At 50.0% G+C, this 272609-nt stretch overlaps 4 protein-coding genes across 11 annotated transcripts; 3 read left to right on the top strand and 1 right to left on the bottom strand.

The window, feature by feature from the left end:
* Positions 1 to 226: 226 nt before the first annotated feature.
* Positions 227 to 15142, bottom strand: UBALD2 (UBA like domain containing 2). Its single transcript, XM_039502044.1, has 3 exons — positions 14577 to 15142; positions 12834 to 12896; positions 227 to 1858 (listed from the first exon to the last, which is right to left on the bottom strand). The coding sequence occupies exons 1-3, from the start codon at positions 14694 to 14696 to the stop codon at positions 1538 to 1540; spliced, it is 504 nt and encodes a 167-aa protein (XP_039357978.1). The 5' UTR covers positions 14697 to 15142; the 3' UTR covers positions 227 to 1537.
* A 15612-nt stretch (positions 15143 to 30754) lies between these two features.
* On the top strand, positions 30755 to 154182 carry RNF157 (ring finger protein 157). Of its 4 annotated transcripts, none has more exons than XR_005588515.1 (21): positions 30755 to 31270; positions 46854 to 46972; positions 73528 to 73616; positions 76831 to 76977; positions 79414 to 79531; positions 82445 to 82511; positions 84972 to 85015; positions 86237 to 86284; positions 86657 to 86728; positions 88036 to 88195; positions 89418 to 89530; positions 89996 to 90234; positions 129615 to 129723; positions 131337 to 131448; positions 132124 to 132308; positions 133758 to 133823; positions 135194 to 135242; positions 138125 to 138235; positions 143764 to 143929; positions 148003 to 148043; positions 151417 to 151506. XR_005588515.1 is itself a non-coding variant. In XM_039501945.1 (21 exons), the coding sequence occupies exons 1-20, from the start codon at positions 31183 to 31185 to the stop codon at positions 148041 to 148043; spliced, it is 2037 nt and encodes a 678-aa protein (XP_039357879.1). In that variant the 5' UTR covers positions 30755 to 31182; the 3' UTR covers positions 151417 to 151550. The 4 variants fall into 4 exon arrangements, 3 of the variants coding, with proteins under 3 accessions (XP_039357879.1, XP_039357880.1, XP_039357878.1); XM_039501945.1 differs by having other exon boundaries at positions 143764 to 143823; positions 151417 to 151550; XM_039501946.1 differs by lacking the exon at positions 143764 to 143929 and having other exon boundaries at positions 151417 to 151550.
* An 8048-nt stretch (positions 154183 to 162230) lies between these two features.
* Positions 162231 to 169713, top strand: FOXJ1 (forkhead box J1). The gene is made up of 3 exons (XM_039501849.1): positions 162231 to 162365; positions 163538 to 164126; positions 168286 to 169713. The coding sequence occupies exons 2-3, from the start codon at positions 163593 to 163595 to the stop codon at positions 169099 to 169101; spliced, it is 1350 nt and encodes a 449-aa protein (XP_039357783.1). The 5' UTR covers positions 162231 to 162365; positions 163538 to 163592; the 3' UTR covers positions 169102 to 169713.
* A 27331-nt stretch (positions 169714 to 197044) lies between these two features.
* EXOC7 (exocyst complex component 7) lies at positions 197045 to 228720 on the top strand. Of its 5 annotated transcripts, XM_039501333.1 has the most exons (21): positions 197045 to 197246; positions 202773 to 202838; positions 204576 to 204760; positions 205520 to 205625; positions 207326 to 207548; positions 208235 to 208402; positions 209781 to 209792; positions 215163 to 215255; positions 216367 to 216435; positions 217734 to 217879; positions 218015 to 218167; positions 219233 to 219331; positions 220099 to 220161; positions 221156 to 221222; positions 224259 to 224324; positions 225060 to 225180; positions 225687 to 225782; positions 226799 to 226862; positions 227626 to 227667; positions 227805 to 227938; positions 228480 to 228720. In XM_039501333.1, the coding sequence occupies exons 1-21, from the start codon at positions 197187 to 197189 to the stop codon at positions 228580 to 228582; spliced, it is 2136 nt and encodes a 711-aa protein (XP_039357267.1). In that variant the 5' UTR covers positions 197045 to 197186; the 3' UTR covers positions 228583 to 228720. The 5 variants fall into 5 exon arrangements, with proteins under 5 accessions (XP_039357267.1, XP_039357268.1, XP_039357269.1 ...); XM_039501334.1 differs by lacking the exon at positions 216367 to 216435 and having other exon boundaries at positions 197046 to 197246; XM_039501335.1 differs by lacking the exon at positions 215163 to 215255 and having other exon boundaries at positions 197047 to 197246.
* The last annotated feature ends 43889 nt before the right edge of the window (positions 228721 to 272609 follow it).

Consider the following 272609-nt stretch of genomic DNA (forward strand, 5'->3'; position numbering starts at 1 on the left):
GAGGGATGCAGTGCAAAGAGGCACTAGTACGCGTTCAGCCACCCCACGGCCCCTCTACACTGCCCGACTGGTGGGAGTGAGAATCCACAGGAATGGGCGGGCATTGGGGGAAGTGCCCCTTGGCCTTCCTCGTTGCGCCCGGTGTGGAGCTCACCATTACTGGGGCACTGGGTTGTTTTTAGCTACCCGGCAGCAGCGCAGAGAAAAGTCAGGGAGCCGTTAGGTTAAAAAAGTGATTTTTTTTTTTTTAATTTTTAAATTAATAAAAAACCTTCAACCTGTTTAAGCAAGATTCTGATTTGGAAACTAAAACCCCAAAGCCGCAGCCCCTCCCTGTTGCCCTGGCTGGGAGGAGCCCTCGGCCCCTGCTGCCGAGCTGGGAGGGGAAGGATGGTCCTTTACAGTTTGCACAACTGCCCTTCCAGCTCGGCCTCCCCAGGCTGAGCATTGTCTGGTGTGGGAACAGGGCCAGCGCAGGAGGGAGGAGACGACCAACTGTTCCCCAGGGCGAGGGGGGCAAAAGGGTGCATCCCAGGGCCTGGGCACGGTGAGATTTCATTGGCACAAATCCCAGGCTGGTTTGTTTTCGGGGCACATGCGCAGACTTGGATGATTTTCAACAGAGGCCAAAGGAGGACGACTTTACCATGCCCAGCAAGGATGTCCAGGAAATCCAGACCCCCGGCTCCATCCCCCAGTCCTCTCGCTGACCTACAGTGGACTGGTCTACCTAGTATCTCAGAGTCACACTGTCCTTCGGGAGCTTCCGACGCCCGTTCCCCAAGCCTGCCAAAACGCAGCCTGGTGTTACCGAGAGGGGAGAGGTGTCGGCAACGTGCCATGCTCCTGCTGCTCCACGTTGTTCCAGCAGCCATACATCTCCTTCCCCATCATGTTCCTGCAGCACGGGAGTTCCGGGTTCAAAGGGCACGTTCTATCCCCACGCGGGACGCTTTCCCACAGCGGCCACGTTTCAGTGGGTGCGTCTCCCCCTCCTGCCTCACTTTGTAAGAGCAGATTTCAGGCAAGCCACGGGCGCGAGTCGTACAGCCTTCTGTCGGCCAAGCCCGTCTCATCTAGGGGCACCGCAGCAGCAGCAGCCAAAGAATAAGGGATGGGGGCAGTGAAGCCGATGGCAACAGCTTCTGAGCCAGCCCACCTTCTGTTCAAGGGAAGCGCTCAGTGTCGAGCAATGTCCTCTTCACGCAAGCAGCGTCGTGCCCATCCTGCGATTGCCCACCGGGCTGCCAGTCTCTTTCCATTGCTCTCATTCTCTCTGGATTTATATACATTAGATATTTATATATTATATAGTTATATATTAAAAAAAGAGAAGACCAGTTATTGACGCTCCGGAAGGGAAAACCCACATGGGCTGACAACCATCCCAGCAGAGTTACAAAAAGAATTATAAAATATTCCAGTGCCATCTTCGGGAACCCCCTCCCCCACTGCCCTGATCTCCTGCACCTCTTCTCTGTTCTCCCCTCCCCCCAGCCTTGCCCCCCCCCGCCCCCCACTTCAGCGTTATCCAGTCTTATCTCTGCCCATCCATTGCAGCCATAGCTTTCTGCTGGGAGCCTCCTTGCTGAGACCCGGGTGGCCACATGGGCTGCTGATGGTGGAGATGATGGTGGAGGTTGTGGCTGGTTGGAGAGGAGGGTGGCATCCAGGCGGGTTGATGGTTGGGAGGCGAGGAGGCCCAGAAGGGGCTGAAGTTACCCGGTGGAGAGCAGGCCATAGATGTGATGGGGCTGTTGCTGCTCTGTAGGTTCTCTGAGGTCCGCAGCTTAGAAAACATAGCGAGTGCGTCCGGGAAGTTGGGAGGTGTGGCTGGAGTATTGCTAGGTGTGCACATCTGCAGGGCGAGAAAGGACAGAGCATCAGACATGTACATCAGCGACCACCACAACGCCGCGCACCATCTGCTGGAGCTGGAAAGGCAGAACCCGTCATTGTCAGCTGGAAACTACCCGGCTAAAACCATTTCAGTCTCAAGGAGGGACGACACCAGCCCTCTCTCAGCGTCAGCAGAGACGTTTCTCCTGCCATGAAGTTTGGAAGGCCACCTGGGATAGCCACCTGAGCAGCCCTACTGTAGAACTCCCAATCATGGTGGAGCTGAACTGATGTTAGTAATTGACTGTACAGACAGGGCAACAGAGACTGGTTCATTGCCCAAGGCCACAACCAATGCCTGAAGCGTGACTCCCGCTCTATTTCCCTGTTTGCTGGGCTAGAGTGGTCTGATTGTAAGCCTGGGACCCAGGATAGCCTGGGCTCTAATTCCACTGGTGGCACCAACTTGACTTGGCCTTGAAAAAGTTACTTCGCCCCTCTGCACCTCTCCTGGGGAGGGTGTAAAGCCACTGACATCAGAGATGGAGGAAAGCTATTGCTGTAATGGCATCCAGGCCATCCCACCAGGGCCCATTCAGGCTTGTGGCCTTTGTCCTATTCCAGTATCAAAGGAACCCAGCCCTTAGATTCCTCTACCACATCTCGCCACACCACTTGTCCCCATCCCCTGCTGGCCTGGGGCACCTGATGAACCAGACACGACACGTTTGCTAGTCTGCCAGACACCGGCCCCCTACAATACCACTTCTAACCTCCGCAAAGCACGTTCCCACCGCTCTGCGTCGGAAGGAGGCTGCCGTCTTCTGATGAATGCTACCAGTAACGCTCAACTTTTCTGTGACTGAACGGCCTCCCTCAGGGAGCACCGGGGAGGGGGACCCGTGTCCACGCCACAGAGATTTAAGGGATCTCAGTTTGGACCGCCAACGTGATCAGTGACTTTGGGAAGATCTTGGCATTTACCCACCATCCCGCCTCAGAACAGGCTGAAACCAATCCACCCCTCCTCCACCCGCCTCCCAAAGGCACATCTGAATCTCGGCAGTCAGCTCCACCCCTTGTGCTGCTTTTCTGAAATGCAGCACCCAGGATTCTCTCAGCAACCTGCAGCCCCTCCTGGCACGACGGGGAGGCACAGCCTCTTTTCAACATTGGCTAAAAGCTCCAGGGCTTAAGGTGTGTCGGTGCGAGACTCTTCCCCCTTCACCAGCCTTCAGGTGAAATTCACCGAGGCTCTGCCCTGGGTTCAGCCTGTTCTGCTTGCGCTGTGCCTGGCTTTGTTCTGAGGATGGTGCTGGCTCTGTACACACAACTTCACTGCCTGATTCGGTTGCTGCTGTGCATCAAGATCTTAAAGGGGCCTATCAGCTTAAAAAATGTAAAGCTATTTTAAAGGGCTGCGACTGGAATGAAATCTAGTCAGTTCTGAAGGAGATGATTCAGTAGCAATATGGTCGTACCTAGGAACCCGAAGCTCAGGGCCCTGCTACGCTTGGTACTCCGAGTTAGGAGTAGTTTTGGGTGCTCCAGCTGTCCCTGAACAACTCTCCCCCCAGCCAGTCTCTGTGGTCACGGTCACATTTTCCTATTTAAAACCTCTCACAACAGCAAAGGACCCAGACACCCAGGCCAAGAGGGGAAACTGACTAACTGATTTCACAGGGGAAAGGATGAAACTGGCTATATGCAAAGTGCTGCCAAGTGAACAAAGCAGCCAAAAAAGGAATGTTTCAAATAACTGGCCAGTTCCAGTATCCTAGGAGTCACTGTAACAGTGGGTGTAAATAAATAAAAATCCCCAGACAAATCTGATTTGGAGGTTGGGATCCTATTAGCCTAATACTAACGGTGCTTTAAATACTTGAGAGATTTTGAAAGTCTAATTCACTCTTCCCTGGGGGAGAAGGGGAATTTAGTCTTTCAAACATGTGCTGTGACAGTAAAAAAAACAAAACAAAACAAAAAAAACCTAGCCATTTCACTCCCTTTCCATGCACTAGCACACCTATGCCCTGCTTTAATGCAGGGGAATTTTTACTTTAAAAGCTCAACCCCGTGCAACTGACTTTTTAAAGGTCATAGAAACATTTCTAGGTTTTGTTTTGTTTTTAAAAGCCTAACTTTTGGGTCAAATCAATGGAGAATCCCTTTAACTTTTTACAAGAAAAAAACCTAAAAAGAGTCAACCAGAAGGTCCCGAAAAAGGTGACCAACCAGTTCCATGTACCTCTTTGAAAGACTGTCCAAATATTCTGATAAGGTGCCTCCTAGTCTGCCCCTGTGATCTGTTCTGCAAATTGCAGGTACTTTCAAAAGTCATAACTGACATGACAAAATCTAGAACCTCAATTTCCGAATGGGTCTCCACATCCAGGGTTTTATAACAAATCCACATTGTAGTCAGCATAATTTACGAAGCGAACATAACCAAAATAGCCCTATGGTTCCTCCTTGTTCCTTTCCAAGGCAACCAGGCCTGATCCATTACCACTTCTTTTTTTGCAAGGCATCACTATCAGGAGAGAAACTGGATCTACCTGAGTTTCCAGCCTCTGCTCTAAACCCACAGGCTCCCTTTGGGTTAAGTCCAATAGCGTATGTTGCAGATATCAGATCAGTGCCATGTCTGCCTATAGCCAGTGGAGGGGACTGAAGAGGGTGAAAGGAAAATTTCAGCTCTTACAGGAATAAAGGGTCTTGCAAACCACAGCCTCCTCCACCCATCTCTCCAAACAGTTTCCATGGATCTAGTGCAAGGGATCTGATCTCCCTTCTAACCCGTGGCTGGATGGGGGTTCGGCTTTTCCCAATTCACTAGGAGTTAGAGGTTCCAATGGTAAAAAAAAAAAAAAAGTGATTCAGAGGCCATAAAGCAGCCCCTGAACACATGGTAGTGACTGTCTGCCTGATGAGCGGTCTCGGGGGGGTGTGTGTGTGTGGGGGGCAGAGAAGACGTGTGTACATGCAGTGCTACTCCTGCTGCTAAACAAGTGTCCAGATTGCGGGTCCCCTCTCCGGAATCACCAGGGCCTCATGTTAACAATATCCCAGTGACCCAGGGTAGCAACCGAGGCAGGAGCGTTACCACAACAAACAGAACTTGCAGGATGAGCGGCTACCTCTGCCGTCTCACTGAGGACTTTGCTCTGATTGGGTTACTGCAACTCTGCTCCTCAGGCCCAGGCTCTACCCCCCACCCTCAACACCGAGGACACTGGGGGATGGCAAATGCCCTCAGATTTAGCCGCAGCACAATCTGATTGGCTCGGCTTGTCCCACCTTCATAATCTGTGAATCCTTCAGAGGCACAACAGAGGGGTTTGTTTTGGATTTTTTAAAGGCAAAATCAGAGAGGCCCCCCAAGCCCACATCTGACATTTCCACCCACTATAAATAGACCGGGAGAAACAATGTGTACAAAAGGTCAGAATATGCCATTGGTTTGGGAGGGTGAAGGGGAGGAACCTGGCTACTTCAAGACTGCGGAGAAGGGAAGTGCACCCTCTAGGACTGGCAAGCCCCACGCACAATTCAGATACAGCAAAGAGGAAGGAGAAGTCAGACCATTACAGACATCTCAGGGGACAAAGCTGGGGGGGAGGACTGAGTGGCTGTGCAACCGTTTGCAGAAGTGAAGCAATCTTTGTACACCCAGGCCACTGGTGTGGGTGACACCAGAGAGACCGACAGCGAGAGGTCTTTTTGCACCAAAGATTTTACACGATTTAACTTCTTTCCGGTCATCCTTGCAGAATTCTACCAGCCCCCAGCAAACAATGCTGGACAGATGAGGAAGTTCTCCCTCGAGGCCCCTAGCTGCTACTGTAATGCAAATAAACTTCCTCCCATTATAATCCAGGTGAAGGGTGGATGAGTAAATTTTGTGCTGGGGCTAGCGGTCCTCTGCAAGACTGTTCTTGGCTATTTTAGATGATCTCACCTTCCAACTATCACAATTTACCCAGCTCTAAGGGAGTGGGAAAGAAGTGGAGACACACACAGACACTTCAGAGAGGACAAACACAATAGCCACTGTTAAAAGCAACTTATCAGCTTTTTTTTTCATTTCCTGGTAAACCATTCATTCTAATTTTAGTCTCAAGTGCCCTCCTCCCTCCTAGGCCCTCCCCGGGACTCCAGCTTAGTCTTGTGATAGGTCTTTATATTTTTGTAATCAGTGTCACACCCTCTCTGTGGGTGAGAGAGAAAAATCCAACGCTGAAACCAGCCCACGAGAGACGGAGCAAGCTAGCTAAAGCTAGTGCACAGACAGCGTGCAGCACACAGCCTGCGGAGCAGCAGAATGGAAGTAAAAAAAGCATAACTAGCAGAGGCAGAAAAACGGTTAGCCTGGGATGTATTGGGAGCAGGCAGCAGCCTGTATCGTCATCAGGCTCTGAAGTCTGTGGGAGTCAATCAACTTCGAAGCACTTGACTGGAGGCAAAAAAAGCTGATAAGAGGCAGTCCCCTGCTCCAGATGGTTTAGGTAGTAACTAGGCCCTGATTCAGCAAAGACTTAAGCACGTGCTTAACTTTAAGCACATGGGTGAGTGCTTTGCTGAATCAGGGCCTAGATCACTACGTTAACAGAAGGTGGGTGCCTCCTGGTGGGCGGGCTCCCTAGAGAATCGCACGCTTGCACCTAGAGAAAGAGAAGTTAGGAACGCAGCCCACAAAGGCCACACCCTTGTGATTCAAAGGAAAGGTTCAGGAAGTCACTAGTGGAGTCCGTCCCTCCTGCTACAAGAGCAACACACCCAGAGTGGGGAGATTGTCCCAGCTGCTCCCCTCTAGCGGCCCAGGGCAGAACGGCAAGCCTAGAACTTAAGAAATACCGACACTGGCCAAAATAATGAATGGGGGAGGGTGCAGGCATAAGGGAAGGGATTTCAACACACATACACACAGTGACTCACCCTTCCTAACCGCCCCCTTCAACAACAACAAACAAAAGCTGCAGAATTAATACTGTAGCTCAGCAACCGGAAGCAGAGTTGCTAGTTTTAGTCGTGGGCACAATCTCCGAAATCGCTACCTAGCATGAGAATCCATTACCGACCTCCCGGAAAAAATCCCTCTTTAGAAACAGCCTTGTAAGAACAATTCCTAGAGACGCATGTTTTCAAAAGGACAGAAGTTTTGTTGGGTTTTTAGAAAGGACGGAATCTGTGGGTGTCTTCGTCTTAAAGAGAAGCACTGCACCAAAACCTTGTTCACACACAGAAGTTGCACCAGTTTAAAAATTGATTCAGTTGCTCTAGTACAAACCTGCGTGTGGACCCTCTTAACTCGTTTTAGACTTGCTTTATTGCAGCTTGAAGCTCCACTGGTAAAAATTAGGTTTAAACTGAACGAAGAGTGTCCACAAAAGGATCCACATTGGTTTAAGGAAATCAGATCAAACACTTGTGTTCAACTTTGTGAGTAGACCAGGCCTAAGTTAACTTCTAAACATTGTACTTGTTCTTCGTGTATGTTCTTCTCATCCAGAAAGGCAGAGCTGCCACAATCCTCCTGCAGGTCATTGAGGCTTAGGTATAGCTAAGTCCTTTAAAACCGATCCTAATTAAATCCATCTCATATGAAATATTATATCTCAAGTTTCAAAGGAGCCTCTTTCTTTGTACCTTCAAATTTGTGCCTGCAAACAGGCTCTTTCATACAGCTGCCTTGTGTGTTGGGAGGGAATGGAAAGGCAGAATTTTGTAACTGGTACCAATTCTATGGAAGTGAGGTTGCATTAAACCTGATTCACTCCCCCACCATACACAGTTGCCCAAATCAATTTTGGGGGGGGGGGGGGACGGGGGACGGGTGAGGGTGTTCAAGATCTAAGGTGGTTGTTTTGTCTTTTTAAGTGTTTGCCACACAACCTAACGGGGAATATAACTGATTTTCCCAGCCTAGTGATTTCTTATCTAATTAGACTGTGGAACTCATTAGCACTGGATGTCAGCTAAAAACTTATTCATATAAGCACCCAATCTTTTACTCTTGATAATATCCAGAGTTGTTAGAGGTAACGCTAATTCATTTTGGAAGAGACAAAACCGCGTGCTTCAAGGCTTAAGACAATCTCTAATTATTAGGTACTAGACAGAAATCTTTGGTGGAAAGAGTAGGGAACATCTACCTCCTGTGGGATTCTTACACTGGCCTCTGTCACAGCTGGAATACTGAACTAAATGCATCTTGGGTCTGATCCAGTCTATGTAGTGAACACACTAACGGAGAGAGTTTCAGGATTTACGTTCTTTTTCCCACATAACTTTCGTATCTTGTCTTGGTAATTCTTGGTGAGAGCTGGGATTATGCAAAGCACTCCAACAGTGTAGTTTGAAAGTATCCATAAAAACTGTGGCCAAAAGGAATCCAGGTGGGTTTGTCCTCAACTCACCTTAGTTTAATGACAGCAGGCCCAATTCTGCCATGTTACCCATACGGAGTAGTCCCCATGAAGTGACTAGGGCAATGTGTGGAGAAAGGTACTATTCAATACAAGGTGGCAGAATGAGACCCTCAGTTAGGGTGGTACAAATTACTGAACGCAAACCAGGTCATGTGCAAAGTGGCCTGAGTACCTAAATCTTCAAAGAGCAAGGCAGAAGAAACTATCAGTTTCAGGAGAAGTGACAGCCATCAGAAAGCGATCTGCAATACATGGCTACAGGTCAGCAGACGCTCTGATGGTTGCGGGGAGCAATAGGAGAGAAATCACAACTTGCAGGCTCTGGTTACGCTAGTCCTACTCCTCTTCCTCTGTTGAACCCGCAGAGCCTGAGTTTGTTTGTGAATTTCAAGAGACTGTGTAAGGGCCATTTAGAATCATAGAATATCAGGGTTGGAAGGGACCTCAGGAGGTCATCTAGTCCAACCCCCTGCTCAACGCAGGGCCAATCCCTAGACAGATTTTTGCCCCAGATCCCTAAATGGCCCCCTCAAGGATTGAGCTTACAACCCTGGGTTTAGCAGGCCAATACTCAAACCACTGAGCCAGTGGTCCCCAATGCGGTGCCTGGGGCATCTATGTGCGCCCGCATACTGTCCGGCAGATGAGCACCTGCTGAAATGCCAGTGAGAAGCAGCGTCATCCAGGGGTGTTGCCACTGAAATGCTGCTGATTTTCAGTGGCATTTCGGTGATGATGCCTAATGACGTTGCTGCTTCTTGGCAGGATTTCGGCAGATGCTCGTCTGCCGGCCACAGTCCTCGGTGGCTCGTCATCCAGTGCCCGCCAGATGAAAGAGGTTGGGGACCACTGAGCTATCCCTCCCCGGGGCTAGATTCTGATCTCAGCTACACGTGGGGTAGCAGGATCAGTTCCAGCTGATTTCAGCGGAATTACTTCAAGTGTACACCAGAGTAACAGGATGCTGCCCCTCAGACTTCTGCCTGAAAAATGGAGGAAATAAGTGGGTTTGATCCCCAGATTCCCCATGGTCCTTTTCATTCAGACACCGTCAATAACTTGAACTGCCTTTTATCCTTTGGCACTCAGCTGCCCGCAGGACAAGCCCATTCGATATGTTGAATAAATAAGTTAATCTTGTTTGTGCTCAGAAGACACGACCCCATGTGACAGCATGAAAAAACTGGAGGGAGGGGGCCTCTGAGCTGCTGGACCTTTGTGCATTGGCTGGATATTGCATGTTTAACAAGAATGCTGGCCAGAGAAACGCACTCTGTCTGGCGCTGAACCTTCACCCCAGGGGCAGGAGGGAATTTTTTTTTTTTTTTTAAACAAAGTGATTCGAACAAACAAAAAGCAACAAGGACAAATAGGCTCCTCTTTTCTGGCTGATTTGCTTTACGGGACCAGGATATCGCATTTGCTGCTTTACGGACTAACTTCTGTACAGCAAAGCGCAGGGAAAGGTGGGTCTCAAACCTGCCTCATTTGAATCCTTACCAGACCAGACCATGCTTGAGAAAACAGCTGGGACAAGGAAACACAAGGGGGTAGGGGGGAGAATTTTGCTTACATTCTGCAGGCATCTTTTTGCTCCTAGGATTTTTCCCAATGCACCATGGGGTGGGGACAGGAACAGAAAACAGACAGCAGCAGTTGACAGGAGTCAAAGGGGGGGGGGGTGATTGAGGCGTCTTTATGCAGGGACAGAGACCCTCCTTGTTGCAGGCGAGGGCCTGCAGTTTGATCAGCAGGGCTGATTAACTTCCCACCCAGCTTACGTCAATATCAACATCTCCTGTATTTTACGGCAATGAATCAGATCTACTAAAAAGCTGGAGTAGGTTCCGCTGTCAGTTTATGCATCCCTGATTAAAAAAAAAAAAACAAACAACCAATTCAACACCTTAGAGCCACTTTAGAATCTAGACACTCACACTTTAGGGTTCGCCTCTATCCTTCAACGAGTGAAATTTGGCTATTAGACATTTCTGCTCTGGAAACTATATGGAACTTTCAGTTACCAGGTAAAAGGCCCCAGTCTGGCAATGAATTTCAGGCAGCCACACTGCAGCTGAGCTCCCTTGGGGCGATGCCCATGCTGAGCAGTCTGCAGGACTGGGGATTAAAAAGCACCCCATTTGCTACATGACTTTTTCTCCTGTCCACAAAGAATACTGTTGTTTTGTTTTTTTAAACGGATGAAGTTACCCTTGGGTGTCCGAAGAAATTCTTCACTTGGAACATTCACATCCCATTTCAGATAGATGTATTGACAGGATGGAAATAGTGTCATATGAGCGACTTATTTATAAGGTTAATGGCGTGTAAGAATTTGTGATATGGGGAGTATCTCTTATCTAAAGAGAAACAGGTGTATCTGCGAGGTGGTGCATAGCTGCTCACTTTGTGCAATTTTGGTGGGGTTTGCTCATAGTTTTACTTGTAAAATTGTGTTTCAGAACAAATCAAGATACTGGAAAACCTCTCCTCTTAATGTCCATTCTCTCAGTGATCAGAATTGTTCATGGCATTTAAGTTTGAGCAGAAATCTCAAGACGTTAAGGCACAGGGAACAACACACAACAAAAATGCAGCACAAAAGTCAGACCAGTATCTGGGAACGAGAGATGAATAACATTTGGCAAACAGAATGGTCACATTGTGGATCATGACATGTATACCAGTTTCCTGATTAATGTGTAACTGGTTATAAAAAGAGGGAGGGGTGAAGCTAGCCTACCAAGCAGCCAAGATTTCCTTTGCTTGGAAATACTATTAAGCTGCTTTTAGAGAATTCCGTATTTGTAAGCTTGTAACGAAGAGGGTGAACATTGGACAGCACAGAGAGGTTTTAAAGCATTCAGGAATAGGCTCCTCTGCCTTTTTCTTTTGATGAGACAACCTCATAACTGAAGATCTGCTTAGATCTGAGTGTCAAATCGTTTTATGAGTAATGGGACAAGCATGCCAATGTCACTGCTCCTGCATCTGACTAAGTATCAGGGTTCAAAGATTTTTAGAACACCAGAAATGACTGTTCAGTGTTGAATTTTTTAAGTGATTCAGGGTTATCGGCTAAAACGTTGGCCTCCCTTATTTAAAATAAGAGCTTGGAGGTAGATTTCACTTCAGTTCATATTCCAGTTTTGAGGGTTTTAATACTCTTGTGTAAAGCAGCCTGATTAAAACACGTTAAAGCTTCCTGTAGCAACCAAGCAGTAAATGATTCAGCTTGGTAAGGAATCACTCCTGCTGTGAGTTAAGCATTTCAAACAGCTTGAATCACCTCTGCATCTTCAGAGCTTGATCAGGGTTTGTAAACTAGTAACTGCAACCTCTAGCCTGCGTGAAAGCTTGCCCTCAATCAAGCCACCCAAGGACAGTGCCTATGAATTTCCAAGCTAATTTCCAAAACAAGATAGGCCTAACACTAGATTTACCCTAGGAGTAAAGAAACAAAATAAATCTAGTTCCTTTCACAGAGGCTCTCCAGACTAAGTCTCAGGATATCTGACTTCGATGCCCAGCTCAGCCACTAGCTTGCTGCATGACGTTGGGCAAGTAATTTAATCTGTGCCTCAGTTTCCCTTCCCCACACTCAGTCTTGTCTATTTAGACTGAAAGCTCTTCAGGGCAGGGCTGTCTGCACAGCACCTAGCACAACAGGGAACTGTTTCTGCTCCGGCCTCCAGGCCTCCATAATACTGGCAAGAAATTTTGTGCCAGAAAGGGGGGAAAACGTATTAAGTGAGGAAATAAGAGCGTTAATACCAAGTTCCCGAGAGCCATTTTTCTGTTTTATTCCAAATCTTTTACAACTGGCTGCAGGTTTTAACAATGGCAAGTACAGGAAAAGAAAAATCGATGGCTTAGCCTCCATCCACTATTTATCCTCACACACAGCACTGGTTTAGCTTCCTAAAAAAAACTTCCTCTGTTTCGCTAAAGAGATTTGCCCTTAGCCAAGGTCAAGTAAAGTTTTGCTGAAAGTTCTGAGGAAACATTCAAAGGAAAGGGCCTGCCCCCCTTTCCCATCCCAATTCACTTAGATCTTGTACTTGTTACAACGATCTAGATCTATGTGAAGACAAACTATTTCCTGGCAGACATTTTGGCTCTTGTTTACATTTGCAGTCTGTGTATTTCTCTAGTTGCAGACCAATATGGCTGTCACGAGAACGGAGAGTTTTGAATGCACAACCACTTCTGCTTGCAGCCTCGTGTTCCCCTCCCCGGTATCAAAGGTGGCCTCCAAAAATGCAGACGCTGCATGTGCAAAACAGGGAATCCCTCCCCTTGGTTCCATATTTTTATACGGCTTGTCATAAGAAAACTTTAACAGGTAGGGGGTGGTGGCAACTGATGAAGCATTTGTAGCTGCTTTTATGAGGCTCTCCGAGATAAGAAATAACCTTGTCAGATTTCATTTATTCACGAGATTAAGGAATATTTGGAAGGGGGGAGGGAGGAAGAATGCACCATTGTAAATTTCGTTCTAGCCCACAGGAAGTGAAGGTAACATAGGGAACAGCACATGTCTGTGAAGTTTGGGTCACTTACCATTTGATGGTGGTGGTGATTGTTGGGAATGTTAGTTTCTTGAAAAAATGCACTCAAAGCAGTCTGCAAAAAACAACAACAATTAGTTAATTCCAGCAGTCAGACAGAGCAAAGGGGGAAACGCAGACACACAGGACAGGGCAGAGGTTCTCAAACACCTCAGGGGGTCACGAGGTTATTACATGGGGGGGTCACAAGCTGTCAACCGCCACCCCAAACCCTGCTTTGTCTCCAGCATTTATAATGGTGTTAAATATACAAAAGTGTTTTTAATTTATGGGGGAGGGGTCGCACTCAGACTTGCTATGTGAAAGGGGTCACCAGTAAAAAAAAGTTTTGAGAGCCACTGGGATAGGGGGGCTAGTGCTAGTGAAGACCTGGGAAATGTTTTGTTTTATAAAGAAGAAGTGATTGGATCTTGTTTTTCCTCCCTTGAGTATGTTTCAACTGTAAACAAATAATTTAAGGCAACAAACAAACAAACACGATTGATCTAGCTGTTTGCATTTCACAACACAGACCTGGACTGGCTTTGAAATGCTAATTTTCTCCCCTGCAAAAGGAGGAATGAAGCTACAAAGGAATCCAAAACAAGAACACGGCCCCGAGCCCTTCCCCAACTGGACTGATCTCATGCCTGCCTAACCCAGAAACGCAAAACACTGCCAGGCAGGGAAGAATCCGGCCGACGTACCATCAAAGCACGTCAGTCAAATCTGGCCAAGAGACCCCAGGTCGGTTTCGTTGACACGAGTGACAATAAATCAGGACAGGAAAAGGGGCAGTGTCACGAAGTCTCCCCAGGAATGTACACACCAAAAAAGCCTTCGCCCACAGGGCAGCAAGGAACTGACAAAGCCCCACGTGTAATTATTTCCTTTGATGTGAGCCTTTATATATATATATATATATATAGAAAATACACTTGTCACCCGCTTCCTCCCCGTCTTTATCCACGTGAAGGGAGTTAAAGACGTTATCACCTTACATAACAGCCCCCCCCTTTAAAAAAAAAACAACCGAAAAACGGCGACACCACATTTTACTACACAGGCTTCCTCCGTATTCCGCATCCCCGTGTGGGGCTGGGAAGCGGTTCAGCACACAGTGAATCCTCTCCCCAGCTGGAGCAAGCTTCCCCTATGAATTCTCTCCCCCACCAGAGGAATCGGGGGCGAAGAGAGACCAGACCACGTTTCTATGCTTCGTTCCAAGGCCCAGGAGAGCCACAGATTTGGTTACAGCGCGATATATAAATAGGCACCAGGAGATCTGCAAGCCGGTTTCTCCCCCCTCTCCCCTTGGAAATTACATGAATAAAATGTATTCTCCCCTCCTCCCTTCTACCCACAACAGCAGCAACAGACATTACGTGCGAGGCCTCGTGCGTTGCTGGCCCCCGAAGGCACTTGCTGCAATAGGTAATCGTAATGAAGTCCTAGTAAAATGATTGTTTATGTGCAGCTCCCTAGCTTGCCATTCAGCGGCGGCGCCAGGGCCCCGTGTGGCACGGCCGGCCGTGTCCCAGCTCTGTTGTTATTTAAAGCCGCGTACACACACATTCCACCCCCACAACTGTTTCCAAGGCCAACTGTTTTAGCAAAGGGGAGCGATTAGGTGGAGGAAAGGGGTGAATCCGAGGGTCAGAGGGGGACGGAAGGAGGAAAGGCAGGAGGAGCAGCACGCGAGGCCCCCCACGAACCCCGCTCCCCCGTGGGGTGTCGTCCCCCCCAAGCCACGCACCTCGAACTGCCAGTGAGCCGCCTGCAGCAATTGCTTCGCCTGGTCAGCAGCGCAGCCCGCGGCCAGCACGAACTGGTTGATCATGACCTGGTGCCTCAGCTCCTCCATATTCACCGACATGGCGAGAGAAACGAAACCACAACAACGAGGGAATCGGGGCAGAACACACACACGGTGCCGCTGCGGCGTGCGTGTGTGGGGGGAGAAATCCACAAAGGCCCTTCTCTCCTTCTCCTTCTCCACCCCACACTCGGCTCCCCCTGGCCCCTCGGCTCGGCCAAGCCACCCCTGCTTCCCCCCCCGCCTGCTTCAGTCGGCACCGAGCCGGTTATGTTGTGCTCCCCCCTGCCCCAGTCCCTCAGCTCCTCGGCTGCTTGAGCACCACAAACAACAGCAGCAGGGGAGGAGCATGTGGGGAAAGAGGGTGGGGGGAGTCCGGAGGTGTCTCAACGTTCCGTTCCCGGCGTTCCGAGCCCGCTGATTGGCCACCGCCGTGTTCTTCACATGTATGAACGTTCGATTCGAATCTTCCAGCTCCCCAGGCTGTGGCTGTTTCTCTCGCTCCCTTCCCCCCAGCTCATGCTTCATTGGGGGAGAACGAGCCATCGGGCTCTTTCCCCATTGGATGGCTGCTGTGTTTTGGATAGGGAGAGGCCCATCATTGGCCTCTGTCTTTCCAGGGGCGGGGTGAGGTTGTGCTCTAGTGCGAACTGAGCTGGAAAGCCCGGCCGGCTTGTTGATTGGCTGTCACCCCCTTCTGTTTTTCTCTGGTTGAAAAAAAATGTTTGTAAAGCCAAGTTCATTCAGGAGCTTCATTGAACCAACATGCTCAGCTGGAAAAGCAGGACTCGACTGAGCAACAGCAGAAACAGCTCTGACTCATTTCCTTTGAAAGAACTAGTGATCCTGAGAACCAAACTTATCACAATAGAAAGCACATTTGCAACTTCCGATTCTTGCAGTTTATTTAATCCTGGGGGTTGAGGGTTGCTATTTCTTGTTATTTATTTATTTTTTATTAGTTTTGAGACATGGCAAACAACTGCAGCCAATTCCCCCCCAGAAAAGCACAGTTGTTAAAAGCTGCAATGTAACAATTCTGCACTTCTGTAGCACCTCAACCCATAGTGTCCTTTGGGGGCATGGGAAGGATTCAGAATCAGCCCCTTGGATGGATGTGTGTGAGAATCTCACTTCTAGTACAAAGTTAAATCTGGGGTGCAGGGCCCTGTTATCCCACCAGCTGCATATGTGGAATTCCCACTGACTTCAGCCCATAACTGCCGAGTCAATCAGGTCTCTGTGGCATCAAAGCTGGGCTGTGTTCCTAGCTCTGCTACAGGCTCACGGCATGTCCTTGAGCAAGTGACATTGCTGCTCTGTGTTTCAGTTTACCTATCTGCAAAATGCAGTTAATGATACTTCCTTACAGACTTCAAGTTTTTGAAGAGCGCATTGTTGAGTGCCATAGAATTGATGACAAACCAAATACCAACAGAGGGTCTTCATGAGGCATAAATGAATGAAGCTGCACACCGTCCATGTGGGACAGGTAAGTGGCATAGTTGTTTTACAGATGTGGAACTGAGTGAGGTATAGAGAGGTCAAGTAATGTGAGACCACACACAATGTATTGGGAGCGCTAATATTAGGGCTTAGGAATTCCTGACTTCCAGTCCCTTGCTCAGTCCACTAGCCTCTGTTGCTCTGTTGGCTCTCTTGCTGAATTTGTGTGAGGAGAAATTCATTTTTCTTGAATGAGTTTCCCACCGGGACCATCTTTAGGGCAGGCGATCAGGGCAGTCACCCTGCACAGCAACATCTGAGAGTGCACTTGGGTGTTCTGCTCTCTCTCTCTCTCTCACACACACACATATTTTTTTTTTTTCCCCTCAGCTGCTCAGGAAGCACCAGAAACATTTTCTGCCCTGGGTAGCAAAATGCCTAGGGTTGGTCCTGCTTGTCACAGTCAGGTAAAGGTGACCTGCAGAGGTTTTTTACTTGCCAAAATCTGAATTTAGAGCTCCAATTGGTGTTTTTCCAAGAGCGGACAGTGTCAGGCACTTTAAACAGTGTATGAGAGCCACTCACATGGGCAAACGCTGCTTCCAGTTGCATAGAGCAGCCTGCAGGAGTGGATCCATCCAGACATTTATGCTGGGGCAAGAGTGGGATCCAGGTTGCCAGGAGCCTGTGTGGCTCATTGCAAACTGCCTTAAAGGTGAGATTTGGGGAAAGGGTAAGACAAGGGAGGTCTCAGGGCAGACCTGTAGTTCCACGACTGTGCAGATCCATCATGCTTCCCATATTGGCTACTGCATCTGTGGCCAGCTCCATGATCCCAGGGGTGAGAATTCCTCCTACTCCAGCAGAGATCCTCAGCACATTGCCCAATTACCCAGATTCTGTGGTCGGTGAGAGGCTTTGCTTCCTCCTATGCAGCATTAGGTGTTGGTGAGGTGATTGACTTTTGAAGAAGAAACTGACACATCACCAGCTTCCCTCTTCTCATACTTTTAGGCCCCTGCACTCCACCAATTCAATTTCCCGCAAGGGCCCCTCTGTTTCCTTTTCAGGCAAGCACTTCTGTACTTTCACTCTACACCAGCAACATCCTCCCTGCCATGTTACTGCCCTCCCCTTCAGATCCTGCCTTTAACCCCACCTTTCATTACATTCCTTCAAACACGTACCCCCTAGAGGGAACAGCTAAAAAACGGAGCCACCACAATGCACCATGTGACACCTTAGCACCGACCCAAACTTATTTTATGTACTCTCACCCTTTCCCATGCAAGGGCCCCAGGTTTGTCATTTGATCTTAAAGCCTAACTTTGCAGATGCTGGTCCAGCTTTTCAGGTGGTGTAAATCAATTACATCTACTGAGAATCTGGCCCAGAGTCTGTGTGTTACTGCTGTAAGCAATTAAATCAGTCACAGTATTAAGCACTACACTTGGTAGTAAGTGCGTGGGCCTTACGGTCTGATCCAGCACCAGTGGGAGTCCGACTGACTTCAGTGGCAGCAGCACATGGGCCCTGAGCCTGCCAACTACTCCACAGGAGCAGGACCATTCCTCCCAGCTTCTCTGTGGAGCATCAAGCACACCTGTGGAGCTAACATAGGAAAGTTAAGTAAAAGGAGGATTTGATTGTCAAATACACCATTAGTGACAGGTAACTCTAGCTGGAGTTGACATTTAAAACACTAACATTTTAATAAATTGCTGTTTACCTACAAAATTCCTTTCCCTGAATTTCCATCCTTCCCCTGCATGATTTTGCCAGGATCTTTGGCCCAAATTCTCAAAGGTTCTTAGGCGCCTAAGTGCCATTGAGTTCAATGGTTGTTGAGCACTTAAATACCTTTGAGGATCTGGGCCCTTGTGTTTGTGAAAAGGGCCACGTACCAGCTCGTTGTTATTAATACAAGTGTCAAATCTGCCTGCTTCCAGGCCCAACACTTTCAGAGATGTCACAATCCAATTTGTGATATTATAGATCCGTATCATGGAATCACATCTCAGGAATGGCGAAGCCATTGAGCAGAAAGCTGAAATTTACAAATATCTTCCCTGTCAGCAAGGACAGGCAAGGGAAATAGGCAGAGAGGACAGGGAAGTTTAAAGGACACTGGCTGGGCTTATATGTTTTGCTTTCTTCCCCCCCCCCCCACCCCCACAATGTTGTAATACATTTGACTCAGTGTACTAACCAGTGAGAAATTTGAGACAGAAATCTCTTTCCTGATCCAGTCATTCTTGCCTCCACCTCACACGCATTGATTGGTTGTTGTAGGGTTGCTCATCACGGAGTAGCCTGCCTGCTGCTATTGTTTTAAACTTCTTTAAAGCATATAACTAAACAGAGAAACAAGTGTTGTCCAAAGAACTGCCTGGACTTTGCACACAGACACGGTGAAAACAGTTGATTTAAGATGAAAAGAGCCTGCAGAGACTGAGATATTATGGCTGGTGGGAATTGTCATAATCATGAGGAGGACAATATAAATACACAGACAGCTATGTATGGAGTTTACCATGATGTCATCTAGTGGGTGAATTCCATTGGAATATCAGCTCTTGCTCAGGCTGTGGGAGATGATATTCTTTGGAGCAACATTTTGATCCAAATTATCCAGAATTGGCCTTGCCCTACTTTTGCTTTCTGTAATTCGGTAATCCCAGAAGCATGAAAACCCAAACCAAAGGAACTCCACTGACACTCAAAAAATTGTTTCTATACGATCTGGAGTTTCCCGCTTTGCTAACATTTGCTGTGGTTCGAAATGTGGCCATTTCTTCTACATCGTAAAGGTCAGATTCTTGTGAACAAATAGGCATGATTATTCTCTTTGTACAGTGATTCATCCCCTCCCGCGCCTCCCCTCCAAAATATAATGCCTCCTCCTATTCAGATCAGAAACATGCCTCATACTTTCAGTCCCTGAGGCTCTATCCTCCTGTCCAGCACACAACTCCCATTCATGTTGAATGTGAAGAGAAAAAGCTCACATTCCAAATCAATAAAGACCAGCACCAAGCCTATACACCACTCATGGCCCATTGAGATAACAGGCATGGGTGAGGCATAGGACTTTGAGCTGGCCCTTTGAAGAGGGGTGATTGTAATGCAATGGATTGGTTACATTAGTCATCCAATCTGGGAAAAGAAACCAGACCATGTGGCTGATGTAACACAGCACACACATTGGACCAGTAAAACAAAGACAAGAACGGGGCGGCTCTAGGTATTTTGCCGCCCCAAGCACAGCAGGCAGGATGCCTTCGGCAGCTTGCCTGCGGGAGGTCCCTGGTCCCGCGGATTTGGCGTCACGCCTGCAGGAGGTCCGCCGAAGCCGCGGGACCAGTGGACCCTCCCCAGGCATGCGCTTGGCATGCTGGTGCCTGGAGCCGCCCGTGGACAAGAAGTTATTACTGGTTATATCAATTCCCCCAGATAAACAAAAAGCATTGTGGGGATCTAGAAGGTCTGAGGCATATGGCTCTGCCACGTTGGGATATATAGAGAATAATCTGTCCTTTTTTCCTAGTAATTATCATTGGCCAGATTCTCCACTCACTCACATAAGTGTAAATCAGAAGTAACTCTCCTGCAGTCAGTGACCTTATACTGGTGCCAAACTGGTATAAGTGGGAGAAGAACTAGTTCTCTTGTCTTTATATTGTTAACATGAGCTTGTATATTGTCCAAAAATGTTATTAAAACAAAGATGTTTAAAATAAGTATCTCAAAGCAACAGGAGGCATTTCTGGTCAGGTTGTACATCAATATGTATATTGATTTCTAGCTGCCTAGCTAAGGTTTTGGCTGCTGGGTCAGCCTCCCTGGGATAAAACTGTCTCTCAAAGTCATACATATCTGTAGCAGTTCCATCCAGCTGGCCTGTCTCTGGGACAGATTTATTTGAGTTTCTAAATAATGTAAGGAGGTGTGATCCATTCAAACTACAGAATACCTCTCTTAAAGACATTTTGGCTTCCTTACATGCATTACAAATAACGGTACAATCGTCAATCATTCCTTTTCAGAAGTAGCATAAATTTGTTCAGCCAGTGTAAACTGTCCAAACTCTGAAACCAATGGTTGGACTCGACTCAAACCAGCTCTTTCTGCCTTAGGAAAATCATCTGTCATAACTATATAAGGCAAATGTGGGGAATCACAAAGAAAAGCTTATTTTGGGCTACAGCAAGCATTTGCTTTTTACTCACCATCAAAAATATGCATTTATCTTTCACTAGAGATGGACCCAGGGCATGAAGTTCCAGATCTGGACCAGAACTTTCCTCAAGTTCAGTGGTGTTCAGACCTTGGAGGTTCCAGTTCTGATCCTTTATGGAGAGCGGAATAATCCATGCAGTCTGGATCTGAATTTTCTCAAAGTTTGAGGAGGTTTGTGTGGTGTACTGAGGACTGCGTAGGAAATGCAAGCTATCAGTTTAAGAGTGGGGGGCGGGAAGAGGGAAGAGTTCCTGGTCCTGCTTGCAGGCTAGATGGCTCTGTAGGGAAGCATGTGACCTAGAAGGTGCAGCGGTCAGTCTGCACTTCAGACAGACAGCCTAGAGGAAGGTGGGTTGAGTTGTGCCTCCCTGTTTTAGGGAGCAGCCTGCTTTGTCTGTCTCTGTGGTTTTGGTTCTCATGTGTTATTGTTCTGAATTCTAAGAAATAATGCAGTGTTACATTACGACCTTCCAGCAAGAGTATTTTGTTTTCATCTACCTTCTCTCTGTGTATGCCATGAACATAACAGTTTGCATCTGGGGTTCTGGTTCAGGGGCATCGCTGCTTTTAAACAGTTTGAGTAAGACAAAGGCAATTTAGGCAAAATCTTGCAACACATTTCCTGTAGTAACTTGCAAGTGGAAGGAAAGTTCTCACACCTACAACACAAGTTAAGTGTGGCCAGTTCAAGGCGGATGTGACTTTCCATTGGCTCCTAGATAGATACACCTCTACTGGACACAATAAACCTTAGGAACGGTACTGGATTTCCTGCTTGCTGAAAATCCAATTTGCTGTGCCAACTGGTTTGTAGAAGGATATACAAGGCTGCCTTTAACTGTTGTTTATGAGCTGCCTATTTCTTACCTGTAAACTGAGTTTAAATGCTGTTTTTAAAATGTTGTTTATGATCTACCTGTGTTTTACTTGCAAACCAACAGGTCATCTAGGTAGACAAAAAATATCTGAGGGCCTCTTGAAATACCCCATTCACTACATTAATAAAAGCAGCCAGTGTAGTAGTCTGTCCAAAATGAAACACATTCATATAACCCAGTGGTTTTCAAACTGTGGGTCGCGACCCAGTACCGCATTGCAGAATGTAAGGCACTGGGTCATGGCGGCTCTGGTCAGCACCGCTGACTAGGCCGTTAAAAGTCTCGTTGGTGGTATTGCAAAGCTAAGGCAGGCTAGTCCCTACCTGTTCTGACACTGCGCTGCGCCCCAGAAGTGGCCAGCAGCAGGTCCGGCTCCTAGGCAGGGGGGCCCATGGAGCGCTGCACGCTGCCCCCGCCCTGAGCACCGGCTCTGCACTCCCATTGGCTGGGAGCAACTCTGTTGGGTCACAGGCATCAACAATTTTCTTCAACTGGGTCGCCAGAAAAGAAGTTTGAAAACCACTGATATAACCCCTATTTGGATTAAAAAACTGTTTTCAATTGATTCCTGCTTTTGACTGGGAGTGCAGCACACAGCAGCTTTTGAAAATATTTTAGCCCTGTGCAGCCAAACAATTCACCTATCAGTTATTGGGGCAGGGAATACTTGTCTTTAACAGCTCTGTAGAAGGGGCGGGGCGGGGGGGGGGGGGTCAGCCTTCCCCCAGCCAGCCCACCTGCGCTGCTTAGGGCTCCGGCGGCGATTTAAAAAGGCCCAGCGCTCCAGCAGCAATTTAAAAGGGCTCGGGGCTCCGGCCGCTGATGTGGTAGTGGCGGCAGTGGCCAGGAGCCCCAGGGCCTTTTAAATTGCCCGCCCCAGAGCAGCTGCCTCTTTTGCCCCCGCCCCCCCCCATCGGTGACCCGGGGGGGCAAAAGGGGCAATGATGTTAAAGTGGCAGCACTTTAAGGAGGGTCCCTACTGGCAGGGCCGCTGCCGGGGCCAGCAAAAGGGGCAGCAACATCTGTGTACAGGCCGGTACCAACTTCTTACCAGTACATCGTATCAGCCCAAATTCACCTCTGTTTTGAGCCCACATTGAGTTCCCTGTGCATGCAGCAAACCCTGCAATAGGACCGAGGAGCTGTTCAGAGGTTTTTTTCCTTGTACAGGCAAAACGTTGTCTGGCATGTTGGATGAGGCTCAAGTTGTTGGTATAACTAGTCTCGAGTGCGCACCTGGACAGCATTGTACAGCTAGCCTCCGTTTGCTTGACATTGTGTTAGCCAGAACTGACTAAGCGCTCCAGCATGGGCCCAGTCTTTCTCCCGTTAAAGCAGTGGTTGAAGTCCCAGTGGTTTCACTGGATTCAACATCAGACTCCATACATCCTAGGGTTCACTAGGAAAAGATTCCCCAGCTCCACTACATGGCTTAGTCTGTATGGGGGCTGCTTTTGCCTACCACAAGAGGCTCGTTAATCAATTTTGCTTGCTTACTCGCATTCACCATCTCCATTGTTAGGAGAGTGAGGCCAGCAAAATCATCAGACATTAAGTGTTTTGTAGCTCCACTGTCCAAAAGAATGTGAGCTTCTCAGTCAGATTATTGACCCGTTTATTGATCCCTTAAAATCTCAAATCTTCAGTGGCATGAGCAATATTACCGAGGTCAAAAGTGAGTAAAGTTTCCATGGGCAATTTTGATGGAGTGCATAGACTCTAACCTTGGCATGAGCAGGAGGGGATTGATTAACCAATTGTCCTGAATCCAGGGCATTTATTAAGACAGTCATGCAATACCTGCCACGGTGGTGGACGAAAGACCTTCCAGCTGTAATCAATAAGCAGTGGAAGGGCTGGTAATTAAAAGGTAGAGGGAAGTGTAACTATGGGCAGTTTCAGGCAGAGAGAAGACTGGAACTCCAGTCAGTGTGGAGGATGGGGGTAGACTAATCCCAGTCTATAAACTCTTTGTATGCTTAGTGGGTGTTTCATGTACCACAGGCTGGGTAATAACATGAAAGGGCTCCATGCTTATCAGACTAAACTGGCTCTTTATTAAGAGAACTAGTTACAGCAGTGCTGTAACTACAGCGAATGTTCTGGCCATGTGAAGGCAGACAGAGTTCCTGTGCTTCCTGCAATTGGTGCCCCACAGTCCATGCAGGTGGCTACAATGGGCAAGGAAGGGACCATTCAGGGATCTCTGGCTACTTGCTGTTTAGCACAAGGCCTCTATGTTTAATTGACTGTTGGCTGCTTGGTGAAAAGCCTAGAGGAGACTAGAGTGGCCTCTTACTGTACTTCAAACCTCCCCTCCCCTCTGTGTCGTCACTCCCTAGGCCTGGGCGGTAGCTGTGTGATATGTGGCCCCGTGCAATGCCTGAATCTGGAGTGAGAGCCTCGGCTTCTCTTCCCGCAATGGGAGGTGAGATGTAGTTATGAGCAAAGCCTTAGAAACGAGCGGGATTCTGTGAGAAGAGAGAGGGAGCCGGTGAAGGGACTTAGGTAGGCAGTCCAGGAAGAAGATCAAGTGAGCTGCTCCATATTCAGTCGATGGGAGGGGGAGAGGTGGGAAGCTGGGGGGGAAAGGGGAGTTAGAAAGAGGGCGGTTCTGTTGGTGCAGGTTAAAGAGAACCATGGTTCTTGCAGAGAGACAGGAAAGGATGGGGCAGGTTTTAGAAGTGTTATCAGGCAGAATGTGGCAAGATCCTGGATCGGGAGAAAGAAAGGGAGGAGTCAAAGATAACCCATCATCTGAGTGGTGGGGAAGGGACTGGTGTTGTCCCTGGTGAAAGGGGAGAGTGTAAAGAGGAAAAATGAGACAATCTACTTAATCCAGGACCCGTTTAAGGCTGTGGTGTGACGTTCACAAGGAGGTACATTGAAGAGACAGGAAGAGCTGGGGTGGGGAGAGAGATCCAAGAGGCATGGACATGGGGGTGATGAGAGAGACCATCGGAGGTCATGAGGAGAGAGGTGGGGAAGGAGAGGTCCAAGGACAGATCTGTGGGGAAACATCAACACAGAAGGGGATGGGCAGAGGAGCAAGAGGACTTGCTGAAAGAGCAGTCAGGGTGGTAGGTGGAGGCCCAGGAAAGGACAGAGTCATAGAAACTCAATGGCAATTTCAATCAGCACAAGATAAAAAGGAAGGTCATGGGACAGACTCATAGTAGATAGAGATGGAAAAGAGCCATTCAACTAGATAGCTAAGCCCATCCCCCTTGTGAGAGCAGCAAACAGGCTCCTGACACAGGACATGTCAGATCGTGATCTTAGCCAAAAGGCCATCTGGAAAGCTTTATCTCCTACAGGAGAGCGCTTGGGACAGAGACAATGAAGGGAAGGGTGCTCTGGGATAAACTGTCTGCGAAGGTAGCATATGCCAATCACCACTGAAGGGATAGAGAAGGAGCTGACATTGCATTAGATGTAAGGACAAATTCTGATCATCTTACTTCCTGGAGTAGGCCTGTTGACCTCAGCGGAGGCAGCAGAGTCTACTAGACTTGGGAGAGCTGAACTTCTCCCCAGCTTCGGCCAGTCACTGTCTCTCTGTGCCTTGGTTTCCCCATCAGTAAAATGACGGTAATGATATTTCCCTTCCCTTCCTGATCTTTGTGATCTTTGCATGAAAATAACTAAGTATTAATCCATACGGAAGAATCATTTCATTGTCCAGCATGTCTCTCAAACATCAGAATCCCCTTACATTTAATGTTAGTATTGTTTACATTTAAGGGCCTGATTCTCTTCTGGCTAGTCATTGATGCAATGGGGGAATTTTGTGTGTGTGAGGAGTGCAGGACTGGGTGGGTCCTAGGATGACCAGATGTCCTGATTTTATAGGGACAGTCCTGATATTTTGTGGCTTCGTCTTATATAGGTGCCTATTACCCCCCACTCCCATCCCGACTTTTCACACTTGCTGTCTGGTCACCCTAGTGGGTCCTAGCAGCACATTCTGCATTGCCCCTTGAAACTCCATCCTTAGAAATCGCTAAACGATACCAGCCAAACAGTCATTCAAAAGAACAGCCGAGGGTCCTGTCATGCCACTCACTCCAGTGAGGGGTTCTACTTCATACTGATGGCACGATACAGGCCAGCGTTTCCCTACAGCCTTTATCTGCGACTCCTGGCAGGCCGGATGCTGTGCTGTGGTGCCCTCCCGTGTGTCCACTTCATGAGGCCGGAACGGCAGCTGTATCGTTATTAAGCTGGGTGATGTCAGCAACTAATACTCTGCACTTACTGCTGCTTCTCTGCAGTGAATGCAGCTCAGTGAGGGTCAGATCCGATTTTAAAGCAGGAACTCCAGGCACGGGGGATGCAGTGGAGAGTACAGACATGCTAGCAGGATTACAGTTCTTGGCAATCGCCCCCTTTAATGAATTCTCTGGCTTCCTAAGCTACCAGATGAATAGGCTTAGTGCTTCAGCCCTCGGGTCTTGCACAACAGATGCAGAGTCAGTCTAAACACTGCCTGTCTCTCTTCTATTCTCCCTCCCCCTCCCCTCCCCAAGCTGGAGACGTTGAGCCTTGTACATTGGCCCAGCTATATCTGCCTTGACTTTGTTTTGGCTGTCAGTGTTTCGCCTGACGAGATACAGTATTTAAATTCTGCAAGCAACGCTTTGAAAGGGGAAAAAAAGGAAAAAAAAAAAAAGACCTAGACTCAGATCCTCCCGTAGCAATATTCTTGAACAACATTCCTCCACTACGGCACTGCACCATAAAATACTACGCAGCAGTACGACACCGTAAAACACCAACACTGGGCATAATGACTGGTGTTTTATGGCTCTTTGCGGGCGTAACTTTGAATTATTGTCTGCTGTAAAATGCTGCAGTCTGTTTAATGGGATTCATTCTAATGAAATGTGCTGGCTCTTTCTCCCCTGTGCCCACGTTTATACTTCCCTGGGGTTTTCTCTATACAGAAGTGAACATGGAGATGGATCCTGAGCATTGAAATTCAGACCCACCTCTGGCATTTGCACCTGCTAACGCTGAGCGTTGTGCAGATCCAGCGTACTTAGTGCACCCCAGCTGGGAAATTTGCATCCAGGTTTGAATTCTGACCCTCCTCCCCAAAATTCAGGTAGGTCTGGAGACGGAGTTTTGGATCAGACCATCTCTAGCTGCATGGGCCTGATCCCATAAGCTTCTCTGAGCCCTGCACCTTGCGCTGCACAGCTGGACTTCATTGACTTCAGTGGGGCTTGAAAGGCAGGGATCTGCCTATGCAGAACAAATTGTGTTGAAGTCCCATTGAGTTCATTAGTGGTTTGCAGAATATATAGAGCACATAACTTCTGCTATGTTTTCTATCCCCAGCCACAGACTGTATTTCTAGACTGAATGATGTTTACAAAGACTGAGGAATAAACGCAAAGTCCCGGTGAGACAGTGCAGTTTGTTGTGCATCTCTGGCTCCATAACACACTGTCAGTTTAGCCTCACAAAATGTCAGAGGCCTTTGCAGGCAGCAGACTACTAGCAACCTTAAAGGTGTGGTACACAGAAAAGAAACCCGTAAATTATCAATTCGTGCGCCTCCATTTCTTTTGGTGCTGATGTGAATCGCCAATGTTACATTGTCTGTCAATCTTAGTTTTGCTTTTATTCCCTAAAATCTATGAAGTTTTATTCTGGAAAAAACAGATGCAAAATCTGTCTTAAGTTTAACATTTACCTTTAACATGTAATTTGCTCAAACCTAACCTTGGCTGCCAGGTTATAGTTGCTTGGTGACTGCTCAGCCTCAGGACTAGAGCTGGATGAATGGCTGCAAAAGAATTCGAACATACATGTGAAATCTGATTTGTGAATTGATTCATCCGTGCGGTCTCCTTTTCTGCAAACTTTCACAGGCCAGTCTTCTGTTTGCATTAATATTTAAGGGTGAGCTTTTTTGTGGGCATTTGTGCCAGAAATACTTGCCAACCATTTTCTATATAAATGCAATTGCCTGGCGTGTCAAGAGAATAAATGGGATACAAAGACCAATTGTAGTGTTCAGCCACCAGAAATACAGAACACCATGTAACTGAGTGTATCCTCCATCTCTTACAGTTTTTATAAGGGGATCAAGAGAGAGGGTAGCTACCCCATGAAATAATAATATTGGAGCTCAACAGATATGAAAAAAAGGAGGCATGGGGTTGCTGGAAAGTAAAATATAAGCCCTCACCCCTGCTGTAAGGTCTGGGTGGGCAGATTTCCCCGTTGACATCATTGGCACTCCATGCAAGTGCAGGGGGTCTGCTCCCCCAGACCTTCTGCAGGATCAGGACCTAAGAATCAACAGAGATGCAAGAGAGTGTGTCAACATGAGGGAAAGAGGGTGGGTGGAATGGAGAAATTGTTGCTTGTAAAACTAACATGCAAGCTGCAGGGAAAAATAAAGTGAACTAAAATAATATAGAGTGCTCGAAGGGCCAGTCCTGCAATCTGCATGGGAGAAAAACTCTTGTGGCAGTGTCTGATCCCCACACGTGTCTTGCCTCTGCATGAACTGCAGTGTCAGGCATTGAATCAGGGTTGTGAGCACTTGGATGTGACTGCTAGTCTCATTTTTTGGGGGTGTTTTTTTCTTAAAGCTCCAGCTCCTGGAGTCATGTGAACATGTGAGACTCTCAAGTTCCATTAGAAAAGAAGAAAAAGGTAAGTTTCTAACCCCAGAGCTTCAGAAAAAAAGCTAGAAAATGAGTCCTGAGTGTACTACAAAGGTTCAAAAACCAGAAGGCAAATAAAAGGAACCCCAAAGATATTGTTTTTGTAAAATCTCATTATTTTTGAGGGCCTGACTCACGATTTTGCGGTTGGCAATGCTGCGTGTGTTCTTTACAAGAGAATCAAAAGCAATTGTTTGAAGTGAAACACATCCAGCATTTAGTATGTTTAGAACTTTGGGTGTTTACACTAATTTCTTGAGGAAAGAGGAAACAGGAAGTTATAAATGAAAGAAGGGTGGAACCTATGGAGGAGAGAAAAACCATTAGTAGTTTCATTCATCACTGAATATACATCTTAGGGCAACGTGGTCATTCATGTGATTTCATACATGCCTCTCTGATTTAGTATTTGTAGCAACTGTGATATCAACTTAAAGTACATTCATGTGATCCTCCATTAATTTGCATTGCAGGATTGATTAATTTCTAGCATTTTAAAAGAAGTTTCTGTTCTCCAACATTTATATATGAAAATAGGTCAGAACGATGATATTTTAAAAATGGCATTGTATACCCATGGAATCTTGTTCCGGAGCTGATACTCAAGTAGTTTGGGCAAAAGTGTGTTTGTATGTATGGGAACTCCAGGAAGCATTAAGGGAGTATCTGAGGATAAATAATAATAATCTCACATTTATATAATGTCTTTCCGTGGTTTGAGCATTGGCCTGCTAAACCCAGCGTTGTGAGTTCAATCCTTGAGAGGGCCATTTAGGGACCTGTGTCAAAAATCTGTCTGGGGATTGGTCTTTCTTTGAGCAGGGGGTTGGACTAGATGACCTCCTGAGGTCCCTTCCAAACCTGATATTCTATGATTCTATGGAAGTGCTTTACAGCTGCTATATGGAGAGCACCAATGAAATGCAGCCACTTCTGGGGTGGAGCCTGACAATCATTTCACAGTACAATGCAAAACAAGGAAGTAGGTGGGGAAATGAGGTAAAACCTCTACACTTAATAAAAGAGCCACTGGTTTATCACGTCTGTACAGAACAGACAGTGCCTCTGGGTGGGATCTATGAAGGGACTTCGGCATTGCAACACTAAGCGCACGGCAGGGGCGGCTGTAGGATTTCCACCGCCTCAAGCAGGGCGGCACAGCACGGGGGGCGCTCTGGCGGTCGCCGGTCCCGCGGCTCCGGTGGACCTCCTGCACACGTGCCTGCGGAGGGTCCGCTGGTCCCGCGGCTCCGGTGGACCTCCCGCAGGCATGCCTGCGGATGCTCCACCGGAGCTGCGGGACCAGCGGACCTTCCGCAGGCATGCCTGCGGGAGATCCACCGGAGCCACCTGCCGCCCTCCGGCGGGACGCCGCCCCAAGCGCACGCTTGGCGCACTGAGGTCTGGAGCCGGTCCTGGCGCACGGTGCCTAACTTTTAGGGGCGGGAACACATCGTGATCCCCAACGCTGAGCTAGGTGTCTAGGCTCCTTATACAACAAATGAGGAGAAAGGCGCCTTAGAATGGGATCCACAGAAGCCAGCACACTAGGCGAGGAGCCACCTAAGTTCCCAATGGGCGATGCCAATGAGAGCAGTACGTACTAAGCCTTGCCCCTCTCGGAGACAGGCATCTAAACAGAGATGCCTATCCCTGCTAACGATCCACCAATGGGAACTAGCCGCCTGGAGGCAGGCAGCTTGGGGGGAGACCCCTGTTCAAATCCTTTCTACCCCTTTGCCATGAATGAATGCTCTAACCACTGGACTGAACGTTATACCGTGGGGGGCAGCCACTTCTCCTCTGGCAGGATTTTGAAGGGGCCCCGAGCCCATAGGTGACGCCTGAGCATGCCGACTAGATTGGACTCTGCATGCGATTCAGGCAATTGCCTGCCTATCTTCCCCCTGGGGTTAGGCGGAGACAGGTGTCTGGGTGCCTAGAGAGAGGCAGTGCACGGGCCCCCAGGCAGAAATGCAGGTGCTGAGGAACTTTTGCCCTGACTGCTTAGGAGCTGGGTGTTTAGGTGCCTACCGGGTTTGGTGGGAGTCCTCTGGCCAAAACTGGGGCTTAGGCCCCTAAAGCCCAGACTTAGGAGGTGCTGATGTACCTTTGTGGCTCCAGGCCTAGGCTTGAAAGTAGAATCAGCAGGGTACTGGGGCCCTGATCCTGCACCGAGCCCTGCGGGTGGATCCCCAGTGCAGTCCATGGGCAGGGAACAACTGGCTGGGCTGGGGCCCAATGTCTGGTTTTGTGTGTGAAAAAGACACATGTGGCCCATTTAAAGGGAGTTCCAAGACCAGTCTAGTCTGGAAAGGGCCCATCGCCCCGTCTAGCGAGCTCCCAGCCAGGGCAGGGAAGGTGCTGTGAGCAATCGGGGGGCCCCTTTGGTGTCACTGATGGAATCCCTCGGGGTGGGGGTCGGGGGGCGGAGGTCAGACCCGGGTAATAGACTTGTCTAGCGGATCCTTCCAGCCCCTTGCAGAGAGAGAGGGGGGCGGGCAGGGGCCGCAGCCCCACACTGGGGAGAGGCCCCACACCGGCTTCTCCATGCACACAAGGTACCTCCGGCAGGTGGCTTCTGGGTCCAGCTCGCGGCTGCAGGGCCTGCCTCTGAGCAGCTCTCCCCGGGCCACCCCCCGTTCCGCCCCCCGAGCCCAGACCCCGCCCCGCCTGGGGCGTTGCTGCTGCTGCTGCTGCTGCAGCAGCCAGGTGAGCTCGTGCAGCTGCCTGCAGGCGGCTCCTGCCCCCGGGCCCGGCCCGGCCGGTGACAGCTGCCTCCTCCCCGCCTCCATTGGCTGGCGAGCCGCCCTAACGTCAAGGCGGCGCCCAGCCCCCCGTGCAAAGGCTCCGCGCGGCTGCCGGCGCAGGGGGAGAGGATGCTGCTGCGGGCAGGGGCTGCCTCCCGGCTCTCCAGCAGCGGCGGCGGCGGCATCCTCAGCCCTGGCGATGCAGGCACCACCCGCCGCCCCTGGTGAGCCGCAGTGCTCCAGGAGGGGCCCCCGCTAGCCCCTGCCCTGCCCAGCCCAGCCCAGCCCGTGCATTCAGCTCCGGCGAGGAAGGGATGGGCGTGAGGGCAGCTGTTCCTGTCCCCTGCTCAGCAGCAGCAGCAGCAGGAGAGTCAATGCGGCAGCCTCCCCACTGAAGGAGCAGCGGGCAAAGCCAGTGTGGTTAGCTGAGGACAGCGTGAGGCTGCCCCCCTCCTCCTGCTCCTCTCCCGCTTGCATTGCCGGCTCTTGCATTCATCCCGTTAGGAACACCCCCAGCCCAGCCCCTGGATCCCCTCTGCAAGGCTCAGCCATGGGGGCGCTGACCAGCAGGCAGAACGCAGGGGTGGAAGAGGTGGACATCCCTTCTAATTCAGTCTACAGATATCCTCCTAAATCCGGTAAGGCTTAAAGAGCGGGGGACAGATGGGAAGCAATGTGACTGACCTGTGCATGCTCAGGAGCTAACTCCAACCTCAACTAGCGTCGCAATCATTTCATCCCGTGTGGTGAGGGAAAAGGGCTGGTCCGGTCCTTTTGCAGGGTGGGGGGCGATGCAGTAGTTTCTGAAGTTGATCAGTTTTCGTGGAGTTTGTTTCAGGAAGAATGAGCTTCCAGGCAAAGGTTCTCAAAGGTCTGGACTGCCCTAAGTCCTCTTTTCCCTTCCTTGCATGCTGATACTTTGTCAGGCTGCAATATTTTTACATGGGGCCTGAATTATATTGGTGACATTCATAGCACCGTGCTCACTGGTAAAGAAATGACCTTTCTAGTCTATTTGTTTTATTAATTGTATCTAATGTGGATATAGCTATAGGACTAAATCCAGAGACTGAAGTGAGTTTTACTCAGTCCTTGCTGTGGCAAAATTCCCTTTGAAGTCCCTAGTAAAAACTGAATTGGGACCACAGCATCCCACAATGAATTGCTACATACCCATCTTTGTGTGTGCATGCATGGAATACAAATTAACCATAAATGTGGTGGCTTGTGTATGTTCACACAGGTTGGAATGTTTGCCTCGTGTGTTACTTGCATTTTAAAAAATGAAATGCATAAATGCTGGGTTGGGGGCTATACAATTCTGGCCTATTACACAAAGCTGTGTCATCAGCTGTTCTTGCCAGCGTTCTGCATTATTTGTGTGGCACGGAAAAGAACGGGATACGAATATTGCAACGGCGAGGAAAGAACTTTGGGTTCTGATAAGAACTTGAGTAAGTACAGGTTCAGTTCCAGTCTGCCAGCTTAATGATTCTCTTTTAAATAGCAGATTGCATTGATAAATTGTCATTACAAGGTGCAAACAATTGTCTGGCTTTAAAAACTTAGCTGTATCATGTTCCACTTCATTTTTCTTTTGTGTTTTGAAGAATAATTCCCAGGGTGACAATATCACTCAAGGCACTAGGGGCTTGTGCTCTTACAGATACTCACCAGGGCTGCATGTTATTTTTAAAACCATTGTTTAAACTCCCCTCGGGTTCCCTATTGACCAGTCTGAGACCGACCCTTCCTCTGAGGATTTCATGAGTGTGGTTTGCAGTTCTCCTAGCCGGTGAACCTGTGCTTCTGACATGATCATGCAGGCAGGATGCCTGGTCTAGATGAAACCACACAGCATTGAGAGTCAGCAGTTCTGAGTTCTGATCTTGGCTCTTCCTCATGGAAGAGGGAGTGACCTTGAGGAATCACTGACCTCCTTTTTCCCCCTGTATAATGGTAATGCCAATATATATCTTATGAGAGGGTTAATTCAGTAATAAATATAAAAAGTATTGTGATCCTTGGACGGAAGATGTTATGGATGTGCAAAGTATTACATGATGGGGTGCATATTTTAAAGATGTCTTGATCCACCATGCGTTTGTACTTGGTTTGCAAAATGAGCCTTGAGGCACTGAATATTATTAATAGGTTACGGTAAAAGCCAAGGGTCTTCAGTGCTATAAAAAACTATTAGCTAATTACTAGCAAGGACCTTTTTAGAAAGAATTACGCTAACATAGTGTTTCTGTACTGAAAATATGTGCTTGCCTTTGTAATAGCCAGCATAGCTGGAATTGGTCTGCCAAAACATCTGTCTGGTTATTGGCGTTTAACAACTTCATTTCCACTGAACACACTACAAGGTGTATTCTGGTGGGGTCATCATTTTAAACAGGTGATGCCTGCTGGTTTTAGTCTCCTCTTGATGCACACATGGGAGTCGCACATTTTTACAGCAAGGGGAGTTATGCGGAGTCCCTGAGTACTGCAATAGATACTGTGAGCTTGGCATGTGCTGGGACTGCTAGAGATGATTCGCTTTCCACTTTCCCATGAGCCGCTTTAAATGCTGTCATTTTTGTTGTATCCTTTTATTTTGCCTTCCTTAAATGTAACTAAGCTTTGCATCGTGACCTGATGGAAAATCTTTGGGAAATGAGTGACATTTACAGTAGGTATCTAAAGTTCAGAAGGAAAAATGTGAAGAGGAGGAATGATAGCTTTGTAGTTAAGGTATTGGACGAGTACTTGAGAGATGTGGATTTAACTCCCCGTGCTGCCACAGACTCCCTGTGTGACCTTGGGAAAGTCATTTAATCTCTTTGTCACAGATCCCCATCAGGAATGGTGGAAGCTTCCTAAAAGTGTGGGGGGGCACCGGTGCCCAAACCATGACTCCCTGCCCCAGGGACTCTATTCCTGGCTCTGTCATCCCAGGCAAGTCATTTAACCTTTCTGAGCCTCAGTTTCCCTACCTGTGAAATGGGGGTGATAATACTTCCCCCACTTACTTCACCGGGATTTGAGAGGCATAATTCATCAATGTCTGTAAGCTGCTTTGCAGTCCTCAGATGGAAGATGCTGAGGAAGGGCAATGGGTTAGTTTAGTATTACCATGATTTGATGTCCTCAAAATATCAAGGAGTGAATAGACTGAAGGCAGCAGTGCTGGGAGTAGATGTCTTTATCCTGCTCCTCAATAGAGTGACCTCTTCATGAATGAGAAGGACTTACTCATCTTCAGTTCGGTTGCTTGGCTGAGCACCTGCAAAGCTCAGTTCAGCTGCTAGGTGTTTTAGATGATTGGTTGGGTCCAGGTCATCGGTGGAGAAGCCAGGGCTTATAGAGACACTTACAGACGCTGTATCAAATTTGGTACTGGAGCACTCTGTTACCAGGCCAAGTGCAACGTGGTGCAGTAGGGCAGGTTCTAGCACTGTCTGGGTTCCGATAATGTGATTTTTATTAGTGTGTCTGGGGTTCAAAGTTGCGAGGCTGGATCAGGAACTGAAGTAGTAATTCACCAAGTCAGATGTTTACCAGAAGTTGTGTTGGGAGCAAATATCACCATCTGAACCTAAGATGACCGGGGACTAGTGACCAAGAGAGATTACAGTTGTTTTGCTTGTGGTCTTAAGTGGGATTTTCTTTCAATTTTTGCGGGACAGCTGAGTTAGAAGAACAGTTCTGGGTGTGGGTGGGAGAGATGCTTGTGGTGCTGATTTCTACAAGTGTCATGCGTCGCTTGTGTAGTGTGTGAACAGTCTCTGAAATGCAAAAGTTGGGAATGCAAATCTAGAGATGGGTATATTATTAAAAGTAACCTTCTCCAGAGGCGGGGGAACATGATAGCTGTAGCAAAGAGGGTGTGGTGGGGCTCAGCACGTATGCATGGTCCTTGGTTCCCTGCTTCAGAGGTGCGGAGGTTTTGCAGATCCTATTGTTTTCTCATAGATTTAGGGGTTCTGAGCCCAACTGATCAGCATGGGGCTTGTCAGTTGCCCTTTCCCTCACTGCGTAAGTGTCTTATTCTACCCAGCCATAGCTGTTTCTCTGTTGAAAGTCTGAGACGCTGCTTTGGCCAAAGTCATGGTTCTGCTGACTCGGGTGCTTTACTCATGCATGCAAGTCATCAGACACGTGCAGCCATGTTAATGAAATATGGCCATGTCCTCTTGCTTCTCGTTAAGCTGGGTCGGGGCGGTTATGCGAAGAATTGAAATGCACTATTATTCATTGTGTGGAAAAAGGCGACTCCCTTTCTCTGCTCCCAGTTGCATCTAGTTTCCTTTCTACTGGCTGGAAGATGCAAGTAACTCAGCTTGCACCCCAGGTTTAAGGGTGAAATTTACTTCAACTCACTAGTCACACTCTACGCTGGTGAAGCGTGCAGGAAGCCTGGACGGGGTGATGCACCAGGGCTAGATTGTGGTTCTGTAGCTCCTTCTCCGCACTCTGTGGGCTGGAAGAGTGGCTGTAGCTCCTCTTGCATCCCTCACATGAGATGTTTAGAGCCACTGAATAGGGGTAGCTGTGGACACTGTGCCTGTCTCCTCTCATTCACCTCTGCCACATAGATAAACAGGGGGAGCGCCTCCAAAGCATCCATTCATAAATCTCCTGTGCAGCAGCTCTGCTGCCATCTCTTCATGCAGAGCCCCACCATGGGATGTAGCGATGTGGAAGCCAATTTGAAGACTGTATGTACTGGGATAAGTGTATCCAGAACCGTAGTTTACCCAACTGGAAACAAGAGGCAGGTGTTTAACAATGAGGGTTGTGATGAGTTGGCTCACAGAAACCCCCTGGGAGCTGCCACCAGATGTGCCAAGACTACTTCTACCCCTGCCTTCCCTGCCAGCTCGAGGCCCCAGCACCCTGTCTTGCTGAGCAAGACACTCCCGTCTGCTCCAGCAAAGGCCCAGGGTCTGAATTACTTGCCCCAAAGCTGCGGGTTTACCTGAAAGCAGCTCACAGAGATGTTCTTGTCTTTAACACTCAGATGCCCAACTCCCAATGGGGTCTAAACCCAAATGAATCCGTTTAACCCTGTATAAAGCTTATGGAGGGTAAACTCATAAATTGTTCGCCCTCTATAACACTGATAGAGAGAGATGCACAGTTGTTTGCTCCCCCAGGTGTTAATACATACGCCGAGTTAATTAATAAGTAAAAAGTGATTTTATTAAATACAGAAAGGAGGATTTAAGTGGTTCCAAGTAGTAACAGACAGAACAAAGTAAGTCACCAAGCAAAATAAAATAAAACATGCAAAATCTATGTCTAAGCAAACTGAATACAGATAATCTCACCCTCAGAGATGCTTCAGTAAGTTTTTTCCTCAGACTGGACACCTTCCAGGCCTGGGCACAATTCTTTCCCCTGGTACAGCTCTTGTTCCAGCTCAGGTGGTAGCTAGGGGATTCTTCAAGATGGCTCCTCTCCCTCCTTTGTTCTGTTCCACCCCTTTATATATATTTTGCATAAGGCAGGAATCCTTTGTCCCTCTCTGGGTTCCCATCCCCTCCTTCTCAATGGAAAGACACCAGGTTAAAGATGGATTCCAGTTCAGGTGACATGATCACATGTCACTGCAAGACTTCATTGCCCACTTGCCGGCACACACACATACAGGAAGACTTACAAGTAAACCGCAGCCATCTGCAGACAATTGTCCTGGTTAATGGGAGTCAGCAAGATTCCAAGCCACCAGTAATGGCCCACACTTTGCATAATTACAATAGGCCCTCAGAGTTCTATTTCATATTTCTAGTTTCAGATACAAGAGTGGTACATTTATACAACTAGAATGATCACACTGAAGGGTAGGTTTACATTTACCTTCCGGGTTGACGCGGTGAGTTTGACTTCTCGGAGTTCAAACTATCGCGTCTGAACTAGACGCGATAGTTCGAACTCCAGAAGCGCTGCGGTCGACTCCGGTACTCCACCACTGCAAATGGCGGTGGCGGAGTCGACGGGAGAGCTGCGGAGTTCGACCCCGCCGCGTCTGGACGGGTGAGTAGGTCGAACTAGGGTACTTCGAATTCAGCTACGCTATTCACGTAGCTGAATTTGCGTACCCTAGTTCGACCCCCCCCCCTTCTTAGTGTAGACCAGGCCTCAGTAGATTATAAGCTTTGTAGTGAGACCTTTTGCATGAAGCATATTCCAGTTACATTATATTAACTCATTAGCATATTTTTATAAAACCACATAGATTGCAACGTCACAAGGGTAACTAACTGTTGGAACAGATCACCAAGGGTTGTGGCAAATTCCCTATCACCTGGAGTCTTTAAATCAAGTCTGGATGTCTTTCTAATGGATGTGTAGTTCAGCCTCAGGTCGTTTGACTATTAGGGTATGTCTACACCAGGGGTATAACCTATGGCACGCGTGCCGAAGGTGGCACGTGAGCTGATTTTCAGTGGCACTCACACTGCCCGGGTCCTAGCCACTGGTCCGGAGGGCTCTGCATTTTAATTTAATTTTAAAGGAAGCTTCTTAAACATTTTTAAAACCTTATTTACTTTACATACAACAATAGTTTAGTTCTATATTATAGACTTATAAAAAGAGACCTTCTAAAAAGGTTAAAATGTATTACTGGCATGTGAAACCTTAAATTAGAGTGAGTAAATGAAGATTCGGCACAGCACTTCTGAAAGGTTGCCGACCCTTGGTCTACACTGCAGTGAAAGACCCTTGGCTGGCCCGCATCAGTATTGCAGTGTAGATGTGCTCCTGAGGCAGGAATCGCTAGGTGAGACTCTCAGGTCTGTGTTATGTAGGAGCTCAGACTAGATGATCCTAATAAACCCTTCCAGCCTTAAAGTCTGTGAAAGCTGCTACCAGCAGTGCAGAGATCTGAGTTCACATCGGATCTGATAACTGGGCGCTCACTGTCACGCTGGGCCTTATCCATTATGGAATCAGCTTTAGAAACTATTTGTCAAGGAGGCTTGTTTATCTTTACAAGCTGATTTCCCCCACCCAGTGTCCAACCTACTATGGTAAACAAAGGTGGTTTTTATTGAAATGCATAAACTGAATCTTAGGTGCTCTGAGCATACCGGTGGCTCTGACGTGAGGGATCTAATCAACCAGTGACGCCGTGCAAACAAAATACTGGGGTTTGATGCCACGGTTAAGGTGCAGATGTGCTGAGTCATGCTGGCGCGCTGATGGAATTGAGCATTCCATCCAGGTGACAGTCAAAAGAAGAGGAAGTGTCGTGGTATGATCCAGGGGATTAGGTTAGGAGCTGGGGTGCCTGTGCGCTGCTTCTGCCTTTGCCAGTGCCCTTCTGTGTGGCCTTGGCCATGTCATGTAACCTCTCTGTGCCTTTGCTTTGCCTCCCACCCATTGGCTACCTTATCTAGATAGAGGGAAGATCTTCAGGGCAGTAACTGTCTCTCATGCATTGGCACAGCACAATGGGGCCCTGTACTGGGTCGGAGTCCGTAGGTGCTATTGGAATACAAATAATATGAGCAGGTTCCACTGTTTGTATCAGAGGCTGCCATAGGGACTCAAGGACTCCATGGTTTTGGCTTGTGGCTGCCAGTTTGTTTGTTTACAAGAAGACAATCCAGACAGCGTTCTCCTGTTTCAGCTTTGTCCTCCCTGTGCTTTCTCCTGAGGGCTTCTGTCTGGCTTATTGCACTAATCTAAATGAGCCATACTGCTATGGGGGGAGGGAGGGTGGCTTTGAACCACTTCCCACAGTAGGAAATGCAGACGTGCATCAGGCCAGAGGCAGCTGTTGAGACAGAGATGATGCCTCCAAAATCACCTGCATCCACTGCACCTTACAGTGGGGTGCATCAGGTGCTCCTCAGGTTTCTGCCCAGACATGGGGAGGTGGGGGGTAATAGGAGCCTATATAAGAAAAAGACCCAAAAATCAGGACAGTCTCTATAAAATCGGGACATCTGGTCACCCTAGATGGAAGGCTCCTAGTGCATGAACTCCTCCTCCCTCCACCTCTCTTCCTTGCATGCCTGTGCAGGGTTGGGCATGATCTTGCCCTCAGTTTACAGTTAACACACTGCTGACAATCTTCTCTACTGGAAAAGCAGCAGCCATCGGTGCAGGTTGATTACCAACAATGTATGCAGGTGTGTGTGTGCAGGGGCGGGAGGGGCTTGCAGGTGCCTGCAACAGCCTAAATTACTCTGGCTGGGAAATCTCACAGGGACTGAGATTTTTGCAAGCCGTTAACACAGCTGTGGAGAGCAGGTGGCCAGAAGCAGAGGCTTTACTGTACATTTAGAGAAGAATCCCTTATGTGTGTTGTTAGTGACATCTTAGATGATCCAATCCACATTTAAAAAAAAGTAATTGACTTATCCCCATTTATGTTGTTTGCTCCACTTGGATCAGGTTGGATAGTGGCAGTAGCCTGGTCAGTTTCACCTCTTTCTAATCAGTTTCCCTTCAGGGTTGTAATGCACTAGCCCGACCCAGTTGTGTTTGAAGTCCCAATATGATTATTTATGCGACACCAACAGTGTGCTAAGTGCTTCAAGACAAAGTATGAATCGGCCCCCCCAGCACATCCGCCCGTTTTCATTGTTCTTTTGATTTCAAACCCTCTGATCTGCCCTGTAACACTGCCCTGTGGTGCACCTTTCAACTGTAAAGTGGTTTCAGCCTTTTGTTCCTAAGGGATGGGATGTAACTAATGTGTAATCCTGAGTATGAAGTGTAATGAATGGTGTGTATTGCAAGGAATGTGGTATAGCAGATCTGGAGCCGAAATGAAATGCAAAGCTGCAGTCTCAGGTGATTGTCAGCAATAGATTCTAGAAAACCTGCAAAACGGGCTTCAATTGCTTTATGTGCACAGGAGTTCTCAAGGTGAACAGTGCCTATCAGCCCACTGGATGAGGGAGCTGTCTGTGTAGGGTGTCAATTGACTCCTGTTTAAACTGCAGTGTTTTCTATAGAGCTGGATGGGGCATTATCTTTCCCCACCCACCCCCTCCTCCTGAGCAAATTCTTCATGATCAGCAAAATGGAAACAGACCCACAGCGATTAGACAGTTGCAAGAGAGCTTTATTTGTGCACTTCAGTTGATTAGCCCAGCTGCCATTAGCACATTAGCCTTGCATCGCACAGTAACTGGAAAAAGCTGCCTGCTGCTTGTGAGCTCCTTAGCCTTGTGCTTGTCTGTACTCCATGGTGGAGTTCTTTGTCTCGGAGTATACGGTATTGCAGGTGGAACCCTAATTAGATCTCTTCCCGGAACAGGACAAACTCAAGATTCCTTCTCTATAGCAATTCACCTGCTGGGTGTTCGGCACACACACGAAAAGGAGCCCGGTCGCATCAAATATGCATTGTGTACATCTGTGACTTCTCTTACGTGACTACGTTGGCACGGGGGGATGCTGATACACGAGGCTTGTCTTAGTGTACGGGTGACATCGTGATGCCTTGTTCAAACTTCTGTTGCTTTTTTAAAATCGCGCAGTTCGCTTCTGCTGTATTCTTCATTTGTTCCTTGAGGTCTCAGAAGTTTTAAATCTTATTAGAGCCTGGCTCTCCCTCAACAATTTAACCATCCTTGACAGGGTTTTAATTCTCTCGAGGCAGGTGCCGGTTAAAGAATTATAATTAGCCAATAATAGGAAGCTTGTTGCTTGACAGTGGGGACTTCAGACCCCCTCCTCCCCTCTCTTCCCAGCAGTGCCCGGGCAGTGAAAGTGTTTGGCTCAAGGGTTGATCTCTGGGAGAATGTTCAAAGCAAGCTCTTCACCGGAGGTGGGGCAAGGTAGCCTGGTTTGCAAGTTTTCCTGCACCCGGATGTCAGCGTAGAACGAATCTCTGGCCTTGCTGCTCATGGCCTAGGTCCCTGCATGGGTGAGTGACTCAAGGGAGGAAAGGAAAGGAAAGGAAGCAAAGTATTAATACTCCAGACCATGAACTGGTGATGGAGGCAGCAGCATAATGGAAACAACAGTCAGTGTTTTGGGAGTCCGGTGTCATAGTTGACATGTCCCAGCAGCATATAACTACCCTCTGATCCCGTTGGAGCCATTCACTTTGCACTCACTACAGGCTGATCATAGAGACAGCAAACTCCATGCAACAATAGATCTGTTGTTCTCTCCCCGCCCCCCCCTTTTGCACCTAATTGGGAGGGGCGCATTGGACCAGCACAACCCATTTGCTTCCTCCTTCTCCTCTTTCATGTGGATGAGACAGAACTGTCAATTTACCACTTCCCTCTTTAATCTCCTCTGCCATGACTGACGCCGTTGGGCTGGGCCGATGGAAAATTTATAAGGCTTCCTGCTCAATTATTGCTTGAAAAGCAAAGAGTTTTGTAGGTGGGCAGTAGTGGAGTTTTGGTATTGAAAGGAGGGCTCAAGCATAGCTAGCAGCCAAGACATCTTGCTGTTATCCAGGTTACCTGGAGAAAAATCCAAAGGCTCGCACTGCTCCAGAGCTTTCGTTATTTGTGTCCAAATTATCTCATGGTAGCTGGAGTAGAAGATAGACATTTCCCTCCAGTAAGGAGTTGTTTATAGATCTTTTTCCCTCATAACAGAAAAACAAACCAGTCTTGGAAATGCTTGGAAATGATCCTCTTTTAACGATGGTAAAAGGAGGGGTGTTTTCACTCAATTTTGAGCATAATGAAATCTATCTGTCATATACCCACCACTACCACAGCAGATGGTACAGTTATCCTCATCACACCCATATGGAGTAGGTCAATGCTGGTATCTGCATTTTATAGTTGGGAAACTGAGGCACAGCTGATTATAGCTCATCTTAATTAATTAGCCTCTTAGAGTGGGTAGGACAACCCCCACCTTTTCATGTTCTCTGTATGTATATATATCTCCTTGCTATATGTTCCATTCTATGCATCCGATGAAGTGAGCTGTAGCCCACGAAAGCTTATGGTGAAATAAATTTGTTAGTCTCTAAGGTGCCACAAGTCCTCCTGTTCTTTTTGCGGATACAGACTCACATGGCTGCTACTCTGAAATAAGTGCACAAGGTCACACAGGAAATCTGTGGCAGAGATGGGACTTGAACCTGGGTCTCCTGAGTCCCAGGCTAGCACTATAATCACTAGGCAACTCTTCCCCTCAGCCCCTTCTCCTACATCCCCCTTCAACCAATGAGCTGGGGGCAGGCGGGGTAGCAAACCCCAAGGCTCACCTGACTGAGTGGTGTTGCTATTTATTGGTATTGCAGTAGCACCGAGACACGGCAGCTGAGACCAGGGCCTTGATGTGCTAGGTGCTGTACAAGTGCACAGTAAGGGACAGTCCCTGCCCGGCAGAGCTTACAGTCTAACTAGATAAGAGAGACGAAAGGTGTATAACCGCTCTGCCAGGTGGTGTCAGGAGCAGCAAGGGCCTGGTTCACTATCTAGGGGTTCTTCTTCAGATTACAAAACAAAAGCAGCTCAAGCCCCCACCCAGAAACCTGGGAAAACTAAACACCTTCCTTGGGCATCCGTACAAGGCAACATTTCCTCTCTCGCAAGCACTGAGTCTGCGTCTAAAAGGAAGACGGTGTTTATGAAGGGGCGAGGGAATGCAGTGTGAATGTGGGAACATGCAGCCCCAATAGCACACACCATATCCCCATTTCACAGATGAGGAACTGAGGCCCAGGGAGATCATTTGGTTTGCACCAGGTCACACAGGTTATCTGGTGGATCTGGACAGTCCAGAGCTGCTGAGTCCCAGCGGCCACAAGACAACGGAACGGTCCGGACTAATGCGAAAGGTGGAGGGGCTTGGGCCAACAACAGAGGAGGTAGGCGGGACAGTCTCCAAATCCCTCTGATCCCAGGGGAAGGAAAGTCCAAGCCTGCACAGGGAGCTTTTCCAGCATCGTTGCTCCCGTGGGAGAAATGCAGCCGTTGACTCCCCTGCCCACTCCTGTGCCCAGGGCAAATAGGAGCTAGTGCTTGCAGCACTGACTGCCGTGTTGAGCTCCCCTGGGTTCAGATGAGAGCAAGCAGCAGAAAGTGGCTTCCCCCTGATTCCCCTGCCTCTGAGCCCCAGTCCTGCCAAGGGGTTTCCATGGGATTCTGGAGAGATGCTCCCCCATCTACACTAGCTTTTGCTCTCCCTTACCTGCATCGGGGGCCTTGGGCCCTGGCCTTCAACTTCTTTTGACCTTCACCCTGAACTTCAGTCGCTCAGGCAAGCGAGAGGCTGCTGGGCCCTATCTAGAACCAGGCGTTGTCAAGGCGGATGCAGTGCCAGCTTCCTCACGCGGCTCTGTGTGTGCTCTCTATGGAGTGCCATGCACAGGTAAGAGACACCTCCCTTCTGATCTGCAGCACCTGCCCTGCAGAGAGCCCTCTCTCTCCTGTCTGGCTGAATCGTGTGTGGGGAGCGTGCTCACTGAGAAGTAACTGGAGACCATCGTTCTCCCTGTGGTCGAAGTGCTCAGTCCACTGGGGGCCTTTCCACTGGGCGTAGTCGGAAGCGGATCTGGTGCTAGATCAGGATTTGAACCCAGGGCTCCAGGATTGTTGAGCACACACAATAAATGGCGCTGCTGCTTACTGCAGGCTGCCCCCTTTTAAACTTTTTTAGGGGCCTAGGAAACTTCCCTTAGAAGGTTTAATGTGCACTTCTGTGATTTACTCTTCTGCCCAAGTCCCTTAATCTGTCCAAGTGAAGCCATGTGATGTATATCCTCACCTCTCCTCCTCCCCAGACATGTGCCCATATCGGTTTTAGCAAAGGTTGAGGGCAGCTCACTGTTGGGTTCTTTCAGATGGCGGCTTTCTCTCTGTGAAACTATCTTACCTATAAATTATGCACGTGGAAAATGGGGCCAGAAAGCAGCAGGCATCAATAATTGATAGTCGAGCCTTCCTCAACTGTGAGCTACGTCATTGTACCCGCTTAGGTGTCTGGTGGTTTTCTTCTTTTAAATTGCACAGTGTAACTTGTAGCTGCTGCTCGGAATCATGTCAAATGTCACCTCACACTCTCCTACCCCCCAGGAAGGCCCTGATCCACCCTGTATCTGCATGGAGTCCACGGGTGCCAAAGGGTGCAAAGCGCTCAAATGTTAGAATGTTAAAATGAAGGTTAATTAAACACCCGTATTATTATTTGTGATATGGTAGTGCCTAAAGGGGCCAGTTTCAGGTGTGGCCCCCATTGCGTCAACAGTGAGAACCAATCCTTGCACCAAAGTGTTTATAAGTAAGGCTACGTTTTGGTCACAGGGATTTTCAGTAAAAGTCATGGGCAGTAAACAAAAATTCCCGGGCCTGTGACCTGTCCATGACTTTTACAATATATCGCTAAGTAAAACTTGGGCTGGGGGTGCTATGGGGGGCAGTCTGGGGGTGCTGGGGGGGTGGCCCGAGATCCCTGCTGGTCCTGGGGAGGGGTGGGGGGCAGAGGTGGGCAGCGGCCTGTGGCCCAGGGCCCCCATGGGTGCTGGGGGGGAGGAGATTGGCAGGGCTGGCAGGCTCCCGACCCGGCTCCTACCTGCAAGTCCCCTAACCCTAACCTGGCTCCGCAGGTGCAGCTCCCATTGGCCGGGAACCACAGCAGGGGTGGCACTCACGGGCAGCGTGCAGAGCCCCCCCTGCCACCCCTCCTCCTAAGAGCTGTGGGGACATGCCAGTGTAAAGCTGGGAGTTGTAGGCAGTCATTGTTTGAACTGAACAGATATATTGAGACACACAGGGTCTGAGTCTGATCCCACGCCAGTTATTAACTCCATTGGCTGCACCAGAATCGTTCCTGATCTACACCGAGCCAGTGAGAGCAGAAATGGGCCCAGCGTTTTCTGGTGTGTGTCAGTATCTCACTATTCCGGCAGTGTTTACTGGCCCAGCAGCAGAGCTAGACTGACTCAGCTTCTGACCTCCAGCTGCTCCCTTTCCTGTAGTTCCCGGGGCTTTTGGAGACATCCCTGCATTCTGGCATGACAGTGACTGGGTGATGGGGGTGGGGAAGAGGGGCTGCCGCTGCTGTATTCTCTAACAAGCCTAGAAATTAAATCAAGTCTATTACAAGGATTAATGCCTCTTTCTAATCCCCAACGTTGATCTGCTCTCCCTCCATTTGTGAAACTGAAGAATCATTGGAGAACAATCCCCCCTCTTTTTTATCTCTTGCAAGTCAGAGGCTGGCTATCCATTCCTGCTGGCGTGGCTGGGATTAAGGCCAGCTCCTTAAAAGTTGGTTTGACCTTTTACTGTGAAATCTGTGAATTGTTTAGAGAGCGAAGGGGCAGGTGTCAGAGGCCTGGGAAATGTATGTGATGCATTAACTCATGTTGGGGATCTGCCCTCCCCAGGGGCAAGTAGATAGTGTCCATTACCAGGCAGTGTGCAGGCACTGAAGGAAGAATGTGCTAGACATAGGTCATTATTAGAGGTAAACCTTAATTGTACTTTTCACTAAGGTACCTGTACTGATGAAAACTGACCTCAAGATTTGGCCAACAGGCTACGCCCTTATGCAAGCAGCTTCCCATTGTCTCCATTGGGAATTTGCCCGAGAAACAACTCGGGCTCTTCAATCACTTCTGCGCTCTTGAAAATGTTACCCTCAGTAAAATCCGCGTGAGGATTTCCAAGTCTGACCTGTGGCGAGGTTTTCCTTGATAAAAGAGAGCTACTGTGTAATACAATCACTCTAACCAGGTGCAAAGAGACGCAACTCACTAGACCAAAGAGGCGCTTTAAAATCAGGCTAACGATTGGACCAGAAGCTGCCATAATGCTGCTCTGAGGAAGTAGATGGGACCAGAGGGACCAGGTTTTCCATGAGAGAGCCTTAAGTGTGGAGTTCTCTCTTTCATATGATGTAATAATGACTGCTCCCAGGGCTGAACTGGGTCCCCCTTTCAGAGGGCAAACCCAAGGTCTAAGCAAGTCCCCGTGGGCTAAGTAACACCTATGCCTTGTGCTGGCCTGTGGGACAGGGTTAATTTCTTTGCAGAGCATCTGATTCAACCAGTACCGATGCTTTATTTCACGGGCATGTAATGGACATGGTTCTAGATTTGCAAATCCTGATGATTTTTTTTTCCTGTCTTTGTTTGTTTGTCCAATTTCCCTTATTGCGATTTAAATAAATACATTTTATTAAACAAAGCCAAAGGGAGTGGCATTGCAGATCCACTTCCAAGCGATGGCAAAGTCATGTCTATCGCTTTTAAAAACACAAGGGAGCGGGGAAGAGGGGGTTGTTCCGTTGAAATGACCCTTACAAGCTTTGTAGCAATTTGGAAACTGTCTGATTTCCAGTGAAGAACGCAATCCTTTCAGTCTGACTGTGAGCAGTTTAAGGAGGCCCATCCAGGCTGTCGGTGTCTGCTGAAAATAACCCACCTCTTTACCTGATTGGTGATCCTGCTGGGAAAGCCATGTAGTAAGTTTCGCTGACTCCTGGGTGTAGTAGGGTAGGCATCCGGCAGAGAGGAGGAGTGGAGTGCACAGGTCGTGATGGAAAGACCCCCCTAGGAGCAGCTGCACCAGGGGGGAAGCCTTAGGCTGGGGGTTTGCATAGAGTTATTTTGGAAGTGTCGTGGTTAACAAACCAGACTCCAGGATGATTCTGTGCAGTTTTGTTCCGAGTAGGACGGGCTCACTACTTACTGACAGGTCCTTTTGGGGAAGTGTCATTAAAATGGTCGCCTCTGAGCTAGATACGAGGCGCTGCTGACATCAGGACAGGTGTCTCTTAAAAGCTGCCTTAAATTCTCCTCTCTTCCGTGACTCTGTCTAATCACCAAAATACAGTAACAGAACAACTCCCTGGAGTTTCCCTTTCAGACTAGACAGTTAATGCGGACGGTGGTGCTAACCCCAAGCAGAAGGACTGTCTCAGTTACTCAGACAGCGTGAAGAATAGGGCTCCAGTTCTTGAGACCTTGGATCATCCCTCCACAGTGTCGCCGTTTTGAACAGGTCTCTTGTCAGTTACAGCTGGCTTTGGAGGCATCAGCCCCCGGGGGATTCAAATGAAGCACTTCCACAGACAAAGCAAAATCTGAGCGCATTGACTAAACGTGTTTAATTTCAGCGGCAGCTCCGCTGCCATTCTGCCCGCAGGATGCGTCATTGCCCCCAAGTGGTAGCATGTGACTGAATTGGAAATCGCTGGGATCATTCCATTGCTCAGCAGTTTATTGAATTCACTTTCCAGCGCCATTCAGTGCATTTAACAGCTTCTGTTTCTTCTGACCCTTTTTAGGGAGCTACTTTGCCAGCCATTTCATCATGGGAGGTGAGAAGTTCGACTCCACGCACCCGGAGGGCTACCTCTTTGGAGAGAACAGCGACCTGAACTTCCTGGGAAACAGACCTGTAGTGGTAAAGTGAAATTCATTCAGCTGGGTTTGCAGTTAGGGAGGAACCTGATATTGTGAGACACGGGGCTTGAATTGCCAGGTGGACCGAGAAATCTGTTATGTTTGAGTTCTTATCCCACGCCTATTGCCATGGTATCTGGGTCTGAGCTACAAAATTCAGATCCCTGGATACAAGCTTCCCAAAGTTTGTGGGGGTGTTTGGATTAGCCCATTACAGAGAGAGGTGTGGAAGGGACAGCCATGAATTATAGAGGTGGGTGGTTTCAGACCCATCCTTACAATTAGAAGATGTCTGTCTGATGCTCTGCTTTCTGGGTGAGATCCCACTAATTTCAACAGGCCCAGGATTTCGCCTTCTAAATCTGTGGGTGACTCTAGTACTGTACTCACAAAATGGAGATGCCTATAGCACCAGTGGAGGCGGGCAATTGACGAGCTTCTCAAGGCAGCCATTCCAGTGCAGCTCAAAGCGGGTATGCAATGTTCCTTGCCGGCTCTCTTGAGAACACACGCTGCCAGTGGCGCTGAGCTGTGATGCACGCAAATGAGGCCGTCTACCAGAGACTACCCAGCTCACACTCCCTTGTGACGTGAGCTGTTGTTTGAGTCCAGGCATCAAAGACAGGAAAGGCCGGTGCATGCACCCGCTCCACCTACCATAGCTTCCATGGCCTCGTCTTTAATTTCCCTCCTAGTGCATGTGACGAGGCCCAGACTCAGCCAGTCAGCATTCACTGGTTTGTCCAAGGGCCGGGCTGAGGGGCACAGGCTACCCCTGCTGAGGTCTGCACTCTGCACACAGGAGGCTCCATTTCCAAACACCGGGCCCTCACTAGGCCATCTCAGTACTCTAGACGGGTCACCACCTGGATCCATGCATTTTCCGTGATTGCCTGTCCTGTGAGTGTCCATGTGCAGATGCTGGATTTGTGATGTTCTCTCAGGCCCCTGCATTCAAAAATCAGACTCCTAGTGTGTTTGGTGAAGGATATAGGGGAGCATGCCGTACCTCTCTCCACCCCCAGAAGTGTGTGTAAAGCAGACACTCTTTCCCAAGGGCAAGAGTCTGATTGTTGTCACCCAGCATCTTTTGCCGGTAACACCATTCTTCAGTGGCAGCAAAGACACTGATTCTTATAGCTTAATCAGCCCTATTTAGGGTGACCAGACAGCAAGTGTGAAAAATCGGGACAGGGGTGGGGGATGATACGATCCTATATAAGAAAAAGACCCAAAAATCGGGACTGTCCCTATAAAATCGGGACATCTGGTCACCCTAGCCCTATTTACCTAAGTCAAAGGTTCTTAACTCAACCACCCTGCTCTTCCCATACTCTTAACAGGGAGAGGGGTCCTGGCAAAAGGGGTGGCAGCCTGGGGAAAGGTTGAGAACTACTCACACAGGTGTTGAATATAAATACTGAGGTTAGAGACCACACCCACAGCCCAGCTGCCGTTTTGCCCTTGAGCTGCACGCGGTAATTGGCCTTGCGTGTGAATTTTATCATTTGCACGGACACTTGGAAAACTTGGCCCGTGAAAATCCGATTGCAGATTGACTGACAAACTGTTGCCTTTCTGCGTTCCCTTTGTTTTCCTCCTGGAGAAATACTGAAGTATGGGGGGTGGGGTGGCACATAAAGCACCAGCTTGGACCTGCATGTTTAAATGAGGGTTGGCAAGGGTAAAGCCAAAGGATTATTTTATATGAGAACTTTGCTTTGTAATTGCTGAAAAACAAATAGTCTCATCGCTTTTTAACTTCCCAAATTGACTTGGAAATGAGAGAGAAATATTTTCCAACTCTGTGGCTGAAGAGGAAGAATCTTTACCACATTCTACCATATTGACTCTTATCATGGGGGCGTGTTAATTTCAGGCTGTAATATTAATGTGAGTCACCCTTGCTGGGTCCTGTTGCCTTGACGGGATCGTTATTGCTTTAACGATTGGAGTGGAAAGTTCTGCGATCAGAGATTCCATCAGCCCCTTTCTTGCTTTGTGAATTGCCTTCACTTCCTGCCCACCTTTGCCGCGTGATGCGTTTCTGCATGTGACGTAAATTGTGTCAGCGCAGCTTTCCATCTCTGTAACCCGAAAAGGTGGGAGACTTTTTTTTTCCTAAGTCCATGGTACTGATTTTCTTCTTACTTACCCCACTATAACCCCTTTGGCTTCGGTGGCTTTACTCCTGATTTACATGGTAAATGCATAAATGTGCTTGTGTCCTCCAGAAATACTGCATTTAAGTTAGTTCCTGTCTATTTGTGACTTCCCTCAGAGACTTGCAGGTAAAATCCGGATTTTATTAAGGACGTGGAGGTCTGAGCCCTCGACACCATGAACTAGATCTGCTGGAGTTCAAACAGGAATCGCATCAGGGAAGTCCTAAGGCCTCTGTTACACAGGAAGATGATGATCCCGGTGGTCCCTGATGTTGCTCTTCATTTGCATCCCAATACACACACATCTGACTCGTCCCACCTGGCGAATCATTGGAGATTTGCTTTTGCCACCTTGCCTATGTTTGCTCGAAGGGCAAATTACCACAATGCAGCAATGGAAACAGGCAGCTCAGGATGAACATGGAAGCTGTTCTTTTCCTAGCTGCCCCAAACTTGAGATTTTTCGTTGCATGTCATTGTTCCTCATGTTGAGCCCAACCACCTCTTGGGGAGGGGAGGGGAGGGGGTCTAACTCAACCAGTGTAGACTAGGGTTACGTCTCCACTACCCTGGGGATGTGATTCCCCTGCTCGTGTACATGTATCCGCACTAGCACTCCTTGGGCTAGTGGAAGTATAAATAGCAGGGTAGCCACGGTAGCACCGAGAACGGCGACAGAGGCATGGCAGAGCTGTGCTGAGCACCCACACACCGATTTCAGGCAGCTCTGGCCCTCGCCCAGCTCGACTGTACCTCGGCTGCCGCGGCTCCCCTGCTTGCGCTAGCTCGGTGGGAGCTAGTCCGTGTACGCGAGCAGGGGAATCGCACCCCGAGCTGTAGTGTGGACGCAGCCTAAGGTGTGTGGTTTACAATGGGCTATGTTCTGAGACACTGAAACAACCTTTTGTTGGGGCTTCCTGTCAAGTCCCGGGCCTCTCCCAAAAGCCGCATTCCAGGTTGTCAGACCCTTTGCTGCTCGGTTACTAATGAAGCCCTTGGGGGGCTTGTGAGTGCCTAGATTGTGGACGCTAATGAGGCGTGGGGGGAACCCCACACTGCTACCTCAGAGGGGCTCTGTGAGGTAGGAAAGGCCGAAGGAAGGTTGCGGCCCTGCCACCAGGCCCAAGAGTCAGAGGGCAGCGCGCTCTCTCCACACTGCTCGGCTCCAGCAGCAGGCGGGGTAGGGGAGGAGGCAGGGGCACTCTAGCAAGCCGGACAGGGTGAGTGGATGGAGGTAAACAGAAGAAGGGACCTTGCATTAGGCTGGCCATGGGCCTCAGTCAGATTCCCTGGAGGCTCATGTTATCTCCCCCATGGAGCTCTTAGTCCGCATGAAGCGCGGTTGCCTTCCCTCACCCGCCAGCGTTAGAGCCTGAGCATGACCCCAGCACTTCTTCAGCCTGCTCCTGCTGGGGTCCCCTCTGCGCCTGCGGGTGTGCTGTGCAGTCTGCAGGAGAACCCGTCCAAGCAAGCTAGGCTGACCTGGACACCTGGTTTCCCTCTCTCATGCTCTGGGTGTGCAAGGGAGAGAGGATGGCTGTGTGTGAGGGCGGGAGCCTGGTATGCGGGAGATTTGGGATCTGCTCCCAGCATTGCTGTTGGCTCCCTGGGGCAGGTAGCTTAGGGCTTGATTCTGAAAGGGGCTGAGTCCTCTGCCCCTGATCCAGCAGAACTCTTAAGCACGTACCTAATGTCAAGCACAGGGGTTCTTAAAGTCAGGTGTGTGCTTTGGGGCTTTGCAGAATATTTGTGGACTGCAGCACATGCTTAAATGCTGTGCTGAATTGGGGCCTACATGGTGACTTATTAGCATGATCAATGCATTGTTAATGCAGGCCACGGTGCAGAGAATGCAGCTGCTGTTTGCCTGCATGGGAAAGCCGGACCATCTGATGTTGTTGTTGCCTGGTGAGTTTTATGATCCAACAGTTAAGTTTATCCATTGTTTAACTAAGGGGAAAAAAATAGACCTTACCATTCACCATCTTTGAAAGGCCCTGCCTCCCCATGCTCAGAAATGGCAGCGATATTTTGACCTCCATCCTAGCATCGGCCTGTCAAGATGTTAGCTTCTCATTTGATTATTTGTCTTCATTCTATTTAAGGCCATTTAAAGTGATGTATAATATTATCACAACTCATACTACAATAGCCGCTGAGGTCAGGGCCCCATTGTGCTGCTGGGCATGTGAGAAGATAGTTCCTGCCCCGAAGAGTTTGCAATCTAAAGGTCTGATCCTGCATACAGCTGAGACAGACAAAGCGTGGGAGAAAGAACCATCATCCCCATTTTATAGACAGGGAATTCAGGCAGAGGGTAGATCAGGTGACTTGCCCAAGGTCTTAGAGTCTGTGCCAGGGTTGGGAATTGAACCTAGATCTCCCGAGTCCTGGTTCAGTGCCTTAGCCAGGAAACCCTCCTTTCCGTGGCTAGAGTGTTTTATCTAGTAAACTCAGCTTCCCCTTTAAATTACATTTTTTTTTAATCGTTAGTGGATTTTAGTTAATTCCGCAGATGAGTGGCTTCTGGTGGCAGGATATATCCTTTTAATAAAAAGGAGAGCACATATTTTGGTGGGGATAATGTACAGCTGTGTGCAGTATTCGTCCATTCCAGAAATTATTCTTCCAAGTTGCTGGAGGGCTGTTTGCCTTCTGCTCACAAGAGTCCCTCAGTGTGCCGTGTGCTCAGTACGCTCTGTGCAAGTGAATGGGAGACGCTGTGCTAAGACGCTTTCCGTTCAAATAATAGCCAGAATTTATAAAGCCACAAAGTTTCCTCTTTCTGACTGTTTTGAATGCACGAAAATGAAAGGTGGAGCTGAGCCTTGAGCTGTTTGTTTCTTTGTTCCATTGCTTGCACATTCGGTAAGTGGAAGAGAAACTCATGAATGGTGGCCTGCCAGGACTGGTTTGTTGTGGTTGGCTTGCTTGTGAATGCTGGGGAGTAATTCCTTGTTTTTGCTTAAAGAGCGCTGAAGCTTTTGATTTATAAAGATAAACATGCATTTAAAAGACTGTGTGGCCCCTCGCAATTAGAGCTGCAAATGTTTGTGAGATATTTGGGGTTCTTTGCATTGGGAGCCGTATTATTATTATTATTAATTTGTTTGTTTGTTTGTTATTTGTATTATCGTAGCACCCAGGTGCCCTAGTCATAGCCCAGGACCCCACTGTGCTAGGGACTGTACAAATAGGGAGCAAAGAGACAGCCCCAGCCCCAGCAAGCTTACAGTACTGGCTCTTTTCATATAAGCACTCAACAAAATAATTATGGCTTGGAAAGACTTTGCTTGCTTCTTGCCGAATGAACCTATTCGGAGGAGGGAAAGCGCTCCTGTGATGCTGCACTTTGAGGTGTTGGGCTGCCAGTGCCATGCAGCAGCGAGGGAGTTAAGGGCTGCACAAGGATTTAGCTGTCTATTAAAATCAGTGGGAGTCCCACAGCTAAACCCTTCCCCCCAACATAAGAATGAAAATTCAGCCTTAATCCCAGTGTATTTTTTTTCCTCCAGCAATGATTGCGAGCGAGCCTCCTGAGTACAGTAAAAGCCTATAAACTGCCCACCGTGCATGCTTCCTTGTAGCAGAGACCCTGACATCAGATAGCCTTTACAGCATCTGAGAGGGTAAACAAACAGCTTGGAAAGAATTAATGCCGCATTTCCAACTGAAGAAACGACATCGTTTGCTCTTAATTAACGATGGGCCTGAGCTGCAGAATGTTGCTCTAGAGCCGCGTTTCTTCAAGGTTTCACGTGATTGGAGCTGGGGTTTTGGTTTGGCTCATTCTCGAGCTACAAGCTAGTCACCAAGTTTGACGTTCGGTGTGAACTTCCGTGAGGTGGTGTGGGATGTTTGGGTCCGTGAATTTGATTCGTTCCGCTCTTAGGGTCAGAGAGTTCTTCTGCAGGGCTTTCTCAGCGTACAGAGTATTGACTCCCCAAACTCTTTACAGAGCTCTCCTGAGTGAATAGTTACAGCCTCTGAGCAGGAGGAGAAGGAAAAGAGATGCTCTGAGATGGGATTTGGAAATAAAATGGAGCAATACAGGAAGGCACTTCCTGGTAGCAGGCGATTCAGAGAAGAAGGCTCCTGCACTGAGTGTCTGTCTACACAGCAAAAGCTGTGTCTGAGCTAGCCTGAATCCAGCTAGCGCGGGTAATAGTAGCAACTCAACTATTGCAGCGTGAGCTTAAGAATAGGCTGGCAAGCCAAGTATCTACCCAGGTCTATGCTGGGCTTGTGCTGCCTGTGCTGAGCTGTCTTCGTTGCTGCTGTTACCTGCGCTAGCTGGATTCAAGCTAGCTCCGACAGGCTAGCCCATGCTCAGCGTTTGCTGTGTAGGCGGACCCAGAGCATGGGGAGACTGGGTGGTGGGACTGGGAGAGAAGCGAGGCATGTGAGAGGCAGGCCTCGTGGATGGGTTTTGGAGACCTGGGTTTGATTCTGTGTCTCCGCCACAAACTTCCAGTGTAACCTTGGCAAGTCATTTAATCCCCCATCTGCACCATGGGGTCAATAATATTTCCCTAGGGGCGTCGGTAATTGGGAGGCTCGTGGAGGTTAGAGACAGCTAGGACTGAACAAGGGTTTTAAAAACAGGGAGGGTGGTTTTGAACTGGATCCTGAAATGAATGGGGGGGGTGGCTTCGCAGAGTTCCTTTGTCCATGAAACCCGCAGTCCATCCAATGACCACAAGGACTGTTGCTTGTTCGGTTCACTATGATGACGTGCGCCCAATGATATTGCTGACCATCATGGAGCAGCCCTGCCATTTTGCCATTGAATGTGCTCCACGCCACCCAAGAAAGCCAGGTGTGGGGTGCATTCCTGCAGCCTTCCCCTTAAGGCTTTACAAATACCTTCCCTGGACTGGCTTACAGTAGAAATCCAGACATCACCTCCCCACCGGTGTCCTGGCAGCACTGTGGCAGATGTGGCTGATACCTAAATCCCGATCTATGCGAATTGGATTTAGGATTCAGGTTTGGACCAGCAGAAGCCAAAGTGTTAAGCAGTATCTGTTGGACGCTCATGAACTCTTTCCAATACAGACAAGATAAATAGCTCATCCCTAACATGGAAGCAGGAAGGAGGCTAACAAAGAAGCCTGACAACTTGATGCAGAATAGTCTAGACAAGCTTTTGCTCCCCCTGCCGCTTTCTTTCCTTTGGTTCTGTGTGTCTGGATTTATTTATTTAAAAAACAGCCATGAAATGTCTGGGATCCTCTCGGAAACTGGAGTTTGCTGCGTTGCCGGTGAGTGCAGCAGAGTGTTAAATGTCAGCCGCCGTTGGGAGCCTGCCGGACTTGGGAGACATTCATTGTGGGCAGTGTTGCGGGGCGGGAGAGGTTGTTGTGTGGTTTACAGAGGGAGTAAACCAAAAGTGAGTTGTCACGCTGGCCTACAGTGGGAGGAGAGGAGGACACAGAAGAATCTCTAGGTCAGATGTTAGTGGGGACAAACCAATGTCAGGGGATGAAATTGGGGGACAGTAGTTCTTTAAATGGTCTGTGAACATACTTGGTGTTCTTGGAGAGATACCCAGGGCCATAACAAATGCTGACCTTGTGCACTGTGTGGAGGCATTGGCTTTGACTGTGGCCCTATAGACTTTAGTGTAGGGTCAGGAGGGGGAGACATCGGTGGTGGGAAGCCAGGTGTGGATACGTGCGCAGACCCAGCCACCACCACGCTGTCGACCAGATGAACCCTCTGAAGCCAGCAGCCTTGCCAAGGTTGATGTTGGCCCAAGGGGTTGGGGTGGGGAAAGGTGACAAGCTCAGTGGGCTCTCTGCTGCCATCCTTATTGCCCCTCTGCGGAATACAGTGGAGTTACCACAGGGCTCAACCTGGCCCATGAGCCAGAGAGAGAGGTGGATAGGGAAGGAGGTGCCTTATCGGCAGCCTGCTGAGACTTTAAGGCCAGAAAGGACCATCATGATCATCTAGTCCAGTGGTTCTCAACACAGCTGCGGCCCATGTGACACCCTCAGGCAGTACAGGCGAGTCTCATCTTACGCTGGGGTTATGTTCCACTGTCAGCGCGTAAAGTGAAAATCGCGTATAGTCAAAATTACACTGAGTGTAATGGCGGGCAGAATCACCCACACTACAGGTACAGTATTTCAATGATTTTTCTCTCTCTTTTTTTTTTTTTGCCGACTGTGCAAAGCTGAATTTGCGCATGTTAAATGCGCATGTTAAATGCATGTAAGATGAGACACGCCTGTATAATATATTGTGTGGATGCGGCCCACGTAACACACAGCGCACTGCGTGTGCAGCCCACACTTGTAAATAGGTTGAGAACCTGCAAGTGACCCATTTCCCATGCTGCAGAGGAAGGCGAAAAACCCCAAGATCTTTGCCAATCTGACCAGCAGCGCCGCCAGCTTTTTTGCCGTCCTAGACGGCAGAAAGTCCCGCCCCTGACAGAGGCAGCAGAAGGTCCCACCCCCGAAATGCTGTCCCCGACAGAGGTGGCGGAAGGTCCCACCCCAAAATGCTGCCCCCGACAGAGGCAGCGGAAGGTGCGGTTGCCGCCCCCAAATGTTAGTGTGGTCACCTAATGGGTTGTGCCGGCCCTGATCTGACCCCATGTAGTTGGTGCTTCGCTAGTCTTATCGTTCACCAATAGGGTGATAAGGAAGTTGAGGTCAGTGGATGAGGTCTTACTGTAATTAACTATAGTCTAAGAAAGCGCCGAACTGGAAATCTAAGGAGGCAGAGATCACATGTGCAAAATAGGAAATATATTGTTAATGGAGATGTGCAACCTTTTTGCAGTATAACTGAGACCAGTCAGAATGTGTGTGTCTCTACGTTTCACTGCAGAATCAGAAACAGGTCTATTTTTGCACACGCAAAACATTTATTGAAGGTTTTGTAGGATTTTTCTTTGACGGTCGCCTGTTTCGGGAGGCTATTTCTGGGACCAAAAAATAAAATAAAAATAGGCAAAGCTTTGAGTGAAGTTGTGCTCTTGTTCGCAGAAGTGGCTTTGAAAATAATAATTTAAAAAACCCTTTGAAAAGATGCAAATATTTGACATGCAAATGTAGGGTGCAAAATTTCATGAAAAGTCCAGCTGTTCTGGGTGTGAAACTGCGAACACTTTCGCAAAGCAACTCGTCCACAAAACTTCCTCATTTCATCCACTCCAAAGTGCTAGCATCCTTCCCGTTCTGAAGAATGCCTCTGAAACTCACAGTTGCTGGACAAATCACTGTCCAGTTCTCTTTAGCATTGGCCCTTCAGCTGGGAGAATGGCGACTCTGTCTCACAATACATAGGAGAGAACAATATAACTTGCAGAGATGGGCCCAAACCAAAGCCCGCTCCAGATCTGAACTTTGCTGCCACCTGTCTCCTACAATGGGTTGACCTGAACACCCCTGAAATCACAGAGATTTCACACCCAGAGCTGAATTTTGTGGCTCAGGTCCTGCTCTGTTGAGATGGGACTTTAACTCTTTATCACGGCTCTGTCTATTCTGCATGTTCCCAATGTATGCAAGGGTATGTCTACGCTGCAATCAGAGGTGTGACTGTGGCACGTGTAGAGACACCTGATCTAGCTGTGATCTAGTTGGCTTGAATGACAGCAATGAAGCTGTGGCAGCACGGGCTAGCTACTCAAATATATATACCCAGGATCCCTTGTAGAGCCCATGCACAAGGGCTTGTACATCCCATCATACCCACAGCTCACAGCTATTGTAATTCGAGTCAGCTTGGGTATGTCTACACATGCTGCAGTCGCATCTTCAGTTGCAGTGGAAATGTGCCAATGCTAGAAAACAACATCACAGCAGCTTTCTCTCGCTCTAATTCTGTACGTGACGTTGGGTCCCATTTTCTCCTTTTTGTGATGTGGACTGTGCGAGGCTGCACTGGCCCAATAGCGCGTGATGACTCCTTGACCGGAGACGGAAGCTAATGGAGACTGGAAATGTGCTTCATCACTGGGAGAATGCAGCTCTCGCTTTCTCTCTGCATTGAAGACGTAAAGAAAATCCTGGGCCGGCTGCCATGCGCCAGGCATTGCTTTACCATTTGTGTTCACGCATGCCCTCTGTTTATGTACTTGCTAATCAGACCATTTTTGCCAGCAGGAAATTCGGGCCAGATAATTGCTCACTCGCCTACAAAAAAAAAAGCCCACTTGGTGTCATTTGTCAGCGCCTCGCTCGTTGCAGCGTTTTGCCTCGGCGCTGCCCGAGGGTTTCAAGTGGTCGGCTTTCTCTTCTCAATGGCTCTGCATGGGTCCCATCAGCAGCGCTAACCATCCAAGCTTTGTCCTTCCAGCTGTGTGTGGCGTGGCAAGTTGTCACCTGTCTCTGTGCCCAGGTTTTCTGCGTGGCAATACGAGCAGCTCTTCCCAGGGATTTTTAATGTTTGCTGGGTCTTATCTCACGGCCATCCACTTTGAATCCAGTGCACGAAATCCTGCAGATCACTGTTCTACCTGCAGATCGGATAGTCTTGGACTAAGCACCCTCCTCTGAACAGAATATGCCCACTCTGTATATGGTCCAATTCTCCCCCATTTCTAGGAGTTTGGCTTTTTTTGGTAACTCATCTGACACCACTAGACAAAACTCAGCCTAAGTTTTCCTTGCAAGGTTGGCTGATCGTAGATTTTTTGATGCATGGCCTCTCTGTCCAAAACCTTAGCTCCTACCTAGAGAGAGATGCCAACCCTCTCATGTCCTGACTGCGGTTAACAAGATTCATCAGCGAATGATTCAGCAGGGAAGAGGTTGGATAGAGCCTGGACTGGGATTTGGGAGACCTGCGTTTGATCTCTGGCTCTGCCACAGACTCCCTGCGGAACTTCTGGCAAGTCAGTTCATCCAGCTGGTGCCTCAGTTCTTCATCTGTAAAATGGGAATAACATGTCCTTCTCACACAGGGTGGTGTGAGAATAAAATCCATGCATGACTTGGAGACTCTGGGACACTACAGTGATGCCGGCATTCCAGGTCCCTGGCTAGATAGCAGTAATTCTTTGCAGGGCCCTCTGCACCAACATCAGGATGGCTCTGGAGAGCAGCATTGCGCCCCTAAGCAGAGTCATAGATTCTAAGGCCAGAAGGGACCACTGAGATCATCTAGGCTGAGCTGTACAGCACAGGCCAGAGAACTTCCCCCAAATTCCTGGAGCGTGTCTTTTAGCAAAACATCCAGTCTTGATTTAAAAATTGTCAGGGATGGAGAATCCACCCCCACCCTTGGTAAATTGGTCCAGTGGTTAATTACTCTCACTGTTAAAACATTTATGCCTCACTTCCCGTCTGAACGTGCTTTGTGTCAACTTGTGTTAGACCCGTTTCTGCTGGATTGAAGAGCCCATTGTTAAATATTTGTTCCGTGTGTAGGTGTTATGGCCTGTACTCAAGTCACCCCGGAACCTGCTCTTTGTTAAGCTGACTAGCGTGACTCGTGAGCGGTAGGGTCTGTCTGCATAGCAAAAGCTGGGCAAGCACTAGCCTGACCCAGTGAGCTTGAATCCGGCTAGTAGTGAAGACAGCGCAGCATGGGCAGTACCAGCCCAGCACAGGCTCTGGCTACGTAATGTCCTCCGCACTCCAGCCTGCACTGCCGTGTCTTCTCTGCTGTCATTACCCAGCTGTGCACAGCTGTGCTGTGTCGACAGACCGTCTGCCAGCCTGTTACACTTGGGCTACTACAGAATTTGCCTTTTGGTGGCTCGCTGGGCTACTGTGGCTGTCTTCCTCTAACAGGGCAAGTTAGGTACATTTCTGGCCAGGTGATCAAAAGATGCTGTTTCTTGTTATTAAGGAGACTTGGTACGAGTGAGGTGGAGGTAGGGTGACCAGACAGCAAATGTGAAAAATCAGGACGGGGGGGTAATAGGTCTGAGTGTCTCCTGACAAGTGCTGAGTGCCCTCCATTCCCACTGGTGTCTGTGGATGCTAGAAGTCTGCAGCCATTGCGTCCCCACCTGTGTCCTTGCAGGGCTGTGGCTGCTTGTACGTGGGCAAAGACCTGGTCTTTCCTGCTGGGGTGAATTTAGCCCTTTCCTTCTGCTTTTCCATATCCCCATGGCAAATTTGTGCAACAGGCCCCTGAATGCTTCTTGCTGGGATGGGAGATCAATACCAATTTCCAGTGCTTGGTCCATGCCACAGACTGTAGCGTGTAATAAACACGGGCCGTTTGGGGGAGGGCAGAAAGGGCTGTAGAGATGCTGTTACAGTCTGTCAGCGCAGAAGTAGGTGCTGGGCTGTAACTGAAGTCTGTCTGGCCAGATTCTGCTGTTACGTGGGTGTAGGTCAGAGTAATAACTGCACTGACTTCAGAGCTGTAGCAGCTTCTGGCTCTGTGTGTCTCGACAAGTGGACTTTTCTTCCTCCTTCTGTAGGATCTGACTGCCATCCGGGCTGCAAGAGGGACTGTCCTTTCTGTTTGTATGGGACGCGGCTATTCCGAGGTGTAAGGGGACGGGTCTTCAGAACAGGGCAGTAATCATACAGTGGCGGGACTGGAGCTGTGGGGTAGGGGTGGGATCGGGGGTGTCAGTGAAGACTCCTTTGTGCTCAGGCAGGGACAGTCTTACCTTTGATATAAAATCACTCCCTGGGATTACCCAGGGCTTAGAGCAGTGCTTGGGAGCAGTACAGGACCCCGTATGGCTGCAGACTGGCAATTTATGGCACTGTACAGCTTCTCCAGGCTCCTTAGCTACACGGTTTCAAGGCACGAAGTCCTGGACTCTGTGTGAATGGATCTGGGCTCCTGGGTTACATGGACACCAGCTCAGGAAGCCTCGTTCGTTAGGGAAGTGAGAAGCGCTGTCTCCTTCCCTGTCTCTTCACTTGTCCTAAAATGTCTGTGCCAGGTCCAGTGTAGAATGAACATGGAAGCTCTGATGGCCACTTCCATGGCTACATACTCTGCCCTTTTCGAGTTCTCTCTGGATTTCTTGCATGAAGAAGGTGGATATTTACTCCCAAGCTTGCCCACTCTGCAGTGTTGCCAACTATTTGGTGCTTTTCTTAAAGGTCCAGCTGCAGGAGTCAGGTAAGAATTTCAGCTTTCATTTAAAACAAAACAAAACCCCGAAAGCGTCTGGCCCTCCTGCCATCAGAGAAAGGTGTGACAATGAAGTGGATATGCCCTAATGGGTCAGAAACCAAATGGCAATAAAAAGGACCCACATTTTATTTTTAAAAAGTCTCATGAATTTTTTTAGTTATCTTAAGTTTTTTTCAGTGCATGCGTTTTGTCAATACTGTGTATGCAGCATGGATCTTATCCTGTTTTGGGGTCTCATTCTGGGAGGGTTTTTTTAGATTTGCACTGTTCAAATGCAACTGGGCTTGTATCAGGGACTGGATTTCAGTAGGCTGTCTCCTTCCAGCTACAGAATACACACCAACCTCCTTTACTACATTCTCAGAAAGACAGGGGTTGGGGATGCTCCAAACTCCCACAAGCTCTGTGGATTTTTCCAGAATCCAAACCCTGATCCAAATTTTCTCAGTCCCCTCTGGGTACAATGGGTCAAAACCAAATCTCCTGCTCTAAATTCCCCTGAATTTGGTGTGGGGAGCTTTAGAATCTGAACATCGATCCAGACTTTGTAGCCTGGTTGGGCCCATCTCTGATGGCTACCAACTCAGTGTCTGTGTGTGTCTGTTTGAATGCGACCCCATCCTCCAGAGTTGGCGTGTTCGCAGCACACCTCGGCAGGCATGCAGGGCCTCTTTCAAGTCAATGAAGCGAGGGGCTGAATCCAGCCCTGTGGCCTGGAATCATTCATCATGGCTCAGTTTTTCTGCTGTCCGGTTGAGGGAGATGTTCCATGTAGGCTGCAAATTCTAATTGGCGCCCCAAGCAGTCATGCCGCCCGCAGGCGCGGGGGCGCAGCGGACCTCTGGCGCGGGCATGACGAGGGTCCGCGGTCGCTGCTGCTCGCGCGGCCGCGCGCGCGCGGCCGCGGTTCGCTGGTTCGCGGAGCTGGCAGTCATGCCTGGTCCTGCGGGAGGAGCAGCAGCAGGCGCCGCCCGCCAACATGCCGCAGTCATGCCTGGTCCGTCCGGTCGTCCCCCCCCTCCTCCGCTCCTCCGCGGCGGCCGCTGCGGCAGGTCCGCCCGCCCCAGCCCCCTGCCCCCAAGCGCCCCCAGGGGTGTGTGCCCGCTGGGCTCTAGAGCCGCCCCTGGTTCCATGTATCATGTCCTGAGAGAGGCTGAGCATGCACAATTCCCACTGAAATGAAGGGGATGGGGGTGGTTAAGCACTGACATTGGCCCCCGTTAAACATCCTCAGCAGTAAAATAGATTGGGAGAGATGCACAGAATAGGTGTGTTCATGTGAGTGATTGTCTCTGAAGAATAGGCTCATCTTCTATAAAGATGTTTCAACAGCTCCTTAAATGCCTGACTGCTCCTGCAGGAAGCTCCTGTGGATTTCGGGGGCTACTATACCCCCTCCGGTCAAAAGCTTCCCTGCCAGTGAAGCTAATTACTAACGAATCTGAGGGGCAAAGAAACTGTGTGTGACAAAGGCCCTGCTGAGACCAGCCCAGGGAACTGCATTAGCAGCCACCCTGGAGGAAAGGTGACTCTCCAGAGACCCGCTAACCTGCTCCTCCGATCCAGACACACCTGTATGTTGGAGGAGCTTGGATCCAGAGCTGCTTTCTGGGGCTTGTGTCTGATTCTACAGCTAATAGGCCCTGGCATTATTTGAGTAACTATATCAGGCTGATGTGGCAGCTCTTATTTGTTTAGAAAGGTGTCTTGACGGCATTAGAAATGTAACAGGCTCTGTCAGGTGTTGGTGAATCGGTTGTTACGAAAGGCAAGCTGTACAAAGTAGGGAATGCAGACCACCCAACGCAATTGGAGTTACTCTAGGATATGGGCCATGATCACGTTGCACCAGGCAGGTTTTGCTGAAGTGCCTACCCTGAACCAGGGCTCGAGAGGAGTTTCCTCAACGACTGCTCATGAAGGCGTTGAAACCAGTGTACAACCCCAGTCACATGCTTGTTTCCCGTCCTGATCCCCCACGTGCTTGTTACGAGAAGGCTGTATTTAGCTACCATGTCCTCAGAGTAAAACTGACAACTTCTTCCAGACTCTGAAAGTTCACACAGCTTTGTCTAGCGCTGGGTTGGCTTTTCAGATGTTACAAACGTTGATGTTTGTCTCTAAAGTTGCAGCGCTGTTATTTCGATGTGCTGACTAATTATGATACCACATAACCAAACTGATTAAATAACCAGAGCTGCCTGCTGGTAGGACATGAGCTCCAATAGATTGGTGAGCACAGGGAGAAATGCTCTTTATCGAAAAGGTCCCCTCTCTCATTTGAAAAAAGAAATTGCTTTGTGTAGCAAATCCATGGTAATTCATGCATCTGACGCATCTCATGTGTCTGACGAAGTGTATATTCACCCATGAAAGCTCATGCTCCAATACATCTGTTAGTCTTTAAGGTGCCACAGGACACTTTGTTGCTTTTTACAAACACGGCTACCCATCTGATACATGGTAATTCAGGTATTCTCTGTTGCCCTGTGCTGCATCTCATGACCACTTGCAACTTCATAGTGATGCAAGGGGTAGAACGGCAGTCCCACTCCCAAAGGACAGGCCCTTTCCCCTTGAGCTGAAGGATCTCCTTCATTAGCTCTTAGCAGTATAGGGCCTGTGAAACACAGTCAAGTGATTCTGATAAGGGCTTGTCAAAAATCTTCCTTGAAATTGTTTTTATTTTTTTTGTATGGAAACTTGGGTTTTGACTGAACACATTTTTCTGTGTGACAAGTGGCTGCTCTCTGGAAAATGTTGATATTCTGGTTTTTGATATTTCTCTGAAAAATCCAGGATTTTCTGGGGAAAACATTGACAAATGATCAAAATCTCCTGGAGGAAACTCCACTACTTTCCAACCGGGTCTGGCTCAGCTTCTATCCGATGCTAGACAGTCCCAGTAGCTAGTTCAGTGGCTGTTAGCTTACACTGCATACGGCCTGTTAAAAAAATTGATCATTATTAGAGCTGGCCAGAAAATTTTGGACAGAACAGTTTTCCGTCAGAAAATGAAGTGTCATCAGAATGTTGGGAGCCGTGCTGGTAATTGTGGGATAGCTACTCGGAGGTCTGCGTGGCCGCAGTACATAGAACATTAGCATAGATGCAGAGTACAAACTGCATTAGAAATAGCATGCCCAGTTCGGCCATACTAGGCTGACCTGCACCAGTACTGTCCCATTGGTTCACTCACCAGTAGTTCACTTCTCTAGTCTAGATGCAGCTAATCTCCTGATTCCCGGACCTGTGCTTTAACCACTCTAAACAATGCTGCTTCTGACATGGAATGAAATGGATTTCTGTTGCTTTAGACACCCACTGCTGCTTTGAGAGATCACTTAGTGTGCTTCAGCTGTAGCGTGGCTTCGGCGCAGCTCTCAGGGTTTCCTTGAAGCTGAGCCGTGAGAGAATTAAACAGCTGTCCAACATCGCTGTTAAATTAACTGCAGAGCGCTCTTTCCATCTAGGGTGCCCACAGATGTTTATATTAATAGCCGGGAAGTCAGGGGCAGCAATCATGCGGCACAAATTTCTCTCTTCTCTAGCGTTTTGTTCCAGATGAAATTAGCAATACTGCAGGGTTTCCATTTAGTTCTCATGACTCATTAAAAAGCTCATTACCTTGAAGTTAATGACTCAGCAACCTTTTGCCTCCTTAAGGCTGTGTGTGTAGGGAGGGTGGGGGTGGTGGAATGTGAAGATGTCTGAGATTCCAAAAAAAAAAAAAGATTTACTGACTTTGTCATTGGCTGAGAGCCTTGCAGTCTCATTGGCTCATGGGCTGTCTGTGCTAAGGAGTGCCTGAGTTTTGACACTTTATCGCCTCAGAGGAGATCTGAAGTCTCCACTTTCCTATGATCAGCAAAATAGAACAGGCTAACAGAAAACAGTTCTCTAATACTAACAATCACCCCAGCCTCTAGATATAGCTGCATTAGCACAGAGCTGATTTAATGCAACAGACTAAAGGACGATTCTGCCTTGTTACTGTGGTGACAATCGGGAAACTCATGGAGATCAGTGATGTTACATTGGTGGGAATCTTTTGTAAGTGTGGCCAGAAGCAGTCCCAGATGGTATTGAGATTGTGGAGTTATGTAGGCTGTGAAACTGTAGTACTTTTGTATACTGCACCTTCAGATTTTGGTGTAAGCCATCTTGTTCTGGAGTTGCTGTAGCATGTTAGAGGAGATGCACACGCTATGCTCTCTCGCATGATGCCTCTATGGCTGTTCTTCTTTGGTGCAGGTTTAATCAAATTAGACCTGAATAAAGACTGGGAGTGGATGGGTCACTACAGAAACTAATTTCCCTCTGCTGATACTCACACCTTCTTGTCAACTGTTAGAAATGGGCCACCTTGATTGCATTGGCCTCATTAGCACTACAGAAGTGATTTCCCTCCACCCCCCTTGGTATTCACCCCTTCTTGTCAACTGTTGAGAATAGGCCACTTCCAGTTTAATTGAATTGGTTCATTAGCACTGGACCCCTCACTTAGTAAGGCAACGCCCATCTTTTCATGTGCTGTTTTATTTATACCTGCCTACTGTATTTTCCACTCCATGCATCTGATGAAGTGGGTTTTAGCCCATGAAAGCTTATGCCCAAATAAATTTGTTAGTCTCCAAGGCGCCACAAGGACTCCTTGTTGTTTTTTCAAAGAGTAGTTATCAATAGTTTGCTGTCAAACTGGGCGGGTGTATCTAGTGTTGTCCCACAGGGATAAGTCCTGGGTCTGCTACTATTCAGTATCTTTATCCAAGGCTTGGATAATGGAGTGGGGAGTATGCTTATAAAATGTGCAGATGATACCAAGCTATAAGGGGGTGCAAGCACTTTGGAGGACAGGATTAAAATGCAAAATGACATTTCCAAATTGGAGAATTGGTCTGAATTCAACAAGATGAAATTCAATAAAGATAAGTACAAAGTGTGTGTGTGTAGGAAGGAGAAATCAAATGCACAATTACAAAATGGGAAGTGAGTGGCTAAGTGGTAGCACTGCTGAAAAGGATCTGGGTGTTATAGTGGATCACACTGAATATGCGTGAACAATGTGATGCAGTTGCAAAAAAAGGCTAATATCATTCTGGGGTGTGTTAACTGGAGTGTTGCAATTGTGCTGCTGTCCTGGGCACTGGTGAGGCCTCAGCTGGAGACCTCTGTCCAGTTCTGGGCACCACGCTTTGGGACAGATGTAGACAAATTGGAGAGAATCCAGAGAAGAGCAACAGAAATGATAAAAGATTTAGAAAACCTGAGCTATGAGGAAAAGTTTAAAAAAAAACTGGGCATGGTTAATCTTGAGGAGAGATGAGTGAGGTGAGGACTTTGATAACAACCTTCAAGTATGTTAAGGGCTGTTATGAAGAGGACAGGGATCAGTTGTTCTCCATGTCTGCTGAATATAGGACAAGGAGTCATGGGTTTAATCTGCAGCAAGGGAGGTCTAGGTTAGATATTAGGAAAAACGTTCTAACTCTAAGGGAAGTTAAGCTCTGGAACAGGCTTCAAAGAGATGCTGTGGAATCCCCCTCATTGGAGGCTTTTAAGAACAGGTTGGACAAACACCTGTCAGGGATGGTCTAGGTTTAGCACAGGGGGTGACTTCCCAAGGTCCATTCCAGCCCCATATTTCTTTGATTGCATGGCCAAATTTGGAACCCCTCCACCCAGGAGGTGAAAGGAGCATAGCTGGACCTGAGACCTCCATTTAGACACCCCCCCTTCATTGGATTACAGCTCTGGAGGATTCCAGGGCATGATGGATCCTTTGTTAGCAGGGAATAGTTTTGAATGAAAAAAACATTTTTTGCGGGGCAGAGGGCTTGTTTTGGTTCTGATTTGCCATTTCCCAGCCTTGAACCTGTCCCATTAAATGAAGCAAGAATTGGGTTTTTGGCCAAGCCTGGCTCCTCATTCATGTAGAACAGCAGCCTGCTATCCCAGCAAGGTTTGCCAAACAGGTCTAATGTCCCTTCTAAGGCCGCCCCGTTAGAGCTTCATGGCTTCAATCAAATTCTGCAGCAGAAATCTTCTGTCCTCTTGGACTTGCTGTAGAGGGTCAGAGCTCTTTAGTCAATTAAACCGAGTGGAAGAAGGTGGAAGGTGACTTCAGCTGGAATTACGCCTGCTTCCAGCATAGCTGGATCTGTCCAATTACCCCGTCCCAGTTATAAAAGGCATCATGCCCGATTGCCGCTGTTGTGCGGCTGGTTTAAGGTAACAGTGCAGTTTCACCACTCGGTGGCGCCAAAACGTTTCAAATAAGGAGGCTGTTTGCATTGTCTGCGGGACAGTGGCCTGTGCACTGGGAGTGTTACTCAGGGTTGGCGTTTGAAGATCGTGCCCTGCTGATTCCATTCGTAACTTTAAACGTTCCCGGGTGGTAGCAAGTCTGTGCAGAGGAAAAGCTTTTGCGGCTCTCGGGCTTGGGATCCCACAGCTCTCTGGGAGTTTTGCCCGATTCCCACTGACTGACTTGCACTGAGAGTTGGGTGCCAACAAATGTACACTTGGAAAAGTCTCCCTGGAGTTCACAGTCTGGCACTCGCTGTTTGGAACTGGCAGTAAGTGGTTTTTGAGAAGAATTAAACTAATCCAACTGGAAGCTCTCTGGGGCGGGGACTCTCTCTTGTGTGTGCAATACCCTGCACTGTGGAGCACTCCTCCCTTATGGGGGCCTCTGAGCTCTGCCACAATAGAGCAGCAATTAGCAAAGAACGGCAACTCTATCCACGTGTGTTCACTCCCACGTGTGTTTTCCCAAGCGTGCGCGTACCCTGAATAGAGCACTTCTATTGCGGTGCAGGGAGCATCAGGCCCAGCTGGCATGTTCAGCAGCTTCATCCGTGCGTGTCTGCGGCAGGTACCTGCCTGCTGTTGAGTGGTGCAGTCGCTGATGGAAGCTGAAAGGTGAATGTGGCGTGCGGTCTCCGGTTTCCTTTTGAACAGCCTCACAGTCGGAACAAACAAAGCTTTGTAAAAGCCACTCGCAATGGGAGCCGGCATTGTCTGTCTTCTAGAACAAAGAAGAGTGCGTGTGAGAGAGATCAACTAACAGTGCAAATCTTTGAACTATCTGGGGGCTGATTCGGCTCTCCCTTACCCCAGTTTAACAGTGGAGTTGCACCTGATTTACACCAGCAGATGTGATCAGAATGGGCCCTGTTTTTTTTCAAAGATTTCTTTTTTTAAGCCATGAACTTAAATAAACTCAGAGCAACTGTCTGCGATGCTTTCAAAACCACCAAGAGCATCCCTGAGTCAAACTGTTCTGTTTGTGACTCCCGCCAGCGTTGGTCTATGGTGTTTCGATGCATATCTGAGTCTGCAGCCATAGATCTGTCTTCGCTGGAGAGAAAAGGATACATTGGAAACACCAAAAGAGCAAACGCAGGCTCTGTTAGCACCTAGGAAATGAGATTGGAATGTCACAGCTGCATGGCTCGCCCATGCATGGAGGAGCTGCTAACTGGCAGCTGCCCTTGCTATGGGCAAAGCCTGGCTTTGCTCCCCCACAGGATACTAAATGAGTGTAAATTACACTCCTAGGGTGCCTTCACTGTGTGCCAGGGTGGTGCAGCTTACACGGCTTTGCCCCCTTGATCTGTTTTCTGATTACACTTCTTTGCTGGCCTGGGTAGGAGAAGCTGTGGGAAGATTGTGCGGGGCTGCGCAGGGGTGGGTGGCCACTCAGGATGGTGCAGCATGTGCCCAACTCTGCATCCAGCAAGTCCTGCAGAGGGGCCGGGCAATGGCCTCGTGTAACCCTTGCACCTTTCGCGGCTTGCGTGTGCCCCAAGGGGGGTGAGGAGGAGCAGACCTCACAGGGGAGTGCATGGCAGAGCTGCCTGAGGAGCAATGCAATCCGCTGCCAAGACTCTAGCATCTTGGAGCCCGTCAGCATCTGGCATCGTTTCCACCTTAGTGGCTGCTCCCTGGTGATCTCAGACCTAAAGGCTCTGCCCTGCCCCTGTGAACGGCAGCCAGCCTGAGCACTCAGCTCATGCGCTCAAGGTCACCTTGACGCACGGCTGCGATGCCTGCCATCCCCCAGGCATTGATCCTGTGTGACTCCAGGATGCCGCGGCTCTGGCCCTTCCTGAGTCAGACGCCCTCCCGAGGTGGGAGAGTACTCTGTCAGCGCCTTTCAGTGCGACTCACGAAAATACCGTTTCTTCCTGTCTATCTCGGGAGCGCAGCTGGTTAAATGGGCAAATTTATATTCATTCCATAGCAGCCAGGCAGAGACTGAGCTCTGCCCCCATGATCCTCATCGGAGAGTGTGTTCTGCAGCATCAGCAGTCTAAAAATACCCACCATTAGCATGCCGGACACATTAGAGTCCGGCAAAGGGCTGGCGGGGAGGAGAGCTGGGGGAATCTCAAAGGTGCTTTATCTCCCCATCGAAAGGAGCTGGAAATCAAAGGCAGAAACCAGCCCACTTCATGGAACCTTACGACCAAACCACCTGACTGGTTTGCTTGTAAAATTTCAATGTCACGGTTCCCACGGGAGCCATGACCAGCTGCGCCATGCATGGGAAGCACCCCAGGGCTGCTCTTTGGTGGGATCGCGGCCCTCCATGAACACGTTGCCGAGGAGTGGGAGATGTTAGGGGCGGGATGGATTGTTGGGTCGTTCTGATTGCTCCATCCCAGCCGTCGCAGGTTCGTGCTGTGCGGCAATGGCTGGTTCCCGTGACGTCAGTTCGGAGCTGCAGTTCTGAAGTCAGTGGAATTAGGGCCAAGCCCTGATCCAGGTGGAATCCGAACTGCTGCTGAACTCACAGGGGCCAGGATTTATGCCAGGGTAACTGAGGTCAGAGGCTGGCGCAGTGTGCATATCCCTGGGTGACCTTGGGACGGAGACGTCATTTCATTCCCTGCGCGTACTTCCGAGCTGTAAAGCACCGCGGGCCTGATCCAAAGCCCAGCCTCCCCTTGACTTCCGTGGGCTTTGAATCTGGCCCCCTGGCTACCTCTGGCTTGTGTCCCAGCCCGGCAGCCCTCGCTCCCACGGATTGTGCTCTCTATGGGGAGCAGGTTAATTTCACCGGGAGTGGCGAGTTCCTGGCACTGCTTTGGGCCAGACCCTGTGGCGGGGATTTTCCCAGGCTGTAGCCAATGGGATTTGGGTGCATCACTCCCTGGGATTCCTTGCAAGTCTAATCTGTATTAATAGCAAGGAATAATGACCGCACTAAGCCCACCCAGACAGCTCCCCACTGTGCATGCCCCGCATGCTGGAGTAAAACCTGCCTGACTTCTGTACTCCTCAGCCCAAACACAGCAAAGCAAGTATCCCTCCCCGAGGCCAGTGATACCCACAGGCCCCTTTCAGAGTCCTCCAACCACATCGGAAATGTTTGCCAAAGCCTGGACAGCACGTGAATCCCTCCTACCAGATAGTTCAGGCTCCTGACTGGAATGCTACCAGGCACTCCATTCCCATAAGAACGGCCATACTGGGTCAGACCAAACGTCCATAGAATCATAGAATCTCAGGGTTGGAAGGGACCTCAGGAGGTCATCTAGTCCAACCCCCTGCTCAAAGCAGGACCAAACCCAACTAAATCATCCCATCCAGGCCTTTGTCAAGCCTGACCTTAAAAACCTCTAAGGAAGGAGATTCCACTACCTCCCTAGGTAACCCATTCCAGTTCTTCACCACCCTACTAGTGAAAAAGTTTTTCCTAATGTCCAACCTAAACCTCCCCCTCTGCAACTTGAGACCATTACTCCTTGTTCTGTCATCTTCTACCACTGAGAACAGTCTAGATCCATCCTCTTTGGAACCCCCTTTCAGGTAGTTGAAAGCAGCTATCAAATCCCCCCTCATTTCTTCTCTTCTGCAGACTAAACAATCCCAGTTCCATCAGCCTCTCCTCATAAGTCATGTGCTCCAGCCCCCTAATCATTTTTGTTGCCCTCCGCTGGACTCTCTCCAATTTGTCCACATCCTTCTTGTAGTGTGGGGCCCAAAACTGGACACAGTACTCCAAATGAGGCCTCACCAGTGCTGAGTAGAGGGGAATGATCACATCCCTCGATCTGCTGGAAATGCCCCTACTTATACAACCCAAAATGCCATTAGCCTTCTTGGCAACAAGGGCACACTGTTGACTCATATTCAGCTTTTCGTCCACCGTAACCCCTAGGTCCTTTTCTGCAGAACTGCTGCCCAGCCATTGGGTCCCTAGTCTGTAGCAGTGCATGGGATTCTTCCGTCCTAAGTGCAGGACTCTGCACTTGTCCTTGTTGAACCTCATCATATTTCTTTTGGCCCAATCCTCTAATTTGTCTAGGTCCCTCTGTATCCTATCCCTACCCTCCAGCGTATCAACCACTCCTCCCAGTTTAGAGTCATCTACAAACTTGCTAAGGGTGCAGTCCACACCATCCTCCAGATCGTTAATGAAGATATTGAATAAAACCGGCCCCAGCACCAACCCTTGGGGCACTCCACTTGATACCGGCTGCCAGCTAGACATGGAACCATTGATCACTACCCATTGAGCCCAACCATCTAGCCAGTTTTCTATCCATCTAGCCCAGTGTCCTGTCTTCTGACAGTGGCCAATGCCAGGTGCCCCAGAGGGACTGAACAGAACAGGTAATGATCAAGTGATCCATCCCCTGTCGCCCATTCCCAGCTTCTGGCAAACAGAGGCTAGGGACACCATCCCTGCCCATCCTGGCTAATAGCCAATGATGGACCTATCCTCCATGAACTTATCTAGTTCTTTTTTTTTTTAACCCTGTTATAGTCTTGGCCTTCACAACATCGGGCAGAGAACAAGCCTGGGAAATTCCAACCCAAAGGGGGATTTTTCTGGAATTCTGTAAGTGTCCGAATAGAGCCGCAGCGTCTTCTCAGCGATACCTCTCAGCAGAGAGCTCCAGTCGCCCTGCTGGCTGGGAGAAACTTCCCAACCAGCCAAAGACAAATAGGCCATTATCGGATGCCCACAGGTGCAGTGGCATTGGATTGTTAGCCCTTAATATCACTTTCAGGAGAGAGAACTCTGGCTGGATTCTGATCTGTTACACCCATGTCAATCTGGAGTAACCCACTGACTTCTAGCCACAAGATGATGTTGGCAATGCAGCCTTGAAGCCCTCAGTTGGTGAGAACGTGTTAGGGCAGGTTGAGTGGTGATGGAAGTCTCGCTCCCCCTCTACTCTCCTGGGCCTCGCAGATGGTCAGGGTTCTGTTCTCCCAGGCCAGGCAGGCTGCCTGGAGGAAAGGCCATCCCTCCTCCTGGTCTGGCTGGGCTGGTGTGAAAGGAGAACGTGCACGTGCATTGCAAGGAATTTGGTAGCTTCAATCAAAAACTTTAACCAAAGCCACCCTACAACTTGGTACCGACGCCCAGAGTGGGACAGGCTCTATCAGCACTAGGTGGGCGGAGCAGCGTGTGGGAACCATGCACGCTGCCCCTGTGCATTCAGTCCAGCTCTGGTCTGTGTTGTCAGTCACTTACTGTCATGAGCATGGGGAAAAATTAACCTGATTTGTATAAACAAGCCCAGGCTCGGCCTTGCAGAGCCTGGGGGGCTGAGTGCTGCTGCGCAGATCCGGGTGTCGCATCAGGCGAGCGCACTGCTGCTGCAGGCGTTTTGGAGAGGTCTGGCCCGCAGGGACCTTACCTCCCTCTGTCCAGCCACAGGAAACGAGCAGCCTTGTCTGTTCTGCGGCGGACGCTCGGAGGATGACCTGATGCAGACTGGATCCTGCTGGGATCCATACCCAGGACTTTGTCCTCAGAGTAGCTGGACCCAGGGCTTCCGGAAGTGTTCCGGGTGCTCAGCGCCTCTCCGGGTGAGACCCTAGGTGTGAATGCTGGGGACTTGTGCACCCAAATTCCCCATCTCTGTGGCTGCTCCCTAAAAGGGCCTCAGGAGCTCAGTTGTTGGCACCCTTGGTATCAGGCCGACTCCGAGGATGTTTTGGGTGAAAGTCCTGTGCCAAGGTGATGGGAAACTGCACTGTCCCCAGTGCCAAAGGTTCAGTGGGAACACAGGGCAGTGTTCAGGATCAGGCCTGGGAAGAGACTAAGGCAGCTGCTGGAGCCACCAGCATAAGGATGCGCTCCCCGTGCAGTGGCGTGAGTTGAGGACGTGCCCTGTGCTTCACCGTGGGCACAAATGGGATCCTTTCTCTGCGCTAGACTGGAGACACAGCGGGGACCTAGGCCCATATGAGACATTGCTAGGCTCCTCCATAGGCAGTGCTGTGCAGCGGGGAATAGCCCTGTGCACCATCTCTTCCTGAGCAACAGCCCGTCACGGTGCCGGCACAGACTTCGGCTTCTGACCTGCTCTGCCTTTCCCAGCAGGGAACCTCGATCCCTGGGCCGGGCGTCGTACTTACCTTGAAACCTGCGCATCTCCGAAAAGCAGCCCGGGGGAGAGTTACTGAGCCAGGGCTCCGATCCTGCAAGGCGCTGAGCACCTGCCATCCTCGAGGAAGTCAGGGAATTGAGGGTGCTCTGCGCCAGGCAGGATCAGACTCCCTGGGCCAGATCCTCAGCTGGGGCAACTCACTCTAGTTCCCTTGACATCAGTGGAGCCATGGCAATTGATTGGGTCCCCACTTTGCACAGGCTGAGTGGCATGGAGCTAGTATTGGATCCCTGCTCGGCACAGCGTGGGAGGAGTCTGGGGGTTGTATTCCCATTTAACATGGTGGGGGGACATTTCGGGGTCATATTGGGTCACTGCTTTGCTTGGGGTCAGAGAGTGGGTCGTTCTGGGTCCCGTTCATCCGCAGCTTTCTGTGGGACGTTCTGGCCTGCAGGGAGGAGTGCTGTTGGTGCTGGCAATCTCGTCAGTGGTCTTGTGCTCGGTGGTGCTGTTCTTATAGGCCCGTCCCCTGGAGACAGGGGGTTGCTGTGAATCTCGGCTTCTGGGTAGAAGTGACAAAGCAGGTGTCTGGGTCTTGTGGCTAGGGCGAAAACTGGAAAACGTGACCCTAGAAGTCTCAGCAACCGAAAAGCAAGCAGAAAGCCCCAGCACGTGTTACTGTTCTTGTACAAATCTCATGGCGCCTAAGCCGATCTCATGACTGGCAGAGGAGGGGTACAAATTCTGATTGTTGCAGCTGGCGTTGGCCATATGGGGAAAGGGGCTCTGTCCGGTTGCAGAGATGAGGTCTTTATGGCCTCTGACTTGGCACATGCACTTACTCCTGACCAGGGGGTGGGATCCAGGCCTGCTGCAGGCTGAATGATTTCGCCTTAGGTGATGCCTCGGCCCCTGGTGCTACAAAAATCAGCTGTTTCAATGTTCTCTCTTTTTCACCCTAGTTTCCTTACGCCGCCCCACCCCCGCAGGAGCCAGTGAAGACACTCAGGAGTTTAATCAACATCCGCAAGGACACTCTGCGTCTAGTCAAGTAAGTCCCCGTTTGCAGCGGTGGGAGTTTGCATGGTCTGTCTGGGAACCCTGCTGCAGCTTGCAGCATCCCAGTGGCTTAACCAGTTAGGTGCCTGCATCAGCTGAGCAGTAATGTTCCGAACCACCGCCAGAGGGACCTCTACACCTACCCGCATGTCTGGGTTAAAGCAAGGTGCATGGCTCTGGGCTGGCTGGGAGGGGATTTGGGATTGTGAGGAAGGGATCTAGCGGGAGTGGGCCCTGAATGGAAGGAATAAGGGGTGCCCAGAATCCCGACTACACCTGGTTGGTGAGGGGAAGCTCACGAGTAGATGCTGGAGTGGAGGAGTCATGGTGTGCTGAGAGCAACCCATCAGCCGGCATACCAAGAGGACTAAGCATGATTATAGTGAAGCCACTGAGGATGAATGGTGGTGCCACGAGGTGGCATCCCGCGGAGAAGCCTCGCCCCCACTCTGGTTATTGGACAGATGGCTCGCCTCGGATTTTCACCTTCCTAGTTGATCTGCAGGGTCATTAGAGGTGACAGCAGGAGCCAGGCCAAGCTAATCCCTCTCCCACTGCCAGGGCAGGAACCAGCATGCAGCAGCACAGAGTTCAGGCCTGGTGGGGAGAAGTGACCCAGGGGGCCGTGACGGGGGTGCTGGGTGGGCAGTGGGGCGGCCAGTGCTGCCTGTGCCCTTGCTACTGTTCCCACCAGGCCGGGAATTTGGGGGCGGTCTAAGCAGGACCAGGGCTGCCCAGAGGTTTCAGGGGGCCTGGGGCAAAGCAATTTCAGGGGCCCCTTCCATAAAAAAAAGTTGCAATACTATAGAATACTGTATTCTTGTGGGGGCCCCTGCGGGACCCAGGGCCTGGGGCAAATTGCCCCACTTGCCCCCCCCCCACCCCCACCGCCCGGGCGGCCCTGAGCAGGACAGTCCTGCAAAACCCTTGACTGTCGGGAGGTACGAACCTGTGACGACTTAAAAGCTGAGTGGAGATGGGCTAAAGGTGGAACCGACACTTCACGGCACCAGCTTTTTGTCTCTTCCAAACTTTTGTTTTCCTCTTGCATCCTCCAAATTCCCAGCGCACACAAGTCACTTGTGCAGATCGCTAACCTGCTGGGCAAACAAAGGGAGTTCTGGAACATTCTGTATCCTGTCCATCGTGTCCCTGACCTCGGCTGGGTTACGTGGACTTTACTGCTGCCTTTGCAGTTATTTTTCCAAATGGCTTTATTAGAAGGAAGGGCAGGAATGTGGTCAAGTGATTAAAGCAGAGGAGAAGGAGTGAGACTTGGGTTCTGGGCTCACCTCTGCCACTGACTCATTGCATGACCTTGGGCAAGTCATTTCTCCTGTTTTGCCCCTCGGCTTTGCTCTGTGTTCATTGGGGGTGATGATATTTATCTACCAGACCGGGGCATGGAGAGGCTTTGGTCTATCAGCGCTTGGCAGGTGCTTCGAGAGCTGAGAATGGAAGGTGCTAGAAAAGGCTCCGAGGGGTGGCTGAAGTGTGTTGATTGCATCTCAGAGCGATGGCAGAGTTAATAGTCGTACATCTCAGGTTTTATAGAGCGGCATCTGGGAAAATGGGGCACCTCCGACTTGGCCTCAGTTGCTCCCCCCGGAGGCTAAACTGCAAATCTCAACTAAAGAATGTTGGAAGCTCTTTGTACAGTGCGGAGTGTGGCACAGAACTGGGCTCTAAGTGCCGTCCAGATCTAGAGTGTACTGCTTCCCTCCTGCTGGGCGCATTTGCCTATTCATCTGTGGATTGCCTCCTGCGCTGCTGCCTATTACACCTCTGGCTGGCCCAGCCCCTGGAATAACTTTCTCCCAGCAGCACACACGCCCAGGCATGGAGGCAGAGCCATTCAGAAGGAACAGAGGCTGAGCTTGCTCTTTGAATGCAAATGTGGGTTTTGTTGCAGTGAACAGGGATCTGGGGCAAAAATTGGTCCTGCTAGTGAAGGCAGGGGGCTGGACTCAATGACCTTTCAAGGTCCCTTCCAGTTCTAGGAGATTGGTATAACAACGCCAGGGTTTATAGCACAGGCTCCAGAGAGCGCGCACAATCCCCGAGGAGGGGAAACAGACCAGACAATCCAGTGAGTCGTTACTTTGCCCTTTCATCCCAAACAGTGCAACACAAGCTTTCTCCTCGTGACGCTGGGCCAGGGGGTGGTCTCATTTACACTGATGTACATCTGGAGTGACTCTGATGGTAATGGTGTTACTTCAGGTTTACATTTGAGTCACCCTCCAATCGGAGCATTGCCCGTGGCACCTTTTATCTGACTGTCTTAGATAAAATGGATTTAGCCTCTCGATGCCATTGGGAGCTTGGGCAGGGCTGTTACCCTTGTTGTAACATGGGGATCTGAGGCATGGAGAGGTTACAAAAATTGCCCCAGGTCACACAGGAAGTAAGTGGGGGAGTTGAATTCAGGTTTCTGGACCACTTTGCCATCCATCCATCGTCCTCTATTGTCCTCTGTACTGACCAGAATGGAAAGGCCAGGCCAGACTCCAGCTTTCATTAATGAGGAGTCGCCCTTCCTTACCCCTAGGGCCTGAGCCTCCTTTCTACCAGGAGCCAAGCCCTTCCCTCTGTCAGGTCACTCTTTGCTAAAGCTGCTGATCCGCTGGCCTGGGTCTCCTACAAATTGCCCAGTATGACTTGAAAGACTCCAGCTGTTTGCTTTCTATGGGGCTTCTATACACGGCCCTTGGATCCAGCCCAAAGCTCAGAAAAGCCTCGGATTTGAAACTGACTTTCCCCCCACCCCCAAAAAAAGCTTCTTGCCCTCGCTTGCTGGGCAGTGTCAGGCCTCGCACTGGATGAGGCATGGGGGCACGGGACGGAAGCGGATTCTTGTTGTCGGGTGGTTGGATTTATACAATCTCTGGCAGTAACATTGTTACACAACACCGGGGACCACTTCATCCCCCTGGCAGCCTTTTAGTTGCTGGTGTCTACCCTTAGATCATAGAATCATAGGGTTGGAAGTCTTGGACATGGTTGGGGTTTGTTGTCCGGCCAGTGCTGGTCCTTGGATGCAGCTCACTGTGGCTCCGTCACATATTGGCTTTTCCAGAGGGAAGGGGATGGAATCTCTCATTTTTCCCCAGAGTAGTTACGTTGTGCTCCAGAGCCTTTCACGGGGGGCGTTTAAGGGGCTTCTGGATCCAGGGTAAGTTCTGTCTCCCTCTGTGATTTGCCAGGTGCACGGAAGAAGTGAAGACCCCTGGTGAGGAAGTCAGCAAAGCCAAGGTCCGCTACAATGTGGAGTTCACCTTTGACACTGACACACGAGTGGCCATCACCATTTATTACCAGGCTACCGAAGAATTCCAGAACGGAGTAGCCAGGTGAGAAGAATGCAGGAGGTTCCGGGGGAGGCATTTCCTCCATAAACCAGGGGGGCTGAGGAGAGGGGCTTTCCCCCAGCCCTTGGCTAGCACGGCTTCCCGTAGAGCCAGGCCGGAGCACAGCTCTCCCTGTGTTACTGCCCGGGAGGACTGTCGCTCCAGGGAGCGAGAAGTCCAGTCCAGTTCAGTTTTGCTGCTGTTGAAGATTAGAGGTGGGCTCCCCACACTCCTCAGCCCAGGTGCCAAGGCCTGTTCCAGACCATGGCCTCCCCCAGGAATCCTGGCCAGCCCAGTGCCCCCTGAATGAGTTGAGAGTCCTAGACTGCTGGAGTCTCATCCCGTCCCGCCCTCCCAGCTCTTGTCGCCTCCACCTCTGTGCGGAGGGCACCCAAGAAAAGGGAGGATGGGCTCAGAGATGTTCCTTTGCTGGGCTTCCCCTTGCACAAGGCTGAGGTGTGCTAAGCAGGTGGCCCATGGGCGCCAACTTATATGGGCTCGTGGGGCTAAAGCCCCAGGAATATTGACAATCAGGGGCTCTGCTCCACCAATATTTGGAGCTAGGTTTCTCCCCTGCTTGGAGCGCAGGGGAGTCAGAGGGCTCTGGGCTGCCTGCAACCGCGGGGAGCCCAGAGCCCTTTGAATCCCAGCCCCTGGCCGCTGATTGCCCCCTCCCCAGACCCCTGTCCCAACTGCCCCCCAGGACCCCCACCCCCTATCTAAGCACTACTGGTCCTTGTCCCCCGATTACCCCCTCCCAAGACCCCTGCCCCTAACTGCCCCTTGGGACCCCAGCCCCTATCTAAGCCTCCCTTCTCCTTGTCCCCAACTGCCCCCTCCTGAGACCCCACCCCACTTCCCCCCAGGACCCCACCCCCTACCTGTCCCCTGATAAACCTCCTGGACTCCCATGCCTATCCAATTGCTGCCTGTCCCCTGACTGCCCCTCCGAACCTCTGCCCCATCCAACCCCACCTGCTCCTTGTCCCTTGACTGCCCCCCGGAATCCCCTACCTCTTCTCCAACCCCCAAACCGCTTACTGTGCCACTCAGACCAGTGTGTCTGGCTCCGTGCAGCTCCAGATAGTTGCTGCCATGCTCCCCCATGGAGCCCACAGCCCTCTCCCACCCCCAGCACCTGCCTTCCAGATTTGAACACCTCAAAATTCAGGAGTGCTCAAGCTCGGTTTGGGCAGCTTTTACTTCATTTCTCCCAAATCAGTTTCCCCTGCAAGGTGCCAACTGAAGGTGTTGGAGAACAGAGAGATCGGGTGGCCTCCTAATGCCTGGAAAAGAGACAAAGGCCAGAGGAGGGAGTATCAGTGCCTGTGCGGACTTCTGGGAAGTGCACGGTGTGGAAGGGGATGCTGTGATGCTTTGGAACAACTCCCTACAAAGCCAGTCAGGACTCTGGGGGAGCCTCCTCTCTCTGAGCAGACTGTCTCCAGGGCAAGAAGCTTACACCTTCCTGGGTCTGACCTCGGAGCATTCAGCATGCCCTTCCACATCATGCACTTTCCACAGCGAGTCTGCCCAGGCGGGTCCTGGGGCAACCAGAGGTCCCTGCACCCCAGCTCCGCAGTCAGATGTGACTCTCAGCCAGACAGTAAAACAGAAGGTTTATTAGATGATGGGAACACAGTTTAAACAGAGCTTGTTGGTACAGAAAACAGAACCCCTCTGTCAGGTCCATCTTGGGGGGTGGGGAGCCCAGAACCAAGTTCTGGGTCTCTCCCCATTTCCCCAGCCAGCTCCAAACTGACACTCCCTCCTCTGGCCTCTGTGTCTCTTCCGGACAAGGAGGCCACCTGATCTTTGTCCCCAACACCTTCAGTTGGCATCTTGCAGGGGAAACTGAGGCACCCACACAGTATTCAGAGAAAATATTAAGAATATTCCCACTTCATCACAACAGGTGCAACAAAATATAATACTGTATATTGAAGTAGACAAGTGCTGCTTCTGACTTTCCACTTTTAATTGACCCTTGTAATCTTGTGGCACTGACGCGTTGTAGCTTCATTTTATATCGGCTTACAGGGCAGGAGTGGGGGGGCACCACCATTTTGGGCCCCACCAAAAATTATACAAACCTGCCGCCTATGAGGTGGCCCCCTGTAGGACCGTTAGACCTTGATGGAGTGTCTCCAATCTTGCCAAGGAGAGTGGCCACATGTTGATCTCTCCCCATCCTGGATGGCTGTTGGGACATCAAAACATGCCTGAAATAGCTTTGGCCCTCAGAGGGCTACCAGCCTTCAGCCACCCTGGATAGGGAGTGATGGGACCAAACCCAGGTTTCTCACAGAAGACCTGGGAGGAGGCGGCTCCTGTCTCCGCTCTTCGGGAGCGCTCCTCGCTGGGGTGAGCCGGTGCACTGCGGAACGGATAGCGGGAATGCAAAGCCTGGGCAGTAACTCTGTCGCATCTGATTGGCAGCTACCTCCCCAAAGACACCAGCTTGCAGTCAGAGACGGTCCATTACAAACGAGGGGTGTGTCAGCAGTTCTGCGTCCCCTCCCACACCGTTGATCCTTCCGAATGGGCAGAAGAGGAGGTAAGCCAGCCCGGCAAGAAGCCACAACACGGTGGCTTGTAAGCTCTTCTCGGTCAGCCACACTCGCTGAGATCTGGGCTGCCCTGTGGGTAACTCCCACCTGTTGGTATGTGCTCTGTGGTTTGGAACAGCTCCTGGGCCGTGGCAGCAGAGTGCACGCAGCTGAGTGGGACGTGGGTGGCAGTGGCATGTTGGGAGCCAGCACTCTCATCACTACAGTAAAGAGAGGAGGAAGCTGGAAAGCAAGTCACAAAAGTCTGAGGGACCAGTGCTAGTGATGAACCAGTGACGGGGAATCACTGAACAATAGCATTGATTTAAAATACACAAGCTAAAGCAGGGTAATGTGGAGCCCTTCAAAGCTGCTGAACCCTGGGGAGGTAAGGAGAGCGTTCTCCAAAGCTGTAGAGCTGCATGGTTCCCTCCATTAGAGTCTGAAACTGGGGTCATGTGTCCTTTGTTTTCAGCATGGATATAATCTGGTTTTGTAGAGAGAGATGCATCCCCTCTTGAGCTGCAGAGGTATCAAAGTGCCTTGCAGCCATATAGTCGTCCTTCTGCTGCTTTTGTGGCACCTCCACTACTGGAGGATTGCAACCATGGTAGCCCGTTCTGAACAATCCTCTGCCAATCTCTTTGCAGATGGGTAGTCCTTTCGATCCTCTCAGGATACCACATCGTCCAGCCAAGGTCATCTTTTTTTCTTCCTCAAATTCTTCTGCCAGCGACTTTCCCTGCTGGTGCCCGCAAACGCATGTTGCCTGCTAAATCTCTTAAAATGTGCCCTGCAAATCAAATGTTTCTTTTCATAAGATCTCTAGCTAGTATTTGCTGAGTTCCAAGCATCTCCAATACTTTTTGTTGGTTACGTGGTCTATTGGTGATGTTTTCAAAATTCTATAATACCAGGATTGGAAGGATTGTAGTTTCTTTCTTATCAGTTGTTTGGATGTCCATGTTTCACAGCCATAATTTAACGCATCAAATGTAAATTAAGAGTCAGAATTCAGTCTTCAGGTTTATGTCCCTTCTCATCTTGTTTATTCTTCCAGAATGCCTCTTTCACTCTTGCTATTCTGGTGCTGAGTTCAGTATCCAGTCTTCTATCTTCTGTAATGATGGTTCTTAAGTAGCAATAATTTCTCACTTGCTGTAAAACTGTGTCGTTCACTGGTGTCATGCATGTTTTCCCAGGATCCTTGCATACAGCCCTAGTTTTTTGTCTTTTTTCCATGTTCAACTCTAGATCATAATCTTTGTCATCTTCATATATAATTGACACTAATTTCATCAAACTTTCTTCTGAATCAACAGCAGTGTGTCGTCTGCATAGCAAATACTATTTACCTATTTTCCTTCTCTTTCTTGGATTAATTTAATCAAACACTCACTATAAATGTTGAGTCAAGGTGATATAACAACCTTGTCTTCCTCCTCTCTTGATCTCTATTCGATTTTCATTTTCATCTCCCATTATAATTGCTTTCTGATTCCCGTATCATTGTTTTATTACTTGGAGTTCATATCTGTCAGTCCCCACAAATCTTCATATGTTGAGCAATTTGTAGTGGTAGGTGCTGTCACATGCTTTTTGGAAGTCAATGAAACAAGTGTACTGTTTTCCCAATTTCAGCCAGTCTTTCTAATGTCAGCTTCATGTCCCTAATAGTGTTCATCGTGCTTTTTCCACATTTGAAGCCGTTATTTCTTTCACTTATTTCCTCATCAATCTTTCCTTGTATTTGGCCTTCAACAACTCACAAAAGTATCTTAGAGGCATGAGACAGTAGGCTGACTGTTCTGTAGGCTTTACAATCTATGGTGGCAGCCTTTGGGGGGATTTGGATACACAGTGATGTTGTTGTGAAGACTTCTGGCAATTCTGCCTGACACATTCCTCCTTACCTCTGACAGGGCTTTCAAGCCTTTGTCCCCGATGCTTTTTAACAATTCAGCCAATATTCCGTCACAGCCTCATGCTTTTCCACATGCTGCCATGATTTCTTCATCCACTATTGGCAGATAGTTGTAGTCAGATCTAACAGGGAAGAGGCCTGGGCCAAAATGCAGAGGTAATGAGCAAGGGTCAGCCAACAAGATTTCAAGAAACCTTGTGCCATCGAGGGGTGGGAAACAACCCACTCTTTACTGTATGAAGCTCAAAACACAGAGTAAAAAAAACAGGGGACCATTAACAATACACGGAACTGAAAAAGACCCTGAAAACATTCCAAGCATCAGCAACTGTACCTCACAGAGGAGAGAGCAGAATTAGCTCTGCGGGTGGAATCCTGTCTTTTTCACCCTAGAGAAAGAGTCAGTGACTGGTGCTGTATGACTAAGAGAGGCTTTTTAATTCCTTCGCTCTTACGCACCAGAAAAGTAGCATGGTCTGGTACGTTCTGTTCATGGTCCTTCTTAGAATATGGGGGGGGGAGGGACTTTGGTGATGGGGTTAACTAAACTGGTTTGCATGGTTAAGCAGTGACAGATTTGTAATTGCATAGAGCTACTGAGTAAACTTCAGCGCTTTACATGAAACTGAGGGTCATTCACATCCTGGGGCCTGGGATATACCAAAATGTAATTGCACCATAGCAGCCTGAGAGCTGTGAGGAGCTGAGAGCAGTGAAGTGCTTATTTCTGTGCGTCCGTGTCTTACACCTTCACTGCAGAGAAACGTCCCTGGGCACTTCTTAAGGATGTGTTCGCTGTAATGGATCAGATCCCTAGCTGGTGTAAATCAACATAGGACCATTTGCATCACTGGGCTGGCTCCCACAACAGGTGTCAATTGGTATAGCTCCATTGAAGTCAGTGGAGTTGCATTGATTTATACCAGCTGAGAATCTGGCTCAGTGACTCTTCCTGCAATAGTAACACGTTTCCTTCTCTCTCTCCCTCTCTTTACAGCTGGGCTTTGACCTGGACCGAGAGGTGTATCCCATGGTGGTGTATGCAGTCGTGGACGAGGGAGATGGTAGGAACAGACCCTTGGGATTGCAGGGCTTCATTTCCCGAAGTCCGCAGCGAGGTGGATGAGCCTTAAGGCTCTGGTGCCCTGCGCGACTTGCCCTGCAGATGGTGTTTGTGTTCTTACAATGCAGCCTCCGTTTGCGCAGTGAACTTTCAGCGTCTGTGTGTTGCTCCAGTCCCCTGTGCTGGTACAAGACAGCCCAGATGGCCTGATAAATGGATTTACTTTGCTCTTGCTGGAGAGAGAAAACAAAGGCTCATTATTGATTCCTCAGCAGCAGTTTTTCAGCCTTATCCTCGAGGCCTTTGAGATTATCAGCTCTTTGGGGCAGGGCCTGTCCTTTATACCATGTTTGTACAGCACCTAGCACAATGGGCCCGGCCTGGTCAGGCTCTTTTAATTATCACAGAAATGTAAACATTAAATAATAACAAAAGGCCATATCCAGCCGGACGTACAGCCGAGGGCATGGATGCTGCAGCACGGCACATCCTGCAGCCGCTTCATTTAAACTGAGAAAGAGAGGGGTTTGTAATGAACGATCTCTCCTGGCCAGGAGCCCTCAAGCCTTTGAGGCTGATATTCGGTTCAGGGCTCAGGACCCCGCTGAGCGCTCTGTGCGAGGGCCCAATGCACAGCTCACTGAAGTCAATGGAGCCAGTGGGCTTTGGTCAGGCCCTTGGGGAAGGAAAGCGAGTCCTGAGAACTCCATAGCGGGCCTGACCCTGTGTGGCACTGAGTGTCCTCTGCCCTCGCTGGAATCCAGGGCGCGCAGCACCCTGCAGGATCAGGCCCTGTATGGAGACGGCTGGGGGTGTGGTAGATGTAGACCCTCCCCAGGCCCCGTCTTGCTGAGTTTAAGTGGCACTGGGGGCTGTCAGGGAATTAATTCTGAATCCCAGGAAATGCATTTCCCCTGCACTCCAGCTGGGGCCCCCTCCGCGGGCCCTATAAATATTTGTCCTCTGCTTTGGTGAAGGTCACTCAGTGAGGTGGTTACACTTCCTCTAGCCCAGACAAGGAGCCCGGGCAGGGCTCAGCTTTCCCTTGGGGAAGTGGGTGGTTCCTGGCTTATAACAGCAGCAGCGCTCAGCGGGAGCCCAGGCCAGGCCTCCACCAGGAACTCTGCCTGGGGGCTCTTGGTCGGAGCCCCACTTCTATGGGTGCAGGGTGACCAGACAGCAAATGTGAAAAATGGAGACAGGGGGTGGGGGGTAATAGGAGCCTATCTAAGAAAAAGCCCCCAAAATCAGGACTGTCCCTATAAAATCGGGACATCTGGTCACCCTACTTGGGTGCCGATTATCTGACATGAGCCTTTCCCCTTAGCCCACTGGAGTCTCTCCAGACTCAGGAATTGGCTGACATGTACCCAGGCTTCCAGAGCTGCCTTGTTAAAAGCCCTTGTCCTGCCCCTGGGGAGTACGGAGCAGCGTGCGGAGTGAGGGACGCTCTCAGAGGCAATGGAAGACGCATCCTTTTGTAACCCCCACGTTCCTGTCCCTTGTGAGCCCTCCAGTGTGCAGCATGAAAAGATTTGGCCTGTCTCAGAGACCGTTCTTGCCCAGGGGCCAATATGGTCTAGGGGGAGTCAGCGTGGATTAGGGGACTGGATTCTAATTCTTGCTCTGCCGCTGAGCCGCTGGGGGTCAGTCACTCGGCTTCTTCATGCCTCCGTTTCCCCCTCACGCAGTAGGGATACCGTCCCCCAGGGGAGCTAGGAGGATTCGCCAGTTGAAGTCTGTACAGCGCTTTAAAATGTTACAGACCAGTTGTTCCTGTTTTCTGGATGATCCTGGGTCAGAGAGGTGGGAAATAGGCTGGTTCTAATAAGGTCACAGGGCAAATTCACTGCAGTCAGTGAAGTTACCCCAAAGAGGAGTTTGGCCCCGGCATTCCCAGTTCATTCCCTTTACATCCTTGTGCCTTCACATTGCAGCTTTGCAACAGCGTCACGGTTCCTTGGGGACGAGCCAGGCTTTGCGGCAGTCGTCTCAGTCCCATATGGGCCTTGGGTGTTACGCCCTAGCCCTGATCTGCTGGGCAGAGGCAGCACATTGCAGCTCGTACTGTGCGTCCACGGAGCCATTTCCCTCCAACCCTCCACGTAACAGCTGCGCCTTCAACGGGTGGCTGGGGAGAGGGACTAGGAGCTTAGCTCACATACATGCTAACCCATAGCAGTCCCCTGCCTCCAGTCTGTAGGAGTTAGAGAGAAGAGACTGAGCGGTTCCTCCTGCCTGACCATGGGTTGTGCAGGGATAACGTGTCATCTTCCCTGTATCCAAACATGGCACCTCTGCTTTTCCCATTGCAGTGCCCAGCAGGCAGTGCTCCTGCCCCAGATCAGCTGGATGTGGTGTTCCGTTTCCCACTCCTGCAATGGGTGCTGGGGCAGTGACCTGGATTCCCAGCTGCAGGGCATCCTTTTTACCTCTCAACCCTGCCCCTTTTGTCTTGCAGAGCACCTTGGCCACTGCCACGTACTGCTAGCGACGTTTGAGAAGGTGAGTGTTGAGTCACCGTCAGGTCCATGTACCGTACAGTCTGGCTTTCCTGTCCAGTGGAGTGGGCCGTTTAACCCCTTTCCTCCCAGCATGGATGGGACAGCAGGACCCACAGGACAAACTGCCACAAGTGGAATTAAAAGACAGACACCTAACTCTGGGTTTAAGCCCCTAGGGCAAAAAATGATCTAACTTTTGAGGTGTCGAGCCTGATATCCAGGCTGCTTATTTATTATTTTCCTGAATATTGATTTGAGAGCTTAACTTTAGACCCTCAAGTTGGAAAGTTTTGATCACAATGCCTGATCCATTGAAACAGCACTGGAGGGGCCTTTGTGTTGCATATTCCTGTGGTACGTTTCTAACTTTACTGTAGATTGATAAACTGGTGTTTGCATACGTGGAGAAAAGATCTTGATATAAGATCAGCTGGTTAATGGAGAATCTGTTGGCCGTCTACATGGCTAGGCTTGGCTGAATTTGGTTTTTATTTTGTTATCCTTTTGACAGATAATGATGTTTATTTTTAAGCATTTATTTCAATTTTTATCAAAGTAAATTCTCACAGTTATGCATAATTAGGGGGTTTAATCATTTTTCTCTATTTATCCAAATTTTCACGATTGTGGGAAGTTATCGGGAGGGGGGGCAGACAATGGGCTGACTCAGACAATCGTTATTTAATTACGGTGGACGTTGAGATTCAAAAAGTTCAAGCTTTACAACCATTAAAACACAAATGATCAGCATCACATGTCCAAATAGACAAAGTAAATAGCCTTAAGTCAACCTCTAAGAAGGTCTTAAGCAGCATTTTTCTTATTTTGCTTCTCTGTACATTTCTAGTATTATCAATGGCAATAGCTCAGTGGTTTGAGCAATGGCTCAATTTAGGGTTGTGAGTTCAATCCTTGAGGGGACCATTTAGGGATCTGGGGCAAAAATCTGTCTGGGGATTGGTCCTGCTCTGAGCAGGGGGTTGGACTAGATGACCTCCTGAGGTCCCTTCCAACCCTGATATTCTATGAGTCTATGGTTTTTTCATCAGTTTGCATGTGCATGTGTGAAATTGACATTTACTGATAACAATCAAATCCTGCCAAGCCTAGCTACAGGTGTCACAATATACAGCATGAGATAAATACACCACAGCTCCCTTCCCTCCCTCTAGTGTCTATGGTTGCTTTGCATTAACTTGGAGTACAATTTCCTTGTTTGCAGCATGCAGATGGTAGCTTTTGTGTGAAACCCCTGAAGCAGAAACAAGTGGTGAGTGTATGTGGGGTTGGGGCTGGCTAGCACTGGCCTGGTCCTGGGGGCTGAGGGGCAGTTGTTCCTTGCTGGTGGGCTGGCCTGGATGGGAGCTTGAATCCAGGAAGGACTGCGGGTCTGTTAGAATCACTGATGCGATGACACCCCCTTCGCAGTGGGGGTGGGGTGGGCTGGCATACATAGAGACAGCCTGTACCCAGCGTAGGGCACTGGGGGTGAGGTCATGGGGAGGGGGTCCCTCCTCACATGATGGGGAACGGGAAGGCGTAGAAAGAGGCCGTCCCAAGGCGAGTATCTGAAATGAGCTGGCGAGGCGGCACCAGCATAACTGCATCGCTCATGTGACTTCCCCGTCTCTGTGGGTTCCAGGTGGATGGAGTTAGCTACCTCCTTCAGGAGATCTACGGGATCGAGAACAAATACAATACACAGGACTCCAAGGTAAGGATGTGTCCCCCGGGGGTGGGAGGTGCAGGTCCTGGGAAAGGGGGGTGCCCTGCTTAGTGGCTGTTCTCTTTGGAGCACACATCTCTCCTCTTCCACTTTAACTTAACGCAGTGACTGTTCAGCACTCTCAGGAATCGGGAGTTTATAGAACAGTGCATTGGCCTTGGCCCAGCGCTGCTGTTGCTCCACAATGGTACGCTCCAGCTAGCCCTGCTATCCCAGTCTTGGGTTCCCCACGCAGTGTGACCAGTGCCCCTCAGGCCTGGCCAGCAGTGCCTGCGTCAATCCCAGGCGTATCCCGTCTTCGCAGTCACCCTCCTCTTGCTCTGGTGCAATCCTGGACCCACCTTAATGCCTTTTCCACCCAATAAGCACTAGGGGGAGATCTCCAAGCTCGTGTTCAATAAGGATTTGAACCAAGGCCCTTGGAGGTAAAAAGCCCAAGGTCCTCTTTTCCATGGGCCTTCCTGTTAAATTGTCTCTCCACATAGGGCTGCAGTGACTCTCTGGGGTGAATCCTTGCCTGTCAAGGGCCCTAGCTGCTATGGAGCTGGTGCAATCCTGGATTGGTGGGAGCTGCATGGGGAAGCCCCAGGCATAACTCCTCAGGGCTCCCTGCGTGTTTGGGTAGCAGTGGGTTAAGGGCTGAGGTGGGCCAGTTGATCCAGGCCCGCCCCCAGCGTGCGTGGGGCGGGCGCCGCGGCCCCGGCCGGGGGGGCGGCAGGCTGGGGGGCCGGCCGCAGTCATGCGCGCGAGGTCGGGTCGCCGCCGACCGCGACTGGCCGGCTGAGCTGGAGGGGTACTGGGCGCGGGGCTCGGCTGGACCTCTCCGGACTGCAGGCCGCAGGCTCGCTGGCAGAGCGGGCTCGCCTCTGTGGCTGCTCCGCGGGCATGGGCGCTGGCGGGGCGGCTGGGCTGGCGGCGCTGGACCTCTCGCAGGCATGCCTGCGCAGCTAAGCCGCGGACCGGACGCCGCCCCCCCCGCGCGCAGCCGCGGGCAGCCCAGCCGAGCGCCCAGCGACGACTCTCTCCGCCCGCATGCCCGCAGGAGGTCTGCTGCCCCTCGGACGGGGCGCGCGCGCATGACTGCTTGGGGCGGCCAAAAAGGTAGAGCCGCCCCTGAGTTGATCCACCACTCTGCAGATCTGTGAGCCATTGACCTCTGCCGAACAGGAGCTGCCAGGCTTGCTGCAGGCTCCCACTGCAATAGCAGCCGCTCCAAGGGCAAGGCTTTCTCCCACTGCAGAGACCCCCTGTGCCAAGCCCTGCTGGAGAGGCTCATTCTCTCTCTTCCTGCCCAGGTGGCTGAGGACGAGGTGAGCGATAACAGCGCAGAGTGCGTGGTCTGCCTCTCGGATGTGCGGGACACTCTGATTCTACCCTGCCGCCATCTTTGCCTCTGTAACACTTGTGCGGACACCCTGCGTTACCAAGCCAACAACTGCCCCATCTGCAGGCTGCGTAAGGCTCAGGGCTCTTTTCAGATCCCGGGGTGGAAGAGGACTGATTCCTAAGGGGGAGGATTGAGAGGGGGCATTGTCCCAAGTTGTTTTACTCTTTAGCTTGGGAAGATCTGTCTTGCACATTTTACACATGGAGTTCAAGCAAGACAAAACTCTAAGGGTATGTCTATACTGCCTGCCCGGGTCGGCGGGTAGCGTTCAACTTCCCGGAGTTCGACATATCGCGTCTCATCTAGACGCGATATGTCGAACTCCGAACGCGCTCCCGTCGACTCCGGAACTCCACCACCGCGAACGGCGGTGGCAGAGTCGACGGGGGAGCCGCGGACTTCGATCCCGCGGCGTCTGGACGGGTGAGTAGTTCGAACTAAGGTAGTTCGAGTTCAGCTACGCTATTCACGTAGCTGAACTTGCGTACCTTAGTTCGACCCCCCCACCCCCTAGTGTAGACCAGGCCTTAGCTTCACCCAAACTGCTCATGTGATGACTCTGTGCAAGGAGCTGAGATTGGCTGGCACTGGCCTTTTCCTAGGGAATAAGAGTTGGCTGGCCTGGAATAAGGGCTTGAATCTAGGAAGGACTGAGGGTCTATTAGAATCGCTAGTGCATTGACAGATATCGTCATCTGCCTGGTGTTAGAGGTAGCTCCATGCAAAACCCTTTTCTATCATTTTTACAGCACTGTTCTGAATTTCATTTCAAGAAATTTTGCACCTGCATTGTTTGTGGGTTTTTGGTTTTTATGTTTTTCGAAATTTTGTGAACTGAGGTTTTGGCATTGATAAAAAAAAATACCCAAATTCAACTTTTTTTTTTTTTTTTTTTTTTGTGTGTGTGTGCAAATTCTGGGGCAAAAATCTTTGTCTGACCGAAACTTCCGAGTTTGGAATTTTGAAAATGTTAGTGTCTCCTGCTTGAAAATAGGTCCGCCCTGAGTGATGAACAAGTCATTTTTTTCTCCCACCAAAAACAGCTGAATTTTTAAGGTGGAAAAACCTGAAATTTTGCAGGTTTTACACAAAATGTGTGACATTTCAACAAAATGCAAAACCTCCGGTTCCATCCAGACGATTTTGTATGGCCTTCACTAGCGTGGAATAGAAGAAAGAAAACAGCTCATATGAAAACAAGCGACATTCTCCGGGGGCGGTTGGGTCTCCCGCTTGTTAAATTAGAAATGAACTTTCTGTATCCTCCCCTCCCCTCCCCGCACTGTTCAGCATTCCGAGCCTTGCTCCAGATCCGAGCAATGAGGAAAAAACTTGGCCCTCTCTCTCCAACCAGCTTCAGCCCAATCATCGCCTCCCAAACGTCCGATTCTGAGGAGCACTCGGTGAGTATTGACCAGAGGAGCCAACCCATCAGCCCTCATGTGCGTAGTCCTGACCCCGCTGTTACTCCCCACGGTGTATAGTCACTGGGATGCAAAACAGCTTGCAGGCTTCTAAACAAAGGCTAACCCAGGAAGGGGAATTCCTTCCACTTTCAAGCCTGATTTTGTGGGAGTGCTGAACTCGCACAACATCCAGGAACAAGGTGCATTGGCAAAGCTGAGGTGGGGCGCAGGGCTAGCGTAATGGGGGGCTGAGGGGTGCGGTAGAAGCTTGCACAGCCCTTGCCTGCTCTCTGCCTCCCTCCAAGTGGTGGTCTCAGGCCCTTGCGTTCCTGGCCACCAAGTTTCATATCTATAGGCCGCCGCTTTGGAATGAATTGCCCTGCCCGGAGCGGAGGGGGCAGTTGTGTTGTGAAACCTGGGCTGTGGTATGCTCATTCCCAGGCCTGTCTCTGCTCCCTGTAGTCTTCTGAGAACATCCCTCCTGGTTACGAGGTAGTGTCTCTCCTGGAAGCTCTCAACGGGCCTCTCACTCCGTCCCCGGGCGCCCTTCCGCTGCACGGGCTTGGGGACAGCCACGGGACAGGGATGCTGCCGTCGTATGGCAGCGACGGCCACCTGCCTCCCATCAGGACGCTCTCTCCCCTCGACCGCTTGTCGGACTGCGGCAGCCAAGGGCTCAAACTCAAGAAGAGCCTGTCAAAGTAAGTCACTCACTGCCTTTACCTTCGGCACGTTACTGGACGCTCTTGCAGCCGGAGGGAGAGGGATTCTGGCCTAAGCTTCCTCGTAGGGTCCTGTCCCCAGCCTTTGGTTTCCAAAACACCGGAGGGCAGAGCAGGCAGGGCCGGCTTTAGGAAGTGCGGGGCCCAATTCAAACAGTTTGGACGGGGCCCTGGCATGGATGACTTAAAAAAAAAAAAAACACGTAAAAAAAACATGTGGGGCTTGTATTCACGGGGTGGTGCTCTGAGTCTTTGGCGGCACTTCGGCGGTGGGTCCTTCACTCGCTCCAGGTCTTCAGTGGCACTGAAGGACCCACTGCCGAAGTGTCGCCGAAGACCCAAAGTAAGCGAAGGACCAGCAACTGAAGTGCCGTCGAAGACATGGAGAGAGTGAATGACCCGCCGCTGAAGTGGCGCTGAAGACCCAAAGGGCCGCCAGGTGAGTAAAAATTTAAAAAGCGCCTCTAGCCAGAGAAGGGATTCTCATTGGGCGCGGGGACCTCTTAGGCACGGGGCCCGATTCGGGGGAATTGGTGGAATAGGCCTAAAGCCGGCCCTGCCTAAGGGTAGGGCACTTGGAGCTAGGGTTAGGGTTCCCATGACCAAAGCTTACCGCACTAGGGTTAGGGTTCCTATGGGTACGGCTTCCCGCCCTAGGGTTAGGGTTCCTATGGGTAGGGCACTTGTAGCTAGGGTTAGGGTTCCTATGGGTAGGGCACTTGGAGCTAGGGTTAGGGTTCCTATGGGTAGGGTTTCCAGCCCTAGGGTTAGGGTTCCTATGGGTAGGGCACTTGGAGCTAAGGTTAGGGTTCCTATGGGTAGGGCACTTGGAGCTAGCGTCAGGGTTCCTGAGGGTACGGCACTTGGAGGTAGGGTTACGGTTCCTATGGGTAGGGCTTCCCGCCCTAGGAGTAGGGTTCCTAAGGGTAAGGCATTTGGAGCTAGGGTTAGGGTTCCTATGGATAGGGTACTTGGAGCTAGGGTTAGGGTTCCTATGGGTAGGGCACTTGGAGCTAGGGTTAGGATTCCTATGGGTAGGGCTTCCCGCCGTAGGGTTAGGGTTCCTATGGGTAGGGCACCTGGAGCTAGGGTTAGGATTCCTATGGGTAGGGCTTCCCACCCTAGGGTTAGGGTTCCCAAGGGTAGGGCACTTGGAGCTAGGGTTAGGGTTCCTAAGGGTAGGGCACTTGGAGCTAGGGTAAGGGTTCCTATGGGTAGGGCTTCCCACCCTAGGGTTAGGGTTCCCAAGGGTAGGGCACTTGGAGCTAGGGTTAGGGTTCCTAAGGGTAGGGCACTTGGAGCTAGGGTTAGGGTTCCTAAGGGTAGGGCACTTGGAGCTAGGGTTAGGGTTCCTAAGGGTAGGGCACTTGGAGCTAGGGTTAGGGTTCCTATGGGTAGGGCACTTGGAGCTAGGGATAGGGTTCCTATGGGTAGGGCACTTGGAGCTAGGGTTAGGGTTCCTATGGGTAGGGCTTCCCACCCTAGGGTTAGGGTTTCCAAGGATAGGGCACTTGGAGCTAGGGTTAGGGTTCCTATGGGTAGGACACTTGGAGCTAGGGTTAGGGTTCCTATGGGTAGGGCACTTGGAGCTAGGGTTAGGGTTCCTATGGGTAGGGCACTTGGAGCTAGGGTTAGGGTTCCTGTGGGTAGGGCTTCCCGACGTAGGGTTAGGGTTCCTAAGGGTAGGGCACTTGAAGCTAGAGTTAGGGTTCCTAAGGGTAGGGCACTTGGAGCTAGGGTTAGGGTTCCTATGGGTAGGGCTTCCCGCCCTAGGGTTAGGGTTCCTATGGGTAGGGCACTTGGAGCTAGGGTTAGGGTTCCTATGGGTAGGGCACTTGGAGCTAGGGTTAGGGTTCCTATGGGTAGGGCTTCCCACCCTAGGGTTAGGGTTCCCAAGGCTAGGGCTCTTGGAGCTAGGGTTAGGGTTCCTTAGGGTAGGGCACTTGGAGCTAGGGTTAGGTTCCTATGGGTAGGGCGCCCCGCCCTAGGGTTAGGTTTCCTATGGGTAGGGCTTCCCGCCCTAGGGTTAGGGTTCCCAAGGGTAGGGCACTTGCAGCTAGGGTAAGGGTTCCTTAGGGTAGGGCCCTTGGAGCTAGGGTTAGGGTTCCTATGGGTAGGATTTCCCGCCCTAGGGTTAGGGTTCCTATGGGTAGGGCGCCCCGCCCTAGGGTTAGGTTTCCTATGGGTAGGGCTTCCCACCCTAGGGTTAGGGTTCCCAAGGGTAGGGCACTTGGAGCTAGGGTTAGGGTTCCTATGGGTAGGGCTTCCCTCCGTAGCGTTAGGGTTCCTAAGGGTAGGGCACTTGGAGCTAGGGTAAGGGTTCCTTAGGGTAGGGCACTTGGAGCTAGGGTTAGGGTTCCTATGCGTAGGGCGCCCTGCCCTAGGGTTAGGGTTCCTATGGGTAGGGCTTCCCACCCTAGGGTTAGGGTTCCCAAGGGTAGGGCCCTTGGAGCTAGGGTTAGGGTTCCTATGGGTAGGGCCCTTGGAGCTAGGGTTAGGGTACCTATGGGTAGGGCACTTGGAGCTAGGGTTAGGGTTCCTATGGGTAGGGCTTCCCGCCGTAGGGTTAGGGTTCCTAAGGGTAGGACACTTGGAGCTAGGGTTGGGTTCCTTAGGTTAGGGCTCTTGGAGCTAGGGTTAGCGTTCCTTAGGGTAGGGCCCTTGGAGCTAGGGTTAGGGTTCCTATGGGTAGGACACTTGGAGCTAGGGTTAGGGTTCCTATGGGTAGGGCACTTGGAGCTAGGGTTAGGGTTCCTATGGGTAGGGCACTTGGAGCTAGGGTTAGGGTTCCTATGGGTAGGGCTTCCCGCCCTAGGGTTAGGGTTCCTAAGGGTAGGGCACTTGGAGCTAGGGTTAGGGTTCCTATGGATACGGCTTCCTGCCCTAGGGTTAGGGTTCGTATGGGTAGGGCACTTGGAGCTAGGGTTAGGGTTCCTATGGGTAGGGCACTTGGAGCTAGGGTTAGGGTTCCTATGGGTAGGGCTTCCCACCCTAGGGTTAGGGCTCCCAAGGGTAGGGCTCTTGGAGCTAGGGTTAGGGTTCCTTAGGGTAGGGCACTTGGAGCTAGGGTTAGGGTTCCTATGCGTAGGGTGCCCCGCCCTAGGGTTAGGGTTCCTATGGGTAGGGCCCTTGGAGCTAGGGTTCGGGTTCCTATGGGTAGGGCCCTTGGAGCTAGGGTTAGGGTTTCTATGGGTGTGGCACTTGGAGCTAGGGTAAGGGTTCCTATGGGTAGGGCACTTGGAGCTAGGGTTAGGGTTCCTATGGGTAGGGCACTTGGAGCTACGGTTAGGGTTCCTATGGGTAGGGCTTCCCACCCTAGGGTTAGGGTTCCCAAGTGTAGGGCACTTGGAGCTAGGGTTAGGGTTCCTTAGGGTAGGGCCCTTGGAGCTAGGGTTAGGGTTCCTATGGGTAGGGCCCTTGGAGCTACGGTTAGGGTACCTATGGGTAGGGCATTTGGATCTAGGTTTAGGGTTCCTATGGGTAGGGCTTCCTGCCCTAGGGTTAGGGTTCCTATGGGTAGGGCACTTGGAGCTAGGGTTAGGGTTCCTATGGGTAGGGCACTTGGAGCTAGGGTTAGGGTTCCAATGGGTAGGATTTCGCGCCCTAGGGTTAGGGTTCCTATGGGTAGGGCGCCCCGCCCTAGGGTTAGGTTTCCTATGGGTAGGGCTTCCCACCCTAGGGTTAGGGTTCCCAAGGGTAGGGCACTTGGAGCTAGGGTTAGGGTTCCTATGGGTAGGGCACTTGGAGCTAGGGATAGGGTTCCTATGGGTAGGGCACTTGGAGCTAGGGTTAGGGTTCCTATGGGTAGGGCTTCCCACCCTAGGGTTAGGGTTTGCAAGGATAGGGCACTTGGAGCTAGGGTTAGGGTTCCTATGGGTAGGACACTTGGAGCTAGGGTTAGGGTTCCTATGGGTAGGGCACTTGGAGCTAGGGTTAGGGTTCCTATGGGTAGGGCACTTGGAGCTAGGGTTAGGGTTCCTATGGGTAGGGCACTTGGAGCTAGGGTTAGGGTTCCTATGGGTAGGGCTTCCCGCCGTAGGGTTAGGGTTCCTAAGGGTAGGGCACTTGGAGCTAGAGTTAGGGTTCCTAAGGGTAGGGCACTTGGAGCTAGGGTTAGGGTTCCTATGGGTACGGCTTCCTGCCCTAGGGTTAGGGTTCGTATGGGTAGGGCACTTGGAGCTAGGGTTAGGGTTCCTATGGGTAGGGCCCTTGGAGCTAGGGTTAGGGTTCCTATGGGTAGGGCTTCCCACCCTAGGGTTAGGGTTCCCAAGGGTAGGGCTCTTGGAGCTAGGGTTAGGGTTCCTTAGGGTAGGGCACTTGGAGCTAGGGTTAGGGTTCCTATGCGTAGGGTGCCCCGCCCTAGGGTTAGGGTTCCTATGGGTAGGGCCCTTGGAGCTAGGGTTAGGGTTCCTATGGGTAGGGCCCTTGGAGCTAGGGTTAGGGTTCCTTAGGGTAGGGCCCTTGGAGCTAGGGTTAGGGTTCCTATGGGTAGGGCCCTTGGAGCTAGGGTTAGGGTTCCTATGGGTAGGGCCCTTGGAGCTAGGGTTAGGGTTCCTATGGGTAGGGCACTTTGAGCTAGGGTTAGGGTTCCCAAGAGTAGGGCACTTGGAGATAGGGTTAGGGTTCCTATGCATAGGGTGCCCGCCTAGGGTTAGGGTTCCTATGGGTAGGGCCCTTGGAGCTAGGGTTAGGGTTCCTATGGGTAGGGCCCTTGGAGCTAGGGTTAGGGTTCCTTAGGGTAGGGCCCTTGGAGCTAGGGTTAGGGTTCCTATGGGTAGGGCCCTTGGAGCTAGGGTTAGGGTTCCTATGGGTAGGGCCCTTGGAGCTAGGGTTAGGGTTCCTATGGGTAGGATTTCCCGCCCTAGGGTTAGGGTTCCTATGGGTAGGGCACTTGGAGCTAGGGTTAGGGTTCCAATGGGTAGGATTTCCCGCCCTAGGGTTAGGGTTCCTATGGGTAGGGCGCCCCGCCCTAGGGTTAGGTTTCCTATGGGTAGGGATTCCCACCCTAGGGTTAGGGTTCCCAAGGGTAGGGCACTTAGAGCTAGGGTTAGGGTTCCTATGGGTAGGGCACTTGGAGCTAGGGTAAGGGTTCCTTAGGGTAGGGCACTTGGAGCTAGGGTTAGGGTTCCTATGCGTAGGGCGCCCTGCCCTAGGGTTAGGGTTCCTATGGGTAGGGCTTCCCACCCTAGGGTTAGGGTTCCCAAGGGTAGGGCCCTTGGAGCTAGGGTTAGGGTTCCTATGGGTAGGGCCCTTGGAGCTAGGGTTAGGGTACCTATGGGTAGGGCTTCCAGCCGTAGGGTTAGGGTTCCTAAGGGTAGGACACTTGGAGCTAGGGTTAGGGTTCCTATGGGTAGGGCACTTGGAGCTAGGGTTAGGGTTCATAAGTGTAGGACACTTGGAGCTAGGGTTACGGTTCCTATGGGTAGGGCACTTGGAGCTAGGGTTAGGGTTCCTATGGGTAGGGCACTTCGAGCTACGGTTGGGTTCCTATGGGTACGGCTTCCTGCCCTAGGGTTAGGGTTCGTATGGGTAGGGCACTTGGAGTTAGGGTTAGGGTTCCTATGGGTAGGGCTTCCCACCCTAGGGTTAGGGTTCCCAAGTGTAGGGCTCTTGGAGCTAGGGTTAGGGTTCCTTAGGTTAGGGCACTTGGAGCTAGGGTTAGGGTTCCTTAGGGTAGGGCTCTTGGAGCTAGGGTTAGGGTTCCTTAGGGTAGGGCCCTTGGAGCTAGGGTTAGGGTTCCTATGGGTAGGGCCCTTGGAGCTAGGGTTAGGGTTCCTATGGGTAGGGCCCTTGGAGCTAGGGTTAGGGTTCCTATGGGTAGGGCACTTGGAGCTAGGGTTAGGGTTCCCAAGAGTAGGGCACTTGGAGTTAGGGTTAGGGTTCCTATGCATAGGGTGCCCCGCCCTAGGGTTAGGATTCCTATGGGTAGGGCCCTTGGAGCTAGGGTTAGGGTTCCTATGGGTAGGGCCCTTGGAGCTAGGGTTAGGGTTCCTATGGGTGTGGCACTTGGAGCTAGGGTAATGGTTCCTATGGGTAGCACACTTGGAGCTAGGGTTAGGGTTCCTATGGGTAGGACACTTGGAGCTAGGGTTAGGGTTCCTATGGGTAGGACACTTGGAGCTAGGATTAGGGTTCCCAAGAGTAGGGCACTTGGAGTTAGGGTTAGGGTTCCTATGGGTAGGGCTTCCCAGCCTAGGGTTAGGGTTCCCAAGGGTAGGACTCTTGGAGCTAGGGTAATGGTTCCTATGGGTAGGGCACTTGGAGCTAGGGTTAGGGTTCCTATGGGTAGGGCACTTGGAGCTACGGTTAGGGTTCCTATGGGTAGGGCTTCCCACCCTAGGGTTAGGGTTCCCAAGTGTAGGGCACTTGGAGCTAGGGTTAGGGTTCCTATGGGTGGGGCCTTGGAGCTAGGGTTAGGGTTCCTATGGGTAGGGCCCTTGGAGCTACGGTTAGGGTACCTATGGGTAGGGCATTTGCATCTAGGGTTAGGGTTCCTATGGGTAGGGCTTCCTGCACTAGGGTTAGGGTTACTATGGGTAGGGCACCCCGCCCTAGGATTAGGGTTCCTATGCGTAGGGCACTTGGAGCTAGGGTTAGGGTTCCAATGGGTAGGATTTCCTGCCCAAGGGTTAGGGTTCCCAAGGGTAGGGCTCTTGGAGCTAGGGTTAGGGTTCCTTAGGGTAGGGCACTTGGAGCTAGGGTTAGGGTTCCTATGCGTAGGGTGCCCCGCCCTAGGGTTAGGGTTCCTATGGGTAGGGCCCTTGGAGCTAGGGTTAGGGTTCCTATGGGTAGGGCCCTTGGAGCTAGGGTTAGGGTTCCTTAGGGTAGGGCCCTTGGAGCTAGGGTTAGGGTTCCTTAGGGTAGGGCCCTTGGAGCTAGGGTTAGGGTTCCTATGGGTAGGGCCCTTGGAGCTAGGGTTAGGGTTCCTATGGGTAGGGCACTTGGAGCTAGGGTTAGGGTTCCCAAGAGTAGGGCACTTGGAGTTAGGGTTAGGGTTCCTATGCATAGGGTGCCCCGCCCTAGGGTTAGGGTTCCTATGGGTAGGGCCCTTGGAGCTAGGGTTAGGGTTCCTATGGGTAGGGCCCTTGGAGCTAGGGTTAGGGTTCCTTAGGGTAGGGCCCTTGGAGCTAGGGTTAGGGTTCCTTAGGGTAGGGCCCTTGGAGCTAGGGTTAGGGTTCCTATGGGTAGGGCCCTTGGAGCTAGGGTTAGGGTTCCTATGGGTAGGGCCCTTGGAGCTAGGGTTAGGGTTCCTATGGGTAGGGCTTCCTGCCCTAGGGTTAGGGTTCCTATGGGTAGGGCACTTGGAGCTAGGGTTAGGGTTCCAATGGGTAGGATTTCCCGCCCTAGGGTTAGGGTTCCTATGGGTAGGGTGCCCCGCGCTAGGGTTAGGTTTCCTATGGGTAGGGATTCCCACCCTAGGGTTAGGGTTCCCAAGGGTAGGGCACTTAGAGCTAGGGTTAGGGTTCCTATGGGTAGGGCACTTGGAGCTAGGGTAAGGGTTCCTTAGGGTAGGGCACTTGGAGCTAGGGTTAGGGTTCCTATGCGTAGGGCGCCCTGCCCTAGGGTTAGGGTTCCTATGGGTAGGGCTTCCCACCCTAGGGTTAGGGTTCCCAAGGGTAGGGCCCTTGGAGCTAGGGTTAGGGTTCCTATGGGTAGGGCCCTTGGAGCTAGGGTTAGGGTACCTATGGGTAGGGCACTTGGAGCTAGGGTTAGGGTTCCTAAGGGTAGGACACTTGGAGCTAGGGTTAGGGTTCCTATGGGTAGGGCACTTGGAGCTAGGGTTAGGGTTCCTAAGTGTAGGACACTTGGAGCTAGGGTTAGGGTTCCTATGGGTAGGGCACTTGGAGCTAGGGTTAGGGTTCCTATGGGTAGGGCACTTGGAGCTACGGTTAGGGTTCCTATGGGTACGGCTTCCTGCCCTAGGGTTAGGGTTCGTATGGGTAGGGCACTTGGAGTTAGGGTTAGGGTTCCTATGGGTAGGGCTTCCCACCCTAGGGTTAGGGTTCCCAAGTGTAGGGCTCTTGGAGCTAGGGTTAGGGTTCCTTAGGTTAGGGCTCTTGGAGCTAGGGTTAGGGTTCCTTAGGGTAGGGCTCTTGGAGCTAGGGTTAGGGTTCCTTAGGGTAGGGCCCTTGGAGCTAGGGTTAGGGTTCCTTAGGGTAGGGCCCTTGGAGCTAGGGTTAGGGTTCCTATGGGTAGGGCCCTTGGAGCTAGGGTTAGGGTTCCTATGGGTAGGGCACTTGGAGCTAGGGTTAGGGTTCCCAAGAGTAGGGCACTTGGAGTTAGGGTTAGGGTTCCTATGCGTAGGGTGCCCCGCCCTAGGGTTAGGATTCCTATGGGTAGGGCCCTTGGAGCTAGGGTTAGGGTTCCTATGGGTAGGGCCCTTGGAGCTAGGGTTAGGGTTCCTATGGGTGTGGCACTTGGAGCTAGGGTAAGGGTTCCTATGGGTAGCTCACGGGGAGCTAGGGTTAGGGTTCCTATGGGTAGGACACTTGGAGCTAGGGTTAGGGTTCCTATGGGTAGGACACTTGGAGCTAGGATTAGGGTTCCCAAGAGTAGGGCACTTGGAGTTAGGGTTAGGGTTCCTATGGGTAGGGCTTCCCAGCCTAGGGTTAGGGTTCCCAAGGGTAGGACTCTTGGAGCTAGGGTAATGGTTCCTATGGGTAGGGCACTTGGAGCTAGGGTTAGGGTTCCTATGGGTAGGGCACTTGGAGCTACGGTTAGGGTTCCTATGGGTAGGGCTTCCCACCCTAGGGTTAGGGTTCCCAAGTGTAGGGCACTTGGAGCTAGGGTTAGGGTTCCTATGGGTAGGGCCCTTGGAGCTAGGGTTAGGGTACCTATGGGTAGGGCATTTGCATCTAGGGTTAGGGTTCCTATGGGTAGGGCTTCCTGCACTAGGGTTAGGGTTACTATGGGTAGGGCACCCCGCCCTAGGATTAGGGTTCCTATGCGTAGGGCACTTGGAGCTAGGGTTAGGGTTCCAATGGGTAGGATTTCCCGCCCTAGGGTTAGGGTTCCTATGGGTAGGGCGCCCCGCCCTAGGGTTAGGTTTCCTATGGGTAGGGCTTCCCACCCTAGGGTTAGGGTTCCCAAGGGTAGGGCACTTAGAGCTAGGGTTAGGGTTCCTATGGGTAGGGCACTTGGAGCTAGGGTTAGGGTTCCTATGGGTAGGGCTTCCCTCCGTAGCGTTAGGGTTCCTAAGGGTAGGGCACTTGGAGCTAGGGTTAGGGTTCCTATGGGTAGGGCACTTGGAGCTAGGGTAAGGGTTCCTATGGGTAGGGCACTTGGAGCTAGGGTTAGGGTTCCCAAGGGTAGGGCACTTGGAGTTAGGGTTAGGGTTCCTATGGGTAGGGCTTCCCACCCTAGGGTTAGGGTTCCCAAGGGTAGGGCTCTTGGAGCTAGGGTTAGGGTTCCTATGGGTAGGGCTCTTGGAGATAGGGTTAGGGTTCCTATGGGTAGGGCTTCCCGCCGTAGGGTTAGGGTTCCTAAGGGTAGGACACTTGGAGCTAGGGTTAGGGTTCCTATGGGTAGGACACTTGGAGCTAGGGTTAGGGTTCCTATGGGTAGGGCACTTGGAGCTAGGGTTAGGGTTCCTATGGGTAGTGCACTTGGAGCTACGGTTAGGGTTCCTATGGGTACGGCTTCCTGCCCTAGGGTTAGGGTTCGTATGGGTAGGGCACTTGGAGTTAGGGTTAGGGTTCCTATGGGTAGGGCTTCCCACCCTAGGATTAGGGTTCCCAAGTGTAGGGCTCTTGGAGCTAGGGTTAGGGTTCCTTAGGTTAGGGCTCTTGGAGCTAGGGTTAGGGTTCCTTAGGTTAGGGCTCTTGGAGCTAGGGTTAGGGTTCCTTAGGGTAGGGCCCTTGGAGCTAGGGTTATGGTTCCTATGGGTAGGGCACTTGGAGCTAGGGTTAGGGTTCCTATGGGTAGGGCTTCCCACCCTAGGGTTAGGGTTTCCAAGGATAGGGCACTTGGAGCTAGGGTTAGGGTTCCTATGGGTAGGACACTTGGAGCTAGGGTTAGGGTTCCTATGGGTAGGGCACTTGGAGCTAGGGTTAGGGTTCCTATGGGTAGGGCACTTGGAGCTAGGGTTAGGGTTCCTGTGGGTAGGGCTTCCCGACGTAGGGTTAGGGTTCCTAAGGGTAGGGCACTTGGAGCTAGAGTTAGGGTTCCTAAGGGTAGGGCACTTGGAGCTAGGGTTAGGGTTCCTATGGGTACGGCTTCCTGCCCTAGGGTTAGGGTTCGTATGGGTAGGGCACTTGGAGCTAGGGTTAGGGTTCCTATGGGTAGGGCACTTGGAGCTAGGGTTAGGGTTCCCAAGGGTAGGGCACTTGGAGTTAGGGTTAGGGTTCCTATGGGTAGGGCTTCCCACCCTAGGGTTAGGGTTCCCAAGGGTAGGGCTCTTGGAGCTAGGGTTAGGGTTCCTTAGGGTAGGGCACTTGGAGCTAGGGTTAGGGTTCCTATGCGTAGGGTGCCCCGCCCTAGGGTTAGGGTTCCTATGGGTAGGGCCCTTGGAGCTAGGGTTAGGGTTCCTATGGGTAGGGCCCTTGGAGCTAGGGTTAGGGTTCCTATGGGTGTGGCACTTGGAGCTAGGGTAAGGGTTCCTATGGGTAGGGCACTTGGAGCTAGGGTTAGGGTTCCTATGGGTAGGGCACTTGGAGCTACGGTTAGGGTTCCTATGGGTAGGGCACTTGGAGCTAGGGTTAGGGTTCCTATGGGTAGGGCACTTGGAGCTACGGTTAGGGTTCCTATGGGTAGGGCTTCCCACCCTAGGGTTAGGGTTCCCAAGTGTAGGGCACTTGGAGCTAGGGTTAGGGTTCCTTAGGGTAGGGCCCTTGGAGCTAGGGTTAGGGTTCCTATGGGTAGGGCCCTTGGAGCTACGGTTAGGGTACCTATGGGTAGTGCATTTGGATCTAGGGTTAGGGTTCCTATGGGTAGGGCTTCCTGCCCTAGGGTTAGGGTTCCTATGGGTAGGGCTTCCTGCCCTAGGGTTAGGGTTCCTATGGGTAGGGCACCCCGCCCTAGGATTAGGGTTCCTATGCGTAGGGCACTTGGAGCTAGGGTTAGGGTTCCAATGGGTAGGATTTCGCGCCCTAGGGTTAGGGTTCCTATGGGTAGGGCGCCCCGCCCTAGGGTTAGGTTTCCTATGGGTAGGGCTTCCCACCCTAGGGTTAGGGTTCCCAAGGGTAGGGCACTTGGAGCTAGGGTTAGGGTTCCTAAGGGTAGGGCACTTGGAGCTAGGGTTAGGGTTCCTATGGGTACGGCTTCCTGCCCTAGGGTTAGGGTTCGTATGGGTAGGGCACTTGGAGCTAGGGTTAGGGTTCCTATCGGTAGGGCACTTGGAGCTAGGGTTAGGGTTCCCAAGGGTAGGGCACTTGGAGTTAGGGTTAGGGTTCCTATGGGTAGGGCTTCCCACCCTAGGGTTAGGGTTCCCAAGGGTAGGGCTCTTGGAGCTAGGGTTAGGGTTCCTTAGGGTAGGGCACTTGGAGCTAGGGTTAGGGTTCCTATGGGTAGGGCCCTTGGAGCTAGGGTTAGGGTTCCTATGGGTAGGGCACTTGGAGCTAGGGTTAGGGTTCCTATGGGTAGGACACTTGGAGCTAGGGTTAGGGTTCCTATGGGTAGGGGACTTGGAGCTAGGGTTAGGGTTCCTATGGGTAGGGCACTTGGAGCTAGGGTTAGGGTTCCTATGGGTAGGGCACTTGGAGCTAGGGTTAGGGTTCCTATGGGTAGGGCTTCTTGCCCTAGGGTTAGGGTTCCTAAGCGTAGGGCACTTGGAGCTAGGGTTAGGGTTCCTATGGGTAGGGCACTTGGAGCTAGGGTTAGGGTTCCCAAGGGTAGGGCACTTGGAGCTAGGGTTAGGGTTCCTTAGGGTAGGGCACTTGGAGCTAGGGTTAGGGTTCCTATGCGTAGGGTGCCCCGCCCTAGGGTTAGGGTTCCTATGGGTAGGGCCCTTGGAGCTAGGGTTAGGGTTCCTATGGGTAGGGCACTTGGAGCTAGGGTTAGGGTTCCTATGGGTGTGGCACTTGGAGCTAGGGTTAGGGTTCCTATGGGTAGGACACTTGGAGCTAGGGTTAGGGTTCCTATGGGTAGGGCACTTGGAGCTATGGTTAGGGTTCATATGGGTAGGGTATCCTGCCCTAGGGTTAGGGTTCCTATGGGTAGGGCACTTGGAGCTAGGGTTAGGGTTCCTTAGGGTAGGGCCCTTGGAGCTAGGGTTAGGGTTCCTATGGGTAGGGCCCTAGGGTTAGGTTCCTATGGGTAGGGCCGATGCAGCTAGGGTTAGGGTTCCTATGGGTAGGGCACTTGGAGCTAGGGTTAGGGTTCCTATGGGTAGGGCCCTTGGAGCTAGGGTTAGGGTTCCTATGGGTAGGGCACTTGGAGCTAGGGTTAGGGTTCCTATGGGTCGGGCTGGGGGCGGTAGGGTTAGGGTTCCTATGGGTGGGGCACATGGAGCTAGGGTTAGGGTTCCTATGGGTAGGGCATTTGGAGCTAGGGTTAGGGTTCCTATGGGTAGGGCTCTAGGAGCAAGGATTAGGGATCCTATGGGTAGGGCTTCCCGCCCTAGGGTTAGGGTTCCTATGGGTAGGGCACTTGGAGCTAGGGTTAGGGTTCCTATGGGTAGGGCACTTGGAGCTAGGGTTAGGGTTCCTATGGGTAGGGCACTTGGAGCTAGGGTTAGGGTTCCTATGTGTAGGGCTTCCACCCTAGGGTTAGGGTTCCTAGGGGTAGGGCACTTGGAGCTAGGGTTAAGGTTCCTAAACGTAGGGCACTTGGAGCTAGGGTTATGGTTCCTATGGGTAGGTCACCTTGATCTAGGGTTAGGGTTCCTATTGGTAGGGCTTCGCACCCTAAGGTTAGGGTTCCTAACGGTAGGGTACTTGGAGCTAGGGTTAGGGTTCCCAAGGGTAGGGCCCTTGGAGCTAGGGTTAGGGTTCCTATGGGTAGGGCACTTGGAACTAGGGTTAGGGTTCCTATGGGTAGGGCACTTGGAGCTAGGGTTAGGGTTCCTATGGGTAGGGCACTTGGAGCTAGGGTTAGGGTTCCTATGGGTAGGGCACTTGGAGCTAGGGTTAGGGTTCCTATGGGTAGGGATTCCAGCCGTAGGGTTAGGGTTCCTATGGGTAGGGCACGTGGAGCTAGGGTTAGTCTTCCTATGAGTAGGGCACGTGGAGCTAGGGTTAGGGTTCCTATGGGTTGGGCTTTTTGCCCTAGGGTTAGGGTTCCTATGGGCAGGGCACTTGGAGCTAGGGTTAGTGTTGCTAAGGGTAGGGGACTTGGAGCTAGGGTTAGGGTTCCTCTGGGTAGGGCACTTGGAGCTAGGGTTAGGGTTCCTATGGGTAGGGCTGAAGGACCTAGTGTTAGGGTTCCTATGGTTATGGCACTTGGAGCTAGGGTTAGTGTTCCTACCGGTAGGGCACTTGGAGCTAGGGTTAGGGTTCCTATGGGTAGGGCACTTGGAGCTAGGGTTAGGGTTCCTATGGGTAGGACACTTGGAGCTAGGGTTAGGGTTCCTATGGGTAGGGCACTTGGAGCTAGGGTTAGGGTTCCTATGGGTAGGGCACATGGAGCTAGGGTTAGGGTTCCTATGGGTAGGGCCCTTGGAGCTAGGGTTAGGTTCCTATGGGTAGGGCTTGGAGCTAGGGTTAGGGTTCCTTAGGTCAGGGCACTTGGAGCTAGGGTTAGGGTTCCTATGGGTAGGGCCCTTGGAGCTAGGGTTAGGGTTCCTATAGGTAGGTCACTTGGAGCCAGGGTTAGGGTTCCTATGGGTAGGGCTTTCTGCCCTAGGGTTAGGGTTCCTATGGGTAGGGCACCCCTCCCTAGGGTTAGGGTTCCTATGGGTAGGGCACTTGGAGCTAGGGTTAGGGTTCCTATGGGTAGGGCACTTGGAGCTAGGGTTAGGGTTCCTATGGGTAGGGCACTTGGAGCTAAGGTTAGGGTTCCTATGGGTAGGGCTTCCCACCCTAGGGTTAGGGTTCCTAAGGGTAGGGCACTTGGAGCTAGGGTTAGGGTTCCTATGGGTAGGGCACTTGGAGCTAGGGTTAGGGTTCCTATGGGTAGGGCACTTGGAGCTAGGGTTAGGGTTCCTATGGGTAGGGCACTTGGAGCTAGGGTTAGGGTTCCTATGGGTAGGGCTTCCCGCCCTAGGGTTAGGGTTCCTAAGCGTAGGGCACTTGGAGCTAGGGTTAGGGTTCCTATGGGTAGGGCACTTGGAGCTAGGGTTAGGGTTCCTATGGGTAGGGCACTTGGAGCTAGGGTTAGGGTTCCTAAGGACAGGGCACTTGGAGCTAGGGTTAGGGTTCCTATGGGTAGCGCACTTGGAGCTAGGGTTAGGGTTCCTATGGGTAGGGCCCTTGGAGCTAGGGTTAGGGTTCCTATGGGTAGGGCACTTGGAGCTAGGGTTAGGGTTCCTATGGGTAGGGCACTTGGAGCTAGGGTTAGGGTTCCTATGGGTAGGGCACTTGGAGCTAGGGTTAGGGTTCCTATGGGTAGGGCACTTGGAGCTAGGGTTAGGGTTCCTATGGGTAGGGCATTTGGAGCTAGGGTTAGGGTTTCTATGGGTAGGGCATTTGGAGCTAGGGTTAGGGTTCATATGGGTAGGGCTTCTTGCCTAGGTTAGGGTTCCTAAGGGTAGGGCACTTGGAGCTAGGGTTAGGGTTCCTATGGGTAGGGCACTTGGAGCTAGGGTTAGGGTTCCTATGGGTAGGGCACTTGGAGCTAGGGTTAGGGTTCCTATGGGTAGGGCACTTGGAGCTAGGGTTAGGGTTCCTATGGGTAGGGCACTTGGAGCTAGGTTAGGGGTCCTATGGGTAGGGCTTCCCGTCCTAGGGTTAGGGTTCCTATGGGGAGGGCTCTTGGAGCTAGGGTTAGGGTTCCTATGGGTAGGGCACTTGGAGCTAGGGTTAGGGTTCCTATGGGTAGGGCACTTGGAGCTAGGGTTAGGGTTCCTATGGGTAGGGCCCTTGGAGCTAGGGTTAGGGTTCCTATGGGTAGGGGACTTGGAGCTAGGGTTAGGGTTCCTATGGGTAGGGCACTTGGAGCTAGGGTTAGGGTTCCTATGGGTAGGGCACTTGGAGCTAGGGTTAGGGTTCCTTAGGGTAGGGCACTTGGAGCTAGGGTTAGGGTTCCTATGGGTAGGGCCCTTGGAGCTAGGGTTAGGGTTCCTATGGGTAGGGCACTTGGAGCTAGGGTTAGGGTTCCTATGGGTAGGGCACTTGCAGCTAGGCTTAGCGTTCCCAGGGGTAGGGCTTCACACCCTAGGGTTAGTGTTCCCAAGGGTAGGGCTCTTGGAGCTAGGGTTAGGGTTCCTGAGTGTAGGGCACTTGGAGCTAGGGTTAGAGTTCCTATGGGTAGGGCCCTTGGAGCTAGGGTTAGGTTCCTATGGGTAGGGCACTTGGAGCTAGGGTTAGGGTTCCTATGGGTAGGGCTTCCTGCCCTAGGGTTAGGTTCCTATTGGTAGTGCACTTGGATCTAGGGTTAGGGTTCCTATGGGTAGGGCACTTGGAGCTAGGGTTAGGGTTCCTATGGGTAGGGCACTTGGAGCCCTAGGTTAGGTTTCCTATGGGTAGGGCACTTGGAGCTAGGGTAAGGGTTCCAATGGGTAGGGAACTTCGAGCTAGGGTTAGGTCTACCATGAGTAGGGCACTTGGAGCTAGGGTTACGGTTCCTATGGGTAGGGCACTTGGAGCTAGGGTTAGGGTTCCTATGGGTAGGGCACTTGGAGCTAGGGTTAGGGTTCCTATGGGTAGGGCACTTGGAGCTAGGGTTAGGGTTCCTATGGGTAGGGCACTTGGAGCTAGGTTAGGTTCCTATGGGTAGGGACCTTGGAGCTAGGGTTAGGGTTCCTATGGGTAGGGCCCTTGGAGCTAGGGTTAGGGTTCCTATGGGTAGGGCACTTGGAGCTAGGGATAGGGTTCCTAAGGCTAGGGCGCTAGGAGCTAGGTTAGGGTTCCTATGGGTAGGGCTTCCCACCCTAGGGTTAGGGTTCCCCAGGGTAGGGCACTTGGAGCTAGGGTTAGGGTTCCTATGGGTAGGGCACTTGGAGCTAGGGTTAGGGTTCCTATGGGTAGGGCACTTGGAGCTAGGGTTAGGGTTCCTATGGGTAGGGCACTTGGAGCTAGGGTTAGGGTTCCTATGGGTAGGGCACTTGGAGCTAGGGTTAGGGTTCCTATGGGTAGGGCACTTGGAGCTAGGGTTAGGGTTCCTGTGCGTAGGGCACTTGGAGCTAGGGTTCTGGTTACTATGGGTAGGGCACTTGGAGCTAGGGTTCGGGTTCCAATAGGTAGGGCACTTGGATTTCGGGTGAGGGATCCTATCGGTAGGGATTCCTGCCATAGGGTGTAGGGTTCGTATGGGTAGGGCACTTGGAGCTAGGGTTAGGGTTCCTGAGGGTACGGCTTCCTGCCCTAGGGTTAGGGTTCGTATGGGTAGGGCACTTCGAGTTAGGGTTAGTGTTCCTTAGGTTAGGGCTCTTGGAGCTAGGGTTAGGGTTCCTTAGGGTAGGGCCCTTGGAGCTAGGGTTTGGGTTCCTATGGGTAGGGCTTCCCACCCTAGGGTTAGGGTTTCCAAGGATAGGGCACTTGGAGCTAGGGTTAGGGTTCCTATGGGTAGGACACTTGGAGCTAGGGTTAGGGTTCCTATGGGTAGGGCACTTGGAGCTAGGGTTAGGGTTCCTATGGGTAGGGCACTTGGAGCTAGGGTTAGGGTTCCTCTGGGTAGGGCACTTGGAGCTAGGGTTAGGGTTCCTATGGGTAGGGCACTTGGAGCTACGGTTAGGGTTCCCAAGGGTAGGGCACTTGGAGCTAGGGTTAGGGTTCCTATGCGTAGGGTGTCCCACCCTAGGGTTAGGATTCCTATGGGTAGGGCCCTTGGAGCTAGGGTTAGGGTTCCTGTGGGTAGGGCACTTGGAGCTAGGGTTAGGGTTCCTATGCGTAGGGTGCCCCGCCCTAGGGTTAGGGTTTCTATGGGTAGGGCCCTTGGAGCTAGGGTTAGGGTTCCTATGGGTAGGGCTTCCTGCCCTAGGGTTAGGGTTCCTATGGGTAGGGCACTTGGAGCTAGGGTTAGGGTTCCTATGGGTAGGGCACTTGGAGCTAGGGTTAGGGTTCCTATGGGTAGGGCACTTGGAGCTAGGGTTAGGGTTCCTATGGGTAGGGCTTCCCGCCGTAGGGTTAGGGTTCCTAAGGGTAGGGCACTTGGAGCTAGGGTTAGGGTTCCTATGGGTAGGGCACTTGGAGCTAGGGTTAGGGTTCCTATGGGTAGGGCTTCCTGCCCTAGGGTTAGGGTTCCTATGGGTAGGGCACTTGGAGCTAGGGTTAGGGTTCCTATGGGTAGGGCTTCCCACCCTAGGGTTAGGGTTCCTAAGGGTAGGGCACTTGGAGCTAGGGTTAGGGTTCCTAAGGGTAGGGCACTTGGAGCTAGGGTTAGGGTTCCTATGGGTAGGGCACTTGGAGCTAGGGTTAGGGTTCCTATGGGTAGGGCTTCCCGACCTAGGGTTAGGGTTCCTAAGGGTAGGGCACTTGGAGCTAGGGTTAGGGTTCCTATGGGTAGGGCACTTGGAGCTAGGGTTAGGGTTCCTATGGGTAGGGCGCCACACCCTAGGGTTAGGGTTCCTATGGGTAGGGCACTTGGAGCTAGGGTTAGGGTTCCTATGGGTAGGGCACTTGGAGCTAGGGTTAGGGTTCCTATGGGTAGGGCACTTGGAGCTAGGGTTAGGGTTCCTATGGGTAGGGCACTTGGAGCTAGGGTTAGGGTTCCTATGGGTAGGGCACTTCGAGCCTGGGTTAGGGCTTTCCGCCCATGGGTTAGGGTTCCTAAGGGAAGGGAAGTTGAATCTAGGGTTAGGGTTCCTAAAGGTAAAGCACCTGGAACTGCGGTTAGGGTTCCTAGGGGTACGGAACTTGGAGCTATGGTTAGGATTCCTAAGGGTAAAGCACCTGGAACTGGGGTTAGGGTTCCTATTGGTAGGGTTCTTGGAGCTAGGGTTAGGGTTCCTATGGGTAGGGCTTCCCACCCTAGGGTTAGGGTTCCTATGGGTAGGGCACTTGGAGCTAGGGTTAGGGTTCCTATGGGTAGGGCACTTGGAGCTAGGGTTAGGGTTCCTATGGGTAGGACCCTTGGAGATAGGGTTAGGGTTCCTATGGGTAGGGCCCTTGGAGGTAGGGTTAGGGTTCCTATGGGTAGGGCTTCCCACCCTAGGGTTAGGGTTCCCAAGGGTAGGGCACTTGGAGCTAGGGTTAGGGTTCCTAAGGGTAGGGCACTTGGAGCTAGGGTTAGGGTTCCTATGGGTAGGGCGCCCTGCCCTAGGGTTAGGGTTCCTGTGGGTAGGGCTTCCCGCCCTAGGGTTAGGGTTCCCATGAGTAGGGAGCTTGGAGATAGGGTTAGGGTTCCTATGGGTAGTGCAATGGGAGCTAGGGTTAGGGTTCCTATGGGTAGGGCACTTGGAGCTAGGGTTAGGGTTCCTATGGGTAGGGCACTTGGAGCTAGGGTTAGGGTTCCTATGGGTAGGGCACTTGGAGCTAGGGTTAGGGTTCCTATGGGTAGGGCTTCCTGCCCTAGGGTTAGGGTTCCTATGGGTAGGGCACTTGGAGCTAGGGTTAGGGTTCCTATGGGTAGGGCACTTGGAGCTAGGGTTAGGGTTCCTATGGGTAGGGCACTTGGAGCTAGGGTTAGGGTTCCTATGGGTAGGGCTCTTGGAGCTAGGGTTAGGGTTCCTATGGGTAGGGCACTTGGAGCTAGGGTTAGGGTTCCTATGGGTAGGGCACTTGGAGCTAGGGTTAGGGTTCCTATGGGTAGGGCACTTGGAGCTAGGGTTAGGGTTCCTATGGGTAGGGCACTTGGAGCTAGGGTTAGGGTTCCTATGGGTAGGGCACTTGGAGCTAGGGTTAGGGTTCCTATGGGTAGGGCTTCCCACCCTAGGGTTAGGGTTCCCAAGGGTAGGGCACTTGGAGCTAGGGTTAGGGTTCCTATGGGTAGGGCACTTGGAGCTAGGGTTAGGGTTCCTATGGGTAGGGCACTTGGAGCTAGGGTTAGGGTTCCTATGGGTAGGGCACTTGGAGCTAGGGTTAGGGTTCCTATGGGTAGGGCACTTGGAGCTAGGGTTAGGGTTCCTATGGGTAGGGCACTTGGAGCTAGGGTTAGGGTTCCTTAGGTTAGTGCTCTTGGAGCTAGGGTTAGGGTTCCTTAGGGTAGGGCACTTGGAGCTAGGGTTAGGGTTCCTATGGGTAGGGCCCTTGGAGCTAGGGTTAGGGTTCCTATGGGTAGGGCACTTGGAGCTAGGGTTAGGGTTCCTATGGGTAGGGCCCTTGGAGCTAGGGTTAGGGTTCCTATGGGTAGGGCTTCCCGAGCTAGGGTTAGGGTTCCTATGGGTAGGGCACTTGGAGCTAGGGTTAGGGTTCCTATGGGTAGGGCACTTGGAGCTAGGGTTAGGGTTCCTATGGGTAGGGCTTCCTGCCCTAGGGTTAGGGTTCCTATGGGTAGGGCACTTGGAGCTAGGGTTAGGGTTCCTATGGGTAGGGCTTCCCACCTAGGGTTAGGGTTCCCAAGTGGGTAGGGCACTTGGAGCTAGGGTTAGGGTTCCTTAGGGTAGGGCACCTGGAGCTAGGGTTAGGGTTCCTAAGGGTAGGGCCCTTGGAGCTAGGGTTAGGGTTCCTATGGGTAGGGCCCTTGGAGCTAGGGTTAGGGTTCCTAAGGGTAGGGCACTTGGAGCTAGGGTTAGGGTTCCTATGGGTAGGGCACTTGGAGCTAGGGTTAGGGTTCCTATGGGTAGGGCACTTGGAGCTAGGGTTAGGGTTCCTATGGGTAGGGCACTTGGAGCTAGGGTTAGGGTTCCTATGGGTAGGGCACTTGGAGCTAGGGTTAGGGTTCCTATGGGTAGGGCCCTTGGAGCTAGGGTTAGGGTTCCTATGGGTAGGGCACTTGGAGCTAGGGTTAGGGTTCCTATGGGTAGGGCACTTGGAGCTAGGGTTAGGGTTCCTATGGGTAGGGCACTTGGAGCTAGGGTTAGGGTTCCTATGGGTAGGGCACTTGGAGCTAGGGTTAGGGTTCCTATGGGTAGGGCACTTGGAGCTAGGGTTAGGGTTCCTATGGGTAGGGCTTCCCGCCCTAGGGTTAGGGTTCCTATGGGTAGGGCTTCCCACCCTAGGGTTAGGGTTCCCAAGGGTAGGGCACTTGGAGCTAGGGTTAGGGTTCCTATGGGTAGGGCACTTGGAGCTAGGGTTAGGGTTCCTATGGGTAGGGCACTTGGAGCTAGGGTTAGGGTTCCTATGGGTAGGGCACTTGGAGCTAGGGTTAGGGTTCCTATGGGTAGGGCACTTGGAGCTAGGGTTAGGGTTCCCATGGGTAGGGCACTTGGAGCTAGGGTTAGGGTTCCTTAGGGTAGGGCACTTGGAGCTAGGGTAAGGGTTCCTATGGGTAGGGTGCCAGGAGTTAGGGTTAGGATTCCTATGGGTAGGGCCCTTGGAGCTAGGGTTAGGGTTCCTGTGGGTAGGGCACTTGGAGCTAGGGTTAGGGTTCCTATGGGTAGGGCTTCCCACCCTAGGGTTAGGGTTCCCAAGGGTAGGGCTCTTGGAGCTAGGGTTAGGGTTCCTTAGGGTAGGGCACTTGGAGCTAGGGTTAGGGTTCCTATGGGTAGGGCTTCCCGCCCTAGGGTTAGGGTTCCTATGGGTAGGGCACTTGGAGCTAGGGTTAGGGTTCCTATGGGTAGGGCCCTTGGAGCTAGGGTTAGGGTTCCTATGGGTAGGGCACTTGGAGCTAGGGTTAGGGTTCCTATGGGTAGGGCACTTGGAGCTAGGGTTAGGGTTCCTATGGGTAGGGCACTTGGAGCTAGGGTTAGGGTTCCTATGGGTAGGGCTTCCCACCCTAGGGTTAGGGTTCCCAAGTGTAGGGCACTTGGAGCTAGGGTTAGGGTTCCTTAGGGTAGGGCCCTTGGAGCTAGGGTTAGGGTTCCTATGGGTAGGGCCCTTGGAGCTAGGGTTAGGGTACCTATGGGTAGGGCACTTGGAGCTAGGGTTAGGGTTCCTATGGGTAGGGCTTCCTGCCCTAGGGTTAGGGTTCCTATGGGTAGGGCACCCCGCCCTAGGATTAGGGTTCCTATGCGTAGGGCACTTGGAGCTAGGGTTAGGGTTCCAATGGGTAGGATTTCCCGCCCTAGGGTTAGGGTTCCTATGGGTAGGGCGCCCCGCCCTAGGGTTAGGTTTCCTATGGGTAGGGCTTCCCACCCTAGGGTTAGGGTTCCCAAGGGTAGGGCACTTAGAGCTAGGGTTAGGGTTCCTATGGGTAGGGCACTTGGAGCTAGGGTTAGGGTTCCTATGGGTAGGGCTTCCCTCCGTAGCGTTAGGGTTCCTAAGGGTAGGGCACTTGGAGCTAGGGTTAGGGTTCCTATGGGTAGGGCACTTGGAGCTAGGGTTAGGGTTCCTATGGGTAGGGCACTTGGAGCTAGGGTTAGGGTTCCCAAGGGTAGGGCACTTGGAGTTAGGGTTAGGGTTCCTATGGGTAGGGACCTTGGAGCTAGTGTTAGGGTTCCTATGGGTAGGGCCCTTGGAGCTAGGGTTAGGGTTCCTTAGGGTAGGGCACTTGGAGCTAGGGTTAGGGTTCCTATGGGTAGGGCGCCCCGCCCTAGGGTTAGGGTTCCTATGGGTAGGGCTTCCCACCCTAGGGTTAGGGTTCCCAAGGGTAGGGCACTTGGAGCTAGGGTTAGGGTTCCTATGGGTAGGGCTCTTGGAGCTAGGGTTAGGGTACCTATGGGTAGGGCACTTGGAACTAGGGTTAGGGTTCCTATGGGTAGGGCTTCCCGCCGTAGGGTTAGGGTTCCTAAGGGTAGGGCACTTGGAGCTAGGGTTAGGGTTCCTATGGGTAGGGCACTTGGAGCTAGGGTTAGGGTTCCTAAGTGTAGGGCACTTGGAGCTAGGGTTAGGGTTCCTATGGGTAGGGCACTTGGAGCTAGGGTTAGGGTTCCTATGGGTAGGGCACTTGGAGCTAGGGTTAGGGTTCCTATGGGTAGGGCTTCCCGCCCTAGGGTTAGGGTTCGTATGGGTAGGGCACTTGGAGCTAGGGTTAGGGTTCCTATGGGTAGGGGCTTCCACCCTAGGGTTAGGGTTCCTATGTGGGGCTCTTGGAGCTAGGGTTAGGGTTCCTTAGGGTAGGGCACTTGGAGCTAGGGTTAGGGTTCCTATGGGTAGGGCACTTGGAGCTAGGGTTAGGGTTCCTATGGGTAGGGCTTCCCACCCTAGGGTTAGGGTTCCTATGGGTAGGGCACTTGGAGCTAGGGTTAGGGTTCCTATGGGTAGGGCACTTGGAGCTAGGGTTAGGGTTCCTATGGGTAGGGCACTTGGAGCTAGGGTTAGGGTTCCTATGGGTAGGGCACTTGGAGCTAGGGTTAGGGTTCCTATGGGTAGGGCACTTGGAGCTAGGGTTAGGGTTCCCAAGGGTAGGGCACTTGGAGTTAGGGTTAGGGTTCCTATGGGTAGGGCTTCCCACCCTAGGGTTAGGGTTCCCAAGGGTAGGGCTCTTGGAGCTAGGGTTAGGGTTCCTTAGGGTAGGGCACTTGGAGCTAGGGTTAGGGTTCCTATGGGTAGGGCACTTGGAGCTAGGGTTAGGGTTCCTATGGGTAGGGCCCTTGGAGCTAGGGTTAGGGTTCCTATGGGTGTGGCACTTGGAGCTAGGGTTAGGGTTCCTATGGGTAGGGCACTTGGAGCTAGGGTTAGGGTTCCTATGGGTAGGGCACTTGGAGCTAGGGTTAGGGTTCCTATGGGTAGGGCACTTGGAGCTACGGTTAGGGTTCCTATGGGTAGGGCTTCCCACCCTAGGGTTAGGGTTCCCATGGGTAGGGCACTTGGAGCTAGGGTTAGGGTTCCTATGGGTAGGGCACTTGGAGCTAGGGTTAGGGTTCCTATGGGTAGGGCTTCCCGCCGTAGGGTTAGGGTTCCTATGGGTAGGGCACTTGGAGCTAGGGTTAGGGTTCCTATGGGTGGGGCACTTGGAGCTAGGTTAGGTTCCATGGGTAGGGGAGCTAGGGTTAGGGTTCCTATGGGTAGGGCACTTGGAGCTAGGGTTAGGGTTCCTATGGGTAGGGCTCGACGCGCTAGGGTTAGGGTTCCTAAGGGTAGGGCACTTGGAGCTAGGGTTAGGGTTCCTATGGGTAGGGCACTTGGAGCTAGGGTTAGGGTTCCTATGGGTAGGGCACTTGGAGCTAGGGTTAGGGTTCCTATGGGTAGGGCACTTGGAGCTAGGGTTAGGGTTCCTATGGGTAGGGCACTTGGACCTAGTGTTAGGGTTCCTATGGGTAGGCATTCCTGCCCTAGGGTTAGGGTTCCTATGGGTAAGGCACTTGGAGCTAGGGTTAGGGTTCCTATGGGTAGGGCTTCCCGCTGTAGAGTTAGAGTTCCTAAGTCTAGGGCACTTGGAGCTAGGATTAGGGTTCCTATTGGTAGGGCACTTGGAGCTAGGGTTAGGGTTCCTATGGGTAGGGCACTTGGAGCTAGGGTTAGGGTTCCTAGGGGTAGGGCTTCCCGGCGTAGGGTTAGGGTTCCTATGTGTAGGGCACTTGGAGCTAGGGTTAGGGTTCCTATGGGCAGGGCACTTGGAGCTAGGGTTACGGTTCCTATGCGTAGGGCACTTGGAGCTAGGGTTAGGGTTCCTAAGTGTAGGGCACTTGGAGCTAGGATTAGGGTTCCTATGGATAGGGGTTCCCGCCCTAGGGTTAGGGTTCACAAGGGTAGGGCACTTGGAGCTAGGGTTAGGGTTCCTTAGGGTAGGGCACTTGGAGCTAGGGTTAGGGTTCCTATGGGTAGGGCTTCCTGCCCTAGGGTTAGGGTTCCTATGGGTAGGGCACTTGGAGCTAGGGTTAGGGTTCCTATGGGTAGGGCACTTGGAGCTAGGGTTAGGGTTCCTATGGGTAGGGCACTTGGAGCTAGTGTTAGGGTTCCTGTGGGTAGGACACTTCGAGCTAGGGTTAGGGTTCCTGTGGGTAGGACACTTGCCCTAGGTTAGGGTTCCTATGGGTAGGGCTTCCACCCTAGGGTTAGGGTTCCCAAGGGTAGGGCACTTAGAGCTAGGGTTAGGGTGCCTATGGGTAGGGCACTTGGAGCTAGGGTTAGGGTTCCTTAGGGTAGGGCACTTGGAGCTAGGGTTAGGGTTCCTATGGGTAGGGCACTTGGAGCTAGGGTTAGGGTTCCTAAGGGTAGGGCACTTGGAGCTAGGGTTAGGGTTCCTATGGGTAGGGTACTCTGCCCTAGGGTTAGGGTTCCTATGGGTAGGGCACTTGGAGCTAGGGTTAGGGTTCCTATGGGTAGGGCTTCCCACCCTCGGGTTAAGGTTCCTAAGGGTAGGGCACTTGGAGCTAGGGTTAGGGTTCCTATGGGTAGGGCACTTGGAGCTAGGGTTAGGGTTCCTATGGGTAGGGCCCTTGGAGCTAGGGTTAGGGTTCCTATGGGTAGTGCTTCGCTCGCTAGGGTTAGGGTTCACAAGGGTAGGGCACTTGGAGCTAGGGTTAGGGTTCCTATGGGTAGGACACTTGGAGCTAGGGTTAGGGTTCCTATGGGTAGGGCACTTGGAGCTAGGGTTAGGGTTCCTATGGGTAGGGCACTTGGAGCTAGGGTTAGGGTTCCTATGGGTAGGGCACTTGGAGCTAGGGTTAGGGTTCCTATGGGTAGGGCTTCCCAACCTAGGGTTAGGGTTCCTAAGGGTAGGGCACTTGGAGCTAGGGTTAGGGTTCCTATGGGTAGGGCACTTGGAGCTAGGGTTAGGGTTCCTATGGGTACGGCTTCCTGCCCTAGGGTTAGGGTTCGTATGGGTAGGGCACTTGGAGCTAGGGTTAGGGTTCCCAAGGGTAGGGCACTTGGAGTTAGGGTTAGGGTTCCTATGGGTAGGGCTTCCCACCCTAGGGTTAGGGTTCCCAAGGGTAGGGCTCTTGGAGCTAGGGTTAGGGTTCCTTAGGGTAGGGCACTTGGAGCTAGGGTTAGGGTTCCTATGCGTAGGGTGCCCCGCCCTAGGGTTAGGGTTCCTATGGGTAGGGCACTTAGAGCTATGGTTTGTGTTCCTATGGGTAGGGCTCTTTGAGCTAGGGTTAGGGTTCCTATGGGTAGGGCACTTGGAGCTAGGGTTAGGGTTCCTATGGGTAGGGCACTTGGAGCTAGGGTTAGGGTTCCTATGGGTAGGGCACTTGGAGCTACGGTTAGGGTTCCTATGGGTAGGGCTTCCCACCCTAGGGTTAGGGTTCCCAAGTGTAGGGCACTTAGAGCTAGGTTAGGGTTTCCTATAGGTAGGGCCCTTGGAGCTAGGGTTAGGGTTGCTATGGGTAGGGCACTTGGAGCTAGGGTTAGGGTTCCTATGGGTTAGGGTTTCTAAATGTAGGGCACTTGGAGTTAGGGTTAGGGTTCTAAGGGTAGGGTGCTTGGAGCTATGGTTAGGGTTCCTATGCTTAGGGCACTTGGAGCTAGGGTTAGGGTTCCTATGGGTAGAGCTTTCCGCCCTTAGGTTAGGGTTCCTATGGGTAGGGCACTTGGAGCTAGGGTTAGGGTTCCTATGGGTAGGGCACTTGGAGCTAGGGTTAGGGTTCCTATGGGTAGGGCGCCCCGCCCTAGGATTAGGGTTGCTATGGGTAGGGCTTCCCACCCTAGGATTAGGGTTGCTATGGGTAGGGCACTTGGAGCTAGGATTAGCATTCCTATAGGTAGGGCACTTGGAGCTAGGGTTTGGGTTCCTATGGGTAGGTCTTCTGGAGCTAGGGTTAGGGTTCCTATGGGTAGGGCACTTGGAGCTAGGGTTAGGGTTCCTATGGGTAGGGCTTCATGCCATAGGTTAGGGTTCCTATGGGTAGGGCACTTGGAGCTAGGGTTAGGGTTCCTATGGGTAGGGCCTTGGAGCTAGGGTTAGGGTTCCTATGCGCAGGGCCTTGGAGCTAGGGTTAGGGTTCCTATGGGTAGGGCCCTTGGAGCTAGGGTTAGGGTTCCTATGGGTAGGGCACTTGGAGCTAGGGTTAGGGTTCCTATGGGTAGGGCACTTGGAGCTAGGGTTAGGGTTCCTATGGGTAGGGCACTTGGAGCTAGGGTTAGGGTTCCTATGGGTAGGGCTTCGCGCCCTAGGGTTAGGGTTCCTATGGGTAGGGCACTTGGAGCTAGGGTTAGGGTTCCTATGGGTACGGCTTCCTGCCCTAGGGTTAGGGTTCCTATGGGTAGGGCACTTGGAGCTAGGGTTAGGGTTCCTATGGGTAGGGCACTTGGAGCTAGGGTTAGGGTTCCCAAGGGTAGGGCACTTGGAGTTAGGGTTAGGGTTCCTATGGGTAGGGCACTTGGAGCTAGGGTTAGGGTTCCTAAGGGTAGGGCACTTGGAGCTAGGGTTAGGGTTCCTATGGGTAGGGCACTTGGAGCTAGGGTTAGGGTTCCTATGGGTAGGGCACTTGGAGCTAGGGTTAGGGTTCCTATGGGTAGGGCACTTGGAGCTAGGGTTAGGGTTCCTATGGGTAGGGCACTTGGAGCTAGGGTTAGGGTTCCTATGGGTAGGGCACTTGGAGCTAGGGTTAGGGTTCCTATGGGTAGGGCTTCCCACCCTAGGGTTAGGGTTCCCAAGGGTAGGGCTCTTGGAGCTAGGGTTAGGGTTCCTATTGGTAGTACACTTGGAGCTAGGGTTAGGGTTCCTATGGGTAGGGCTTCCTGCCCTAGTGTTAGGGTTCCTATGGGTAGGGCACTTGGAGCTGGGGTTAGGGTTCCTATGGGTAGGGCACTTGCAGCTAGGGTTAGGGTTCCTATGGGTAGGGCATTTGGAGCTAGGGTTAGGGTTCCTATAGGTAGAGCTTCCCCCCTAGGTTTAGGGTTCCTATGAGTAGGGCACTTGGAGCTAGGGTTAGGGTTCCTATGGGTAGGGCATTTGGAGCTAGGGTTAGTTTTCCTAAGGGTAGGGCACTTGGAGCTAGGGTTAGGGTTCCTATGGGTACGGCTTTCTGCCCTAGGGTTAGGGTTCCTATGGGTAGGGCACTTGGAGCTAGGGTTAGGGTTCCTATGGGTAGGGCACTTGGAGCTAGGGTTAGGGTTCCTATGGGTAGGGCACTTGGAGTTAGGGTTAGGGTTCCTATGGGTAGGGCTTCCCGACCTAGGGTTAGGGTTCCTATGGCTAGGGCACTTGGAGCTAGGGTTAGGGTTCCTATGGGTAGGGCACTTGGAGCTAGGGTTAGGGTTCCTATGGGTAGGGCCCTTGGAGCTAGGGTTAGGGTTCCTATGGGTAGGGCACTTGGAGCTAGGGTTAGGGTTCCTATGGGTAGGGCCCTTGGAGCTAGGGTTAGGGTTCCTATGGGTAGGGCACTTGGAGCTAGGGTTAGGGTTCCTATGGGTAGGGCACTTGGAGCTAGGGTTAGGGTTCCTATGGGTAGGGCACTTGGAGCTAGGGTTAGGTTCCTATGGGTAGGGCACTTGGAGCTAGGGTTAGGGTTCCTATGGGTAGGGCACTTGGAGCTAGGGTTAGGTTCCTATGGGTAGGGCACTTGGAGCTAGGGTTAGGGTTCCTATGGGTAGGGCACTTGGAGCTAGGTTAGGGTTCCTATGGGTAGGGCTTCCTGGAGCTAGGGTTAGGGTTCCTATGGGTAGGGCACTTGAGCTAGGGTTAGGTTCCTATGGGTAGGGCTTCTTGGAGCTAGGGTTAGGGTTCCTATGGGTAGGGCACTTGGAGCTAGGGTTAGGGTTCCTATGGGTAGGGCAACATGAGCTAGGGTTAGGGTTCCTAAGGGTAGGGCGCTAGGAGCTAGGGTTAGGGTTCCTAGGGGTAGGGCTTGGAGCTAGGGTTAGGGTTCCTAAGGGTAGGGCACTTGAGCTAGGGTTAGGGTTCCTATGGGTAGGGCACTTGGAGCTAGGGTTAGGGTTCCTATGGGTAGGGCACTTGGAGCTAGGGTTAGGGTTCCTATGGGTAGGGCACTTGGAGCTAGGGTTAGGGTTCCTATGGGTAGGGCACTTGGAGCTAGGGTTAGGGTTCCTATGGGTAGGGCACTTGGAGCTAGGGTTAGGGTTCCTATGGGTAGGGCTTCCCACCCTAGGGTTAGGGTTCCGAAGGGTAGGGCACTTGGAGCTAGGGTTAGGGTTCCTATGGGTAGGGCACTTGGAGCTAGGGTTAGGGTTCCTATGGGTAGGGCACTTGGAGCTAGGGTTAGGGTTCCTATGGGTAGGGCACTTGGAGCTAGGGTTAGGGTTCCTATGGGTAGGGCTTCCTGCCCTAGGGTTAGGGTTCCTATGGGTAGGGCACTTGGAGCTAGGGTTAGGGTTCCTATGGGTAGGGCACTTGGAGCTAGGGTTAGGGTTCCTATGGGTAGGGCTTCCTGCCCTAGGGTTAGGGTTTCTGTTGGTAGGACACTTGGAGCTAGGGTTAGGGTTCCTATGGAGAGGGCACTTGGAACTGGGGTTAAGGTTCCTAAGGGTAGGGAACTTGGAGCTGGGGTTAGGGTTCATATGGGTAGGGCACTTGGAGCTAGGGTTAGGGTTCCTATGGGTAGGGCACTTGGAGCTAGGGTTAGGGTTCCTATGGGTAGGGCTTCTGGAGCTAGGGTTAGGGTTCCTATGGGTAGGGCACTTGGAGCTAGGGTTAGGGTTCCTATGGGTAGGGCACTTGGAGCTAGGGTTAGGGTTCCTATGGGTAGGGCTTCCTGCCCTAGGTTTAGGGTTCCTATGGGTAGGGCACTTGGAGCTAGGGTTAGGGTTCCTATGGGTAGGGCACTTGGAGTTAGGGTTAGGGTTCCTATGGGTAGGGCTTCCCACCCTAGGGTTAGGGTTCCCAAGTGTAGGGCTCTTGGAGCTAGGGTTAGGGTTCCTATGGGTAGGGCACTTGGAGCTAGGGTTAGGGTTCCTATGGGTAGGGCACCTGGAGCTAGGGTTAGGGTTCCTATGGGTAGGGCACTTGGAGCTAGGGTTAGGGTTCCTATGGGTAGGGCACTTGGAGCTAGGGTTAGGGTTCCTATGGGTAGGGCACTTGGAGCTAGGGTTAGGGTTCCTATGGGTAGGGCACTTGGAGCTAGGGTTAGGGTTCCTATGGGTAGGGCACTTGGAGCTAGGGTTAGGGTTCCTATGGGTAGGGCACTTGGAGCTAGGGTTAGGGTTCCTATGGGTAGGGCACTTGGAGCTAGGGTTAGGGTTCCTGTGGGTAGGGCACTTGGAGCTAGGGTTAGGTTCCTATGGGTAGGGCACTTGGAGCTAGGGTTAGGGTTCCTATGGGTAGGGCACTTGGAGCTAGGGTTAGGGTTCCTATGGGTAGGGCACTTGGAGCTAGGGTTAGGGTTCCTATGGGTACGGCACTTGGAGCTAGGGTTAGGGTTCCTATGGGTAGGGCTTCCCCCCCTAGGGTTAGGGTTCCTATGGGTAGGGCTCTTGGAGCTAGGGTTAGGGTTCCTATGGGTAGGGCACTTGGAGCTAGGGTTAGGGTTCCTATGCGTAGGGTGCCCCGCCCTAGGGTTAGGGTTCCTATGGGTAGGGCCTAAGGAGCTAGGGTTATGGTTCCAAGGGTAGGGCACTTGGATCTAGGGTTAGGGTTCCTATGGGTAGGGCTTTCGGAGCTAGGGTTAGGGTTCCTATGGGTAGGGCACTTGGAGCTAGGGTTAGGGTTCCTATGGGTAGGGCACTTGGAGCTAGGGTTAGGGTTCCTATGGGTAGGGCACTTGGAGCTAGGGTTAGGGTTCCTATGGGTAGGGCTTCCCACCCTAGGGTTAGGGTTCCCATGGGTAGGGCTCTTGGAGCTAGGGTTAGGGTTCCTTAGGGTAGGGCACTTGGAGCTAGGGTTAGGGTTCCTTAGGGTAGGGCCCTTGGAGCTAGGGTTAGGGTTCCTATGGGTAGGGCACTTGGAGCTAGGGTTAGGGTTCCTATGGGTAGGGCACTTGGAGCTAGGGTTAGGGTTCCTATGGGTAGGGCACTTGGAGCTAGGGTTAGGGTTCCTATGGGTAGGGCACTTGGAGCTAGGGTTAGGGTTCCTATGGGTAGGGCTTCCCGCCCTAGGGTTAGGGTTCCTATGGGTAGGGCACTTGGAGCTAGGGTTAGGGTTCCTATGGGTAGGGCTTCCTGCCCTAGGGTTAGGGTTCCTATGGGTAGGGCACTTGGAGCTAGGGTTAGGGTTCCTATGGGTAGGGCACTTGGAGCTAGGGTTAGGGTTCCTATGGGTAGGGCTTCCCACCCTAGGGTTAGGGTTCCCAAGGGTAGGGCACTTGGAGCTAGGGTTAGGGTTCCTATGGGTAGGGCACTTGGAGCTAGGGTTAGGGTTCCTATGGGTAGGGCTCTTGGAGCTAGGGTTAGGGTTCCTATGGGTAGGGCACTTGGAGCTAGGGTTAGGGTTCCTATGGGTAGGGCACTTGGAGCTAGGGTTAGGGTTCCTATGGGTAGGGCACTTGGAGCTAGGGTCACGGTTCCCATGGGTAGGGCATTTGGAATTGGGGTAGGGTTCATATGGGTAGGGCTTCCCACCCTAGGGTTAGGGCTTCTATGGTTAGGGCACTTGGAGCTAGGGTTAGGGTTCCTATGGGTAGGGCACTTGGAGCTAGGGTTAGGGTTCCTATGGGTAGGGCACTTGGAGCTAGGGTTAGGGTTCCTATGGGTAGGGCACTTGGAGCTAGGGTTAGGGTTCCTATGGGTAGGGCTTAGGGACCTAGGGTTAGGGTTCCTATGGGTAGGGCACTTGGAGCTAGGGTTAGGGTTCCTATGGGTAGGGCACTTGGAGCTAGGGTTAGGGTTCCCAAGGGTAGGGCACTTGGAGTTAGGGTTAGGGTTCCTATGGGTAGGGCTTCCCACCCTAGGGTTAGGGTTCCCAAGGGTAGGGCTCTTGGAGCTAGGGTTAGGGTTCCTTAGGGTAGGGCACGTGGAGCTAGGGTTAGGGTTCCTATGGGTAGGGCACTTGGAGCTAGGGTTAGGGTTCCTATGGGTAGGGCACTTGGAGCTAGGGTTAGGGTTCCTATGGGTAGGGCACTTGGAGCTAGGGTTAGGGTTCCTATGGGTAGGGCACTTGGAGCTAGGGTTAGGGTTCCTATGGGTAGGGCTTCCTGCCCTAGGGTTAGGGTTCCTATGGGTAGGGCACCCCGCCCTAGGGTTAGGGTTCCTATGGGTAGGGCACTTGGAGCTAGGGTTAGGGTTCCAATGGGTAGGATTTCCCCCCCTAGGGTTAGGGTTCCTATGGGTAGGGCGCCCCGCCCTAGGGTTAGGTTTCCTATGGGTAGGGGACTTGGACCTAGGGTTAGGGTTCCTATGGGTAGGGGACTTGGAGCTAGGGTTAGGGTTCCCAAGGGTAGGGCACTTGGAGCTAGGGTTAGGGTTCCTATGGGTAGGGCCCTTGGAGCTAGGGTTAGGGTACCTATGGGTAGGGCACTTGGAGCTAGGGTTAGGGTTCCTATGGGTAGGGCTTCCCGCCGTAGGGTTAGGGTTCCTAAGGGTAGGACACTTGGAGCTAGGGTTAGGGTTCCTATGGGTAGGGCACTTGGAGCTAGGGTTAGGGTTCCTATGGGTAGGACACTTGGAGCTAGGGTTAGGGTTCCTATGGGTAGGGCACTTGGAGCTACGGTTAGGGTTCCTATGGGTACGGCTTCCTGCCCTAGGGTTAGGGTTCGTATGGGTAGGGCACTTGGAGTTAGGGTTAGGGTTCCTATGGGTAGGGCTTCCCACCCTAGGGTTAGGGTTCCCAAGTGTAGGGCTCTTGGAGCTAGGGTTAGGGTTCCTTAGGTTAGGGCTCTTGGAGCTAGGGTTAGGGTTCCTTAGGGTAGGGCCCTTGGAGCTAGGGTTAGGGTTCCTATGGGTAGGACACTTGGAGCTAGGGTTAGGGTTCCTATGGGTAGGACACTTGGAGCTAGGGTTAGGGTTCCTATGGGTAGGGGACTTGGAGCTAGGGTTAGGGTTCCTATGGGTAGGGCACTTGGAGCTAGGGTTAGGGTTCCTATGGGTAGGGCTTCCCGCCGTAGGGTTAGGGTTCCTAAGGGTAGGGCACTTGGAGCTAGGGTTAGGGTTCCTATGGGTACGGCTTCCTGCCCTAGGGTTAGGGTTCGTATGGGTAGGGCACTTGGAGCTAGGGTTAGGGTTCCTATGGGTAGGGCACTTGGAGCTAGGGTTAGGGTTCCCAAGGGTAGGGCACTTGGAGTTAGGGTTAGGGTTCCTATGGGTAGGGCTTCCCACCCTAGGGTTAGGGTTCCCAAGGGTAGGGCTCTTGGAGCTAGGGTTAGGGTTCCTTAGGGTAGGGCACTTGGAGCTAGGGTTAGGGTTCCTATGCGTAGGGTGCCCCGCCCTAGGGTTAGGGTTCCTATGGGTAGGGCCCTTGGAGCTAGGGTTAGGGTTCCTATGGGTAGGGCCCTTGGAGCTAGGGTTAGGGTTCCTATGGGTGTGGCACTTGGAGCTAGGGTAAGGGTTCCTATGGGTAGGGCACTTGGAGCTAGGGTTAGGGTTCCTATGGGTAGGGCTTCCCACCCTAGGGTTAGGGTTCCCAAGTGTAGGGCACTTGGAGCTAGGGTTAGGGTTCCTTAGGGTAGGGCCCTTGGAGCTAGGGTTAGGGTTCCTATGGGTAGGGCCCTTGGAGCTACGGTTAGGGTACCTATGGGTAGGGCATTTGGATCTAGGGTTAGGGTTCCTATGGGTAGGGCTTCCTGCCCTAGGGTTAGGGTTCCTATGGGTAGGGCACCCCGCCCTAGGATTAGGGTTCCTATGCGTAGGGCACTTGGAGCTAGGGTTAGGGTTCCAATGGGTAGGATTTCCCGCCCTAGGGTTAGGGTTCCTATGGGTAGGGCGCCCCGCCCTAGGGTTAGGTTTCCTATGGGTAGGGCTTCCCACCCTAGGGTTAGGGTTCCCAAGGGTAGGGCACTTAGAGCTAGGGTTAGGGTTCCTATGGGTAGGGCACTTGGAGCTAGGGTTAGGGTTCCTATGGGTAGGGCACTTGGAGCTAGGGTTAGGGTTCCTATGGGTAGGGCACTTGGAGCCAGGGTTAGGGTTCCTATGGGTAGGGCACTTGGAGCTAGGGTTAGGGTTCCTATGGGTAGGGCTTCCCACCCTAGGGTTAGGGTTCCCAAGGGTAGGGCTCTTGGAGCTAGGGTTAGGGTTCCTATGGGTAGGGCCCTTGGAGCTAGGGTTAGGGTTCCTATGGGTAGGGCCCTTGGAGCTAGGGTTAGGGTTCCTATGGGTAGGGCCCTTGGAGCTAGGGTTAGGGTTCCTTAGGGTAGGGCACTTGGAGCTAGGGTTAGGGTTCCTATGCGTAGGGCGCCCCGCCCTAGGGTTAGGGTTCCTATGGGTAGGGCTTCCCACCCTAGGGTTAGGGTTCCCAAGGGTAGGGCCCTTGGAGCTAGGGTTAGGGTTCCTATGGGTAGGGCACTTGGAGCTAGGGTTAGGGTTCCTATGGGTAGGGCTTCCCGCCGTAGGGTTAGGGTTCCTAAGGGTAGGACACTTGGAGCTAGGGTTAGGGTTCCTATGGGTAGGGCACTTGGAGCTAGGGTTAGGGTTCCTAAGTGTAGGACACTTGGAGCTAGGGTTAGGGTTCCTATGGGTAGGGCACTTGGAGCTAGGGTTAGGGTTCCTATGGGTAGTGCACTTGGAGCTACGGTTAGGGTTCCTATGGGTACGGCTTCCTGCCCTAGGGTTAGGGTTCGTATGGGTAGGGCACTTGGAGTTAGGGTTAGGGTTCCTATGGGTAGGGCTTCCCACCCTAGGGTTAGGGTTCCCAAGTGTAGGGCTCTTGGAGCTAGGGTTAGGGTTCCTTAGGTTAGGGCCCTTGGAGCTAGGGTTAGGGTTCCTATGGGTAGGACACTTGGAGCTAGGGTTAGGGTTCCTATGGGTAGGGCACTTGGAGCTAGGGTTAGGGTTCCTATGGGTAGGGCACTTGGAGCTAGGGTTAGGGTTCCTATGGGTAGGGCACTTGGAGCTAGGGTTAGGGTTCCTATGGGTAGGGCTTCCCGCCGTAGGGTTAGGGTTCCTAAGGGTAGGGCACTTTGAGCTAGGGATTGGGTTCCTATGGGTTCGGGTTCCTGCCCTAGGGTTAGGGTTCGTATGGGTAGGGCACTTGGAGCTAGGGTTAGGGTTCCTATGGGTAGGGCACTTGGAGCTAGGGTTAGGGTTAGGGTTCCCAAGGGTAGGGCACTTGGAGTTAGGGTTAGGGTTCCTATGGGTAGGGCTTCCCACCGTAGGGTTAGGGTTCCCAAGGGTAGGGCTTTTGGAGCTAGGGTTAGGGTTCCTTAGGGTAGGGCACTTGGAGCTAGGGTTAGGGTTCCTATGGGTAGGGCACTTGGAGCTAGGGTTAGGGTTCCTATGGGTAGGGCCCTTGGAGCTAGGGTTAGGGTTCCTATGGGTAGGGCTTCCCGCCGTAGGGTTAGGGTTCCTAAGGGTAGGGCACTTGGAGCTAGGGTTAGGGTTCCTATGGGTAGGGCACTTGGAGCTAGGGTTAGGGTTCCCAAGGGTAGGGCACTTGGAGCTAGGGTTAGGGTTCCTATGGGTAGGGCACTTGGAGCTAGGGTTAGGGTTCCTATGGGTAGGGCTTCCCACGCTAGGGTTAGGGTTCCTATGGGTAGGGCACTTGGAGCTAGGGTTAGGGATCCTATGGGTAGGGCTTCCCGCCCTAGGGTTAGGGTTCCTATGGGTAGGGCACTTGGAGCTAGGATTAGGGTTCCTATGGGTTGGGATCTTGGATCTAGGGTTAGGGTTCCTATGGGTTGGGCTCTTGGAGCTAGGGTTAGGGTTTCTAAGGGTAGGGCGCCCAGCCTTAGGTTTAGGGTTCCTATGGGTTGGGCTCTTGGAGCTAGGGTTAGGGTTCCTTAGGGTAGGGCACTTGGAGCTAGGGTTAGGGTTCCTATGGGTAGGGCTAAACGACCTAGGGTTAGGGTTCCTATGGGTAGGGCACTTGGAGCTAGGGTTAGGGTTCCTATGGGTAGGGCACTTGGAGCTAGGGTTAGGGTTCCTATGGGTAGGGCACTTGGAGCTAGGGTTAGGGTTCCCAAGGGTAGGGCACTTGGAGTTAGTTTTAGGGTTCCTATGGGTAGGGCTTCCCACCCTAGGGTTAGGGTTCCCAAGGGTAGGGCTCTTGGAGCTAGGGTTAGGGTTCCTATGGGTAGGGCCCTTGGAGCTAGGGTTAGGGTTCCTATGGGTAGGGCCCTTGGAGCTAGGGTTAGGGTTCCTTAGGGTAGGGCACTTGGAGCTAGGGTTAGGGTTCCTATGCGTAGGGCGCCCCGCCCTAGGGTTAGGGTTCCTATGGGTATGACTTCCCACTCTAGGGTTAGGGTTCCCAAGGGTAGGGCCATTGGAGCTAGGGTTAGGGTTCCTATGGGTAGGGCCCTTGGAGCTAGGGTTAGGGTACCTATGGGTAGGGCACTTGGAGCTAGGGTTAGGGTTCCTATGGGTAGGGCTTCCCGCCGTAGGGTTAGGGTTCCTAAGGGTAGGACACTTGGAGCTAGGGTTAGGGTTCCTAAGTGTAGGGCCCTTGGAGCTAGGGTTAGGGTTCCTATGGGTAGGGCACTTGGAGCTAGGGTTAGGGTTCCTATGGGTAGTGCACTTGGAGCTACGGTTAGGGTTCCTATGGGTACGGCTTCCTGCCCTGGGGTTAGGGTTCGTATGGGTAGGACACTTGGAGTTAGGGTTAGGGTTCCTATGGGTAGGGCTTCCCACCCTAGGGTTAGGGTTCCCAAGTGTAGGGCTCTTGGAGCTAGGGTTAGGGTTCCTTAGGTTAGGGCTCTTGGAGCTCGGGTTAGGATTCCTTAGGGTAGGGCCCTTGGAGCTAGGGTTAGGGTTCCTATGGGTAGGACACTTGGAGCTAGGGTTAGGGTTCCTATGGGTAGGGCACTTGGAGCTAGGGTTAGGGTTCCTATGGGTAGGGCACTTGGAGCTAGGGTTAGGGTTCCTATGGGTAGGGCACTTGGAGCTAGGGTTAGGGTTCCTATGGGTAGGGCACTTGGAGCTAGGGTTAGGGTTCCCAAGGGTAGGGCTTCCCACCCTCGGGTTAGGGTTCCCAAGGGTAGGGCTCTTGGAGCTAGGGTTAGGGTTCCTTAGGGTAGGGCACTTGGAGCTAGGGTTAGGGTTCCTATTGGTAGGGCTTCCCGCCGTAGGGTTAGGGTTCCTAAGGGTAGGGCACTTGGAGCTAGGGTTAGGGTTCCTATGGGTTCGGCTTCCTGCCCTAGGGTTAGGGTTCGTATGGGTAGGGCACTTGGAGCTAGGGTTAGGGTTCCTATGGGTAGGGCTTCCCACCCTAGGGTTAGGGTTCCCAAGGGTAGGGCTCTTGGAGCTAGGGTTAGGGTTCCTATGGGTAGGGCACTTGGAACTAGGGTTAGGGTTCCTATTGGTAGGGCTTCCCGCCCTATCGTTAGGCTTCCTGTGGGTAGGGCAGTTGGAGCTAGGGTTATGGTTCCTACGGGTTCGGCAGTTGGAGCCATGGTTAGGGTTCCTATGGGTAGGGCACTTGGAACTATGGTTTGGGTTTCTATGGGTAGGGCACTTGGAGCTAGGGTTAGGGTTCCTATGGGTAGGGCACTTGGAGCTAGGGTTAGGGTTCCTATGGGTAGGGCACTTGGAGCTAGGGTTAGGGTTCCTATGGGTAGGGCACTTGGAGCTAGGGTTAGGGTTCCTATTGGTAGGGCTTCCCGCCGTAGGGTTAGGGTTCCTAAGGGTAGGGCACTTGGAGCTAGGGTTAGGGTTCCTATGGGTACGGCTTCCTGCCCTAGGGTTAGGGTTCGTATGGGTAGGGCACTTGGAGCTAGGGTTAGGGTTCCTATGGGTAGGGCACTTGGAGCTAGGGTTAGGGTTCCTATGGGTAGGGCTTCCCACCCTAGGGTTAGGGTTCCCAAGGGTAGGGCTCTTGGAGCTAGGGTTAGGGTTCCTTAGGGTAGGGCACTTGGAGCTAGGGTTAGGGTTCCTATGCGTAGGGTGCCCCGCCCTAGGGTTAGGGTTCCTATGGGTAGGGCCCTTGGAGCTAGGGTTAGGGTTCCTATGGGTAGGGCCCTTGGAGCTAGGGTTAGGGTTCCTATGGGTGTGGCACTTGGAGCTAGGGTTAGGGTTCCCAAGGGTAGGGCTCTTGGAGCTAGGGTTAGGGTTCCTATGGGTAGGGCTCTTGGAGCTAGGGTTAGGGTTCCTATGGGTAGGGCACTTGGAGCTAGGGTTAGGGTTCCTATGGGTAGGGCCCTTGGAGCTAGGGTTAGGGTTCCTTAGGGTAGGGCACTTGGAGCTAGGGTTAGGGTTCCTATGCGTAGGGCGCCCCGCCCTAGGGTTAGGGTTCCTATGGGTAGGGCTTCCCACCCTAGGGTTAGGGTTCCCAAGGGTAGGGCTTCCCACTCTACGGTTAGGGTTCCCAAGGGTAGGGCCCTTGGAGCTAGGGTTAGGGTTCCTATGGGTAGGGCCCTTGGAGCATGGGTTAGGGTTCCTATGGGTAGGGCTTCCCGCCGTAGGGTTAGGGTTCCTAAGGGTAGGGCACTTGGAGCTAGGGATAGGGTTCCTAAGTGTAGGATACTTGGAGCTAGGGTTAGGGTTCCTATGGGTAGGGCACTTGGAGCTAGGGTTAGGGTTCCTATGGGTAGGGCACTTGGAGCTAGGGTTAGGGATCGTATGGGTAGGACTGCCCGCCCTAGGGTTAGGGTTCCTATGGGTAGGGCACTTGGAGCTGCGGTTAGGGTTCCTATGGGTAGGGCTTCCCACCCTAGGGTTAGGGTTCCTATGGGTAGGGTTCTTGGAGCTAGGGTTAGGGTTCCTTAGGTTAGGGCTCTTGGAGCTAGGGTTAGGGTTCCTTAGGGTAGGGCCCTTGGAGCTAGGGTTAGGGTTCCTTAGGGTAGGGCCCTTGGAGCTAGGGTTAGGGTACCTATGGGTAGGGCTCTTGGAGCTACGGTTAGGGTTCCTATGGGTAGGGCTTCCTGCCCTAGGGTTAGGGTTCCTATGGGGAGGGCACCCCGCTCTAGGGTTAGGGTTCCTATGCGTAGGGCACTTGGAGCTAGGGTTCGCGTTCCAATGGGTAGGATACTTGGAGCTAGGGTTAGGGTTCCTATGGGTAGGGCGCCCCGCCCTAGGGTTAGGTTTTCTATGGGTAGGGATTCCCTCTCTAGGGTTAGGGTTCGTATGGGTAGGGCTTCCCACCCTAGGGTTAGGGTTCCCAAGGGTAGGGCACTTGGAGCTAGGGTTAGGGTTCCTATGCGTAGGGCGCCCCGCCCTAGGGTTAGGGTTAGGGTACCTATGGGTAGGGCACTTGGAGCTAGGGTTAGGGTTCCTATGGGTAGGGCTTCCTGCCCTAGGGTTAGGGTTCCTATGGGTAGGGCACCCCGTCCTAGGGTTAGGGTTCCTATGCGTAGGGCACTTGGAGCTAGGGTTAGGGTTCCAATGGGTAGGATATCCTGCCCTAGGGTTAGGGTTCCTATGGGTAGGGCGCCCCGCCCTAGGGTTAGGTTTCCTATGGGTAGGGATTCCCTCTCTAGGGTTAGAATTCCTATGGGTAGGGCACTGGGAGGTTGGGTTAGGGTTCCTATAGGTAGGGCTTCCCGCCGTAGGGTTAGGGTTCTTATGGGTAGGGCACTTGGAGCTAGGGTTAGGGTTCCTATGCGTAGGGCGCCCCGCCCTAGGGTTAGGGTTCCTATTGGTAGGGGTTCCCACCCTAGAGTTAGGGTTCCTAAGGCCAGCAGGGATGGCAAGATTTGACCCATAGCCAGTAAAGGCATGCGCTTCTGAATGGCCTCTTCCAGCTCCCTTTGCTGCCAATGGGAATCCTTCCATTGAATTCAGCGGCCTCTGTATCAGGCCCCGGGAGCTCACCCTGAGGGGTCCTATCTGCCGTGTGCTTCTTCCCTAATGGTGTGGTCCTGCCTAGCATGCTGGAGGAGAAACATCCTCTTCCCCCGTCCCCTCAGTGCTGCCTCACTGGCCAGTTGCATCCCGATTCTCCAGGGGACCATTGGCACTTGGCAGAAATGCTGTGGCGGAGACTTGCAGAAGAAGGATGAATGTGCCAATGCCAAGGAACCCCAAGTGTTGGCTAAGGGTTGGGTCCTGTTGGATGTCGAACACCCTCAGATCCTATTTGGGTTCAGCACCCCAGTGACATCCATGGAACAGCTCTGGATTTATCCTGGCATAACTGGGGAGAGATTTTTGGTCCAGCAAGCAGAACAGATGGGAGGAGGACCCTGTACAGAGAACAGGGTGAAGGAAAAGATGCTTGTTTCACTGATCCATATAAATACCACTTTTTACCTTGCCGTTCTGTCTGTCATAAAGGTGCCCCAGAGACCTGACATGGGTCTGGGCTACAAAGGGTTAACCCCCCTGCCACATGACTGCAGCTACAACTGTTACACCCTCCATTGGCCCGCTCCTGGAGCACTGGCTTCCTGTGGAAGGCTGCAGACAGTTGCAGTGACAGCATGGGTTGTGCTAGTGAAATCACTGATGCAATTGTAAGTTAACAGGATGCTCCTTTCCCCTCCTTGCTAGGTCAGTTTCCCAGACTTCCTCAGTCCTGCACGAAGAAGATGATGAGAAGTCCTGCAGTGAATCGGAAATCAGGATTTCCAGGAGGAAGTCTCCTCATCAGCATGAGGAGGTGATTGTTTAACAGTGTTCTGGTCCAGCCGCCTGCTCAGCAAAGAGACCCATGGAACTGGCATTCTGGAGTTCCTTGTTTGTTTTGTTCCGCAGTCATTCTGTATAAAATGAGTGGAACTCCTTGCCTGAGGAGGTTGTGAAGGCTAGGACTATAACAGGGTTTAAAAGAGAACTGAATACATTCATGGAGGTTAAGTCCATTAATGGCTATTAGCCAGGATGGGTAAGGAATGGTGTCCCTAGCCTCTGTTTGTCGGAGGGTGGAGATGGATGGCAGAAGAGAGATCACTTGATCATTACGTGTTAGGTCCACTCCCTCTGGGGCTCCTGGCATTGACTACTGTTGGAAGACAGGATGCTGGGCTGGATGGACATTTGGTCTGACCCAGTATGGCCATTCTTATGTTCTTATGAGTCCAGTTTGCAAGCAAAGCAAAGCTGTGTTGTTGTTTTTGTTTTTTTTTTAAACTGGCAACCCTACAAACTCAGCCTGGGATCTAAGAGTCAAGCTGGGCTCTTTCTTTCTTGTGTATCATCACCAGCAATGAAGATTCTTCAGCCAAGTGCTGTCTTCTCTGAATTACCCCTGTGTAGCCCTATTGTCCTCTGGGCTTGCACAGATTTAACTGGGGGCATAATCTGAGGAGGCTGGGGATGCGCAGGTGACCTTGGAATCGGAGTGCAGTTAATATTTCTGATACAACCAGAGACAGGAAAGGATCCTGCTGGTTGTCCCAGAGCTGTGTTTGTTCTGCTGGGCTGATGGCAGTAAATATAGCAGAGACTAAGTAGATTGGACTCTGAATGCCCTCTCAGGGCAGATCTATTAAATACATAGGTGCTATTTTTACACAGTCATTTTCTGGGTAGAGTCATTAATTAGCCTCTCATTCACAGCCCCTGCTATCTAACACTTTGCAGGTTGAGTCAGACCCCCATGATACCCATGTGCTGTGGGTCCATATTAGCCCCCTTGTCTAGATGGGTAACAGGTAAAGTAAAGTCATAGAGTGCAAGTCAGTGGGAGGGCTGGGAATATCACTCGAGAGCTCCTGTCTCTCAGCCTGGCTCTGTGACCGATAGGTTGTGCAAAGATCAGTAGTGGAGTCTGTTGGTGATCAATCAGTCTGTCGTACATGGCCCGAAAGCCTCCGGCTCACTCATTGGTGGGTTCCCGCTCTCCAGTGCATTCGACAAGATGTCCACATCAGTCCATTATCAGAATCTCTTAGCAGTTTGATGGCTAATGTGAAAGGAGTTGGTGAGTTTTAGCCCTAATGTACAGGGGGTCCATGCTGCAAACAAACACCCTGATAATTGTCTTTCTTGTTGGCAACCTCATCACAAGGCCAAAGGTGGAATGAGCACCAAGAGTTAAAAACCCTTCTCCCCCCTAGAGGTGGCCCTTGGAGAACAGGCATGTTAGTGGGACACTGTGAAGATACCTGCTCTATTTATTGTCCTGAAGCTTCAAAGACTTTAATCTCCAGGGCTACCAATTCAGAAACTGCCAGGAGCCCTAAATGGCTTGAAAATACCAAACTACAATAAATTGCTTCATCTGCAGGGACCTGTCGTCCTCTTACTCTGGTGTGTTTGCTCTCCTTCCAGGAATGTGGTGTGACACCAGAGAGTGAAAACCTCACCTTGTCCTCCTCAGGAGCAATAGATCAGTCTTCATGCACAGGAACCCCTCTCTCCTCCACCATCTCCTCCCCAGAAGGTACGGTAGGAGAAGAGGGACAAGCAGCATTTCAGTGGTCACTTGGCTTCCTGATGGTTGCGTTATGCAACGCCATAGGAGCACATGGCACTTTGCATTTGAGGAAGAGAGGACAAAGACCTTGTCTCAAGATGCTTCCAAGGGTCTGATCCTGCTTGGGAGTAATGTGTGAATTAGGTGAACAGGATTTGAGCTGGCTTGTTAATATCTTAATGGTCAAACCCCATTATCTGTAGATTTCAGAGACGTTAAGGCCAGAAAGGGGCCATTGTGATCACCTAGTCTGACCTCCTACATGACATGGCTGGAGATCCTCACCTAGTGATGCCTGCGTCCAGCCCCGAAGCTGTAGGCTAGATGCAGGCATTGCATGCAGCAGTAGCTTATTCCCATTGGAGCAGTTAAGAAGCCCCCCATAAAGACAAGCAGTTTCTTTGTCAAGTGTTCAAATGGCAGTTAGCGACTGCAGTCTCCAGGCCACAGGACGTGGAGGCAAGGACCCAGCTTAAAGGTGCCAGTACCAGGGTTCGGAGAAGGAGAGCGTGCAAAATCGACACCCATCATCGTAGAATCAGTCTTGCAAACTGTTTCCTTTGCAGTCAGACCTGCATAGCCACAGCTGCTCTGCCCTCTCTAATGCTGCCCTGCGTTCTCCACGCTTCCCTTTCTCCCTAGATCCTGGCAGCAGCAGCCTGGCCCAGTCCATCATGTCCATGGCCTCCTCCCAAAGTCAGCACTCCCAGATCAGCACTGACACCATGTCTTCCATGTCTGGCTCCTATGTCGCTCCGGGCACAGAGGAAGAGGGGGACACGCTCCCATCCCCTGCTGCTGCCAGTGGGATTCCTTCAGAAGGAGAGGTAAGTATAATGGACCTACAAGCATTTCATGCATTGGGGGATAAGCTGATCACCATCGCAAGAAATGTACCTCTGTGTGGACTAGTATTATACAATGCCATTGATTATTTGCGGGTAGGGCTGTATGTATGCTGGGGAGCAATGATTTGCCAGGGGGAGGGGAGTTTGTATTCACGGGGGTAGTTTACATCTTCATGTGAAGCATCCAGCCTTGGCAGGCTACCAGATTAGGTGAACCAGCTGTGTGGGAGCCTAGTGATTTCTTTGTTCATATGGAATAACACCAGAGACTCTCTTACTTGTTTTCACTGCACTTCTGCTTTAAGATCTGGGGTCAAGTTTTCAAAATGCTCAAGTGCCTTAGTGCCTTTTGTGACTAATGACTAGTCAATAGGGACTCAGGCCCTTTGAAAGTCAAAGCAACTTAGACTGCTAAGTGCCTAAGTCCTTTTGAAAATGGGAGTTAGGCTCCTAAGTCATGTAAGCACATTGGAAAATTTGACCTCAAGCTATTAACCCAACTCTGGTCTGACTGCCCTTCTAGACCAGCACTCCGGTCACTAGAGGGTTCATGTCTTTGGAACGCATGTGCAGTGAATGATGCACCCGTTTGTCATTTCAATTTGGAGCAGCTAAAGTTTTAGTCATTTTCTAAAACCTTTTGCTTTCAAACAATAGAAAGAAAACTTTCTGGTAGAGGAGCCCTGAGGCCTTTCTCCCTTCCTTTCCCTTCCTCCTTGCTCCTCCCACTTTCCTTTGTAACTGTTAGATCCATTTCAAAAGCATGTGTCAGAGAAAACACTGTAGAAAAGAACTGGCTTTTGGAACCAGCATGGTCCAGTGGGGTAGGGCACTGGGTGGGGAGTCAGGAGACGGAGCATCTATTCCTGACTCTGCTACAGATTTGCTGTACAGCCTTGGGCAAGTCAGTGCACCTCTGAGTCGCTCCTGTATATCTGCTGAGACTGTCAGCTCTTCAGCACTGGGACTGTCTCCGTGTATGTCTGCACAGTGCCTAGCACAATGAGGCCCTGATCTCAGTTAAGGCCTCTAAGTGCTACTGTCATACACATAACTTCAGCTTTTTGGTTGCCAGGGGGGTTATCCTAAACAGCAGCTTGACAAAATCACTGTCAAAACTATAATTTTGAAGCCCTATATATTGAACTCAGAAATATTTTTTTGGCTCAAGGGACATGGGTTGGAATCTTCCTTGAAAAACATTTTTTTAGCTCAATTGTGCAGCACTAAATAGAGAGAGTAAGTCAGCTAATGAGCCTTCCTCTGTCTGGGTGAGCCTTCGCGGTTCTGAAAGACAGCGCTGGGGTCTATTATCCCAGCTGCCTAAGGGCAGCCCCGATGATGGAGAATGTTAGCTGCGTATTGCATTGATTCATGGATGCACCATCCAAGCAGAATTGTCTGATTTCTCTTGTCCTCCTTTTTCAGTCAACCCCTGTGGAATCTCCGGATAGGAATTTTGTCAGTATCCCTGCGGAGGAGCAAGACTCAGAGGTAAAAACCTATGTTCAAAAGGAAGGACCTTGTCACCAGCCTTTCCTAATGATCAGTGAGCTACGTAATACACTGGATGCATGTGTGTGATCACACCGGTTGCTAGCAGCTGGTCCCAGGGCAGTGCTTAATTTGTACCAGGGCTGAACCCTGGCACCTCGGGGCTTGCCAGGTCAGCTGTGAAAGTAAAAAATTTGGCACCTCTTTCGGTACAAATTAAGACCTGCCACGGCGAGTATAAGACCTTGTGACTTACCTGACGGGACTATTCCTTAGCTCAAGCTTTAGAGGCATGTGCTTTTGTGCCAAAAGTCCTGGGTAGAGCTGTGTGAATAATGAATTATTTTGTTTGGTTTGCTGGCAACTCAGAATTTGAAGGGGAAAAAAAAGCATTTCGGGTCAAACCAAAAATGAAACTTTTGGCACATCAAAGAGTTTTAAAAAAATCCATTTCTGGTCCAACAAAACGTTCCATTCAGCCTGACGTGAAAGGCTTTCGTTTCAGTTTTGAGCATTTTTAAGCTTTTAAAAAATTTTTAAAAATAGAATTAAAGGAAAATTTAAAACAAGCGCTTCAGACTGAAAAACTGAAAGCAAACGTTTCGATTTTTTTTTTTTTTAGAATTTCTTCTCGCTCTTTTTCAATGGAAAGAAATTGTCAAAATTTGCAGAATGTTTCGGTGTTGCAGAATCTGCCTTTTTCACTGCCCCCGCCCCCCCAAAAAAGTTTTAGTCAAACAAGTGCACCCAGCACTAACCCTGGGTTCTGTCTTGGCTGATGACTCATGGTGGCTCTGTGTAGGTGGCCTGAATATAATTACACTCGGTGTCCTTCCTTGGTTGGAGAAACTGGAGTGTCAAGCTCTTGAGGGGTGGGGGGAGAACTGAGATGAGTGAGAACTGCCACTAGGAGAGTTTTGTCGTAGCATCGTGAGGTGAGGAGATGCACCATCCCCGGCAGGACTGGCCATAGCTGTGGGAGGGGCAGATCCTCTGGCAGTGATGCAGTTTATCCCTGGGACCAGCTCAGAGGATGAATATTCACTAAGGCATGCAGGACTTTGCCTGGGTTCTGCGGAGTCTGAGCCACATTCACTCTGGCCCGAGTGGGCGGAGCCCGGCCGAGTCCCTTGGCACAGCACCAAGCAGGTATCCTGAGTGCCGCCAGGAAAGTCAGAGTGAAAGGTGTGTGAGTCTGGCTACGGGTGCCTGGGGGAGCTAGGGAAATGCAGGGGGATGGAGGGCAGCATGGGTTCGTGGCCAGCCTGCCTGTGGAGAGGAGGCTGGCAGTGTTGGAAGGACTCAGCTCCGTGTTCTTGGACAGAGAGTCCTCTGCTGTTCACGTTCACTGCATGTCTTCTGTGTCGCAGGGAAACGATGTCATGGAGGAAGAGGACGGATCTCCCACCCAGGAAGATGGTAATGGAGGTGGATCATTACTCCCCTCTCTGCTAGTTTTCATTCTGTTTCACCGGCAGGCAGCAGAGCGTATGCTCAGGGCATCGTGCCTAGTCAGAGAAGGGGAGCCAGCCTTCCCAGGAACGCTATCCTGCCCAATTATTGTGGGGGGAATAGGAGAGGGGGCGTCTTCTCTTCCATAACAATGAACTGGGCTCAGGGTGGAGGGGTAATGGGGAAAATGAGAGGGTGGGAGTTTTGGCGGAGGGCGGGTGGGAGAAGGAGACTCTCTGTGGCTTTGCAGTACGTTGGGGAGGCACAGACGTGGTTCTGTTTGCACAGTAAGTGGTGTGTAGACAGTACAGTTTGCAGTGTCCTGGGATCCCCCTTCTTCTCCCTTTCTCCTCTCCCTGGCTGGTTATCTGAGCTGCAGCTCAGGCCTTTAGCGGGCAGCAGAAACTAGAGATGGGCCCAGGCTGAAGAGAAGATTGTGAACATCCCAGAGATGAAGGGGTTTCTGCTCTGGGGGGTTGGTTCAGGTCCTCTGGAGAAGAAGCCAAAGTGTTCTCAGTGACGGATTATCTTCTCCACTGAGCAGCTGAGAAATAGTCATGTTTAGGATAAGCCATTAACAGAGGAGAGAAAAGCACGGGCGGAGCAGAGAGGGGAAACCCTGCAGGTTTTTCTCCCACTCCTCCTCTTCCCAATTCTGCCCGTTTGCCAGGCAGCACCAGCTCTAATGACAAGGACAGCGGCCTATCAGAAAGGAGAAATCTAGCGGATAAGGTGGAGTTTCACAAACGCTGCCATGTTAATTGGAGCCCAGCTCAGCTAGTGCCCAGGAATCCGCGACACAGCTTGAGAAGCAGAAAACAGTGGGGTGTGCTTGGGTGGCTCAGAAGGAAGCTGTACTTTAGGGACTGCTGCAACGGGGCCCTTTTCCTTTCTGCGCCCGGCCCAACTGCATCTAGAACCCTGCGCAGAACCTTTCTGGGCAAAATCTACCCCCCATCCAGAGCACCAGCAGGATGCATAGGCACCAGCGGGGCTTTCAAAATGAGTAGGGCCAGCATCATGTTAACTCTCTGCCCAGGGGTGAATTTAGCTCTACCAGTGAAAAGCTAACAGGGCGAAACTCACCAGTGGCTTAAGCAAATGCAACGTCATTTGCTTCGTTGGAATTCCACCCACTTAGGCCAGTGGGGAATTAACCCCAATGTCTCTTGCAACACCTGTATCCCCTTTAAGCAGCCCCTGCTGCAAGGAACATGTTGATAGCTGAAGCATTCGGAGCTGATATGTGCTGGAGGGATCAAAGAGGCCCGGTGTCATGGATCCACGCAATCAGAGCTACGCCCCCAGCTCTGGAACGAACCCCTTTGATGTGCTAGGCCCTCAAGGGGTCTCACTCTTCCTTAGGCTTGGACATGCAACCTCCTAAAACCGAGCCTCTGGAGGTTTCAGCAATGCTGCTTCGTACCCTGAGCTGTGCCTAGCAAGTCCAGCTCAGACAGACTCCTGGTAGAGACTTGTCTGGACTAATGCACCTCCCCAGTATTTGCAGTGACACGCAAGCAGCATAAGATTTGAGAGTCACCTGGACCATAGCAATGGGAGCCCTTAGGTTAGCACAGAGAAATAAAGGCTCATTCTGGTCAACCCAGAGCAATTCCCCTTTCCATGTCTGGTTAGACATGAAGCCAGAAATAAATCCCCAACCCACCTTGAAAAAGCAGTTCTCTCCCCCTGCCAAGTATGGCATTTCCCATGCAAAAGTAACAGAGCACAGACTCTGCTGTTTTGTTTCTTTACAGTAGAATCTTGCTAATTAGCCCTGATGACTGGGGGACTCGTTCCAAAGTGACTGAAATTTGACGACTAGCAAATCAACAAAAACGTACTTAAAATAATCATCCTCAAGACTGCAGCGGTGTGAAATGTCTTTTGTTCATTCATGTTAACCCTTGCAGTTCACTTTATTACTAATCCGGCTTCATTCTGCACCAGTGGATAAATCAGCCGTGAACATTTTGCAGCTCAGGCACAAATGATCTGATGCCATTCTTGCTGAGGAACTGATCTCGTGCCCAAATCATTGGAGATATTCCCATTGATTTCCCTGGGCACTGGATCACACAGTATTCCAAGGCAAAAGTCTTTGGGCAAAGGGAGGTGGATTTACTAGTGTAAATTGGGAGTTTTTCTTTGGCAGTCAGTTGACTTACCCATGTGTAAAATGGGTGTGAGAGGAGAAACAGACACAGATCTACCCTTTATCTGGCTGATAAGAGCACCATCAGAGAAAGATGGAGTAAGATTTTGCAAAGCCTGACCGTTGTGTATTTTGTAAATTAGGTGTGGTTGACAGTTAACTCTGTGCTGAAAGCGGGGAGAGGTTGCCAGCAGTTTGTATTTTGGGGGGGGTGGCAGTGGTTATCTCCGCCGATTAGCACGGTGAGATTCGACTGTGTTAGTTTTTATTTTGCAGACACACATCCCCATATTCAGAAATGCATCAGATACAGACCAGAGCATGGACAGGGAGTAATCTTACTAGCTGCTTTCTTTAGCTTTTCTTAGCTACTCTCTTCTCTGCCTTTTCACCTGCATAATTACTGCTCTTACAGATGTTTCTGTTAAGTATCCTCCTGGATTCCGCAGCCCTCCTTGGTGACATCAGTTGTCATGGCACGAGAAAGGAGGCGGCTGGGGAAACGGAGCAGGATGGCTTGAAACAAACGCACGCACACGGATCGGAGTCCTTATTGTCCACTCTCTACCCATGTAGTTCTCGTTGTTATTTTTAGAGCGATGCGATTACATTTGATTTCCGTCTCTCGTCCTTTATTTTACGAGGAGGGGGGGACCCAATTGCCTCTCTAACTGCGTTAACTCCGTTACAGGCCAGAGGACAGGTGCTTTCCTAGGTATGGAGTGTGACAATAACAATGACATTGACATCGCGAGCGTGAAAGCGCTGGACAATAAGCTGTGCTCTGAGGCCTGCTTCCCTGGTGAGTGGCAGTCGGCTGAACATGAACTTTGGTGGTGGGGGGGGAGGGGACAGCATTTCCACTCTCCCTCTCTCTCACTCCCCACTCCTGTCCTGCTGCAACAGGCGTGCGTGCGTGTGTGTGTGTGTGTGTGTGTGTGTGTCGCTAGACAGCCGGGAGCAGTAGATCATCTGGAAACAGGCTGAAGATGTTCCATTGTAGTGCCCATCTTCTTATGAGCATAGTCCTGGATCAGGCCACTGGGGCAGGGAAGGACTGCAGGTCTGCTACTCCCACTCGAGTCGTCACGGAAGGCTGTGAAATGAATCCTTTGCCTCTATTGGCCAGAGTGTCCAGTAGGTCCCGGCCATCTGTTGCTTACTGGGTGAGCCCTGAAGCCAAACGAGCCCCACTTCTTTTCAAACCATGCAGCACTCAGGTGAGAGGGTGGGACAGGGAGCTGGGGCCTGTAGCCCAAACCGTATTTTGTAGCCAGACAGGGCTGGGCCAAGGGAGAAGATCAGTGATCTCCCCTTTCCTGACTGCTCCCAAACCTGCTGTTCTGGGCCTCTAAGGAAAAGGGTCCAAAAGGGACCATAGGACAGACCTCTTAGGAGGCCAAGATGGGGGAGGTCCTGCGAGAAGCTTCTCCCCATTTTGTCAGTGCTCGCTGAGCGTGAGTGAGGAATGATGCTGGCTCGGTGGGGGTTTCTACCTGCCTAGGCTAATTTATGGAGGAGGGTTGTTGGATGATCATCATTTGTTTATTTACTGGCCAGCGTCTGCCTTTGGGTCCCACCTTCCCAGTGAAGAGCCCCCATGTTGCAACATTCAGTTATGCACCTTCGCCTGCAGTGCAGTGAAAACCGGCTTTGGTCTGCTTATGCGGACAGGAGCCAGGCTTTATCCACGGTCCTGAATCCTGCTGAAGCCCCACCAGGTGGGAACGTGGTTTGCTGCACGGCCAAACTGGGTCTCAACTGGGACGGGGGCTACTGTGTTGTTTCTGGTTCTTCTTCCAACACAGTGGCTTTTTGTAGGCTGCATTTTAGTCACAGCAGCGGCGGGTCTGCTGGTTAGATGTCGGAATGTGTGCTGCTTGTAAGCAGAAAATAGATTGTTTTAGTAACACAGGCCTTGATTGGCTGCTGGGGTAAATTGGAGTAGTTCTGTCAGCTTCAGTGGAGCCACACTGATTTGTACCAGCAGCCGATCTGGCTCATAGTCTGTGACATCCAGTAGCCTTCAGACTTGGCAAAAGAACAGCACAAAATTCCATCAGGCCCTCTTCTTCCTTCCAAATCAAGAACCAGCCATGCCACTGGTCAGTTGCTTCCAGGCATCCTGTAGACCTGTTCTGATCTAAACACCAGTGCTTCAGAAAGTGCCATCCACAAAGCGGGTGACTAGTGGGGTAGCAAATGAATGGGTGTAAACAGGCTAGTTATTGCTGGTTTTACTATTCCTCCAGTGCGGCTCCCAAAAGACCCATCTCTCCTCCCCACTTCTTAACTCTTTCTCTCTCCATTTCTTCCTGCCACATTTTTTTACTAACTACGGGTCCGTCTCTCCTGTATTTGTCTCTTGAGTTTGTTTTCACTGGACTCCATCTGTGTGAAAGTTCATGTTCACTCTGTCCCAACACAGTTTTCTCAATCCATGCTTCTGTCCTTCCCACGCCCAGGGTTGCTCAACGGTCACAAATTTATTGGGAGTCCCTGAATGAATCTGGATGGGAGTAGGCGTGGGGATAAAGAATCACAGTTCAGAGCTGCTGTGGGATCTTTCCTACGGGTCAGGGTTGCTTTCTTAAGTGTCATGGGGGCAAGATTGAGTTGTCAGTTCAGTGTCAGGGAAAGGGAAAAGAGTAAGAGCATTTGATTCCAGCAGGATCCACTGGGCAGGAAATAGAAGTGGCCAGCTTCTTTGTTTGATTGGTTGAACTGCTTTGTGATACACCAGTACATCTGACGACATCAGTAAATTTGTGGACAAGCTGAATGCAACCCTGCCTATCCCTCCCATACACCCCTTCCCCAGATCTATAAATCAGGGGGCTCTCTGACGGCTGTAGACCTGACATATTTGGAGAAATCTCCAAGGACCTAGTTTTATTAGCTGTTGTGGGCGGGGGAATCCTTCACCCCACCCAAAAAACGCTGGTGCTTCCTCCTCTGCCGCCTCCTCTCCCGTTGCAGCCATCCTATTTCTGTTACAATTTATTCCACTTGGGGAAATGCAGCCAAGAGGTCGAGACAATACAGTGTCCTGCCATAGAACAGAGCCTGCAAAAAAGGCGGCAGATTGTGCATTCAAATGCCTTTCTCCAGGGCTGGCAGCTGGTTTAAAGCTTCCACATGCAGGAGTGGTGGGAATGGTTGGACCAAATCAGACACCCGGCTCCTTCCCTGTATGCTCTGATCTGGTAAGAAGGGACTCTTACCAGAGCCAGGAGCATCCTACCTGAATGTCTTTGGAAGGTGGTGTTTTAAACTACGCTCCTGTGGTTGTTACCTTTTCTAATCCGTGGTTTTGCTAATGAAGCAGCCATGTTGTGGAAGATAAGGAAGGCTGAATAAATACTCAGGACCAAATTCTGCCATATTCCACTGCTGTGAATCCAGAGCAACCACATTGCGTTCAGTAGTGTTACTGCCATGGTTTGCATCCACGTAACCGAGAGCAGAATCTGGTTCTACAGAGCGTAGCTCCTGCTGTGTTGAATGGTACATGGAGAAGGCCAAATCTAAGGCGCTCTTGTGGAATAAATTGGGCACTGAGTACGCGGCCGAGAGACGTGGTGTCCATCCACCAGCCTGCATGGCTGTCTGCTGGCTTTGCTGCTTGTGAGCCCCTTGCAGAGCTCTCTCCTGCCTTGAGCGTAGGGCAGGGCATGGATCTCCTAGCCCTGCTCAGGGCGCTCTGCATCTCTGCTTGAATCCATCTCCTGCTTCAAAGCAGACAGCACTACTCACCTGGGGGAGACGGGGAATGCATACGTGAATCACAACGGAGCACAACACCTTAAGGTTGCCTGTCCACAGATACGCGCGGTCCCAGCCTCCTCACACGGTCCTGCCCGGTGTCTGTGGATCAACTAGGGGCAGAGGCTCTGTGCATGTGCTGAGCCTGAGGTTCCTCTTTTCAACTTGTTCTCCAGTCTCTGACCAACATCTCTCCTTTTCCCCTTCCCCAGAGTGACTCCTATCCTACTCTGTAGAGCTCTTCATGAAAGCTAGCTGGCTTAATGGGGCTGGGTTTTCATTTTACTCCAGGATCCAGTCCTTGATTCTCCCCCTACCTCCTTAGTTCAGAGTTTATTCTATGGGTTTCCTTCCTACAGTGTTTCTTTGGTGAAAAGTTGACTCAGATAACAGATGCTGAGGGTAGGTAGCATGGATAGAAACACAGAGATTCTAGAGATAGATAGAGGAGGTGCAGATGGAAGGGAAGTCAGTCCAGAGAGAATTGGGCTTATTTAGTCTGCAGAAAAGAAGAGTGAGGGAGGGATTTAATAGCAGCCTTCATCTACCTGAAGGGGGGTTCCAAAGAGGATGGAGCTCAGCTGCTTTCAGTGGTGGCAGATGACAGAACAAGGAGCAATGGTCTCAAGTAGCTGTGCGGGAGGTCTAGGTTGGATATTAGGAAAAACTATTTCACTAGGAGGGTGGTGAAGCACTGGAATGGGTTACCTAGGGAGGGGGTGGAATCTCCATCCTTAGAGGTTTTTAAGGCCCAGCTTGATAAAGCCCTGGCTGGGATGATCTAGTTGGGGTTGGTCCTGCTTTGAGCAGCGGGTTGGACTAAATGACCTCCTGAGGGCTCTTCCAACCCTAATCTTCTATGATTCTATGAGAGGAAGTTATGTGATGAATCATGAGGTGAGTGATCCCTGATGAAACAGATGATTCATATTGGATCAGGCCTTAGATCTGCTGACTCCGATTGATTCCAGTGGACATCGGTTCTGGCCTTTATTGAATAGGTTATTGAGTCATCAGAGAAAAGGAGCAACTCTTTGCAGTACAGTACAGGCACGCACAGGCCAGATCCTCAGCTGGTGTACAGGCTCCACTGAAGTCAGTTTCCCACCAGCTGAGGATCTGCCCCACATATATTCATGTGTCGAGCTTGATGCACAAAAAGAGGTGGAGGCAATGAGAAAAATGTCCTGTTTCTTTATCAGTTTCAGTATCTATTTTATAATACCCCTTCTGCTGTGGGGTTCGCTCTGCCGCACCCATCCCAACCCCGGACTGTCTTCTTTCTGCCTTATGCGCCACCAGCAGCAAGAGCCTGGTGTGCATTTAATCTCAATGAATTACCTAGTCCAACTTAATTTGCTTTGAAACAAAACTGACCTTGAAGACAGCTACATTTTTTGGAAAGAGATGTGTTTTCTGAGGTTTGCATGCCCCACATCCACCTAAAAATTGAGATAATGGATGCAGAAAGCAGCATGCACAGCAAGAAGCAGCCAGCTATTCAGAACAGGGTAAATCTGAGCTTCTTTCCTGCAGATTCAATGCACCCAGCTGCTGTCATAATGTGCACGTCCATGCGACAATTTCAGGAAAATTATGTGGGCAGCTCTGATTGCATCCAGGTTACTGGAGGCAATTGAAAGCCGTGACCACACTACTGTTGAACTGTGTAAGGCTTTGTTTGTCACAATCATGGGGTTTGTGACAAAACCCTTGCCCCTTGTGGTGTTTTCACAAGGCGTTGTGGTCTTTCCACCTCCAGGCGGCGCGTGGCTGAGCAACATTCGGTCAGTTCTCAGCAATGTGAATCTGTAAACATCCAGTGTTGTGCAGCATCCAAGAATGACCTGGATTTTTAAATGGTGGAATTTTATTTTTTATTGAAAGATAAAGAATTTTGCCCAAAAGAGAGCTGAGCCAGGGCTCCCCTCCCTGTGTTTTCTGTAATTTGGGGTGTGGGAGTTGGAGGGAGGCTGCCATGTTAAACCAATGACTTTTTTTCAATGATAAATGGCCAGCCTTGGAAATGATACGTGAAAGCAGAGACCCTTTTTTAAATATAAGGAGATATACTATCTCATAGAGCTGGATGGGACCTTGAAAGGTCATTGAGTCCGGCCCCCTGCCTTCACTATCAGGGCCAAGTACTGATTTTGCCCCAGATCCCTAAATGGCCCCCTCAAGGACTGAATTCACAACCCTGGGTTTAGCAGGCCAATGCTCAAACCACTGAGCTATCCCTTCCCCCATACTTGATCCTTGATCACTCGTTTCACTGCTGTGGATGTCTTTTTAGAGGAGAATTAGGTAGGAGCATCCTTGGAAAGCTCACAAGGCAGCATCCCTCAGGGAGACTTGATACAGCACAGGAGGGTCTCGGTTACGCTGCCGGCCTCCCAGCGGGGACGAGGTTTAAATAAACCTGACAGGCTAGTCTGACTCTTCAGCAGATTTAAAGTCAGGCCAGGGCCCTTGTTGTAATTTATGTAAATTACTAGAAGCATAAGCATTTTTGCAGCAGGCTTATTTCAAATGGCTGACTTCTATTCTGGATGCTTTTCCAAGAGTCCATCATTATGGATCCGATCAAAAGACCATTGAAGCAAGAGAAAGATGGAGGAAAGGGTAGGTCGTCAACTGAGCAGGGAAGGAGAACTAATAACCGATGACATCAAAAAGGCGGAGGTGTTTAATGCCTGTTTTGCTTCAGTCTTCACTACAAAGGTTAATGGTGAGCAGATATCCAGTGTAATTAATATTAACCACAAGGGGGTAGGAATGCAAGCCAAAGCAGGGAGAGAGCAGGCTAAAGAAAATGCAGATAAGTTAGATGTATTCAAGACAGCAGGGCCTGATGAAATTCATCCTAGGGTTCTTAAGTTAGTAGCTGGAGCAATCTTGGAAGCATTTGGTTGAGGTCCCAGCCAGCGCTACATTTCTATGATTCTGTGAAGTCGGGGTGGAGTCGGGGGAGTGTGTGTAATTGATACCATGTTTCTCTGTATCAAGTCTCCCTGTGGAATGCCACCTTGTGATCTTTGGAGGACTCTCCTCGCTAATCCAGTTCTATAAAAAGAGCCATCTTAGTGATGCAATGTCTAGCTCCTAATGGATTTTCTCATCTTGTTAATTTCCCGTCACCTCTGGGACATAGAGATTTATTTGTGTAGCTCTGTAGCTCAACCTCGAAACGAAAATCAGTTAACATTAGAAATATAGAATTCCACAAAACGGCAAATAATCTTTGATGCAAAAATGCCAGAGCATTGTAAAGTGAGTGTAAACAGTGTGACGTAAAGGGGCATTAGTGTAAATCAGAATTGGGCCCTTAATGTCAATTAGCAAAAGATAACTCTGCTATTGGGGAATGATTTGAAGGTACTGTATTACTGACCAAAGCCAGCAGGCAGTTTAAATGGACACACTTTGCAATATACTGTGTACACCAGGGATCGGCAACCTTTGGCACGTGGCTCTCACTTGCCGTGGCTCTCTGCTCCAGGCGAATGGGAGCAGCAGGACATGGCGGCCAGCACATCCCTCAGCCTGCGCCGCTTCCCACAACTCCCATTGACCTGGGAAGGCAAACCACAGCCAGTGGGAGCCATGATCGGCCGAACCTGTGGACGCGGCAGGTAAACAAACCAGCCCGGCCCACCAGGGGGCTTATTTTGGCGAGCCGCGTGCCAAAGGCTGCCGATCCCTGGTGTACATCTCAGTTAAATTGGGACCTTATTTTGCAGTGTAGGTGTCCAGAGATAGCAACCTTTATTAAGGGCTTACATTTTCCAAGTTGCTGATCAAGGGCAGCCTCCATTTACTGCACTGGGAAGAAACTGTGAGTGCCTCAACCCCTTTGAGTAATGCATCCTTTATTTAGCTCGGAAGCCTGGTAAATTTTGGCCGTTGGGCCCAGTTCTGAACTCCTGTCAGTATAGATCAGATGTGACTCCTCTGAAATCAATGGGAATACACCCACGTCAAACTGCACTGATGTGAATTCAGAGTCAAGGTCATACTGTTTCATTTTGATTGTTGTTTACTTTCAGAGTAATTCACTCCACTAGGTACACAGCACAGCCCTCCACAGAAAGCTGCCTGGTGGTAGCACACTCTGTTTACATGATGCTTATGTAAATTTACTTTCTGTCATAACACTTCTTTCAGCAAAGCATAGCTACATTAAAGGCCAAGAGTGTGTGCTTAGTAAATTGCCCAGTATTAGCTTTGGACATTGCAATATAAAATGAGCATCCAGCAGATCTCATATGGACAACTATCTCTTGGGTAAACAAGGCAGAGGTATTCTCTTCCTCTCCGGAAATATGTAATATTGCAGCTCACTGTTTTAAAAGCTGATCTGTTTGATCCCAAGTATCAGAGGGGTAGCCGTGTTACTCTGGATCTGTAAAAGCAGCAAAGAGTCCTGCGGCACCTTATAGACTAACAGACATTTTGCAGCATGAGCTTTCATGGGTGAATACCCACTTCGTCGGATGCAAGAGATCCATTTCGTATTCACCCACGAAAGCTCATGCTGCAAAACGTCTGTTAGTCTATAAGGTGCCACAGGATTCTTTGCTGTTTGATCCCAGTCATAGCTGACATAATATATTAAATCAATGTCTTTGTTTAAAAATAATAATAATAATCTATTACAAACTCAGTTCCAAACAAACAGGCTTTTACCCAACTTGAGTTCTAGCTTTGTCTTTTTTGTTTACCAGGGCTGCTCCCTGTGTGGAACACTATATAGCACAGAGACATCTAGTGGCTGAATAATATACTCTAAGTAAGCAATTCACTGATAAGGAAAAGGGATCCTTGTGTAAGTGCTTCTAGCACAGGGGTGGGCAAACTACGGCCTGCAGGATTGCCACCTCCGCACCGCTCCCAGAAGCGGATGGCACCACATCCCTGCAGCCCCTGGGGGAGGGGGCGGGCCGAGAGCTCCACGCGCTGCCCTTGCCTGTGGGTACCTCCCCCAAAGCTCCCATTTGCCAGGAATGGGGAACCATGACCAATGGGAGCTTTGGGGGAGGTACCCACAGGCACGCAGAGCCCTCTGCTCCCCCTCCCCTGAGGCTGCAGGGACATGGTGCCGGCCACTTCCCAGAGCGGCGCGGGGCCAGGGCAGGCAGGCAGGGAGTGGTGCCGGGCTGGATCCCTCACCCTGAACCCTTCCTGCACCCCAACTCCCTTCCCCGAGCCCCCTGCCGCACCCCGCACCCCTCCCTGCACCACTGCCTTGAGTCCTCTCCTGCATTCTGCACCCCCTCCTGCACCCCAACCCCCTTCCCTGAGCCTCCTCATACTCCCCACACCCCTCCTCTGCGCCAGCCCCTTGCCCTGAGTCCCCTCCTGCACACCACACTCCCTCACGCACCCCAACCCACTGCCCCAGCCCTACATTCATGGCCCTGCAAGCAATTTCCCCACCCCAATGTGGCCCTCAGGCCAAAATGATTGCCCACCCGTGTTCTAGCATGTGGTCCTACTTCTATTTAAGTCAGTAGCAATAGGATCAGGCCCATCGTTTCTCAAGCACTTTGGGGTCTGTGGTGTAATACATATACTATAATACACTGTACAAACAAGCGTTTAACTACTTAGTGCCCAAGGAGAAAATGGCCCCGAGGCACTTCACAAACAAAGGTTTTCCCAACAGTGGATTTTCCCAGAGTAATTCCAGTGGCAGAGGACACATGAGAGGGTTCCTGGGTATGTATTGTCAGAGTTCCATGGGAGTTGGGTGCTGATCTCCCACTCAAATTCTGCAGGATTTGAGCTCCTACCCACGTTAGGTCCTTTGAAAACACCAGCCTAAACCCTAAACACCAGCCTATGAGATACCTTGGAGCACTGGATCCCTACACTTTGCAGGCATCCCCCACAGAAAGTCTGTGGAGTGTGAACTCCATGGGGCTAACCTTGTTCTCACTTACGCTGGGTTAAATCAGGAATATCACTGTTAACATCACTGGAGATAAATTGGTGCAAAACCAGGGCAGGTGCGGTCAGAATCAGGCCCACTGGGTTGGGTGGCAGGAATGTTCGGGGTGCAGCTGCACCCAAACACTCCCAAACCAGAAGTGAGCCCAAGCGGTGTGATCTTTTTTCACAAGGACACATTTGGTTCTTTCTCTTTGGCAGTCGGGGACAGATGTAAGGGAGCCATGCGGATCCCGGGGGATGGACAGGAGTTTGGGAGGAAGAACTCCCAGGGGGGAAGTCTGTCTCTCTCGTTATAAAAGAAGCCTGGCTCGTAGATGTGAGCTGTCCAGGACGTGTCCTCAAGACTTGTCTTTTGCGGGTGTCTCTTCCATTAGATTTAACCGTGCACTCCTGTCTGTGGTAATCGGTGGAGAACTCCACCGTAAACCTGCTCGTTCATATGCTGTGAACATGCCATTCAGCTTGTAGAGTCGAGTGGTAGTGCCGTGCTAGAACATGTGGCTTTGATGGGCTTTGTTTCCCAACCCAGCAGTGTTAATGGCATGAGGTGGGAATACAGTGCCCCTTGGGTGCCACTTCTATCCCTTCCGCACAGTAGGGAGCCAGGGTGGGTTCCTTCCATTTCTCCCAGCACGGCCAACTCAGATGGTCTCTAAGGAACATCGTCCGAGCTGGAGCACGGTGCCAGAGCCTTGTGTTAACCCAGCCGGGGCGTGGCGGGGTTTGCATGGAGAACCTCCTGCAGTAATACAAAGATCACAGGGTAACGAACCTCCTGTGTATTGCTCTTTCTGTTTTGTGCGTGTGTCTTTTGTTCACCATTTGCTTTTGGTCTTTTCTGCTGAACAGCCGCGGTTCCGGAGTCCTGCCCTATAAACATTGACGAATAGGTATGAGATACGCAAAGTCTGAACAACCCTCGCTCTCCTTTTACTGTTTGATTTTTTTTTATTGTTTTTTAGACTTCTCTTGATGAGCAAAATTGCCCCCAGGCCACGATTAATGGGGAAAAAAATCTGGCCCTGCCCCTGTATGCCTTGATGGTGAGGGCGTCCCCTTGAGAACATGAGGGGATTTCCAAACCCGATGAGCCTGGATCGCCATTGCTCTGCACCTGGGGTCGTCACTGACACCAATGCACAGTGGGTGTCAAACACTCCTGGAGCAGAACGTTTCACCCACGGGGCACTGGCATAATGGATGCCACAAAGTGCAGGACAATGGAGAACGGGGCCTGCTGCTTGTATTCAGCGCGAAAGACCAGTCGTATGTTGGGGGGCTTATTCTGAAGCTGGGCTGCTCTCCTCCGGCCCCCACCACTGGCTGTGGTTTAAAAACAAACAGTGAAGGCTTTGGTGAGTTCTGCTGGCGTGTGCTACCCATCCACGTGCAAAGGGGAAAAAGCCACTCCCAGCGCAGTTCATGTGCCCCTGGCAAAAAACCAACCAACCCAAAATACCCTGGGGTGGTTTGTAGGGGAATAAATTACCCCTCCATGGTGTAATGGAATATTGCTTTCGATGGGGAGGGCAGGTTCTGGTTCGTGTTGGAGTTAATCAGGCAAAATGGTTTCTCCCTGGAGAAATCTTCCAAATCATAGCCCCAGCCATGCCAAACGGAGTAACTAGCCCAACAGGGGACGTGTCTCTGTTAACATTAACCTCTGATTTTATAATTTACTTTGCAGTGAGGCCTGAAGACCACTAGTGTGCTGGGTGCTGTATGTACACACAGTGAGAGACGGTCCCTGCCCCCAACTACCTGACCACTAAATAGACAAGACGCACAAAGGGAGCATTGTTATTTTCCGCCATTCACAGATGAGGAGCTGAGAGCTGGGGCCCAGAGGACTAGGCCTGAGCCGGCGCTATTGAAGTCTAAGGGTTCAGTGAGAGCAGTGACTTGCCCAAGGTCACACAGGGAGTCAGTAGCAGAGTCAGGACTGAATCCAGGTCTTCTGATTCCCAGTCCAGGGCTATCTCCCATTGAAATCAATTGGTGATAGGGACTTAAATCCCTTTAACAATCTGGCCTGAAATCCCTGTACATTGCTTTGAAAACCTAGGGTTGTAGCTCTGAACAGAGCCCTCCTACCCCCCATCCAACATCCCCATTTTATAGCCTGAGAATCCTGTTGACCTCTTTGTGTGCATTAGCAGTTAAGGTCTTCAGCCTCCCCTAACCTGCTGGATTTGACTGATTTCTGTTGACTTTATGCCGTGAGAAAGTACATGTCAAGTCAGTGACCTTTAATCCTGAAAAAATCCCATGTGTACCTAGAGCAGTGATAGGCGGCCTTTGGCTCTGGCCCCCTGTGTGGCACTGAGAGGAGCATCTTATGCCAGTGGCAGATTAACAAATTTGCTGCCCCTAGGCCCTCAAAAAATTGCCCCCCACATCAGCTCACCTCCGCTCCCCCACGGCAAGCCTGGGAGGGAGGGGGGAGAAGGGGAGCTGTGGCGCGCTCGGGGGGATGGAGGAGGTGGAGCGATGGTGAGCTGGGGCAGGGGACAGAGAGCGGTTCCCTGCCCCCCACCCGCCAAGAGTTACTCCCCGCGCCCGCCGGCCCCAGGTCACCTCCGCTATCCCCCGAGTGCGCCGCTACTCGCTTCTCCCTCCCAGCGCTTGCATGCAGCAAGCCTGGGAGGGGGGGAGAAGGGGAGTTAGGGCGCACTCGGGAGCAGTTCCTGCCTCCCCCCCCCCGGGTTACTCCGCGCGCCTGCGGGTCCCAGCTCAGCTCTGCTCCGCCTCCTCCGTGTGCTGCTACTGGCTTCTCCCTCCCTCCTAGCGCTTTCGCGCAGCAAGCCTGGGAGGGAGGTGAAAGGAGGGAAGTGCGGCGGGCCTGGGGGAGGAGGCGGGCCGGGGATTTGGGGAAGGGGCGGAGTTGGGGAGGGGGCATGAGCAAATTTGCCGCCCCTGCAAATTTGCTACCCTAGGTCTAGGCGATAATACGCCGCTGTCTTGTGCCCTACCTAGTCTTGGGCAGGTGGCCCAAGGCCTCTCCATAATGCGCGCACACTGGTGGGGGAAATGCTAAACCCTGGGATCCCTTTCCATCTTCCCAGCAGCCAGGAAGGAAGGGGCAAGCAGCTGATAGACCAAATTCATCCCTAATGTAATTCCATGGCAGTCAGTGGAGCTACACTCCAGATTTGCAGGGACCTTGCTGACAGCCAGAAAACAATCCCAGGTGCCATCCTGCCGCTGCATCTCCATGGTAGCTTTCAGTGGTGGCATCAGGCTGGGGTTGTGGTGGCCCCACAATGTGACGTACACATTGCCCTTCCAGGATGTCACGCCAGGATTAGTTTTGTGCCTCTGCAAGGCCTGCTGCTGCTGAAGTGGATTTCCAGGTTTCAGGGGGGGAGAGGTGGGAGAACCCCCCTCTTCTGGGATGTTTCTTCCTTCTGTCAGCAAATAAACAAACTGAGGGTGGTGCCATTTTGATTCTGGAGCAAAACCCTCCAAGGCTTGGGAACCTTGATGTAAACTCACGGGAGTTAGTCGCCTCGGTTAGCATTGTGCTGTAGGCAGGCTAAGCACCATAAATTTCCCGGGCAAAAGTGTAATGCCTTTGGCCTAAATTAACACAGACACGCTTCCTGCACTAAGCAAAAATCCCAGCTCAGCACGGCGGTTATGTTTTTAGTTTATCCACAGCCGCAGGCTCTGTTTGGAAGCCAGGTAATTAAGACATACAATGGATTGTTGTTGCCATTGTACATTTTGATTGAAGCGAGCACTCGTGTATCCCAGTCATTTCCACAGCAAAGAGCCTTTGAGCCGTTACAGGGCGATCTTTGTCCTGTGCAACCAGCGCCGCTTTGAGGCGGCAGTTTTCCGTCTGGTGGAAGCCAGTTAGAGTGAAATCATTTTTCCCAGCACGGGTTGTAAAATGAGGTTCTCCTCTAGCTGTAATCCCCACTGGTTGTTTGCAAAGCGCTGAAGCAATGTGGGACTCATTGGAGCGCCGCTGTCTGTGAACTCGCACATTACCTGAAATTCTGCCACTGGCCATGAACTCCTAGAAGTTTGGATAAAATGGGGCCCAGTGAGGAGACCAGCCCGCTGCAATGTTGCAAAAAAGAGTCCAAAACCCAGCTGTTCCTCAGCTCCGTGCAGCTGTCCCATCTTCCTTCAACTATAGGAATTCCACTCTGTGCCCAGATTTAAAATCTCAAGTGGTATCTCTGAGGTCCCCTGCTCTCTGCTGGCAGTGGGCACCCGCTGTGCAGTGTGTAATCACTGTCTTCTCTTCTCCAGGCATCAAGGGCTCAGATGACAACGCCCTGACCCGCAGGCCTGCCCAGAGGCACCGTCTGTCTTCCAGCAACATCAGCCTGGAAGAGGAGGAAGATATGCAGTGCATGGTGGGCCCGCTGGCTGTCTGAAGAGACTCCACCCTCTCTGGGACTGCATGCTCATTCCAGCATCACACTGGAGGGAGGGCAAAGCCCCCCCCATCCACCACACTTCCCCAGCACTAAAGAAACGCAGAGCAGCAGCTCTGTGGGCATTAACACCTCAAATCCAGCCGATGTAGCGATACTGATTTTTACACAATTGAACCTGGACGTCTCATTGCTCCTCTCTGTGGACCCTTTCCCGATATTTATGCTAAGACAAACTGGGCTCACCGTAATCACAGCAGAAGGGGGTTTGTTTGAATTAAGGAAGAGTGTGAAGCTTTCCAGTCTCCTCCTGACATCTGCCCACGTGCTGAAGCCAAGGGCTACACCCACGCACTCCTGGCCCCTTCAGTGTGGTGACCAGAGAATAGGGGAGGAAAGAGGTGATGTTTTGCACCCTTCCTCCACTCCTGCCTCTTCTCTCCAGTCTGCGCTGATAGTTTGAGCCTCTAGCTTCTTAGCTGGGCCCCAGGGCAGTGCTGAAAGGTCTGCGTGCGTGATGCCGCAGGAGATGTTCCAGGGCGGGAGGTCTGCATGACATCGAGGGCCTCCCTCCGGGGAAGTGGGGGAGGGGAACGAGCATTCCTCTCCGGGTTGGAGAGGCGGGCGCCGTCTGCACTTGGTGGTTGGTTAAGAGAGGAGCATGACTGGGAGCAAGCCTAGCTGCCCATAGGCAGGCTCTCCCTCCCGTGTCCATGTGCATGTAGAGGCACTCACAATTAGCTCACATCCATCTACCTCGCAAGCGTGCAGTATCCACCTCGCTCGCTCAGCTGCACGCACGTTGCTGGTGTAAGTTTCCCCAAGGCTGAGCCACGTAAGGCTAAATCCCGATCTCATCAAAGTCAATGGGAACGTGGCCATTGCCTTCGGTGAGACCAGGATTCAGCTGCCCGTGCTCGTGATGAGCCTCTGAGGGGCAGGCTCACACACACCCATGGGGCCATCTGTGCTGGTGCATGCAAGCAGGTGAGCTTACAAATGAGGGCTGGCATACCTGAGTAGGTGCACTTAAGCGTGCAAAAGACCGTGCATATGTAGGCTTATAGAATCATAGAATATCAGGGTTGGAAGGGACCTCAGGAGGTCATCTACACTCCAACCCCCTGCTCAAAGCAGGACCAATCCCCAACTATTTTTTTCCCTAGATCCCTAAATGGCCCCCTCAAGGATTGAACTCACAACCCTGGGTTTAGCAGGCCAATGCTCAAACCCTTATGTACATGGCAGCGTGCATGGACCCTGAAGCACGTATGTGCATGAGGTTGTGAGTGCATATTCACGTTTGCCTAGCCCTCCCTTGCCCTGCCAGGTGGTGATGTTTTTACCCTGACACTGACGCGTCAGAGTCAAGCCTCCAAATTCATGCTTTAAATGCGGCTGATTTCACACCTTCAAAATATCCCTTCGGTCCCCCTTACCCTCCTCCCTCTGCCATCCTGTGGCTCCAGGCCTTTCTTCCTTCCACAAAACCAACCCAAGCAATAACCCAGCTCCCCAGCTCTGAGCCGTGACTCAGCAAGACATCAGAGGAAGGGCAATTATTGGCCTGGAGGTGGGGGCTCGCTTCTTAATCTTCAGCCCTTGCTTCTGTCTGGTATTTAACTAGAGGATCTGGGGCAGGGAAATGGTAACCTAGTTCCCTACAATGAAAGCCACGGCAGGGGCCCAACAGCCAGCTTCTCGGAGACGGTGAAGGGACTTTTCCACCTCGTCCTCCAAACTGCCGCCATGCTGGCTCCATTCGTCTCAGCTGGAGGGGGCTCAGCGCCTGCCGATGCCCCTCTCTCCGGAACAATTGCAGGGAAAAACTCAGTCCCTTTCTTTGTTCCTTCTCTCTAAAGCACCTTGCCGAGAGCATCGGCAGACAAGGACATGTGCACTGCGTGGCCCCCCGATCTCCCACCGCCGGTACCGTTCCTCCCACTCCCCCGCCACTTTTCACTCCTCGGTTTTCCTTTCGATTTCTGGGGGTACTGGCCTGACCTGTTAGTCTTGGAGCAGCGTGGCCCAGAGAGGGGGGGTCCTTTAAGAATGCAGGATAAGGTGGAGCAAAGTGTAGCAGACCCCCAAGCAGGCTGTGGCGTGAAGTGATCTGGCTGTAACCATTCAGCTTGCCCTTGGGACAGAGGGGGAAGGCCTGGGCTTCTCCCGCAGTTACCAAGGGGCCCTTTGAGAAGCCCGAGGGCAGGTGCAGATGGGATGCCAGGAATCATCTGAGTCTTTGTTATATTCCCTACCTGAAATACTCCTCAATAAAACAACTGCAGCAATTGACAGTAGTAGTAGTAGTAGTCGGAGCTTTTTGGGAGTTGGAGCCTTTTGGCCCATTGCTGTAGAATACAAGAGACAGATGAAGCAATGGCAGACGGACCCCCCTCCCCCCGTCTTCTTCCCTTCGCTCTGTTTTCTCCATGCTACAGCTGGGTGTCCAGTGCGGGCTGAGCGTGATGGACCCCCCCCTTTCTGGGGCCTCGGCTCTTTCCTGCAGGAGGAGGAAGGCGGTCAGACCCGAGGTCATGCATGTCTGTGATTCTCACTGTGCAGAGCCCAGAGTGATCCTTGGAGCAGAACGCGGGTGGCACGATCCCACTCTGCAACTGCAGAGCGATTCTATTCCTGCGGCTGCATGCACCAGGATGGGGGGGATGTACACCCCTGTACAGGGCCGCCCAGAGGATTCAGGGGGCCTGGGGCAAAGCAATTTCAGGGGCCCCGTCCATAAAAAAAAGTTGCAATACTATAGAATGCTATATTCTCCTGGGGGCCCCTGCGGGTCCTGGGGCAAATTGCCCCACTTGCCCCCCTGGGGCAGCCCTGCCCCTGGTTGCACACTGGTGCACTTGGCAAAGGCCGTGATGCAATACGTACTTATTGCTGCATGGTTCTAACCGTGAATAAACCTGTTTCTATGGGAGGTGCAGCCACTAGCTGGAATTGTGGGTTGTGTTTGCACAGGGAATGGGGTCAATTTTCTTTACAGTTTTCTGGTCCATTTTTACCTTTTCTAAGGCGCCAGGCCAGGGCTCAGCCAGTGCTACTGATGCTTCCTCTGTGCAAAGTGCTCTTATCCCTTTTAGGCTCTTGAAATGTGCTGAACAGCTGCAAGTTCCACTGAAGCCAATGGGGGCTGCAGGTGTTTGGAATCTGGCCCTTAGAAACAGCTTCCATGTTGCATTTCTGTGGCAGAATTTCCCCTTGTCGTGAGTGACCAGCTAAGGGGATTGAGGAGGGGAGGGGATCACCAGTCTCTCCAAAGGCTAAAGATTCTGCCCGACAGGAGCACCCCAAAGCACACAAATTGTAACTTGTAGTGCCGGGCAGCCTGTCCCATCGGTGCAGGTTAAGGCCAAAGCTGACCAGCTGCAGGGTAATATGGTAAACTCAGTTTCTGTTCCTCTCTCAGGAAAGATCCCATTGTGGGAACTATGGCTTTGGGTTGGAATTTTAAAAACCAAGTGGATCTCTAGGTCTGTTGAGGGCAGCCCTGGGGCTCCTGGCAAGTTGCCATGGTGGCCCTCTCTCACCTGGCCAGTTTCTGCCCTGCCCCACGTGCTCCAACTTTTGCATCAGGCTCTAGGGCAGATTTCCTGTTCTCACCAGTGAGATGACATTTCAGCCTCTCCTTGGTGGAGACTCACTGGAGCCCAGTCTGAGCAGCCATACCGGAGCTGGGTGCTGGCTGGAAATCAAGAGTCTTATCATTGAGAAGATGGTAAAGGCCAGGCCTGGCTCGGTTGTAACATTGACAAGGTGACCTAGTCAGGGGTTTTCCACTTTATCTGCTCTAGGACTCTCAGGTCTCCTGCCTCCCGCTGCTGGTGTGTGTCCCAGAGAGACTGGGGAGGGGTTACCAGGCCACATTCCTTGGCTGCAGCATTCTCTCTAGGCAGTGCATGGAGCAGGTTTTGTTTATTCTGCTCTGCCAGTCAGAACTGAAGTGCTGCGTAGTAATTACAGTATAAGGGGAGGGCAGGAGGGTCCAGGTCATATTAGCTGGTTAGATAATTGAGGCATATTCCACCCTTGTTTACACCAGTGGAGTAACTCCAGATTTGCCCTGGTTGAACGGAGAGCATCCTATGGCCCACTGGATAATGAAGCATTTTGTTGCTGGGAGGAAAAGCCAGCCCGTTGAGGGGAACCTGGGGGTTTCTGCTTCCCAGCATCCCTGCATTATACGCTAGCACCAGGGTAAGTGGAAGGATAACGATGAACGTTAGATGCAAACCTAGGATGGCTACATTACACGCTTACCAAGGCTTTCTCTCGCCTGGCTTAAAAGGGGACATAAAGAGCTCTTGGGGCCTGTTTCACCAGTGGCATGGAGAGTGGGAGTCCTGGTGCATTGCAGAGGCAGTTCTCCTGGACTGGGAAGGAATGAAGGTGTCTTTGCTCTTTGCCTTTTCTGACAACCAAGTTCTGGAAGCGAGTGTCTATTAAGTTTAACAGAGACCTTTAAACCAGCTGAGCCTGTCTGAGCCGCACAAGGAGCTGCAGAACAGCAGCGAAGGAACAGGGAAAGGGAGCACCGCATAAGGTACTCACATGAAGTGACTGCTAAAGCTGGTAGTACAGGGTGATTCCCAATTTCACCTTTAGCTCACTGCTATAAACTGAACATGTGAATGAATCTGGGTGGCCAGGTGGGCTGATGTATTGTAGCAACCTTCCCCCATGAGAGACGTGGGTTCACATTCAGTTTGGCAGCATTATGGTAATTCCTACTGTCTACCTGATGGGCATTTGGTGCTCAGGAGAAGCCCAGCTGAGATCCTTTGGAAGAGCCATTTGGGTGATCAGCATTACCATGGAGCGGTTTGCAGGCAAGCGTCAGGCAGGCTGGCAGAGCTTTCCAGGGGAAGCTTACATGACCCCTTGTCACATGTGAAGAGACACTCATCCCAGCCATTTCTAGTGGAGTGATTCTCCAGCTGTGGGCCATGACCCACCAGTGATAGGGGGAATCAAAGAACAAAACATTTTGAGCTGCCAGCAATGGGCGACTGAGGGGTTTGGAGGAGACCTGGGGATGGGGCATCTAACTCTTAGAGTACTTAAGAAATGGGGAAAGTTGAGCCTTAGCTCAACCCCTTGGGATGCGCAGCACTGTCTTGATAGTGCTTGTGTCTCCAGAAGCAAGGTCCTAGTGCTACCAGCCATTCACAGATGCACTTGCCAGCCCTCTTCGCTCGCTGCTCAGTCTAATTAACCTAGATCGTCATCTGTCGTGAACTTGAGAAGAAAGGAAGCCAGTGCCAAATCTTGCTTCAAGCATGTTCTTGGTGGTTAAAAGTATGTTTAATGAAAGGTTATCGTGCATCTGTTAAGGGCCAAAAATCTTCTCTCCGTGACACTGAAGGAAATTCAGAATAACTTTACTGACGTCAGTTGAGTTCTCCAGATTTACAGGGGTGCAGTTGAAAACAGGCTTGGGCCCTTGTATCTTAGCCAGGTCGCCAGCCAGACAAAACCTGCACAAGCCAATTTTGCAAGCACCTTTCTGTGTGTGGGCAAAGACGTTTAGCATTATAAAGACACATGCAGCATGAGGGAGCACGAATGGGGATATTTTGCTCGCCCTTTTCTTAGCTGTGACGATCAGAAAGGTCAGATAAGGAAGAAGCTCCTTTCCCTGTAAGCTCTGAATGGTTTCTCTTCCTAGCGATGAAAATGGATCTAGAGGTTTTGGTTGGAGCATCTGGTACAATGCTGTTCAGCAAGGCAGAATGCAGCTGATCCATGATGACTCAGCTGCTGGGTCTACCTACAGGGCTGGGTCACTGACAGAATGTAGTGATCACTTACAATCAGCAGGTGGCACGCATTAGTCAGAAACATGGCCGAGGATTAGTCAAAGGATGAAGGGCCCCCGCATCCTTGCACAAGGGATCGAAATTATTCTCCATTATTCACTTCTCCCTGACCCAGAGGAGATGCAAAAAAAGGAGTTTTACAAAGGGCGGGGGAAGAGCAAAAAAGACGTGGAGAGCCCACAACGAAGGCTGTGATCAACTCGAAGTAAAGTACGACTGATGAAAGAAAACGAATGGAATGATTCTGTGCGCCTAGGACAGGGGGAGTTTGATGCTGATGAGTAATTACTACACCATACTTTGCATGTCTATGGCACCATCCATCGATGGATTGCAAAGCACTGTACAGGAACTGATGGATGTTACTTAGATTGTAAGCTCTTTGGGGCAGTGCCCCCCCTGGGTGGGTGTGTTTGTACAGCACCTAGCACAACGGGGCCCTGGCCCATAACTGGATGCCTAGAGATTACTGCAATACAAATAAATAAATGATGCTCATCCCAATATCCCTTTGAAATAGGTCTGTATTATTATCCCACTCGTGGGGAAACTGAGGCACAGAGTGAGTAAGTGACTTGCTCATTGGTCACCCAGGAAACCTGTGGTAGATGAAAGACTAGCGACTAGATCCCTTCGAGTCCCAGTCTTGCCCTGTTGCTTGGATGCTGTATCACGGGGCGGGGGGGGGGGAGGGAGGGAGTGAGCTAATCACTGTGGCATCAACATGGTGTCTCCTTTTAAAGCTGGGCCTTTTATGTTAAAAGGGAAACGCTGATTATCATGCCCCACAGGAATGGGTTTCCTCTCTATTGATCTCAGAGACTGGGGAACCATCACATCAGGGCCAAATCTGGAGAGACGGGCTCATGATTTAACTTACTTCAACTCAGGCGAGTTCCCATTAACTTCAGGGGAAGCTTCCCCTCCGTGGGGATGGAGCCGATGCAGGGTAAGGACGACAGGATTTCCCCTGTAAGGACTGGCTGGGAATCCCCGGGAAGCAAGGCTGTCCTTACTCAGGGCTTGTCTTCACCTACAGTGCTGCCGAGGCACAACGGCAATGCTTTAATAGAGATGCTACTATGCTTGGCATAATTAATGCGCCTCTCGGAGGAGCAGTAGCTCTGTTGGTGGGAGGGGCTCTCCAGATGACCTAGTGCTGTCTACGCGGGGCATTAGGTGGCTATAACTACATTGCTCAGGGGAGTGGATTTTTCACACCGCTGAGGGACATAGTGATACTGATGTATGTTTGTAATGTAGACCTAGCCTAACAAACCCACCTGGTGTCTGGCGGTTTAAGGGCCTCCCTGATTCCTAGTGAAGAAGCACAAGGAATTAGGGTTCTTTATGGGGGAGCAGGTACATTCTGAGTGGCACCCAGGGGTGTTGTGCTGGGAGCACAAAGGAGCATGGAGAAAAGCAACATCTTATTTAAGGAAGGCCCAGTATCATACCCCCTCCTGGGTAGTTCTGCGAGCTCTAATGCACCCCGACGCCCTGCTTGCTGACCACGAGGCAGTTGCTGTGGTGAAGCTCTCAGGTTGTCTCTGATGGAGCCAGGAAGGAAAATCATTTTCTGTAGGATTTGCATTAAGTACAAAGCAGCCACTCACAACAGGCTCTCTCCTGGTCCATGTGCTGCCCACCCTGCTGTCAGAGACACATTCCCTGGGTGGCACAGGACACTTCAGCTGGTTATTGTTAAAACCTCAGAGTCTGATTTTGCTTAAGCACACAAACCTCCATTCCAAACTGCGTACGAACTTGAAAACGTTTAGCAGGGCGCCTTGGCTGTCCATGTGCTTGGTAACTGTCTAGATGCCACGAGAAAGGACTGGGGCTTTGTGGGAGCTCCCAAAATCGACTCAGTAATGCTTCATTGATCACTTCTGTACTGCCTGCCTGTGTCTGCATTCACTTCCCCCCCACACACACCTTCCCACCAGTAGGAGCACTAGTGTAGACAGGGCTGCAGGTTCTAATCCCTGTCTCGTCTAACCCTGCTCGCAGGGCCGGCTCCAGGCACCAGCATAGCAAGCAGGTGCCTGGGGCAGCCAATGAAGAAAGGGGCGGAACGTGTGGCCGTTCGGTGGCAATTTGGCAGCGGGGCCGTCACTCCCTCTTGGAGCAAAGGACCTGCCGCCGAATTGCAGCTGTAGAAGAAGCGGCGGTAGAGCTGCTGCCGATTGCGAACAAGGCTTTTTTTTTTTTTGCGACACATGGGTCGGCAAAAACGCTGGAGCCGGCCCTGCCTGCTCAGAGCAGCTCTAAGGTGACACGGAGGTTAGAACACCTGCAGCTGCTAGTGCTTTGTTCACACTAGAGCGCCCCCTTTTGCTAGCATTAGTAAAGCTGGATCAGCGGGTGCAAAGGTGGGAAATTTTAGGGAGTGCAGGAATGGAGAAAACAGAAAAGTTCTAAGAGCATCCGCACGAGGTGTTGGAATCTCCATCACTGGAAGTTTGTAAGAGCAGGTTAGACAAACACCTGTCAGGAAAGGCCTAGATAATACTTCGTCCTGCCATGAGTGCCGGGGACAGGACAAGATGACCTCTCGAGGGCCCTTCCAGTCCTGTGATTCTATGAGCATCGGCATAACACCCAAAGCCTCGCCCCAGCAATGCATGTCTTGTGCTCACTGGAAAACCTGGGCTGGATTCTCTGCTGGGTCGCCTCCCCTTTGGTTGGTCCAGAGTCCTGGGTATGAATATGGAGGGGATGGTCTTAGGCTATTGCAAGGTGCTCTTTCAAACATGCTCCTTAGCTGCCGCTCCCAGGTTGTTCACAGGCTGCTTTGGAGGCCTGGGGCACCAGAGCTGTTATCCCACAGGGATACTTTATTTGGAGAATCAAAGGATGAAAGTAAATTTACGTTATCCTGATTTTCCTGCTTTATTTTTCGCACTGGGGCAGCACCTTAGGTGCCCCAGGGGCAACCCCCCGCCCATGGCCTGCATGGTATATTGCAACCTGCACTGTTTGCTTGTGGGCAGGGTGGGTCAAGACCCCTCTGTGCCAGATCTGCAGATGGTGTGAGTCTGTTACAGCCCCAGCAGAGCAGCAGCACATGCTTTTAGCTGCGTCAGCCAAGATAGCAGCCGTCACATTTGTATAGGAATGTGTTGAGCCCAATCCATCCCTGGTGTGACTCTGTGGCACGTGGCTGACGAGGATGCACTGTATGATGCTGTTGTATGGCAGTCGCTATGCAAACCCCAGTGGTACAGTATTGGGGTGGTTGTTCTCCTGTTTCAGGAAGAGATCAGAAGCTGCTGATGACTATCACGTGGCAAGGAGTGGCCGGCAAATATCAGCACTGACCAGCCTGCATCTCCGCAGTAATTCAGTGAACTTCCTTGACATGGCTCAGGAGCTGAAGGAAAACCAGGGCTACACAGTCTCAGCTCTTCCCTCCCCTTCCAGTCCTTCACCGGGTGGGGCCGGAGGGGAGTTTTGTTTATCCCTTTTGCTTCCCCCATGGTGCAGCCCAGTTGCAGCGCTGAGATGACTGATTAACAGGGATTTGGGCTGCCAGGAGCACGTGTGGCCATGTGGCCGTCCCATTGGAGGGTGGGCCCAGATGCAGAGCTGAGGGCCAGCAACCCTTGCATCCTAAACTCCATCTCAGAGCTCCAGCTAACCTGGGGCAGTGCTGGGCTTCGGGCAGCGTCTCCCACTGACCCATGTTGGCTGTCCCGGGGAGTGTGCTGTGGAGGGCAGTCTGCTTTTCTCTCTTGAGCGGGAGTTATTTTTCATTAAGGACTCTTAGAATAACTGGCTTGTGGGGGCAGAGGGGCAGGGAGTCATTATAGGGGAATGTGACTGTAACCGTCTTAATTAAACCACGGCAGAACCCAGCAGTCTCTTTGATTGAGGGGTCTGTCAGCCTCTCACCCCCTTTCAGTTTTCCGCCTGAGCTAATGACTTCAGGTTACACACAGAGGTCACAGCTTCATAGATCCCAGGCAGGTAAGTGGAAGAGGGGCCCATTTCCTCCCAGATGCCAACTCCACTGACTGCAACAGGGCTGCCGCAGGGGTGAATTGGGCCTCCGAATGCTTAGCAGCATGAAAGGCTTGCTATTAATTCCTCCTACAGCAAAGAGAGAGCCTCGGGAAGAGGGGGACCTCTGTGCAGGAATGCTGCCTCCCCCTCCTCATCCTCTCCTAGCAGCAGACAGGGTAGGCAATTGGAAAGAAGCCCCCTTCCCTGGGCAGCAAGAAGGGGCTGGTAAATGGAGTTTAACTGGGCAGAGGGAATCCCGAAATTTGTCCCAAGGGAGTGGAGAGCCGAGGGTTTAAACCATTCCCTTCTTTTCAGGGCATCGATCATTCTGGTTGTCAAGTTTTTGGCCACAGTTTCTTTAGCATCCCAATGAATAATAGGCATCTGTGAGCTATTTCAACTGGACTTTAATTTGTCTTAATGAAACTCAGGGCAGTCGTCCCACCTGGCCCCTCTTTTGCTGCTACCGCGTAAATCAATGGCCGGCGACCCCCCACATACCAGCTCCATCCCCTTCGAAATCAAACCGGGCCCAGTCTTAGCTGGGGCTTGAGATGGGTGCTCTTCCCTAGCCTCCAGATGTTAAACATTCCGATCCGCCAACAACAACTTACTAGGGAAAGGGGGAGAGGAAAGAGGGGGAAGAAGAAAGAAAAAAAGTTTGTGCAAAGTGGCAGAACTGCAGATGAAACTGGCAAGTGACTGAGCTCTCCATGGAGATCAATGGGCCAATGGCAAGGATGGAAGCTGTTTATAGGGGAGGAGCGTCTCCATAGCATCCAGCGAAGCCTTTTTGAGCAGCTACTTAATGACAGTCATTCTGCTGCTTACAAATCACTGCAGCTCTGCCATAAAGGAGCTCTGGCACCGCTTTGGGTAATAATTTATCCAAGGGGGGAAAAGTAGAAATTCCCTTTTTTCCAGAACATTCCTGCTGAGCTGTGAACTTTGGAAACCGTGGGACTTTGATAAGGATCAGGTAAGGACCCCAGAAATATTTAGAGAGCTCGTTTTTGTGGCAAATGCATTTAGCTTTGTTTCTGCAGCCCAGGACATTGGAACGTGCAGATAGTTTTTTCTGCTGCTGAAGGTGTCATACCGGCTAACCTAATCAAGGCCGTAAGTAAGAGAATTTCTTTGAAAGTTAATGTGTAACTACGCCATAGTTTGGGGTTTTTTACTTGCAGGTGCATTTAGACAGAGCATTTCTTTTTCCCACTGCACAGAAGTATTCTAGAATTTTCATGGGTTGGGGCAGTAACACCTCTGATTTTTGCTCAGTTTTGCACCTTTTGTGTGTTAACGAGAGGGTGGATCTGTTGCAAATCGTCACTTGCTGGGAGTTCCTGGATTGTTACTTTTTTTTTTTTTTTTTAATTTTGAATCTCCAGCATTTTATCTTAGTTATTTAACAGCTACATTAGCCAAAGAAGACACCAGCAGAATTTACCATTACACCTGGCTGTTAGCTTGGCACATAAGAGATGCTACACACCTCTTTGGCCTGAAATAACATTTGTATTCTAATTGTGACTGCATTTCTCTTTGGAAGAAATACACAGTTATGACTGCCAAAGCAGTCAAAGGGATTTAGCTGCATCTTCCATTAACATGAATAGATGCTATACCTCTAAATCCCCTGGGTTGCTATAACTATCTTTATACACCTGTTGTTTTCAAAGATGGCAGGGCCCTGCATAAAGGAAAAAAAGGAAATGGAAATGGAAATTAGTAATCTAGGAAATACTCAGGGCACTTTGACAAATGCAGGAGGCTATTATTTTGGTTTGTCGCCCATGGAATTAAAGTCCACCAAGCAAAGTGTTAGCACCCAGAAGGAGGAACAAGTCTCTGGTTTGGTGTAATGCTCCCATGGTAATTCTAATACAGTGTCAATAGCATCAAAGCTGCTTGGATTCTGGTGATTCAGAAGATAGCGTGCTGTAAATGGCACAAGTGAACTCCATCTGCCTTGTGTGGGAGGCTGGATGGAGACTCAGCCATCCCTGGTGTGACTTTGGTGTCATCTGCAGTGGCACACCAGGGATAAATGGAGCCAGGCTCTTGGTGAGCATCAGGTTGAAAACCTGTTGACTATTGTGAGTTGCCTGTTTGTCAGGGATCTTGAATCTTTTCATGTTGTTCTTGCAGGATTGCCCCTTTCCCCCCTCCCTTCCCCCACCTCGGTTCACCCCACACCTCCTGAATGTTGGACCTGCCCATTCTGGCCTCCCCAGACATGGCTGACAGCTGGTTGAACCTGCAGTCAGAGGAAGAAAGAGGGCAGGAAAGCAGCATGGGGGACTCTGCCAACCTGGATGACAGCCTGACCAGCCTACAGTGGCTGCAAGAGTTTTCCATCATCAATGCCAACGTGGGCAAGTCTTCCTCTTCTCCCAGCAGCTTGGACCCTCACGGCTACCACAAGATTCCTGGGTCTGCTGCTCCTTGCTCCCCCTTGGCTGCTGACCCAGCTTGCATTGGGATGCCCCACACCCCCGGCAAACCCATTTCATCTTCCACCTCCAGGACTACTCACCTGGGGATGGGCATGCAGGCCCAGCCCTTGGAAGACATAGATTACAAGACCAACCCCCATGTGAAGCCCCCTTACTCCTATGCAACGCTCATCTGCATGGCCATGGAAGCCAGCAAGAAAACCAAAATCACCCTTTCGGCCATCTACAAATGGATTACGGACAACTTCTGCTACTTCAGACACGCTGACCCCACCTGGCAGGTAGGGATCCCAAAGAGCCACCATCCCTCCCTCTCTGCATCTGTCCCTAAAGATAGGCATGTGCTGGTGGGGCTGGGGTGGACTTGCCCTAGCTGGTCACACACTGCAGTAATGGTGCCAGTAGAAGAACTTGGGCAAATAGATGAAGTCAGGTATTCCTCAAGAGCGCCGGCTCCAAATTGGCCCAGAGCAGTACAAGAAAGAGCAATGCAGACTGTGTTCCAACATTGTTCATCTAGCATCCATTCCACATGTGTTTAAAGGCACATCAGGAGCTGTGCTGCCAATTCTAAATGGTTCTGCAGAAGTGGGAGTCTTCTGTTGAAATATTAACATTGGCAGCAGACCTTCTCATGAAGGCACTCATGGCAGCAGTTCTTTCTTTTTTTCTTTCTTTCTTCAGGATGCAATGAATGACTTTTGGTGTGTTTCCTGCCCGGGTCTTTTGCCTTGAGTGAACATTCTGTAGCACACAGAAGCTGCGGTAAATGAGACCATAGCCCAGTATAAACAGGAATTTACCCTTGTAAAAGTTAGCCATTATCTGTCACTCCTCCAGTGCTGGACAGAGACTGAGACTGGCGACAAAAGCACAAATTCTCCTCTGTTACATCAGCACACTTCAGCGGTGCTGCACCAGTGTAATGGAGAAGAGAATTTGGCTGAGAGAGCACAGAAGAGAGAGGAGAGGGACAGGGGGAAAGAAAAAGACAGCGGAGAAGAGGGGATGAGATTGGGGAACAATGACAAAGGGAGGATGGGAAAACAGGGAGAACGAGCTGAAGGGAGATTGTATCTGAGGTGTTTAAGTTCTATATCAGGATCAGAGACCGCAGGGAGGCTCCCCTATTCCAGAGATTAGAAACCCAACAGTGCCTTGAAAGGCGGCTTTGACCAGGCGAGCTATTGGCCGCAGTGAGATGGCCATTATCCCGCGACAGGCCACTGCCATTTTGATGATACTGAAAGGTACAAATTCTGCTGTAAGTGGTTGAAACTCCTCCCTGCCGCTTGACGGCGCTCCCATTGGGAGCATCTCCATCCCTGAGCACCACCTCCTTGTTCTCTTCAGACGTACGAGCTGGCAGCCCTAAAACTGAGGACTCGTTTCTTCAGTCCCCTGGTGGATTAGTGAATTCATCAGATCTCTGAGCCAGCAATTTCTACAGCCACAAAGGAAAAGATCTAGGGGAAGGGTTAATACCTTCATGCAGAAAATCCCTGATCAGCAGTGTTTAGAGCCGCAAACACTGTTCCTTTCCAACGTATAGCACAATGGAAAAGCTGTGTCCCCTTTCAGTACAGAGCCTCGTATCCTTCAGGGGCTTGTGGCATGAGGAAAAGGAAAGGTTTCATCACTGTGATGAGAGCCCTGAGCCTCAGTGTTCCTTTGTCTTCCCTTCCTTCTGCCAATGGAAAAACATGTCCAGGGCCAGCTTCCTTTGCCTTCTGTTCGAAGGAAAAACAACTTCCCTAGATTGCTGGAGATCCTCATAACAAAGATAATGATAAGTAACACCCTGCACTCCTTTCAAGACTGAACCCTGCCCTAAACTGGCTGCAGCCTGGGAGTTAACCTGAAGATGTTCCCCAAGCTGGTGGGGGGAATCACCGGACCAGGTTCATCTCTGGTCACAAAGCCACCTTAGGCCCCCTAGGGAACATATTCACCACAAGGACTTCCCCACCTACACGGGCTCCATGCCCTCCCCTCCCTGGAACTCCTGGCACAGGAGGCGTTCCAAGGGTGCGTCATGGGTAGGAGGAGGCGTGGCCAGGCTGTTCCCACACCCTGGTTAATCCCAGGCTGCTGCAAGGGCCATATTGGCCATGGCAGGCAGGGTGCCAGTGGAGTGTTGCCCTCGCCTGCGCTAGAGACTGAGCTGGTTCTGGCAACCCCAGGATAGGAGAGGTTCAAGCGTCTGTTGGAGCCTACATTGGGCTCTTCAGCAGCACAGGAGTAAATCAGGCCCATCAAACCCAGGTTCTCATGGCAGTGGGCACTGGCCAACCACAGATGAAAAGGCTGCAAAATCCAGTTTCCACGGTTCAGCTGCCTGCTTACCCCGTTAACGTGCCAGCTCCTTCTGGCTGTCGACCGTCCTTTTAAGAACTTGGAGAACAAGGAGACCAGACCTGCCCTGCTCAGGACTTAACTCCAGAATTGTTCTGAGTTTAAACAAAATCAGTCTGACAAAACAAGGAGTTGCACCCAGGTGGAGGTTAGCTAAGCCTGGCAGCAGCCATGGGACCATGCCTAGATCAACCAGTGCCCACTGCCTCCCATTCAACCTCACTCGCTGTACACTGGGGTGAATCCTGGACATCTCCAACCCCCAACTTGTGCTTGTGATAGCGCCCCAATTTCCATTCCGGGCTGGCCCATGTACCGCCAAATGGGAGAGGGCAGCAGTGACTGGTTCTGCTCTCACTTACTCCATAAATTGGGAGCAGTTCCATTGGAGCCGGCAGGGTCACACTCAGGGTATGAGTGCTGGCCGAGTAGGGCAGAGTACAGTCACAAAGGCTGCGAACACCAGCGATTGAGGGAAACTCACCTCGATAAAGAACAGCCACAAATAAGCGTTCTTGTCAGTTTACATCCCCTAGAATTAGCAAGTCAGCGTTCTTGGGCCCTGGGGAATATACAAGAGGAGGCAAGTGGAAGTATTTTGACTTCTCCTCCGAATTCTGGATAATTACCATATTTTCAATTAAATGGGTTTATTAAAAAAAAATTCTCAATCCCTCTCTGCAAAGATGCAGGTGGTTAGCTTGCTTGTTGCAGGGAGGAATGATAAATATGCTAACTGGCTGGGTAATAATCAACTGCAGGCAAGCCAGGCTGAATGAAATTTGGGGGTGGGGGTGGAGAATTTGGCCTGGAATTCTCTGACCTTTGTAAAATTTCATTAAACAGTAAATTCTGAATCCCTGGAGTCTGGAATGTTTGCTGGATTCCCCCCTCCACCCCCCCGACCCTTCTTTCCTATTCTCCCACCGTAGCTGTGTTCTCATCCCTCTACCCCAATTCCTGTAAGTGGAGACAGACTCAAAAGGTCATGCCACCCATACGCAGGGGGAGATGGATAGATTCCTGTGGGAGCTGCATGCTTTGGAGAGGAGCCAACTTGCCCAGGGAGTTTCAGCCTGGAGGAGGGGTGTTGGTTTTTTGTAGTTTGTAAGGGCTCCAGGCATTCAAGCTTTGTTTTTGCTATCCGGCAATACAGATTATGGATGAATAAGCATAAAGATATCCAGGCAACATTTTAAAAAAAAAAAAAGCCCTTCACCATATCCAATCTCTTTACACCCTCTTGGCTTTGTATAGTGTAACACAGCGTTATTTACCCAATAACTGAGTTTCCTTTCTGATTATGCACATCACTCTAGACATTCATGTTTTTCAGAGCAGCTCGACGGGAAGCAGAAAGTTCCTTTTCTTTTTTGCAGCTGTTTTGATTTGTGTTTAGGAAGATACAGACAGTGATTTCATACCAAGCTTTCCTAAGCCTTGCGGACAAATTCAGCAACGGTGCTCGAAACGGGAGCAATTAATGGGGGGTGCAAATCCAATGTAAATAGGTGTCCATGGCCAAGACCAACCCCATGTGCAGTCGGTTCCTAGTCAGAGTAGAGCTAATCAGCACGTGGGCCTGTGCATTGAGGGGCATTTCTGAGGAAGGGAGCATGCAAGCCTAAGTGGGATCTGGGTGCCGTGATGACACCTGAGGAGTAGGGTATCTACACTTGGCTATTTTTGCCAATTCATTTCCCACTGTTGCTAACACTGGCACAGCTCACACCCCATCCCGCCTTTCCATGGGACTGATCCAAATTCAAGAGAAAAGACTCCTGTTGAATTTAGTGGGCTCTGGATCAGGCCCCTTGGCTCTGTCTATTTTGGATCGGTTTGGAATGGAGGTGGCTGCCTTCCCTTTGGCACTCGCACGGCTGGCCAAGGAGGTTTCTGCTCTGCCACACAACTCAGGATTTGGCCTGGGATGTGTTTTCCTGTTGCAGCCCTCTCTGTCTCCTGATTGTTGGAAGCTCCCTGATGGGCTTTTGTATCTTCACCCCACTGGAGGGGTTTATGTTTTGTAATGGATCATTTACAAAGTTGCACATGTCCAACCTTGCTGTTTTCTTTTGGGTTTAGAATTCCATCCGGCACAACCTATCCTTGAACAAGTGCTTCATCAAGGTGCCGCGAGAGAAGGACGAGCCAGGAAAAGGTGGATTCTGGAAGATCGACCCTCAGTATGCAGACAGGCTTATGAATGGGGCCTTCAAGAAACGCAGGATGCCCCCTGTGCAGATCCACCCGGCCTTCACCAGCAGAGTCCAACAAGAAGCTGGGACTGCTGCCAACCAGGCAGCATCCTCTTGGTCCAACGACAGTGTCCTGAATGTCAACATGGAGTCACAGCAGCTGCTCAAAGAGTTTGAGGAAGTCACGAGTGACCAGAATTGGAACCCAGTGGATGGGAAAATGGGCCATAAACGTAAGCAGCCATTGCCCAAACGGATGCACAAGACAGCTCGTCTCTCTAGCTCCCCCTTGCTCACCCAGGAAGAACAGACAGAGCTTGGCTCATTGAAAGGTGACTTTGACTGGGAAGCTATCTTTGACACCACCTTGAATGGTGACTTCTCCACTTTTGAGGATCTGGAGCTCACACCTCCTATTAGCCCAATAACCAGAGATGTGGACTTGACGGTGCATGGAAGACACATTGACTGTCCACAGGAATGGTGCCCAGTTGGGCAAGATCAGGTCCTAACAGAATCCAACCAGAACAACTTAGACTTCGATGAAACCTTCATGGCCACTTCTTTCCTTCAGCATCCCTGGGATGAAGAGAGAAACGATTATCTCTCAAATTCGGTCAACATGGACCAGTTGTTTGAACTCAACGACTCTTCTTTGCCCACAGACATGAGTGACTGGAGCAGTATGGGATCTTTTTTATAAGAGGCTGCTGATGGTTAGAAGGATCAAGTCAAACCCAGGTAGACTTTATCTATTCGCAAGATACTCCCATTGCTGCTGGAGATTACAAGGGACAAGATCTCTAGAAACGGGGACATACACGTTGACTTTTATCAGCTGCAAAGTATGGTTATTCACAGAAACTCCAGAAGAAACCCAGAAGATTTGGCTGGATATATCTGTAAGCAACACATCAGGAGAAGTCTCTGCCTCTTGGGTTTCCCTAAGAGAAGAAATAACTACTTATTTTGGAACTCTGGTTTTTTAAAGAAATGTAGATTATCCTATGTTTTGTGGGAATGGAAGAAGCATATGTTCCCTCTAGGAAAAAAGGAGAACAGTTGCTAAGTTACATGCAAGAGCTGAGATTTCCTGATGACTTTGGACATTGTAGACGATGTGCAATTTCCTTCTCCTTCTTCTCCCTCTCTCTCTCTTATTTTTTTTTCTGTCCAGGGATATTCCCAGGTATAACATGAGATAATTAAGTAGCAAGTAAATAAAAGTCCCTTCTGGGTTCTATAAGTTCAACCTCCCTCCTGAATTGGGGCTAGGGAAGAAGACGAGATCTGTAAAATCAGATGCAAATCAGCAAGTCGGCCTCTTCAGATGTTTTTGTATAGTCTATTATATATAAATATATATCTATTCAAAGAAACCTATATTTTTAGCACAATCAGTAGAATATCTTTTGGATGGGATGGCAGTGGAAATGAGTTTTTTTTCTGTGCTGTATAAAGACTAATGTTAATTGTTCTGCAAATTAAAAATGAAGCGTGTCAAATGTTTATTGTAACAAAATATGCAAAGGAAAATTCCTACATCAGAAGCAATGAATTTCTTTAAGGACCGAGAAAAGGATGAAGACAGGAGGGAAGGAGAAGAGACTTGACTTTCTCCAGATTGTGCTCTTACTTATTTTTGTATCCTGAACTCCTTGCCTCGAGTCATGAGCGACTGTATTTGCTGTAAGGCCTAGAATGGTGTCACTGTGAACCTGCTACATTTCTGAATGATTGACAAAACAATGTTCTATTTTCTGATCAGAAACTGTGAACCGAAAGCATCCTCTTCATCAGCCTGTACATCAGGCTCTGAACAGCCTTTGCGACGATCCAGGAGACAAATCAAGGGATGGGTGATTAAGGACCAAGCCTCCTTCTCCCTCAGTGAGACAGCTGTGATCAAACGTTGCTTTCTTTTGGAATTGTCATACTGGGGTTTCCCATGCAGGGGGATGCTCACCAGCTCTTGGTGATTTTGTATTTTATTTAAACGAATGTTCTTGTATGGGACTAACGAAAAATGAAATCTGGATCCGGGGCTCAGTCAGGGAGTAAGAGGCCAAAGACTGTGTGTGCAACAAACATTAGTTATGAACAAAAGCAGAGTTTAGAATCCCTTCTCTGCCTTACCTAATGTGTCCCCTTTATTCTGCTCCTCTCCTAAAGTAATAATCAGTCTGACCACTCACCGTCTCCAACCTGCTGCGCAAAGGTTAACCAGTTAATGCTCACAGCACCCCTGCAAGGTAAGTATTATTATCCCCATTTTACAGATGGGAGTAACAAGGCAGGGATCAATTAACTGATTTGCCCAAGGCCTAACAGCACAGTCTCACTCCCAGTCCTGTGACCATACTGCCTCTTAAAGGTGTGAAGGGGATGCCGGCAGGCTAAAGGTTTCTCCAAAGCAGGTAGAAAATATCATGGTGTTTTTGAGTGCCTGGAAAGGCAGACCAAGGAGAGGCCAAGTGCCTGACTCCTTTCTCAAGACGTTTAACAACCCGGGACCAGAGCCTCAGCTGGTGAAAATTGCTGTAGCTCCACTGACTTCAACAGAGCTATGCTGATTTACCTGCCGAAGATCTGCCCCTAATTGGTTTGCTAATGGGAGTGTTGACAGGTATCTGTGAAATATGCATAGGCAGCAAAGAAATATTCCGGTAGTTAAAAATAAAAAAGTCTTGCTCAAACTTGAATTCAAGCTCTAGAGAATCAGATTTTAAGCCTCTCTGTTGGTACAGGCAATATAGTTAATGTAACGTAGCTGCTAGTTAGCAGAAAGATGAGGTTACTTTGGAGTGTGTTAGACTTGTTGAAAAACATAAAACTATAAACTTTTTTTGTTTGTTTGTTTAGAAACTATAGTAAGAATTTAGGAACCTTGATGTGAGCAAACTAACTTAGCTGGAGTCTAGTTGTCGTTTAAAAAAAAATAGCCTGATTTAATGCTGGAAAAGACAACCCTTGTATTAACTAATGAATTAACTTGCATTCAAGGTCACAGAGGTCAGAAATGCAATGCATCGCGTCTGGGTTTTCAGGTACACAGGGCTAGAGCCTCAGCTGGTGCAAATTGGCCCAGCTCCATTGAGGTCAATGGAGCGACTCATGCTTACAGCAGCAAAGGATGTTGACCCATTGATCTCCATAAAGGTGGCTGCTGGAGTGGGGTGGAACTCTTAAGGTGTGTCTACACTTCAAAAAAAAGACCTGTGGCATGGGCCAGGTCCACTGGCTTGGGCTCAGGTTGCAGGGCTAAATATTGCAGCAGGAGCCCGGACTCTGAAACCCCATGAGGCTCCAGCCCAAGCCTGAACATCCACACTGCAATTTTTAGCCTGACAGCAAGAGGCCTGCAAGCCCAACTCGATTCACCTGGGCTCTGAGACTCATTGGCATGAGATTTTTCTTGCAGTGTAGATGTAACCTTAGGGTCCATGGTTTAGACAGTGCTCCCCTGGATCTGGCGGACAATCAAAAGATACAAGCGGCAATGACTGCCAAATAGCTCCAGAGGGTCGGTCCCATTAGTCCTCTATAAAATGAGGAAGTAGGGTTGGAATTTAAACCATCTCACCTACTCAGTGAACAACCTCCAAAAAACCTCTGCAAAAACTAATGGGGGTGCCCTCCACCAGCCGGCACTGCTTCGAGAGCTGGCTGCATTTCCACCCGGTGAGATATGGCTGCCTGGCTTTCATCTCCATTCCAAGACTACCGGTGATCAGACTGGGCCTAGTCCAGGGTTTTGTTTCTTTTTTGTAATGCTTCATATTTTTTTGTTTCTTTCTCCTGTTTTGGGGCCCGTTTCACACAGATGCTGGAAGAACTACAACGATACGTGTGCAATTTAACCTTTTTCATGGAAAGCTATTTACAATTAAAAAACATGTTAAATGAAAAACTGGTTTTGCCTCCTTGTTTCCCTAAAGCTCTGATCTTGAGTCTCTTTCTGGCTAGTACATATATGCCCCCTCCATTTACCATGGCAGCCAAACCCCTCACAATATAGTTAATGCATTTATCCTCACCGCACTCCTGTGAGGTTGGCCAGTGCGGTTGTCGTCATTGTATAGATGGGGAACGGTGGCACAGACAGGCTAAGTAACTTGCCCAAGGTAAGACCGAATGTCTGTAGTGGAATAGGGACTTCAACTCTGGTTCTCCAAGTCCAGAGAGTGCCCTAACCGCTGGACCATCTTTCTTCTCTTTTCATGGAAGTATAAGATTTTTAGGGATGGGACAAGGACATCAATCTGAGGGGCCAAGATGTAAAATGCAATATTATTATTATTTCTACTACAGTAACTAGGGGTCACAGAACGTAGAGGGGTCACCCAATGAAATGAATAGACAGCAGGTTGAAAACAAACAAAAGAAAGTATTTTTCACACAACGCACAGTCAACTTGTGGAACTCCTTGCCAGAGGATGTGAAGGCCAAGACCATAACAGGGTTCAAAAAAGAACTAGATAAGTTCATGGAGGACAGGTCCATCAATGGCTATTAGCCAGGATGGGCAGGGATGGTGTCCCTAGTCTCTGTTTCCCAGGAGCTGGGAATGGGCGATGGGATGGATCACTTGATGATTACCTGTTCTGTTCATTCCCTCTGGGGCACCTGGCATTGGCCACTGTCAGAAGACAGGGTACTGGGCTAGATGGACCTTTGGTCTGACCCAATATGGCCGTTTTTATGTTCTTAACGCCTAAGGCCTCTCATGGGTTGAGAAGAAAAGCTTGAAAACATGACCTAAGTGTGCCTGAATCTGCAGAGATCCTGCAGTAGTAGCTCTGTGGAGTGTGAACTGCCTCATTCATCTTAATGGGGTGTTAACACCAAGATTTATTGGGCTGGGAGGCCTGGCCGACACTAACCCCAGCAGAAGTAAGTGAGAGAGAGAGAGAGAGAGAGAGAGAGAGAGAGAGAGTGTGTGTGTGTGTGTGGGTGTGTGTGTGTGTGTGTGTGTGTGTGTGTGTGTGTGTGTGTGTGTGTGTGTGCATGCAAGGGCCACCAAAAGTGCCACCGGCTCAGCCCACCCAACCAGGTATGCCTCCGTTACTAGGATAAGTCCTGGGAGATGCCCCTGCTACTGCACCTGTCTGAGAGTGGGGAGAGGGGACCCCGTCAGGGAGCAGAAACTCCTGGGAGGGAAAGTGGGGCCCCATGCCACTGCTTCAACCTCTCTGGTATGGGTAAGGGGCCCTCATGTCACTCAAAGTGAGGAGATGGGGCCACAGCATGGGGTGGAGCCAAAAGAGGTCCTGTGCCTTGGTGGGTCTAGGCCCCTGTATTGCCTTAATCTGTCTGTACAGTATCCACACACAGTCAGAATCAGCGCGGAAGGCGTTACCATCTAACTACTAGACAAAAGGAGGATTATTCTCCTCAATTTACAGCTGGGGAACTGCAGCACAGAGAGGTGAAGTAACATGCCCAAGATGATAAAGGGAGTCTGTGGCAGAGCTAGCATCTGACCCCAAATCTCCTGAGTCCTAGGCACATGTCTGTCTTAGCCCCCAAGAGCACCCTTCCGCCCCACCCATTCCTCTTCTCCTGATAGGACCCGTGCTCCTGCTAATGTCCAAGGCCATCAGGGTTGCCTGTAATTAGAGGTTCTGCAAACCCACGTATGAGATGTCTGGGTTTCATTGCTCCAAGGGGAAACATTTTCACCCACTCTGGTCTAGGAACTTTCACTCCAGGGGAGAGCAGAAGAGGCAACTTTCCAAATACAAAGCGCTAGGGCCCAAAGTCTTTACACAAGCAAACTTCCATTGAGCCAACTCCTGAGGTCTTTTCACTCAGTCCTTCCTCTGTTGGAACATCCACTGACCTCAAAGAGACTTTCACCTGAGTGACTGGCCCACATTTTGCACACACACATTTTTGAGACACCCATGATGCCCAGCACTGGAAACTAATCTCTCAATGGGCAGCTCATTGAGGGACTCACCCAGCTGGCTGGAAGTACCATATACACCTTTGTCTTTTAATACTCTAATGGAGAAGAAGGACCAGAGATGGTAGCCAGGAGCTCTGGCCCACCAGGAATATGTTAAAGATGTCCATGGAGCAGCAGGATGGCCCAGTTTTGGGAGCTGTAATGATGTTTTTCCATCTAGACTTCTTACAGTAGAGAGATGTGTGGCTGGTTATTGGCAGGGGAATTGTGAGACACTTGGGAGTAATATGACTAAAAACACTTCTAACAAACAATAGTTCAGACCAGAAGATATTACATGTCCTTAGTGAGTTCAAATGGTCTCCTCTAGGTCCCATAGCTGCCACCAGGGAGGAGCCATTCAGCTTAATACTAGGGGCTCTCGCTGAGTTTTGCCCTGACCCCACATTGTTTTGCCAGGGTAGAGAAAGGAGCATTTAGCGCCCCCACGTCCTCAAAAATTAACTGGATGCAAGTGGGGTTCAGGGGTGAGGCGCTGGTCCCCTCGAAAGCAACTGGATCCGCAGAAGGCCGTTCTAAGGGCAGTTGTGGTGGAAAACGCTTCCTGTCGCTCAAAGCCAGCCAGCCCTTCAGAGCAAAAGAAAAGCCCCTGCAACCCAGGGAAGGAGGCCATGAGCTGGGGAGGGTGGGGGAACCGCACAAAAGAGACGGTAACAGATGAAACCACTTGAGGTTAATTACGTTGAGAAGCAATTGGCTCCACAAGGATGTTGGAGGCAGGGGGGAAAAAACTTGAAAGGCTGGGGAGGGTGAACTCTTCATGACCTCAGAGGTGTGCAGAGGCAGGTTATGGGGCACTCAGCCCACACATGGTGGGGATGGTGAGGGGCAGAGGACGGGGACAACAGTGGGTGAGGGAGCACAGCCAGCCACAGAGAGCAAAGGGACATGGATGATTTTGCACAGAATGTTTTCAGTATCATTTCAATTTGACCTGGCCCCATTGGCTGCTGCCTGATCCCCAGGGCCTGATGGCCCCATGGGGTTGCTGTCTGATGGCTTGGCTCAAGGTAAGATTTTTTTTTTTTTTTACTAGCTGCCCTCTAGGTTGGGTCAACTGAGGGCAACTCTTTTAGTCTCAGCCCTGGCTAAGGCGTCCCTGAAGAGCAGTGGGAATTAGAGCCAGGAGGAGAGCGACACAAGCCCTGCTTGTGGAGAACGAGCGCCTTCGTTTAAAAACAAGGCTGATCAGCCGCCTCGGCCCACAGGCGAGGCCCAGAAAGCAGCAGAGACGGTGAAGAGGGAAGGATGAAGCCAAGCTGCTCAGCACTGCCGTGCAGGTAGCCCAGGGCTAGGTCTCTAGTCTTGGGCTGGTGAGGCCTGGGAGCACTGGAGGCGCGTCCAGTTGCTCAGCCTTACACTACAGTCCTGAGGGGCTCCAAAGGGAGCCAGTGCCGTGCGCCTAGAACGGAAGGCAGGCGTTTGAACAGAGGAGCCTTGAGAACAGGGGTACAAAAGCAGGTCGAGGAGACAGGAAAGGGCGCCTCTGTGCCCTGACAGAGATGGGGGACCTTCCCCACCCCCAGAATACACTGAAAGTCCAAAGTCAAGGGCAAAGGCAATATACTTTAACATCGAAGGATCCAAAAATGTTTTCCAAACAGCCTGGGATGGCAAGCACAGCCTGGCCTGTGTAATAAACAGCCAGTGTCTCTTTAAACCTGCCTTTAAAAATCTGTGTTCCTGGTCCTTTAAAAAAAAAAAATCTATTGGGTGCATAGATGGAGGGTAAAGGCCCTTGACCAGAAAGGTTGTGGATTAGTTCCTTCTGCCACTACCCGCTTGATCTTTGGCACTAACTCTCTCTGCAGAGCCAGTGCATTGGCACCACCCATAATGCACCTGCACCAGCTACAGTCCCAGCACCACCAATCCCTGCACCAGGGCCCTGTAGAAAGATAGCAGCTTCTACTACCAGCAGCACTCCTCCCAGCGGGAAGGGTGGAGCCTCCTCACCATTGACAGCAGCTGGTCCCCCAAGCAGCAGAATCAAAACTAGCATCCAAGGTAGGTGTCCTGGCGGGGGAGATAAAGGCTGTGCATGTGTTGGACGCTGGTGAGAGGGCACTGGAGGAGAGAAGGCGCAGAAGGTCTTTAATCTGGTCTGGAGGGAGCGCAAGGCAATGGGTCACACACCAGATGACTTAAGCCACCATAGCTCGCCCCTCTGTTCATCTCAAATGGCCCTGAAGCATGGATCCTAGAAGGGATCTTGAGAGGTCATCAAGTCCAGCCCCTGTGCTAAGGCAGGACCAAATAAACCTAGACCAGGCCTGATAGGTAACTCCACACATGGGAATCCCACTGAAATGCAGCCACCTCTGGGGTGGGGGGAAGCTGCTAACTGGAACACAGTGGCAAAAGCGGGAGTTTGGCCAAGCCATAGCCATATTCTTAAGAAAAGAGCAATGAGGATTATAATGTTCATGCAAAGCAGACAGAAGCTTGGTTTATAACTCTTGGTTCGATCGCAAGTGAGATTTGGTGGGTTTTTTTCCTTAAAGTCCCAAACTGCTGGAGTCCTGTTATTATGTAGGAATCTCAACTTTCTTTCTAGTTGGTTTGTTTTTCACAGTGAGTTTCTAGTTCTTGTCATGAGAAAAGGTTGAAAGCATGACCCTCAAAGGGTTAAAACCCAGAAGGCAAATAAAAAGATCCCAGCTTTGACTGTTTCTTAATATCTCGTGAGTTTGGGGGAGGGGAGTGACTTCTGATTTTTTGACTGCTCAGTGTCAGCCATGCTGTTAGAAGCAGGGCCATGTGAAGCAGCCCTTTTTAGCTTTGCAAGAGGCAAGCTGCTTGCTTTTGTTCAACCCCCCCTTGAAACAGATGAGCATTTTGCATGGATGTGGGAAATGTAAAGGGATGACAAACATAATGCCCCAATAGGAGATGTGGACCTTTAAAGGGGGAGAGATAGGGGGAGCACCAAGCAAGATCTGAAACCACCACATTTAGTTCAGCCGTGAAACCAACAAAACAAACTTCCAAGCAAAATTTTTTCAATGGTTTGTTTTTTTTTTTACAGCAGCCAGAAGATGTATGACTAATGTGTGTGTAGGGGGAGGCCTCGGCAGACGGGGACAATACTGTAGTAACCAGGGAGAGGGGAGGGCTTGGAGGTCTTTTCTTCCATCAAAGCTTGGAGCTTTCTTCCAGCCAAGGAGATTGAGAGAAAGAATGCAAGACAATAAACTTTCTCCCTGGGTTGTAAACTTTGCCCTCCAATGCAGGCTAAAGAGACTGGGCTGCCTTTTACAAAGCGCTGTGTGTACTCAGTGAGAAAGGGAGCGAGAGAGAAAGGAAGGTCAAGGCCCCTTCAGAGCCTGGCCTGTCCAGGCTTGCCTGGGAGAGCGTGATTTTTCAAACACTGCAGCTTGCAGCCTGGCCTCTTTCTCTCCCATAGATCCCACTGCTTCAATCCGTTCCCGGGGCTGTGGCGCGTTTTCCCCCCTCCCCACCCCACCCCTGCTCCTCTCCACCCCCACTCACACACAAATGCTACAGTGAATTGCAAAACTAACTAGCCAAATGGGAAAGTGGGGGAGTGTTTTTGTTTATTTAGCCAGGCGGGCTCCCAGTGAGGCTTAGGCCATCTCTGCAGGAGCTAAAAGGCTGTTTGCCAGTTTGACTGGCGGCTGCCCACGCCAATACACTTGCAAAGAAAAATGCAGCACACGTCCTGATGGCAGCAACACCATCTAGCATATCCTACAGGTGCTGCCTGGACCAGGGCCGGACCTGGACTCCCCCCTTAGCCTTCTCTGCCCAGAGTCCTGCTGAAATCAACGGTGTTACGCCATGTTTGGTTCAATGACTCTTCTACTGTTCTCTCTTCTCAGACTTTTACAGCCCCCTGGTATCTGGTCACCTGCCTTTCCACCTCCTCCCTCTCTCTCTTCTTATGTCTCTCCTTTACCAGCTTTCTTGTGTTTCTCTTCTCTTTCTCCTTCCTTTTACCCCTCTCGCCAGGTAGCAGTGTGGAGACAAGGAGTTCTGTGCCTCTGTGACATCCCCTGAGAGCCAAGGGGTTTGGGAGGGCAAACTCCCTGCCTCTTCACTGGGGAAAAACCCCACACCCACAATGGGAGAATTAAGAGGAGACTTTGCAGAGTCAGGGACTTCCCATCCCCCTGCATGGGTTGGTCTTGTGTGGTGGAACATGGGCCCTGTCCCTATGGGAACTAGGAAAACCTCTTTATGCAGAGATAATGAAGGCCTCATGAAGGCAGCATTCGACGTGTGTTAGTACAATAAGGACTTTAACGGTTACAAATATTAGTGGCTGCGGAGTACGTACACAGGTTGGGGTGACCTGGTCTCCTTCCATCCTGGGTATTATGATGCTACTACAAATATAATCGACTGGCTTGCTAGATTAGTATACTGAACCCAGACGCAGCTGTGTAGCTTCAGCTGAAGTAAATAGGAACGGTGCATGTATCAACAGACATGGACTCCAGGGCCTGATTCTGTGCCCTGAACTGGATATTGTCAATTTCACCAGTGCAAAGTGGGTGTGAAATGCAATCCTTCCGATGGGGGGAAGTGTATTAATTACATCCTGTGTGCACTCGCTTTGTCCAGGTGCAGTTGGCCACTCAAGAGAACCAGATCTGCAGTCTTTGCTTCCACTGCACTGTCTTTCCATAACATGTCCTATTCTATTACTGCCAATTATTCCCTGCTCAGGGAATGCCACGAATGTAAATAGCCACTTAGTCGTTGGGGCAGAGTTAGACAGATCCGTGGTTAGAACACGGGCGCGGATCTCTGCCTGAGCACCTGGCTGTCACTGGTGGATCTCATCAGCAATAGCAACAGCAGAAAATGTAAGAACTGTCGAGTCCAGACATAGCCATGGGTGTTGGGTGGAGTTATTTCAGTCCACTGAACCATCTTCCATGGTTCCTATGGTTTTGCTGAAAAGATTTAAAAGAAAGCTCCTGCCTGCTCTGTAAGAGATGGGGGATTAGCCGGATTCCTGGGTTGTCATGCTCCTAGCTAAATCCCCACTGCACTTCAGTTGGAGATGGTACATTTCCTCCTATCCTGTAGTGTTGCTGTGGACTCTGAGGCCCTGATCCAGAAAAAACACTTAAACGCATGCCTCACTTTAAGCCCACGAATAGCCATTTGGAATTCTGCTTAAAGTGACTCAAGAGCTGAAGAGTTTTGCTAGACTGAGGCCTACAAATATATAAATAAAAAACTGCCACGCTCCATCCTAGAGGTGGCTGCATTTCAGGGATGCAGGAAGCGATCCTGCTTTGTGAGTGTGCGGAAGGGAAGCTGGGCAAAGCCGGTAAGCCTTTATTCCGGCCAAACGTCTCTGAAATCAGGGAGCCAAATACAGGTGATCAGCACCTGTGACTCCTGCAGGAACCAGTGGATGCCTTGGCTGGGTAAGGAGCTTCAGGGATTACCTCAGAGTTTATGCAAAGTTTGTGGAGTGTCTCGGGATGAAAGGATCCAGGCATCAATGCCAGCCATTAGGATCATCACAATCATTCCTTTATTATTTATTTCCCATATTCCCCCCAGATGTCCCTTCATCTATCATCCTTTCTTAATGGGCAAACAACACCACCTCAAACCAATCTCCCGTTCACAGAGGGAACACATACACATAAGCCCTTCTTTTCTCTCCTTTTCTTGCCTTCTCTTTCTTTCTCTTCCATTGAGCGGGGGGGCTGGCACAGAGCCAACCTGGCAACAACCTGCTTTCACTTGCTAATCATTCTAAATATTGAAAATCAACGCTCAGAATAAACAGCTCAGAGATTGGGGCTGTCTCTGGTCTGTTTGGAAATGCTAATCTACCCAGCTTTTGTTTTCCTTGTGTAGATTTGATGCCTTGTGTTCTGAGGAGGTCACAGCTGATGGGCCCCCACCCCGTCCCCTTATTTTTTCTCATCATGAAAATTCAGCCAGTTTTAACATACTAGACTGGGAGGGGAGGGGGGCAGGATATAAAAGGAGGGAAGGGAATGAACACGCTTTGCATAGCAATGAACGAACCTCCAAAGTTTGGGAATTCAGGTTCCCAAATAAGCATCCAGAAGTTCAAATGCTTTATCCAAAAGTCCCCGTGTCTGCGGAATTGGCCAAGAAATTTCATGGGAAGATTTCTGGTGAAGTTTCCGGCATTTCCGCTTTGAATGGCAAGTCCCACAGGTAGTTCAGGTCCAGGGCTGAGATTTGAACTGCTCCGAAGTTAGAGAGCATCTGGGTGCAGGACACCTACCGGAAGAGAGAGAACTCACCCAAGGCTTGGACGAGGGCAGCTGTCCCAAGTTCAACCCAGAAGTGAGGCTGATCTCAGGAGGCTAGAATAGATCATCGTCATGGTCCCTCTGGCCTTAGACTCTTTCAGTCTAGGTATGAAGGAGGAAGCACCCTGAGGAGCTGCCAGTATTTTACCCTCCTCAGTCACTGAGGGCATTGGACCAAGCAGCTCAAGATGACATTTCAGAGCTAGCTACTCTGTCTCCCCAGGAGGGTTTTGCCATCGTCTCTCAGATGGAGACTTGGCCACAGTTGTCCATGGTTGTGTCACCTTCCAGGTCAGACGACTGGTAACTTGCTCGATCTGAGGTTGGATGCAGCTACTAGAGAGAGGCTGAAGGGGTCCAGCGGGCAGCAGCTACCCTTGTTTGCAGCAAAGAGTGCTGTTAACACAGCACAGCTAGGCTTCGCAAATGCTACTGGCTCCCTGTTTGCTTCATAGGTCTGGGGCCGGGTTATTGGTTAAGCCTAACCTGCACGCGGTGTAGGAACAGAGGTGGGGGAGGAAGCGGGGAAGACGGTTGAAGCCTAGAGCCCTTTCCATGACCAAAATAGCATAAAGGAAAAGCAAGCCCACAAGGCACTTCACTTGCAGGACCATTCTACCCCCGCTAATCACCCAAGACAACCGCACTCCTCCGGGGTGAGAGACTAGGAGTAAGGGGGGCAGCTAAGTGCTTGAAAATCTGATCTCTAAAATAGGAGGGTGGGACATTTTCCCTTCCTGCCCCTACCTCCCCTCCCTGCTGCTCACAATGAGCTAGGTGAGGTGAGTGTCATTATCCCCACAAAAGAGCTGGGGAAACTGAGGCACAAGGCAGGGCAGTGACTTGCCCAAGGTCTGGAATGGACCCAGAGCTCTTGAAATATCTACACTTCAAATGCAGTGACAGATTAAGGTGCAGCCCCCACTGATCCCCCCCATCCCCACTTTTTTTCTAGCTGCACCCCTCCCTGCTAGTCCTGTAGCCTCCACCTCCTCTTCTGCTCGTGTCCTGTTTTCCAGTCCCCTAATTGTGAATCTATTTCCCAGCATCACCCACTGTCTCCCTTCAGGGAGTGTTTTGGGGGCTCTGGCTTTTTCGCTGAGCCTGGCTGTGTTTCTGCGACAGTGGTTTGAGATGGGCAGACAAGGAGGCTCTTCCCCATCCTCGTGCCATGATGGCACCTATGCCAGCCGCAGCGTCTGTGTGTGTGTCCTACCAAGCACAGAGCCCCAGGGACCCCATCTACTCCACGGCTGTTATTATTACCTTTCCCTTCTCTCCCTCCCTGGAGAGGCCAGAGAGGTAAACAAATATAAACAACATCCATGGCACCCAGCCGTTACAGGCTGACGTTCCTCTCAGCTGCAGCAGGGAATGCGAGACAATGGGCCGGCAGGTCGGGGCATGCCCGTGAAAAGAGAAAGGAGCTTGAAGAATTAGGCCAGCATTGACCCGAACCAACAGGTGCAACCAGCCCCTTTCAGCTCTGCCTTGGACAATGTGTAAAGGCTGTCAGGAGAAGATTGCTGTGAATTCCAACCCCCCTCCTCCAGCCCCCTAACCCAGGCCCAGGTAGTTCGCATTCTTCCTGCAAACCGCAAACTCAGGAAGGTGGGGAGCTGCGGGCTAAAAGGCCTGATGTGGGGTGGGGGGAAGAAGGAGGAGGAAGGAGTGGCCTTGCAGAAAAGAAAATGCCACCCATGACTCTGCAAAGCCAGCAAGTGTTGGGCCTTTTGGTACCTAGAAAGGGGGTTTAAGCCCTCACTGCTGATGCTATGCATGTGTGTCCTGAATAAGTCACTTTGCCTTGTGTATCCATTCAATAGATGGGAGAGGGGGAAATCTATTGAAAGAGCAGCTCAGGTCAGAGAAGTGCCCCTGGTACCTTCTTATGAAACAGATCCAGTATTGACAACCCCCTAGTGTTCAAATATCAGGAGCCTGGGCTCCAAAAATCACGAGACTGCCTTAAAAATCATGAGATTTTTTTTAACAATAAATTTTGGATTCTTTTTATTTACTTCTGGGTTTTGAGCTGTTAGGGCAGGGGTGGCCAACCTGAGCCTGAGAAGGAGCCAGTGTACATTGCCAATGTACGTTTCCAAAGAGCCAAAGTAATACATCAGCAGCCCCCCATCAGTTCCCCTGCCCCCGCTCCCAGGGCCTCCCACCCACTGGCAGCCCTGCCGATCAGCGCCTCCCTCTCCCTACCTGACCTCCCGATCAGCTGTTTCGTGGCATGCAGGAGGCTCGGGGGTGGGGGGAGGAGGAGCGAGGGCACGGCAAACTCGGGGAGGGGAGGGGAAGGGCTGGAGTGGAGGCAGAACCTGTGGCAAAGCCAGAGGTTGAGCAGTGAGCACCCCCCGACACATTGGAAAGTTGGCACCTGTAGCTCCAGCCCCGGAGTTGGTGCCTATACAAGGAGCCGCATATTAACTTCTGAAGAGCTCCATGTGGCTTCGGAGCCACAGGTTGGCCACCCCTGCTTTAGGGGGTTACATTTTCAAGCCTTTCTCTGCAGCCACGAGGGCTAGGGGCTTAACGTTTAAAAAGTGAAAGCTGAGATTCTCATGTAGTTACTTGTGTCCGGGAGCTGGGCCTTTAAGAAAAACATCAGCCACCACAAGAGTTGGCAATTCTGCAGGATCTACTTCCTGTGGGCCTGCTTCTCCACTGGTGTGCGCCTTGAGTAGGCACCTTCAACAGGGCTAACTCTGGGCCCAGGTGTACATGGCTACGCAAGGTTCAGAGCAGTGGAGAATCAGGCCCAGGGTGGATTCAAAGGAGAATCAGGTTCAACCCCCCTTTGCAGTTGGGGTAAGATTGGTTCCAAACCTGAACTTTGCAGCTGGCTGCTGTTCTTTGAAATGATCCAAGCCAACCACCCTGAACTCTGGGAAACTTTAGACCTGCTTCTAATTCATAGTCCCGGCTGCTTTCCTTCCTTATGAAAATAGGTTTCTGCTGGGTTTTACACCTGTTCGTCTTGCAGAGAATGAGCTGGATTCTATTTTGGCTTGTGCATCACCATCAACAGAGGAGTCCGCTCTCTTTGGATGGAGAACATTCCTGGTGTGGTGCACAAGCTACAACAACCCAGCTTGACTTCCATGTCCTGTGGGGAGTTTGCAGGGCTAGTAGTTAGAAGAAAACGTTGTTGTGGTTGTAAACTGAGCACATTGCCCCTGGAAACCATTGAGACATAATGAACATAGACCTCCCGATGCTGTTTATACATGGTCACTTTTCAGAATGGAATGGAGCTCTCAGGGCTCTGGTGCATCCCTCTTGTAGGATAAGGAATGAGTTTGAAACCATGGGACAGAACCCCCTCCAGAGTCGTAAGGGTCTAAATGACCATGGCCACTAGTGACTGCTTTTTGAACCCAGCCCACCAGAATGAGCGCTTCCTCACCGTGATGGTGTCGGTGTGTCACCGTGCAAGCTCATGTCACAACTCAGTGATGATCATACATAGCATTTATATACCATTCTTCATGCCATTGATTCCAGATTTCATATGTTAGTACTAGAACGGCAGGAGTTGGTCTTCTTACCTGTATTTTACAAGTGGGGAATGCTAAATATCATGCCCAAGAACCCACAGCCAAGCCATGAATAGATCCCAGTCTCCTGGTGCCTGACCCTCTGGACCATGACAAGCTAACCTGGTTTGGTTTGAGGCCCCAGGCTCAGTTTGAGTGCCCCACACAACCAGCTAGCCCCAGGCCAAAATGGCAGTAATGAAGTGAGACCCCACTACTGTATTTGGAGACATCCAGCCTCAGCAGGAAAAGTGCTCCTCGTGGCTGGATCTGCTATGTCGTTCTGTACTCGAACATCAAAATGCTGTAGCCCCCCCCTGAGCCTGGGACCTTGCATATGAGCCTGGTTTTACAAATATTCCCAGCCCATGACTTTTCCCTGAGTTCTGATTGAACCTGTTTTGGCCTAGGCAGGGCCATATTCAGAGGTGGGAGCGGTAAGGAGGCAGTGTCAACATGGTGATTACAAAAGCCTGTGTCCTAGCCACACCGGCACTTACACTGTAGTTAACACCCATGGCACTGCACCATTGGGGAATTACAGCTGGTTGCTTGTGCAGAAGCAATCTCTGGGTGTGTGCGCCCCTCTGCTTGTGCATGGGAGCAAAGAGATCTGTTCGTGTGGGTGTGCGCACACTCTTTTGTAGACTAGAAGGATGGCGTGGGGGAGGACGCGAGAGGCGGACACTGATGAATTGGCCGGAGGAATCTGAGAGGTGACCCCCATGGCCACATGTGTGCTGTGTTTGCGGGAGGTAATGGTTTGCTCCAGCAGCATTTGGTATGAGACACATTAACAGGGAGGAATGTATAAATATCCAAAGGTCACTGAGCTCCGCTAGGTGGAACGTGATTTGCAGTTACGTTAAAGGAGCCTGCCATAACACTCAGCCCCTATGGTAAGGGGCGCGATAGGAAACCCCGGGAGAGAGAAAAAGGAGGAGATTCCGGCCCCCAGGAGTCAATGGCAAAACTTCACTAGGGCCAGAATTTCACCCAGAGCCAGAGCATGCTCAAAAGCCAGGAGCTCCTGTGTGACAGAGGCAAATCCAAGCACTGCCTGCCTGCAATATAGAGACAGGATAAAACTGTAGCCCATATTTTCTGCCTTATTCTGCTGTTCCTTGAAATTGGACCCTACTCCACTTGGCATCAGTGAGAGTCACATGGTTACATCCTTGCATATTGCTTCCAAAATGCACCCTGCATGGGACCTGCTCTTCTCTTTGCCTCTAAGGCACCATGCACAGCCAGGGTGCTTTTTAAAAACACAAGGCAATAGATCACCGTTGCTCAGGTGCTTTAGCACTATGATTGAACTGGAGTAAAAACGGAAGCTCTGGCAGCTCTAGGAGCCTGATTCTCAGTGACAGGCTTTAAGGAACCTTTACGCTGCCAACCTTACGGTCACTGTAAGCACCTTTGCGCTGCCAGGATGATGCAAAGGGGCTTTAATATAACTGACAATCATGCCCTAGAAGTTTATGGGGTTGATTTCAACCTGTGAAACCCCAAATGGCTGGATCTTGGCTGCCTCTCTCCCTTTCTGACTCATGGGCCTGCTCCGTGCACAAGAATTGCACTGATCTGTTGCTAAATTGATGTAGTTAAATTGATGCCACCCCATTGGGTGGGCCCTCTTAACTCAGCAGGTATCGATTTAGGTTGCAATTTGTGTGTGAGGTCAGGCCTCAGTCTCTGGAACTAGTAACAACAAAAAACAAACGAGCAGATAAAAACAAAGGGCAAGTGTTAGAGGAGGCTCTAGTGGACATGGGAAATAATAATCCTTTTCCTCCAGAGATCTCTCACATCTACAGGAGAGGAAATTGAGGCACAGAAAGATGAAGTGACTTGCCCGGGGTCATACAATAAGTCAGTGGCATTGACTGGAATAGAACCTAGGACTCCTGATTCCCCCTCTAGTTCTATATCTACTGGTGCCTGTTGCCTCATCAATGCAATGAGATGTGTGCACCAGCCACAGGACAGGGAATGTGGCAGACAAGTCAGTGGTTACGATGAAGCTGAGGAATGAGAAGAGCTGGCAGTCTGGACCCCACTCTGCAGAGCAGTTTATTTTAAAACTGCAGACACTAGGAAAATAAACACCAATCTCTATGGCTGTCTGAAATTTGCTTTCCCTTACTGTGATGCCAAAGTCTGCTTGATCTACAGATATCAGGGTTGGAAAGGTCATCCTGGACTACCTCTCCCACCCTCTGGGTCACTGCAGGATCGGACATAGATTTGCACAGTGATGGACATTGTGATTCAGCATCTCACCTAACATAAAATTCAGGCAGCACCATGTGCGGTAGCTACTCTGCACGCGGGACCGGATCCTGCCCTCACCCACACTCATGCAACCAGTGATATCAGACTCTCTCTTTCAAGTCTGGTGGGGAATTTCCTTCCATAGCATTTTGGATCGGAGACCTACAGACCTTTCTTGGCTTGTGCACACGGGATTTGGGGCAGTTATTAGCATCTCATTCTTCTCTTGTATAGGATGGCTTCTTGGTGGTCCTAGGAACCCTGGCAGAAACCCGCCTCTAAGGAGAAAGGCGAGTGGGGGAGGGGTTATTTCTAGCCCCCCAAATCCCTTCATCTCTGCCTGCTGATGGAATCTGCCTGTGCCCCTGGACCTTAGACAGCATAGCTGGAGGATTCAGAGTTGCAGGGGGCCGAACACTAAGTAAACACTGTAAAGCGGAGGCTAGTTAATCCTGATCATTCATTTACAAATAGTCATTTAGGGACCACTATGCAGGCAGCTAGCAGTGCAGAGGGAAGGCTTTCCCAGCAGGACAATAATTCCTTGGGCAAATAAAGCCTGGGGAGGGAGACCACAGCTTGTGCCTGTAATGCACTAGTTGGGGTTCATTCTGGGATATCAGCCTGGGATCTTCCTCAGGGGCCAGCCAAGAGTATTTTGTCATAGGGAGCTAATCCACATACAGGGCCCCATCCTGCCACTGCTGGAGTTTTGCCATTGACTTCAATGAGCACAGGAGCGGGGCCTTGAATGATGGATTTTCAGCTTCTCCTGAGGGATCCCATTGCTAACCAGTCACTCAGAACCCATGGTACTGATGGTAACACTCCGGCTAAATAGGTTGTGTTCCCCTCTAGTGCCTGATCCACAAAGAGGATAACTGCCTACTACTACTGCCATGAAGTCACTCTGTCTCCGTGATGGAGACCTGTGTGTTTCAGCTGAAGGTCTGGGCTTCTATCTCCACTGGATGCCCATGGTGAGGGAATTGTTACACCAAGAAATTGTAGAATTTAACTGCCTGGAGCCAGTGTGCCAAACCCTGCTCTCTAGTCCACCCTTGCTCATATGGGAGACTAATAGCTATTGCAAATCCCATGCTTAGGGAGCACTGAGGGTCTTCAGTCTGAACCATGCTGGAAGAAAAGGTCCCAGCCAAATTTTAAAGAGTAGGAAAGTGAGTTCATTGCAAGTGCTCTGATCACTGGCCATGGCCTCTCTCAGTAGCTTGTTGCTCATTAGTTCAAGACCAGGTTAGTAGTATCCAAACCTCACTACCTTCTCAGTCATATTCGGGTTCCCATGTCAATGAGTTTGTGGTCTCAGTTCATTTCCCAGGAGATCATAGAACCTCAGGAGGTCATCTAGGCCAACCCCCTGCTCAAAGCAGGACCAATCCCCAGTTTTTTGTTGTTGTTGTTTTTAAACCCCTGTTTAAATGGCCCCTTCGAGGATTGGGCTCACAACTTTGGGTTTAGCAGGCTAATGCTCAAACTACTGAGCTACCCCATCACCACAGGACTGAAGCACTGTGGTGCTGTGGCAACTGCACCACCCTCTTGCCCAGAGTTCAGTGGGAGATGGGGCAGTGGGAAGCTCGCACCGCTGCCTATGCTGTGCTTGCTCTGTGCATTCTCCAGGGCTGCCTACCTAGCAAATCTCACCAGCACTAGACGTATTTATACGCTGCCAGCGAGACTGAAGAGAAAGACTGTACAGAGCTTAAGTCTGGGGGAAACTATTTAGCGGGTGAGCCAGCAGCCATTACAGATTGAGCTCCTGGACTTTGTGATTGCTCCCAGGCCAAGGCTGCTCTCTCATTGTCCCATCATGGTGCTGCCCTGGGACACCACCTCTGCACCTGTCTTTTGTAATTCTGCTCCTCCCTTACGTCTGCTCTATCCAGGGCCTGACGTCTCTTACTGCTTCTGTCCCTAATTCTTGTCAACGGGGGCCAGTGGGGAGGGGACTTTTGATCCTAGCTACAGCATTTGGAGCAGGGAGTGGAGGAGAAGTGGACTTGGCCATCTCTTGATCCTTCATCCATTGTCTTCTGTCTGCTTTGGACCAGGCCCTTAGAGCCCCTGGGTAAGTCTATGCTGGAACCGGACGGTGTAATTTCCAGCTCGAGCAGATATACCTGCGCTAGCTCTGATCGCACTAGCACACTACAAGTAGAGTGTAGCTGCAGCGGCACAAGCAGCAGGACAGGCTGGCACCCTGAGTACGTACCTAGTTTCTTGTTGGGATAATACTCCGGACACTAGCTCCTCTCCCCTCTCACTCCACCCTGGCTACACTTCTATTTATAACACAGTAGCTTGAACAGAGCTAGCGCAGGTATGTCTATTCGAGCTGGAAATTACACCTCCAGCTCCAGGGTAGAAGTGCCCTGAGTGAGACAGGTCTGAACCCCGAATTGGTGAGCACCTGCAACTCCCATGTGTGGGGCTCAGCACCTTGAGGAGGTTATGGGTGCCTGGCCTTGCCTGAATATAGCTTCAAGATTCCAGTGAGATGTTGTTATAAACAACAATCCCAGACGGGACTTTAACAGGAAGGATGGTTCCCTTCTAACACTTGCACCTCCAAATTAATGGACGCACTCCCGCATGCACTCTGTCTCACTCCCATACACACACCTGTATGCTCGCTCTCTCTCTCTCTCTCTCTCTCTCTCTCACACACACACACACACACACACACACACACACACACACACTTTAACCCTGTCGGCAAGTGAAATCTGGATGACCCAATGAAATGGATAATAGACTCTGTCTCTGTGGGTAAGACAGGGGGGTGGGGGGACGGGCATGGGGAGGCAGTGGTTGGTGGCATTGGGGAGGTTGTTCCCACGCGTTCTATCATTCTAGGGCATCAGGAGGTCACACAGGAAGGGGAGGAGGAATCTGAGATGGGGGCGCGCTCCCAGTGTGGGACGTCCCTTCAAGCGATAATGAAGGTTTTGTAATTTTATGTTAATCCTGGCTGCTCTGGACTCTGTTCTCTCTCTCTTCTCCCACAGCAAATGCAAAAACCTTTTGTAGACTTCTCGGTGCTGTAATCTTTCCCCGTTGTAACATACTGGGAAACCTGGAATCTCAGCACTCAAAAAAGCATTGTCAAATTTCACATATATCTTTCTATCTATCCACACGTGCTCCTTTGCAGTCACAGCATGCTTACATTGCTGTGTGTGTAGGACCTACAGGAACTGCAGCACTTTTTGTAGCATATTTAATTTTGCAGTAAAGAAGTAATCAGTTTTAAGCAAGAATCCTTCCATGATATTAGGAAGACATTTAACCATAATATAAGGGTAGGAAACCATTCACTTCTGGAGCTACGAATACTTGGTGTGTTTTGCCAGATTCTGATCAAAGTTATATTCTTTGCGTAGCAGCCCTTTGGAACGTGAGAGGGAGCACTGGAAATCTGGCTTCCGTTCCCAGCTCTCCCACTGAGTTACTGTGCGGCTTTAGGCAAATTACTTCATTGCTCCATGCCTCAGTTTCTCTATCTGTAAACTGGGCTAGCGATACCTTCCTGTGAGTCGGAATTCATAAATGCCTGCAAAGTGCCATCAGATCCTTGGATGGAAAATGCTAGAGAAGTGCAAAATATTATAATTTCTTCCTGCCTCCCTGTGCCTATGACACTTGCTATTGTAACCTACCTTTTAAAAGTTGTATCTAAGCTATGGGGCCCTTTAAGTAGCCTGACAGGGGTAACTGTTTTGAACCGGACAGCATGATCAGAGCTACCGAGCCCTGATCTGACCACAGCATCCCAGGCAGTGACGTTTTCAGCATATCAATTCTATCTTTGTTCAACACGCCCTGCAAACAAAATCGTTACTCTTGCGCAATGGGTGCCCTGGCCAAACGATACCGAGGAACAGATTCTCATTCAGAACCATTTTCTCTGTTTACTTCCTCCTGTTTCCCAATGCTGCCGCTTCGGCCGTGCGTGCGCACGGTCACCTGTCTTGCTGCTCTGAAGTGACACTGGAAAGCTCTGTTCCCTGCACCGCAATCAAGCAACCACAGAGGCCCCACAGTATTATTATTCAGCTTAATTGGACTAGTCTGCCCCGACTCCTGCAATAACAAGGAGGGCTGCTCTTTCCCTCTCCCCCTCCTGCTGCCTGGTAATAAGGAGGCTTCCCCGATGACTTGGCATTCTGCTGAAGCCCCCTTGCTGACATGCCCTGGCCAGTTCTGAATCAACGTGTCTCCTACTTTCATTCACTCTGCAGAAAGGTTCCTCTCAAGTCAGTATCAGTTGCTCTACCGAACTGGAAGAGGTGCCTGGGGGAGTCCTGCCCCCTGCAAAACTGCAGGACAATTTTCATGGAGACAAAAGTAGTCTACATACTGCAGCTTGTTATTGAGAAAATCCTTGGTGGAAAACGTCATTAGGATGCATGTGATCAATCTTGCACTGAAGATGGGAGTGGGTTCTAAGGATGTTCCCAGACTAGAATGCCACAGCTGTTTGACCCACAGAGGGACTGGAAATCTTCCCAGAGCAGGCACTGGTACTTCCTGCTTCCCATTGGTGGCCCAGGGTACCTGTGTGGTCATGTAGGGTACTTAGGGTGACCAGACAGCAAATGTGAAAAATCAGGATGGGAGTGGGGGGTAATAGGAGCCTATATAAGAAAAAGACCCAAAAATCAGGACTGTCCCTTTAAAATCAGGACATCTGGTCACCCTAAGGGTACTGCTCATACAGAGACCACAAGTCCAGCCCCCAAACAGTTACCCGCTCCAGTAGAAGAGGCTGCCAACCCCCTCAGGCCTCTAAGTGGACCCAGGGGCTGTGCAGAAAGGCCATTGCTGGCTCATTGCCACACACTGATATGTGGATCAAGCCCCTTGACCTCTAGACCACTCTAGGGCATATCCTGCAATGCCCCCTCTGGTCATGGAAGATCTGTGGCTTCTCCATGACTCTTAGAGGGGCCAGCATGGGGGCACTCAATTTCCGCTGACTCTCCACCCCTGACCTCCTATTCCTACAAGCAACTGCAGTTTCGTTGCTGGGGCACCAGCAAGAATTTGGCCTTTATAGTGTTTCCTCCTCCTTTAAGATTCAAGAAACATGTAGGCCTTACTCACTCCTCCCCCTCCCATTTCCCCAGAGTTCTCGCCCTGCATGTCTCTCCTCTGGAGACAATGGATCCAAAACAGGCTCAGCCTCATAACTGTGTTCCCGGCCTTCCACCTCCTTCCCCTTGGCCAAGCGGGTAGAAGCTTGTGGTCAAGAAGTTTCCCTCCCTTGGGTGGTTTGGCAGGTTGGTCCACGCAAGAGGTTGGAGAACAAAGCTGAGGAGAGGCAGAGAAAAGGGGACAGGCCACGGCAACAGGAGGCCTTTGCTCTTCTCCCTTTTTGGAATCCTTGCCTGCCAGTCGGACTCAGCCCTGCCACTGGCTGGAGAACAGCAGAAGCTAAATACTCAATGGGGCCTGGAGACTGAACACCCCTCTCAGACCAGGGGGACCCACAGGGTCAGGAATGCACAGGTGTTAAAGAAAGGGGGTGCAGTGGGAGTACAGCTCCCATTCCTCATCTGAAAGCCCTGGTTTGGGGGAGCGGTGCATCCACACAGCTCCCCCTCCTCCTTGGCTGGTACAGGGAGAGCTTCCCTGCTTGTCTCTCCTTTAATCAGGCCAGCATGGGGGAAGCTGGCGCTGCTGCTGCTGCTGCCCTGCCTGTTTTGTGGAGACGAGAGTTCCTTCTCCAGGTCTGTCCGGCGGGCCCCTTTCACCAGCACAAAATCCAGACACAGCACTTAATCTGCCTGTATGTGCCAGGTGCAATAGGAGTTATTGTCACTTTGCTGGGACCCACATGCACCCAGGGGGTTCAGTCCTCACGGGCCCTGCAGTCCTTGCTCTCCCTGCTGAGTCGGACAACAATTGACAGTAGTTTGGTTTGAGGGGGGGTCACCCCTGCACCAGGGAACAGGACTGAGACTCGTTTCACGTAGGCCACAGAACAGCCATCGAAGGTGACAGCTTTCAGTCATTACCAGTGTGGGACGGACTGAATCTGGAGGCCTGGAGATGAAATCCCCTGAGCCACCCAGTGCCCCAGCCTTCATATTGTAATTTCACATTTTTTAGAAATAACTGGTGTTTTTACTAACTCCTTAGCTGTTCCTTCTTCAATGAAAGCATGTTTTACCAGCACTCTGTGTTTGATCTGAAGTCTTATCTCTGATGTGGCGCTATATCTGTGATTTGTGTTTGGGCTGGTGATTTAGCGATGATTTGTGATTATCTGGTCATTGTACGTTTATTGATTACGCTTGCCTGATTATGTGCCCGATTGATTATTGGCAGGTGCTTCCTAGGGGCTTTGTGAAAACAAGATCAGCTCAGAAGCTCCAAACCCTCCATCCCAAACTCTCCAACACAAATTCAATTCCTTCCTACAATGAAAACAGCAAGCTTGCCTGGTAAGGAGGCCACGAGCAGGGGGCAGGGTCGACTCCTGAGAAATGGCCTATGTCACTCTCTCTGGCATCTGACCCCAGCTTCACCTCTTTCCCTTAATAGGCCAAGTAATTCCATAGGGAGTGAACAGAGCCTTTTCACTGGCCTTTCAGGACAGACATAAAGCTCTGCTCATAAGATCCTCAAACAAAAGGCTGATGTCAAGGGGGCCACAGTCTAGCCAGCACCTCTAGCATCCAAGTCCCTTAGTGGAGGGCAATGGGGAGGCGGTGGGACAGTGGGAAGGGAGCAAACATACAGTAATATCATTGCACGGTGCAGAAAAAGGATGGAACTTCGAAAGCTCTCATCAGTAGCCCTTTCAGCTTGTTCTTTCCTTTGAACAGCACTGCAAGATTTGACATAAAGGATGCTGCTTATGCAGCCAGAGCGGCAGAAGGGCTGTTATCGACAGCAGCCATTTGGGGGGAAAGGAACTGATCTGACATCTCTGTGTTGTGTGTTCCTGTTAATGTCTCAAATATCCGTAGGATAAAGCTTGTCGGAGGAGCAATATGAGGCAGCTGAAACGTGATGCGGGTACCAAACCACGCGGGGGGGCTGGAGAAAGGGTCTTTTCCCTACACACGTAGGGGAAGTCTCCAAACTAGGAGCCTCAGCAGAGCCTGCACACCATGTCTGCATGGTCACAGCCGGGTAATTTCACAGGCAAAACACACTGTTGTACACATCCCATTCAGTGATGCGGGTGCACAAACACAGCTGTCTGCAGCAAGATAAGGTGCTCTGTAATACATGCTGAAGTTGTTGCTGAACAAAGACAGCCCCTGGTTTACTTTCAGCTCCATCCAAAACATCGGGGCGGGGAAATCAATGTTTGCCAACTGAAGGAAAAAGGCAAGGGGACTTTTCCCTTCTCCCTCAAGATTCTAAAAGGGTTTTACTAGCTGCAAATAAAATAAAAAAGCAAACAACCAAAAACGACTGGACGGTGTCCTGATGAAAGAGCAACGCCCCATAAACGGCAACATTCTTGGTTGCTGGGAGCAGTATGAGGGCAGCAAGTGAGTCTGGTGCCAACAGTGTGGCATCATCTGTGCAAATAAATCTAACTCCTCTACTCTGCTCCCTGTGGAGCACAGAAGATGGATGCTCATAGGGGCAAGATGCCCTTTCTGCTTGGGAGGTAATGCTTTCTAATGGTTGGAGCTGGGAGGCATTAAATGGAAGTCAGGACTCCTGGGTACCGTCCTCATCTCTGCAACTGACTTGCTATGTGACCTTGGGCAAGTCACTTAATCTTTCTCTGGCTCTGTTTTTCCTGTAAAATGGGGATAATAATTCCTACCCTCCGGGGACCTGTGATACTCTGTGATTTATTTGTAAAGCATTTTGAGATGCTGTGAAGGGCAAAATATTATTTTTTATTTTTTTACAATGTTGTATTGCCTAGAAGCCTCCCCTAAGTCATAGCCCCATTGTGCTAGGTGCTGTATAAACAAATAGTAAATTACAGTCCCTGCTCCAAAGAACTGTTGTTCTGATTTAATAACAGAAAACACTTCAGACTTCCTTCTAATCATTACAATACAGCTCCCTTCCCCAGTAATGGATTCAGGGAAACTGGGTAGTCCATGATGTGCTGATTCATTTATCAGGGACCAACGTGGGGAAATTCCCCTCTTTATGCTATGTTTCTAGCTGTCAATGATTTCCCAGCCAGGTAATGTAGTTCCCACTTCCCTGTATATTAGCATTATTGTTTGCTAAATAGCTTACGATATGCTATTTACCTTGATCTGTGGCATTAAGACCTTTCCCTCCACCCCCAAAGGAATGTCTCAGATAAATTACATTTGGCACATGTTGCACATGAGGCGTGAAGGGTGTTGGAGGATTGGCTTGGCTTGGACGAGTTGCCTAAAACAATATTCCCCCTATGGCTGCTCTGGTTAATAGTTGGAAAGTCCTGTCTTGTTTCTTTGGTTCCAGGCTAGCCCTAGAGACTCTACTGCAGGGGTTCACAAACTTCATTGCACCGCGACCCCCTTCTGACAACAACAATTACTACATGACCCCAGGAGCAGGGAGCCAAAGCCGGTGCCTCACTGCCCTAAAGGGGTGGGGGCAAAGCCAAAGCCTAAGGCTGCAGCCTCAGGGAGGGGGCCTGTAACCTGAGCCCCGCTACCCAAGGCTGAAGCACTCAGGCTTTGGCCCTGGGTGGCGGGGCTCAGGCTTTGGCCTGGGCAGTGAGGCTGGGGCTCGGGTTTCGGCCCTGGCCCCAGCAAGTCTAATACCAGCCCCATTAAAATGGGGTCACGATGACCCACTTTGTGGTCCCGACCCACAGTTTGAGAACCACTGCTCTACTGTACAACTCCCCCTTTTTCTCAAAAGGAGGAAAGCTGGTGCTTGGGGACATCTGGTGGATGTGCTGCATTTTACATGTCATTCTCAGACTAATGGTTCTGGGAATTCATTGCATGTTGCTGATCTTTTGTACCACTGAAATTGCTCTTCTCATTTTCACAGTGCCAGGAGTTGATGTGTATTTCTTGTGTGGCTTTCAGTTTGGAAGGCTCTGAAGGAATCACGACCTGCTGCTAGAGGTCCATGAGATGCTCTTGGGAGATGCTCTCTACCTGTCCTTATATGTGTACTTTCGCTAGGTTCTTTTTCACCCTTCCTCACCATAGTATCTTCTGAGCGTCTCTGTATCAGGCAAGCCACTCAGAGAGGAGATTTATCAAGAGGAGAAAGGTGAGTGTGCTGATGCTAACTCCCAAAATGAGAGAGACTGTCTAGGGACTTACTCTCATCTCCATGTGGAGGGAGTACAGTGTGTAGCCCCCATAAATTGGCATTGTGTGCCTCCGTGGCAGTAGCCAAGCACTGAGGGGGAAATCCTGACCCCTGGCCTTTAGCTAGGGTGACCGTCCAGATGTCACGACTTTTTGGGTCTTTTTCTTATATGGTCTCCTATTACCCTCCACCCCCCATCCTGATTTTTCACACTTGCTGTCTGGTCACCCTACCTTTGCTGCCCATTTTGTAGCTGCAGTGCCACAGACAACTCACACACGGTGATATTAATAATACAGCTTTGCACTTTGATGGCGCTTTCCATCCATGTTTTTTTGAGAATTAAAGAGTATTAATGAATCTTTGTGACATGTCTGTGAGGGTGGTATTATACCCACTTTGCAACAGGGTAAACTGAAGAACAAAGTGAGAGGTTGGGTAAACAGAGCCAAAAGCAGATCAAGTGATTGTGCCCGAATAAGTAGCAGAACTAGAAAAAGAAACCAGGAGCCCTAACTCCCAGATCTAGGGTGACCAGACAGCAAGTGTAAAAAATCAGGATGGGGGTGGGGGGTAATTGGTGCCTATATAAGAAAAAGCCCCCAAAATCGGGACACCTGGTCACCCTACCCAGATCCCTGCTATAATCACTAGTGAACATTTCTTCTCCTTACTTTCAACTGGTATTTTAAAAGGGAAGGTTGCTGGATCCTAAAATGTCTTAATAGTCACATAACTGAACTGAAGAGAATGTTAATTGTGTAACCGATGGGGGCACAATCTTTTAAAAATGGGCACTGGCTTTTGAGATCTCTGCAGGATCTTTTGAGCCTGATCCCCCCACTCCATTACTGTGGGGAAACTGCACTGGAAGAGTTAAACTGGTGCTATGGAGTGGAGAATATAGGTGCAGCAGAGTGATCTACCCCAGCCAGTCACGCTGTTAGCAGGAGGCGGACCGATATGGTTCAGGGGGTATAATAACAAACATGCTGTATTCAATATGTGCCTCCTCCTAATTCCTACCCGTCACTAGTGATACACCCACCCCCCAGCACTAAATATGCCAAGGGAGACCCAGTGCCACTCCCAACATGGCGATCTTCGAAAAGTCATACCACTGCCTGCCACTCTTAATATGGCTCCTATTGGAGGAGCGCATGCGTATTGCTGCTCGGGAGCGGCCGCTGCTGTAGGGTCCTCCAGATGCGCATGCGTACTGATGCCCACCACACTCAAGATGGCTGCCTGTGGAAGGGCGCCGGCGCATCACCGTCTGCCACGCTCAACATGGCGGCTTGGTGCTGACGGCAGTGGGCGTGAGGCGGAAGCGTGGGGCGGGGAAGCCGACAGCGGCGGGCGCGGCCGGGTTCGGGGGTACTTGGCAGGCCGGTGCCCCTTGGCTGTTCCCAGCAGGCCCGCGGCAGCCCCGGCGCCAGGGCGGGGCAGGATGATCCCTCCGGAGGAGGCCTCCGCCCGCAGGAGGGAGATAGAGGACAAGCTCAAGCAGGTAGAGGGGGCTGGGCCCGTCCCGGGGAGTCCCGGGCACCCCCACCTCACTCCCCGGCAAGCCCGCAGGGGTCCGGCTCTCTGTGGGCCGCCACACGTACCCCGGACAGCTCCACCCCCACCCTGAGACACCTCCTGACATACCCCCCCATCCTCCACCCCCCAAAACTCCTCGCCTCTGGATTGCTCCAGCCCCTGAGAGACACCCCCTGAATAGCCCCCCTTGAAAGATTCCTCCTTTAGAGCTTGACACACACCCCGGGCAGCTCCAAGCACCCACCCCACCCCCTCCTGGGTAGGGTGACCAGATGTCCTGATTTTATAGGGACAGTCCCGATATTTGGGGCTTTTTCTTATATAGGCTCCTATTACCCCCACCCCCCCCCATCTCGATTTTTCACACTTGCTGTCTGGTGACCCTACTCCCGGGCGGCACTGCCCCGTCTCGGACACCTCAACCCACTGCGACCGACCGGCGCTAGAGAGACTCTCCCCAGAACCCACCCACACCTTAGACACCGCGGCCCGCCCTGGACAGCTCCGCTCCCTAGGAACAGCTCCTCCCTCTAAAGAGACCTTTCCCTACCTTGCCATCTGAGATCCTCCTTCTCTACACAGCTCCATTTCCCCTGGAATTGGCCCCCTCTAAGAGACCCACCCCAGAACTTTCCCCAGTCTTGGGGCTCAGGGGACCCTCGTTGGAGCCAGATTCCTCCCTGGCCTGCTCCACTTCTCTGGAACTGAGACCACTAGATAGACCTCCCTGCTCCCATAGAACCAGACTAGACAGCTCTACTCCTGTGATACCCCCTCTCCAGAGAGATTCTCCCCCACTTTGGGCTCTGAATGACCCCTGTGAGAATTGTCCTTTCTCTGGAGACTAACCTATCCCTAGAGTGATTCCAGCACTCCACAGGCTCTGGGAATGCTTCCTGTGCAAAGAGAAGACCCATTTCTTATGACTTCTTGCATTTCCCTCATCCTGGAAGATGACAATTGACAGTTCAGGTTCCTTCTTGTTCCCCAGCCTTGTTTGCACACACAACTTGCAGCGGTTTAATTAAGATCAGTTAAACCAGGGATAGTCAATAGGTGGGCCTGGGGCCGAACCTGGACTGCCAGATGCTTTTGAACGAACCACAAAATTTTGTTGTTTACTTTATTATCCTTATTGTTGTTGTTTTCGCTGGAGTCTGGACGTGGACTATACCTTGACCAAGAAATTTGGACCTTGACAAACAAAGAATTGATTACTCTGGAGTTAAACCAGTTTAGTTAAATTGGTGCAAACCCCTGTGTGGGCAGAATTTTATCAGATTAAAAATGGTTTAATTTGTGTCTGTTGCCTAAATTTACAGGCACAAGCTAATTTGATAAGCCATGTCTACACTGCAAACTTTGGTTGACACAAGTTACGTCAGCATAAAGCCACCACAGTTAGTATATCTTTCGTGTGCATTCATACTTGGTTCCTGGTGTCATCACTGCACATACTCACCCGAGAGTGCTTGGGTCAATGCACAATGTGGTGCACCATGGACAGGTATCCCAATATGCAACTTGCCATCAGGGCCGGCTCCAGGAACCAGCCCAGCAAGCAGCTGCTTGGGGCGGCCAACGGTGAGGGGCGGCACGTCCGGGTCTTCGGTGGAAATTTGGCGGCTGGTCCTTCACTCCAAGGCCTGGTCTACACTTGGGGGAGGGGGGGGGGTGTCGAACTAAGGTATGCAACTTCAGCTGTGCGAATAGCGTAGCTGAAGTCGAACTACCTTAGTTCGAACTACTTACCCATCCTCACGGCGCGGGATTGACGTCCGCGGCTCCCCCGTCGACTCCGCCACTGCCGTTCGCGGTGGTGGAGTTCCGGAGTCGACAGGAGCGCGTTCGGAGTTCGATATATCGTGTCTAGATGAGACGCGATATATCGAACTCCGAGAAGTCGATTGCTACCCGCCGATCTGGGCGGGTAGTATGGACGCACCCCAAGAGGGAGTGAGGGACTTGCCACCTAAGACTGAAGCTGCAGCGGTAGAGCTGCAGATCGCGATTGCTGCTTTTTTTTTTTTCTCTTTTCTTTTTGCTGCTTGGGGCGGCAAAAACCCTGGAGCCGGCCCTGCTTGACATCATCCAGCTTGTTGTCTTTTGTGAAATGGTGGCAATACATCCTGGGACAGAAATGAGTCATGCAGAGGTGGCCGGGAACAAGGGGTCAAGTTTCTATCAAGCAACTTTCTCCATCCCATAATGCCATCCATATCCCATAATTTTCAAGCTTTTTAAAAAAATCCCACAAACCCATGCGGCACTTCTCACTGTCCATCATCGCTGATGGAAGCATGGAGCCCATGCAGCTCTGCGCTGTTGTTGTGAGCTTGCAAACCCAGGATGAACGATCCTCCAGTATTTGCAGAGCTTCAGGAAGAACCACAGCAATGGGGGGCATGACAGTTTGGTGGAGATCAAATTGCTGTGGAATATATTGAACATTCATTCAAAGTTGTCAGCGGTGGCCACGAAGCAGCTGCAGACAATGGAGCGCCGCTTCTGAGCCTGAAAAACGAGCACTGACTGGTGGGAGCTCATGGTAATGCAGGTTTGGGATGATGAGCAGTGCCTGCAGAACTTTCGGATCCAAAAGGCCACATTTCTGGATCTGTGTGCCAAGCTTACCCCTGCTCTCCAGCGCAGGGACACTTGAATGAGAGCTACACTAAGGGCTAGTCTACACTTACCAGCCGGGTCGACGCGGTGAGTTCGACTTCTCGGAGTTCGAACTATCGCGTCTAATCTGGACGCAATAGTTCGAACTCCGGAAGCGCCGCGGTCGACTCCGGTACTCCACCACTGCAAACGGCGGTGGCGGAGTCGACCTTGGAGCCGCGGACTTTGATTCCGCGGCGTCTGGACAGGTGAGTAGTTCGAACTAGGGTACTTCGAATTCAGCTACGCTATTCACGTAGCTGAATTTGCGTACCCTAGTTCAACCCCACTTCTTAGTGTGGACCAGCCCTAACAGTGGAGAAGTGAGTGGTGATTGTTTTGTAGAAGCTTGCAATGCCGGATGGCTACCAGTCAGTGGGAAATTGTTTTGGATCTGGAAAAATCCACAGCAGGGGCTGTTGTCATGCAACTGTGCACTGTCATTAATAGTCTCCTGCTACTCAATGTGCAGGACATAGATGGATTTTCAGCAATGAGATTCCTGGACAGCAGTGGGCAATAGACAGCATGCATGTCCCTATCTTGGCACCAGCTCACCTTGCCACAGAGTAACTCAACAAAAGCATTATGCAGGCATTGGTGGATCATCAGGGACACTTCACCACCATCAGTGTTGGCTGGTCAGGGAAGGTGCTTGATGCTCGCATCTTTAAGAACACAGGACTATTCAGAAAGCTGCAGGCAGGGACATTCTTTCCTGGCTGGCAGATTACCATTGGCAATGTTGAAATGCCAATAGTGATCTTGGGGTCGCAGCCTTTGCCTTGCTCCCTTAACTCATGGAGCCATACACCAGCCACTTTGACAGCACCAGCAAAAGATTCAGCTGCTGACACAGCAGGTGTAGAATGACTGTTGAATGTGATTAAAGGTATGCTGATGTTGTTTACTGACAAGATTGGATCTCAGTGAGTAAAATATCCCAATGGTTGTATCTGCTTGTTTGTGGCCTGTTGTGTGTAGCAAAGAGGGAAATGTTGCCACTGAGGTGGAGATAAACTCTGCATGCCACTGTTCTGAGTAGCCAGACACAACTACAGATAGAAAAGCTCAGTGCAGAGCTATGTGGGTGAGGGAGGCCTTGTAAAGAGCAGTCAGCAACAGTAGTGCGGTGTGGTGCCTGCATGCTGCAATGGTGCCTGCCAAAGTCACTGCGGACTGGCATGGGAAAGCACCCTACCGTGGAGGAAGAAAGATGGCTGCCATCCCTTGAAACATTAGGAAGAGGATTGCAGAGAACCTCCATGAAAGTTTCATCAAGATCACTCCGCAGGATTCAAGGGACATCCCTGTGTACATGAACAAACTGCTTCTCAGGCCCCCGCTCCCAACCCAAGAGGGGAATGAAAAGCAAATTACAACTTGATCTCTATTGAACTGCTACCTCTTCTAGTACAAGTAAATTAATGAAAAGTTGCTACCTGTGTCCTGCTACACTGGGGTCAGGCACCATCTGTTCATTGAAAGATTGTAATGGAAAATGCATTTACACACGCGAGGTTTATTCCCCTGCATTGGGCTTGTCCAGGCTTGGCTGCCAGGACTAACTAGTCTACAGTGAAGTTTTGAATGGCTCCTGGCTTGCAGCATAGCTGGACCACCAGGTCACATGTCCCCCATCCTCTTCCTCCTCCTCTTTGCTGGTCATGGTAGGGGTTTGTGCCTCAAGCTCCACTGAGGTATCCGTGGTGCTCTGCAAGGTGCTGGTGGGTCTCTGCTAAGTATGGCTGTAGCTCATTGTAAAAGCGGCAGGTGTGCAGCTTGGCACCAGATCCAGTGTTGGCCTTCTTGGCCGTTTTGTATGCCTGCCTCAGTTCCTTTGTTTTCATGCAGCACAGCTGCTGACCCCTGTCATACCCCTTCACCTGTATCCCCAGTGTCCACGTTTCTATGGCTGCTCCATAGCTGTGCCTTCACAGCCTCTTCTCCCCACCGGCCCAGGAGATCCAGGACATCCTGTCTGCTCCCGGCAGGAGTGTGTCAGGAGCGTGTAGCTGGCACGTTCACTTGGGCAGTTGCACACAACAAGGGAGAGCTGCTAGGTGTGCTTGTCAAGCTGGGAGTTCAGGGAAAGGCATTTTGAAAATACGTGGAGAGGGGTTAATGTGGGCATTCTGGGTCTCTATGGCCCCTGTGCAGTAGAGTTCACAATTGTGACTTGAGCGGTCAATATCAAGCATTGTGGGAAGCTGCTGGAGGACTGTTAGGATCGATATAGATCACGCAGTGTTTACGCTCGTACTGTCGACCACAGTACATTGACCATGGCTCAGTGCCATTCAGGGAGGTGGTGTTTATTGCTTCGTCATAATGGGGAGCTTACATTGGTGGGAGACAAATTTGAGTGTAGTCACATGCATAACGAGGTCGATGCAAGGTGACTCTTAGCCTAAATTTGTAGTGTAGGCCAGGCTTAAGAATATTTAAATTGACTTAAAAGTGTTTGCTACACCGAGTTAATTGATTTTAAACAAATTAAAATCTATAGTTAAACTGGTGCTACTTTGTATGTAGATTATCAGTTGATTCTCACCCACTAGCACCATTTTGTTGGGTTTAAGTTCATAACACCAGAGAGAAATGTCTAAATCCAGGATGCCTCTTTATTGAAATAAAAAAAATTTATATCATGTTAAGTTTTCTGTTCTAATTAAAGGCATGTGTTTTTTAAACTCAACCTAAATTACTTGCCATTTTCTTTAACAGGAGTTAAAAATACACAGAAGTATTCTTTGACACTTTTGGGTAAGGTTTGAAATTCACCTATCATGCAGAACTGATGAATTCTACTTTATTCCAATGACAGGAAGAAGAAACACTGTCCTTTATAAGAGAGAGCCTTGAAAAAAGTGATCAGCTCACAAAAAACATGGTAAGTAGAGTCCTGTAAATTAAGTTAAAAAGTTAGGATATGCTTTGCTTGGTCTCTGATTCTGTTGCTTTTTCTGCTGAGAGTTTCTTTGGAAGCTCTGGTTGTGTCAGTTTGAGGAACTTGTGGGTTCAATCGGTACTTTCCTCAAGATATCTAATCTGAAGGAAGAGGAAAGGTTATGAAGTGTGTTGGGGCACAAGCTTGTCAGTTCTGGAAACATGGGTTCAAATGATCCTTCAATCTGATCTAATCTATCTAGGTTTATATATGGCTCTCCTCATCTCAGTATTTAACTGCCTCCCAAGTATGTACCATCAGAAATAAACTCTCTCCTGCCAGCAGGGAAAACAGCTAATGTTCTGTATGTCAGGGCTGAGGGGTGACGAGCTATTGAAAAGCTAAGTTGAAAAGATGAGTTTTGCACTTATTTCTGAAAAGGCAATGTACTCAGTGATCTTTCTGAACTCATCTGGTAGTGAGTTCTGGAGGCTAGGTCCAGCTCCTCTCTGAAAGATCTGTCTCCTAAGCTCCCAAGCCTTCCCCTGTTGGTTGACAGTTATGTAGTGCCAGTGGAATGTAGCTGATGTTAATAATCCTGGCTGTGGAGGGAGAGGTGATTGATCTATCGCATCAGAACATAGGCCCAGAATTGAATTTGGTATGAATTAGGGAGCCCGTGCACAGGGAGGAGCCATTGATGTGCTCATGGGCAACTGTGTTGCTTAACAGGTGGGCTGCTGCATTCTGTGCCTAATGAATTCACCACCACCACCACCACTCCTTATTCCTACTTTTGAATTTCAGTAATTGAGTCTGGATCACTGTAGCCAGATCTGAGTCTAACTGGATGGAATACAGATGGATTTGGTTTTTGTTTTGGTTTGGGTGGTGGCGTTTTTTTTGCTGTTTCAAGGAGTCCAAAATGACCCTAACATTGTAAACCTCTGTGATGATCTGATGGCAGGAGTCTTTGACAGAGGGGGTGATATAGAGGAGGTGAGTTCGTAACATACTTTTCCTGCCAGTATCCCCTCTGTCTTGCCTAAGTTTTGGCTTCAGCTGCTCTTTGCCCAGGAACTGAACTCAGCTAGATATTGGGAAGGCTGAGAGATCGTGCTGAACCAAGACAAGACAGAGGTGATCTTGGCAGAAAGAAGGAAGGGCTTTGACGAACTTTGTTCCTCCATAACATCCCCTTTTGCTCAGGCCACCTGCCCGCCAATTCAGTAGGTTGCAAAGTTGGAGTTTCTTGGCAACCAAATAGCCATGGCAGAGCAGGGCTATGAACATCAGTCAAATGGTTTCTTCATTGTAAAAATTCCTTCACATGTACTCAGTGCAATCGAGCAAAGCATTCGGTAGGCTCTGCTTCAGCCTTTTCCCTGACCTAAGCACCTACAGTTTGTCTCCTTTTGGATAGGTTTCCCAGGCTGTCAAATAATAGCTCTTCCATAGCACCTTCCGTGCGATGATTTGGGTACTATGCAAATGTTAATTAAACATCACCATATACTTATGCGGTGGGTAAGTATTACTTCCATTTACACATTGGAAAGCTGAAGCTTGGGGGAGTTAAGTGACCTGCCCAAGGAGACAAGCAAGCCAGTGGCAGAGCCAGGAATAGAAGCTGGGAGTCAGGATTCCTAGTACCCTGCTCTAACCACTAGCCCACAAATACAGTTGTATTTTATGTGGAAGGAAAAACTCCATGCTGTTTGATCCTTTTCGGGGGTTTAGGTTTCCATCCTCTCCTCCTTTGAGAGCCGTTTGATGAAGCTGGAGAACTCCATCATCCCTGTGCATAAGCAGACAGAGAATCTACAACGTCTGCAGGAGAATGTTGAGAAGACCCTGTCCTGTCTGGATCATGTCATTAGTTATTACCATGTGGCTAAGGACACAGAGAAGATCATAAAGGAAGGGTGAGTCAAGTAGCAGGACCCTACTTTCCTCTACTGGATCTCTTTCTCCCATGGCTGTTTTGAATAGGGGCAGTTGATTGGGCAGGTCTCCACAAAAATCTTGTTGTTGTTCTTTGTATTTTTTACATACCTATGTGCTTACCCCAAAGGAAACTCAGCCTGAACTTTTAGCATTACCTCTAAGGGTAAAATCCTGCTCTCATGTCTACACTGGGGTCCTCTTACATATTCTGCCCCCGATCCCTGTGTGGGGCTCCCATCCATTGTGTTCATTCCTTTCTTCCCATTTTCCAAATTTTCTAGAGGCACTTTGCTTCCTTGTAGTTGCCTCCATCTTTCCAGCCAACGTGGACTGGATGGGCATCCTTTTATGGAGCTAGTGTTGCTTGCACTTGGGTTGCCCAGAGGGGTTACTGTGGTGCTATATGAAATGCTCCCACCGCACCAAGGGCTGAGTGTGCTGGTGGAAATACTGAGGAAGCAATTGCTGGCTTGGGAAGTGAGAGGCTGCGGACTGACTCCAGTCTCATAGCACTGTGGAATACTGTAATGGGCTGCTGGTTTTGCTTGAATCGGGTCTTTTTAAAGCAAGCCTTTCCAAGTTGCTTAGTGAATTCGGGTGGTGATGAGTGGAGGCAGTTGTAAAATTCCCTTTAACCTCTGACTGAAGAATGAGGAGTTGAGGTCTTCACTGGTTTTGTTCCAACCGGCGTTGAGGTTTTTGGTGTCTTTCTCATGTGTGCGCTATTTCCATTGCAGCCCTACGGGGAGACTAGAGGAGTATTTGGGCTGCATGGCCAGAATCCAGAAAGCTGTGGAATATTTCCAGGACAACAATCCTGACAGCCCAGAACTGAACCGGGTGGTATGTAGTGTGCTTGAAAACCAGGGGCATTGTGTGGGCATCTGCTTCTCTGACATCTGCAGCATATTGGCAGGTAGTGGCAAAGTGAAGTTTGTTTGTAGGAATGTTCTCCTAGGATCCCGATTAGATTTGTTAGCAAGGATAATGCTTTATCTCCTGACTGTTGGCTTTCGTAGGATTCTGTACCAGTAAGACCTACAGTAGCTGAAAGCATGTACCTTGCATGCGCCTAAATTATTTCTTACTCCTAGCAAAGATAGAAAATGTCTATAATCCACCGCCCAGGATTTGCTATGCTCATTCCCTGGATCATTATGAAACACTGCTAGTGTGAGGTAATAGTCCAGTAGCCTATGAATCCCTAGGATAAGAAACAAACATTCATGCACTTCGAAAACAGAGCTCTGAGCTTTGCTAAATAGTATAGGTTAGGGTTTGCAAAGGTGCCCAAGGGAGTTAGGTGCTTTGAATTTAATAGGATTTGGGTGCCTAACTCCCTTTGGGTTTCTAGAAATCCTGGTGATACTGAAAGGATGGATAGGCCAGTGGTTAGGCTGGGATTTGGGAGACTCAGGTTCAGTTCCCTGCTCTGCCACAGACTCCCTGTGTGACCCTGAGCAAGTCACTTATCTTCTCTGTGCCTCCATTTCCATCTCTACAGTGAGGATAATAGCACTGCCCTGCCTCCCGGGGGGTTGTGAGGATAAATACATGAGATTATGAAGCATTCATATACTACAGTAATGGAGGTCATATAAGTACCTAAAATAGATCAAATACTGTATCAACTCTAAAATTAATCCCATATGCTCATTGCCATCTTGAATTCTTTCACCACCACCTATGATCCCTTCCCCACTCTGTGCCGCCACTTAAATTCTGGCATTATTTTAGCAGCTGCTGTCACAAGAACAGTTAGAGCTAGAAGGCTTAACTATCTGAAAGCAGCTTGAAATTCCAGCCTTCACGTGGCATGAAGCATTAATTGCTAACTAACATTTTGAGATCTCAGCTGCTAAAACTGTCCCATTTGAAGCATTGTGGGGGAAACTAGAAAGGAATCAGAACAATTCATAAGATTTTCCTTTTTTTTAACTTAGTTTCTGTTAAGCTACCTGGGCTATGGACGCTTTGGTGAGGCAGTACTTTCAGAACCAGTTATTCCAAGCACTAATGCTGGACCATTGGTCAGAAAGAAGGGATGGAAATTGTATGCTCACTGCAGTCTTCTATGCATTATCCACGCTGCAGTCTTCAACTTGTCTCTTTAAATGTCACTTTCCTCTTCTCTTTCAAGACCTCCTATTATAGATACCATTGGCCAGATCTGCTGTTACCCCAGTGTAAACCTGGAGTAATTGCATTGAACTGGATTTACAGCAGTGTAACTGAGAGCAGAATGTGATCCCATCTTTCCAGATCATTGTGAGTGCTTAGAACTCCCTCTGAATAGCTATTGCCTTTCCCTTAGCAGTAGAGAGGTTGCTGCTGAGCAGCACAAAACTTCATCCCCTGCAGAGTAATTCCTTGACTTTGTTTTTCCCAATTCCTTACTTTTTAAAACTCTCTTGGCAATAGGCCAAGCAGATGTCAGTGGTACACAGTATTTAGGAACGCTAGAGATTAGGTGATGTTTAAAGATATTGGGAGAGGTTGCGGAAACACCTTTGTTTCTCCTGTCTCTGCTCTCTCTCTCCCAGAAATCCCTGTTTGAGAGGGGGAAGGAATCTCTGGAGTCAGAATTCCGCAGTCTGATGACGCGACACACCAAGCCAGTTCCTCCGATCCTCATCCTGGATCTGATCAGCGGGGAGGAGGAGATTGATACGCAGGAAGATATGATTTTGGAACACCTCCCTGAGAGTGTCTTGCAAGACACTGTTCGTATCTCCCTTTGGCTGGTGGAGTATGGAAGAAACCAAGGTAAACTAAAACGAACCCCTCAGTGAGCCAATCTCTGAGACAAACATCATGTATCACATATTTGCTCATCTTGATGACTCCAGTGGTCTCCATCAACCATGTTATTGCACATTGCTGAGAGCAAAACCTGTCTGCTGAGGGCTGTCTGTGTCACTGTGGAACTCCGCCAGTAAGCTAGCTCTCCTCTCAGCAGTCAGGTCTGTTTTCAGGGTAGTTCTGCAGCTAACCAGCCAAGAGATCTCATTGCCTTTGGAAACTGACAAAGAATGGTAGCAAAGCAAAACTTCTGACTATCTGTCAAAGGCATTTCTAGGTGAGTAGTGTAAATCAGATTCCTTGTAACAACCCATTTTATCATTCTTTTTAAATCCTATTTCTCTGTAGTGCTTATAATAACCCTTTGGAAGTCGTTTAACCCTTCTGTGCTCAGTTTCCCCCTCTGATAAATAGAAAGAATAGCAAATGATACTCCCTGCCCCAAAGAGTTTACAATGTAGGATCAAATTTCTTTAAAGCAAAAGATCCCTAGGACAGATCTATAGGCAGGAACGTGGGACCCCAGTCAAAGCAGGTTAGCCTCTTTTGTGCAGAGTCTGTTTTCAGGAAAGGTCCAGCAACAGCATCCTCATTGTGCAAACAATCCCTTGAGTTTGGTTATCAGTCATACCTTTGTCTTGTCTCCTTAGACTTTATGAATGTTTACTACCAAATCCGCTCCAGCCAGCTCGACCGCTCCATCAAAGGTCTGAAGGAGCATTTCCGTAAGAACAGCTCCTCCACAGGCATCCCGTACTCCCCCGCCATTCAGAACAAGAGGAAGGACACACCGACCAAAAAGCCCATCAAGAGACCAGGTTAGTTCCAGAATTTAAGGATCAATGTCCTGCCCTGATGCTAAAGAACGTCCGCCGGGCATGTTGTTCCACTTGTTTGTAGTGGGTGTCTCTCTCACTGACCAGAGTGTTCCTTTGTGCCTCTCCAGCTCATGGGGTAGCATCTAGTCATAAAAGTTGTTCTGAAGGTAGCAGGGTGGATCAGAGTTGAATGGCAAACACCTTTTTGCTTATCAGAGACTTTCACATTGAATTAAGCTCCTAGATTATAGACCCTCTTTCATCTCTTACTTTGTTGGCTCATCCAGTCCATATTTCAGGTGACATTTTTTAAAAACTCCCTTGTATGAAGAGAGATTGCAAAGATTGGGATTGTTTACCTTAGAAAGGAGACAGACAGGAGGGGACACAAGTCAATAAAATAGTGAATGATGTAGAGAGGCAGATTGAGAATTTCTGTTCTCTCTCTCTCAAAACATGAGAGAAAAGGGACATTCTATAAAGTTAGAAAGTGGGAAATTCAAAACAGACAAAATGACTGTTTAACACCACATGTAATTAAACTGTGGAGCTCACCGCCACAGGAAGTCATTTTGAATCTTGCTAAATTCTTAGTCTCAAAGGGTTTGGTCATGTATATTGATATTGTACCTATCCAGAGTTGTCATAATTAATAACAATTTTGGAAACTTTGTGGTTCTGTTCCTGTCAATCTTTAACTATTAGAGATTGAAAAGAGACCTGCATGGATGGCAGATTCTCTCACATCTGCCTAGTGTGGTGTTCTTAGACCTTTCTTTGAACATCTGGTTCTGGCCACTGTCAGATGGGATGTTGTACTAGATGGACAGGAGGCCTGATCTAGTCTGGGAAGTCCTATGATCCTAAAACTGTGTCTGAGCAAAGAGGCCAAAGATTTAGCAAGCTGTGGAAACTGAACTGCCCATTTCCCCCCAGAGATGGAGACTCCAGGTCATGGTTATGGCATATCTGTGGGGAAAGCTTCCCCCGCCGCTGTCCCTGTTTTGTGGAGTGAGAACTTTACTCTCCAGGGCTGGCTGGCTGGCTGACATTTTCAGCAGCACTAAAAAAGAATCACATACAAATTCAGAATGAATATCAGATCCTCTGTTAGGATCTACTTTCAATATATCACTCACAAGGCTCTGGCACATCTGGTCCAATCTACTTAATATGCAGTTTGTTAGTTTGTGCAGAAGAAATAATTTCAAATGTAGCTATTTCTAGTATGGATCCCAGATATTTGCTCTTCCTATATGCAAAAAAATTGGAGAGGAGAGGAAGGAGTGGGAATTGGTGGAGGGCCCAGAGAGGAGGAAGGAAAGTATACATTTTAATTGTGTTGTCTTTATTTTTATAATCCTTATGTGAATGGCAGTCTTCATTCCAGGTAAACTGTGTTTTTGTGTGTCTCCTCTGCAGCTTGCCAGGTCCCTCTTTACCTCCTAGTCAGTCCTCTTCCTGCTAATAGCAAAGGCTGTGGCTGGGATATTTAAAGAGAAAATCTGCTAGTGAAGACCTTTAAAACTGGTGACCACATAACTAGGTATTAAAAGGTGCACCCCCACATTCAGTACCATGCATCAGAGCTGTTCCTGAAAGCTGACAGTTCAGAAAGCTATGAAGACATGGCAGGTTTTGGCAGGACTTTTTTATAACCAGCTACAGTGAACCTGAGTTTCAGACAGAACTCTTCCTGTCACCAGCGAGCCACCTGGAGAGGTGTGAATTTCCATTCTTACTACTAGCGGTACTGCTGAGTTTTGCAGGATGGAGTTGATCATGTGAACTCTGTCCAGAAAGATGATGGCTGTGGGTGTAGATAGTTTTGCTAAGAGGAGTCAGTGTTTTTCCATATTTAATCCAGCCCAAATTCTTAAACATAACAACACTTGATTCTGTGTTCTGCATCCCTGATGGGAGCACCTGCTCTATCAAATAATTACAATAAGGAACGCAGACTTTTTCTGGTTATTTAGCACTTCTGTGCCAGACAGCTGCAGCTAGACAGGCAAAAAAGACTTAGGCCTGGAGCCTTAGGGAGTGTAAAGCGGCTTACCTTCATTGAAGTCAGTGTAGTTGCGCTGATCTACATTTAGGATCTGCCCCCCAATCTTCAATACCGTCTGATCTTGAAACTATACAGGAAAAGATTCCTGGATTAGAGAGATTGTCGTCGTGGAATGTTGCTAAACTAACACCGTCAGCAAATGTGTTTCAGACCCACGTTATAATGGAGGCTTTCCCTTATACCTCAACAGCTCTCTTTCCATCGCTGAATATTTTGTCATTCTCCCACTGTGAAGATCATTTTAAAAATAACTAGTGATTTCTATGTGCCTCAGTTTTTAGGTGCACAACTTGAGACACATTAAGGGGCTTGTTTTTTCAGAAAGTGCTGAACACCCACCTTCTGAAAACCAGGTCCAAAAGGTCTCCTTTTGGGCACCCACAACCACTAGTCACTTTGGAAATTTTGGCCTAGATCTGTGTTTAGCCAGAGAGTTTGTAAGATGAGCCAAGCAGTGGCTGTGTTTGTATTTGTGTTTCTGGGTTACAGAAACAAACTCGGAAGATGAGCAAATGGAGATGACATTACATGTGTCAAATAGAGATCCAGTAAAGTGATTATTTAGGGTACTGTGAGTCTCAAGAAATAATAGTAGCTAATTCGTGTCTTCCATATTCTCAGACAAGGACAGAGTCTCTCTGTGAACCAGGCTCAAGTTCTTACTGGCTTATCCATCTCCAAATACACCAGTCATGTGTTGTAACTCCATAGTTACTCAGAAACAAGATCTTTTTCCTAGCCTTTCCTATTGCCTCTCCTGGCATTGGCCTGCCTTATTTCCCACAGGCCCATCAGCTTTCAGGGACGGCTCTGGAGGTGAAAATCTAACAGATCTCCAAATCAGAACTGTGGCACTCCATAACAAAATTCTTCTATTGGGGTTTAATTGCCCCTTATTTTAATCTTCATAATTCTAAAATTTGGGCAAGGAAATCACTGTGTTTTCTATGCCATTGATTCAGTGATCAAAGCGAACTCCAGATCAAATCTCAGACAGCATTAAGAGGAGGATATCTGGTAGTTCAAGCATGTAGGTTAAGAATTCCCCAGTCCTAATGGAAGAATATCCCAGCACAGACCCTGATACACACTTTAATCTGTTGCAAAGAATAAATCACTAAAATAAATCTGTGCTACAGCCCTTTCAAATGCTAAGCAAAGTCTAAGGGTGCTAGTGTCTGTGAAAACGATGGCAAGGTATGAGAGGCATGGCCGCAAGCCAGAGAACCCACCAGGATTAAGCTGGGTTCTGGGGAGCTTATTATCAGTACCTGTTCATTGTGTCAATGCAGTCTTGTATCACCATCACCATTTCTTTTACAGTTGTACCACATACTTCTTCAGCACCCTCCTGAGGTCACATCACATACTTGTAAGGCCTTCATATCCTCCAGGGAGGATCCTTTTCACAGCTGTGTGTTAGACAAAATGAGCAAGGTTTCTAAAGCTTTGGAGTGAAATTTCAGCAATTCATTGAAATGCATTCCAGCATCCTTCATCGTGAGACGGAGACGCTCTTAAAGCTAACCTGAAATGAGTGGAACTTGTACAACATGTTTCATTGTAGGCATAATGCTTTACAGCCCTTTTAAAACGCTGATCACTTCCAACTCCGAAATTTTAGCACTGCATTGAAGAGGATGAGGGTAGTTGGGGTTCCAAGGGGGTATTTGCTCTAAAATTGCTACAGCACAGTGAGAAAAATCCTCCTGTTCTGAATATCATTCTTAAAACATCTGCCACTCTGCTGGCAAGAAGCTTTTAAAAAGCTGCCGTTTTTGTGTGGTACACCAAACCCCACTGTGTTAACTGCTATTCTAGAGCCAGCAGGAGGTGCTAGAGTGTTCATAGACCCGTAAGTCCAATAGATACCATTATGATCATCGTGTCTGACCCTCTCCATACAAAGGCCATCAAATTTCACCCACTCTCCTACAGACACCTGCTGTCAGTTCACAAGGAAATAGGGAGCAGAGCTACCTTCTGTTGCATTAGAAAACTGCTTAGAGGATGGAAAACTGCCATACTGGAAAGGACAGCAGAGCAGTCTGAGAACTTGCACCTTATATTTGACCTAGTGGGAGAGAGAGACTCATTAATTTTCTGGAGGTAACTTTGACAGTTCTCCAGGAGCGTATTGGCCTTTTCCCATAAGCATCAGCTTATGCTCATATCCATTAATTTCTTTCTGTTCCAGTTTACCTAGCGGTTGGGGAGGTGGTACCATGGGGAAGACAATATAATCTTTGAGCAGCAGAATGAATAGCCTGTTTCTATGTCCCCAGTTAGATCCCTGCTCAGCTCTTGAATTTGATGCCTTCATTAGTAACTACTGCACTATCCCATTTGATTTGAAAACTGCCTAATTAGAGGAAATAATCATGGAACAAAGGCATTTGGCTTCCAATAGAATCCATTAAGGCCCATTGTGATACAAAGTACCAGGGATGCGGCAGCATTGAAATAATCACACAAACACTTGCTATGTCTGAATGTAAATGCATGTGATTGTTCTTGTGCAAATGAGAAAATGCACTACTGACAGCGCAGCTCTTATCTGAGGCAAGCATGTCAAGAGGTTGTGGGCGGTGCCCCTAGGACTAGCTATTCCTACTGATGTGTGCTGCATGCATGCTAAATGAATTCTTACTGACAACATGACGGATCAGCAGGAGTGAGATCTGCAATTTACATTTGACTCCAATTTACAATATGGGGGGAGGGTTGCACGAATACTTACAAAACCGAGACCACCAGAAATGTTTCCAGGAATCGTACACATTTTAGTGCCATTGGAAACAATAAAATAAGTTCTGTTGTAAGTAAAATTTCTGAAAGGGCTTGTAACAAATTGGAGGCATTGGTATGAAAAGAACTCATGTGTTTTAAAACTGCCCCAGATGAATCAGATAGCATTTGGGTAGAGGATTACATCAAAACAAATACTGCAGAGGCCTGTGGAATAAATGATATCAATATAGGAAGTGGACATGACTCTTCCCAAGCCTTTAGAATGTGTAGAAATAAGAAAATTACCATCACGTGAATTTGTTCTATTGAGATTTTTTTAAATAAGTGGTTAAGACCATTTTGTAAATTGGTGGGATGAATCAGAAAAAGAAAATGTTGCAAGTGAGGTGTTTTTTACTCAAGGGTTAATGTTTTAGAATTGGGGCGTGAACTTAACACACCTTGGGTCTTCAACCCACTCCCATCATGCCCAATTTGGGACCCTGATCTTCTCAAAGACATTTTACCTCCTGTGTCTCCCAGTTATCCACACCTGTATAAATCTTCCCTTGAGCACTGGGTAAGGGGAGAGGGAAGCTACCACTATCCTTTGGTGGAACAGCTAGCACCCTGTCATGCTCTCCTATAGTTTAAACTTTGGCAGGTGATTAGGATAAGACTTCTCACTTTTCAGACACTGTAAACCAGTTCTCTTAACACTGATCTCCAGACTAGCTACTAGCACCTGTGATGTGGCAGCCAGAGTTGCTGCTGGAAGTTAGGGGTTGGTGCATGTTACGATCTTTTTAAATCAGAAGTGCAATTTTTGCTTTGTATTTTGGCTATGTTTTGATTTTTAGTTAATTTATTTGCATTTCATGTTAACCCTCCAGAGAGCTGCTTATACCTTTCCAAAATTTTCAGTTCCACATTCATGCAGCAATGTGACAACAGCATCTGCCTTGGGGTGTGCGTGCGTGTGTGTGTGTTTGTGTCTGTGGGGTTTTCTGTTAATGTTCATATCAGGAGCTAAAACTAACCTTTCCATATGTAAGCAGTGCTTAGTTTACACTTGCCACTTTAATGCTTTCTGTTTTGTGCTTGCAGCGCTTCCTAGCCATGGGGGTCCAGCACCGGCTATTGTTTAATGCTGTCTGTTGTATTTTTTTAATATTAATTGTCTTTTTCTGTGGCTTAATTGATTTGCTCCCTCAAAAGAATAGTGTCCTAGTGATTGACTTCACCCTGCCCCCTTTAACGCTAGAACTAGGGAAGGGGGGATGAGCAGATTCTGTGCCCTAATCATTCTTTGGCTATTGATGCCTGATGCTGTCATTATTAGCCCTGTACTGCAAGACATTCTCCTTCACCTCCGCTGTTAGAATCCTCATTGATCCACACTGAGCATGCTCATAAAACACCTCCCAGGGTGGGCATATCTTTCTGTAGCATTAATTGCCTGGTCAGGTTTCTTGGTGTGTAGTAAAGGTCACTGGATGCCCTTGGTTTGAGGGGGACTCTTGGTGGATAATATGAAGGCTTGGACTGATCGTGAGTACCTGCTTTCACACAGCAGGGAATTATCGTCTTAAGCATTCTATGCCCAAGTTCGATCAAAGTGTCCCTGGAAGGATGCTTCCTGACCGCCTTTCTCAGCAGATTTGACCTTCTCCCACACCCCCAGTACCCTGAGGCATGTCGAAGCTGATTCCGCAATGCTTAGTTTGAGTTCTGCCTTCTCTAGTAAGAAGGAAGCCACAGATTTGGATAGGCCATTGAACTGGCACGTCTGGAACCCAGTTTGGGGTTCGAGTGTGTGTACTGAGCATGCTCACTGTTGCCCATTATAATCTCACTGGGTTGCAATGACTAGCACTGGTGGAGGGCTGGTGGTGGGTTTTTTTTCCTCACTCATTTCCTAGGTCTTCTTGTCTCTTCTCTTTGTGGCTCTGGTGACAGGCACGATCCGGAAGGCTCAGAACCTTCTGAAACAGTATTCTCAGCATGGTCTAGATGGGAAAAAGGGGGCCTCTAACCTCATTCCTATGGAAGGTAATCACATCTCTCACTTCTTCACCCTTGGATCTTTACTATATACCAGATCTACTTCCCCAGGCAGGGCGTCCATTAGCCCAGAGCCCCACTGTGTGGATAGTGTTAGCCTTTATCCTATGGGGATCATGGGGTAATTTGACAAAGGAGCTACACTGATTGAAAAGTCTTAATTTGTGTAGGACTCAAAAGGTGGTAGAAGATAAAGGAATGGAGCATTAAACCAGGGTAGCAAGCCATTCTTCAGCTGCCTCTGTAATGTCACAGGCCAGCTGATCTTGGAAAAGTCGATCCGTTATACAGTCGGCTGGCTAAGGGAAGCTCTGCTCTGCCTTAGTGACATCCTCCTTGGTGTTTCTGTCTTTGTTTCACTTTGCCTGAACTTTAAGAAGGCTTCAGATTGGTAGTGGCCCTTCCAACCCTGATAAGAATGTGTCAGACCAGCACCGGCCCAAAATTCAATTTGCCGTCCTCCTCCTCCTCACAGAGGTATGCACAAAAGGCAGCAACAAGCAAGTTTGCCCCTGCATCCTGAAATGTCATCCCTGGCTCCGCTGTCTGCTTGGGGACTTGAACAAGATGGGCAAGCAGAGAGATCACTTGCTTTAAAATATCTTTGGGATCTTTCGATTCCTGTAAAGATAAAGAGATCAGCTTGAAGGAAATGATTGCAACTTCATCTGCATATAGATATTTTTCACCTATATTTTAGTTCACGCAACTGTAAAGGGGACCTCAGGAACTACAATTACCCTTTCAAAAACACTTCCCAAATACTGTCTGAGTTCTGGCTCTTAACAGCCGATGTACAGATTGGATTCCCCATGCCCACTGGCCCAGGTAGAGCTTGTGCCGAGAGGTGTGAATGGCATCTTGGGCTTGGCAAATAGCATGTCTGGTTCACACTTCCCATCAGGCTTCAAAGGGCTACTCCTGCTATGGTGCCCAGAGAGGGGACGTGGGTGGGCTTTCCAGGACAGCATGTGTGTATAGATTTCTGACAGACGGAATAACCAAAGCTTGAAGTGGCTTCCGGCCTGCGTGAGCATCCATGCTGTACCCACCCTGGATAAACTGAGCCTTCTGTTTGTGCCGGCTGACATCTCACTAGGTCATGAGCATGATTTACGAGTTAAGCACCTTTCCGATACCCTGAACGACAAGCATGGGCCAGCTGCTGGTAAGTACTGCGGCGTAACAACAAGCTGGCTAATGTCCCTTCTTTTCAGCATGTTTCGCAGAGTCTCTTAGCCAGTGACTTTCCTTCCACGTGGGCAGTCGTGGAGCAGGGGCCATCTCTGGTTATAAAGCTTTTGCTCTTGTCCGTTCAAGAGATCTTGTTCCTGCTAGGCATGCATGCCCTACTCTCTAAAGCAGGAGGGCCCAAACTTTGCCCAATCAAAGATTATCAGCAGTCTGGAGGGCTGTTCCTGTCTCAAAGAAAATGGAACAGATTGCAGCTACCGGCTTCCTCAGTACTAAGAAGGAGCCAACAGACTACAGTTCCTAGCATGCAATACTCCATTTTGGTCCTTTCTCGTCTGTAGACCACAATTTTAGAATTGTGTGTCATGTTTGTGCCAGACTTTGAGCATCCCTGTTACAGGCTGACCTAAGGGACTTCCATCAGTATGATGGTGTGACTGTATTTCTATCACAAGGTGCAGATATTGGGTAGGAAAGGAGCTGTATATAGTGTCTGGCAGAAGCCAACCCCTCCCCAGTTTTCTTGCTGTGTAGCAGTTACAGGTAGACTCCTCAAATAGCAGATGATTTAAGAGTTCCTGGCTGGCCTGTGTGCACATCCAGCCCCATGTGGCAAATCTCATGCATAACCACTCTGACATTCCAGGAGCACAGGATTTAAATGTCCTCCTGCAATCTAGTACTGAGCTGCTCTCCGTGGGGAGCAGATGTCTTCCAGGGAAGCGTTGCGTTCCCAGAAATGCTGATTCAGAATGGCAGTAGTTCATCAGCGTGAGGGGTGGAAACCATTTAAACTAACTAAAAATAAAAGCAGAGAAGGTGTTGAATAATTCACTTCAGCCCTCTCATCCCTTCCCAGTCTTAGAACAGCTTGTTCCTATCCCTAATAAATGTAGTCACAAGCCTGCAGTCCTGGTAGCAAATCTCTCCAATACGAGCTTTGTTGTGGTGCTGGAGAGAGCAAGTGGCACCCCTGCACCCCATTTTCCATAGCTTGAGACCTCCATGCACACTCATTACTGGGTGTGTGCAACTTTCAGGAGCAAATCTTATGGGGCAGAATCTGTGGCACAGTCTTGGGATCTGTGCTCAGTCTGGTCACATTTTCACTTTAAAATCATGTGCAGTACCTGAACTGTCTGCTCCAGAGGAAACCCAAAGATCTGTGTGTAAACCAGGGTCTTGGAATGAGAAATGTCATTGGTGGGGTCAATATGGCCCTGGAGGGATCAGTACAGTCCTGGCTCTCATAAACTTGTGCTGTTCCCACAGGGAGGGATGACATGTTGGACATCGAGATTGATGCGTACATTCACTGCGTTAGCGCCTTTGTGAAACTGGCCCAGAGTGAGTACCAGCTCCTGACAGAAATCATCCCAGAGCACCACCAGAAGAAGACCTTCGACTCCCTCATTCAGGTCCCTTAAGCTCAATATCTTGGTTTGATTTGTATTGTTGGGTTTGCAAAACCGTTCCCTGCCTACTTCCCCCCATTCATCTAGTGCTTCCTGAGTGGAAGACACATCCCCCTATTTCTGGTGGTTGTCTTGTAGGAGTCTCTGGATAACCTGATGATAGAGGGGGATAACATTGTCTCGGCAGCGCGGAAGGCCATCATTCGGCATGACTATTCAGCTGTGCTCACCATCTTCCCCATCCTCAGACACCTGAAGCAGACAAAGCCAGAGTTCGATCAAGTCTTGCAGGTAAGCGGTGACAGGAGAAGGTAAATAAAAATAAATAAAAGGTTCTGCAACTTTGTCTGTAGTGTTTCTTAAGTGACTTTTACAATAGCCAAAAATATTAAAAATCCTAGAACAGAACCCAACTAGCCATGTGGTTGTGCCACTCGCTAACATGCAGTAGACCCAGCTTGGAGTCCCAGTGTCTCGTTCCCTGAGCCAGCAAAGACTGGGAATGATGCAGAGGCAGTTTCCCCTCTCCCTGTTGAAAGGAGAATTGTGCATCACTTAGTAACAGTTCTTGCCAGTTAAAGTAGTAATTTGGAGCTCAGATTCTAGGTGACGGGCTATGTCTAGGTTCTTGGACCACACCTGAGGTCATTAATCTTCAGTACCATTGAATCTAGTTAAGAATGTGCTCTTAAGGAAGTCTTCTCATGTCATCTGAAAGGCTAGTTGTTCTGAGGAGGGGCCTAGCAGACGATGGTGTTAAATAGAGGTTCTTTTAGGTCAGAGGTTGGTGGATTAAGCTCACTTGTAACTGCTATAAATGGGTTTAAAAACTCCACTGTGCCACTTGGCTGCAAAAAGGCTCTCCAGGCGCCAATCACTATGTCCAGCTTTGGTGAGGCTCCTTATCATTGCATTGGGTTCAGCTGTTTGATTGCCCCCTCTCTCCTGCTGGTCAGTTTGAGCAAAGAGTCACTCTTTTTTTTTTTTCTTCAAAGGACCCCACCCCCCCAACCCCCTCAGTTCCTGCATAGTTGGAGATTGGTGGCCACAATGTGCAGCCTCATGGCTGCAAATATTTCAAGAGGGGAAATAAATAACTTATAAAATGGGGATTCAGCTCTAGGGTCATTTGGGACTTTCCCCTCTGCTAACAGCTGAACCAATCAGTGGCATTTCTGATGACAATCTACGGTTTACTAGACTGTAAATATTCTCCCAGCGAAGTCCCACCGCTAAGGGAATTGGGACTGAGAGATGCCCTGAGGAATGATGGGAAGGTCAGATGGTGGGTGAAAGGGGAGGTAGTGACAGCCATCTTCACTGAGACCTCTTACGCCATGCACTGGGTCATTCCAGGGCACTGCAGCCAGCACAAAGAACAAGCTTCCAGGGCTGATCACCTCCATGGAAACCACAGGTGCAAAAGCGCTGGAGGACTTTGCAGACAACATTAAGGTAACTTCCGCTCCACTGGTCTCTTCTTCAGTAACCTAAGAGAGTCACCAGGCTGAACTGTGGAAATATTATGTTAATGAACAATGACTGAGTTCAGCTTCCTGTTTCTTCTGCGAGATGGCAACCTTACCAACATCTACAGTAATGCAGGAGCTGCATATCTTCATTGCCTTTAGGTATCATTTGCAAAAGAAATGCAGAGTGCTGACTTGTTAGAGCAAGGAGGAATAGACTTTTCTATCCCTTGTTTTAAAATGTATTTATAATTAAGGCTGCATGTAATGCAGTTCTCTGTTTAATGTCCCTAATGCACAGTACTGCAAATCATATAACAGGGAGAGCCAAGACTGCGCATACATTTTGAAAATGATCTGAGTTTTTTAACTTAAAGAAGGAAATGTGTGAGTTAAATTTACGTGCCTCAGATTTTGAAACTGTCTCCAGCTAAAGGGAGAGTTCTCGCTAAATCAATCCGTTAACATTGGTGAACCGAACTTATGATGACCATAAGATAGTCTTTAATGAATCCATATGTTTCGGTCCAAGCAGGTTGTGCTTTTAAGCCGTCTTTTTCTGCCTTTGCTATGGACTGCTTTGAAGTTGTAGCCTTTGGTCACCAGTAGATGGGGTTGTGAGCATTAGGGTGAGGACAGTATTGAGGAAGCTTGGAAAAACAACCTTGTCAATAAACTTGCCTGAAAAGCAATGTTTGTTTTTTTCACTTTCATTAACCATTTTATCTGTATCTTTCTCTCTTCCCTTGTAAGAATGATCCGGACAAGGAGTATAACATGCCGAAAGACGGGACAGTTCATGAACTCACCAGCAATGTATGTGGCAATGATTTGAAACATCCCTTTGTAAAATCCACTCCTCTCTTCCTGCTAACATCAGTCCCCCAGAGACCAGTATCTCTGTTTCAACAGGAGCAGCAGGGGAATTGCAAGTGTTTAAAATAGGATGCCTTTGATATCAGTAGAGGAATTACTTGGCTTCCATTAAGAGATTAAGTTTCATGGTTTCCAGATTCCTGCATTGGTTTCTTCCCCAGGGCATTAGGATAGTGTATGGGATGTGAGGGCCTGGGGGCTGCAGTTAAAGGTTTCTATGTGTCCCATCAAACCTGGGGGATCTGAACATAAGATGCAGTACTTGGACACTGCACAGATGTAACACATACTTAGCCAACAGCCTGGAAAATGCCTCTTTTTATTGCTAAGCAGGGTGGTAACTGTCAGTCTGTGGATGGGAGACTTCCAGGAAAAACAGAACTGCAGGATATAATGTTGGTGATTCAGTAGGTAGTGTTCTTCCCTGGCGGCCTTTACAGAACCAGCGTGGGGTTAGAGGGCTCTGTGCTGCTGCTAGAGATGCCGTGAAACAAACTCCCTGACCTCTTTTACATGTTAATTATCAAATGGTAATTCTTGGAAAGGGAGGTCAACTTCAGTGGCTTGGCCAAACTCCAGCTGTAGCTACATCCTTGTGCCAAAATTCCCCCTTCACTTACTATTAAATACGCTCTTCCTCTTCACTTCCAGTCCTAAACTGTGGTGTAGCTGTGTACTGTTAAACAGGTGCTGTCTTCCACCCTGGAGATGACTGCATTTCAGGTGATCTTTGTACAGTTGGTACTGGTGTAGGTTTATAAAGTGCTTTGAGATCCGATAAATGCCACTTTAAATGACTGTACTGTTGTTTCTTGCAGGTTTGTGGCTGACGTTATGTGGGCGAGGGCATCTTTGTTGTGTTTAATAATGGAGGATAAGAAACCCAATGTGAATTACATTTGACTTTTCCTCTCTATTCCCCTCTCCCTTGAAGGCCATTCTCTTCCTGCAGCAGTTGCTGGATTTCCAGGAGACGGCAGGCGCCATGCTGGCATCCCAAGGTACATGCATGGGACTCCCTGGCCGCAGGGGTGACTTTCCCACAATGTCTGAGCCATTTTCCTTAAGGTTAAACCTCCTTAACAAGAACTCTCATTAGCATGCCAGCTTCCCCTCTGCCATATTGTGTGATCTGTCATGACAAAAAGATGGCTGCCTGGAGATCTCAAGGGGATCTGCAGTTGATTCCCTTTTTGCCTTCCAGATGTGCTGCCGTCATGCACAGCTGGATAACCTTTACTCTCTAGCTATGAAGTGAGATAGAGTAAGATGGCTAACAAATGGCCTGTCCTATAAAGATTAGGCAAGGCAGATCAGTTTAGATCTAATCTCTAGAGTGAATAATAGAACATTAGTTGTTCCAGCTGAGTTCCTGGTAATGAGGTTTGACTATGAGGAATCGCATTTTACCTGCCATGTTCACATTATGCCCCCTCATGCAGTCATCTCTCATTAACAGCAGTCAGAATATTCACATCAGTGGCTAACCCATCTCCGCATCTATCTCCTCAGCATACCACCATGTCCTCCTCCACTCTAACACCTGCTGTCTTTCCCTGCTAAACTATCTGCATGGCAAAAGACATCTGTGGAGTTAACTCTTTCATTGACCAAAGAGATGGTGCAAATTCAATTTTCTTGTATGTTTCCTAAAAGGTGAGGTTCATGTTATTTACTAAAGGAAGGGAAAGTGCAGCTGTATCACAGGGAAGACAATTGTAGTAGGAGAAATACAGAAAGCTTACAATGGCCTTTAGTGTGGTTCATATACTGAAATGCCTGGGAAACCATCAGACTGAAGCTCATTCAATTTTTAAATATAATTAATTGTCCCATCAGGTGTAGAAAGATGGTGGTGGAAGTCAGCAGGAAAAAAATGCTGCTTCAGTGAGTTTATTCAGTAAAATGACAGGTCAGAATAATTACAGACCTTTGCAGTCTTCCAGATCTGATAACTCAGCTTTGCATCTGGTGCCTCAGAATTGCCTGTGAGCTAAATCGTGACCAAAGTATTATAGCCCATCCTCTCTCCTCCAAGATCCCAGTGTCAGAAGCACTCCCCTCCCTTTGCCCATAGTGTTCTCATGCAGCACCAGCAATACGAGGGAATTCTATCATTGAATCAAAGAAATTAGCCCTGCTGCCTTAGGTAGGCTAGCCCAGCACAGGGTACCTAACCCTGCCGGTGCAGAGTTGTTCAGAGTGACCACCCTCTTAATTCTCTCTGAAGTGATTGGCTGGCGTTTGCTCTGGTGAAATGTTTCACTCAAACACAAACGTTTTCACCCGAGAACGAATAAGTGTGGTGAACACCAACACCAGCTCTGCCTGCAGTGAACAATATCCAGGCAGACTCTGTCTCCTCCAGAGGTGCCACTTATATCCTAGAAAGAGTATGTAGTTTGCAGTAAGGGAGGGGGCCAGAGCCACTCAGGTCTATTCAGCAGTACCCAGTTTGCTTGGGGGACCAATCCCCCTGAAATAAGTGACTTTAATTGGAGTTTGGTCAGGCCCATGGTTATAGTTTTTATCCTCTGAGTGACGACAGTGTTACATTACATCTTGCCTTGCGCTAGTGCAAAATCTACGTTTCCTCCTTAATCTCCAGCCCCATTTCTGTGGTTTTGAAGGAGTGACTCCTGCCTGCTCTACCTTTAGCTCTGTGGCTGCTCTGTGTTAATATCTGCTTTGTTCTTCTTGAAGGGATGGTGGTCTCTAACCTGTCTTTTTGCACTTTGCATTTCTTTCTCTCTCCTCCCTCCCCTTTTCTCTCTGCTCTGCCTTAAACTTTGTAGTTCTTGGGGACACATACAATATTCCTTTAGATCCCAGAGGTAAGCAGAGTGTGTACGTCACCCACTCGACCTGTGTTATCACCTTTGACTATTTCTATCGATAGCTAATGATTAAAAAGCAGTTGTCTTTTAAAAAATAAATAACCCAGATGCTCCCTGACTCCGTGGGAGAGGGGAGTCAGTGTTGTATTACAGTGAACATGTGGATGTAGCTGCTAATTTGCAGGGAGGATGCCATGTTAGTTAAAATGGGATAAAGTCTGTATCATTGCACTGAATTCTCTCTCTCATGCTGATGGGGACAGGCTTCTCCAGGGGGAGTTAGCCCAGTTGGTCTGTCATACTGTCCTGTGCGGACCCAGCTCTTTTTTTGACAACTGTCCAGACTCCTCACGGCAGCAAAGACCCTCTTTGCTTCACTGGTGGCGCCAACAGACCAAGCTCCAAAAGCAGTTTGGGATTTTGTAACAAACTCAAAAGGCTCCCAACCTTTCAAGCAAACTTGGTCTGGCTTACAGCCATGCATAATTCTATGGGCCAAGTTTTCCGACAGTGGCCTCTGTTGGATTCTGCTCACGCACTATGTTTCCTGACCGTGTGGCCCACAGAAGAATATTTGTGTGTATGCTTTTAAAACATTTGCATGGGCAGGCAATAGAATTTACACAAGCCAAACCCATCACCTGTGTGGGTGGGGTATGGTACTTGAACAGCCTTTGTGCAGAGCCCGGGCAAGCTGTTATCAGCGAGGGGGGTGTTAGCTGAAACTTTCCAGAGTGGGGCTGCTTGTTTGGATTAATGTTGCAGGTACGGTACAATAAGTGCTTGCTATTAACAAAAATAACTTCTCTGTTCCTTGGTTGAGAACATCTAGTGCTAAAAAAAGAGCTTTTATTACCTTCAGTTGCTCAATTTCTGATTAATAGGGTGTCTTCTATATCTAAATTCCTATTCTCTTAATCTTAAAAGGATAGTAAAGAAGGAATAAGTCTGTCCTGTACCATGGCTTTCTAGCAGTTGGTGCAAATACTGGGGTCAAACTGAGTGCAGTCTGTCCCTTCTTGTTCTGAATAATCTGATGCGTATCTGGGTTGAGGAGGGAGAGTAATTTTCATTGACAACTTGAGTCTGGCATTGTAATTCCATAGCAACAATAAAATGGCTTGTTTCAGTAGAGGCAGACTAACCAAACCAGGCACCGTGGGTGGCATGTTAACTGGGTTAAGGTTCTTTTCCTTACAGAGACCAGCAGTTCAGCTAGCAGCTACAGTTCTGAATTTAGCAGACGACTGCTCAGCACCTACATCTGTGAGTACCATGCACAGCTCTCCTTCAATTCCTTTCTCCACGCCCCTGCTGGTGCTCCGCGAGGCATGTTCTCCGGTGCAGTGTTTGGACTCTTCCGATGGGTGGTGCAGCTAGGGCTGTTAAAGTTATTTGACTGGTAATTCTGGCCTGGGACCAAAGAGCCAGACTATTACTGAATTCACCATGCAGCAGCCACTCCGATGGGGCATGTCAGCATTAAACTTGGTTGATGTCAGAAGAGAGCTCCTGGGCCAAATTTAGCCCTGGCATGAGCAGATGGAACACTCATTAACTTCAATGGGAGCACTGGCTGCTGATGTGAGGGCCAAATTTGGTCCTCTGCTGCTAATGGAATCCGTGATGGCACACAATACGTGGAGATGCCACTGTAGGAAATGGTGCAGCAGGGGTACGACTCTTGTGGAGCTCTCAGCTGCTCCTTGATGGAAATGGTTGCATGAATAGTAGGAATTGTGTGCTGGAACATCAGACAAGATAGATATGCAAAATGCACCAAATTGCATGCCTAATGTGTGTGCACGGTTATGATTATGTGCACAAATTGTTAAGCAGATTTGCATGTAGTAGATGTATGCTCAGTTGTGCACCTAAAGCATTTGCAAATTGAGCCCTGTATGTTATCTTCTGTACTAACGAGGCATTTGTGGGCCATCATCTTCCGCCGTCTTGATTAAAAACCCTTTGTCCTCTATTAATGTGTTTTTTCTCATTAAGGCAAAGTCTTGGGCAACTTGCAACTAAACCTTCTCAGTAAATCCAAGGTTTATGAGGACCCAGCTTTGAGTGCCATCTTCCTGCACAACAACTACAATTACATCCTTAAATCCCTTGAAAAGTAAGTGCATCTCTGGCCAAATCCCTGTGCATTCCAGACAGACCGAATTTCACTGCTGTGGGGGCTTTAGGTTGTGAGTGTGATTTTTTTCCCCTCCCCCCCCCAACTTCTTTTTTTTAACTCCAATATGTTGAATCCCTTTCCTCACTGGTTTGTCTTCTCTGGTATTTTTCCCCCTTTGAAACTGCCCTTTGAAGTCTTTCTTACATTGCAGAAAAGAGAGGAAAAGAAGAGCAGCAGACAGGCCTTTGAGTGCCTCAGATTCTTTCATCTTCTCTGCAGTTAAGAATCCAGCACTGGAAAGCATCCAGCTTGGAGCAGTTTCTGTGTCCTGGCTTGTGTGTTCTGACTGCTGTCACTCCAAAATGGGGGATTGTTAATTTAAAAAGGGCCAAGGGGCCTTGCTAATGAAGGTTTGAAACCCCACCACCCAATTAGCAACAGCGGGTTGGCAGGAGATGAGCTGGTTTGTGGGTGTTTGATAAGCTCTTCTCTCCTTCTACCAGGTCTGAGCTAATCCAGTTGGTGGCCGTGACTCAGAAAACAGTAGAGAGGTCTTACAGGGAGCTCATTGAGCAACAGATCCAGACCTACCAGCGCAGGTAAGGAGGCACCATCTTTTCTTAGCCCTCATTATGGCTTGAGAGACCGTCTACTTTCTGCATAGACCTTAATGTCCAGTCCTAACTGCGTGGTGGGAGAGAACCGTATAAAAGGGAACCGCAAACATGATTTGAAAGTTTAACATAGTATGGGACGTGTTCATCATGGAATGACATCTGGATATGTCATGTGGAAACTGCCACTTTCTAGCCCTAAGGAGAGTATGTACTAGCTTTCTGTGAGATTCCTTGCTGGATAACTCACTGTCTACAGATGATAAGGGATAGCTAATAAGACAGAAAATATCATAATGCCTCTATATAAATCCATGGTATGTTCACATTTTGAATACTGCATGCAGATCTGGTCACCTCATCTCAAAAAATATCTTAAAATTGGAAAGGTAAAGAGAAGGGCAACAAAAATTATTCGGAGTGTGGAACAGCTCCACGTGAGGAGAGATTAAAGAGACTGGGACTTTGCAGCTTGGAAAAGAGATGACTAAAATGGCATATGATACAGGTCTATAAAATCTTAACAGATGTGGAGAAAGTGAATAAGGAAGTGTTGCTTACTCATTCTCATAACCCAAGTACCAGGGGTCGCTCAATGAAATGAATAGACAGCAAGTTTAAAACAAACAAAAAAGGAAGCACTTCTTCACATGCTGCACAGTCAACTTGCGGAACTCATTGCTCGGGGATGTTATGAAGGCCAAAACTATAACAGGGCTCAAAAAAGAACTAGATACGTTCATGGAGGATAGATGCATCAATGGCTATTAGCCACGTTGAGCAGGGATGCAACCCCATGCTCTGGGTGTCCCTAGCCTCTGTTTGCCAGAAGCTGGGGGTAGATCACTCAGTGATTGCCTGTTCATTCCCTCTGAGGCACCTGGCGCATTGGCCACTGTCAGAACACAGGATACTGGGCTAGATGGACCATTGGTTTGACCCAGAATGTCTGTTTGTATGTTCTTATGTCTATAATGCATCCCCTCTTATGTCAATTGCAGCTGGTTAAAAGTAACAGAATACATCTCGGAGAGAAACTTGCCTGTTTTTCAATCAGGAGTCAAGGTGAGGTGATAGATAAATTTCATATAACGGAAATCAGACAAAGCTTTATCTGCTACACATAGATATATACTTTTTAAATCCAGGGAGAACTTCTCCGGAAAGCAGTAATACTACAGGAAGGCAGAGTTACATTGTGGAGAGTACACTGGGAATCAGGCTTGGGGTCATTTTCTCCTGTCACAGATTTACTGTGTGACCGTAGTCAAATCCCTTCACTGCTCAGTGCCTCAGTGTCTCTCTCTTAAACTGGGGCAGATGATACTACTTCACCTTGTACAACTCCTGAGAGCCTAGCACAAAAGCTGCTCTACATGCACAGTAATACCTGTCCTGGCCCCAAATTTCCCTAGTTAAATAATCTTTAGATGAGTGACATTCATTGAAAGTGGGATTCTCTCCTCCCCACCATGTTCCCGTTCCTGAGTCCTAGCTAAAGCATGTAAGACAAACTTCCACAAGAGAGTTGGTGTGGGGAGAGGGAGCCAGTGAACAATAATAAAGATGGCACCACGTGAGTGGTGGGATTGTAAGAGCCTTTCAGAATAAATCCTTTGGTTTTTTTCTCCTGAAGCCTGGTCAGTCCAGGTGGAGAGCTCATGTCTGTTAATGGAGTGGGATCCTGCATATAATGTGCTTCCTGGAAATGCTTGGGGCTCAGCGCTGATCTGAACATTCCCATAAGAGAAACAGGAATTTAGAGAGTGAGCAGCAGTGACATTTATACTGGGAGGGGGAAATAACATCTCTTCTTCTCTCCTCGCAGCTCAAGGATAAGGAGAGGCAGATGATAAAGGAGCGTTTTAAGGTAAGAAGCCTTTGGTGGGCAGGAGAACTTTCCCTGGCTCAATGTTAACCCTGAGCTGTGCTTCCCTGGCCCAGTGCGCCATGTGAAACTTGGACACAAATGTGTCTCTAACCGTTTTCTCCTGTTTTAATGGAAAGGGTTTCAATGATGGCCTGGAGGAGCTGTGTAAAATCCAGAAGGCCTGGGCCATCCCTGACATGGAGCAGAGGGACAAAATCCGCAAGGCCCAAAAAAACATTGTGAAAGACACCTACAGTGCCTTCTTACGCAGGTGACAACTCTTCTACAGGAGCAGTGTCCTCTGTCCTGGTTCTTCTGGGGATATGCTGAGTTCTCTTGGGCCGAGAGCAGACCAAAACTGAGGCAGTTTGCTGCAGTCTGGCTTTCCAAAGCCATCCTCAGCTCTGTATAATATGCCCTTGAGATTCTGAAAGCTGAGGTAGGCTGATATGATTCTTCTCAGTTAGTTAGATCGTGGCATTCATGAATGGCTTCTAAATGCAAGACAACGGGTGGCCACGTCCTAGCTATGCAAAGCTAGGCTCCATTGAGAAATCTCTTGATATCAATGGAAACCCAGGAATACCCATTTGAACCAACCCTGCTAGAATGGTATTCTGGCCGTGAAGAGTTCTACCCAAGTGTCTCTCCCGCTCTCAAACAGAAGATGTGGGAGCTGGAATGTTGTTTCACTGGGAGGGGGGCAGAAGCAGAGCAGCATCTGATGGTAGTGAAAAGGGAAGTCCCAGGCACCGTGGCTTTGTGCAGTATCTGCTGTGTCACACCAGGGTTGTTTTGTTTGCCCTCGGCAGGTATGGCAATGTGTCCTTCACCAAGAACCTAGAGAAGTACATCAAATATCGAGACGACCAGGTGGGCGAGATGATTGAGAAGCTGTTTGACACATCAGCATGAACCACTGACTATCTGGTATGCTCCCGTCTGCAAGTCAGCGCTTTCCCGGTCCCCTCCAGGCTTCCTTCCCTGCCCCATTCTGGTGGGCTGGTGTTATACTTGTATTTATCGGATTTATAAACATGTGAAAACACTCTATCCTGTCTGCCTTTGCCTTTTTAAAGTGCATCACAGAGGAAGTTTTTAGATGACAGATGAAATACTACAGAGTGGTTTCTGTTATGCTCATGTGTCTCCAGATGGAGACATCCTTAGTGGAGAGGCACGATGTGTGAGCTCTGTAAATACTTATCTCCTCAGGCTGAAATCCTTGGTCCTGGTGGAGAGTACATGCTGCATATATAGGTTTGTCTGCCTCCGTAATGCAACTTTGATGTGCTAAGAGAAGTGTTCATAGTATCTCGGTTCCCCCTGAGGGATTCTTTTAGATGTCTAAGGATTTTCCCATCACTGCACTAAAGTCCATAAGGTGCAGACGACATAGATTAGTCACTGACGATTGGAGAGTGTTCCTTTTAGAGCCGGGCAGTGTTTCTCTTTCATTGGTAAGCCAGTCACTGCTATGTGAGTAGTGAGCCTTGTGCTATAGGATAAGGACTATAGAGAGTTTGGAGATTATAATGGCATTTGTTTTATAGTGGAAAAAATTGCAAACTTCTGCTGTATATGTTGAGTCTCTTTCTAGAAGTCTGTGACATAGCTCTGTGAAATGGAAAGATTCAGATCAGGGGGAAAAAGGCTTAGTGGGCTTTAATCTGCATGTGTACATTAATTTACAGTGGTATTGCCAAAAGGTACTGGATTGAAATCCTCCGTTTACCAAACGGTTACAAGTAGGGACATGTGCTGATCCCCACAAACCCTCTCCTCAGCCCACCTGGACCTGGAGTATTTTACCTACTAGAAAGTCTCTTTGCCCATTTTGCCCTGGTTACTGCCGAGATTGTCAGCTTTGTTTGTAGTGTGATTTAAAGATCAGGCAACTGGACCATGACAGCAACCAGGCTCTCCGTTCATAGGTCACCCAGTAGCCATCAGCTTGCAACAAATTTCAGTTTTGACTGACCAGGTCTGGATTTGAATTGGGCTGCCCAGGTTCTGCCCATCACCAGTTCCTTGAGCCATCCAACCCTTATTTATTTTAGTTACTCTAATAAACGGAATTGCCTGTGTCATCTTTGATGACAAGATTAACACAACTTCCCCTTCAACTGTCCTCCCTTTAGCAAGGCCAGTTGTACCAACAGGAGGTTGTGCAGAAAGCTACAGTGCCCTGTTCATGCTCTGTAACCAGAGAGTTCCATGAGATGAAAAGACGCGCAGGTGCCTGCACCTGGCTTAGCTCGTTTCCTTTTTGGTTTCACGTATTGCTGAGAGCGAGGTCTTTACTGAATAAGCCATAGTGAGTGGGCAGGGGAGGAACCAGCCCAACTTACTGTGCACTGGTTGAGCTTCTGAGGACCCCGACTTTTGGACTTGCAGCCCCAACCCCCTGGTCCAGTGGAACCAGCACCGGCATTGTCCAGTTTTAAGAAATGCCTGATTGCATCTGATGTGAAAGGAGTGCAGCGGGGGCTGTTAGAGATGATCCCTGCCTTGTATTGTTTGTGGTGTGCTGGTGTGAGATTGCACTCCTGCTGCAGCCACACGGCAACAAGTAGTGTAGCCCTGGAGCCTATCCCAGAGAATCAGAGCAAAATAGAAATAAACCCTGGGCCTTCTCTTTGCAGTGAGCCGCAGTGTGTGTGTGTCAGCTTCTGAGAACTTAGGCTGGGCTTTTCAAAGGGGCCTAAGAAAATCAGGCCCCCAATTCCCATTGAAAGTCTATGGGAGTTGGGCACCAAACTCCATTTTATTCTCCTCAAGTTCCCTGCTCCCAGAATCACTGGAGTCCGTCACCTACTGTACAAGAGCTCGGGATGAGCAATCAGGCATGGCTTTGCCTTTCTCTTAGTGAATTTTTATTCTTAGCCTGTCTTTAGCATAGTAAAACTGTAGTGAAAAGTGTGGTGGGTGGGATGGGGAAGGAATGAACCCCTCCTGGGTTTCTGTGGAGTATGTTGTTCCCACATCACGTCTTTCCCCTTTCTTTCCATATCTCCTGGCCTGTTCTGATCCAGCATGTCTTGTTTCTGGAAAAGCTGGTTGCATCCCCTTCCCATAGTGAGAGGCTGAAATGCTAGACATGAAAATGGAGCCAGTGGGTATTTGATCTACCAGTGATGGGTTAGTCTGCCTCTGAATGATTCTCATGTGCCCTGCTGCAATTGCTGGACATCCTCCTCCTCCTCCTCCAACCAGGTCCTATAAAAGTATCCTGATGTGCATGTACAGTAACTTCTCGTTTAACGTTGTCGTTTGTTCCTGAAAAATGTGACTTTAAGCAAAACAATGTTAAGCGACTCCAATTTCCCTATTAGAATTAATGTAAATGTGGGTGGGGGGGGTTAGGTTCCAGGGAAATTTTTTTCACCAGAAAAAAGACTATATATATATATATACACACACACCCAGTATAAGTTTTTTAAACAATTTAATACTGTGCACAGCACTGATGATTGTGACGCTTGGTTGAGGTGGTGAAGGCAGAGGGTGGAGGCAGGTGGGATATTTCCCAGGGAATGCCTTGCTGCTAAATGATGAACTAGCACTCGGCTGAGCTCTCAAGGGTTAACACATTGTTAATGTAGCCTCACACTCTACAAGGCAGCACGAATGGAGGGAGGGGAGTGTGTGTGTGTGAGAGAGAGGGGTAATGCGCATCTCTCTATAAGTACATTGCCTTGTTAAGTAGATCAGCAAGTTGAGACAGCAGCTGCTCCCAGGAAGCTCCCTCCGTCCTGAGCCTTGTCGTGTCGTCCCCCCGCACCATGGAGATGGGGTGAACGAGGTGCAGGGGGGAGGGGGACACCTTGACATTAGTCCCCCTCTTCCTCCCCCCCCCCCCCCCGAGCAAACAGGAGGCTCCCGGGAGCAGCTCCAAGGCAGAGGGGAGGAGCAGCTCACCACAGTGGTGGGAGGGAGAGCTGAACTGCTGGCAATTGATAGCCTGCTGCCACACAGGGAACTTAGGGGAGCTGATGGGGGGAGGGTTGCCAGCCCACCCCTGGTTCCAAGCCCCCACCAGCTAGCTCCAATGGGCTGCTCTTTCTGCAAGCAGTGGACAAAGCAGGCGGCTGCCAAACGACATTATAAGGGAGCAACTCTAAACAAGCATGGTCTCTAATTGATCAGCAACATAACAACGTTAACCAGGCCGACATTAAGTGAGGAGTTACTGTAGTTGTACTTGAGTCTTAACTTTACCATCTTATATTGCACCTGCTGCCCTCCTCTCTAACTCCCCTGCTTACTGTGCTACAGGATGTCCTTGATTATTTGCCCATGATAACGTTTTACTTAGAGGGTTTCCATACAGTTGACAACATTTGCAGTACCCAGTGCTTAATAGTTTCATTATTCAACCAGACCCATGTTTACAAGAACTAATATATATCAATGCCTAATTAAGTAGCTCAGCAGCGGAAGTGTCGTTGTGCGAGTGCCCAGAACAATGCAAACAATGCATTGGTAATTGTTGAGGGTGGGGAGTGAAATTGGAACTAGGTATGAAATGGGGAGCGAGAACAATAAAGGGAACAAAGGAGGATTATAGAACACTGGGAGCGCTGTGTTTTAACCCCTTCTTTGCTGCCATCTGTATGCCAGCAGCACTCTTTTTTTTTGGTGTCCTGCAAAAGTGTTAGATGTACCCAGTACAACCATCGGCTCTGGAAAGGCAGGTTTCATAGATGGGTCCTGTACTGGGACATGCTCAATACTGGTAGTGGTGGTGTTACCCACAGACCCTAACCAGTAGTGGGGGCCCTCTGTGTTACTCAGTGTTCACAAAGTAAGAGAGAGTCCCTGTCCCAAAGAGGCTAGAGTCTAAATAGATAAGACAGAGTGGAAAAGTCAAGAAAGGCACAGAGAGGTGAAGTGTCTTGGCGAAGGTCACACAGCAAGTTGGTGTCAGAGCCAGGATTAGAACCCAGGTCTCATAACTCTCAGACCAATGCCCTCTGGTGTTAATGTCCATATGTGGTGCACACCTTCCAAACCACTGGAAAATGCTCTTTGAGGTTAGATGCTTTTAACCATTGCTTCCTGAATAGCGCTAACTAGTTCTGTTCGTGATACCATGGAAATTTCAGCAGAGTCAGAATTCTATCAGCACAATATTGCTGCAAAACATTTATTTAAAAGACTAGATTATAAATAACTGGCAAATTAGCTCTAGATGGAAATAATGGCTTTAAAATGCTCTGAAGCCCTGGTAAGAAGGATAGTGGAAAGGAATTATACTACTGCATACATAGTGCATTTCATCTGGAAATCAGTGCTTTACAAAGGAGGGTGAATATAATCCCATTCCATATGTGGAGAAACTAAGGCCTAGAAAAGTGAAATCATTTACCCAGGGTCACTATACAGGCCAGAGGCAAAGCTGGGACTAAGACACAGGTTTACCTAATTCCCAGCCCAGAACACAATCTACTGAACCGTGATTGTATTGGCACAAAGGAAATGATGGCTGATAGCCTACAAATCTTCTAGAAAAGACCCACATCCCCTCTCACTCCTGTGCGCTCGTGTGTTTAGCTTTGAGGAGCATGAATCATCTAAAACCACGAATTGAGAACATTTGAATGAGCATCACATGTGCTTCCACCTGCTGCTCTGAAAGAAACTAAATATAAAATGCTACCAGGAACTGATCAGAGCTGGTAACCTTGTGTGGGTGCCAGGGGGACTTTGACCTGGGTTGCAGCAGTTTGTTGTATAATTCAGTAACATCCTCCTCCTTGTCCACGTTTGCCTCGGAATTGGGAAACTGCTCCAGGTGGCTGACCTGACTCGCACTTCCAAAGGAACCCATGGGGCAATACATAGGACATGGAGCATGATGATATGGGCTAAGTAAATGAAAAAGAAGAGCCTCTCTCCAGCAGCTGAAGCGTCCCTTCTGAGAGCTCTCCCCTTTTCCCTCCTGGTAGCTGCAGGTTGAAGAAGAGCAGTGATAATTTGTGCAGTGCTGGGTGTGATGCTTCACAAAGAGCACATCTGCCTCAAGGAGCACTTCAGTCGCACTAGGATGAGGGTCTGCCCCAAGGAGCACTTCAGTTACACTAGGATGAGGGTGGTGCAGGAAACAGTTCAAAAGCAAACAGCTAAAAACCACAATCCTGGAAGGTCACTACTGAAAGGCTCTGCCGAGGAAGAGGGCTTTAAGGAGGAACTGTCTCTAATTCTGGGGTGGTTTTGTTAGAGGGAAAAACCGCCTCTTGGGACTATGTTGAGAACTCTCAGCTCATTGCATGGGTGATCTGCACTGCAGATTAGAGTGGAGTTTTCTACATGAGAAAGGCTAATGCATTTATCACTCAACTCCCTGCCCACTTGCTGCAGAGATGGGATTGTTCACTACTCCGGGCTCCCCTACGTGCTGCTCCTACTTTTTAACCCTGGATCTTTCTTGTTTTGATGTTGTTGGCACTGATTTTTGACTGATTTGGACAGGGCTGAGAAAATTCTACCCCAAAATCTGCACCTCACCCAGGGACGGAGGTCCTCTGCCACCACTCTAGTCACCAGGACTGTCTCAACTGTGCTGATGATTAGTAACCCCAGCAGACCACTGAAGTAATAAACAGAGGGGTGGGGGGGAGAGAGACATCATCACAAATGTTAGCCGCTCTGTTGACCTCATGCTCAAGAATTCCAAGTCTTAAGAAGAAATCATTTTGTTTTAAGAAGGGGGCCTACTCTATTCTTGGGGGGACAACTCTGTTCCCTGTTCTCGAATCGTATTCAAGTGAGCAGAAGGGAGTATTTGGACCAAATCCTTTGTTGACCAAATTAAACCAAAGCCCCATGGCGCTCTGCAGCCAGGCTAAAGGCAACATGGAAATGACTGTTTTGCAAAGTTTTAGCTAAGTACATTGGAGGGACAGTTACCAGAGAAGGAATGGACTTCATCAAGGTTTCTGGCACTGACTCTTGTAAACAGAATAATTTGAGAAAACAGCTCTTGCAAACAGAATTATTAACCAGCTTTTTGCAAACTACCAGAAAATAGATGCATTCGGCTCTCACAATCTATTAATCAAAAAATGGAATTTGCAGTAGGTACAAGTGTGATTTTAAAATGATGATCTGTTACCAAAATAGGAAAGTATCTAATAGTAAATAAGAGTATAGTACTCTGTGTTTGGAGTGTTTTATATCCTGCTAAATGTAGAACTCTAAAACTCAACTACAGTTAGGTGCTTGTAACTCTTGCTCTGTGTACTGCAGAGAAATACAACAAGGCTTATGAAGTACATTCCACCCACCAGCCTTTCAGTATTAGGTGATGCTTGGCTGCTGCAGATCTTCTGTCTTGCAGGTATATATGGAGCCAGATAAGAGAGAGTCTATAAGGTTTATAGCATTGGCCAATATCGTATATAATATCACAGTGCTTTTATATAATGATGATTATTCATGTTAAGCTCTTCCAAATTGTTTTTTACTTATGGTAAGCTGGGAGATGTGTCTATTGGAATCTCACTGTTGGGTATAGAGACATTCCAGAGAAAAAGGACAAGACAAACAATTTTAGTGATGTTTCGTTAACATGCCCTTGTACCAAGCCATACCTGATGCAGGGTCACTCTAAAGCTTTGCTGACTTTTATCAAAACAAGATAATAATTGAGTTACTGCAAGGTTTGTGGGGCAAGCCTAGCAACAAGGTTCCAAAAACATGTAGAAGACGATGTATATACAAATAATATGTCAAGGTTAAAGTAATACAAAGAAATGGTGAAACCCTCATCTGTTATAAACAACCCTAAACTGAGACAGTTGAACTGGTGCACAGCTGTTTCCCGGACGAGCTGGTAATGTATTGGCCTTTCCTTTCTGACATCTCTCGTTGTTGAATTAAATCGAACCTGTAACACCCTAGAGTAAGTACAGTGCCTTCACTGGGCTTGCTCCAGGGATGAATTTGGCTTGATGTGCTCAACCTAGCAATGTGATGTGTCCTCTGTATTGGTGTGCGCCAGTCTGAGGAGTGGGCAAAGGGGGGAATTACTAGCTGCCATAATACATGGTTTCCCCGTTAGCTCTGGATCGGGCTGCGGTGTCTTTGCCTCCTGACTAGGTTGTCATGATTCACTTGGCCCTCCAGGGTTGCTGGACCAGAGCTTGAGTCCTGCTGTAAGTTGGTCATATGAGAGGTGGCAGAGAGCAAGCAGGGCTGTGGGAGAGAACCCACAGCCTTTGAAGACTGGTGCTGTACTCTGATTTCTCTTCAGCTAGTGGGGGGGGGGGGATTCAATCTCTTCACTTGTAGGCCCACATGTAACCTGTCAGCAGCTGCTGGCTGCCCATACTTACTAAGGAGAGGGTTGCAGGAGAAAGACCCTGGCAGGGAACTGACCAGAGAGGAGTGGAATACCAAGTACGCCAGCAGCAGGGTGACCGTATAAGAGAGCCTGTCTCGGATGGGGAGGAAGAACCCACAAATGTCAGCTAAGACGAGTGTAACACTGGGCACGATCAGAGACAGGATGAGGAGTATGGCTGTGTTTTGTATCTTCAGCTAGGAAAGAACCAAGAGGAATAAGGTGGGCATTTGTCAGGAGCCATGGGTAGATGGAGAAATGGGGTGGACCAGCCCACCTTCCAGTAGTACGAGCACTAACAGTGGGTGGACTTGTTTGAGTCCACTCCAACGTTAGGGAGTGGAGAGTTGAACCTGCCTTGAATGCTACTAGCCTTGTGCTCTGGGGAGAGGCGAGCAGAGAGGAGTGGGGGTAAAACCATGGTAAAAGATTTCTAATGGAGAAATAAATGCCCCAGCCCAATCCCCCACGCTTGGTTAGTTGAGTTGGTGGGGGTTAATTCTCAACCAGGTTTTCTACCCCGAGGGAAGTGTGAAGTGTGCGTTACCAATGGAAATTGCCCTGGACAAAAAGTAAAACCTGGGTTTAAGTTACAGGAAACCAAACGTTGCAAACTCACAAAACAGTCTGGGACATTCACAGAACTTGGAATACCATAAACTGTTACCAAACTGAGAGCTCAATAACCAGTAATTTGGCATTACTCTGTCCGCATCTTGCCATTCACTTGGTTCCCTTGGGTTTAGCTCCTTTGACCCGAACTAGCTTCTAAAGCTAACACTAAAGTCAGCCATGTTTGGAACTGATCACTTTCTGTCCACAGATATAGCTCAGATCCCTGTAGTACCTGAGAACCTCACATTAACAAATTCTTCCTGGGGCGTAGAGACGTTTTGCTCCCACTTCTCAGGTGGAGAACATGAGCACAGAGAGGTTGTCGCTTGTCCAAGTAACACATGGGAAGTCTGTGGTAGATCTGGAAATGGACCCCAGATCTCCTGAGTCCCACTCCAGTGCCATAACCACACAGCCAGTCTTCCTCTCTCTGGGGATAGAGCTGCAGGTGCTAGGAGATGAGGTAGGGAGTGGAGCAGCCAATAAAGGGATGTCGGGGAGGGACTGAGTGGAATGGCCAGTGCAGGGAGGTGGGGAGGAATCCAGCACCGAAACGGCCAGTGTGGGGAGGAGGGGTGTGTATCCAGGACCGAGTGATGGGGGGAGTCCAGGACTCTGTGACTGCAATGCCAGTAAAAACAGGAGCTAAAACACTGTAGAACTGCTCTCCTCAGACCTCCACTTCTACTCCTAATTTCTCAGAGCTGGAAGTTCAGTGCTTGAACTGGAAAAATAAATGTGCTGGTATCCCACTGCCCACACCAACGGCCAATCAGCCTGAAATCTGCACATCATTGCTGCTGCTGCTGCTGCTGTCTGTGTGCCAGGAAAGGATTCCTGAAGCCTGGGTCCTTTAACCAGCCTCCCCGTGCCCACTCAGCTGATTCTAGGGTGGGCTCCTGCAGGGGAGGTTTTCAGTTCACGCCTTCGTGGATGAACAGAACGGGGTTTTTCTATTCCTTGTTTCCCCTTGCTCTCACGACAGCTGGAACATAACTGAAGTGCCGGGGCTGTGTATCTGCTGATATGGCAGGCTCTGGAACTGACCCATTTGGGCTCAGTTCAAGTACCCAGAAGCCATTATTGTCTTGGCACTGTCTGTGAAATGAGTTGGTGATTCTAAGCAGCCACATCTTGGCAATCTTTGCAGAGAGCCCAAAGGCTTGCCAAAGCCATGGAGACAGAACAATCTCCTCCAGTCTGAGTGGTTCCTGCCCGCCCTAGTTGCAACACGTGGCCGTGAACGCTGCCATGTCCCATGCATAATGAATTCAGTCTCCAATCCAGCACCCTTCACTTTCACTTCCGTGTCCTTTATTATTTTTTTTAATTAAAACGTTGTTTGCTGAGACCCCTTGGCTCTGCCCTTTGTAGAGGTGAGTGCAAATCTGCCTCGTGAGATTACAGTGAATGTGAGCCTTGACTTCCAGATGAGATTCTCGGTGGCTTGACTCAAGAGAGTGTTGTCTGTGCAGGAGCTGGGCTCGGCAGCTCATGCTCACCTGACTGTGTTGCTTGTGGAGATGAAGCTTAGATGACAGCTGGTGACATCGCAGGACTAGTAAGAGATTGTAGTTGCAGTTACTGTCAATGCGCAGAGGGACATAAAAATGCACTTTCCCGTCATTTTGGAGCATCACATGGGGGGATTTAATCTTCCATGCCATATCTAACCTTCAGCAGAGACACAACGACCCAGAGTCACACTTCTGCTTCGTGGCTACATAACTGCATCCCGTGAAAGAGGGAGTGTGGCTGGAAGAAAGGGGAGCAAGTGCTTTTCATCTCCAGCTCGCCTGATGGCCAGTCCAGATCTTCCGGTCCTGCAGCATGTTGGCTGCAAGCAGCTGAGGGGGAAACAGGGCAGGGACCACAGGCTGTGTGGGGTTATGCAGATTACTGCACATGCTCCCTGCTGCGTCTGCTTTTGTTCTTCCAGATTCTGCAACGAGTGTGTGGTGAGTGCGTGTGGAAGGGGAGGGGAGGTTCTTGTGAGCACCCGCTAGTGAAATCGTTCTTGTCCTACGACAGCTGATGGTCATACCACGACTGAGGAATTCAGAGGAATCGATGTCTGTAAGTGGCAAGGGCCAAGAGGTTCCTGGATGAGGCTTCTATGATTTTCTTGGGTGCCCTGGCTGCCAGAGTCCATCCCACCAATGGGCATTGGTCAAGCCTTCTTGGCCCTGTAGCTGGCCAAGATCAAGGGAAGCCATCTAGGCATTCTGCACTATGGTGTGGGACACACAGTGTAGCCTCCGCTTGTGTCCTCTTCTCCACTCCTGTGATGCTAAGCACCCCTGTATTCACACCCTACACGCTGTTGGAATAATCTTGGTACAAAATATGCCTTGTGAGGTATCATTTGAAAATGAATAACTCACTGATTGTTAATATTCTTGTGTGATGGAAGTACGCGATGTGCATTGTTATGAATATAGGCTGCAGTTATGATTAAAGTGTGTTTAAACCAGGCATGCCATAGGGAGTTGGAAAACAGGTCTGCCCAGGTCTTGAATACAAATGACACAGGGTTGAGCAGAGACAATGGGCTTGCAATTTACATGTGCAGTAAACAGAATTATTAAAGCTCCCAAGATGGTTGGGGGTCAGCACATCTGGACCAGCTTGGTCGTCAGGCGAAGACAAGGAAGGCACGTTGGCATGGCAGATAAAGCTAACAAGCAGGGGGAGCGACAGAATGGCTGTACCCAGCAGGAGAGAGGGGCTTGGTCTGGGTTTCACTTTTCAGAAGAATCTAGTTCAAAGGCTTACTGGGCTATAAAGACAGGGAGGCTAAGCCTCAAATAATAAGCAGTTGAATCAACCAATTGAATGCAATAGTAGTGCACTAGGTAAGGTTTTTTATGAATGCCTGTAACATGCTGGTGATCGATATTGTAAAATGCCTGTATGAGTGCTATAGGAGGAATTATGAATACTCATTCATAGCATGTTTTAAAGAGTGTGGCTGAACAAAAGAAGGAATAGTTCCCGCCCAGACACAGGAAGGGGGGCGGAGCTATTTACCTGTCTCCTGTGTAAATTAAGCATGATAGAATCAAAACAATGGAAGCCCCATTTATGTATAGGAGATGGGAAGGCCACAGGAAGGGAAGAACAGCATGAGGTCATCTTGTCTGTTGAAACAAGGTCATTGAACTTTGAAAGCCATAAGCAAGGACAGAGGCCATCTTTGGCATCCATCGCTAGACAAGAGGCCAGAACTGGGGCAAGCTGAGAAAAATGGGTCCTTCAACCTCGGGGAGGGGGGCTTGAAGTCTCTGGAAGTGAGGAACCTGATGAGGGAAAGATTGTCGTCTTAGGTGAACAAGGCAAGCCAGCACCTTGGACTTTCAGTCAGAACCTTCCATCGGGGAAAGTCAGCCAAAGAAAAATGACTGGTGAGAGAAACCATTTTGAACCATCTTGCTAAATTAAGTTTTAGACCTTTAGCACACAGACGGCAGCAGCGGCAGTGATGTGCAGATTTCAGGCTGATTGGCCCTTGGTGTGGGCAGTGGGATACCACTGTCAGCAGCTCCCGGGGAGTGGAGTTTGAAGAGATGAGGCCTGGCAGCCGGTCAGCTGTGTGAGGCCAAAGAAAAGGTACTGGAGGGGTATTAACTTAGGAACCCTTCTGCTGGAGATGTGCCAACACAAAGTGGGATGGGTACCAGCTGGGGGGCTAGCTAGTTCCCCAAGCTGACAAGCCAGTCTTGTTGTTTCGGGGGGTGGGGGAGGCTTGGGGGTGCAGCTATCCCTGTGTCTCTGCCTACTCTCTCCTAGTGCACCCAGGCTGCCGAGGGCAGGGTTTCACCCACGGGGTCAAACCCATCTGACCCCTGCACCATGGAGAGTCCCTGGCTAGGCACCATACTCAGCATGGGCCACATGCCAATGAGCTTACTGAAACCAAGCTGGCATTTTGTCCCCACGTAGGAGGGAGTGGAGTTCCTGTCCGGGGGAAGGGCAGAACCCTGCTTTGTGAAGGAGACTCAAGGAGGGCAGGGGTTGAGCGAAAAGAGTTGCTGGCCCCTGTAGTGCCCCACAGGGAGATCTTTCCCTTAAGAAATCTGCTGCCCATCAGCCTTCTCAGTGTCTTACTCTCTCATGCTCTGGTGTTTCGGAGCTGGGAAAATGCCACCACATGCAGCCTGCTGATTGCTGAACGACCAGGAGGTGGGTGAAACCGTGGGGTAAAGCGAGCGAAGTCTTTAGGAATTTGCAGGAAACTCTGTTTATTGGACCCCTTGGAGCCACATGTTTGTCAAGAGGCTGCCGTGTTTCAGTTCCCAGCCGTGTCCCGGACATCTGCCACCGCCCAGCAGAGGTCACAGGGGGACTTCAGTCTCAGGGGGTTCTCAGCATTTCCATATGTTGAGGAATTGGAGGTGCACCACGGAGAGGGGCTCGGCAGAGGCTGGTAAGGTGCTAGTTTGTGTCTGGCTGGAGGATCTGCACTGGGGGTTTAATGGGCCATTCTCAGATGGTTCGGCACTTGGACTGGGGTTACCCAAGGATGTTTTCTACCTGAGCTCCCTCTTTGCCCCCAGTCATTGTGTCTCGGGTCCGCCTCTGGACGGTTGTGTTTCTCAGCGGACTTAGTGACCGATAGGGATATGGTTATTACGCCTTTGCCATCAGAAGGGCCGTTCAGCACACGGGGAGGCTCAGGTGTGTCTGGCAATGGAGGTGTTAGCTCTAGAACGTAGCAGAGAGAGGACGAGGAGTGTTTTATCCCAGCCTGACTGGCAGGAAAAGGCCAGGCTGTTACACTGTGGACAGCGCCTGCATGTCAAGCCTGGGTCACGCTGGCCTTCTATTATTAGGACGATTAGAGCTCAGAACACTTGGTGCCATTTGCAGACAGGCAGGAACATCCAGGGCAAAAACCGCACTATTAACCAGGCCTGCGTGCAGCCGGCTAGCTCACAGGAACCCGAACGGCTGCGGACCAGGCAGAAACCGTGGCTAAATCAGTGACTCCCAAATGAGGTCTTGTCTCATCTGAGCCAGACCCAAGTCGGGAGCAGCGCTTGGGGCACTGGCTCCCAAACTTAATCGGCTTTAGTGGGGGGATCAAGATCATGAGAGCAGCCCGGGAAGGTGAAGTCTGTGAGTGTGGCTTGGGATTCAACTGTACAAGATCTCCCCTGGCCTGCTGGCTCCCCACTGCCCCTGGAGTAGTTCGTGAGGTACGATTTGTTTTCTATTGCTCAGCACCTGGTAATGTTCGATTCGAGAGGAACTCACATCCATTTTCTCTCCGATCCCTTTTTGCTGAGCAGTCACTGCTCTGCACCATTAGGGAAACAGCAGAGCTGTTATGCCAATTATTGTACATCAGCCCTCCCGCTTGGACTGCTGCTGCTTTCATTTGTTCAGTGCTTCTCTTCTTTGTTTTGCATGGCGCGGTGCTTGTGCCTAATGTATTGTTCTCAGGGGTGTTATTGCAGGCACTGGCTCTGTACAAAGGGCCTTGTTGATGCCTGGGTTGGATGGCTGCTGTTTGCATTGAGTGGCTGCAAATAAGCAATGCTGTGTCCCTTGGTGCTCTTTTCCTTAGAGACTAATGTGCAGTTCCAGGTATAGAAATCAATTTTCCAGGACTCCAGTGGCCGAGGCTTCGCTAAAGGCCAGAACCAAAGGTGCTGTGTAAATTGCCCCAATATGTGCTGAGAGCAAAGGAGTCAGCTGGTGTAACTGAGGCACTGAGCAGCTAGAAGAAAGTGCAAGTTACTGCAGCTGGGGTGTGTGTGCTGCTTTAACCGATACGTTGTTAGATGCTTTTCTGGCTTCCTTTCTCTCCCCTGCTCCCTCAGCATGCGCGATACAACAGCTCAGACCCCCGCAGACTGGACGGGCCAGATTCCAAGATGGTGTGTCATGGGCGGGGCCTGTTCCACGTGGCTACGAGCTAGGTGCTCAGAGGGGGCCTGTTGGGGGTCACATCTATGTCAGAGGGCCAGAAGAAGGTGTAAGTCGCATCAGGTTAGGTGCCCTTAGCCTCCGCTCTGAATTCAGTTTGCATAGCCCAATCCTGCTCTTACTCACTACCGTGAAGTTGAAGGTACTCAGCACCCTGCAGGCTTCGGTCTTGCATTCAGCCCTGCCTGCCATGGCAAGACCAAAATGTGTTGACAAAGTGAACTTCTGTGTCTCTCTCCTCTCTGCACAAATGGGCAGCAAAGGTCATCTTCCCTGGCCAATGGTAACTAACCCTGAGGGTCTGATGGATGGGTAGAGAGCTCCTGAGTCAGGGGGTGCGAGCTGGATTCTCCTCGGGGGTAAGACGTTATTGTCTCTTTGACACAGCTTTCCTGGAGTTCCCCCATCAGCCACATGGGCAAACTCTAACTGTATCTCTTTAAAACAACTCACCAATCAGGGCTTGCGGAGAGGGCCGTGAAAGTTTGCTTCCTCTGACAATGCCGAGGTGGGAAGGAGTCTCTGAAGGTCGCCGGCCGTTCCCGTTGAGCTGATCATTTTAATGCCGATGAGATTTAATTGTATTGTTAATGGTGTGTCACGACATTGGCTAGGCATCGCATTCGTTATTTACATCTAAAGTCAATAACTTGAAGCTTGTTCCTACCCGCAGAGAGATTTTTTGTGTGCGGACTCCTCAGGGAAGGTGCTCCGAGACCATGCTCATGGGCCACTTTGTAAAGCCCTGGAAATATGGGTGGAATGTAGTTGATCTCACGTGACGCTGATCCCATAACAGGCGCCGTCTTCTAGAAAGCAAGGTCATTAAAAAGACAGCCAGGAACAGGGTTTCCTGTTTGCAGTAGCAAGAGGGGAAGACATTAGGCTCTGTTCAATCACGGTCACTTTAAAAACCTGCTCTGGCAGTTGCCTAGTAAACAGCCCCTATTTCACTGAGCTTCATTACCTGTATCCTATGAGAGGAAGAATGTGCTGTAAACTGATGTGGACCCCCTGAGAGCTAGAAGTGGATATAGTGCCACGCCTGCTTTTGGAACCCCAGTGCCTCTCTCTTCGCCTCTCCCCATCTTTATTTGGGGTTGGAGGAACAAAGGAGAGAGACTCTCATGTTCCAGGCTGCAGCAGATTGACCCTGATTGCTCAGGTCTGATCAAACAGCGCACAGCGTTCGTGGTAAGAGCATCAGAAGTTCCTTGGCTTTTATGGTAAGGAATGTCTTTTGGACGTGTCAAGGCCTGTTAATTAACAATGGTCATTGACTCCAGCTTTGACAAAGCTCCAGGCTCTGAGCAGGGAAACGCCCACCCCACCTTTTGCAAAACAAGATTTTTTCCAAGTGGTCTGCACTCGATACGTTCTGTAGCGCTGGAAGCAACACAAATATGGCAGCTGGAACCCTGCCAGCTGAAGCAACTGAACACCAGAAATGGAATGGACGACGGACAGGACCAGAAATCTGAATGGAGATTTTCTTGACTTCGTACAGGCAAAGCTTTATGGTAAATAAATGAAATGCATCGTTTTCCTTGGCAAGGTTTTTCTTTTTCCTTGGGTTTAACCAGATTACAGTCCTATAAGGACACACAACACCTCATTATATTTTTATGGGTGAACCCCATGGGACAGCAAAACTGTTCTGATCTTCATAACTGGGATATTTCTGGGCCAAAATCTAAATCCAACGTCTCCCTACCCTATCTTAAAGGGGAATGGATGGGCCATGGGAGAAGCAGAGGCGCCATTTGCTATGGGGAACGGGGGGAGTTGCCCATCCCAGACCTTGTTTCCCACCTCGACTTTTCATAGGTCTATATACTCCACTTCCTCCCCCCACCCACTGACTTTGCAGGATCAAATATAATCACAAATAATGTTTTATATGCTGACAGAACTTTGGTAGTGACTGACAGTTATTACCAGCTGCTGAGTGTTCTGGGTCCTGCATGAAATGAACTGGGTCCCTGTCCAGTGTGTAGCTGAAAGGTGTCCATATCATAAGTCTACTGTGTAAGAGGGTGCCATGTTCTAGGACCTTTCAGAGAACTGCAGAGCTCTTCTGCTGACTCACCCTGGCAGCCAGACTAGGCAGGTCCTATTACCAACAGTCCCAGAGTATAGAAGAATTTTAGGGTTTGAGGGCACTAGGGACACAAACCCAAGGGTGCTGCAGGGAAAAGCTCTAGGAAGTCAAGCTCAGGAGAAAGCTTAGGTTGAGACTTATATTTGTTGCTGTTATTAAAGTAAATAAAAAACACCAGGAAGGTGGTGGGAGGAGGTGGGATTTGGAGGTTGGCACCAAGCTCCGTAAAGCTGTTCTCAGCAGACTTTGGCCTCCACTGACTGAAATGCTATGAGATTCCTTAATCTTGTCAGCCTTCTGCTCATGCAGCTGATTGGTTTGGGGAGACTTCTGCTACATCCAAAAAAGGACCGGAACTGAGACCCCTTCTTGTTTAAACTCTGCCAAAGAGCCAGTCTATTCAGGCAAACTCGGATCCAGTGACACTTCTCGGATCCAGACACCACCTCACTGGGCTCTGCTTTCTGGTTCTGACTTATCTCGAAATAGTTTCATTAATTGTGAAGAACTCAGAATCCCGGTTCCCAAATGTCCTTGATTATAAATGCGTGAGGAAGATCAAGAAATTAATTTGGTGCTATTAATACACAATGCCCATATAATCTAATGATAAGAAGTCTCTGTCCTTTAGAAGGATCTAAGTAAAGCAAGGTCCCAGTGTAATGACGGTTCTCAGACTGAACTTCCGTGGACTCGGATGGAAGTCTAATTTGTTCTATTTATTTTCTCTTCCCAGTTGAATCTGCTTTTATTTAACTCCACATTGAACAGTGATTGAACGTTCAGTGGGTCTCATTAAAAAAGCTTTTTGAATTGATTGAATTCAAGCTTTGTTCCCGCACTTCAGCAGATAGATGCTTGAATATGAGTGGTGTCAACTGAACAATGATAATTGCATCACACTGCTGAGATGGTTACGGTTCAGCTGTAACTTCTCCCGTAACAGTTTTCCAACATCTTTTTTCAGGGCTGATGCCAGCTTGGCACCACTGGCAAGCCAAACTCTCTTTATCCCCAGGACAGCTAGCAGACACTTAACTAACTATTGGGCTTCAGACCTGCGAAGACTGGAGGGGCTGCTGCTGACGTTGACTAGGGAGTTCACTCTGCAGCCCAAATGTTCAGTGTCTGGCTTCTTTGAACATTCAGCCAGAAAGGGAGCCAGTTGTGATGTTGATGGTTCTGGCCCCAAGGGCGAGGGGCAAAAATGGCTGCATACCTGCTTTCGCAATTCTCCTGAGCCTCAGGTCTGCAGGGGGCTGGTTCAGCCCCTGGCACAAGTTAGAGCAACCTCAGGGCTTCTCTAACTATCACCAGCAGGTAATAGCAAAACAGCTGGTGATTATCAGAGCACAAAGGCACTGCAGCAGGTGCTAAGATCTGATGCTAAGTGTAACCTTGGTCTGAAGTCAGTGGCAACCTCTAAACTGGCACCAGATGTATACCCTGATGTTCACCATCAATCTCTGTGGTATTATCCAGTGATCTTTAGTGGCTTTGCACCTAGAGCTAAGAGCTAGCTCTCTTCCTTGATTTTAAGAAAACAAAAACAACCTCCCCCTGAAATCTTTTTTTAACCTAGCAATTTTCTCAGTCCATCATTTGTAGCTTTTCCCTCTTCTCTGCTTTGCAAATTTATTTTCCATTACTAAGAAAAAAAAAATCCCCACCTTTCCGTGGAGATGAATGGTTTGTTTGGAATGTGGCACATGGTTTTCCCACGTGGTCTGCTTGCATGCCCTTCTTAGCCTTGTTCCCAGCGTGGTGCCCTGTGCCACTCCAGCTTAGTCCAGCTGAGACAGCCTGACCATGCACGTAGGCGCTGGTCTGCAATCTGCTTGGCATGTCGTCAAAGGAGAGAGGGACCCTGGATATTGCCCCAAACAGTAGGGCTGCTCTGAGCCTTTTATCCTGCGGGAATTGCATTCCCTATGAAGTACGTATTTGAATGCTGGCTCTTTGTGTGACATGAATGGGAAAGCATCATCTTTCCGAGCGGAGGAACGCAGGCGGGAAAGCCAGCGTAATGGCCACAAGTGCCCATGGGCTAAATGTTCCTGAGGCTTTGAGTGGGAGAGGGTAGCTCATTAGGCCGAGCCACAGAGAGGGCAGGAGCAATTTCCTATGAATTAGCAGTGTGTGCTCCAGCCCCACCCCCAAAGACCGCTCCACTTCAGGTTAGAGCAGTGGGTCCATTTTAACCCCCTGCAGCACAGGACTGTCTACTTCAGAAATGCCCCGGGCCTGACCCTGATGGCATCGTTCAGCACAACTCCCAGGCTGACTTCAGTCTGGCTGAGTAAGAACCGAAGGGGAGGGCATTGGTGACTCCCCGACAGAGGGGAACCGCTGCATGAACTGGCGACTCTGACATGAGGGAGAGGGAAGCTGCATCTGTACCATGTCCCCGTCCTGCCCCTGACCTCATGGGAGAGCAGATGTAGCTCCCGAGCTCCATGAATGAGTGGCGGGCCAGGAGCCAGGGGAATGCACCTCCCACCCCAGCAGAAAATGATCACGTTTCTTTCTGAGTTTTCTTGCAGCTCTCTCCCGGCTGGGGAATTGCAGGCCCGTCGCAGCAGGGCGAAGGGCCCCGTTGTGCAGCAGGGCTATGGAAGTGCAGCAGACCTTAACATCTGCTAGCCAGCTGAAAGGACTGGTTGCGCCCACCAGCTGGCAGGCCATGCCCCTTTGGGTGTCACACTGTCCTCCCCTGCATAAGAGCACACCCACCTCCCTTGTGCTCCCAGGAGGCTTGAGCTGTACTCCTGCCCTGGGCCCGTGTGCATGAAATGTGGCCCAATGTAGAGTTGAGCATTGCAGAGTCACTGGAGTCTTTAGTTTAGACTCTCTCTTACACTGGTTTGTTTCCATACCAGGCAGAGAGGCTGACACTGACAGCCTGGCATCAGCCTTGGTAACCCCAGGGGCAGTCAGCAGCTAAACATCCTCGGGCCCTGACAGCAGGAGAGGCCAGTGGCTATGGCACTACGCTTGGAGTTGGGTTCAATTTCCCTGCTCCAACACAGGCTTCCTGTGTGATCTTGGGCAAGTCCCTTAGCCACTGTGCGCCTCATCTGTAAAGCAGTCCGGCCCTGCCTCGAATCCACGGCATTCTAAGTTCTCAGCCTGGGCTCAGCACAGATGCTCCATGCTGAGCGCCAGGTAAGTACCTGAGATGGGGCCCGATGGCTTTGAACTCTGTTCTGGGACATGGAGCGAGGATAAACTGGGGGACTGGAAGAGGAGCCTGCGCTGGCTGCCCCTGGACTGTGTTAGGACAAATGCTTTGCCTGGCACATTCTGATTCGGACATGAGTGGCGAGGCGGAGAGGCAGATGGGCCACTGATTAGCAGCTTATCCTGTTACTCCGTTCCGTGTTTGAGGGAGCAAGCCATGTATTAAGCTCCAAACCACTGGGGAAAGCGCTATAATTTTGCATGGAGCTTTGGCGGCTTGCCTCCCACCTCTCTTTGATTTGCTGTTAAGTGAGTAGAAATGCTGCTCCCAGATGTTGATGGAGGATCGGTGAGCTGCATCACAATTCCTGTTTTACTCTAGAGACGATGTCACCCTTGGTCTCGTTGGGTTTTTGCGTCTCGGCTACGGATGTTTACAGCAAGGCGATACTCATCATGTTGACAGAGCCCAGTCACCTAGGATGCTGCTGGCATTAGGGGGGAATGGAGGCTTAGCTAATCAATAGCTCCCCAAAGCCAGCTATTTGCCTCAGTTGCCAATGGAACTCACCTGTGGTATTTACCCATGGAACTCACTGCTACAATATATTTAGTGAGGCCAAAAGCTTAAGAGGCTTCAAAAGGGGATTCAGCATTTGGGTCTCTAGGTCTTAGTCCTTGCGCTGGGTTTGCCCTTCCTTCAGCACAAGTCCCCTGAGGTTCAGACTCCAGCATCGGAGAAGGTTGTACCAGAAAGCATCTGCAATTGTCACTCTCAGGGCCACCCAGAGGATTCAGGGGGCCTGGGGCAAATTGGGGGAGCTGCGGCCCTTGTACTCACCCAGCGGCAGTCTGGGTCTTCAGTGGCATTTTGGCGGTGGGGGTCCCTTCAGTTGCTCCGTGTCTTCACTAGCACTGAAGGGCCCCCTGCCGCCGAAGACCCGGACCACCGCTGGGCCAGGGCTCACAGGGCATTTCAGCGGCGGGGGGCCCTTCAGTCACTCCGTGTCTTCGCCAGCACTGAAGGGCCCCCCACCGCCGAAATGCTGGCAAAGACCCGGACCGCTGCCAGGCCAGGGCTCACGGGGCTCCTGCAGGACCCTGGGTCTGGGGCAAATTGCCCCACTTACCACCCCTCCGGGTGGCCCTGGTCACTCTGCCCCATGCCCTGGTTCTGTCTGGGGAAAAGGCTGTGGCCAGAGTGGCTAGTGGACCTTCACAGAGTGCTTTGAGATCCTCAGATGGTAGATGCAATGGAAGGGCCAAGCGGTGGGGTTCATCACTAGAGTAATCCTGAGGGTCTGCCTGAGTTTGATGGGCCAGCAAATAAGGACACTTTTATTTCAGTGCATAACCTGAGGTTTCCCTAGTCTAAGAAGGGAAACTCACTGAGAACTACCTCACAGGTCCTCTGCTTGTTCCGTCGGTGAGGTGGGGATAATGTTACTTTCCTACCTCCCAGGGGGCTGGGACAATGAAGGAACGGAGGGCTCTGTGAGGATGAAAAGCACAGTATCAACACCAAGTCTGAGACTGTCAAACGGGGCAGGCAAGTTAGCCGCTTGGCTGCCTGAATCTCCTGCGCTGCTTTGACATTTCAGTCAGAGCCACCATGCCTGGGAGTGCTGTGAGCATCAAACACAAGCCACTCTTCTAATGCCTTTGCACGAGCCTTCCGGCCATGTCTAACTTTCCAGACTCTCCCAATTCTGCAAAGGCCATTCTGCCCCATGCACTCTGTCCATGGTCCTGAACCACATCTCACTCTGCTTGTACTCTCCTGTATTGGCTAGGAGAGCCTGACTGACCTTTCGGTGCTTCATTATTCAGCCACATGCACCTGTGCGAAATCTACTCCGGGGTTAACTCCCTGACTGCCTGAACCCACACAGGGCCTCTGCAACCTATCACCCCTCCCTCCCCGCAAGAATAGCTTTGCACAGTGTGGTGGTAATGTGCGCCGAGCGTTTCTGGCATAACCTTTTCCAGAACACGGGGGAAAAAAGCATTTAAAACTGATCAAAGAGGGAATCATTACACAGTGGTTCCCGGGTTTAATTAACCCGTGGAACTCACTACCACAATATATTAGTGAGGCCAAAAGCTTAACAGAATTCAAGAGAGAACTGGAAATTTACATGCATAAGAATATCCACAGTTATATTACAGAGGGTTAAAAAGCCATACATGATCTAAGCCCTCATGCTTCAGGGCATAAGTCGGTCATTAAGTGCCTGGAGTCAGGAAGAAACTTCTCCCAGGGGTAAATTACTCCATAATTCTCTAGTGCAGGGATTCTTGCAACTTTCTCTGCCACAGCTGGTACTTGCCATTGTCATAGACAGGTACTGAACGAGATGGTCCATGGGTCTGAGCCAGTCTGGCATTTCTTATCTTCCTAAGGGCAGAGGTAGAAGTGGCATCATTATCGAGACAGCACTGGGTCAGGTTTCCAAAGGTGCTTAGGTGATTCTAGGCACATATTGGGATTTTCAAAAGTGCCTAAGCACGTTTGGTGCCTAACTCCCACTGGACTCACAAGGGAACTTGCATGTGGAGCTAGGCACCTAACCTGCTTAGATACATTTAAAAATCCCAACAAGGTTCATCGTTAGGCCCCTTAAATGCCTGGGAAACTTTGGCCCAGTGTCCCTTTGGGAGAACACACTTGCTCCAACATCTGGGCTTTACCCCCTTGTGTCTGAAAGCTGCCGCGGAGCGCTTTGTTGGTGAAGTAGGGGAACCCTTCAGTGAGTTGGAATGATGCACAGCCACTGCCAACCAGTGTTTCCCCCTAATTTTTTACCTCCATGTGTGGAATGAATTTTGTTATGTGCACCAATATGGAGGTGATGTGGGGTGGGGGTGGGGCCAGGAATGAGGGATTTGGGATGTGGGAGGAGGCACAGGGCTGGGGCAGAGAGTTGGGATGTGAGAGGAGGTGAGGGCTCCAGCTTGGGGTGGGGATGAGGATGAGGGATTCGGGGTGCAGGCTGCCCCCGAGCTGCAGTGGGAAGAGAGGACTCCCCCAGCCCTCTCTCGCTGCAGCAGCTCGGGCTGGGGGAGGGGCATCTCTCCCTGACCACAGCAGGTCTGGCAGGTCTGCGCTGGGCCAGGGGAGAGGTGCCTCGCCATGGGGGGCTGGGGAAATAGCACCACCACCCCAGCCTGCAGTCATAAGAACGGCCATACTGGGTAAGACCAAAGGTCCATCTAGCCCAGTATCCTGCCTGCTGACAGTGACCAATGCCAGGTGTCCCAGAGGGAAAGAACAGAACAGGTGATCCATCCCCTGTCGCCCATGCCCAGCTTCTGGCAAACAGAAGCTAGGGCCACCATCCCTGCCCATCCTGGCTAACAGCCATTGATGGACCTATCCTCCATGAATTTATCTAGTTCTTTTTTGAGCCCTGTTATAGTTTTGGCCTTCATAACCTGACCCAAAGGACCAATAAGGGGACAAGATACTTTCAAGTCTTGGGTGGGGGGGGGGCTTTTGTTTGTGCTCTTTGTTTTGGTGGTGTTTGCCCTTGGGACTAAGAGGGACCGGCCATCAATCCATGTTCTCCAAATCTTTCTGAACAAGTCTCTCATATTTCAAATTTGTAAGTAACAGCCAGGCAAGATGTATTAGTTTAACTTTGTTTTCTCAACTTGTGAATTTTACCTTTGCTAGAGGGAGGTTTATCCCTGTTTTGCTGTAACTTTGAAACTAAGGCTAGAGGGGGTTCCTCTAGGCTCTCTGAATCTGATTACCCTGTAAAGTTATTTTCCATCCTGATTTTACAGAGATGATTTTTACATTTTCTTTTTAATAAAATCCTTCTTTTAAGAACCTGACTGATTTTTCCATTGTCCAAAGACCCAGGGGCTTGGGTCTTTGATCAATTTGTAATCAATTGGTTAGGATATTATTCTCAAGCCTCCCCAGGAAACGGGGTGTAAGGGCTTGGGGGGATATTTTGGGGGAAGAGGAACTCAGTGGAGTGAAATCTGTTTATACTAGGGTTGGACTGACCCTCCCAACCCAATAACTGCCTGGTGAGCAGGACCAGGGCAGTGGAAACAGGCAGCATATGTTGCCAGGGCTCTCTCTCCATGAGGTTGTTATGGCAATGTTGGTTTGGGGGCCTACCCGCTGCTCGGCAGAAAGCACGCAACAGGCTGGATTGTTGTTCTGATTGCAGCAGGGCACCAACTCAGTGGCAGCCTCTAATAACGTTGAGCTGGGGAAACAGTTTGGGAGAATTGAACAGTGAAGTGGCTGCCTGGAGGGTGATTAATCACTGAAGGCCTGTGGCAGTCAGAGCTGTTCTGTGAACAGCTGGTGGTGTGGGGATGGACTCAGCAATATACCTGCCCCAGCCATGGGGCAGGACCTCACCTGGGAATTGGCAGTGGTCAGATTTTAGAAGTCAACTCCCTTCTCCATCTGTAAAGACAACTACATGGTCAACACAACTGAGGGTGGACAAGAGTCACCCTCCCCCTCTCCTTAATCCCCTGGAGCGCTTGCAGCTGAGTACCTCACAGCAGCTGAGTGTGCAGGCCAGGAACATGGCTTCTGATGGGAGTGTCCCAGGCCTGCCTGAGGGCTGGCAAGGAGAAGGTTAACCTTCCCCTCCTCCCGGCTTGCTGTCCATCTCCCTGAGCAGAGAAAAGAGCACAGGTGCATGTCGCATGTTTAGATTCTGGCAGGGCAGAGAACTAGGCCAGCTGTGGTGAGTTCAATCCAGGTATAAAGCCTCTGCTCTGCTAGGCAGGGGTAGGTTAGGCTGATATTAGGAGTCAGTCCTTTGGTGGGTGTAAGGAGGACCGTGGTCTCTAGAAAAAGCCCACGTTTTGCTTAAATCTTGGCTGTACAAAGACACTCTCCTTTGGTTAAGCTGGTTTAGACCCTAGCCTGAAAGGAACATCTTTGAGCTTTTAATTTAAATGACCAGTGGGAGGGGCTGTTCTTGCTTGGTTGGCTGGTTGTTTTCACCAGGGTTGGACACTCAGCTGAGCTTCTAATGGTCAATTCTCAGGAGATAGAAAGATTGGTGGCCGTGGAGTCTGTGACATCGAGCTATTGCTCCTCCCAGCCTGTAGCACATGTTATGAAGCCGTGGGGGCAGGCTAGACCCCAGTTGTACTTCTCAGTGGGTGGTTCTGGAAGAACAGGAGCAGTTGCCCCTCACTAATCCACAGTGATAAAGGTTTGGCTCCAGGATAAAGCTAAGCCCCATCCCAACCAGGTGAGTCAACAGGATCTTTGTAGTTTGCTGTGTTGCAGGCCTGCAGATACCTCAGGCAGGATGAGCAGAGATGTTTGGCCTCTATCCATACCCATGAAATCATCCCTGTGTGCTACCAAAACGTCTTCTATGCTGTGACCTGGTCTAAGGACTCCAGGATTTTGGCAGTAGCTGGATTGTATTGCTGCGCCCCATGCTTTTGCCTTGGAATTTGAGATACAGGGCAGTGGCTTTATTGGCATCCAGCACTGGTTTCCTAAGAACTGGCTGGATTTGCGGGAGCTTGTCTAACGTCCCACTGCTGGCAATGAAGAAAACTCACGGGAGCCACAGCAATGGTCACGGCCAACATTAAAAACTACTAGGTCATCTAGAGCTGTTCTATCTCAGTTCAATACACATTCCGATGGGCCATATGGTGTACATCTTTCACGATGAGGGTAAATAACCATTGGGACAGGTTACCAAGGGTGGAAGTGGAGTATCCAAGACAGAGGATACACTGGTGGGGAGGGATAGCTCAGTGGTTTGAGCATTGTCCTGCTAAACCTAGGGTTGTGAGTTCAATCCTTGAGAGGGCCACTTAGGGAACTGGGGCAAAAATCAGTACTTGGTCCTGCTAGTGAAGGCAGGGGGCTGGACTCAATGACCTTTCAAGGTCTCTTCCAGTTCTAGGAGATTGGTATATCTCCAAATATAAATAAAGATCTGCTCTAGGAATAATTGTGGGGATGTTTTCTAACCTGTGTTGTGGAGGAGGCCAGACAAGATGATCACAATGGTTTCTTCTTGCCTTGGAATCCGTGAAATGAGACAGCATCAAAAAACACCAGCAGCTAGTCTACACTAACCTGTGCGATAGTGGGGAACTTTAAGAGTGATCTGGTACAGATGGAGCCTTGTCTGTTTCAGGTAAAGGAGTAGATAGCCTTCCATGGACAAGGTGTTAATGAACCTGTCAGGCATTGATCTTGGATGGATTTTCACATCAGTGATGCCCAAGGGCCTGGCTCTCATATAGCACCCCCGATGGCTCTCATCCCTTTCTGCACTTGCTTGTAGGAGCATTCCTAGTTCTGCTGGGATGAGATCCATCTCTTGTTCTGACTGCATGTCCTCCACCTTCAGGAGGCAAGGAGAGGGTTAACGCTCTGTTCTTCACCCTCTGAGCAGAGGAAGGGGCATGTCTTCAAGAGACTGCCCAGGTCTGTGCTACTGGCATTGTAATTGCTTCCTCTGTGACCAAGGATGATCCAGGGGGAGAAGAGCCCTGTGCCAAAGTGCCTCACTGACATATCACTGAATGCATTAGCAGAGCTGTCCATGGGAGGTGGGGTTGAGTACTCACAGCACCCAGCTGCAAGGAGCCTGGCTGCAGCCTGAGCCATTAGTCCCTCTCTTGTGGGAGCCGCAAATTCACACTAAAAGTCAAAGGAAACAAATGTGACCTCAGTGTTCAGACTGACTGGAATAAACACCCAGGAGAGCTTTTAAAAAGGCTGAACTAGGCCAGGGCTTTTTCAAATGAATTCTGTATCTGGTCTGCTGACGGGGGAGGGCACTTGAACAAAGCACAAGAGATCTGCAGTGAATCCCAAGCCCCAGTGTGTTCAGAAGGAAGGTAAATTGCAGCATCCTTTGAATGCAGCCCCTGGGGAATTACTGAAGGGACCAAAGTCTGTAACTTTCCAGTTGTTACCTCTCACTGTCTTATGTCATGGAGTGGGTTGTTTAATCTCCATTTAATGTGTATTGAACCAGCTCTCAGTCTGCATGGCACAGAACATCCATCTCTGTCTGTATCCATTGTGTTGAGTCCTCTCCTGCCTGTCTGTGTTTAGCGTATCTTACCCTCTTTCCAACTCCAGATCCCCCACAGGCACCCTTCAAGTTTCTGGGCATCTTTTGCTCCAGGAGCTAGAGCTTGTCTTTGAGAATTATGCTAGAGGGCTTAATTTGTTGACCGAGTAAAGGATGAAGTAAGAGGAGGGGGAGAGGTAGCTCAGTGGTTTGAGCATTGGCCTGCTAAACCCAGCATTGTGAGTTCAATCCTTGAGGGGGGCTACTTAGGGATCTGGGGCAAAATCAGTACTTGGTCCTGCTAGCAAAGGCAGGGGGCTGGACTCAATGACCTCTCAAGGTCCCTTCCAGTTCTATGAGATAGGCATATCTCCATTTTTTTTTTCATAGTCTTCTACCACAGTGGTTGTCAACCAGAGGTACGTGTATCCCTGGGGGTACTCAGAGGTCTTCCAGGGGGTACCTCAACTCCTCTAGATATTTTCCTGGTTTTATAACAGGCTACATAAAAAGCACTGTAAGTTCACTGTAATGGGATTGCCAGAGCCAGTGTTAAACTTGCTGGGGCCCAGGGCAGAAAGCCAAAGCCCGAGCCCCCCTGCACAGGACTGAAACCAAAGCCCAAGTTCTTAAGGGAGGTGAAACTTGGGGTACGTACGACAAACCAGACTCCTGAAAGGGGTCTGGCAAGGTTGAGAGCTACTGCCCTCCGGGCTGTGAGAGAGCTGTGTCATTTGTACCCCCCTGCAATTCATTGCACAAATAACTGGCCTTAAACTCCTTCATCAGGGCTTGATAGGACACTGGCATGTTTCTGATGTTTACACTGATGTAGCCGGGGTGTAAATGGGTATAAGATAAGTAGGAATTTGATCTGTAAAGGAGCCCCTCCTGCATATCCAGTAGCGCATACTGCTTCCAGGTAGCATGTAATGTCTGTGCCGTTTGAGACCCGCAGACTTGCAGCAGGCTGCATAGGGACACTGGTCTCTCCAATGGCCATGACAGAAGCATGATACAGCTTAACAAAATGGTCTTACTGCAAGGTGGGTGGCATGTCCAATGACCCCACAATCAATACAGCTGTGACACCCCCCCACACACCCCCCGTCGGTGGCAACTGTCCACTGTCAGAGAAAAACATAGTTCTCACTCTCTGGTTGGGTGCAGCAAAGTCAGATACTTGATTCTCAAGCAATTGTATAGAGGGAGAGAGTGCGCTAGGACACGGTTTCCAACTCCTAGCAGGTCTCTCTACAGGTAAACAATTCCAGCAGCATTTATACCTTTTGTTACATACAATAATAAGCAACAGCTGCATTTTGTTTATACATAGGTCATCCTGAGATCTTATTTTCCTCACTTATTTAGACTCTAGTCTACATTCCATATTTATCTACACAAGATCGCAACAACTTCTCACACAGTTCTTTCCCACTCGCCTCACACACTCCTCGCTTCTACAAATCTCACGTTATTAGGGTTACAGTTAGCCTGACTCTTGCTCACAGAGGAGACTGTCTGCATTGAAATCCCTTTCAACTCCCTGTCAGTTCTCACTCTACTTCCACACCACCATGGAGACCACTGGCAAAAAAGATTCCTATATCCTCTAGCTTTAAAACGTCTTTGTCCCCCAGGACAGGGTTACTGTCTTGGTCTGGCTGTATAATGACTGCTGGTTGCCACCAATGAAGTTACTTTTGGTAGGTGAGTGCCTGCACATCAGGCCCCTGTCTGCCATGGATACATCTAGCTACACTCCCCTGGTGGGGGAGTAGCACTGTATATCAATAATGAGGTAAAATGTAATGAAGAGATGGATAGGAGCTCTTTAATGTTTTTAAGGAGGTAAACACTAATAGGAACTGCTTGATCATGGGGACTAAACAAATGCTAATATAATAATAGAGGCTCTTTTTTTCTAGATGTGATAGCTAATGAATTCTTTCATCAGTGTGGTTGCTGAACCGACAGGGGATGCCATTTTAGATTTGATTTAAATAATGGGAGGGATAAAAATAAATCTGATGAGACTAGGTGTATGATTAAAGGAAAAAATTTTAATTTTACTAAATTACTAGTACTAGGGAGGTGGACTGGGCTATATTAGGGGGATCTAAGGGCAGAGACGGATGGGAGTTTCTTAAGTTGAAGTTCAGGTTTGTCAGAGGCAGGCATGTCCGAGAAGGGGAAGCGGCTCGTAGGTAGCAGTTTTAGACCGAGCTGGATGAGCAAGCGTCTTAGCCATAGGAAAACCAAGAAAGAGGAAGTGAAAGGCTTAAAACTAAAAAATGGGAGGGATGGGAGGATAATCTTGGAAATGGCACAATATCTGAAGAATATACTTTGCCTCTTTGCTTATAATAAATAATGAAGAAGAATAGTGATAGATAGAGATAGAGGAAATGAAGATATGGGGATGGGGTAGACATTACTAGGTGAGGTAGAAGCCACTGGAACAACAGCTTAACGGAGTAAAGGGAGCCGGATAATCTTCATCCTAGAATATAGGCCTACTGTAGTATTAACAGTAGTAGTATGCAAAGAAAAAAAAAAAAAAAGAGAGAGAGGGAGTTTCGATGAGATGGGCGGCAACTGGGATAGATTACAGCATGGATTTGATTTAGGAAAGTGCCCAACCAACTTGATCTCCTTCTTTGAGAAGAGAGTTTTTTTTTTTTAGACAAAAAATCGGTGGATCTCATATATCTGGATTTCAAGGAGAGATATGATGATACAGTTTAAATATATCAGAGATATATATATATAGAAGAGGGAGGAGAATTATTTCAGCAGCTCAGTAATGTGGTGACAGGAGATAACGGATATAAACTGTCAGTCAGGAAATGCTAGATAAGTTTATGGAGGATCCTTGAGGAGGTCAGACTAGATGATCATAATGGTCCCTTCTGATCTTGAATTCTATGATTCTATGATTCTATGATACACCACACTACGCTTAGTTGGCTTCACACTGACTAACAGCACTCAGATTATGCCCCCTTGTGTGGTCTGACTTGCCGTGTAGACACGGTTTGCACACCAAAGGCCTGGTTCGCTGTTGCTCTACACCCTGTCTCGTTACATCAGTGCAAATTGGATATACGGTACTACCCTTCTGACTTGGCAATGCAAAACCAGGATCTAGGAATGGAAGAGAGCCCCTTGTATTCCACTGAAATAAAACCAGAGGGGAGAGAACCCTCCAAACAGTGCAGGAATCCCTCCCCAACAGGAAGGGGACCCAGTCCCACCACAGGAAGATCGCAATAGCCCCTTCCTACCGTAAGGGGAAAGCTTGTCTGTGCAGGAGACGGCACTCTCCCGGGGGCTGCTCTGAGACTGTGAACTGAATTCCTACAGGAACTGAGGACCACCCCAAATCTCCCCACTTTCCACTCCCACATGCTGGGCGCACTTCTCCGACCTGCCTTCTCCATATAAACACTGAACATTAACAACCAGAAAACCACTTCTCGGCACACGCAATTCTACCCCAAGGAGAGACTGAACCACAGGGGACAGGTTAGTCGTGTCACTCGCTGCAGTACTAGACCGTGCTCCATGCTCATGTACCGCGGCGACGGGGGCGCAATAAGAGCCTGTGTAGAATAGAACAGCAGTAATGGGCCCAATTTCGCCTGCAGAGAGGGGTGATGGAGGAAACAGCAAACAGCAAATACCTAGAAAAGCCCATCCAGGAAAGAGACCTGACAAAACAGAGCCATTGAAACAGCCTCACTGCAGCAAGCAAATCAGGGTGGGAATGAAATTAAATGGATCCTCTAAGCCACACAAAGCGTCTCCTGTTCTCAAGCCCCCTTACAGTAATGAAACACAGCGCTGCTGCTGCCCGTGGAGTGCCACTTGGGAGGGAAAACAAGAGAGAGGTTACTCGGGTCCCATCGCCAGGCAGCCTAGCAAGGCTTCCTTTGGAAAGCTGTTGACCCTCCGTTTCGCTTGCTTTTTGTCTTCCACGTTCCCCCTGTTTTGTTATTCATCCGTCTCACCGCTGCCTCCAGGCTTCCCACCTCCCATAGTGATGCCAGCTGAAAGCTGGACAGACGTAACAGGCTAAAGTGCTGCATGTTGTACACAGGCAGCGAATGCCTAGTTCTAATCCCAGCTCTGCCACCGATTTGCTGGGTGACCCTGGGCAAGTCACTTAACCACACTGTGCTTCCATTTCCTCATCTGTAAAATGGGGGTGATCCCTCACAAGGGTGTTTAGGCTCAGTTAGTGTCTGCAAAGCACTCCAAGGTTGCTAGACAAAAGGTGCTGTTTAAGTGGGGGGAGTATGATTATAAAGAGATGTGTAATGTTCATCACTTTAACTGCATGCTCAGGATGGGTTATTTAGCTACTGGTTACTCTGCCGGGTCTGTGATGGGGGGTATACCAACCCTGCCCTGGCTGAGAAAGGGTTAACAAGCTGCTGTGGGCTCGGTCGGCCCCTCCTCGCTATGTCCACGGCAGGTGCCAGGCTTGGAGGAAGGAGTTAAAGGGGAAAGCCCAGCTCAGCAGGGGTCTGGCTGTGAAGAACAGCAGAGCGGGGCCAGAACAGCCTGAGACTGAGGGAAGGTGAGCCTGGCAGGGGGCTATTTGATTTGCCACCAGTGGCCTGCCTCTTGCTCCCAGGCTGAATAAGCCTGCTGCAGGTGGGGCCCTGCCTGTAGGGGGCGACAGCCAAATAAAAGACTTTGGTTCCTTACACATGACTGCAGAGCTGAGGGTGGTTTGTGGAAAGCCCTGAAGTTCTCAGCTTGCCTGTCTGCCTGCGACGGTAGATGATGAATGGCACTGTCAGGCTCTTTGCTTGGGGAGCAAAATGACAGCATCCCCTTGAACATGCAACCACCCGTTACGGAATGGGCTCTGTGCAACCTCTCATACTGCAAGAGTAAACGGACCAGGCGTAGGCCAGATCCGGGCCCTTGTTCTAAAGACGATGTGATTAAATGATTGTGTGAGCTGCCAGGAGAAGAAATTCTGAGAACTACTATAACAAAATATTTCTGCGGTGAGCGCCTAATTCCGAAAGGTGCTCCCACAACAGACAGTGCGTTGTGATTACTGTAGAAGCATCCAGTCAGTTCCATTTCCAAAGGTGAAAGGAGACAGTGCCATGCTGTGATTGCCTTAATGAGATAATGGGCTTAATGGGGCCCATTTGTGGCTGTTACAATCATTTCAGGGATATGTATATATTTAGTGGCCACTGCAGGGGAGCCCCCCCTTTGTCCTTCTGCCGCTAATGCTGCAGGCTTCAATATGTTAAAATCCTTTCTGTGAGCAATCCGTTCCATCCCCTACCCCCAGCCAACACTCACAGCTCAAACTGAACAGCAAGTTGACTGACAAGAAGAGACGGGATTGGCTGAACCTCTGAGGGAGAACAATGGACGGGGGACAGACAGGGGCACATGTGGAGGCATTAGTGGAACACAATAGGAAATGTAACTGGTGAGGGGGAAATGCCAGGCAAACGGGGCCCTTCCAGAGGGTCTGGGCAAAGCCTGCCCTGCTGGCTGGAGGAGGGAGTGCCTCAGGGTAGCAGTGGGGTCAGTGACCAACGGCGGAGAGGAAATCCAATAAAAATGTCTTTGACCATTTCCTCGCGAAGCTGCAAGTCTTTTGTCGGGCAGCTGTTCCCCTGGATACCGAGAATGCAGGAACCAGCCGGCGGCAATTTGCCGCATCCTGTTTCATCTGCTCCCTTTATTACTCTCAATTTACTGGGAGCAACTTCAATCAGCTGCCTCGGTTTCTGTGCCACAGCAGCTTAATGTGACCCGGACCTTTGGTTCCATCAGATGTGCCTGGCCGGGATCAGTCTGTGAGCTCTGAACACATCAGTCTCCCTCTGTTCACACCCCAGCTCTGCTTTCACTCTGTCTGTCCTCCTGCGTGGCCTGACTCAGCCGGCCTGGAGCTGTTGCTGGGGCTCTGAGATCTGTGGGCAAAGCCCTGTGTGTTTGTAAGGGGAGCAGCCAGGAAGGAGGGGCTTGGCTGCTTGGCACAAGTACCTACTTGGTGCAGTTGCATTGCTCACAAGGGGGTAGCCAGTTAGCCTCCCCCCCCCCCTTACGGGCCTTAGCATGAGGCGGGGAGGGGGATGGTCTTGTTTCTGCTTGGAGGAGAGACAGAGTGGAGATTGCTGGCTTGGGGGCAGGGCAAGGGGGGGGTCACTGGATTTGGAGGGTTTGGCAGGGAAAGGAGGTTCTCTGAGTTGGGGGCTTGGGAGGGAAGGAGGAGGGGTTGCTGGGTTGGGGAGGAGGCAGGAGTGTGGGGTTGGCTGGTGGCAGCAGAACCGTCCCTTCCAGGAAAACCCCATGCAGCTCAAGCCCCTATGTTCCCTGGCTCCCCCATCCCTCCAAGAACAGCTAGTGCCTCCTCCGCCTCAGCCACTAGTTCATTTCCTGGAGAGAGGGGAAGCTCCCAGGCCTGCCAGCCGTGGATACCTGCCTGGACACCAGCTCCCCAGAACAGGTATCCAAAAGCCAGGAGTGCCCCCGGCCAGCTGAGCATGCTGCTTGCAAAGTGGGGGGAAGCTGGGGCTGCCGTTGCCCAGGGACACTTGGATAAACAGCCTGTGCACAAGCTCTCCGTCTGGGAAACCTGCTGCCTGGCCCATGCTGAAGGATTGCAGTGATGCTTGCTGGGGCCTGTGTTGGCAGAGTGTCACTTGGTATCCGAGGTCTTATGCTGAGTCAGCTGTAACCTGCCCCATACAAAGCAAGGAATTCACTACTGCTTCCAAGGCCCCACATCTGTCCTTTCCCCGGATCAAAATCTTACAGGTAAATTATACCCCTCCTCCCTGCCACCTTGAGGATCTCAGGCCAGCACTGGTGATTGGGGTAGAGAACGGCCGGCATTGCCCCTGATTTGCATGTGTCTGCATTGCATACATGATGGTGATACAGCCATGTGAAACCACAGAGCCATGTAGTATAGTTCATCATGCACCTCTGGCTGCTAATCCACTGTGTGTCATAGACCCTATACTACTAACACCTAATGGAGATTCTTCTTTAGCTCAAGCTGTAGAGGCCTATTTGGGTTTTCTTTGTTTGGAGAACCTGAACTCTATCCACCCTGTCACCATTAAGTTATGAATGTGCTCCACAGCGCTAGCTCTGAAATCTTAGGAGGTGGCAGGTTGCTATGATCTATGTGATATGCTGGTTAAACTTTTAACCTAAGATCCCTTCTCACTAGATCTTAATCTTGAAGCAGAAGCAAAACACATTTTTGTTTTGAGCAGCTGCTGGCTCCAGAGAGACGGTGTTAACCCTTCCCCTTCCAAAGCCCTGTGGTGCGGAGACTGTACCAAACCTTTGTTTTGTTCTTCAGAAACTGCTATATTTTTTTCAGCAGGTCAGAGAGTTCACAGCCTCACTCCCCTGGCAGCTCATGAGGTTAGCTGGGCGTGTAATGAGACGTTATCCATTTGGTGTCTGTCTTTGGGGGGCATTGGTCAGAACAGCCACCCCTTTTGCCCGTATGGAGACAATCTGCTGCTTAAACATCAGAAATCTCTGGGAGGGAGCTTAGTGACCCTTCTCCAGAGAAGACTCACTGCACTTAGAAATCAGCTGGCCCCAGGCACAGCTCGACATGACCGGTTCTAGATGTAGCTCCTTCAGTCCCCTTGTTGCCTGTGCATGTGAGTGGTTTAACGGGCCATCCTGTATGGACTGATCAGAGGCTCCCTGTAGGAGACCATCTTGTAGTAATGTAACTTTTTCCTTACAGTTTGTTCTCTTCCACTGGCCGAAAGTTCCTCTTCCTCCCTGTGGCTTTTGAGAGGCGATGGAGTTAATCTGACAGCACTTTGGCCCACGTGCCCAGGAGGTTGGTATTCTCAGTCCAGGTTGTAGTGGAGAGATCTCGATGCTAAAATCCATTCTGGTTAGCAATCCCAGCCCTGGGGCAGATGTTTGAATGGGCCATGGAATCTTAGTTGGGCCTCATCTCTAGTGAGCATTTGCAGCCATTGGTGTCCAGCCACCGGTGTAGCTGCAACCCTCTGCTGTAGACAGGCCGGACCATGATTTGCACAGGTGCAGCCTACCCTGGTTTCAGGCCGGGGTTTCCACCAGTTCCTCCCCACAGGTGGCTGACATGCCCGGTGCAGAAAGGCTTCCTCTCCCACCTCCCACTGGAAGTTGCTCCACCAGATCAGAATTTCAGCCCTCTGTCTGCTGCCCACACGGTACCTGGCTTATGGGTAGACAGAGGACCATATTCTCCAGAATTAGCAACCCTGGGCCCTTTCACCAGCACACCAGATGTAGGCAGCTAGATAGAGCTACACAGAATCATAGAATCTCAGGGTTGGAAGGGACCTCAGGAGGTCATCTAGTCCAACCCCCTGCTCACCAAAAACCAAAAACCAACTAAATCATCCCAGCCAGGGCTTTGTCAAGCCTTAAAAAAACCTAAAAGGAAGGAAGAGACCACCACCCCTAGGTAACCCATTCCAGTGCTTCACCACCCTACTAGTGAAAAAGTTTTTCCTAATGTCCAACCTAAACCTCCCGCTCTGCAACTTGAGACCATTACTCCTTGTTCTGTCATCTTCTACCACTGAGAACATGGACTCAGTTCTGCTGGGCTTCAGGCCACTTCTTCCTGGAGCTTCCCCGCTCCTGCTCCTCCTTCCCAGAAAGTCCTAAGCGCCGCCAAACAGCTGTTTAGTGGCCCTTAGGACTTTCTGGGACGGAGGGGGAGGCGTGGAGATGAAGCGCTTCCCCACTCTTCCCCCTCCCTCCCAGAAAGCCCTAAGCGCTGGGAAGGAGGGGGAGGAGGAGGAGAAGAGGAACTTGTGCAATGCTCCCTTGTAAAGTTGCTGCTCTTCCAAAGACTCTTGCAAGGAGTGGACAGAGCAGGCAGCCAAACGACGTTCTAAGGGAGCATCGCACAACTTTAAACGAGCATGTTCCCTAATTGAGCAGCGATGTAACTTTGAAACAACATTAAGTGAGGAGTGGAGAGTGTATAGGGTTGGAGGGGAAGGGGTGGGATCATCTAGATCAGCAACTAATCTTGTGGTGGTAAGAAAAGGGTGACTTTAAGGGCCAGATCTTCAGCTGGAGTCAGTGGAGTTATGACAATTTACACCAGTTGAGGCTCTGGCCCTGACATCCTAAAACTCCTCAATCTGATCCCTGTGACAACTCCCCCTTCCCTCCCCCCAACTCTCCCAGTCAAGGAGAACAAATGTCCAGGCACTAATGTGCCTCTTTTCCCCTTCTTCCACAACGTAAGTAAAGCCAAGTCTCTCTCGAGTAGGATTTATGGCCCTTCCTTGGGCGGGAGACAGCTAATCAACTTGCATTACCCTGGCTGTCTCGTGAGTCTGTGCGTCATTTAATTTAAAAAGAAAAAAGGAATTGTGAAGAGATGAACTTGGAAACAGCTTCCTCCTTCCCCGTCCCCCTCGATGGAATCTGGCTCTTTTGCCGAGAGCAGTAGCCATGTGTTTCAGAATGTCACCCAGCTTGACGTGAACGCACCACCACTTGTCAGAAGGGACCAGATCCTCAAATATATTTAGCTGCCTAACTCCCATTGAAATTAACTGGAGTGAGGTGGCTCCATACCTTTGCGGATCTGGGCCAAGGAGCCCCGAGACGGTGGAGAGTGAGGTGAGATGGGAATGGAACCATAGGGTTCGATGGGACCGCAAGGGTCATCTAGTCTAATCCCCTGCCAAGGTGCAGGACTTGTTGGGTCTAAACCATCCAAGCCAGATGGCTCCAGCCTCCGTTTGAAAACCTCCAGTGAAGGAGCTTTCACAACCTCCCTAGGCATCCGTTCCATTGGCCTCCTGTTCTTACGGTTAGGAAGTTTTTCCTGAGATTTAATCTCAATATGCTCTGCTGTAGTTTGAACCCATCGCCTCTTGTCCTGCCCTCTGTAGTGAGAGAGAACAACTTTTCTCCATCTCTTTTATGGCAGCCTTTCAAGTATTTGAAGACCGCTCTCATGCCCCCCCTGTAATCTCCTCTTTTCCAAACTAAACATATGCAGTTCCCAGTGGCGGCAGGTTTCTGTAATTTTTGGTGGTGCCCAGAATGGGTCCAAGTCCCACCCCCACATGCCTTGTAAGGTGATATATTTTTTTTTAAATAATGTAAAAATGGACTGGGAACAGCAAGCGTTTAACCGTCTCCCCATATTGCACAATATCACTAGCGTAAGAAAAATGTATATGACTAAGAATATGAACTTTATTAATACAATTTTGAATATGGAAACAACCAAGCACTCTTGGATCAATAACCCACAAAAAGCTCCGTCTAATTCGCTATTGTACTCCAACCATGTAAAGCTTGATAGCCAGGCCTGATGAAAACTCTTTTTTTTATCTTTTAGATTTGCCACATCTTTCTTTTGTATAACTTCAGTTTGCAAGCTGGGTGTTGAACTCCGGCTGTAACCTGATGAATTACCCTTTTGTTCTTTTTCTCTGGGTAACTTTATTAAGAATTTATCCATTGTTGATGATTATTACACAGAATTAATGGGGTGGGACCAAGGGCTTTGGAGTGTGGGAGGAGGCCCAGGGTAGGGCAGAAGGTTGGGGTGCGGGGGTGAGGACTGTGGAGTGGGGCCAGGGATGAGGGGTTCATGATGCAGGAGGGGGCTCAGGGCTCGGGCAGAGGGTTGGGGTGTGGGGAGATGAGCGCTCTGGCTTGGGATGAGGGCTTTGGGGTGTGGGAGGGGCTCAGGGCTCGGGCAGATGGTTGGGGTGCGGGGGTGAGGGCTTCAGGGTGGAGCCGGGGATGAGGGGTTCACGGTGCAGGAGGGGGCTGGATTTGTTGTTTTAACTATTATACAAATAGTTCAGCCTAGTAACCAAGATGAAAGGAATCTAAACGGGTAAATCATCATGAATATGCACGGGGAGGTAAATGCGAAACTCTATTATTGGGGACAGGGCCAGCCTGAAAGCCATATATTGTAAACAAGTATCTTTACCTATTTAAGAGACTCTCACAGTCTCCGCATCTCTTCCTCTTGGACAATGAAAATCAGTTAAGGTGCTTCCAGGTTCTCAGTGCTGTAACGTTTGAGTTGCGAACACTTGATGGAAATTTGTCCTTGCTGTAAAACCAGTGTGTTCAAACTCTGGCGTTCCTCAAGCCCAGACGTGGGCTAGGAGCACAGCCTGCCTCTATTAATATTGTCTCATTGTTTCCTTGTACTCCCCCATCGGTCTGGCTGGCTGGCTCCATCTGTTGTCTCTTGTCTGATACTTACATTGGAAGGTCTTTGGGGCAGGGACCATCCTCTTGTTCTGGCTTTGGAGAGCACTTGGCACGATGAGTCCTGGGCCGTGACTTGAGCTCCGAGGTGCTGCGATAATACAAATAATAACTGAGAGAAGGAAAAGGCTGACGGTAGCTTGGGAAGGGAGTGGAGGGGTGAGATGGAAAAGGCCAAGTGGAAGGAAAAGGAGAGACTCCAGAGCTTTGCTCCTTGGTGCTTGAGGAAAATTACTCCCTGCTCAAGTCATTGGGAGTGGATGACGGTGGCAGAGAAGAAGAATGGTCTGGTAGTTAGGGCACTGGCCTATGAGAGAGCAGACCAGGTTTAAGTCCCTGCTCCACCACAGACTTCCTGTGTGACCTTGGGCAAGTCACTTGGCTTCTCTGTGCCTTAGTTTCCCATCTGTAAAATGGGCTGTGAGCTGGTACTACAGCTGAGAAACTGACAGAGGTTGGCACTACCCGACCTCGGTGTTGGAAGTGGGGGATGATGGCAGTGGCAGGATTCAAAGCTCTGCCAGGCAATTCACTTACCACCCCCATTTATCCGTGACTTTTTACTGTCTATGAGTCACCCCACAGCGGTGGCTCTGGTTGCACCCTTGTCCCACGGGGTTGGAGCTGGCATCCTGCACTCACCCCACAGCGGCAGCTCCTCTCACACAGCACTGGGCCTGGCGCCCTGCTCTGGGCTTTGCAACCTGGTGCAAAGAGTCTCTGATTGGGCCCGCCCAGGCCTCTGTCATGACGCACTCACCTTGGGGGACACGAGCTGCACCTGTGGGGTGGGCTCACTCTCCACTGGCTCCTGCTGGCTGCCGGGGTCTGTGTGGTGCTGGAGGCAGGAGCTGAGAGCAGGGAGCCAGTCTCTTCCCTGCTGGCTGGCACCCAGATGTATGGAGGGGAAGGAGTAATAGCCTGTCTTGAAGGCAGAGGGGGTGAAGGGGGTTGCAGTATACTGCAGTCTTTAGTTACAAGATCACATACTATTTTTTCCATAGAGGTTAAAAAGGAATATTGAATAGCTGCTCGTTAAATGAGCACCGTCTCTCCTGGGCACTGAATGAGGCAGCGCTTGTGTGGAAGGAATAGAATAGTATGTGATCATGTAACTAAAGCCTATCATAATGCACACACATAAGGAGGCCCATTTAAGATTCACAGTCAACCTACATTCTGGCATTTCCTTGCTTTTGAGATCTTGAATTTACAACCTTAATGTTGTTGTTTTTAATTCGAGCTAGACTCAGTATAGCCCTTCTGGTGTTTAGCCAGGCCATTCTTTCTGATCACCTGCAAAGATGTTGGTGGAAAGTTTAGAAATCATGGACTTCATTTTACTGCCAAGTCTCCTAAGGGTGAAGTCACAGTTACTAATATCAATACTTAGCTCTTGTGAATCACTTTTCTTCCCAGAGATCTCAGAGCACTTTGTAGAGAATGATCAGTATAAATCACTCCCATTTTATAGCCAGGGAAACTGAGGCACGGACGGGGCAGTGACTGGCCCAACAATGAGTTAGTGGCCTTGTGGGCAGAGAATCCAGGTCTCTTGACTTCTAGTCCATTCCTTTACCTATTGGAGTATGTGGTTTGTACAGGTAACCCACAAGTAAGTCTGTTACAAGGCCCCCCTGAGCCCAATCCACAGAAGCTAGACAGCCTTGACTTAAGCCATAGAAGCTCATGCTTTTAGCTCTGGCAGTCCCCAATGCAATCCCTGGTCTATTGGCCAAGATGGCAGCTATCCCATATGTGTCCAATGTAAGTGTCATTAAAGAAGCTCTGTCGGCTGCTGGTTATCCCAGGCCCTCACCTGCATCCCTCCTCCCCAGTGCCAAGATCTGGAGGAGTTCTCATTAGGACACAGTTCATCATGAAGACTTTCCTCAAGTCAGTTGATGTGTCAAAAGTTGCTGAGCTGCTAATGTGTGGCGCAGTCTGGGAGCAGATGTACAAATATTGCTGAGGTATAGACAGTGGGCGGGACTAGCCATAGTGACCTCAAGTTGTTCAGGAAGAGAGACATCAGCTCTTGCTGTAACACAGTGCAGCAAACCAGTTCTGCAATAGACTTCTAACCAAAGGACAGTGTAAAAGTAACATGATGTGAATTTTGCTAGTAGAGGAGAGAACTGAGGGGATACTAATGAACCACACAGAGATCTGGAGGCTGCAATGAAATTAAATATTGCTTTGTATTGTGATAGATTTGTCCGTCAGTCTAGTTACCTATATGGTCCTGTAGTGGGGCGGCTGCCCCACTCCAGGAGAAAATGGGTTAAAGTAGGCCAGAGAGCCTGCACAGATGGGCAGCCAATCAGAAAGGGCCTGTGGGTAGCTAATCAGGGCCAGGCTGAGCCCTATATAAAGGCTGTAGCACAGAGGAGAGATCAGTCTCCTCCTGGCCAGCAAGGGAGGAGGACTGGCTCCTAGTAGAAGGAGCAGCCGCCCTGGACAGAGCAGTGCTGGGCAGGGTAGCAGGACAGCGGGAGCTCTGGCTGACCCTGCCAGACTGCAGGCCTTGAAACAAGGCCTTGAAACAAGGGCTGAGTGGGTGCTAGTGCTATGGGGAAGTGGCCCAGGGAAGGCAGGCAGTGACAGGGAGTTGAGGAAGGCAGCAAGCAGCTGCGAGGGCCTGGGTCCCCCGTTCCTCCCCCTTTGCACCGCACCTTGCCAAAAAGGAGCATGGCCTCTGGACTGCACCTTGTCCCTGAAGTAAGGGACTAGACTTTGGGGTGGCAGGTGGCCATGAAGGCAGGTGTGGACTAGGACTGCTGAAACACCTCCAGAAGTGGGGAGAATGAAGTAGAGGACACCACGGTCCAGAGAGCGACACGTGTCCCGGTGGTGGAGACAACACAGCCAAGCAGACAACGGGCAATACACCACCGGCAGAGGGTGCGCTATAGCTGAATGAGCTAATTCCCAGAGCAAGCCAGCAGGAGGCGCAGCGGTGGTGAGTCTGTGCTCCGTTACAGGTCCCTAATAAGGTAAAGCACAGAAGGACCTATCAAGTCCATGGAAATGCACTTCTGCTGATCACACTTTCAGAGTTAGGGAACAAACAGTTTGGGGTGAAGCCAGATTTCCCCCCACAAATGAATCGCTTGGGTCTAGCCCCCCCCTCATCCTCTTAATCTGTTCTGCCTTTGAACTTTTCCATGGGTGACTAAAATAAGCCAGCGGCTGGTCTCTTGAGATGAAGAACAAACCCCGCTTCTGAAAGGTGAATCTATGCAGTCCAGCGAGAGATCATCCATCAGCCAAAAGAGACGCTCAAGCCCAAGAGCAGAGGAGTAGGAGAAGGCAGTTATTAGCCATGTTTTGATGGCTTATTATGTTTTTCTTTTCCATGAAAGGTTTCGGTCAGGAAGATAAATACAGAGATAAATAACGGAGCTGTTTATGCAATCAACGTCTGTGACTTATGCTGGGTGCATGGCTAGACTAAATATAATTATTAATAAAGAAGCACCAGGCAATTTATGGTCCTCGGCATGGGGCTAGCTGGATCTGGTTATAATAAGGTTTAATGGGAAAGATAAAATGTTTGACATTTGAGTGCTTCTCAGGGGAGGGATCAAAGCAACAGGGACTGGAGAAGAAGCTTGTTGTAAATAGAGCCCCTGTTCCCAAGGTGTTTAGATCAGAGATGGACTTCAGCCCAAACACTACAGCTAACCACCCTGGACTCTGGGAAATTTCAGATCCAAGTCAGGGTTTGAACTTTGCACCTTGGGACCGTCTCTAGAGCCAGAGCCTGAATTCCTTATGCAAGGCCTGATCCAAAGCCCACTGAAGTCAATGGGAGGGCTTCCATTAACGTCAGGTAGGGCCTTCAATCTCCCACTGATGGTTGATTAGAGTGTTGCCTTAGTGAAGACTTTGGGATCTGGCCCCAAGGATGGAGCCCCTGAAAAATCTGCTACGCCCATTACTGTTACTTCTGGTTACTTTGAATGTGAACGGATTTATATAACAGACCAGGGCCAAGTGAGCAAACCCGGGGCTTAACTTGGTTATAATTATTGACTTATGCATCCACAACTGTGCCATATGCATTTAAAAAGAAATCCAGTCCCAGAAGTTTTGTATAACCCGTGTATCGGATAAGGGTGCAGCAGACTCAAAGGGCTTGAGATCTGGGCTGAAATGTGATGGTCATTGGACGCAGTAACAAAGAAACAAAGTGTTTTGGCTCTTAGGGATGGGACTGGATGAAGAGTAGAGCAGGCTGGAAACTTTCCGACAAAACTTTTTTTTCATGGGAAAATGTTAATTCATCAAAACCAAAACTGTTTGTTTGCAAGAAAGGGTCGGCTTCCCCAAATCTCCTGTTTCGAAGAAAAAATGTGGATAAAAAGTTCCGAAATTGTCAAAACATCCTGTTTCAACATTTTCAAAACGAAAAGGTTGGAGTTTTTTATCCTAAATGACCTTTTGTTCCCAAATTTAAGGGAAAAATCAAAACAGTTTGAAATGATCTAAAAGAACATTTTTGTGGTCCCGAACCACATTTTTTTTTGTTTTGTTTGTTTGGTTTGTTTTTGGTTTTTTTCCAGATTATCAGTTCATGAAAATTTTCAAGATTTTTGTCTTTTTGTCCTGTTTTGGGACTGGAAAAAATGTCAAAATCTCAAATACTTGTGGGAAAGAAAAAACATTTCCTTCCCAGTTGTAATGCAGAATGGGTTCTTCGGGAGGATTCTGTGTGGCTTTTGTGGGATCGTACCTCTGCGCGGTGAAGTATGTGGGTTTGTTTTTTTTAAGCGCTGCTAATGCCAGAGTGGACCTAGTAATGGTTTCCAAACCGAGCGCTCAGCCGCTCTCCACAGACTGAGCACAGCTGTAATTATAAAGCCATTCACAGAGCCCTTCATTCCAAGAGCCCGGCGTGTGAGTCGGAGTCAGACTCAATCCGATGTGAGTACATGCAACTCCCACTTACCACGGGCTAAAATTGGTCAACTGGGTTCAAAGGTTGGAGGACACCAAATATTGCAGTGTACGTTTGGCTAGCTTCTCCTGCAGTATGTCCTCATCATGGCATCTCTTAGACATAACGTGTGGCCTGGAGTCCTAGCACATGCCTATTCGGGGTGCAGATGAAGAGAAAAACCCCAGTCCTCCAGAGGGCATAGCTTTACCATCGACAGAACTTGATTCTTACTCAGGGTCCCTCAATGAACAAAAGAAAAACAACTCCCCACCCCCCCAACAGCTGCTGTATCACCTCTGTCAGATTTCCCAGCTAAGCAGCATCTCACCTGTAGCATCTCTCCGGGTGAAAGGAGACAGGACTCAGCTGTAATGAATATAAAGGTGGTTCTTTATTGAGGCAGCTGGACCCAGACAGACCTTGGGGTTTGCGCTGGCTCTCCAGCTCCCATGCTGGTTGCTGCAGCCCATGCTGCCTAATGCAATGATACCCAGACTGAGGCTCACGAGCCGAAAGTGGCTCTTTAACACGTCTCCTGAGGCTCTTTGCAACACGTGGTATTAAAAGACTCTGTGATTTCATTGTTAACCAATCAGGATGCTTTTACTATGATATTAACCAATTCTAGTTGATAAAATAATAATACTTGGTCAGTCATTTTGCTGTGAGAATAGTGTATATTTCCCCTGTCATACTGTTTAAATATGACTAGATAGTACTATAGTAAATGAAACAATGAATTCACACGACTTTGGCTCTTTTGGGTAATGTTGATAATTTGGCTCCTGAACCGCTGAGGTCTGAGTATCACTGGCCTAATGTCACAACACAGTGTCAGGACTAAGCATTCATGGAATACAATGTTGGCTATACTACATGGCAGAGTCAGTATTTACATAGAAGCTCTCCAAGGGGCATTTAGGTGCTGCAGAAGAATGGTGATGCAGTAGGTGGCGCTCTTCTAGCTGAGCCGGTACTGAGCCGATGCCCCAAGCTGGGGAGATACTGAAGGTGCCTTCTCTTGGATGAGATGTCAAGCTGATGTCCTGATTGTCTGTGGCAATTAAAATCCCATGGCTCTTTTTGGCATCAGCCTAGGTGTCTTAGTCAAGATAGGTGATTTATATGCCCATTAAGTTCAACCGGATATGTAATTTTTCATTTGCCTCCTAAGAGGTCTCATGTAGGGCTGCTACACGAGGTGGCCCCATTTCAATGGTACATATAAAGTGATCTCTCTGGACATTCGGCAAAGCACTTTGAAACACATTGCAATTCAAGGTGCTAATGTATAAACAGCATATGAAATAGACCCGGGTGGTAAGTACAGATATACATTAGGTGAGAATCACAGCTCCACTGATACGACATAAAAGTCCCCATGCTCCCACCTATGGTTAGCACAGCTAATCTCATCAGTGGCAGATTGTCCCCTCAGTAACAGCACCTGGCTAACCGATGCTGCTAAAAATCAGTTTCCCTGATCCACCTTCCTTTGCAGGTGGT

Source organism: Mauremys reevesii, linkage group 15 (assembly GCF_016161935.1).
Source record: "Mauremys reevesii isolate NIE-2019 linkage group 15, ASM1616193v1, whole genome shotgun sequence".
In the NCBI taxonomy this organism is placed as follows: Eukaryota; Metazoa; Chordata; order Testudines; family Geoemydidae; genus Mauremys; species Mauremys reevesii.

Coding starts and splice junctions, on each gene's coding strand:
- UBALD2 (XM_039502044.1), bottom strand. CDS start 14,696: ATGTCGGTGAATATGGAGGAGCTGAGGCACCAGGTCATGATCAACCAG. Junction 12,897..14,576: donor CGGCTCACTGGCAGTTCGAG/GTGCGTGGCTTG, acceptor TGTTTTTTGCAG/ACTGCTTTGAGTGCATTTTT. Junction 1,859..12,833: donor ATCACCACCACCATCAAATG/GTAAGTGACCCA, acceptor CTCGCCCTGCAG/ATGTGCACACCTAGCAATAC.
- EXOC7 (XM_039501333.1), top strand. CDS start 197,187: ATGATCCCTCCGGAGGAGGCCTCCGCCCGCAGGAGGGAGATAGAGGAC. Junction 207,549..208,234: donor GGAGTATGGAAGAAACCAAG/GTAAACTAAAAC, acceptor TTGTCTCCTTAG/ACTTTATGAATGTTTACTAC. Junction 227,668..227,804: donor TGATAAAGGAGCGTTTTAAG/GTAAGAAGCCTT, acceptor TTTAATGGAAAG/GGTTTCAATGATGGCCTGGA.
- RNF157 (XM_039501944.1), top strand. CDS start 31,183: ATGGGGGCGCTGACCAGCAGGCAGAACGCAGGGGTGGAAGAGGTGGAC. Junction 86,729..88,035: donor ACAATACACAGGACTCCAAG/GTAAGGATGTGT, acceptor CTTCCTGCCCAG/GTGGCTGAGGACGAGGTGAG. Junction 90,235..129,614: donor CTCAAGAAGAGCCTGTCAAA/GTAAGTCACTCA, acceptor CCTCCTTGCTAG/GTCAGTTTCCCAGACTTCCT.
- FOXJ1 (XM_039501849.1), top strand. CDS start 163,593: ATGTTGGACCTGCCCATTCTGGCCTCCCCAGACATGGCTGACAGCTGG. Junction 164,127..168,285: donor ACGCTGACCCCACCTGGCAG/GTAGGGATCCCA, acceptor TTTTGGGTTTAG/AATTCCATCCGGCACAACCT.